We start from the raw sequence: 248,023 nt of genomic DNA on the forward strand, positions 1-248,023 counted from the left end.
TATGCCAGTCCACAGTAGGTCTCTTAATGCATGATGATAATGATGAATAGGAACATCAGAGGCACAGTATAGAGAGATGACACATCCAGTCGTCACAGATTGCTTCTTATGTGAGATGGTGACAATGAGCAGGAGCAGCTCCAGCGGCCTCTATCAGGGCCTCTGCAATGACTCCTCTGCCACAGTCAACAATTCTTCACCAAGTATAAGGGCTCTTGCCTTTAAACTATCCTAGGATCTAAGTTAATACTGAGGCTCCTTACCATCACTTACTCAATATTCCTTGGCCTACCTGCCAAAACCTCCCACTTCCAGGGGATGATATCATTTTTTTTTCCTCCTTTAGAAAGTCTCCTTCCAAAGCTTTGGCCCTCCTTCCCACAGGGGCAAGATATGGCCTATTCCTTTCCTTCATCCAGAAAGTCATTACTCCTTGGGGGAAGAACTTTCTTTTACCTTTCTTTGTATCCCGAGTACTTAGCACAGGGCCTGATACATTGTAGGTGCTTAATAAATGTTTAGTATAGGACCAATGGATGCTCCCAATAGTTATGGGAATGACTTTGCCCCACCCCCAGCCCCAATTCAGCAATTTAACCTTGAAAGATTTCCAGGGACCAGACAACTACATGAGACATCTGGAAGTCAAAATGCGCTGATTAAATGGCCATTGGGAGTAGGTTACTAGGATACAAGGAGACTTCATGTTAGTTAATATTGATCATTATTGTATTGCTTTGCCCTTTTGTTTCATGGTGTTTATGTTTGTATTTTTCTTGGTTACCTAGGTGACTTGTAAATCTCTCTTTTTAAATTAGACCACTGTGACCCATAAGTCAGTAACCTGACATATAATTCCGATTGTAAATTTATGAAAAACCTCATATATTTGGCTTATAAATAAGTGATCCATGGGAATCAAAAGGGGGAACTGAGGACATAGAGGGAATTGAGGAGATTACGATAGCAAGTGTTTGTGAAACATACTGACTCCGTCTTGTGACTCAATTCTGAGGCTAGTTTAGTTTCTATTCAATTATGGGTCTAGCCCCAATTTCTGTCTTGTAAGAAAATGTCATTCAACTGTGGGAATTGGGAGAAAACTGTGTATTGTTTGAACCCAGATCTGTATGACTGGGAAGCTGTACCACCCTTACCTGCTACTTAGAGATTTTTAATCAAGGACCGAGTTTATGCTGACCAGAAATTCAATTAGAGCCAAAGATTAATGCACAATTTCTCACAATTGTACATCTCAAGCAACCCATATGTCTTATCTGAAAACTGGCCCCACACTGATAAATCAGTTGTTTCCACTCTCCTTTGGTTATTTAGAGACATTTGAAGGGAATGGGCTACCTTTTTTCTCTGAATTCAGGGAATTGTACATGTTCGTTCTCCCTCCCAACTTGGAAAGTCCCTAATCTTTCCTCCAATTAGAAATCAGATTACCTAATGTTGTATCATTTCCTTTTTATTAATTGGCCTTATTTGATTAATTGTTTTCAATGTCTAAAAGTTTGTCTCTCCGTGTATTTGTGGTCCAGCCCTTAGCTGAGGAAGAGGCCTGGTACCAATTTGTTGGGCAATTGGCATGCATTGCTTAATAAATCTAAATGTTCGGACCTCAGTCATTTCATCTTTCACCCACCACAATTTTCTTAGCTCCAACTACTTAGAATGTTTTGCATCTATTTCGAGGAATCAAGTATTACCACTAAGAACCTAGAAATCTATGTAGAAAATACATGTACAGCCACGTTGGAACAAGTACACTTTGACACCTCTGATTTATATTGACTTATTTTGTAAAAGTCAACACACTTTAGATGCCAATGAAGGAATTAAATTATTAACTCTTCCCTCTCTTTCAACCTTTCCATGTAGACACACTGGGAGTTACCAATGGAAGCCTTGGAGAGGTAGAGGTAGAAGCATTGTAAAGTCACACCTACATAAGATTTCCAGAGGTCATTTAGCCCTACAGGAGCTACACCACCAAACTGAACTCTCTGGGACCATTGTCCTCACTCAGGACATTTTCTACCACCTTCTACCTCTTCTTCTCAGAACTGTGATCAAATCCACACTCACATCGCCTCTGGAAAGGGCATGTCTGTTAATAGTGGTAGTTTTCCCCTTACCATCTCTGTGAGTTACCAAACCAAAAAGCTCTTCCCTGTTCACCGTGGTCTTTCCCTATAGAATGTAAGCTCCTTGAGAGGAAGAACTGTCTTGCTTGTATTTATATCTCCCATGCTTAGCACAGTGCTTGGCCAACAGTAAGCACTGAATAAATTCTTATTAATTTATCCATTAATTAAATGGGACCATTAGGAACTTTATTCTTACTCAGTCCATACATCTAATCAGTGGCCAGACCTTACTGGTTTTACCTCTTTCATCAGTCCCCTTCTCTCCATCTGCATCCCAACCACTCTAGTTCAGATCCTCACTAACCCTTGCCTGGACTATTACAATAGCCTCTGTAATAGGTTTTCCTACCTCAAGTCTTAATCCTCTCTAATCCATCCCCCCTGCAGCTGCTAAAGTGATATTCCTGAAGCACAGGTCTGACTGTAACATCCCTTCCCCATTCAATATACTCTAATGGTTGGCAGGACCATATACAAACTACCTTATTTGGCATTAAGTCCTTCAAAGTCTGGCTCTAACTTAGTGTCTCCACTCTTAATTGCTATCATTATCTTTCAGGAACTCTGTGGTCCCGTCAAACTGGCTTTCTTTCTATCCTTCATACACAACTTTCCTTCTTTCATCTAAGCACAGGCTGTCCCTTATGTCTGAAATGTATTCCCTCCTCATTTCTATATTTTAGAATACCTAGTTTCCTTCAAAACTCAGCTAAAGTGCCGCCTTCTGCATGATGCCTTTCTTGATGCCCCACCTGCTAATCTACAGCCCCAGTTCTCTTTTTGTTATTTTGTATATATTCTGGATATGTTATTACTCTTAGAATATAAGTTCCTGGGCAAAGGGACTATTTTTATTTTCTTCGTAGTATTCTCAGTGCCTAGTCTGTGAATGTTCCTAGGCATCTCAAGCTTAATAAATGCCTTTTGTTTGTTTGTTAGATTATAAATAAATCCTCTCTTCCCTTTTTTTCCACGCAGCTGGGCAGAATCAATGTATCTTCTCTCTTATGGAGTAGGAGTAAATCTGATTGAGTCACTACCATTGAAAAACTGACCCCATGACTGGATGCTGAAACAGAAGTCTGCAAGGGTGGTTGTAAGTGGTAGAGCCCAGCATACATCATGGAATGGGTGTGGGAAGTATTAATGAGAATTTTGAATATTCAAATTTGCTGATATTATTTCATGAGGTATTTTCCTTATGTGATACTTTTACCTTATCTTATGGATTCAGCCTCAGTTACTTTATATTTGTTATATATTTCATGTGTTTATGTGTGTATATGTATGTGTGTGTGTGTTCAGTTTGGCAAGGTTTGTGGAAAGCTATTGGTCTACCTTCTTGCTGATCATGTGACCTGAACTTGCTATTGACCATTGTGTATTGGTTCAAATTTCTTTAAGCTTTTCTCAAAGTTTTTTTTAAAACAATATATTTGTTTTTATATCTATGATCTATTAAAATTAAAAGGTATTTTCATGTCTAATTCCACTGCTCCATATTCCTTTTCTGGTGTTTTGACCTCCATTTCTTCAAAGTTTACTTAAATTTGAATTCTTCAAAATAATAATGCTAAAGCAGACCAGCAAAAATGCAGGGCCAGGTAACAAATAAAAAGTCAAAAAGATAAACAAATGTTCTAAACAAGATATAGTGTATATATATTATATATATATATACACTATATACGAAGTATATATATATATATACACATATATATACATATATATACAGTAAATATAAAGCAATATACCCAGAACCACACAAATGCAGATTATAATAACTACACATATACAATTATAAAAGGCAAGTTATATTTGGAAAATCAATGTCATATACAAATGAGTAAGTGTTGTAAATAGTTCATAATTTAATGCATTAATAACCAAGATCATTCACAAGTTCAATTCACAAGTTCTAGAAAGATTATGGGTCAATTATGAGAGAAGAAAGTACTATTGCAACAAAATAAAATTTAAATTTAAAAAATGTCAAAATTCTGCCCCTGTAGCTTTGTTTGATCACCCCAACAAGGGTACACTGGCTGCCAGAGTATATTCATGACACAACCATCACCCCAATCTATTCTTGTCCCATTTAAACATTCAAAGAAACCTTGACCCCAAACACCTTATGTGGAGGGGGGGAAGGGGGGAGAAATATCACTAATGGAAGAGCCCTTCCCACTTTCAGCATCCAGGTGGTCAGATTTCCATTTTTAGCCATTCTCCTTACAGTTCAGGGGGTTATGTTTCCTATTCTTATTTTCCATCACCAAAATGCAATAGCATATACAACCTTTTGGAACAATCTCTTTGGTACTGTTGGCTGCCATAAACCATGTAAACATGAACACACGCCAACAGTTTTAATACAGAAATATTATTTTTTAAAGCAAGAAAAGTAGTCACCACTCTTCCTCAGTCTTTACAGCTTGATTTTTATAACCATGTTACACCTCATGTGATATTTTGATCCTGAAGTTTCACCATCTACTCACATCACAATTTATCCACATGTTGACTGAAGGAGATCTTTTGAGATAGAAAACAGAGGCTTCCCATGTTGCACGTTGCCACTTGCTGAGGTCGTTGTGGAATAATGATTTTCTGAGTTACTGAGAAAGAAAGGCCGGTAAAAACTTGCTCATTGTTGACCCACCCTGGAGTAGAGCCCCTGGGGAAAATTTTTAAATAAATCTTTGATTTTGCACAAAAGTCTCCCAAAAAGGGATTAGCAACTTCTTGAAAAGTTTCTCAGCGCACAAAGTAGTAAATATCAGGTATAAGGCAGATATTTGTTTCCTTCACTATGAAAGAATGCTTAAAACACAAAAGACTTACACACTTTTAGCACATACTGGAAACATAATCTACAACCCAACATTTGTTTCATATTCTTTCTGGAGATAAATCCTACCAGTAGATTTGTGGAACTGTTGAACAGATATTTCACATTCACCTTGGATCTGTGCTGTGTGAGCAGCAACTCAAGGTCTAGATCTTCTGGTCAGCCAGGAATGTATGGCTATTAATCTCCCTGGAAATGGTAGTTCTCTCTTCTGAGAAGGTTGTAGTTTCAGAGAGCACTTGATTTAATGACTCCTGACCCCCTCAGACTCACAAGGTAGCTGATGAGGCTGGACAAGTATATTTCTTGGGATCAATATTCATTGTAGAAAAGGCAGTTAGTGCTTTGAATTTCCGTATTAGGCTCACCCCGGCAAGCAAATCTTCTCATTACCATTTGCGTAGTTACTTTTGCTGCTACTGGGAAAGTGCATGGGAGAGAAAACCCTTTCCCACCCTCTTGCTAGAAATCCAAGGCAAAGCTGGCAGTGGCATTGTGCCAAGAACGATACTGCCCCCATTTTAGCCTGTGAGCTCATATTTTTTTTTTTTTTTTTTGCTTTTCTGACCTAGAGTCAGGACAACCTGAGCTCGAATCTAGTCTCAGACACTCATCAGCCGTGTGACCCAGGGCAAGTCACTTAACTTAAGTTTGCCTCGGGTCTCTCATCTATAAAATGGGGATAATAATGGCATGTACCTCCCAGGGTTGTTGTGGTGATCAAATAAAATAATAATTGTAAATGCTTAGCACAGTGCCTGGCACATAGTAAGCTGCTACATAAAAGTCAGTGATGATGAGGTTGATGATGATGATCCTCATCCTTATCACCACCACCACTACCACCATCATCACCAGTATAATTACCCGCAGAGCTTGGCACAATGCCCGGTACAGAGAGAGCACTTAATAAATGTTTGGTGACTTGGGGAAATCATTGCACCCCTCTGATCCTCAGCTTCCTCTTCTGAAGCGGAAGGCAGTAACTCAAGATAAGGTCCTTTTCCAATCTTTAATCCTAGGACATTGCCCGGGGGCTGTCTGCCCTCTTGCCCCTAGGGAGTGAGGGAGACCACTGCGCACAGAGCGCAGCGCCGCGGGCCGGCGCCAGGGGGCGCCGCGGCGCCGCTCCGCAGAGCGACAATGGCTCGCGGGGCGGTCGGCGCAGCCCCCGGGCATCCTGCGGCAGTCGCTGTGGCGCTCGGCTGAGGGAGCGCACGGAAGGTCCCTCCCCCTCGCCATGGCCGCAGCTCCTGCCTCCTTTGCCCCGCCGACTGCGGCTCAGCCCCGAGCCTGATCCCCGCGAGCACCCGGAGCATTCCGCAGGAGCTGGGAAGCGGCTGAGAGAAGACCGGAAGAGACCCTCCCCCCCGGACCTGAACTTGACCGGGGGCTGAGGTGAGTGTCCCGCGCCTGCCCCGGCGGCCGGGCTCCCCTCGCGCCCGCTTCCTCCCCGCGCTGCGCCCCAAGCTGGGGAGGCGTCCGAGCCTGGCGCAGTCCCGTCCCGGCTGGGTCAGCGCTGACCTTTGGGGGGATGCTGCGGCATTTGCGCCGTGGCCAGGGAGCGAGTGGATTGTCCACGAGGGCCTTCATTTTTGAGCCCCGCGCATTACCTGTTGCACACCTAGTTTTAACCCGACTGCGGGGACCGTCACGCCTGTGGCAGCGGGGAGATGCAAGGCGACCCGAGTGGGAGGATTAATAGCAATAGAAAGATTAGTGATGATCTCGAGGCCAAAAGATTGTATTTCAGGCTCCAAAGCAGTCCGGAGCAGCATCCACACTGCATGAAAATTCTTGGTGCGAATTTACCCTTAGGAGAAACATTAGTGACAAGTATTCAGAAGCGTGTTATGGGCAAGAACAGCATCTTATTTCATCTTTGCCTCCCTACTGCCTAGTACAGTACCTTGCAGACAATAGGTACTTATTAAATATTTATTGCATTGAGTTCTCTTCTTGCACTGAATCCTGTGGTCCTCCAAATAACAAATGTCCATTTTTTTAAAAAAAAGTGCTTTGCATCCCCTTTGGATCAGTCACCATCCTCCTGAAATTGAAGCTAAGAATAAACTAGTTTTCTTAGATCTGCTTTTTATGGCAGTTCTTCCAATATGATTTGTTTCAAACATCAGAAACTTGGAACCAAATAACATAAAATAGAGATTATTAAAACAGAACTTACATCTATGTTTGCCGTTTGACTGCCAAATGTGAGATGTCTAATTTTATTGTGAGAAATAAAATTTTGAAGAGCCACTGTCAGTCAGTTTATGTCTCCCCCATCAGTTATTTCCTGGAACATGGCATGAGCTTGACAATATCCAGCTGTAACTTCATGAGGTAATAAATGGAGAGAAATCTTCTCATTCTTCTGTGAAATTCCTGTCACTGGGGCTAAATGGAAGTTATCGAAATATTTGGCTTTCTAAATACTGTGGAAAAGAAAGATTAGATGGTAATGTTCATGAAATATAAACCAGACAAATATGATCTTAAAAATGGAAAACTTTGTGTGAAATGTTGACCATTAGTATATACAACCCATATATAAGCATTTGTATATTTTATGTTTCAGATTTATTTTTCAAGCAAGTAATCTCATTTGATACTTATGTGATTGAAATGTATTTTACAGAACTTTCTGTAGGGAAACATAGAACTAGTTAGTTCCATGATGCAGTGGACAGAATTGGACTTGGAGGCATAGGACCTAGGTTTGAATCCAGGATTTTCTAATTTACTCCTTGGATGACCTTGGGTCCATTTCTCATTTGGAAAAAGAGGGACCTGGACTAGATGACCTGTAAGATGTTGCAGTCCTAAATCTTTGATCCACAATGGTTGAAGCCCTTTTTGTAACCTTCTCTATGAATGATTATGGCCATAAAAGGATATAATAGGAGAACATTTCATTTTTAGATTAAAGGTGTGAAATTGGACAAAGAACAGATGCTAAAAGCTTTTTTTGAAAATTTATTTTGTTTTGTTTTGTTTTCAATTGTTAAGGCAATTTTCCCTTATTAGAGGATATTATTAACATATTAGCAAGTGGTAATATGGATCTTTTGGTCTTACATTTAGAAAGTGGTAGATGCATGACTAAAAGCCCAAAAGTAGAGATTTTACTGAAGTATATATTACATGTACATGTGTACATATATATGCATATGTATATGTAAAATAGCACAAATGAATAATAAACTCTAGTACATCATTGCTGTTAAAGAAGTTTTTTCAGAAATTTTCACTTTTGTGAAAAAGCCATTACTTTTGCCAATGTGATTCTCCTTTAAATAATTACTTTGCTAATAAAAGTAAAGTTTCCTGAAAAATTGCAAATAATAAAGCTAAAAAGATTAGCTACTATGTTGGAGAATAGAATTGAGTTTCTTTTTAAGATATTTCAAGGTAGGAAAGCAGGAAGATAATGTCAAGTACTGTATTTGAGTTCAAAAAAATAAAGACTGGGAGAGTTTATGTGAAAAGATAGTTGTCTAAAAATTCAACTGAGAGGCAATGTTGGGTAGTGGGTAGAGAACTGGGCTTAGAGCCAGGAAGACCTGGAACCAAGGCCTGCCTTTGACCTATACTGGCCAGATTATGACACTTAACCTTTCAGATGCCTTAGGCAAATCTCTAAGTCTATACATAGCTGAGAAGATGCCAACTTGTGGTTAGTAGAGTTTACTAAAGGAGTTTATTCATCTGGGAGTTTCCTGAAATAAGACCCCAGGTCTAGCGCCTATCCCTATTGTACAAATTCAAGATAAACCAACTTAGTAATGAGACTGCTGGAAACTAATGAATGAATAACAGGAATGTCTAGATCAAAGAAAGGCACAGACTCAACTGTTTTCTGCCCTAAAGTATGATTGTGTTCAGTCCTGGGCACAACACTTTAAGAGGCATGTTAACGATCTAGAGAACACTAAAGATGCTGAAGGAAGGTTGTAATCATATCAGAGAAAGACTAGTTGAAAGAACTGGTGATACTTAGCCTATAAAAGAGAAAAGACTTAGTAGGGATATATAGGTATAGGACTGGACTTGTAATTTCATTGTTATAGAGTACTCTCAGGTGAGAAGACTGTATCAACACAGCACATTTTTCTGCAACTTGTAGTCAAATGAAGTTGACTGAGAGGTTAGTTAAGTAATTTGCCCAGAGTGACACAGCCAGTATTTCTTAGAAGTGGGTCTTGAACCCAGGTCTTCCTGGTCTCCAGCTGACTCTATATTGCCTAGACTAGAATGCCTCTCTTTAATAAGGATATAGAAGATACAATAGTCTTTTTAGATGTATAGAGAATTTTCATGTGAAAGACAGAATTCTATCAATGAGATCCAAGGAAGGAAGATTTTGGCTCAATATAAGGAAATTGTTTAGTTGTTTTTCAGTCGTATCTGACTTTTCATGACCCCATTTGGGATTTTCTTGGCAAAAATATTGGATTAGTTTGCAATTTCCTTCTTTAGCCCATTTTACAGATGAGGAAACTGAGGCGAACAGGGTTCAGTGACTTGCCCAGGGTCACATAGCTAGTAAGTGTCTGAGGCCAGATTTAAACTCAGGAAGAGGAGTCTTCCTGACTAGGCCCAGCATACTATCTGCCCACGATATAAGAAATACTTTTTAACAATTAGAGTTGTCCACTAATGAATGAACTACCTCCAGTAGTGAACTCTTCAATACAGGAAGGAAATGCAGACCCTGCTCGCAATGAGCTTATATTCTAATGGGGAAGACATTATGTAAAAAAAAAAAAATTAACAAAATTGAACTGTTAGATCTGAGGAAAGTCACTAGCATAGCAGGAGTAGAGAGAAGGGAATGGGAAAGCCCTCCTACGATGGGATTTGAACTGAGTATTGAAGGAAGCCAGGAAACAGAGGTGAGGAGGGAGAGCATTCCAGGCATAGGATGACAACCAGTAAAAAAAATATGGCGGCAGGAAATGGAGTGATATATATGAGGAACAGCAAGGAAACCTGTATTTCTGGATTGTAGAGTGTGTGGAACAGAGTAAAGTATAAGAAGAATAGAAAGGTAAGAAGAGACCAGATTGTAAAGGGCTTTAAAAGTCAGATCCTGGAATTAACAGAGCCACTGGAGTTTATTGAATAGGAGGTAACATGATCAGACCTGCACTTTAGGAAAATCAATTTGACATCTGAGTGGAAGATGGATAGGAATAGGGAGAGACTTAAGGCGGAGAGACTGACCAAAAGTCTATTGCACTAGTCCAGGTATGAGGTGCTGGTAGTGGATGTGAAATAAGAGGAGACATATATGAGAAATGTAACAAGACTGGGGAATATATTGGATGCATAAGCTGTGTGCAGATGAGGAACTGAGATGATACCAAAGTTGTGGACCTGAAGGACTAGGATGATGCTGATGGCGGTACCCTCAATAGTAATAAAGGAATCTCAGAATGGGGTGAATTTAGGGAGAAAGATAATTCTGTTTTGGACATGTTGAGTTCCATGATGTCTGAGATATCTAATATGGGATGTCCAAAAGGCAAGTTGGTAGTGGGAGACAGAGGCAGATTATAGATTTGGGAATTGTCTGCAAAGAGTTGATAATTGAAGCCATGGGAGCTGATGAAATCACCAAATGAAATAGTGTAGAGGGAAAAAAAAGAAAGGACAGGATAGACCCTTGGGCGACTTCTGGGGCTAATGGGCATGACCTAGATTTAAGATCCAACAAAGGAGATTGAAAAGGAGCATACATTTAGGAGAAGGGCTAGAGAGAAGAGAGTATCCAGGAGAAAAGGATGATCAATGTGTGTGGAAAGATAAGGATTGAGAAACAGCCATTAGATTTGTCAATTAAGAGACAATTGTCAACTTTAGAAAGAGCAGTTTCAATGGAATGATGAATCAAAAGCCAGATTACAGAGCATTTAGAATTGAGTGAGAGGAAAAGAAGTGAAGGCATTACCTATAGACTGCCTTTACAAGTTTAGCCATTAAAGGGAGGAAAGATACAGGAGGAAACCTTGTAGGGATGGTTGGATCAAGTGAGAGATTTTTTTTTAAACGTGGAAGAGATATGGGCATGTTTCTAGGCAGCAGGGAAACAGCCAGTGGACAGTGAGAAACTGAAGATAAGTGAGAGTGGGGATAATAGAGGGGATAGGCTTCTGAAGAATGGAATGGGATCAAAGGTACGTGTAGAGGAGTTTGCCTTGGCATAAAAAGGCATACCTGTCCGTGCAAAACAGGGGTCAAGGATGAGATAGTTGGCAGAAGGCATCTGAATACTTTGAGGAGCGGGTAAGAGGAAGCTCTTGGAAATGATCTGGTTTTTTCAGTGAAGGATGAGGCAAGAGCCTTAGATGAGAGGGTGATGGGAGAGGCTGCTGTGGGAGGTTTGAGAAGAGGTGCAAAGGTTTGGAATAGCTTCTGTGGTGAATGAAAGAGCAAAAGTTGATTAGAGAAGTGTGAAAAGATTGCCTAGCTGTAAGTAAGGGGCATAGTTGAGATTACTCATCTACCTTGGATTTTATAGTAGGGAAGTTAAAAAGATAGTTACTTTTGTTTCTTTTTTTCCTGTGTGATAGGTCTTTAGGTAGCTAACTATGGAACAAAGTTACTTTTTGAGATATATGGAAGGACTAGGACTAGAATTAGAATTTAGGCCCTCACAATTCTATTTGTCCTAAGACATTCCTCATATTTGATGATTTAATTTTCCCCAAATAAAACATTAAAAAAAACCTTACTGTTTTGTGTATCATATAATTGTGGCTGGATCACTTGACCTATGTGAACGTCAGTGTGAATCTTGTCTACTTTATAATGCAGGGATTCTTAGCCTTCTTCGACTGCTTTGGCAGTCTGGTGAAGCCTTTAGACCCTTTCTCTTTTTAAATTTAATTTATTTTATTTTATTCTGAACTTAAAAGATAAAACAAGCATTTCCATAACATAGAATGGGGAAAAAACACAAACTAATGTTTTTAAATGCATAAAATAAAACAGAATTACAAAGAATGCCAATCATATCAAAATGTAGCTGTTAGTTTTCTTTAAAAGTTCATCAGATCCAAGTTGAGAAATCCTCTTGTGTGCGACTTTAAGGAAAAAAAGACAGCCCACAGTAGGGATTTGGAGAAAATTAAAGCATGCAATGAATTGTGAATGTGTGCTGCTCTAAGGATGTCTGTCTCCATTGCCAAGAAGGTACATTATGTAGCCCAAAATCATGCCCTGAAAGTGTTCTCAACTAATGCTCCCACTGTGAAAGTATATTACGCGTTCACTAGGTATACATATAATCTAATATGGAGGTCAGTTATTGCTGAAAAGCACAGCCTTCTTAAAAATGACTTTGGCTAGTAATAGTTTACCTGTCAGATTTATGGAGAATGGAGGAACTTGTGACCAAAAACAAGTTAGAGAACATTATTAAATGAAAAATGGATAATTTTGATTACATTAAATTGAAAAATTTTTGCACAAACAAAGCCAATACAACCAGTATTAGGAGGGAAGCAGATAACTGGGAAGAAATTTTTACAACCAGTGTCTCTGATAAAAAGACATCTCATTTCTAAAATGTATAGATAACTGAGTCAAATTTATAAGAATATAAGTCATTCCCCAATTGATAAATGGTCAAGGGATATGGACAGGCAGTTTTCAGAGGAAGAAATCAAAATATCTATAGCCATGAAAAAATGCTCTAAACACTATTGATTAGAGAAATGCAAGTCAAAATAACTCTTAGGTACCACATCACACCTATCAGATTGGCTAACATGACAAGACAGGAAAATTATAAATGCTAGAGAAGATGTGGGAAAATTGGAACACTTATGCATTGTTGGTGAAGTTGTGAACTGATCCAACCATTCTGGGAAGCGATTTGGAACTATGTCCAAAAGGCTATAAAAATGTGCATACCCTTTGACCTAGCAATACCACTCCTAGAGTTGTATCCCAAAGACATCATAAAAATGGGAAAAGGACCCATATGTACAAAAATATTTATAGCATCTCTTTTTGTGGTGGCCAAGAACTGGAAGTTGAGGGGATGCCCATCAATTGGGAAATGACTGAACAAGTTGTGGTATATGAATGTAATGGAATACTATTGTGCTGTAAGAAATGATGAGCAAGCAGACTTCAGAAAAACCGGTAAAGAATTATATGAACTGATGCTGAGTGAGGTGGGCATAACCAGGAGAACATTGTACGTACTAAAAGCCACATTGTGCAATGACTGACTTTAACAGACTTAGCTCTTCTTAGCAATGCAAGGACCTAAAAACAATTCCAAAAAACTCATGATGGAAAATGCTGCCCACATCCAAAGAAAGAAATATGGAGCCTGAAAGCAGATCAAAACATACTATTTGCTCTGTTTTTTTTGTTTTATTTTGCTTTTTCTTTCTTATGGTTCCTCCCATTTATTCTAATTCTTCTATACAACATGACTAATATGAAAATATGTTTAATGAGAATGTATATGTAGAGCCTATATCAGATTGTACACTGTCTTGGGGAGGGGGGGGAAGGGAGAAAGGTGGAGAAAATTTAAAACTTATAGAAGTGAATATTGAAAACTAAAAATAAATTAATTTATTTAAAAAATTGACTTTGCCTTCTCCTTTAATGATGTCTGTTTTGTTTAGGGATCGCAGGACGTGCAGAAGTTTACCATGATATGGTGAAGCTAAAGACAAGAGCCAAATCGATTTTCACAGTTGCTTTCTTTTGAGAGAAGTACATAAGGCGTCTTATTCTACTATGGCTAAGAGTGCAGAAGTTAAGTTGGCAGTGTTTGGCCGAGCAGGTGTGGGGAAATCAGGTAAGGTTGTTACCATCGTTTCCACCTTGTGAATGAGATGTGAAAGATGAATCCTTCTCCCTTTTCCTGTATGACACACCATTATGCAAAAAATCTTTTCTTTAGCTGGAATTTTTACTTCATATTGCCCGTTTTTGTCTCTTTAAAGTGAAGTTTTGCTTTTGGTTAAAAAAAAAAAGTTATGATGTTAGTACTCTAGAACCCATATGGATTAGCTTGGGCCTATAGGTCAGGCAAGAAATTAAACCAGGCCTGAAAGAAATTAGACTCTTTTTCTACATATTTATAAATGATGTGTATATCCCTATGTATATTTTATATGCATTTGTAAGCTTTTCACTAATTTATTTATATCAGATGCATTATTGTTCTTGTGTGAGAAAAGCTAGTAGAAATGTTGTAAGTTGGTAGTTTAAAAAATTTACTAGCAAGTTTTATGAGCAGATTCTTCACACATAGATAAATCAGGGCCTTTTTATTCCCAGCATTAGTAAAGGACATTCACCTTGAAGACAGAGAGTAAAATCATGGACTGTGATGTAGCTAATATCCTGTTTTTGAAGTCTTTGATCTTTTATGATCAAGGACTGGTAAAGTAGAGGATGCCAAAATATCAAGTCAGTTTGAGCTTTTGGATGCTGTCTCTTTTCTTTGTTCTCGGAGGAAACAACGGTATTTGACTCTACATGCCCTACTATCTATCCCTTTATTCCTAGTAAAGGGATTTACCAGTCATCTGGAAGACAGATGGTAGAGCCATGCCCCACTCAGAATTAAAATGAACAAATCAGATAATAGATAGTCCACAAAAATCAAGTCCAGCATGCCCAGTGACTGAAGTGTTGCGGTCTAATCTTATCTCCTTCAATCTATGGCCATGCTACTGGCTTTCTGGGTTTATTGCCTTCATGATCTCACTTTTATCTGAAATCTTGTTTATCTTTCCTCAAGTGTGCTTCCTTCTGCCCTAACCTCTCTTTCTTGTCCAAGACCCAAGCAGAAAGCAAACAGAAATTAAACGGTAGGTATGAGCTAAGAAGCTGCCATTCTTCATAGGAGTTAGAGATATTTAAGCCAGGATGCTGTGCTCCTCCATGACCGTTTCCTTGCCAATATTTTCTATACTTCCTTATGAGGGGAGACCCATTTCTCTTTGTCCAGCTGATGGAAGGAGGAGGGAAGTGAGGAAATTGCTTCAGTGGTTGGAGGATAAAGGTTCAGAAGGAAAGAGGTAACAGCTCAACAAGTCAGTCATCCAGTAAGCATATATCAAACACCTGCTGTGTGCTAGGCACTTCGATAGGTGCCTAAATATAAAAGTTACAGTTACCCTCAGGTGGAAATTTTTATATTATGTTTGTCTTCCCTCCCCAAATAAATTGCAGCTTCATTATATATTTCTCATAGACCTTTTACTAGTGTTGTGCATACATTCAAAATGAAAACCATTACGCATTGGCCATCTTACGCATTGGTCATCTTACACAGTCATACCTATTTGTCCTTTTGCTGATGTTCGTGATCTGCTTAATTCCCATGTTAGCTAATTAATACTGATGCTAGCCATACCTATCTGGTTAAAGTTCAATCCTGTAAGAGTAACCTAAATTTTGTAATTGTTGTTGATATAATTTTAAAAATTCTTTCAACTGACAAGCATTTATATTCTCTTCCCCTTGCATCCCCACCATCTCTACTGAGAAAGAAAATACATAAAGCAAAACAGAACCTTTGCTATAAATGTGGTTAATTAGGCAAAACAAATTCTCATATTGGCCATGACCAAAAATGTATATCTTTTTTTACATATTCCTTCTATTGCGTTGATCAGAGTTCTTAATTCCTCCAATGTGGCTGTATAAATTGTTCTACTGGTTCTGCTTACTTCAGTCTTTGTCAGTTCATAAATGTATTCCTAGGTTTCTTTGAAATTGTCCCTTTCATCATTTCTTATTTCTTATAATAGTATTCCATTGCATTCATATACTGAATACTGATAGCATTGTTAGAGAATGACAGTAATTAGCTCTTCAGTTGTGAGATCTTTTCAGTTCTGAAAAATTGAGTCCATCTTCTGAGAGTTCCCTTTTTTCCCTTTCTCCTCATTGGTCATCCCGCTAATATTCTTCATTGTCTCTTTTTTCACCCTAGCCTCAGATGAAGATGTGGCCCTTCTCTTTGCTGAGTCCTACCCCATTTACAGGCATGATTGATCATCTCCAGAAAATTGTCCTCCACCACAGGCCTCACTCCTTCTCTAATCTTCAATCTCTTCCATGTTTGCTGTCTTTTTTTTTCCTGCTAAGTACAAACATACTGATGGCTCCCCATCCTGAAAAAAAACCTCTCAATCGATCCTACCATTCTTCCTCTCCCTTCCCCCACCCAGCTATTATACTGTATCTCTCCTCTTCTCTGCTCAACTTCTTGAAAAAGTCATCTATATCTGGTGCTCCTACATCCTGTTTTCTTACTTTCTTCTCAACCCTCTGCAGTCTGTCATCTGACTTCATCATTCAATTGAAACTGTTCTCTCCAAAGTCACCATTGATCTCTTAATTGCCAGATATTATTTGGTAAATATAAATCTCATTTCTCCTCCTTGTTGCTTGCTCCTTTAATAGAGGTCAGAAATGAGTTTCCTAGATTATGGCTTCACTCTTACTGTTGAATATATGACATAAATATCATTATTTAGGTACTTTAGTCAAGATGTAGGCCCTGAAAGAAATCAAATTCTAGGTAGGAAAATTTTAAATGAAAATAAATTTAGTATTTGCATTATGCCTCTCAGGTTAAATTGATGCTCCCTTTCTTCATATTTTTAGGTAGTAAGTGTGGGAAAGGAAGCCAGTTAAATATTTTATTGTGGTCTGTTTCTTTTTAAGTATATATTTTCATGATTGATATCCCTCAGGAGAAATGAGATAGCTTGTGCAATTTCCCTGATAAATAAATACTGATGCATTTCTTGAATAGGCTATCATCCATAATAAGATACTATAATTCAAAGGCCACTTGCTTCATTCAGTCATGAACTCTGCTTTTTACAGACATAGATTGTTGTAACATGTTAAGGAACAAACGCAAACTGATCTGTGTATTTTCCTTTCCTGGGAAAGTGTTGCACCTTAATCTATCATCTATCTATTTATCTATCTGTCTATCTATCATCTATCTATGTATAAATATTCATATCTATATATTTTCTTTAGTTATAGCCATAGCTCTCTCTCAATAAGATTTATTAATTGCCTGCTATGTGCTAGACATTGTGCCAGGTATTGGTGATACAAAGACCTAGATAAAATAGTCCTTTCTCTGAAGGAATATTCTTTTGGGAAGACAATATGTACATATATAAATATCTGTGTAATAATACCAAAATAAATAAATGGCAAGTAAAGGAGGGAGAGTACTGGCAGTTATGGTGAAGGCTTTATGCAGAAAACACTTACATATTTATATACATATATATGTTATACACATATATGTACACATACACACATATGTATAGGTACCAGGCAACATAGAGTAGTAGCTAGAGAGTTGGTCTTGCAGCCAAGCACACCTAAGTTCAAATCCCATTTCTGACATATTTGGCTATGTGAATCTGATCAAGTCCCTTAATTTCTCATTCCAAGTGACTAGTAATCCTTTAGGACTACAAGTTACAGTGAAGGTGCTAATATCAATTGAGGATAGAGGGAATTTCCTCATTCAAGAATTTCCTACATCACTGAAATTAAAGGTCTAATCCCTGTATATGTCTGTGTATGTGCACATACCTAAATACAGGATATAGTACTTTAGGATAAAAAAAATTATTTTCTCAGGTCCAAAACTCATTTTAAAAGGTGTCCAATAAGAGTAAAGAGCTGCATTCTCCCTCATTCTCTCATTCTCCCTCTCTCTCTCTCTCTCTCTCTCTCTCTCTCTCTCTCTCTCTCTCCCTCTCTCTCTCTCTCTCTCTCATTCTCTCTCCTGAAAATATTTCTATTACTTGATAAGGTTGCATAGTAACCATAAAGATATTACTAATAATGTCTCAATCAGTCTGCTGCATCTTCAATGAGATAAGCTCTATTTCATTAAGTATTGTTCTTGAATTCTCCTCTCCCTCTTTCTCCCTCCTTCTCCCTCCCCCTCCCCTCACCCTTATGTATAATGGAAAGAGAACAGTACTAGGAATCCAGAGAAGTGAGTCCGGGCCCCAGCCCCAGCTTTGCCACTTCATGAGTTACATACTCTTGGAAAAAAACAACGCATCTCTTGGAGCCTTATTTTATCTTTAAAATTGACATGGTTGGACTAGGTGAACTTTGAGATATCTTTTAGCTACAAAATTCTATGATTTTATCGTTTGAATTATCCTTTCTGTGACAAAACTAGATCTTGCATATAGCAAGTACTTAATAAATGTTTATAGATGTGAATTAAATTGAACAAGAAGATTTCTGAAGTGCGCTCCCGAGGACATCTGTGATTATGTTTATAAAACATAAACACAAAACAAACTCCTTGCTGCTGTATACAAACTCTCTTATGATCTGCTTCTGTGCCTTTATTCAAAGGACTCAACCCCACTCTGCCACCATCCCCAATACACGTACTGTACCTGTAGTGCCCTCCCTCCCACTTCATCTGGATTCTGAAACTTACCAGACTTGGTGCAAGTACCTTTTCCTACGTGAAACCCCCGATCTTCTTGCTCACTGCACATCTTCCTCAGACCTCACATGCCATTTTGTACTTCTTATGACCTGTTTGGAAAAGTCACCATTATCTGTGTTTGTGTTAGATTCCCCTACTAGACTGTAAATTCAGTGCTGGCAGGAACCATGTGTTCATTGTGTTTCTATCTTTTCCTCCTTTAGCACAGTGCTTTGCACATAGTAGGAATTTAATTAATGTTTGTTCAATGGAATTAAAGTTTCTTGGTAGAGTAAGGCTTTGGGACTATGGTGGGGGAGGGAGTAATTGGAGAGAGAGATCAGTATGACAGGTTTAAAATATTGGAGGGTTAGACAAGTAGTCTCTTTTGTCTTCAGGAAATCTAATAACCTGAAACATCCTCTCTAATTACATAAGAAAGGCAAAGAATGGCACGCCATGCAGACTATTATATTTCCTTTCTGTTTCTTCCATGAGGTGGGTAAGAGACTGACCTGACCTTTCCAAGTTGCATGTGTTCATATATAAGGAACATACAAAAAGTTGGGACAAACACAGGGCCACATAGCTCTTTCTTGTATATTATATGAGAAGAGTTGCAAGGATGAGTTGAACTGAATAGGACCTGGGGACAAGGATGATTTGTTTGCTGAATAATTGTTAATTATCTGTGATTAGCTCTACCAAGAGCATACAAAACAATTCTATAACTAGCTTAAAAAAAAAAACATGATTAGGTAGTAAAAGCTGGTGAAAGTATGTAGGAATCTTGTTTTCTAAAGTCAAATACAAATTAATTTGGACTATTCGCCATCTGGGATTATTTTGCTGCTGTTTCCCTCCATTAGAAAAGATAATAGAGACTTGATTATTCTTTTATTTAACTATGACTTAATGACCCACTTGCAAAAACTCAGCCAGCTACCAACCATACTTTATTATTGACTTGTTTGCTCAGCATCAGAACTGTTGCCTGATAAGGACCAACTTTGTAGGAAGGAGATGAGGAAAATTCTAAGTCAGCCTGTTAAATGTATCCCCTCTTCAATCCTGTGTTTTGTGAAAGGGTCAAATTTCTTTTTTTTTAATTACTTTATTGCTTATTTAATATTTTAGTTTTCAACATTGATTTCCACAAGATTTTGAGTTACAAATTTTCTCCCCACTTCTACCCTCCCCCCCACGCCAAGATGGCATATTCTGATTGCCTCATTCCCCAGTCAACCCTCCCTTCTGTCACCCCACTCCCCACCCCCATCCCTTTTCCCTTACTTTCTTGTAGGGCAGGATAGATTCCTATGCCCCATTCCCTATATATCTTATTTCTCAGTTGCATGCAAAAACAACTTTTTTTTTTGAGCATCTGGTTTTAAAACTTTGAGTTCCAAATTCTCTCCTCTCTTCCCTTCCCACCCACCCTCCCTAAGAAGGCAGGTAATTCAACATAGGCCACACATGTATCATTCTGTAAAACACTTCCACAATACTCACGTTGTGAAAGACTAACTATATTTTGCTCCCTTCTATCCTGTCCCCCTTTATTCAATTTTCTTCCTTGACCCTGTCGCTTTTCAAAAGTGTTTGCTTTTGATTACCCCCTCCCCCATCTGCCCTCCTTTCTATCATCCCCCTTTTTTATTCCCTTCCCCCTACTTTCATGTGGGGTAAGATACCGATGAGACCAAGATTCACTCATTCCCCCTCACCTGCCCCCTCTTCCCTTCCAATGAACTGCTATTTCTTGCCGCTTTTATGTGACATAATTTACCCCATTCTATCTCCACCTTTCTCCCTCTCTCAATATATTCCTTTCTCACCCCTTAATTTTATTTTATTTTTTTAGATATCATCCCTTCATATTCAACTCACCCTGTGACATTTGTCTATATTTATATATACATATATGTGTATATATACATATATATATATATATACACATATATATATGTATGTATATTCCCTTCAACTACCCTAATACTGAGAAAGGTCTCATGAATTACATACATCATCTTTTCATGTAGGAATGCAAACAAAACAGTTCAACTTTAGTAAGTCCCTTATGATTTCTCTTTCTTGTTTACCTTTTCATGCTTCTCTTGATTCTTGTGTTTGAAAGTCAAATTTTCTATTCAGCTCTGGTCTTTTCACTGAAAAAGCTTGAAAGTCCTCTATTTTATTGAAAATCCATATTTTGCCTTGGAGCATGATACTCAGTTTTGCTGGGTAGGTGATTCTTGGTTTTAATCCTAGCTCCTTTGACCTCCAGAATATCATATTCCAAGCCCTTCGATCCCTTAATGTAGAAGCTGTTAGATCTTGTATTATCCTGATTGTGCTTCCACAATACTCAAATTGTTTTTTTCTGGCTGCTTGCAGTATTTTCTCCTTGATCTGGGAACTTTGGAATTTGGAGACAATGTTCCTAGGAGTTGTCTTTTGGGGATCTTTTTTTAAGAGGCAATAGGTGGGTTCTTTCAATTTCTCTTTTACCCTCTGGTTCTAGAATATCAGGGCAGTTTTCCTCGATAATTTCTTGAAAGATGATATCTAGGCTCTTTTTTTGATCATGGCTTTCAAGTAGTCCAATAATTTTAAAATTATCTCTCTTGGATCTATTCTCCAGGTCAGTGTTTTTTCCAATAGGATATTTCACACTGTCTTCCATTTTTTTCATTCCTTTGGTTCTGTTTTATAATATCTTGATTTTTCATTAAGTCACTAGCTTCCACTTGCTCCAATCTAATTTTTAAGGTGGTATTTTCTTCAGTGGTCTTTTGGACCTCCTTTTCCATTTGGCTAATTCTGCCTTTCAAGGCATTCTTCTCCTCATTGGCTTTTTGGAGCTCTTTTGACATTTGGGTTAGTCTATTTTTTAAGGTGTTATTTTCTTCAGTATTTTTTTTGGGTCACCTTTAGCAAGTTGTTGACTTGTTTTCCATGGTTTTCTTGCATCATTCTCATTTCTTGTCCCAATTTTTTCCTCTACTTCTCTAACTTGCTTTTCCAAATCCTTTTTGAGCTCTTCCATGGCCTGCGACCAATTCACATTTTTCTTGGAGGCTTTTGATGTAGGCTGTTTGACTTCGTCGACTTCTTCTGGCTGTATGTTTTGATCTTCTTTGTCATCAAAAAAAGATTCTAGAGTCTGAGCTTGAGTCTGAGCCTGCATCCTTTTTCACTACCTGGCCATGTTCCCAGCCAACTACTTGACCTTTGAGCTTTTTTCGGGGTATGACTGCTTGTAGAGTAGAGAGTGCTTTGTCCCAAGCTTGAGTGGGCTGTGCTGCTGTTTTCAGAGCTACTTCTACTCCACTATCACTGCAAGCTCTGCCATAGCAGGACTCCTCCTCCCCCAAGAACCACAACCAGTATTGTGACCCAGATCCAAGCAGGGCAAAAAGCAAGCCCTGCACTCCAGCTCTGCTCTTCCACTTGATTCCTCCCACCATGTGAACCAGGAACCCCAGAAGCAGCTGCTGCTGGAGCTCTGGGAGCTTCCTGCTGCTGCTGCCACCACCCCCACACCACCTCCACCACTCACAGGGCTGGGGCCAGACCACTCTCTAACCCCATCTAGCGGTTTTCCCACTAACCTGCTTCATGGTCTTTGGGGTATGTGGGTTGAGAAGTCTGGTAACTGCCACAGCTCAATGATTCATGGCCATAAGGCCTGCTATGGCCAACTCCTGGTCTGGTCTGTCCTGGCACAGCCCACACTGTGCTGTGCTCTGCTCCCAGCACCACGCGATAGACCCTTCCCAGTGACCATCCAGGCCATCCTGGGCTGGAGACCTGCTTCCCTCTGCTATTTTGTGGGTTCTGCAGCTCTAGAATTTGTTCAGAGCCATTTTTACAGGTGTTTGGAGGGATTTGGGGGAACACTTAAGCAAGCCCTGCTTTCCACCTGTTATCTTGGCTCTGCCCTGAAAGGGCCAAATTTCTGTGGTGTTACTGCTATCATAGCCAAAATTTCATCTCTGTTCGTCTAGCCATTTTCCACTCTTGATGTTATTGCAGAAGAGAAGCCCTGTAGATATCCTTACATCTTTAAAAATGTGGTGTTCATTTGAGGCCTGAAAGGTAAAAAAATATATTGTGCAGATTTTGTGCTATACCATTCAGATTACTAAGGGGAGACTTTTACGGAATTAGACAAAATGTAAAGGTATATCATGTATCAGGGATATCTTGAATCTGTGATATAAATCTAACTTTGCTATAATGTAATCTTTTTTAATATATTAGTTAAAAACATTTTTAATTGTTCAATTATACTCGTTAGTGATGAGATGAATCATGGCATAGTGGATAGAGGGCTGGCCTCAGAGTGAGGGCCACCTGGTTCAAATCCCAGCTCATCTGCAAGTAGCAGCTCAGTGGGTGGTGCTCCAGGCCTCAGGTCAGGAAGACCTGAGTACCAATACCTCTGATACTTACTAGCTACAGGTCCCTGGTCACATCATATAATAATAGCACCTACCTCCTGGGGTTGTTGTGAGTATCAAATGAGATAATATCTGTAAAAAAAATGCTTAGCAGAGTGCCTGGCACATAGTAGGTGCTATACTAATGCTTATTCTCCTCCTCTCTCCCATGTGACCCTGGGGAATTTAACTTCACTTCCCAGACTTGAAGTTTCAGAACAGATGCTTATTAGCATTGATAGAGGGACTTTCTTTCCTCACTACATAATTAAATCATAGTTCCAGATCCCTCTTTGTAATGTTGAACTGTATTTCTCTTTCTCTGCTTTCTCATTCCCATGTTTAGGTATCAAGTAACTGCATTTCAGAAATGTAGTTGAATTCACTTGTAAAAGCATATGGATTTGAAACTCTAGAGTGAATTCTGACTAGGAGTATAACAAACATCCATACTTTTTCATCATTATTTACCATAACTAATCATTTTCCAGGGCATAAAGAAATCATAAATAAATATAGAAAAGCAGAAATAAATATATCATTTATGTAATAACAATAAAAATAACTGTTAATGAAGGAAATGTGAACAAAAGATCCAAACATGAATAGAAACTAAGCATTAACATTTTAAAGAAAAGCTAGTTCAAAGAAAAAAATCATAGAAGCAAGAAATAATTACAGAGAAAAACAGTGGTATAGCATACCAGTATATATTAAAGCTAAAGCAATCCTCAGAGAAAAAAAATAGCCTAAGAGAGGCTTAATTAATCAATCATGCAAATAAAAGATACCAACAACCCTTGAGATCAGTCACTAAGTATTTGTTAAGTGCCAGGAAAGTTAGCAAGGTAAAAACCTGAAATGAAGCACAAAAAATAAAAATGTGAAAATCAGAGGAGAAATAAAACATGTTGGGAAAGAAAGACTAATGTAGAACTGGCAAGCCAAGACCAGTTTTTTTTTTTTATGAATAGCAAAATTGATAAATCATTAGATAATTTGAAAAGAGAGAAAAACTAGATTACCAAAATAGAAAATAAGGAAGGTAAATTCATAATTATCATCAAGGACTTAAAAAGAATTATCAGGAACTACTGCAGCCAATTATATACAAATAAAATGGAGATTTTAGAAGAAGTAGACATCCACAAAATACAAAATATCAAAATTAACCAAATAGGAAATAAAGCTTTTAATCTCTCAAAGAGAAATCAAGTAAGTCAGAAATTTATTGTCCAAAATATAATAAAACCTTTGTTCTATTGTTTGTTTCTCATTTGTTACATTTTAGTTCTTTTAAAACCTGTTCTTATCCTCTCTGCTCTGTCTCTCTCTGTCTCTGCCTCTCTCTGTCTCTCTCTGTCTCTCTCTCTCTCTCTCTCTCTCTCTCTCTCTCTCTCTCTCTCATCATTGGAATTACAGAACCACAGAATTTTAGAGGTGAAAGAGAACTCAGGGGCCAGCTAATCCAACCCAGAAAAAAAAAATCAATCGCCATGACATTGTACCTCATAAATGCTCCTCCATTCTCTTCTTGATGACTGCCAGTAAAGGAGAACCGACACCACTATAGGCAACCCATTCACTTCACGGCTCTAATCGTTAGGAGATTCCTTCTTTCATCAAATCTGAAAGTGCCTCTTTGCTGCTTTCTCCTTCCATTGCGATTCATTCTGCCTCCTGGGGCCAAGCAGAATAAATCAAAACTCTCTTTCATGTGACAACCCTTCACAACCTTGTAGACAGTTATCCTATCCACAAGTGTCCTTAGCTAACAGCTAAACATACCCTGTTTATTCACCTCATGCTCATATGACATGGACTCAAGTGTTTTCATCATTCTGTTTGTCTTTCTCTGGATCTTCTCCATATTTATCAAAATCCCTTCTAAACTGTGGTGCCCAGAACTTAACACAGCACCCTAAATGTGGTTTGACTATGGTAGAGTACAGTGGGATTATGACCTCGTTACTCTGGGAAGTAGTACCTCTCTTAATGTAGTTCAAAGTCATATTAGCATTTTTCATTGCTCTATCACATTGTTGACTTATATTGAGCTTACAGTCTATTAAAACTTGCACATCTTTTCAAGTTAATGGCTATCCACTGATGTATTCCATGTCTTGTAATTGTGATTTTAATTTTTGAGTGTGTAACTTTACATTTTTCCCTTTTAAGTTTAATGTTATTAGATTCAGCTCCATGTTCTGATCCATCAGTGTCTTGTTGGATCCAGCATGCTATGTGCAAATTTGATGTGTGTGTGCCATTAATGACTTTCTCCAGATGATTGATAAAATAATAAATAACATGGAGTCAAATAAAGGTCCATGTGCTTCTCCACTGGAGACCCCTTTTTTAAATTAACTTGTCCAAAACCACATAGCTTAGTTAGGGGTAAGGAATCTGCGGCCTCAAGGCCACATGTGGCCCTCTAGGTCACAAGTGCAGTCCTTTGACTGTCAAAGGACATAGAGGACCACATGTGGCCTCAAGACCACAGGATCCCCACCCCTGATATGTGAAGCAGGATTCAAACCCAGGTCTTCCTGACTTTCGGTCTGACTTCTATTCTCTGGGGGCAGCTAGGTGGCAAAGTGGATAGAGTGGTGGGTCTAGAGTCTGGAAGAATTCTCTCCATGAGTTCAAATCTGGCCTCAGACACCTACTAGTTGTGTGACCCTGGGCAAGTCACCTAACCCTGGTTGCCTCAGTTCCTCATCTGGAGAAAGAAATGGCAAACTACTCCAGTATCTTTGCCAAGAAAAGCCCAAATGCAGTTACTGAGAGTCAGACATGACTGAAAAATGACTGAAAAACAACTGAGCTCTCTAGCCTCTAAACTCCATCAACAAGTATGGCTAGAAAAAGAGAAAGGTATTATGATAATGCTCAGTAAGGGCAGGGAGAAGCCACCCAAAAGCCCCCACTGCTCCCTGGAGCCACCAGTTTGGAGCATGGGACAGTCAGTCTGAAAAAGTGTGATTTCAACCAGGGCTGGACAAGCACAAGGGCCCACAGTGCAGTAAGCACTACTGGGAGATCTGTTCTTTTCTATCTTTATCTTGTTTCTTTGGAGGTATACTATATCTCTATAAGTGGTCAGTGGCACAGTAGATAGCGTGCTGAGCCTAGAGTTAGGATGACCTGGGTTCAAATCCAGCCTTAGACACTTACTAGCTAGGTAACCCTAGACAAGACACTTAACCTCTGCCTGACTCAGTTTCCTCAACTGTACAATGGGGATCATAATAGCACCTACTTTGTAGGGTTGTTGCGAGGATCAGATGAGATGATTCATATCAAGACGGACCACAGTACCTGGCCTAAGGTACTTAATAAATGTTTTCCCTTCCCCCTTATCGTAAATAAGCTTTTCTCCCTTATGATTTTGAATCTACCTTCTGTTTTTTACCTCATGGCTGAAAAAACTCTTCTTTGACACTCTATGAATGGGGAATTTAGGGAGGAAACTAGAAATTGTAGCAAAAGATGCAAGGTCTTAAGATTAAATATGTGAAAAATGTGAAGAGTGTTAAGTAGTGAAAGAAGGGAGGCTACATTAATAACTTGACCTGGAAGGACCGAAGAAACAAGACTCAGGAGCTGTTCACAAAGGTAAAAAATCATGCATATCCCAACTGAAAAAAAAATACAAAGCTATACATTTTAAATTGATGGTGTTTTTCCTCCAAATATATACATGTACAAGTGTTTATATGCAGATATGTAGTTATTGAGCTATGATTTCATTGGTATAGGAAATTGCCTCTGAAGAAACATCCTATACTCGTAACTTATTTGCAATTTATAGTATATATATATATAATTATAATTTATATATAATATCTATATATTATTGTATTATATTATATATTTATAATATTTATATATAATTATAATTTATATATTATATATAATTTATAATCACTGACAGATTAAGTGACTTGCCCAGGGCCATATAACTGATATATGTGGATTGGACTGGACTTGAGTATGAGTAGTATTGAGTATGAGTATGAGTAGTCTGTCCCTCTCCTCCCCTCCCCTTTCTTTCCCTTCCTTTCTTCCTCCTTCTCTGTCTCTGTCTCTCTCTTTTCTCTCTCACATACGTGCATACACACACATACACCAAATATGTATGTATGTATTTAAAGTAGATCTAGGAGTTTATCTTCATAATTCATCACATTTGGAGGGTGTTTTTCTTTTTTGAAATACAAGATGTTCATGTGAAAAAAAATAGCTGGGAGAATGCCAGAAGGTTTCAAACATACTGTGGGAGCAGACATATTAGGAAGAAATCCCATCAGATAACTAGAAATCTTTTATATTTTCTGAATGATTGATGACTATTGTTGGAAACTTCTGTGTCAATGAATATATTAGGTCCAACTAGAACAATTCTAATCTGTCTCCCCTTGACAACCTTTTAAATACTTGAGAAAAACTATCCTACTCGTCCAAAGGTTTTTCTAGAATAAATATTCCCATTTCCTTCGTCCACTTCTTATATGGCATGGAATTGAGACTTTATCATCCCACTTTTGGACATGTTCTAACTTGCCAGTGCCTTTCTTAAAAGAGAACACAGTATTCCAGATGTGGTCTGACCAATGTAGGCAGCTCTCTTAGAGGGTTGCCTGAGGTACTAAGAGATTAAGTGCCTTGCCCTGGGCCACATGACTAGTATATGTCAGGGACTGAACTTGAGTATGAGTAGTCTTCCAGGCTCTAAAAGTTCTGTCTCCCCCCCCACCCCCCTCACTCTCTCTCTGTTGGTTTCTCTATCTCTTTCTCTGTGTCTGTCTGTCTGTCTCTCTCTCTCTCTCTCTCTGTGTCTCTCTTCTCTCTCTCTCTCTCTCTTTCTCTCTCTCTCTCTGTCTCTGTCTCTCTGTCTCTCTCTCTCTCTCTCTCTCTCTCTCTCTCTCTCTCTCTCAGAAACTGCCAATTGGGGGAAAAAAACTTTGCATTAGATATATTTGATAAATTATATCAAAGATGGTCTCTTGCCCATACCTGCCCATCCTGTACCACTCTTTGCTCTTTCCTGCCATCACAAGGGGAATTTTACCTGTCTACTTGTTATTGGTCTCACCAGAGATCAGTCCATCTTTTTCATATGTACATTTTCCCTAATGACATCCTTAACACCAGTTCTTCAAAGTTCTGTATTTGCCATACGTTGCAACCTGCACACACTTACCACATCACTTTCCATTGCTCTTTATCTGATTCTTACTTTTAATTCCTTTGCTGTTCTCAGTCATATAATATCATTGGTAGAATATTGGTGTTAAAAATGTGGGCCTTTGTTCAGGGATGTTATTGAGATCATTAACATCATAAAAATGAAATTGATTTTAATTTAACAGACAGAAAGCTACTACTGCCTATGTAGGTATAATTTATGAATTAATTGTATCAACAATGAAACCATAGACTAGTTAAAACAAAGATCAAAATCAATATAAAATTAGAAGAAAGAACGAAGATGAGAAGTAGTTATGGCATACAGTTGAAACGCTGATCATTTAAATAAGCTGTTGCTGATGAAAAATGGGACATGCATAAAAGAACAGACATAAATACAGACTCACCATTTCCAAAGGAAGTTTAACTGACGCAAATCAGTTGACACAATTTTGGAGACCAAAACAGCCTCGAAACTGCCTCAAGTAGGAAACACTTCATCTCTATGACTAATGGAGGCACAGGACTGCCAAGGACAATATGGGATTAAAATATAAACTCATCTGTAATATCTAATGGAGTAGGAAGTTGCAAGATATCATCACTCTGACACCTTCACTTTCTTAAAAAAATATGCTTGGCCATGCATATTTGTTACAGGAAATTTGTTTGCATTTCTGGAATAGTTGGACCAATGCTCAGCTCTACCGACACTGTATAGTATACTTGTCTTAACATAACCTCTCCCACATTGACTATTTTCTTTTTTTTTAATAAATTTATTTTTTATTTTTAGTTTACAACACTCAGTTCCACAAATTTTTGCGTTCCAAATTTTCTCTCCCTCCTTCTCCTCCCTCAAGATGGCATGTAATCCAATGTAGGTTCTACATATACCTTCATATTGAACTTATTTACATACTAGCCCAGTTGTAAAGAAGAATTATAACCAATGGAATGAATCATGAGAAAGAAGAAGTGAAACCAAAAGAGAAGGGAAAAAAAAGAGAGCCAATAGTTTGCCTCAATCTGCATTCAGACTCCATAATTCTTTCTCTGGATGTGCATAGCTTTTTCCATCATTAGTCTTTTGGAGCTGTCTTTGAACCTTGCATTGAGGAGAGGAGCCAAGTCTATCAGAATTAGTCCTACAGATACTGTGTCGTGTATAATGATCTCCTGGTTCTGCTCCCCTCATTCAGTGTCAGTTCATATAAGTCTTTCCAGGTGGTAACAAAGGCTATTTGCTCCTCATCTCTTATACCACAATAATATTCCATTACGTTCATATGCCACGATTTGTTTAGCCATCCCCCAGTTGATGGGCATCCCCTTAATGTCCAGTTCTTGGCCATCACAGAAAGAGCTGCTATAAATATTTTTGTACATACTGGTCCATTTCCCGCTTGTATTATCTCTTTTGGATATAGCCCTAGAAGTGGTATTGCTGGGTCAAAGGGTATGCACATTTTTATAGCCCTTTGGGCGTAGTTCCAAATTGCTCTCCAGAATGGCTGCATCAGTTCACAACTCCATCGACAATGTAACAGTGTTCCGATTTTCCCACATCCTCTCCAGCATTTATCATTTTCCTGTTTTGTCATGTTAGCCAATCTGACAGGAGAGATGCAGTACCTGAGAGTTGTTTTTATTTGCATTTCTCTAATCAACAGTGATTTAGAGGATTTTTTTATATGCCTATATATATATATGTATGTATGTATGTATGTATGTATCTTTCATTTCTTCCTCTGAAAACTGCCTATTCATATCCTTTGACCATTTCTCAATTGGGAAACAACTTGTATTCCTATAAATTTGTCTCAGTTCCCTGTATATTTTAGATATGAGGCCTTTATCAGAGACACTCGCTGTAAAGACTCTTTCCCAATTTTCTGCTTTCCTCCTAATCTTTGTTGCATTGCCTTTGTTTGTACAAAAAAAATTTCAATTTAATATAATCAAAATTATCAATTTTCCATCTTGTAATGCTCTGTATCTTTTGTGGGGTCATGAATTCTTCCCTTCTCCATAAATCTGACGGATAAACTATTCCTTCCTTTCCCAAATTGCTTATAGTATCAGCCTTTATTCCTAAATCATGAACTCATTTTGACTTTATTTTGGCATATGGTGTAAGATATTGATCTATGCCCAGTTTCTACTATACTTTTTTCTAATTTTCCCAGCAGTTTTTGTGAAATAGTGGATTCTTAACCCAGAAGCTGGATTCCTTGGGTTTATCAAAGAGTAGATTGCTATAGTCATTGACTGCTGCATCCATATTGACTATTTTCAACTATATTCTTGCCAATTTGCAAGGTCATTTTGACTTGTGTATCTTTCAGTAGTAATTTGAAGCAACCTTGTAGTTCTTGAATGGCTGTGTGTGTATTTATGCATGTACATATTTATATATATACATAAATATGTGTGTGTGTGTGTGTGAGTGTGTATTTCTGTTAATCGTCCAATCATCTTGGGTATCAAATCATTATCAAAGACATTTTATACAATGATTTTTCCCAATGGACTGTTTCCCTCCTTATCCTAGTTGCATTGATTTTGTTCATGCAAAAGCTTTTCAATTTTATGTCATAGAAATTAACAGTTTTACAATTTTTTATTACCTCTCTCCGTTTTTTATCTAAGAATTCTTTTCCCTAGCTAGAGCTGTGAGAGGTATCTGATCTTGTTATTTTATAATTTGTTTTATAGTATCATTTTTAATATTTAAATTATGTATCCATTTTGAACTTATTATGGTATATGGTATAGGAAATTTGGTATGAACCTCATTTCTGTCAAATTCCTTTCCAGTTTTCCCAGCAGTTCTTGACAAATAGAGTTTTCAAGATATATCAAGCATTGTATTATCAAATTTGATTATTTTTTATTCTTCCATTGACTTACCTTTCCATCTTTTTATAGCCTTTACTTTATCCACAAACATTGTGCTATTGGCTGAACCACTTATCCAAGAATCTAATTGAAATTTTATTTCTTCTCGTGTATTTCTTTTCATAAATTTCATTTCCTTCTCCACTATTAGCTTACAAAAGCAAGATATACATATATAATGTAAGCCTTCTCTCCCATCATAAAAATAAATTTTTGTGGTAGCAATAATAACCCAACCCCTTCCCCCATGCAAGTTAAGCTAGTTTAATGTCTTAAAAGGTTTTGAAACCATCCATGAGACTTGTTTGGTTCAAGGGACCCAGGCTTAGGCTGTTGATGTCTCTTTCTGGTTGCCTTAGTCAAAGCTGTTTAGAACTGAGGCAGGTTCTCTTTAATTCTTGAGTGGTGTAAAATAACAGGCAACTCAGGTAAGGGAGCTTACTCAGATAAATTACCTCAGGTACCCTCACTACATATCCTCCTCCTCGAATGACCTTCTGCTTTGGCCAAAGTAACAGTTAACAGTGGAATGACCTACAAGTGTCTTATTTTATTCCAGCATTAAATGTAAACTGCCTGGAGACTGGCCTGAGTCAGGTCCAGCCCAGAACATATTTCATTAATCATCACTAGTTGTCTCTCCCCTCTCCACAATCCATCTTTTGCTCAGCTTTCCTAAGCCTAAATTCCCTATACTCCACTCAGCTTTCCTAAAGCACAGTCTACATTGCTACTACCCTTCTCAACAAAGCTCCAGTGGCTCACTGTTGTCTCTAGGATAAAATGCAATGACTCTGTCGGCATTAAAATGGCTTTACATTCTTGCCAACCATTCCAGGCTTATTCTACTTGATCCTCCTTCACTCACTCTGTGTTCCAGCCAACCTGGCCTTCTTGCAGTTCTACATAAGCGCCATTCCATCTTCTTTCTCCATGACTTTGTCCAGGCTTTATGCCTTGAATGCCCTTCCCTCTTTACTCTTTTTCAAATCTTGTACTTCCCAGCTTTCTTCAGAGCTCAGCTCCAGTTCCATAAGACTATTCTTTTTCTTCTCATATTAGCTGTTTTATTTGAGTTGAATTGAAATCTGAACTTGGAACACCTTGAATTGTCCTGACCAATCTGAATCTTTTCTTTATTAAAAAAATTATGTTCAGTTTCAAATTCTCTCCCTTCTTCCACCCTCTCCCTTGCAAGAAATGTGATACCCATTATACATACAGAGCGTAAGGTTATTCTTAGTATCTTATGCCCCTAGCTGCTACCACTAAAATGACCTTATAGTTACTTTTTTTGTATATTGTACATGTTGTGTTCCCTAATATAATGTAGGCTCTCAAGGGCAAAAAATTGTTTGTTTTTGTCTTTGTATCTCAAGTGCTTAGGATAGTGCCTGGTATGTAGTAGAGGCTTATAAATGCTACTTTGGTAGCTTTATAAATGCTCTGAGTAGGCTTGCATTATCAAACAGTGAGGAGAAAAGCAAGCTATCAGAAAGCTTGACAGAAGACCCAATTAGAGTTAGAATATCCCTGGAGCAGCAAAGGAAAAAAAATAGGAGCACAGCAAATAAAAAAAAACTGGAAAAGCTTCATATAAATTTTATATCAATACTATCAGTAACAGTGGAGCTGTCATATTTACACTCTTAACACCACAGTCTCAGATTTGTCCCAGGAGGAAGTAGAAGTGACACTCAAAAAAATAATGATAGGAAGAGAAATTGGACTAAACCATGTAAGCACAGAGATGGTCCATGCTGGAGACCACCCCCCCCCCCAAATTTAAAGATGTTAAAGATCAATTTTTGAAATATGTGAAAGGCAAGGCAGATTTGGGGGGAAATTTGGGGGAAAATCATGGACTAACAAAAAATGGTGATTGAGAAAATTTTAGTATCCCATCTCTACAACATTGTTAGGAGAATAATATACACATATGGTTGGCAGCTTAGATAAAGACATGATTCTGTGGCATGCCAAATCTTGAGAGTTGCACAATTGACAAGAACTTGCAGAGGATACAAGATCCCAGTGGGCTTTTTTTGTTGATTATAGAATGTCATTTGATTTGTAAGAGCAAAGTGCTACTTTAAAAGCTCTCTTCCAAGAAGGTATCTTCCATGCATGTGTCAGAATCAGTATAAGATTCCTTGAGCAATAAAATGTCAGAGATAATATTGTCTGATGCCCCTCTGATGATTTATATCAAATGTGGTGTCACACCGGTGGATGTATGCTTGATAAAGGTATTTCTTTGCCACTCTCAGGGAGGATACACAGTACAGAGTCCAAATTGAAGATAATGAGCTCCTCTGGATGATTCTGTGTGTGAATTGACACATGCTGTGGATGGCATTGCATTAAGTCCTTTAACATTGTAGAACCTCCTCAATGAAATATGATAAAAGAAAGAATTTGCACATAAGAAAAACCAAACACATGAAGAATGCCTTTTCATTCAGACTGTACCATGCAATTTTCATGGACACTCCATAGATTTTTGCTGTCACAGTGTATCTTGGAAAGACACATGCAGAGTGAAATAACCCCAGAATTGAACAGCAGGAGAATACTGGGCTGCCTTTTCTTTGGACAATTTTCTAGTGAACCCATATTTCTCCTTGAAAGAAAGGTTCATCTTTTCAACAGCAGTGTTGTCCTGGTAAAGGCCCAGCACACTGAGTATACTCTCTCTGAAGAACAGGAGTCCCATGAGATGAGAAAGTGTAGATGGGTTTTTATCTGCTCCATGGAAGGGAACATCCACCTTGATGGAATAAAATCCATTAAACTGTCAATATCCTGAATACTTACTGAAAATCAATCAGTAAAAAGATTACATTTAGAAATCTATTTACTCAGATCCACTCTGCATAGTCTAAGTCATACACCACCCTTTACTACCAAATATGATGGCCTTTCGAAGTTCTCATCTTTTAACATCAGATTTTTTTCTACCGTCTCTTTCTCTTAGACACTCTCTTCCCTAAAATTTTAGGACTCTGCTCTCTCCTGGTTCTCTTAGCTGTCTGACTCTTCCTCAAAGTTTTCCTTCCTGAGTCATCATTCCTGCATTTGTGTTCCCCAGTGCTCAGCCCTGGATCCTCTCTATATTGCTCTGCTTTTTCTACATATGCTGTCTTAATGATCTCATCAGCACCCATGGGTTCAACTATCCTCTCTATACTGATAACTTTCAGATCTACATATCCAGGCCAAGGCTCTTTCTTGAATTCTGGTCTTGCATTACTAACTGCCTATTAGACATTTCCAAACAGATACTCCATTGCTAACTCAAACTCAGTATGTCTTAAAGAGGAGTCATTTTCTTTTTCCCTAAAGTTTCCTTTTTTCCTAACTTTCCCATTTCTGTTAAGGAAACTACTAGCTTTCCACTCACCCCCTCACCCCTAATATCTTTAGCTGTCAAGACTAGTCATTTCTAGCATCTGTCCCTTTCTCTCTCATCCCTTGGCCACCATCTTAACTCAAGACCTTCTCACCTCTCTCCTGGACTGTTGCAATAATTTCCTGATTTATCTTGCATCCAAACCTTCTCACCCATCTTCCACGTAGCCAGAAAATCAATATTCCTAAAGCACAGCTTTGAACACAAGAGGCAGCATTGGAATAATGAATAGAAAACTGGCTTCAGAGTCAAAATAACCTGAGATCAAGTCTTGCCTCTGACAAATAACTGTTTGTGTAACAGTCATACGACCAGGCACAAGTCACTTATTATCTAATATCCAATAATTCAAGTGACAATAAGTCACTTAATATCTTGGGGCTGCCAATCTGCATTTTCTGGGAGTTCCTATACTGATGAAATCACAGTTTTAAACAACAGCAGCAATAACGGGAGACCCCTCTTGTGTCCAACAGAAACTACCCAAAACTCTGTTTTACTTTTAAGTCCTTCATAGGCTGCCTCCAGCCTGTCTTACAAGGCTGTAATGTACAGTGCATACTTAGGTATGCTAAGTGGTTTGACAGAAACACTAAATGAGACATACTCATCAATGCATATGCAATCACAATTTATTATCTGTTCAGTGATACAAGCATCATCCTCTAAAGGAACAAAGCCACCAGCCTGATTCTAAAGGTCCCAGTAGATAGGTGTCATACCTGTGCTTATGACAAAGTGCCCTCTCTGCTCAGCTGGGGGCCATATCTCCCTCTGAGGTAGCATTCTGCAAGTCTCTGTCAGGAAGCACTATTTACAAACAAACATGGGATTTCCTATAGTTCTAACCAAAGGTGTTTTCTAGACATGCCCAAGTTCTGCTTAGTGGTTTTCACCTAATTTGTTTACCACATAATTTGATTGGTAGTTCACCAATCTTAAGCCATGATAAGAAGAAACTAAATTTGTACCATAATTTTTCATCAGCACCCTTGCCTATCCAAAGGCCTACATATGTTTATCAGTTGTTTAAGAATTCATACGTGTTGTTTATCAAGTTTACCACGAAAGTGATTATCTTATTATTAAAAAACAACTAAGAGAAAAACAGCCCAGTAAGGAAAATAATAACACAAATGGAGGCTTAAAAAATGGAGTCAGGTATGCTAAATCAACATACCTATTCCCACTATCCAGTTTGCTACTGGGAATAACTGTATGCCACTCTCCTGCTTTACCTTCCTTCACAACATCTACGTTCCAGTCAAAAAGACCTACTTGCTATTCCCCAGGAGAGGCATCCCATCTCCTGTCTCCATGCCTCCATATATTAGAGTTTACTCCCCATGATTAGAGTTTGCTCCCTCCTTACTTCTAAAACCCAAATTTAGAATTCCTTTTTTTAAAATCTCTTTTGCTGTTGAGTTGTTTCAGTCACGTCTGACTCTCCATGACCCATTTTGGGGTTTTCTTGGCAAAGATATTGGAGTGGTTTACCATGCCCTTCCCCAGCTCATTTTGCAGATGAGGAAACCGAGGCAAACAGGGTTAAGTGATGTGCCCAGTGTCAAAAACTAGTAAGAGTCTGAGATCTGATTTGAACTCAGTTCTTCCTGACTGCAGGCCCAGCACTCCATCCACTGTACCACCTAGCTACTTAAAATCTCTAATTTCCTTCAAAAGTCAGTTTAGGTGCTACCTCAAACAGTTATGTTATTCTTATAGTCTCAGTTGCTAATACCCTATGCTTCTCCAAAATTACTTTCAATCTACTCTTTATGTATTTTGCAATTACTTATCTGCCTACATGTTGTTCCCCCACCCCCACCCCATAGAATGTATACTCTTTGAGGACAGGAATGATTTCATTTTTGCATCAGTACCAGGCGGGGTGACGGCATTTAATGGAGGCTTGTTAGATGAATATATGTTTAATTTGCAAGATGTCCACATCAGTGAGATAATGAGCAGTTTTCCTGGTATATTTTTATGTTCAAACTTTTTGGTATCTGAGATATACTTCCTTGGAGCCAAAGAGTGATTAAGTCAAGGTGTAGTTTCCAGCATGTTTGTGCCAATCACATGACAAACTGATAATGCTAATTATGCCAATTCTGGCAGCCAGGGTCATCTCTTCAAACAGGAAAGGTAATTGCCTGGGCAGAACAAAATGTTCTCTTGGTTTTTGTATAAATAAATGAAAGCTCTATAGTTCTCTCTTCTGGGAATGGGTCACACATAGCTGCACAATAGGGTTTCCTTTTCACTTGACTTAGATTAAACCCTTTTTTCCAATTTATGAGCTAATGACTGTGTTCCCATAAATCTAGGGAATGCTACCTCATCTAAGTGGAAAGGTAAATAGAGTAAGAATTATTCACTCTCCCTAACACCCAAAGCCATGTGGTTGGGATAGTCCCCAGTTTCATGTCACAATTGGGGGTGAAGTTCATAGCACATATTTTCTGGGTAGAGATCCCTTTGCCAAATTATTGCCTAGTTTTTAAAAGGTATATAAACAAAATAGGGATTGTAGAGTTGCAACTGGGTGATTCTCCAGTCAAACTGGACTTTGAAAATTAAGCATAGAGAATTAAGCAAAGTCCTTATTATTAAGGATGCATATATATACTTGCCTGGCTTAAATGCCAGGTGGCAACAAATATCACTTCCTCCCTATGTTCCTGAAAGCAAAGTTTCTCTTTGCTTTTTATATTAACTCTGTTTGAGACTGTGAAGATAATTAAAACAAGCAAAGAAAAACAAAAACACAGGCAGCATTGTTTTATATTAAGGTAGCTTGTGAAACTCTTTGTCTTCAGTACCAGAAGGCAAAACTGTTCACCTAGCAAAGTAAAGGCCCACCCTCTTAGTAATAATGGAATGAGTGGGAAGGAATGATTGAGTGATTTCCAGTGATCTGTCATGGTTGTCCTAGCCTTTCATTTCATAATTAACCACCCCCTCATGCTCTGCAGTTTTATCTGCCTAGAGGAGGCCGACGCCATGAAGTTGGCTCCTACTTCCATTTCTGCCTCCCTCGCCCCTGATCTTTTAGCCCTGCTTGATCTTGCTTATGGCACCTCCTCCGTATGTGGAAATCTTTTTTGCTTCTAGGCTTCTTATTAGAATTCTCCAGATGTCAGCAATTACTGAGTGATTAGCTATGGCCATATTGATGTTTACCAGGGATTTTCTTAATGCATTTTGCAAACATTAATTAAGCACATCTCCTAATACTCAGGGATATACATTGAACATTTATTCCTATAAAGGGCATACAGTAAGGGTAGTATGTGTGGATGTCAAATTAGTGTCTGATGGATGCCTAGGAGTTCATCTGAAATTAATCCTGGCACTAAGGATTGAGTGGATTGTAGTCTAAGGGGTGGGCATTGATCAGTGGAGTTCCTGATCCATTTAATGAGTCATCTAGTCAAAGCAATGAGGTTATAGGGTATGAGCCTTTGTTTTGAAGTATTTGAGAGGTATCTGCTCATAGAGTGTAGGTTTCTTGCTTATAGGAAATAGGGAACACTTGATTATTCACCTCCTTCAAGTCAGGGAGACTAATCTCAAGAGGAGCCACCGGTCTCCCTGGGACTTTAAAATTAGTGAGATCAGTTCACTCCCTCTTGTGGAATTTGAGAAGAAAGATCAACTCACAAAAATTAGTAGACCCTTGTTGAGAATGGAAGTAGTGGAGGAGGGGAAACCTGTGCCCATGTGCACTTTCCTCCTTGGAGGAGCAATAGAAAGTAACTTGGTGGCAGATGAGCATGCTAAACTGGGTTGTCCTGTGCTTCAGGACACCTGAGAGGCTAGTTCGTGGACATTGTGAACCCCAATTTCCTTGTGGATTAGGAGCCTATTTAACTCCTAGGCAGCCTGATCCCTAAATCTGGGCTTCTAGCCAGACAAAGAAGATATCCTAGGGCAGTACTAACTTTGGGAATTGCCTCCTGAGTAGCTCTAAGTTTGGAAATTCCCAAGTTTGAGACGTAGGAGATTGGACATTTTAGAGAAAGAAAGGAATTTTCTGATTTAGCTTGTCCTAGGAGGAAGAAGAAGTCTGTCCACATAGTACTCATGTGGCCTTTTTGGAGAACAAAAATAGTGTGTTAATCAGATGGTGCAGATGTGTGATGGAAAATGTGATGGATTGCTTGTTCAGCAATCTCCAAAATAGGTTTACCTTTCTGGAGAAAGCTTAATCACAGGGTGGTACTATGAATTTTGGGGAGACTGTGTAGGACTCTGTGGGAAAGACAAAGATGCTCATTGGTATGTCAAAGCAATAGGAACCTTAGGTTAGCAGATGTATTTTCTGTATTTGTTTATAGGCTTCCGTGTCTTCTGCATTTCTTGTCAGATAAAATAAAATCTGTCCCATATCTTATTTTCATATGCTACATTGACTGTGTGGGAGCTGTTACTCATATTTAGGGAAGCCTAAAGAAGAGTTATGTCTTGAATATCTTGAGATTCTTCTGAAGTAACTCCAGATGAGGCCATTGAGACAAAAGAAGAAAGTGCTTCCCTTAGGGTTAACCCCCAATATGGGAAGTGAGTTTTTTTGGAGGGCCTTGTTTTACAATAGAAATTTTATCACCACTAGAAATTAGTATTTCTCTTATATTTTTCTTTCCAGTTAAGTTAAAACATTGACTGTGGTCAGGTATAGTCAGCCCCTCATGGCCCTCAGTGAGTACTCAAGAAAATTAACACATATATTATAAGACTTGTCAATTTAGGGGGAACAAATTTAAGATAAATTAGAACTCTTTTTTTCTTAAATTTATTGATGTCTTAGGACTTCCACTTTTCTCTTCCCTTAATCTAACTCTCCATTGTGACAAAGAAAAGTAATTAAACGAAAACATCTGACCTCATCTGACAATGTATACAGTCGTCAGTCCTAGTAGTCTCTTATCTCTTTGTCTTGAAAGGAGATGTAATTTTCATTCTGTTCTTCAGAACCATCATTACTTTTTCAGTTACTCAAAAAGGCTTCTTTTTAGTGATTTTTTAAAATGTCATTGTATATATTGCTCTTTTGAGTCTACTTACTTCACTCTTTTTCAGTTTATACAAATATTTTCTCTGAATTACCCTGTTATCTTTCACTGCATAATAAATATTCCATTAAATAGAACTAATAAATTCTATTTACTTAACATCACCTGCACTGAACTCCAAGCATTCTCGCAGGAGATAGGGCCCCTCTGAACAACATGTGTGGTGTGTATACATAAATGAAATTTGCATATTGAAAACCTTTCCTATTTACTCACCTTTTCCCAAATACCTATTTCTCCAAAGATAGGAATTTCTTCTCCTTCTTCTTCTTCTACTTCTCCTTCTCCTTCTCCTTCTCCTTCTCCTTCTCCTTCTCCTTCTCCTTCTCCTTCTCCTTCTCCTCCTCCTTCTCCTCCTCCTCCTCCTCCTCCTCCTCCTCCTCCTCCTCCTCCTCCTTCTTCTTCTTCTTCTTCTTCTTCTTCTTCTTCTTCTTCTTCTGCTTCTTCTTCTGCTTCTTCTTCTTCTTCTGCTTCTTCTTCTTCTCCTTCTTCTCTCTCTCTCTCTCTCTCTCTCTCTCTCTCTCTCTCTCTCTCTCTCTCTCCTTTCTTTCTTTCTTTCTTTTTTTTTCTATTCAGGCTTATAGCCTATTACAGAATTCATCCCCCCAAAAGTCACATTATGGAGGAGGTGTGTGTGTGTGTGTGTGTGTGTATTTTTGGTGGTGGGGAAAAAGTTTGTGAGGAAAGGTTGTACTCTCTCAGGGGAAGTAGGGTAAGAGAACAGATAAGAGATTTTCTTGTAGCTACTGAAAGACTCCTTTTTTTTTTTGAAAAAGTATTATTTTTTTCCTAAATGACAAGTTCTGGAATATTATGCTTGAGGGAAGCCAGTGTTTGTTATTTGGAGACTAATTTTCACGTAGTCAATATGTACTCTGAAAATGTAGAGGTACTGCAGCTGCTTTCTGCCTTCATTTATCCCTTAGATGTGTAATTTCACATATTTCCCTGAAGGTTCTTAAAATAGCAAAATAATCTGAAATCATTCCACAATCCATGAATCATTTTTTAGATTGTTCTTGCAAAGGTGTTTACCATTTTCTTGGTTCTAAAGCGAAATTTCAGATTCAGATGTTTCTTTCCAGGTTCACATGGGAAAAGAGGAGCCTGGCAGCTCTGCTCCTCCCTCTGGACCTTTGCCTTGTTAGCAAAAATTCTGGCAAAAGGCCACCAACCCTGCCCTTACCCTCCAGATTTTTGGTGCGTTGGGCTTAGCCCAGTTTTAGGATCTTTGGCTTTATGGGAGTTAAAAATATAGAATTGGCTTTTATAGGCAACCTGCTAGAGTGAGTGAGAAGGGCTGTATATGAGGTGTGTGAAACCTCTGCCCTGGCATAGGAAAGGGCTGAGTAAAATTCATTCTTTCTAACTCAGTGAAGAGTAAGGACCGGAAAATTACAGAAATTATCTGGCTTTCTCTGTATTTACAAATAGAAAAAAGCAACAGGAAGAGGTAGAAAAGACATTAAATTCAGAATATCTACAAAATGCATACAATTTCTGGGAGTTAATCTACCAAGACGTTCTTTGAACTTATTTGGATAAAATGATGAAACATTCTATACAGAAGTAAAGGAAGACTTAATTGGAGAGAAACCAATTGCTTATCGCCCAGTCAACCAATTAATCAGCAAACTTTACTAATAGCCAGGCATTATTCTAAACTCTGGAAATACAGAGAAAAATTAAAAACAAAAATTAGTCCCGGTCCTCAAGGACCTTGCATTCTAAGGGAATGGGGCGGTATGAAACAAAAATTGGTACATTTATATCTACATACATATAAAATACATATAGAGTAGATAGAAGCTGGGATACAAAAACAAAAAATTAAGTGGTCTTGGCCCTCAGTGAATTGTAGAGGGAGACCTATGTTCAACATGAACACATAAGTATATAAAACACAAGTATAAGGTAATTTGGCAGAAGGCCCTGGCAGTTTAGGGAAGGACTCGTTAGGGTGATGATGTTTGAGATGAACTTTTAAATTTGGTATTCTTAGAGCTAGATTTGAGGATGATGAGCAGATAGAAGATAGCATCTGCCCTGTGAAGAACAGCAAGAAAGTCAATTTGGGTTGGACTGAAGAGTGTTTGAAGGAAAGTAATGTATACTCTGGCTAAAATGGAAGTGCGAACTAATTGTAAAGCTATTTAAATTTCAATCAAAGGAGTTTGCAGTTGTAGAAGTTACTGGGAACCTCTGCTTCACTGAGCAATGGAGACCTGTGCTGGGGAGGAGTGGAGGGAGGAAGATCTTGAGACTCCCAGGGCTCTCTGCCTGTTGTTCCCTTGTCCTATCTATCTTGCCCAATCCCATTCTTGAATTACTCCCAGTATCTGCTTCCTTCACTCCTGTTCACATACTTGTGAATAAAATTGGAGGAAATTCCAAAACTGTATTGGGTCTACTACAAATTTGTGTTACCTAATCTCAAATGGATTCTCACTGCAAGAAGGCAGTCCTACAATTATACTCTAATTGATTCTTTATTACACTCATCAGAGTGGCTTTTCCAAATCTCTTCTTAACTCCTCAAAACTACCTTATCATCTGTGGGAAAATTGGAACACTAAAGCATTGTTGGTGGAGTTGTGAACTGATCCAACCTTTTTGGAGAGCAATTTGGAACTATGCCCAAAGGTCTATAAAAATGTACATATGCTTTGACCCTGCAATACCACTTCTGGGGCTGTATTCCAAAGAGGTCATACAAATGAGAAAAGGACCTACATGTACAAAAATATTTATAGCAGCTCTTTTTGTGGTGGCAAAGAATTGGAAATTGATGGGATGCTCATCAGTTGGGGAATGGCTGAACAAGTTGGGGTATAGGAATGTAATGGAATACTATTGTGCTGTACGAAATGATGAGCAGGCGGACTTCAGAAAAACCTGGAAAGACTTAAATGAACTGATGCTGAGTGAGGGGAGCAAGACCAGGAGATCATTGTACACAGTTACAGCCACATGGTGTGAGGGCTAACTTTGATAGACTTGACTCTTCTCAGCAATGCAACATTCTAAGACAATTCCAAAAGACTCCTGAGGGAAAATGCTATCCACATCCAGAGAAAGAATTATAGAATCTGAATGCAGATTGAAACATACTATTTGCTCTCTCTCTTTTGTTTTGTTTTGTTTCTTCTTTCTCATAGTTCATTCCATTGGTTATAATTCTTCTTTACAACATGACTAGTGTGAAAATATGTTTAATATGAATGTATATGTAGAGCTTGTATCAGATCACATGCCCTTTTGGGGAGGGGAGAGAGGATGGAGAGGGAGAAAATTTAAAATTCAAAAGCTTGTGGAACTGAATGTTTTAAACTAAAAATGAATTAATTAATTTTAAAAAATGTTAAACTACCTTATCTTTCCTAAACTTTGTTTACGACCTTACCTCATACTTTATCAATAAAATTGAGGCTATTCACCTAGAACTCTCCTCCTCTCCTCCTTCTAAACTCCTTGAAAAAGTCACATACACATAGTGTATAATTTAGCTTCTGAGCTTATCTAACTGAAACTTCTCTCTGCAAATTAATGATCTCTTAATTGACCAAATTAATGGCCTTTTCTCAATATTAACCTCTCTCTACAGTCTTTGACGCTACTTACCATCTTCCCTTCCTGGTTATTCTCTCTTTTCTGGGATTTCTTTATTCTGCTCTCTCTTGGTTTTCCTCCTGCTTGTCTGTCTGCCCCCTTCTGTCTAGATCCTTACCTACCTTGTCCATTGACTGTTGGGGTCCCCAGCATCCTAACTAGAACAGGAATCTTTTCTAGTCCCTCTTCTCTTATCTCTATGCTATTATTTATCTCCAGCATTAATGGGGTCAGTTTTCCTCTCTGAAGATAATTCCCAGATCTATATTCTCAACTTATTGATGTCTTTTGCCTGTGTCCCAGTCTCATATTATAAGCTTCCTATAGATACTTCAAACTGAATATCCTGTTCTGAAACTCAGTACATCCAAAAGATAATTCATTATTTTTCTTCCCAAACTCAGAGAAAGAAACCATTCAGCCAAGTTCCCAACCTTGGTGTCATCCTCAACTCTTCACTCTTGCCTACCCCACATATCCAATCACTTAACCAAATCTTGTACTTTCTTTCTCTACAACATCTCTCCTCCCATACATCCTCTTTTCTCTACTCACACAGCCACCATGCTAGTTGAGACCCTTATCCTCTCTCACCTGGACTGTCACAGTAACGTTCCAAGTAGAATCCATACCTCATGTCTCTCTCCATCCCCACCCATGGTCCACTCAGCTCTCACAGTAATTTTCCTCTGACCATATCACCTCACTACTCAGTAAACTTTAACAGCTCCCTCTTACCTCTAGGATGGAATACAAACCACTCTTGCCAATTAAAGCTCTTCATAACTTTTCTGTATTTCTAGTGTTCTAACAATTCATTTCCAAACATGCTATATTCCAGCTATTCTAACTTACTTGCTGTATTTTATGCACATGACAGTCCATCTCAGATCTCTGTGACCTTGCACTGACTTCCCCACAGTTGGAATGCTCTCTCTCCTAATTTCAACCTCTTAGAATCCTAGGTTTTATTAATACTCAGCTCAAGTACAGCCTCATAGAGGACTTTTCCAGTCTTCCCATCTGCTAGTACTTTTGCCTCTGAGGCTGCCTTTTAGCTACTCTGTAAGTATAATTTATGTACCAGTTAATGTAAATGTTGTCTCCCCCATTAGGAGTAAGTTCTTGGAAGGCAAGGATCATTTTTAGTTTTTCCTTTGTGTCCCCAAATTTAGCACAATGCCTGGCACATAATGAGCATTTAATATGTGGTTGATTGATTGATGCCTGGCTGAAACTTGATGAAAGATAAAGATCTTAAAAGTTTCAGAGAAGAAGAGAGTGCATTCCAGGCATAGGGATCATCTTGTGTGAAAATCACATAAGTGAGAGATGGAATGTCAAGTTCAGGGAACAAGTCGAGTCCAATTTGGCTGGAACATAAAGTATCACAAAGAGGAATAAAATGAAATAAGGTCGGAAACATATGTTGAAGTCAAATTGTGGAATATCTTAAATAGGTAATATTGTAGACTAGAACAGGGGATAAAGCAAAAGGTTTTATTCTTTGGCATTGTTCCTGACCCAGACCTGGTGTTACAAATGCCAGAAGGCTACAGGAAAGTTAGCTAATTTCATTTGTACCTGAAACAAAATACTACGAGAATCAAGAGTTAGGACAAGGTAATAGCAAAAGATCAGAAGGTCCATCACGATGTTCAAGGCTGAACTTCCTGGATGGGTCAGGCAATGTAAAAATGGACAAGAACGGATAGTACTGTCTAGTAGACTTTAACTATGTTTTCAGGACTGTTAGCACTAAGAAGAATCCCCAAATCAGGTTGTGATGCTTGTGCTTAAATGGGCAATATCATAAGGGACTGAATTCGCCTGTTGTTAAATACAAAGTTAAGAATGAATGTGGAATAGCCAGCTTCCTCCTCCTGTCTATATTTTTCTTCAGATATGTTTTTATTTTTACTTCAGGGGAGATAAATAAAGCCCAAGTGTTTGTTATATGGTCATGGCTCCTCACGCAATTCCAAATCTTGCCATATAAATGCTATTTCAAATCTTGTAGGAAAAAAAAATAAGATTAAAAACAAGTTGGAAAACAGTCAGGGTATGAGTATGGAGGAAGTTTAGGATACACCAGGATTTCAGGGAGCTGGTATGTGACCTCTATTGCTTTTTTTTTTTTTTGCCAGGCATGATTAACAGCTAATTTCCTAAACATTTCAACAATGGAAAATAAATTGGTCTAAGGCATCTGTTTTTAGACTGGGGGTAGGGGATTGTTGCTTGCATTTAAAACTTATCCATGCTGTTAAACACGGTCAATCCCACATCTCAGATTCCTAAATTTTTCCTGAGATGGTTCACATTTCAACCAGGTTGTTGTATGCCAAATGCCTATAACTAAATATTTTGGTTTAGAGACTTGGGAAAATCATGTGACAGCATGTAATTTTTTTTTTCAACCAGTATTCATAGGATCATAGATGTCATCTAATGCAATAGTGACATTTTTAACTTCTTTCTGCCTCAGTTTCCTGTAAAATGAGAAAAATACTAGTGCCTACATCCCAAGACTGTGGATCAAATGAGATAATATTCAGAAAATACTTGGAAAATTTTAAGCATTTCATAAGTGCTAATTATTATTATTATTATTATTATTATTATTATTATTATTATTCCTCTATTATTCTAGCTTACTCTCCTGTTTCTTGATAAAAAGAAATCCAGGGAAAGGGAAAAAAAACTTATTGTTTCCATTTTCCATTTTTGTTTTTTTTTTCCCCATCTAATGCAGAGGAGAGGTTTGTGTTACTCCTTACAAATAGGTATTGTTTCATTCTTTGTATTCATATCCCCAGTGCCTGACCCTGGAAGAGAGTGTGGTAAGTGGAAAATAGTTAGATTTGGAAATACCAAGAACCCAAGTTCAAATCCTCGCCTAATGGCATGCTACCTTTGTGACTTTGGGTCAAGCCACATAATATTTCTGCGTCTCAGTTTCCACACCTGTAAAATAAGGGAATTTGATTAGATAGCCTATGAGGTGGTCCTTTCCAGCTCTAATGTTTATTGTGAATTCCTGCTGATTGATTATATAGAGCGCTACAGTCTTAAGTCATTCCCCTTTGTGATGCCTAAAGGAAGACCCAGAATAAAAAAAGGAAATCAATATTTTGTGTGTGATTTTGCTTTAATGGACAGCTGATACATAAAGAATTTTACAAACAAACCTAAGTATAATACTAATTTTCACTTTTATTTAATGTTGTCAGATACTAGAGCCAGCAGGATCAGCTTTAGGCCCTGGAGTAGACTTGGTTTGCAAGACCATATAGAATGAAACAATCCCTACTCTTTTTAAAGAGTAACTCAGTCTTCTTCCCTGCATTAGATGGGAGTAAGCAAAAAGTGAATTCATGCTAGAATTCATGACCTGAAATACCAACTGCTGTTAAGAATATGCTGATAGCCTGTGACAGTTTAGTACCTCAACAAGGACTGTTCAAATCCTTTTACTCCTTGGTATTCTGCATTGTACCTTGAATAGCATTAGGGACATACATCTATACTTCCAGTCAGTTCAGGCAGTCCTTCCACTGGCACAGATTTCAACCTCTCTGCACCTTAGTAGATGGTATTTAAGAGTTGCTGTGGCTGAGAAATCAGTCAGCACTTAGCCAACATGATGACGAATGTTTCTATAGTTAGCCAAGCTGGTTTAGGAAACAATCCAAGTTATAACAAGGTCCATACGCAAGGCCCACTTTCATAACTTTACCAGAGCTTGGGCTCAAGTAGCATAACTTCTGAGAGCCCAGGATCTTGTTGACTTGAAAGTAGTCCCGCTCAACCCCTGAAACTCATGGAAGGACTATATTGACTATGTTGCCTTGACTTCCTCCCAAAGTTATCTTGAACCCAATTGGACTGAAGAGATAGAAAAAGTAGCAAGGTGGCTACAAATGTTGGACTTGAAGTCAGGAAGATTTGAGTTCGGATCCTACCTCAGACACTTACTGGCTACGTGGCTGACCTTGGGCAAGTCACTTAACCTTTCTCAGCCTCAGCTTCCTCATCTGAAATAGTGATAATAACATCAAACTCACAGGACTGTTGTGAGAATCAGATAAGATAACATAGGTCAGGTGCTTTGCAAACCTTAAAGCCATAGAAGTGCTGACTATTATTGTTAAGTTTTATGCTATATTAGGTTTTGGCATGAGAGGGAATGTGATGTAGATAGAGAGCCAGCCTCAGGGTCAGAAAAATCTGGGTTCAAATCCTACCTTTGACACATACTGGCTGTGTGACCCTGGACAGGTCATTTAACCTCAGTGTACTAGGCATTTCTCTGAGACTCTAAGTTGCAGAATATGTGAAGCTCATTATGGGGATGGGGAGTTTTTCTCATCAGGAGGTCTCTGAACAAATCCTCTAAAAAGGAAAAAAAAAATGAATGACAGGGAAAGATGGACCAGGCAGCCTAATTATCTCCTTAGGGAGCTTAATGAAGCCCTATCATCCATTGATGGGGAGCAGGGAAGGGAGAAGAAAAGACCAAACCAATCACCTAGGGCTTTTCCTCGATTTTCTGCTTAATAGAGGAAATCATATGCAGCAATTCCTGGGAATTATTCTTTCACTGAAATTCTTTGGCTGCCCCTGGGGCCATCAACTCTTCCCAGCTGTTTCATAAATCTCTAGTAAATTCCCTATGCTTTAATTGTCACCATATAATTGAATGTTTGTTTATTTTCACATGGTTCTATACTTTGGCAGTTTATTTTAATTTACCCAACAGTGCCTGTTCTTTGTCATTTGTCCCATATGGATCTGGAAGGAGCCTCCTGGATGAGTCCGAAGTCTGGAATTTGCGAAAGTTGCTTCCAGAATTTTCCTTCCATCTTTTTTCCTCCATCTCTTGTTCTGTGATCTCATCTATTTTGAGCCAAATTCTTTAAGAAATATATCAAATTGATATCCAGGAATTCCTTCTCTCCTGCTTCCCTCCCCAACCCACCTGGAAACTTCTTGCCTATTTGAGGAGCATTTAAAGTGTTAGTATTCAATGTAAGTTTCCATGTTGAACTTTTTTGGCCTGAAACAGAGGCACAGTGACCACCCAGGCCTTTGAGATGAAGATATGAACTGATAGAGAAAAATAAAAGGGTTTCATTTCCTGATAGCTATGCAGTTATCCCAGTGTCAGACATTGCATTACCATGGTAACAAACACCATTACCCAACAGTACAGTACAGCAGACAGTTAAAAATCGTTCTCCCTTTCCCCTGGCAATTAGGCTCAGAATTTTCCTTTCTCATATGTAGCTCAGCTCAGAGTTGGCATGGATGACTCCCATGTTCCTGTGCAGGATGGACAGAGTTTCTGGTACCCACATATATAGGACTTTTTTCCCCATGGTAAAGTTTACAAATTTACAAGAATTTTAGGAGGCCCTAATGAGCAGGCAAGTTTTAAATATACATGATAATTAAGGAAAACTCTAAATGATACTAATGTGTACCCCATTTCCCACATCTGATACAGCTTTGTGACCTCATTAATCTTCCTTCAGGGTTTGATTCACCAGTTCCACTTATTTTTTTTTTTTGACAACCACCATCCTTCCATCCTGATTTTCTTTCTGCATAGCTCTCTTGTGGGAAAAAAAATAGAGTGTCCAACTCTCTTTTGCCCTGTTGTCCCTGAAATAAGAATAATATTAAATTCATATTTGTATAGTCCTCTTCAAAGTTCTCAAAGTAGTTTCTTCACATTATCATCCCTATTTTAAGGATTCCTAAACTGAGGCTCAGAGAGTCTAAGTGATTTGTCCATGGCCACACAACCAATAAGTATCACAGTAGGAATTTGAACCCAGGTCTCATGCTCCCAAACACAATGATCTTTTAATGATACCACATTTCATGTATTTTTCATGGAAGATGAGAGATATGTTACCATTGAAAAAATACTGGGGTTTAAAATATGAACAAAAGAACAAAGTTATAATATTATAACTCAAGGAATATGGGGAAAAAGAGATCAGGAAGTTAGTATTTGGAAGAAGGATAGGATTCTATTTGAACTGTCTTCCCTATGCAGCTCTCTGCGGTGATAAACAGCAGATTATGTTGGGGCAGGTCTTTCTGTTCAAAGCCCGAGCTTCTACTGACTGCTTCTCTACTGCCTGCGAATATGCCCATATGTCCCCATCCTCAAAAAATCCTTATTTGATCTGTTCAGCCCAGATATTTACCATCCTATATTTCTCCTCAATTTTATGATTAAACTCCTTGAGAAGGTCATCTATAATAGGTGCCTCCACTTTCTTTTCATTCCCTTAACTCTGCAGGCTGGCTTCCAACTTCACCTTTCAACCAAACCTGCTCTCTCCAAAATTACTAATCATCTCTTAATTGCTGAATCCAATAGGCCCTTCTTAACTCTCATCTTTCTTGACCTCTCTGAAGTCTTTGGCATTGCTGATCACCCTCTTTGGTATTCTTTTCTTTCTAGGCTTTGGTGACAGTGAACTTTCTTGACTCTCTTACATGTCTGATGGCTTCTTCCCTATTTCCTTTGCTTGAAAAAGAAATGTCATGGGGCTACTAGGTGGTGCAGTGGATAGAGTCCCTGGAGTCAGGAGAACCTGAATTCAAATGCAGCCTCAGCTACTTGACACTTACTAGCTTTGTGACCTTGGGTAAGTCACTTAACCCCAACTGCCTTGCAAAAAAAGGAAAAAAAAAAGGAAACATCAGGTCTGCTAACAGTAGGAATCTCCCAAGGCTCTGTCTTAAGCCCTCTTCTCCTTTCATATACCAATCATTTAATGATCTCATCAACTTCCATGGTTTCAGGTATTGTAACTATACTGATGCCTCTCAGATCTACTTGTCCAGTCCTAACCTCTCTCCTGATCTCCAGTCTTGCCTCTTTAATTGCCTTTTAGATATTTGTTACTTGATGTTCTGTAGACATATTAAATTCATCATGTCTCAGTTGAACTTCTCACCTATTTCTCCCAAACTTTCCCCTCTTCCTGATTTCCCTATTATTGTTGAGAGTACCACCATCCTCCCGGTCACTCAAGCTTGCCACCTGGTGTCATTCTCAACTCCTCACTCTCACCAGCCATATCTAACAAGTGGTCAAATCCTATCATTTCTACCTCCTCTTCTCTAAATTGCCACCACTCTGGTGCAGTCCCTCACCACCTTCCACCTGGACTATTGCAAAAGTCTTCTGATTGGTCTCCTGCTTCAAGCAGCTGAATGGAGGATAGATTGGAGTGCGGAGAGGCAAGTATCTGAAGTAGCCTCTGGCTACTCCAGTCTCTCCTCCATTCAGCTGTCAAATTGATCTTTCTAAAGCATGGTTCTGACCATTTTTCTTCCTCACCCCCATTCAATAAATTCCAGTAGCTCCATACTATCTTCAATATCCACTATAAAATTCTCTATTTGGCTTGTAAAACTCTCCATAAACTGTCCCCATTCTACCTTTCTAGTCTTTTTATGCCTTAAGCCTCTCTCTATACTCTGCAATCTAGTGACACTGGTCTCCTTGCTGTTCCTTACACAAGGCACTCAGTCTCCCTATTACAAGTATTTTCCCTAGATATATCTCATATCTGTAACTCTTCTTCATCTCTACCTCTTGGCTTCCGACAAGTCTCAGCTGAACTTCCACATTCTATGTGAAGATGTTCCCAGTCCTTAATCTTAGGGCCTTCCCTCTGAGAATACCCTTAATTTATTCTGTATATATCCTGTTTGCACATAGTTGTTTGTTTGTTGTCTCCCTCATTAGACTATGAGCAACTTGGGAGCAAAAACTCTTTTATTTTTATCTATATCCCCAGTGCTTAGCATAATGTCTGGTAAATAGTAGGCATATATTAAATGCTAGTTGACTGACTAAAGTAACAAATAAATGTATAGTTCAGTCTTCCTTAGTCATAGGTTCAAGAATGTTTTGGGCTAGCACATACATGCTCACAATCACAGTTCATGGTTCCTACCAATGTTTCTTTTACCAGCAAACCAGAAGACATATTAAGCAGTCTGGCAGAAATAACAAGGGGAATTTTCCCTGTATTCAAAAGGCTACAGTGTTCCACAGGTCACCATATTGCTGATGGGAGAGGTTACTCAGTTGGCAAGGGAAACATGAGTAGGAAAGGGTGTACACTTGGGAAATATGTTGATACACTGGTGATGCTCCCTTCCCTGAAGATTCAAATGCACTGATTAATCATTTGGCTTTAAACTAAGGAAATCCAATAACAGAGGAAATCCAATATCACTGGACTTTACACTGCTTTCTCTACTGCTGCACAATGCTGCGATCCTCTGCTAATATACATTTCTTTGCTGCCCTACTGTCTGCTCAAAATTGGAAGAAATTGATCTTTGTAAATTCTCTGATATTGCCATCTCTGGTACTTCATTTAATCGTAGCTGTTATATGGCCTTTTCTCAGTGGAACTGGGAGTCTGTGTTCTTTTAGCTCCCAACTCCAAGGGCTATTCCAAGTTTATTTGTGATTCAGACTTAATCAGAACCAAAGGCGCCCTTAGGCACTGTTTGCCTTTTTAATTTATTTTGGTCTATTCTTTGAGTTACCTTGACAAAAGTCCAAATGCCTCTTGTGTTTCTGTCTACCCCATGCAAATCACCCTTTAGAAACTGGAGGGACAAGTTAGAATTGGCAACTTTTATCCTGTCTTTTTGTCTGCACTAAACTCTTCCCTCTCTACTGATGTAGGTTGTTGCTATGATTTTATCAACGCCACGATTTCCTTTGTCATAATTGGATAGAACAGCAGACACCAGTATTTTTTGAGGTATTGAATTAATCAGAACACTGTCTTCTGAACAAAGGAACAACTAATTTGTAGAGCCAGGGAAAGAATCTGTATCATCATTATTTTCCCCTGTGCTATTTGCTTGGTTTTGCTGTCAAGAAAATACATAATGTTCTTAAATGCTAAGATATTTCTAAGAATATTTGGCTCAATTTGGCATTGTTGTGGCAGAAAATTTCTGAGACTGGGGGGAAGCAGAAAAGTGATATAATGTAAGTTTTTGTCAGTGGACTATTCAGATGCTTTCTCATTGTTATAGTAAAGAATAGATGTGGCAACCTTTTATTTTGTTTTTTAAATTTATACTTATCTTTTGTTTTATTTAAGCCTACTATTCTCTAAAACTATCATCGAGGAGCAGGAGCCAAGAACAAAAAGCAGACGAAGGCACTGTTTCTATGGAAGGGGGAAAAAAAGGAAAATTCCCTCATGATTGAGGAATGGCTGAAAAATTATAGCATATGAATGTAATGGAATATTATACATATTATACATATAAATGAACAATATGAGGAATTAGGAATATGTAGAAAGACTTATTTATATGAGTTAATGAAGAATAAAGTAAGTAGAACCAGGGCAAGAATACATACAGTGGTTACAAAAATATTGCTTAAAAAAAACCACCATGAGGAAACAAGCATTTACATTATTTGTAATGATCAGTTTTGTCCTAGAGAAGAGATGATGAAACACACTTCCCTTCTTTCTGTAGAGTGGGACACTATGGATGCAGAATGTGGTCAGATGCTTTTCATATTGCTGGTCTGTTTTTTTTTAAATTTTTTTGAAAGACAAAGGAGAGGAAAAGGAGGGGAAGAGGAGTGGGTGGAGGGGAAGGATAGAGAGGAAGGAGAAGAGAGGAGAAGGAGAAGAAGAGGGGGCATGGAGAGAGGGATAGAGAGAAAGAGAAGACAGGGAGAGGGGAAGGAGGGAGAGAGAGACACACAGAGGCAGAAACAGAGACAGGGAGACAGAGAAAAAATTCTTGAATGTCCCCAAGATTTAGACCAGGTGACTGAACTCAGACTTTTTTGGTCAGCTGCTTATAATTACTGTTGTAACATTACATCTCAATGAGGAACTTCCGCATTGGTTATCTCAGGATTATCCCCAGTTAGTCTTCTCTTCCCTCCTTAAATTATCTTCTACTTGCTTATCTACTTAAATGATATATCTCCTAGTAAGCACCTTGAGGAGAGGGTCTGCTTTTTGTCTTTGTCTTTGTATCTACAGCACATACCATAGTGCTTTGCATGATGGGACCTAATAAATATTTGTTGGGTTGGACTGAACTCTGAAGCCATGAATTTAGCATTTTCTATCAGAGTAGAACATTTAAAAAGAACTGCTTTATTTTTGAGGATTCTCCAAGCCTGGATACTGTTGGTGGCTTGACTATTCCTGTGGCTTCATAAAGGGTGTCACACCATATCCAGAGATTTTAAAATTCAAAATTCGGTAATGCTAACCAGTTAATTCCCTGTGGTTTCTCGTTCAAGAATTGTTAGTAATAACCCATCCATCTCCAGAATGACTGTGGTATATGCAATGGTCCCAGTTCACTGCAGGCATGCCTTGATGACATTCCCTCTGCTACTATGATTTGCTATTTGTTGTCATTAAATCCTAGTTTGTCCACACAGTGTTCCTGGATTTCCAAGTTGTAGTGCTGATGTGGGTCCCTGCCAGAGTGCTGGTGTTGATCAGTGAGGCTCTAGAGCAGAGGTTCCCAAACTTATTTGGCCTACCGCCCCCTTTAAAAAAAATTTACTTAGTGCCTCCCTGGAAATCTACTTTCTTTAACCCTTTAATAGTTTTTTGGAAATTTGCCTCATTTCAAAAAAATATAAAATTTTTAAATGACATATCTTAAATTTAATAATTTATTGTACATTTGTGGGTTTTTTCCTGCATTGAAATTTTGATGACAATATTGCATTGTAATTGTATGGTATTATATTGTAAACAAGTCATTACACACATATATTCCTGCCGATACATGGTGGACTTCCCAACAATGCCTGACATGCTCTCCTGCCAACAGTTGCTTGTTAAGACTTGTGGTCAGACTTGACCACTGATTGGTTATAACTTACATTTTGTGTGTTTATTTGTAAAATAATGTAATCACCATGACTTTAACTCTATTATACAACAGATGAAACATATAAATGGTTTTTCAAAACGTTCTTCCCTTCTCTTCTTTCCTTATGCTTCCACTGCCCTCTTATTTTTGTTCAACACCCCTTAATTGCCCCTCAGACTTCCACCCCCTTGGATCCTTCCAACACCCCCCAGGGGGCAGTATTGCTGATTTGGGGAACCTATGAGAGGTTCCTATTGTCCTATGTGGAGAAGAAAGTTTATTGAATTTTAAAATTTCATAACTTTCTGCTTACTGTGCAGCCTTTAGAGAAAGCATACCATTTTAATGGACTAAATCACATCTATAAAAGATGCAAGCCACGAACTTGAAAGATGCATACAGTTTCTAATCAGCCGTAAGTCAGCCTTCATTATCAAACCAAGTTCTGCCTATGATGTATGCTAAATGCCTTTGCCTCTGAATCAAACAAAGTATACTTTAGTTCTACGTTTCTCACTGCGGCCCGTGATGGAACCATTTTCAATACCGGTCATAGGATCATATATTCAAAGATAGAATGAACCTTAGACATCTAGTCTAAACTTGATTTACAGAAGAGGAAACTGAGACTCAGAAAATTTAATTAATTAATGGAGGGAAATGGCATTTATTAAGCATTTACTATGTGCAGAGGACCATGCTAAGCACCAGGGATACAAACAGCAAAATAAAAAGTCCCTGCTCCCCAGGAGTTCACATTCTACTGGAGGAAACAACATATAGGGAAGGTTTCAGCTGCAAATCAGTTAGAAAGGTACCATGGCCTTTAGAGTATAGAAGCAAAGCAGATGGCAATGCCTCTACTTTTATGTCATTTCCTTTGTTAAAAATATAAAAATCAGTTTTTGATGTTGAACCGTTTGACAGTGCCAGGGACTTTCTGTTTTGTCAAAAAAAAATGTGACTCTAGCATTTTGTAATAGCATTATCAGGCTGCATCTTCACAGGGGTTGCTTCCCAAGATGTTTACCATGGACACTGGGCCCTTTCTGTCAGGGTCTGAGGCAGGATAAATATACTACTTCCCATCTCTCCCCTCAGCTACTTTGCTGCTCTAGCTAGGTTGCCTTGACTGCCTTATGAATAGCAGTTAGTTAAGAGTTGTTGAGGATGGCTGGCCCCTTTCTCCACAGGAGCCACTGTGGGGCTGGTCTGGGACCAGTGGTCTTTGGGTGCTTCCATTCCTACAGCTTCTATGCTTATCTGTTTGTTGGGGCAATTACCCACCAATTGTTGTTGGTAATTAAGAAGTCCGTGAGTCAATAAACATCAAGTGTCTACTATGTGCCAGGCAATGTGCAAGTTTTCTTCTCCACAATGATGTATCTCAAAACTTAATTCAAAATCGAATGCCTGGTGAATCTGAGGTGTTTCTGGCAGCGCCTGTCTGTGTTGCATCTTGTAATTTCACTGCAGCCTTGGTTCTGAACACAAGGCAGGCAAGCTTTGCACTGTGCTGCTGTCATGCAAAAGGGGGTGGCAAGTGGAAAAAAGCTTAAGAAGCCCTGGTTTAGAGGACACTGCTATTCCCAAGACTCTTGGATTCAGAGCCCTCTGCTGTCTATACCAGAATCAAAGGGAAAATGGTGGTCAAAGTGGTGATTTGACTTGCATGGCACTTGTTCCCTCCTGTCTTGTGATCCGCCCAAGCCCATAGGTTCTAACTGAACTAGATTTTGAAACCACGTTCTTCAGATCCATTGTACTTTCCAGTACATCACGCAATCCCTGATATTTTAAGTATATGTAGCTACCATAGACTATTATATATACGTTATCATGGTAATTTTATGTGCTTACTGGTATGTCACACTACTCCAAATACTTTAAGTATCTGTACCTACCATAGGCTATTGTATAAGCATTATCATGGTAGTTGCATACATAGACATAAACATATTTTTGAAATTATCAGAGTGCTGAAAATTGCTACCCCATGGCTTTTAATATATACCTTCATTATTATCTCATTTTACAAAGGTGCTGATTTGGTTGTTTTCAGTATCAGTGCTCAAGAATCTTTGGATCACTTTGTATGGGAAATATTCCTCACTTTCAAATTCAGGAATGCAAATTTCAAGTATTCACTGCCTTTTCCTGCCCACACTGCCTTAGTTACCCCCACACTCCTGGTTAGTAGTATATTAACTGGTATAAAAAACTGTTAGCACCTAATTTCAGGTTGTTCCCCAATTTGATTTAAAAAAAAATAAAAGAACTTGGAAAAGGTTAGAGCTATCTGAAATATCTATCTGAAATATCTGAAATAAAGCATCTGTCTGTTTGTAAAGATTTCTGGAACTGTCACCCGAGAATAGGGAGAATATCCCATATGTATGTACAAATTAACCAGTGTTCAACCATAATTTGTTACTAGCTCTGAGAGGATCAAAGTAGACTTCATAGTAGTTTTAACCACACCCAAACAACATATTCCACTAAATAGTGTGCTTTTTTAAAAAAAAATTATTTACAATAATCAAATTTTTTTCTTTCTATTCCTCCCGAAGCAAGGAAAACATTAGCAGCAAATAAGAAAAATTGAGTGAAATAAGTCACAATAGTCATGTCTTAAAAATGCGGATCTCATATTGTATATTAGTCTCTCATATCTCTGTTAGGAGATGGGTAGCATTTTTCACAATTGTTTTTATGGAATCCTGACTAATCATTGAGTTGGTCAGAATTCTTACATTTTTCAAAATTGTTTTTACAATGTTAACATTATAGTTTAAGTTGTTCTCCTGGTTCTTTTCACTTTACTCTTCATTAGTCAATGCATTAGACCATACAGGTCTTCTCAAGTTTCTCAGACACCATCTCGTTCTTTGTTTCTTACAGCACAATAGCATTCTATTACATTCATACACCACAATTTGTTCAGTCTTTTCCCAGTTGATGGGCACCCACTTATTCTCCAGTTCTTTGCTAGTAGCATGGTCTTTAAAAAGAAACCGACTAATTTTTAAATGTGCATTTGATATTCTTACTTTTATTGAAACCACTCCTTCTAGAACTTTCCCATTATTTCTCTATCAGATGCCAACCATCCCTCTTGCTAATCTCTGCATGGACTTAGCAAGTGTTTAGCAAATCTGCTTTTTTTTCTGATTCTCTCCAGTGCAAAACTCAAATTTTGACTTTTGAAAAGTTCACTTGATTTCTTTAGAAAGTGTCATAAATAAAAAATTAAGATATTTGGTATCTTGTGGGATCTCAAACATCCATCAGAGCCAGATGAGTCACAGGCAGCATTAGATGTCATTCCAACTCCCAAATGAAATGCTTTTGGCTTATGGTCAGTGACAAATGAACCCTCTAAGATATATGGAATTTATGTAGGAGCTATCCTATTTTCAAATTCATACATTTGATATTCATCAAATTTTTTATTAAACACCTACTATATGGAAGATGGAGGCAGTAAAGTGTCTTAGTAGATAGAGTGCTGGGCTGGGACTCAGAAAAACCTGAGTTCAAATTTGGCCTCAGACACTCACTAACTGTGTGACCCTCAGCAAGCCACTTAACCTCTCTGCCTTATTCCACTGGAGAAGGAAATGACAAACCACTGAACAACTACAAATATTCAAGGCATTAGGCTTAGCACTTTCCAAAGACAAAACAGTCCTTGCCTCAAGGAATTTATGTTCTGTTGAGGATTAAGGATTAGATAGATAGATAGAGAGATAGATAGATAGACAGACAGATGGACAAATGGATGGATGGATGGATGGATGGATAGATGGATAGGTGTACAAAATTATAAAGAGTAATTAAAGAGGGAGCGGGCATTAAACTAGGTTTAAACAAGAAAAATCTGAAGGAGGTGGCACTTGAACTGTGCTTTCAAGGAAGCTAAAGATTCTAAGAGACAGAGTTGAAGGAGTATATTTTACACATTTGAGGCAATCTGTGTAAAGGTATGGAGGAAGGAGGAGATGGTATGTTGTATATGGGAAACAGATGACAGGCCAATTTGACTGAAATAGTGAGTGTTGATAGGGATTTAACAACAAAACAAAAAGGCTAGAAAGTAGGAGGAAAACATATAATGGAGAACCTTAAATGCCAAACTGGAGAGTTTGTAATTTATTCTATAGGCAATACAGAACTACTGGAAATGTTTAATAGAAAATTGAAATATTAAGATTTGAGTCTTAAGAGTTTCCAATTTGGCAACTGTGTGGAATATGGATTGGATAAGAGCTGGGAAGCAGGGAAACCAATTAAGAGGCTATTATAAAAATTTAGTTGTTCAATCATGTCCGACTCTTCATGACGCCATTTGGGCTTTTCTTGGCAACAATACTGGAGTGGTTTGTCATTTCTTTCTCTAGTTCATTGCACCAATGAGGAAACTGAGGCAAACAGAGTTAAGTGACTTGCCCAGGGTCACACTGCTAGTAAGTGTCTGAGGCTAGATTTGAATTCAGGAAATTCAGTCTTTCCTAACTCCAGGCCTAGCATTATATCCATGGTGCCAACAAACTGACTAAAAATTTTGTTGTACCACTAAACATTACATTCAGTTTTTTTTTTAATAAAAATGGAGGCCATTCATTTAAGGAAAGAAAAACAGTTCTGACACTTTCCTGATCTGCTGACATCTCAGAATAACATAAAATAAACATAAGAAAACATAGACTTCATGAGAATGAACTTCTATACATAGACTAAAATTTTGGAAAGCATCCAACCAGCCATCAGGATACCAAGACCTAGCCAGTGTGGGCATATGCCCTCTAGTCTGCTATAACCCTTCTCTTTTCACCAGCATCAGTGAGCCTCTCCATCCCATATCCTGAGGTCATACTTCCCCATTCAGGGTGAGTGAATCCACTCAGTTTCGGGATCCCTTTAAGGCTAAACTATACTGATTAGTGAAAAAATAAATATAAAAACACACCTAATGCACTATGTCTAGCCAGGCATAGACTGTGTTTTACATTCTATTTAACCATTTAACAGGACCATAAGACCTGCTCAGTCCCAGTATCTTGCCACCTTCCCTGCTATCATGTGCATACTGTGTCCACATTCTCCCCCCATGGGGCTCCCTCCCTCCAAAGTCTACTTCTTCTTTTTGTTCTAAGAATGTTTATCAAATCAATACTACCATTTCTCCTGGGAAGAGTTTGATAATCTTCTGCCCAATGGCTGCACTCACAATCTATTTAACTAGACGGATCAAGACTGTCTTTCCTTTACACTATCTCCCCCCCCCCCCCCCCCCCCCGGCTTTATGTGTTGTATTCTCTATTAGAATGTAAGCTCCTCGAAGGCAAGGAATTTTTCTATTTATATGCATGTAGCATAGTCCCTGAAACATAGCAGATATGTAAAAATAATTATCGCTTGATTGAGTGTAAAAATCTCTGCCTTCAACCTTTTTTTCTTTCATTTAAAATTAAGACAGATGACTGCATTTTTGTCTTCTAGAGGAAAACTTGTTTAAATATATACTCTAAAATTATGGTGCATTGTTTTTGAGTTGAAAAAGTAATTTAAAATGTTTTAAAGACATGCTGGTATCCCTTTATGAATGACAAAATCTTCATCTGAAGGTGGTTTCTGCTCCCATTAACTAACTCCTTAGAGTTATGTATTTTAGGACAACATTGAAATAATACCTGTAGTCATAGCTGTAAGTGTGAAACTCTCTCTGTCTAGTGTGAAACTCTCTCTTTTCTCTCTCTCTCTCTCTCTGTCTCTCTCTGTCTCTGTCTCTGTCTCTCTGTCTCTCTGTCTCTGTCTCTCCCTCTCTCTCTCTCTCTCTTTCTCTCTCCCTCCCTCCCTCCCACCTCCCTCTCTCTACATCTTTCTCTCTCTCCCTTCTTTCCTCCTTCCCTCCTCCCCACCCCACTATGCCATCAAAGCACACTGGAGAATATGTATCTTTACAATCATCTGTTTCCTGTCTCCTTTCCTTCCTTTCCTGTACCTCTGTCTCAGAATGGAAAATTTACTATCTTTGAGTCTTCTCAGGTAAGACCCATCAGTGAAAGTTTTCACAGCTAAACTGAAATTATTAGAAATTGTATAGAGTAGGTAATTATGGATTGTCATTTGGGGGGAGGGGATGGAAACAAACCACAGCTATTAAAGCAGGTTAGCTTAAGAAGTGCATGTGAAATTTCCATAAAAATTGTTAGTTTATTTTTTACATTTAAATTTTATATCTGAAATTCAACGTTGAATACAAATACAAGCAAAGTTGTTTAGTAAGTATATACATTTAATTTCAAGGAATAAATTATCATATAGCCTTTTTCAGTCATTCTCTTCTGGGTCTACACCCAGATTCTTCATCCATTCATTTCATTTACTTTTCCTCATATTATCATAATTAGCGTGTATCCCATTCTTTTAGTTGTGCTTTTTTTTTGCTTTGTATTATTTCATCAAGATCTTTCTTAGCATTTGTCATATTTTTCAGTCTTTATAGTATTAGCTAATATTTATATACTGATTTACACATATTTTATAATTTGATCCTTTTAACAACTCTGTATGGTAGGTGCCATTATGATCCTCACTCTGTCGGCTAGATCACACTGCCTTGCTACATATCATAATTACATTATAGCATGCCACCATATTAATGTACCACAACTCAATTAATCATTCTCCTTCTGTTGGATATTTAAGTTGTATCCAGTTTGGGGTAATTTATATGCTACTAGGAAAAGTTTTGAACAGATACAGCCTTCCTTTTAAGTAAAACTTTCAGAGTACATTCCCAATATGGAATTATTAGGTCAAAGGGTATTATTATTTTTAACTTATTGTATGCTACCAGATTGCTTTCCAAAATGATTTGCAATTCCAGTAGTGGATGAAATTACCTTTTTCTTTAAGACCCTGCTAGCACTGAGTTATTGATAGATTAAAATACTCGGTTTTTTAAAAAATTCATTTAATTTATTTAATATATTTAGTTTCCAGCATTGATTTTCACAGGAGTTTGAATTACAAATTTTCTCCCCATTTCTACCCTCCCCCCCTCCAGGATGGCATGTATTCTGGTTGCCCCATTCCCCAATCAGCCCTCCCTTCTGTCGCCCCAGTCCCCCCATCCCCTTTTCCCTTTCTTTCTTGTAGGGCAAGAAAAATTTCTATGCCCCATTGCCTGTGTATCTTATTTCCTAGTTGCATGCAAAAACTTTTTTTTTGAACACCTGTCTTTAAAACTTTGAGTTCCAAATTCTCTCCCCTCTTCCCTCCCCACCCACCCTCTCTAAGAAGGCAAGCAATTCAACATAGGCCACATGAAAGACTAACTATATTTTGCTCCTTCCTAACCTATCCCCCTTTATTCAATTTTCTCCCTTGACTCTGTCCCTTTCTGAAAGTGTTTGTTTTTGATTACGTCCTCCCCCTATCTGCCCTCCCTTCTATTGTCCCCCTTTTTTATCTTCTTCATATTCTTTCCTGTGGGGTAAGATACCCAACTGAGTGTGTATGTTATTCCCTCCTCAGGTCAAATCCTATGAGAGCAAGATTCACTCATTCCCCCTCACCTGCCCCCTCTTCCCTTCCTACAGAACTGCTTTTTCTTGCCACTTTTATGTGAGATAATTTACCCCATTCTATCTCTCCCTTTCTCCCTCTCTCAATATATTCCTCTCTCATCCCTTAATTTGATTTTATTTTTTAGATATCATCCCTTCATATTCAACTCACCCTGTGCACTCTGTCTATATATATATATATATATATATATATATATATATATATATATATATATATATATATATATTCCCTTCAGCTACCCTAATACTGAGGTCTCATGAATCATACACATCAACTTTCCATGTAGAAATGTAAACAAAACAGTTCAACTTTAGTAAATCCCTTGTGATTTCTCTTTCTTGTTTACCTTTTCATGCTTCTCTTGATTCTTGTGTTTGAAAGCCAAATTGTCTATTCAGCTCTGGTCTTTTCACTGAGAAAGCTTGAAAGTCCTCTATTTTATTGAAAATCCATATTTTGCCTTGGAGCATGATACACAGTTTTGCTGGGTAGGTGATTATTAGTTTTAATCCTAGCTCCGTTGACCTCCAGAATATCATATTCTAAGCCCTTCAATCCCTTAACATAGAAGCTGCTAGATCTTGCATTATTCTGATTGTGTTTCCACAATACTCAAATTGTTTCTTTCTGGCTGCTTGCAGTATTTTTTCCTTGATCTTGGAGCTCTGGAATTTGGCAACAATATTCCTAGGAGTTTTCTTTTTGGGATCTTTTTCAGGAGGCAATCGGTGGATTCTTTCAATTTCTCTTTTACCCTCTGGCTCTAGAATATCAGGGCAGTTCTCCTTGATAATTTCTTGAAAGATGATATCTAGGCTCTTTTTTTGATGATGGCTTTCAGGTAGTCCAGTGATTTTTAAATTATGTCTCCTGGGTCTATTTTCCAGGTCAGTGGTTTTTCCAATGAGATATTTGACATTGTCTTCCACTTTTTCATTTCTTTGGTTCTGTTTTATAATATCTTGATTTCTCATAAAGTCACTAGCTTCCACTTGCTCCAATCTAATTTTTAAGGTAGTATTTTCTTCAGTGGTCTTTTGAACCTCCTTTTCCATTTGGCTAATTCTGCCTTTCAAGGCATTCTTCCCATTGGCTTTTTGGAGCTCTTTTGCCATTTGAGTTAGTCTATTTTTTAAGGTGTTGTTTTCTTCAGTATTTTTTTGGGTCTCCTTTAGCAAGTCATTGACTTGTTTTTCATGGTTTTCTTGCATCATTCTCATTTCTCTTCCCAATTTTTCCTCTACTTCTCTAACTTGCTTTTCCAAATCCCTTTTGAGCTCTTCCATGGCCTGAGGCCAGTTTATGTTTTTCTTGGAGGCTTTTGATGTAGGCTCTTTGACTTTGTTGACTTCTTCTGGCTGTATGTTTTGGTCTTCTTTGTCACCAAAGAAAGATTCCAAAGTCTGAGCCTGAATCTGAGTACATTTTCGCTGCCTGGCCATGTTCCCAGCCAACTACTTGACCCTTGAGTTTTTTGTCAGGGTATGACTGCTTATAGAGTAGAGAGTACTTTGTCCCAAGCTTGAGGGGTTGCACTGTTGTTTTCAGAGCAATTTCTACACAGCAAGCTCTGCCACACCAGTGCTTCTCCTACCCCAAGAACCACCAACCTGAACAGTGACTCAGATCTTAAGCAGGCTCTGCACTCCCGCTCTAATCCACCACTTAATTCCTCCCACCAGGTGGGCCTGGGGCCAGAAGCAACTGCAGCTGTAGTTCTGTCCTCAGAGCTGCATCACCTCTGCTGCCTCCAGGGTGGTGTCCTAACCTCGAACTCCTTTCACTCTGTCCCAGCAGCTTTTACCACTAACCTTCTCTGTTGTCTTTGGTGTTTGTGGGTTGAGAAGTCTGGTAACTGTCACAGCTCACTGAATCAGAGCGCTAGGGCCTATTCAGGGCGCTAGGGCCTATGCCGCCCGACTCCCAGTCTGGTTGGTCCTGCCACCGCCCACGTTGGGCTCTGCTCCGTTCCACTCCTAGCTCCATGTGCGATAGAACTTACCCAGGGACCATCCAGGCTGTCCTGGGCTGGAGCCCCGCTTCCCTCTGCTATTTCATGGATTCTGCAGTTCTTCTCTATTGTCTTTGGTGTTTGTGGGCTGAGAAGTCTGGGAACTACTATAGCTCACTGATTCAGGATGCTAGGGCCTGTTCTGCTGGGCTCCGGGTCTGGGGCTCATGCTGGGCTCTGCTCCACTCTGCTCCCATTTCTGTGTGATAGACCTTACCCAGTGACCATCCAGACTGTCCTGGGCTGGAGCCCTGCTTCCCTCTGCTATTTTGTGGGTTCTGCAGTTCTAGAATTTGTTCAGAGCCATTTTTATAGGTTTTTGGAGGGACCTGGGGGGCAGCTCATGCAAATCCCTGCTTTCCAGCCTCCATCTTGGCTCCGCCCCAAAATAATCAGTTTTTTACATGCTATTTATATTATTGGGACTTTTTGGAATAGAGATTAATTTTTTTTAGCCATCCTGATATTAATTCTCAATAGACTTAGTCATTACCAGACACCCCTAAGTACTCACAGAGTGTACAATAAATATTTATATGCCTTTGGGACACTATGGACTCAGGCTTTGGTCAGGGCTAAATAATCAGTATTGATTTTACCCATACTTATACATTCTGTGTAGATACAATCTTTGTAGCTTAGATCTACCTCTGGAACTAAGCCAAATGAAGTTCACTTCTGGATCCTGGGTGTTTGTATTTTAACAGTGCCCATCATTAGAGGTATAGTGAGCTTGTCCCTAGAAATTCACTTTCCATAGTATTTAGGCTGACCACAACTTCATGATTTCTTCTTATAAGGACTACAGATTGGTGGAGAATATTTACAAGGTGAAAGGCTTAAAAATTGGTGGCATAAATGGAAAGAAAAAAATAAATTAGAATAGTTGGCCTGAAGGGACACATTAAGCGAAATGCCTAACCCTGAAATCTTGTTCAGACCCAAATGGTGCATCATGAAACTTAAGCATTCTTCAGCCTGCCCTGAGAGACTCCTGGGGGAGAATTTGGAGAGGAATATGGTGTCCAACACTAAATATTGCCATTGTGACCATAACCATTTCCAACTAATATGCTGGGAAATCACAGGAATTGATAGCAACTACATTATAATTTTCTGGAGTTACACGAATTGCATCCATTTTAGTACTAGAATAAAGAATGCTTTGATTTCCTTGGTTATTTATGTTGTTTCATAACTTAGTTAAACGCTTTAGTTATTGGATTTTTGTGTTCCTTTTATTGTTTGTACAAGATTGCATAATTAGTTGCAAACAAGCTTTTTTAAAATAAATATTTATTGATTTTTGTTTTTACATCCCCCAAATTTTTCCCCATATCACCTTTTTTAAAGAAAGAAATAAAAAGGAAGAGGTTTTTTTAAAAAAGCACAACCAAGCAATACTTTTTTAAAAAACTCAAAATATATTTAATGTTCCAGTACTTACATACCTTCCACTTCTGCAGATGAGTAGGGGGATGTGTATTTTCAGATCTCTTCTTTGGGCCATGCTTTTTTCTTTGTATTTTACAGTATTCATTTTAAATTGCTCAGTGGTGTTGTAGTCGTTCCTATTTTGTTTTCTTGGGTCTGTTTTCTTTACCCTTCATCATTTCATGTAATACTCTGCATGCTTCTCTGTATTTATCATATTCACTGTTTCTTATAGCACAGTAATATTCCAGTACATTTCCGTACCACATTTTGTTTAGCTACTCTCCAATTTATGGCTGGCCCAGAATTCCTAAATTACCAGCTTGTCATGCTTTTGGCCTAGCTTTTATAGAACTGGTCTTACTCTTGGTGTGTTTCTAGACTATGGAGAACTATTCTCTATGGTTCACGTAGGACCCAATGTCAAAACATTCATTTGAAATTCATTGGGTCTCCCGTCTGGGAGTCTCTACCACTGGAATTCTGATAAGATATTAAAGAGAACTGCAATTGCTCATTCTGTGTCATGGTGTTTGTTTTCTTTCTCTGTCAACTTTTTAAGGCAGTAAGTCACTCTGTTTAGGCTGTAAGAAATGGAAATGGAAATAAGAATCAGAAAACTTGTAGGCATGTTCTTATATTCTCACATTATTTTAATGTCATAATGTTTTGATGTTTCATGGCAACATATAAGTGTTTAACAATTTCTTGGAAAAATATTTTATATTCATATTTATACATACATATAGACATATATGTATGATAATACATTTGGAGGAATTACCAAAAATATTCTGTATGTTTCCATATATTCAGTGTAAAAGTGGAAGTAATCCAGAGGTCAGTGTCTAAACACAGCATTATGTACAAAATGAAATGATCCTAGAGCAGGCTTTAGGTTCAGAGTCATATCAAGAAACCGTTCTTTCCATTATAGAAACCAACCAGCTAGCAAACTGCAGGCAATCTACATGGAATGTCAGACTTTATGCACTTAAATGACATACTGAGTGTAGAGAGAGTTGGATGATTCCAGCCTTTTCTCAGCCACTCCACCTACTGAAACTGTAAGGGTCAAAGGTATATAACATTTAGGACTACAGAATCTCAGGTAGATAACCAAGCGGATAAAGTGCTGGACTCAGAGTCAGGAAGACCTGAGTTCATATTCAGCCTCAGACACTTACTAGCTGTGTGATCGTGGGCAAGTCTCTTCACCTCTGTTTGCCTCAGTTTCCTCACCTGTAAAGAGGGAATAATAATAGCACCTACCTCTGGGGTTGTTAGGATCAAATGATATAAGATTTATTTTTTTTAAAAATGCTTAGTATAGTCCCTGACACATCATACATAGTAGGTGCCATATGAAATGCTTATAACCTCCCCTAAGCACATTGCCTGACACAAAGGAAGCACTATATAAATGCTAGCCATCATCATCATTATCCTAAAAGTCTCAGTGTGGTTTTAAGCTTTAATATCTTAAAATTATTCTAAAACTTTTGGTGGACTCTGTTTTCTACTGGAAGGATTTCACCTATATAGACAAATATAAGGTAATTTAATAACAGGGTGAGATCAGGGAAAGTTTCACAGAGAAGATGATACCTGAACTAATTTTTTTTTTGGGGGGGGGCGCAGGAGGCAATAGAAGTTAGGTGACTTGCCCAAGGTTACACAGCTAATAAGTATCTGAGGCAACATTTGAACTCAGTTCCTCCTGACTCCAATACCAGTGCTCTATCTACTGTATCACCTAGCTGCTCCCCTGAACTAGCTCTTAAAGAAAGCTAAGGATTCTGAGAGGTATGGCTGTGGAGAGAGTGAATTCCAGACATCAGGGATGTCCTTTGGAAATGCATGGAGTTGGGGTGGAGTGAAAATGTTTAGGGAACAGTTAGTAATCCAGTTTGGCTGGAAACCTTTTTAAATGGGGGAAACAAAAGAAACTATGCTAGAAAAATAGAAGGGGGCAGCTAGGTGGCGCAGTGAGTAGAGCATCGGCCATGGAGTCAGGAGAACCTGAGTTCAAATTCGGCCTCACACATTTGACACCCTTACTAGCTGTGTGACCTTGGGCAAGTCACTTAACCCCAATTGCCCTGCCTTCCCCCATCCCCATAAAAAAAAGAAAGGAAAAGAAAAATAGGAGGGAATCTGAAAAGACCAAATTGTGATGGGACATAATAGCAGTGAGGTAGTACAGTGTATAGAGTGCTGGACTTGGAGTCAGGGAAACCCAGATTCAGATCTCGCCCCAGGTACTTATTAGTTGTATGACCCTGAGCAAGTCCATAATTTCTCTGATTCTCAGTTTTTATCATCTGTAACATGGGGATAATACTAACAAAATAGAAAACTATAGCATCGATGTGAGGATGAAATGAGATAACATATATGTATATATAACATATGTAAAGTGCCTTAAAGCTTCAGGCCCTAAATAAATTATCTGCTACTGCTGCTGCTGCTGCTGCCAGGTGGGAAAGGGTGTATTTATTCCTAGAGTCATTGGGAAATGCCTTGAGGTTTTTGATCAGAGGGGTGAATTGGCCAGGCTTGTGCCCTGGGGAGATTATAATGGCAATATAAATTGAAGGGGTAGACCAAAAAAAGACTTATTTTAGTAATCCAGGCAAGAAATGATAAGGACATGAGGGAGAACTGCCTATGAGAGTGGAAAGAAGAGAATGGCTATGAAAGACATGGTTTTAGGATTTAGAAGACTTCACTGTTGATCTGATTAAATACTGTTGCAGTTCAGCAGTGAGATTAGTACTGACTATGTAAATCTGAGAGTCATAGTTGTGGAAATGATACTTGAAATCTGTGAACAATGCTGTGAAAGATGAGATACCTCTCTCCTCCCAACCTCAGAGAGAGTGTGTGAAGAAATAAAAAAGCAGATATATTGTGTGCATTGTCAGACCTTGTGCAGATAACCTCTGCCTTCTTCCTGTGGACCACGTGGGAGCTCCATGGGGCCAGCTTCTGGCCAAGTGTGACTCATCACTGAAAGTCCACTAATTGGCTGCCCAACCAGAAGACCTGAATGCTCAGAGGACCTTTTGAATGAGGAAAAAGCTTCTGGCTGGGGTCTCTTAGTCTCTCAGATGCTTCCCTTTGCTGCTAGCCTGTTCTGCCACTGATACAAGCATAATTGCTTAAGTAGATACTGCTGCCATCACTAACAGGCCTCCAGACTTTTCCAGCCTTACAAGGGAAAGAAAACACAAAGAAGAGATAAAGTTAGCCAGGACTAGCATAGGGGCACCACTACTGGTAGTGCAGGATTTAGAGAACCAGCCCTTAGCTGTTCTGTACCTAGACATGTCATCCTGTATATGGTTTATTCATAGAGAAACCTATCCTCTAGTTAGTGGAAATTAGATTCACCCTCCTCACATTCTTTGGTTCACCAATAAACCCTCATCTTGAGTTCCCAAAGACAGTATTACTTATAGCTCTTACCTACAGTTTTTCTGTAAAGGCAGCTGTAATTGAAAGTATTCAATGTACAATATTAATTTATTCCTACACAGAAAATTCTGATAAGCATAAAAGAATCTTATCAAAAAGAATCTTAACAGAATGATTAGAATGTAATTCAGCAAGTAAGGTTATAACTACTGGTACAGTCAGCTGGAAGGCTAGTACTTCATTAAGCCTCATCATAACACAAAACACTTTTTTTTATTTTAAAGTTTATTTGATATTTTATTTTTCCCCAGTTACATGTAAAAACAAGTTTTAACATTCATTTTTAAAACTTTGAGTTCCAAATTCTGTCCCTCCCTCCCTACACCCAGTTCTATCTCTCCCTTTTTCCTTCTCTCAACATATTCCCCTCTCACCCCTTAATTTTATTTTTTAGATATCATCACTTCATATTCAACTCACCCTGTGCCCTCTGTGTGTGTATGTGTATATATGTATATAGTGTGTATGTATATATCTATGTATGTATGTATATTCCCTTCAACTACCCTAATACTGAGAAAGGTCTCATGAGTTACAAATAGCATCTTTCCATGTAGGAATATAAACAGTTCAACTTTAATAAGTCCCTTATGATTTCTCTTTCCTGTTTACCTTTTCATGCTTCTCTTGATTCTTGTATTTCAAAGTCAAATTTTCTATCGTGCTCTGGTCTTTTCATCAATAATGTTTGAAAGTCCTCTATTTCATTTAATATCCATTTTTCCCCAAAGGATTATACTCACTTTTGCTGGGTAGGTGATTCCTGGTTGTCATCCTAGCTCCTTTACCCTCCAGAATATCACATTCCAAATCCTCTGATCCTTTAATATAGAAGCTGCTAAATCTTGTGTTATCCTGACTGTGGCTCTACAGTACTTGGATAGTTTCTTTCTGGCTGCTTGCAATATTTTTAACTTGATCTAGGAACTCTGAAATTCTTGCGAGTTTTCCTTTTGGATCTCCTTTTGGAGGAAATTGGTGGATTCTTTCAATTTCTATTTTACCCTCTGATTCTAGAATATCAGGGCAGTTTTTCATGGTAATTTCTTGAAAGACGATGTCTAGGCTCTTTTTTTGATCATGGCTTTCATGTAGTCCAGAGATAATTTTTAAATTGTCTCTCCTGGATCTGTTTTTCAGGTCAGTTATTTTTCCAGTAAGATATTTCAGATTGTCTTCTATTTTTTCATTCTTTTGATTTTGTTTTATTGTTTCTTGATTTCTCATAAAGTAATTAGCTTCCATTTGCTCAATTCTAATTTCTAAAGAACTATTTTCTTCAGTGAGCTTTTGTACCTCCTTTTCCATTTGGCCAATTCTACTATTTAAGGAGTTTTTTTTTTTTCTTCAGTGAATTTTTGTGCCTCTCTTTTCCATTTGGCCAGTTCTGCTTTGTAACGCATTCTCTGTGTTAGATTTTTGGTCCATTTGGCCTAGTCCATTTTTTAAGGTATTATTTTCTTCAGTTTTTTTGTGTCTTCTTTACCAAGCCGTTGACTTGTTTTTCATGATTTTATTGTATCACTCTCATTTCTCTTCCCAATTTTTCCTCTGTTTCTCTTACTTGGTTTTCAAAATCCTTTTTAAGGTCTTCCATGGCCTAAGACCAATTCGAATTTTTCTTGGAAGCTTTGGATTTAGGAGGTTTGACTTTGTTATCTTCTTCTGAGTGTGTGTTTTGATCTTCCTTGTCCCCATAGTAACATTCTATGGTCAGATTTTTTTTTCTGTTGTTTGCTAATCTTCCCAACCTATTTTTTGACTAACTCTGTTAAAATGGGGCTCTGATTGCAGAGTGGAGGGTGCAGTGTCCCAAGCTTCAGGGGTTTTTTCACCTATTTTTATTATTTGGTGTTTACACAAATAATATTTGTGTAAACCTTGAGAAAACTTTGTTAAGTTTTCATTTCTTCCAAGGTTGTATGATCTAAGGAGCAGTGTTTACTCCTCTCCTGGCCTGTGCTCTGGTCTGTGTGTGTCCATAATTACTTTTTTCTACCCTGGCACTGTGAAGATGGTCCTCCCTCTACTGTGGCCACAAGCTCTGCTATGCTAGTCCTCCTCGTCCTGGGACTGCCACTCAGATCTGAGTATGGGTAAAGCAATAGAGTCATATCTCAGTGCTAGCAAAGAGGCCCCTGTAATATCCTTCTGATCAGCTGTTCAACCCTTTACCATCTATGGACCAAGAGCTCAGTTAGCAGCTGCTGCCACTGCTGATTCAGTAGCTCCCAAAACCTGCTCCTGGTTTACTGAGGCCAGGTCTGGGTCTGTGTTGGTGTGACCTACACTGGACTGTACTCCACTTTTACCCAGGTGTGACAGACCTTTTCTGCCAACTTTCTAAGTTATCTTTGGCTAGAAAATTATTTCACTCTGTCCTTTTGAGGGTTCTGCTGCTCCAGGAATTGTTTTATGGCATTATTTAAAGATGTTTGGTGGCCTTTCCTCTGCCAGATTGGCTCTGCCCCACCTGCAGAATATTTTTTTGCCTGGCTTCTAATTATCCATTTTATAATTTATCTCCATCAGGCATCATCTGATTAACTCCTAGTCCAAGCCTACCAGAGAAATGGGCCATGTTTGCACCTTCTCCTGGACATGACTGCCGTCTAAGCATCTAATTATGCTTTCCTTAGTTCTAGGCTATTTTCAATGCTGCAACTATAAATACTCAAAAAGACTCAAGTAACCTCGAGACTGTTTTATATTTATGATATTTACCTACTAAATGAAAAGTAAAAGCCTTTGCCAGAGGTCCTAACTCAATCTTCTTCCATAACAAATTGCCACATGGATGGGATTGCCTTAACATCAAAGTAGATAGAGATACTATAATTGCTCTAACCCCTCCTGAGTTCATATCTTGTCACCTGGAGAACTTCAGCTACAAGGCCCCAGCAGGAGTGAGGAACCTGCTGCCTCAATGGCATATGTGGCCTTGTAGGTCCTTGGGTGCAGCCTTTTGACTGAGTCCAAGTTTTACAGAACAAATCTTTTTATTAAGGGGATTTGTTCTGTGAAGTTTGGAATCAGTCAAAGGGCTGCACTTGAGGGCCTAGAGGGCCACATGTGGCCTTGAAGCCACATGTTCCCCACACCTACCCCAGATGAAAGTGGTTTCTTCTTTTAAAGAGTCTCCTGAAAATCAACTCTTCCAGCTAAGGAACCAATTAGGGGACCCTCAGTGATGAATCATACATGGCCAGAGCTGACCCCCAGAGCTCCCACGTGATCTGTAGGAAGTAGATAATGGTTATCTGTGTATTCTATACGTGATGTTTGAATTCATTCCATATATTCAAAGGTATAATGGAAAAACCATTGGTTATAGTCAGTAGACCTGGGTAGAAGTTCAAACTCTGGTGTTTATTATCTGTGTAAACCTTGAGAAAATCACCTAACCTCCCTAGGCCTTTTATTTTTTGTTCTTGTTAAATGAGGTGGTGACTAGAAAATGTAAGAAGCATAAGGTCTGTTCCAGCTGTACATCTATGATCCTTCAAAATCTATCGTATGAGAACTGGTTGGAAACCCTGGGATGTTCATCCTCGAAAAGAGAAGACTTAAGGAGAACATTGTAGCTACCTTCCAAGTATTCGAAGGGACCTCTATATGGACAAGAAATCTGAACTATTGTTCTTGACCTTAAACAGCAAAAATAGGAGTATTGGGTAAAAGTTACAAAGGGCAACTTGGGTTCAATGTAAGAAAAAACTTCAGAACATTTAGAACTGCCCTAAAGTAGAACAGACTGTTTCAGAAAGCTTCTTGTTCATGCTAAGTCAGTTTTTTCTTTTGTTAATTTATTTTAAACTAAAATTCTAAAAGTTAAATGCAAAATAAGAAAAAAAAAAGCATTGCCATGTGCACAGCAGAATGTAAGAGAGGATTCAAAATATTTAGCAATAAATTTCCATTTCAAGGAAACCTTTATAATAAATACTACACATTGTGCTCAGGGCTATCCATCTTTTCTTTCCTTCCTTGTAAGCTTTCTTTTGTTCTCTGCTGTACACTTTTTACTTTGTCCTTTTTTTTTCCTCTTTTCTTCCCCTTCCCCAAGAAGGCTATAATTAAGTTTGGATATGCACACACACACACACACGCGCGTGCGCGTGCGCACACACACACACATATATACATACACATACATACACTTAGATATCTATAATAATACTCATATGTAGCCATATACACTCATATGCATCTATGTAAGACTGGGGGTGGAGAATATCTTCCTTCATAATATAATATCTTCCTTCATAAGTCCAAGTCTTTCCATGTTTTTCTAAGTCTACTAACTCATCATTTCCTATACCACAGCAATATTCCAACCTTATGCTGTCTAGTTATTTTAAAGAGTCTAAAACAATATTAATTAATATAGCTATCATATAGTATAGTTTACCTATTTTTTCTTTAGATTAAATCTATTTTAGCTTTAAGTTTGACTGAGATCATGATTATTACCCCTGCTTTTTTTCTAATAAATTTTACTGATCTTAATTTTGTTTGTGTGTATCTCTTATTTCCTATCCTCCCTCTACTTTACTTCTCCCCCCTACTTTGCCTTCCTATTACTTAACCTACACTCCACCAAATTCCTCCCTTATCCTCTCTGTTTCACTTCTACCTGCTACTTTGCCCTCCTATTCCTCAACCTACGCACCCCTCCAAGAATCCCTCCCTTATCCTCTCCCCCTACCCTATCCCCTTGCCCTCTGATTTATTTCTGAATATAGAAGACTTTTATACCTTTCTGGATATATTCCTGATGAGAGTAAGGTTTCATCACCACCCACCCTCCCCCCCTACTAGCTTCTTCTGTATCATTTTTTCCTTTTTTGCTTCATTTGTATGAGATAATTGCTCCTTTTTATCTCTTCCTACAGTTTTATTTTTTTTAGAATCACCCCATCATACTCAGCTTAGCCCAAGCCTTTCTTTCAAATAATGCCCCAAGCCTCATTTCAAATAAGAAATGACAGTCAGAGCTGAAATTTTCATATATAAGAAGTAAACTGTTTCACCTTATTGTGTCCCTTATAATTAGTCCTTAAGGTTTACTTTATATTTTGTCTGCATGTTATATGTTGAATTTTCCCTTAGGGTGGGTTTTTTTTACATATACCTGAAAGTCTTTCAATTCACTAAATATCCATTTTTTTCATTCAGGATTATACTTAACTGCTTCATAGGTTACCCTTGGTTGTAACTCCAGCTCTTTTGCTCTACAAAATATAGTATTCCAAGGCCTATGGTCGTTCAACATAGTAGCTGTTAGGTTTTGTGTAATTCTTATCATAGTTCCACCATGTTTAAATTGTTTTTTTTTTTTCTTGTTGCTGCCAATATTTTCTCTTTAACCTGGGAGCTTTGAAACTTGACTGTGATATTCCTCTAAGTTTTCCTCCTGGGACCTCTTTCAGGTGGTGATGGGTAGATTTTTTTTTTTCTTTGTCTTCTTGTTCTAGAACTTCAGGGCAATCTTCCTTGATAATTTCTTTTACATTCTTTATGTTCTTTATTATTATTCTTATATTCTTTATATTCTTTTTTTAGCCATAATTTTCAGGCAGTCCAACTATTCTTATATTATTTCTCCTTGATCTGTTCTCCAGATCAGTTTTTTTTCTGATGAGGTGTTTCATATTCTCTTCTATTTTTTCATTCTTTTGATTTTCTTCTATTATTTCTTTGTGTCTTAGGATGTCATTAGCTTCTCTTTGCCCAATTTTAGTTTTCAAGGAATTATTTTCTTAAGTTTTTGCTTGTCTATTTCAAGTTGGTTGACTTTCTTTTCATAATTTTCTTGATTTTCTTGGAGTGTTCTTTTTATTTTTTTTCCTCTATCTCTCTTATTTGATTTTTAAAGTCCAGTTTAAGTTCTTCTAAGAAATTTTTTGACATTTCTCATTGAAAAAAGAGTGGCTTATTAAACTCCATTATCTTCTTCTGAGTATGAACCCAGATCTTTTCTGTCCCTGTAGTAGCCATCTATGGTTGAGTTCTTTCTTCTTTGCTTGCTCATTTTTATTTATTTTGTTTTATTTTATTTTTTGCAATTATTAGTGTGATCCAGTTCTAGTCCCAAGATATGGGGAATAATGCCCCAAGCCTCAGGTCTTTCTTACTGGTGTTTTCTGAGATCTCTCCTGGGGTTCAACCTTGGGCTCTCCTCTCTACTCCTAAGCCACCACTAGAGCCCACTAGTCACACTGTCCAGCAAATAACCTTACTCCCCATGATCCCTCTGGTGACTGCAAACTACAGTTGTCCTCTCTTCCCTGGAACTGAAACCAGGGATTCCACTCTCCTATATGTGGCCACAACCAGCAAGGTCCCTGCCCCTCTGCTACTGTACTCACCAGATGTGCCCTAGCTCCTCCCCACAGCCATAGTCCGGGTTGCATCTGATCAGCACAGCTGTGCTTGGTGTCACTTGTCAGTGGAAGGTCCTTCAGTCATCTCCTCCTCAGCTGTCAGATCCCACCTGCTCCCAGGGCTTGTTTGTAGATTCTCAGAGTTGGCCTGGAAATTTGGCACTTCACTCAAGCAGAACCTCTGCCTCAGGAGGTCAGGTCTTTCCTGGGGTCTTCTTAGGTTGTCTTAGGAGAACAACTGCTTTGCCCTGACTTTTGTTTATTTTCACTGCTTTACATTCCCTCTGAGGCAATGTTCTGTCATTTTCTGTGGAGAAAATTTGGAGGGCTGAAAGTTTTCTGACATGCTCCACCATCCTCCCAGAATCCTCTCCTCTGAGTCTTAAGTAAAAGCTGAATGACTGCTTATTGAGTATGTTGTAAGGTTAAGTATGAAACCTGTTTTGTAGCTAGGATAAGAAGGGAAATTGTTGATTGGAGGAAAAAAACTTTACATCAAATACATCTGGTTGAGTTCTAATATCTAAGGTACATGGGTAGTTATCATATAGTCTCAAATATATAAGACCAAGAACCATTCCCCCATAGTAGAAATGTTAGAAGTTTTTGAAAGAAAAATTGCGAACTTAGCAACCATTTGAGAAATTGCTCCAAATCATAAATAAAAAGAGAATAAACAACTCACATTTCACCCTCTCACCTACAGATTGGCAAAGATAATAACAACACTAATATTGTGATTGTTATAACAACAATAGTATTGTTGGTGGTTATAATATACAGAATTCATTTTAAATGTTTTATGACGAAAGATGGAAAGACGAAGATGGCAGCTGGAAAGCAGGGACTAGCGTGAGCTCCCCACCGAGTCTCTCCAAAAACCTATAAAAAATGGCTCTGAACCAATTCTAGAACTGCAGAACCCACAAAACAGCAGAAGGAAGCAGGGCTCCAGCCCAGGATAGCCTGGATGGTCTCTGGGTGAGGTCTATTCCACACAGAGCTGGGAGCTGGGAGCTGGGAGCTGGGAGCGGAGCAGAGCAGTGCAGAGCCCAGCATTAGCTGCTCAGACCAACCAGACCAGGAGCTGGGCGGAGCGGGCCCTAGTGCCCTGAATCAGTGAGCTGCGGCAATTACCAGACTTCTCAACCCACAAACACCAAAGAGCAGAGAAGGTTAGTGGGAAAAGCTGCAGGAGTGGAAGGAAGTGGGGCAGCTACAGCTGCTGTTGCTTCCAGCCCCAGGCCCACCTGGTGGGAGAAATTAAGTGGCAGATCAGAGCAGGCGTGCACAGCCTGCTGAAGATCTAAGCTCAGTCCGGGTTGGGGGTTCTTGGGAAAGGAGGAGTGCTGGTGTGGCAGAGCTGGCTCACCCCCCCCCCACCAAGTGTGGAACATAGAACTCTTTAGTCTACAAGCAGTCATACCCCGCTGAAAAACTCAAGGGTCAAGTTAGTTGGTTGGGAATATGGCCAGGCAGTGAAAACGCACCCAGATTCAGTCTCAGACTTTGGATTCTTTCTTTGGTGACAAAGAAGACCAAAACATACAGCCTAAAGAAGTCAACAAAGTGCAAGAGTCTACACCAAAAGCCTCCAAGAAAAACATGAACTGGTCCCAGGCCATGGAAGAGCTCAAAAAGGATTTGGAAAAGCAAGTTAGAGAAGTAGAGGAAAAATTGGGAAGAGAAATGAGAAGGATGCGAGAAAACCATGAAAAACAAGTCAATGACTTGCTAAAGGAGACCCAAAAAAATACTGAAAAATACACTGAAGAAAACAACACCTTAAAAAATAGACTAACTCAAATGGCAAAAGAGCTCCGAAAAGCCAATGAGGAGAAGAATGCCTTGAAAGGCAGAATTAGCCAAATGGAAAAGGAGGTCCAAAAGACCACTGAAGAAAATACTACCTTAAAAATTAGATTGGAGCAAGTGGAAGCTGGTGACTTGATGAGAAATCAAGATATTATAAAACAGAACCAAAGAAATGAAAATGTAGAAGACAATGTGAAATATCTCATTGGAAAAACCACTGACCTAGAAAATAGATCCAGGAGAGATAATTTAAAAATTATTGGACTACCTGAAAGCCATGATCCAAAAAAGAGCCTAGATATCATCTTTCAAGAAATTATCAAGGAGAACTGCCCCAATATTCTAGAGCCACGGGGCAAAATAGAAATTGAAAGAATCCACTGATTGCCTCCTCAAATAGATCCCAAAAAGAAATCTCCTAGGAATATTGTTGCCAAATTCCAGAGCTGCCAGATCAAGGAGAAAATACTGCAAGCAGCCAGAAAGAAACAATTTGAGTATTGTCGAAACACAATCAGAATAATCCAAGATCTGGCAGCTTCTACATTAAGAGATTGAAGGGCTTGGAATACGATATTCTGGAGGTCAATGGAGCTAGGATTAAAACCTAGAATCACCTACCCAGCAAAACTGAGTATCATGTTCCAAGGCAAAATACGGACTTTCAATAAAATAGAGGACTTTCAAGCTTTCTCAGTGAAAAGACCAGAGCTGAATAGAAAATTTGACTTTCAAACACAAGAATCAAGAGAAGCATGAAAAGGTAAACAAGAAAGAGAAATCATAAGGGACTTACTAAAGTTGAACTGTTTTGTTTACATTCCTAAATCGAAAGATGATGTGTATGATTCATGAGACCTCAATATCATAGTAGCTGAAAGGAATATGCATATATATATATATATATATATATATATATATGTGAATGTGCATGTATGTATATATGTATGTGTGTGTATATATATATATATATATATAGATAGAGAGAGAGAGAGAGAGAGAGAGAGAGAGAGAGAGAGAGACAGAGAGAGAGAGAGAGAGAGAGAGAGAGAGAGAGAGCATGGACACAGGGTGAGTTGAAGATGAAGGGAAGATATCTAAAAGAAATAAAATCAAATTAAGGAATGAGAGAGGAATATATTGAGAGAGGGAGATAGGGAGAGATAGAATGGGGTGGATTATCTCGCATAAAGGTGGCAAGAGGAAGCAGTTCTGTGGGAGGAGGGGAGAGGGCAGGTGAGGGGGAAATGAGTGAATCTTGCTCTCATCAAATTTGGCCTGAGGAGGGAATACCGTACATACTCAATTGGGTATCTTACCCCACAGGAAAGAAGAGGGAAGAAGATTAAAAAAAGGTGGGGGGATGATGGAGGGGAGGGCAGATGGGGGTGGAGGTAATCCAAAACAAACACTTTGGAAAGGGGACAGAGTCAAGGGAGAAAATTCAATAAAGGGGGATGGGTTGGGAAGGAGCAAAATATAGTTAGTCTTTCACATCATGAGTATTGTGGAAGGGTTATACGTAATGATACACATGTGGCCTATGTTGAATTACTTGACTTCTTAGGGAGGGTGGGTGAGAAGGGAAGAGGGGAGAGAATTTGGAACTCAAAGTTTTAAAAACAGATGTTCAAAAACCAAAAAAAAAAAAGTTTTTGCATGCAACTAGAAAATAAGATACACAGGCAATGGGGTGCAGAAATTTATCTTTCCCTACAAGAAAGGAAGGGAAAGGGGGATGGGAGGGGAGTGGGGTGACAGAAGAGAGAGCTGAATGGGGAACAGGGCAACCAGAATATACGCCTTGTTGGAGTGAGGGGGGAGGGTAGAAATGGGGAGAAAATTTGTAATTCAAACTCTTGTGAAAATCAGTGCTGAAAACTAAATATGTTAAATAAATAAATTTTTAAAAAAAGATGGAAAGTCTCAATTTTAGAAAGGCTGTGGAAAGGCAGGCACATTAATACATTGTTGGTCCACCATCCTGGCAAGCAATGTGGAATTATATGAAAAAAGTAACTGAAATGTTGCTATCCTTTGATCCAGAGATTTCACGGGTAGGCATATGCCCCAAGAAAGTCACAAAGAAATATCCCATATTTAACAAAATATTCATAGGAATACTTTTTGTGGTAGTGAAAAAATAGAAGCAAAATTGGTACCTAGTAACTGAAAAATGACTGAAGAAATTGTGGTATGTTAATAAAATGGAATATTACTGCACTGTACATAACAACTAATATGAGGAATTCAGTGAAACGTGAAGACTTGTATGAACTGATGCAGAACCAGGACAATAATTATACACTATGATTACGGTAATGTCAATGAAAAGAATACTGAAATGAAGTAATTATAATGACTAAGGTTGATCCCAGAGAAAGAAATGAGGGAATGCACTGGAGAGGTAGGAGCTATGAGTGTAGAATGTTGTGTAAACCCTCAGATTTGATCATGGCTTCAGTTTAGTTTTAACTGATTATTTTTTTAACAAAGGAAGGCTATCTGGGAGGAAGAAAGAAAGAAGAGTATAAAGCAAAAATCATCCATAAAACTTTTTCTTCATCATTGAATTTTTGCCCATTCGTACTGGATTTTAAATCCATAAATCAGATTTATCGGTGATGACCTATCAAAACCAAGAACTACATTTTCTGGATGGAATAATGTTTCCTGTTCTACTAGCAGGTGCAATGGGCACTAGTACTCAGTAAACTATATTCTAGAGATGTAGCCTATTTTCTTATCCAGGGAATATTCTTTCGTTGCTCTTTGGATTCTATTTGTGAAGGAAAACCCAGTGGAATGATTTCAGAAGAAATCTGAAAACTGTGGTATTCAGATAGCTAAATACCTGTTCCCCTATCACTATAATATTCTTATAAATATCTTAGGTTGAGGGTACAACTTCCAAGGTGTTGATACCAGGTTGATACTCAAGATGAAGAGAAAAAGATTGAGCATGTGGGGGTCTCTCTTTCTGTCTCTGAGATAATCTCTAGCTTCTTTCTTTCTCTCATCCTTCATCAGTTTTATGTAGTTAATGCATTTGGGGGCTTCATTATTTTGAGATATAACAAACATTTTAAAACATTTTCTGTGTCTCAGGCACTAGTTGCTAGTTGCTACTGATAAAAGAATTTCTTTTATAATGACATTGTCCCTGGCCTTAATCAGTTTCAAATCCAATAAAGGGAAATTGAATCTCTTACAAATATTTTTAAAATCAGTGTGTAATATATGTATACAAAATTATAAGTTCCTTATAACATTGTTGGGTCTGGGTCCTAAACTTTGTATAGCATGGTTCTCTGTAAGCTGATTTGGCTTTCATCTTAATTCCACGCTACCATTTCTATACAAAGATTGTGCTGCTGGCTCACCATCAGTAGCACACTTGCTTTGAGATTCTTGTTGACTGATGGTCATAGTTTTGTGCTGAGCCATATAAGCTGTTAGATGAGTTAAGAATTAAAGTATGCTCTCAGTAAATCCCTACTTTTAGGGAAGTTTATCACAAAATTTGTATGTTAAAGGACGTTTGTATCATTATGATATTCACAAATTTTCCATCACTTTTAATAATTACATATATGTGTATATATACATATATATATACATATATACATATGTGCATGTACATATACATGCATATACATATATTCACATATATAAATGTATACATATGTGTATGTTATACACACATTGCATATGTATATAAAATGAATTCTCATTTATTCTGAATTCATAAAAAAGAGATCTTTACCCAAATTTTTTTCATGTTGTTGCACAGTGATAATCCAAGTTCTTAAAAAAGAAATTGAGATACCTGGAAATCCTGAAGTAGCTGCTGAATAATCAAAGGTAAATTAAAATATGTTCAGGGTAGTTCTTACTATTAAATGTATTTGATGGTATTTGGAATCTAAAAACTGGTAACTATGTGTGTTTGATTTCCATGATACTTCTCTTTACCAAAGGATTTGGTTAACCAGAACCATTCCCCAACATTCTAGATAAACCTGAATTTATCCTGTGTGGTATATCTGTCACTTAAAGGCATTTGTTCTGACTGTAGATGTCTTATTTGGAAAAGATGATACAATGAGTTACAGTATCATATAAAAGGGGGAAAACACTGGATTTAAGGCTAGAAAAATCTGTATTGAAATATTAGTTCTAGGGCTTTGGAAAAGTCACTTTTACTCTTTGGGACTTGGAGGGGGGGGGGGTGTCCCTTATCTAAAAACTACTTTTTTTTTCATTTCTCTTAAAACAGTAAATAAAAATCTCTCCAGAATACCAGAGAAGTCACATCTTATTATTCACTACTTAGCAATAATTTGCCATTCCTTTAGGCCTCCTTAAAAAGCAAGAAAAGAGCAATAGATAATTTCTGTTTCAGTCACAGACTTGTATTATATTAGAGGTGCTGGGGAAAAGAGCACTGGATTTGGAGTTACTGAATCTGAGTTCAATACCCAGCTCTGCTAATTGCTACTTATGTCACCTGGGGTGAAAAAACTTCACTTCTCTGGGCCTCAGTTTCTTCATGTGTAAAATGATTGGTTTGCACCAGATAGTCTCTGAGGTCCTACATAGCTCTTAATCTGTTATACAATGGAAATAATCTATATGTTGCTAAATTGTTTTAGGTAAATTCTAAGGGTACAAAAATAATTTATCAATGACTGAAAATTGCACCAGTCATATATGTTCCATATATTCCAATCTTTCCTTGAGGGTAGCTGGGTGGTAGAGTGGATATAGCGCCAGCCCTGGAGTCAGGAAGACATGAGTTCAAATCCAGCACCAGACACTTAATAGCCATGTGACCTTGGGTAAGTCACCTAACCCTATTTGCCTGTTTCCTCATCTGTCAAATGAGCTAGAGAAGGAAATGGCAAACTACTCCAGGATCTTTTCCAAGAAAACCCCAAATGGGGTCATGAAGAATTGGACACAACTGAAATGACTCAACAACAACAACTGATCTTTTCTTGCTTCCTTATTACTCCTATCTGGGATCACTATTTCTCCGTCCCTTTTACCAGACCATATTACATTCAGAACTCAGGCTTGCTGGAGAGGAAGACTAGGTGAGTACTGTCGACGTACCAGTTTGATCTCTCCAAGTCAACGAATGAAGTCGCTCACGATATCCTTGAAGGCAAGAAGAAACAATAGCTGGGAATTTGGGTAGATTACTAACTAGCTGAATGAACATGATTAAAGATTGGAACAGTGAAAGGAAGGCTGGGCTTGGATCAAAGACCTGGATTCAAATCCTGTGTTCAGGGCCTATGACCGTGAGATTTAACCTCTCCAAGTTTTCTTAGTCTATCAAAGGAGAAAAAATATGCCTGTATTTTCACATCAGTGATTTTAACAAAGAGATGCTTATCGGATTGTTAGGAGACACAAATGGGTCTGGGTCCATGGAAAGCTCATGTTACCCATCTCAGGTGAGCCTTCAATGTTCCAAGCAATCCTTTTACCCTTCTGCAATTCACTCTGTTACATTCCCCAGTATTTTTTCCAAATTTTCCTTTCTCTTTTCAAGTCCCCCCATACTACATACTCTTCCCTCCCATTCCACAGAGACTCTGACCTCTTAGGTAGTGAAAATACAAGCTCTTTCTCCCCAATTCCACATGAGATTCCCTCAACTTCATCCCACATTTTATTTTGCTTAATTTCAGCCTTTGAGGAAGAGACAGACCTTCTGCCAAGGCCAGTTCAGTTTAATTCAACAGACACTAAGGGCACTGTAGTAAGACCTAGAAATTCAAAGGCAAAAATCAAATGGTTCCTCCCAGCAAAGAGTTCACCTAGTGGCAATAGCCTTGCAGTCAGACCTGGGAGTGACAGTCTGACCCCTCTATTTGTGCCCATGTTCCCATCCAATTCCATCTGTCTCTGCAACACTCCTTTATAGCTGTGTTATACTCACACAGCTACAATCCTCATTTGGGCCATAGCCCTTTTTTGCCTACACTATTGCAATAAACTGCTAATTAGTCTCCCTGCTTCCAATCCCTTCCTTCTGGAATCCATCTTCCACAGATGTTGCCAAACTGGTACTCCTAAAGCATTGTTTTGACCATGACACTCCTCTGCTCATGAAGCTTCACTGGCTTCTTATTGCCTCTAGAATAATTTACAAACCACAGTCTGTCTCCATCCTGATTTTTTCTAGATTAAGTTTACTTTATTCTTCCTTGTGGATTCTAGGTTCCAAACACAGTGGCCTACTTTCTGTTCTCTGTGAACAATATTGTATCTTCCACCTCTGTACTTTTGTACAAGTCACCCAGTGTCAAGAATTTCTCACCTTGCTCAGGCCAAGTACTCCACTGGACAAGAGAGCTTTCCTGATCCCTAAGTAAATGTTAGTTCTCTCCCCTCCTCACCTCAACCCCACCTGTAATTCCTATTTTGTGTATAGTTTATATATACTTCTCTCCACACTTGCTGAAGAGCCTTTCATTTTTACATTTGTGTCTGGAGCATAGTAAGTGTCTTAATAAATGCTTATCTAGTTGCATTGTATATGAATAGATTATTGTTACATCTGTTCACAGTTCCTACTTTCTATTGATTTTCCCATACACTTCAGATTTTGGTGTTCATAGCCACTAAGAAAGGTACAGGACATGAAAGCAGTGAATGATGTGACTGATAGCAACAATTAATGGGTTGGAAATAATTTTGTATAAGACAAGAGCATTAACTCTATTGCTAGTTTCTATATGATGCAGGACACTCTGCTAGGAACAGGAGGTATTAGTAGATACAAGGCATAGTCCCTGTTTTCAAAAGTTGAGCTCTTTTTGAATCTTAATTCTGTCATGAAGTGTATTCATTATTCTTTCCAATTTAGTAAGCATTTACCAATGCTTGCTAATATATTCATGTGTACAAGGCACTGTGCTACATACTGGAAATACAGAGACAAAAAATGAAACAGACCTTGACCTCAGGGAGCTTTGATAAGGGGGAAGGGAGAAGATACAACATGTACACAGATAAATAAATACAATGAATATGCAAACTAATAAAAAGTACTGGAGGGAGAGGGTGGGGAGTTAAGTAGCTTGTGGCTTTGAGCTGAGCCTCAAAGGGAGCTACGACTCCATGAGTAGGAAAATGATGAGATAGAGAGAGGGTCTCTTGTAAAGATGAGAGGACCATCTATTCAAAGAGATGGAAGATTGAATGCCATGTACAGGGAACAGAACATAAACACTTTTGGCTGTAAGGAGTGTGTGAAGAGAAATCATTCAGTCTGCCTAGGTTAGAGACATCTTTGTGAAGGGCTTTACATGCCAAAGAGAAGAGTTTGTATTTTGTCCTAGAGACAACACGAAGTCACCAAAGCTTCTTAAGCATGGGAATGACATGGTCAGACCTCTGCTTTAGAAATGTCAATTTGTCAGTCATTGGGAATATGGAATGCAGAGGGAAGAAATGGGAGTCAGAGAAACCAATTGGGAAACTATTATGATAACCTTGGTTGCTGTAACCAAACTAGGGTTGTGGCCATGCAAGTAGAGAGAAAGGAACCATTCAAGTGATACAGGAAGCCTTGGCAACTGAGCAAATATTGGGAAGGAGAGAGAGTGAAAAGTTGAGGATGACAGGTTATAAATCTAGCTAATTTGAAGGATGATTGGTGCCTTTGACACAAATACGGAAATTAGGAAGAAATGGGTGTTTGTAGGAAAGATAATGTTTTGTTTTGGACTTGTTGAGTTTGAAATGATACATGACATATAGATGCCTATGTCTAGCTGGCAGTTAATGATGTGGGCCTGGAGCTCAGGAGGAAGATGAGGGCTAGAAATATAGAGTTGAGAGTCATCTGAACATTGATGATAACTGAACCCCTGGGAGCTGATGAGGTCATCAAGACAGAATACAAAGATAGGAGAGAAGAGGACCCAAGACATACTTAACAGGTATGCTACCTTCTAATCACCAAGACCATTTTCCCCTTAAAGAAAATGAGGGCTACAATTTTGATATTTTCCTTATCAAATTCCTTATCTTATGTCAGTCACATTCTCAACACCAAGACCAAAAAGATATTCAGATTTTAATGTAGTAATACACAGACTGGATTGCCTGTTGCCAAATGTTCTCCGTAGCCTTCCCTATTTGTAAAATAAGGACAACAATAGGATTTTAAAATGAAAAGGAACTTTGGAAATAATTGTGTTGCTAAGCAAAATGGGCTCCTTAGCACTTAGTTCAACAAGTGTCCTCGAAGAGTTTGGCTTTTGTTTGCTTTGAGTAATTCAGTGTATTTCACTGAGTCTTACTAAATGCTAAGCCCCAGGCCCAAACCCCTATTAGGTGTAAACCTATGTGGATGTGGATTGGCAACTAAGGTGGAGCCCAAGGTGGGGCTAACTCCAGGGAGGGCCTAGTTTACATGTCTGGGACAGCAGAGACTTTTAGACCACAGTGGGTTTAAGTCGCCTGTTTGTGAGGATTCTAGGTCACGTGGGTGAGTCACATGTGTGTCTCACCCCAGACCCTGAAAAAGATATAAAACCAGGTGTTGGCCTCCTCTTCCTTGGAGCTCTCACCCACGTGGTGTCGCGTGTGACTCTGGACCAGCCCTTGTTCTGAGCTCCCGGGCTGAACCTAGATATTGGTAACTATGAATCTGTATTTGGTCTGTCTGTTGATGTTTGTAATTTGTTTGTGATTTGCTCTGAAGTTCAGGGTGCTGGATTTTTCCTCTGAACTAAGTGAATGATATTTGTATGCTGAATTAAAGTAAGCTTGTCAACCCCTTCACCTTGCTTTCCTTAGTTAAGCAGATCAAAAGAACCTGTGCTGCTGGCAGCTTTCTGGGTGCTGGCTGTGGGTGGATCTTACACCCCCACAGAAGCTGCTAGCCGGATTGTTGAAACAATAATCTAGTCCAACCCTTGTTTTTCAGATGAGGAAACAGGGGCCCAGAGTGTTTGTGATTTATCCAAGGTCTTACCGGTAGTAAGGAGCCAAACCTCTTTTAAGATACAAGTTCTCTAATTCTCAATGCTATGCTTTTCTCCCTATGCCATGCTACTTTGGCCTCGGTCTTTTAACTGGGATAATATGAAAATAATTTAAGATTTTCAGTAGATGTTTGTGGTCACAAAATAGTAGCTGTTTATGCAAAATAGAAAGTGGCATTTAATTTTGCTCTAAGTGTTAACTCCTACCATGTTTCAAGGAGTAATTTTGGAGAAAATGAAATAGATGGCTGTGCCAGAGCCATCCTCCCTTTTGAGGACCAGAAAGATACAGTGAGTCTGGGAATGCTAGTGTTCTCATGATTTCTTCTGCCTGAACTGGAACAGTTATCTCATTTCAGAGTTCCACAGCATTGCAAACTCTGCAGGCTTCTTTCTAATTTAGCTTTCCATCATGTGTTTTGTAAGGGGAAAATGTGCCTTAAAAAAAGATGACTGTGTCCAAAAGTCAAAACAAAGAAGAGGAAAGATTCCAAGTACATAAGGAACATCCGTCACTTCATCCCAGCATGTTATACTGACATTAGTACAAATGTTATGGTCTGGTAGAATTAGCGGAGACACATAAATATTTTCCTCAGCACTTTCTTTTAAAATGTTTAACAAAGCACTGTAACTTCAGGGTGGTTTTCATGTGTTTTTTATAATTTATAAATGTTTATTTTTTCAAATATGTGAAAAGATGGATTTTACTAACATAAACATGCTTTTTTAAAATTTTTTTGGTCCATTTAAAAATATTATTATTTATTTTTGCTTTTTAAATCATGAATTCCAAATTCTCTCCCTCCCTGTTACTCCTTCCCCCCACCCACTGAGGAGGCGAGCAATATGATATCAATTAATTATACATATGAAATCATGCAAAACATGTTTCCATATTAGCTGTATCACCAAAACAAAACAAAGCAAAATGAAATGAGAAAATTATGCTTCAGTTTGTGCTCAGAGTTCATTAGTTCTGTCTCTGGAGGTGGCTAGCAGGTTTTCATCATGATTTATTTGGAATTGTCTCAGATCATTATATTGATCAGAATAGCCAAGTCTTTCACACATCATTTTAGCATTTCTGTTACTGTGTACAATGATTTACCAGTTCTTCTCATTTCACTTTGCATCAGTTCATACAGGTCTTGCCATGTTTTTTTTTTTTTCCTAAAACCACCCCCTTTGTCATTTCTTATACACAAAAGTACTCCATCACAATATATAATATATATAATAAATATATATGTTATATATAATTACTTGTTCAGCCATTCCCCACTTAATGAGCATCTCTGAATTTTCCAATTCTTTGCCAATGCAAAAAGAGCTGCTATAAATGTTTTGGCACATATAGATCCTTTTCCTTTGGGATACAGACCTAGTAGTGCTATTGATGGGTCAAAAAGTGTGCACAGTTTTATAACACTTTGGGCATAGTTCAAATTCTTCTCTAGGATGATTGGTCCAATTCACAACACCACAAACAGTTTATTAATGTACCTATTTTTCCTCATCTCCTCCAGTATATGTCATTTCTGATAGCTGTGAGGTAGTATCTCAGATCTGTTTTAATTTGCATTTTTCTAATCAATAGTGATTTAGAGCATTTTTTCATATGACTATTGGTAGCTTTGATTTCTTCTTTAGGAAACTGCCTGTTCGTATTCTTCAATGATTCATTAATTGTGGAATGGCTCTTATTTTCATAAATTTCACTCAGCTCCCTATGGATCAGAGAAACTTGCTGTAAAAAAATTTTTATGTTACTTTATTATCTATGGGACCTTTTAGCAAAATGTATCTTCCCTGATTATCTCTTAATTAGGTCTATGTTTTTGCTTTGTCTGAGATCATGATTGCTGCCCCTCCCTTTTTAACTTCAGCTGAAGCGTATTCGATTTTGTTCCAGCCCTTTATTTTAACTCTGTGTATCTTTCCATTTCAAGTGTGTCTCTTGTAGACAATATAATGTTGGATTCTGGTTTCTGATGCATTATGCTGTCCACTTCTGTTTTATGGATGAGCTCATACCATTTACAATCACAGTTATGATTACTAACAGTGTATTTCCCTCCATCCTATTTTCTTCAATTTATCATTCTCCTTTTATCCTGTCCCTCCTCAAAAGTCTGTTTTACTTCCGACCACTTTGTCCCTTAATCTGCCCTCCTTTTTATCATCCTTTCCTCTCTGTATTTCTTATTTCATTCCCTTCTTAGTTCCCTATTGGGTAAGATAGATTTCTATACTCAACTGAATGTATATTCATCCCTCTTTGAACCAGTTCTGATGAGAGAGAGTTCAAGCACTGCAAGCCATCCACCACCATTTTCCCCTACACTATTAAAGTTCTTCCTTGTGCACCTCTTTTATGTGAGAATTTTTCCCCATTCTACCTCTCCCTTCTCCCACTGCATCCTTCTTTCTTACTCTTTCATTTTTTTAGATCATCCCAACATAATTAACTCACACTCATGCCTCTGTCTCTTTGGTCTCCTTCTAACTGTCCTAAAAATGATAAAAATCCTTGGAAGTTACATATATTGTTTTCCCATTTAAGAATGTAAACAGTTTAACTTTATTTAGAGTCTTTTATGATTGTTCTTCCATGTTTGCCTTTTTATAATTCTCCTGAATTTTGTGCTTAAATATCATATTTTCTATTCAGCTCTGGTCTTTTCATCAGGAATATTTGAATGTGCTCTACTTTACTAAATGTCCATTTTTTCCCCTGAAGCATTATACTCAGTTTTGCCAGATAGGTTATTCTTGGTTGTGATCTGAGATCCTTTGCCTTGTGGAATATCATATTCTAAGCCCTTTGGTTCTTTAATGTGAAAGCTGCTAAATCTTATGTGATCCTAACTGTGGCTTCACAATATTTTAATTGTTTCTTTCTGGTTATTTGCCATAATTTCTCCTTGACCTGGGAGCTCTGAAATTTGGCTATAATAGTCCTAGGAGTTTTCATTTTGGGAGCTCTTTCAGGAGGAGATTGGTGAATTTTTTCAATTTCTATTTTACCCTCTGGATCTAAGATATTGGAGCAGTTTTCCTTGATAATTTTTTTGAAAGATGCTGTCTAGGCTCTTTTTTTTTATCATGGCTTTCAGGTAAGTCCAATAATTCTTAACTTATCTCTCCTCAATCCATTTTCCAGGTCAGTTTTTTTTCAATGTTTTCCTTATTTTTTTTCATTCTTTTGACTTTGTTTTACTATTTCTTGATGTCTTGTGGAGTCATTAGCTTCCACTTGCCCAATTCTAATTTTTAAGGAATTATTTTCTCCAGTGAGCCTTTGGATCTTTTTTTCCATTTGGCCAACTCAGTATTTATTTGTGCCTCTTTTACCAGGCTATTAATTCTCTTTTCATAATTTTCTTGTATCACTTTCATTTCTTTTCCCAATTTTTCCTCTATTACTCATCTCTTTTTTTAACCACTTCAAGAATTCTTGGTGGGCTTGAGTCCAGTCAGCATTTTTTTTTTTGAGGCTTTGTTTGTAGCTATTTTACCTTATTTCCTTCTTCTGAGTCTATGTCTTGGTCTTCCCTGCCTTGTTGTAGCTTTTTATTTTCAAGTTCTTTTTGTTGTTGTTTACTCATTTTTCCAGCCCATTTCTTGACTTTGAACTTTATGTTCAAATTGGACTCTGCTCACCTATGATGGGGTGAGGAGGCACTGTCCCAAACTTTGGGCTTTTTTCATGCTGCTGCTTTCAGAGCTAGTTCTGAGGATCTGTAAGTTTTTGGTATTTCCAAGGTGACATGATCCAGGGAGAGGTATGGTCAGTGCTTTCCTGGCCTGTGCTTTTGTCTTTACCCAGGAAAGGCCCTTGCTCCCCTTAGCTGTAATTGCTAGCACTACTCTCTGCCTTCAAACTGTGACCCAGGCCCCTGCTCCCTTGTGACCAAGCAGTGCTCTTCTCCACCCTGAAACTGTGACCCACAGCTGCTTATGGGCAATAGAGTTGCCAGTCAGTTCCAGCTGCATCCAGTGACAACAAAGGGCCATCCCCTGTAATCTCTTTCTGACCAGTTGTCCAACCTCCTCACCATGTCCAGGCTGAGAGCTCCTGAAGCTGCTGCTGCTATCGATTTTATAGCCTACCACTGGTGCTCTTATCATGCTTCAAGCTGGCAGACACCCTGGTGTGACAGAGCTCTCCTGCTGAACTCCAAAGTTGTCTTAGGCTAAAAAAAAAGTTTTACTCTGACCTTTCGTTGGCTCTGCTGCTCAGAAATTTGATTTCAGAAGTTATTTTAAAGTTGTATGGAGGGGAATGTTGGGAGAGTTCAGTTGGGTGACTGCCTCTCATTTGCTGTCTTCGCTGCACCCCGAGACATGCTTCTTAAGTACAGAATTGATAATACAAGGCATATACCAGAAAAAAAATATTAATTTAAATAAATTTAACAAATTTATGAGTGTAGTTTGTGTACTTTTCTTCATTCATTTTAAATTGAAAGGTTCTCACAACTATAAAAAGATTGAAAAAGTTCCCAGTTAGGTCCTAAGTGATTAAATTCCCCAGTATACCAGGTGTGTGTATGGGAAGTCTTTCATTTTCCTCCCCCTCCCCAGATTTAAATTCCAAAGGACTGTTATTCATTTCTGTTTGTTGTTCTATTTCTAGTCCCCGTCTCCTGGACCTGATAAGGAATGTCTATTAAACATTAATGAAAGAGTTTTAGTAGTGGTCTAGAAGTATTGTCAAGTAAGGACATAGCAGGAAAAGCAAAACAAAAAATATGAAGACTTGACCTGAGGGGTGAGGGGCCCTTGTGGTAAGCGGTAACCACTGATTTGTAGAAATATAGATTTGAAAGGGATCTCAGAGTCTGTCTAATCCAGCTATTAACAGAGCAAAAATTCCCTCATACCCATCCCTAACAAATGGTACTCTCTTCTCCCTTGGTTTCCATGCTACTGCTTTCTCTTGTTTATCTGGCCATTCCTTTTCTGACCCCTTTGATGTATTACAGAATCACAGAATATCATAGTTCAAAGGGGCCTGTGACCCCTCTAGTCCAATCCAATCCTGGAAAAGAATCTTTTTTTTTATAACCTACCCAACAAATAGTCCTCCAACATTTTCTTGAAGATAAAGTTGTGCTGGTAAATGTTTAATAGCCAGCTCTCTGGGGAAAAATAGTGTATGCATGAGACACTTTTAAGTTTCATCTTGCATTATTAACATTTTGTCCATCATTTGCTTAAGTCTAGGCAATTAACAAAACAGGAAATCAATCCTTGATTTGCAGCATTCACTGATTTCCAAGGTATAAATGATCTCACTGAAAATTTAATAATTTTCTTAAACCTGTCCAACCATCTCCAGCATGTCTCTGCCCTACCTCCAGTAGAGAAAGGAAGCCCACTCCCATTGATCACCCCCATTCTACTTTTAGACAGATAAAACTATTAGGAAGTTGTTTTTTTAATCAAGCCTAAATTAGCAGTTTTTTATACATTCATCCTAGTTCTCTTCTCAGGAACTGAGTAGAGTGAATCCAATAGCTATCATGAAAAGACCACTGGGCTTGAAGTCGGGAAAGATCTGGGTTCAACTATTGCCTCTAACACTTATTAGCTATGTGGCCATGGACATGATTTTTTAAAATTAATAGAAATAGATTTTCTCTCTCTTTCCTTCACCCCAGTGGGGAAAAAAAGAAAAATTCCTTTTTAACAAATATACATAGCCAAATAAAACAAAGTTTTTTATTGATTACATTAAAAAAATGTATGTCAGCTTGTACATTAAATTCATCACCTCCCATTCAAGAGATGAAGAGTATGTTTCATCCTCAGTCCTCTGGAATCACGGATGGTCATTGTGTTGATCATAGTTCTTACAGTTTTCAAAGCTGTTTGTCTTTAGAGTGTTGTTGTTTGTATATATTATTCTTCTGATTTTGTTAGTTTCATTCTTCATTAGTTTATAAAAGTCCCCCAAATCATCACTTTTATAATATTAATGTGATAATTAATTGTTCTTCTGATTCTACTTACCTCACTTCTGCATCAATTCATGCAAATCTTTCCATGTCTCCAATTCATCTTTTCATTTCTTACAGCAGATCACATGTCATTACATCTATAAGCCACAATTTGCTCAGCCATTCTCCAATTGATGAGCATTCTTTGTTTCCAGTTTTTTACATCACAAAAAGAGCTCATATAAATATTTTGCACATATAAAGCAAATTATTTAATCTCTTAGCTTCTGATTTGAGGATCAAATCATTTCCCTATTCCTAGACACTGTGATTCTATTAATGTAGGGTTGAAGGGTTTTTTTGGCCAACTCATTTTAAATTTGTAGCCCATTATATTTGTTTTCTTAAGTGAAAGACATTGCATTTGTCCTTATTAAATTCATCTTGTTAGATCCATCCTGTTATTCTGTCATGATGAGATCTTTTTTGAATCTTGATTCTGTATTGGCTACCCCTTCAAGTTTTGTGTCACCTATTGACTGGGACAACTTGACATCATCCATGTCATTGATAAAAATGTTAAACAAAACAGAACCAGAGACCTGGCTAAGTAGCATTTCACTAGAGACTTCCTTACAGGTGAAAGCCTTTCCATTAATTAATACTTTGGCATTCTAGTCAGTCATAGAATCTCAGAAGTTCCAAGTTGAAAAGAAATGGGGTCATCTAGTCCAACCTGTGCCGAACAAAATTCTTTTCTACAACATTACTGACAAATGGTCATTCAGCATCTGCTGCTTAACCCAATTTCAAACTTTCCTAAATATACTTTCATCCCATTAATAGTTCTCTACCTTGTCCATAAGAATAGCACAAAAGAAAAATGCCTTTCAGGTAGAGGGGAGTTGACTCATGTAGTAGTCAGGTCTAATCTAAACTTTGAACACAAGTATCATTGTCCATCTCCCCTAATGTTGAGATCTAGAGTAGCAGCACACAGTTACAGACCCACCCAGACAATTCAAGTGTCATACCACTTCCCAATCTTTTGATTGCCTGTCCCAGAGGCTTACCAAACAGCTACAAATATATATGTAGAGTTGAAAAAAGGCAACAGTGAGCCTCAGATGATGTGCCTCTCTGACAGTTGTACTTAATTTCTTTGACGGCAGAAATTTCCCTAGAGTTGAAGAGAAAATGATGAAGCCCTTAGTGGTACTGAACACAATACACAATGTTCTTTCCCTACAGTAGAGTTACACTGCCTTCCCTGGTGTACTAACAGTGTTTATTATTTTTCTATTCCTCCATGGTACATAGCAACCCCGGTCTCTCCATGTGCCCTACAGCAGCCTAGGCAGGGATGGGTGAAGCTGTTTCACCATTTCCCTGAGACGGACCATTTATCATAAAACCTGAGTCATGGTGAGCTTTAGTCTTCTTGACATAATTCTTATGGGATCTTGCTACTACTTTATATTCAGCCTCAATTATCTGCCCTTTGTTCCACATTTTGTGCTCACCTTCTTAAAATCTGAGTTAATTCTTTAGAAACCTTTCCCTTTCTCATTAGAAGATCCCTTAGATCTTTTTGGAAACCTTTTCCTTTTCTTTATCATGAGAATAAATTGTAACTTCCACCGGAATTTTGTTCTTGAGAGCCTCCCATTCCTCAAAAAGATATTGATGTAAGGTAGTGATGGCGATTCTATGTGGTCTCCATATCCGTCATATTGGAAAGTTTGCTATATGTGCCTTCTTTGTAGTCATGACTTAGTGAGGCATTTGGGAATAGGAACTAAAGCTGCCTTCAGAGTTTGGCTGGGGTAGAAAGGCAGTAAATAATAGTACAAAGTAATTTATGGGAACATATCCTGCATAATTTTTCATTCAATCATAAAAGTGATTTCTCCATTTCCTTGGAGACTTTCCATTCAATCACAAAATGATTTCTCCATTTATACTATAACATCAATGTTTCCTTTTTCTCCATTTCCTCCCTTTCCCCTTCCTACCCTTTAGCCAAAATGTTACTAACTGGCAATAAAATCAGTTCCACTAGCAGAAAACCCAGAGCAACCCTATTGCTTTGGAGTGGTTAGCCCTGTGTAAACAGACTGCCAAAGTGCGTACAAGCCAAGATTTCTTGTGGAGACACAGTTCAGGAATAGGGTACTAAAGGCTTGGTCAACCCAATGTTTATTTTATTTAAAATTTCACTAGCCCTTTGTTGTATCTTTTTCTCTCATTTCATCTTTTAAAAAAAGCCTTTGTTTTCCAAAAGATGTCAGGACACTTTAACCATGGAACCAGTTATGTGCTTTTTGTCAAATAGTAAAAACCCTTACAAAAAAATGAAACATGCATACATACACATTTTTAAAAGGCTAACTAATGCATTGATCAGTCAGCCTTTCTCCCCTTTATTTTTCAAATTATTTGTTTTGTAGCCTTCATGCTATTTCTTTATCATCTACATTTTTCCCAGTTTAGAGAATTTCTCATATTGATAATTTGTAGGTAGGTTGGCCCATTTCTCCCCTAGTTCTTTTTTATGTAGTAAGGATCATAGCAGTATTGGTTCACTATTAAAATTAAATTTTACTCTTAAGCCTCTTCACTGATATATCCAAGAAATATGAAAACATGGTACCATATTTATTTATGCTAAATTCCTTAAAAATGCCAAGAAATGCCAGGTCAGTTCTATTCTAAGTCTCTGCAATATCTTTATCTTTTCTATTGTTTGTCTTAGGCAGATTTGCGAACTAATTTGTATCCCTTGAGTGTATCTAACTGCATGAGGGTGCTGCCCAGAATCCTGCTAGATGCCTGATGTGTAAGGACAATCTGTCTGGGACATCTGTCACACCAGTGATTGCCAGGATTGATTTGTCTGCTGGGTGGCAGAGAAAAAACCAGTCTAGATGGAAATAATATGTCTTGGATAATCCACAAGATAGATAATTTGTAGAGATTTATGATGTCGATCAAGACATTTGACAACCCATCTATTCACAAATATAGTTAATGCTGTGTACCTTATCTATATCACAGGAATCTCAGTCAATATATGCTTGCTTCCAGATCCTGAGGAGAAAAAAATCTATGAATAATGTTACATTAATACATTAATTCTTCAGAATATTTTTACACTTACACAAATCTGTGGATCTCCACTATTTCCATCAAAAACTGTGCTGGTATTTTAAGTGATTGATTTCCTTTTTCATTCTTGGCTTTTTATTCCCTCTTGCCAAACAGCCATTGTCTGGATGTTATTTAAGAGTCTGAGAAGGTCCTGAGAAGCCCATGTCAATTAGTTAGTTATCTCTAACCAGTTCTGTCACCATGAACAAGGCCCTTCACATTCTGAGGTTTCATCTATAGAACACGAAGATTGGACTAAACTATCTCTAGGTTTTCTTCTGGCTCAAAAAGTCTATTCATTCTTTCACAAACATTTATTAAATTCCTACCATAAATTCAATGAGTTCAAGTCACAAGGCACTGAATAACTAAATATTAGGACACATAAAGAGCTAGCCAGTATCATTGCTGAGAACAAGAAAGGTACTGCAGGATTGGAGGAAGGTAAATATTGTTATCCTTTTTAAAAAGGTGGGGGGGGGGGGGCGGAAGGTTGTATTTTTCAGTCATAAGTGCCCAAGCTTGGTTTCAGTGACTAACAGAATTCTCAAACTTATTGTTAAAGGAACGTGAGCATTTGGAAAAGGAAGCAGTGATACATGAGTGGCAGCATGGTTTCATCAAGAAGAGGTCATGCCCCTGTATGGGACGGAAAAATCAAATAATTGGAGAGACATCTTTAGGAGAAGCAAAGTGAATTTATTTTACAAACCTCACAAGATTTGGGCGTCACCTTCACCAGTTTCCTGGTGGAGGGAAGCAAAGTACAAAGGAAGTGCAGCACTAGATATACTTTTGATGCAAAGATTCCTGCCCACCTCTATCCTTTCTCACCATTGGCTGGGAGGCAGGCTTACAGTCCATACATACTTTCCTTATTTGGCTACTAATGTGGCCATGATATGGCTAAAGAGAAGGAATGAGGAAGGAGAGGGGGACCTTCCTGGAGCCGAGAACAAACAGCTCACAGGTAGTCCATTATCTCCCTATTTGGTAAAATTCTAGTGCTAGCACGGAGAGAGGGGGAAGGGAAGGGGCACCTGCAGCTTCAGGCCCTGACTTTCTAGAAGTTAGCTAAGTCTCTACAAGGTTAAATTCCAAGCCTCTTCTACTCCCTCAGACATTCCCCATTCCAGAAATATGAGAAGAGAGTAGCCCCTGTATTCTTACCCTATGAAGTCTTCACAAATTATCCTTTTCACTCACCCCTGAGTTCAAGTCTGATCTCTGATACACACTGGTGTATGACCCCAGGCAAATCACTTGACTTATGAGAAACCTAGATATGTATTAGTGCAGAAAGTTTCCTTAAGCCCAAAACATGAAAATTAAAAGATCAGGGAGTAAGTCATGCCAAAAATATTATTAGAAACTAAAAGCAAAAACTTAAAACAGATAAATATTTAGGAAATATAAAATAACTGTATTAACAGAACAAGAAATACTGAATCTAAACAATTTAGTCTTAGAAACAGAAATTGGACAAACCAAAAATGAGATCCCAAGGGAAGGGATCGGAGGGAGTGAGGAACCTTGCCTGATACCAGATGATTTCATAAGCAATTTCCATTAAATATTTAAAGAACAGTTAACCTCTGAATTATATAAATGACTTGCAGAAATAGAAATAAAAATGCATATCACCAAAATCGTTCCATGAGAAAAATATGCATCTGATTCCCAAACTAGCAAGAGGAAACAAAAAAAGAAACCTTTGGATTAATATCACTAATAAATATTAATGGCAAAATATTGAATAAAATATTACAAAAGAGGCCACAGTAATATATTTCAACTTCTTCACTATTACTAGATTGTATTTCTACCCAAAACTACAAAAATAATAGATCATATTAGCATCCTGCCTTAGACCTCTAGTAGCAGCGTGGCCCTGGGCAAGTCAGTTAACCTCTCTCAGCCTCAGTATCGTCCTCTGTAACAATACCTACTTCACAGATTTGAGGATGAAAGGAGAGAGTAAAGTGCTTCACAAGCTTTAAAGCAGAATATAAATGTTAGCTCTTGTTATAAAGTAAAAAGACAAGAAAAAGAAAGGAAAAGTTTAACCATTGACCAATAGGTAATGGAAGCATCCCTAGTTGCAGAAGACATGATCCTTTGCTTAGGGAACCCCAGAGAATCAGCAGCGAAACTAATTGAGATGATTAATAGTTTCAATAAAATAGCAGAATAAAAAGTAAATCAGCAAAACAATATTTCTGTATAGGAATAACAAAGTTCAGGAAAAAAAATAATAGGGAAATTCCATTCAAAATAATTTCAAAATGTTGACTATATCTGGGAGCTTATCTACCAAGAGCTATGAAAGATATGTAAATAGAATTATAAAACAATCTTTAAAGAAAGAAAGAGTGAAGGATATCCATTTGCCATGGTTGGACCATGCTAATAGAATGAAATGACAATACTATACATATCTAGTGCTATATCAACACAATTTCAAGGGGCTACTTTGTGAGACAGATAAAATATTAACAAAATTCATTTAGAGGGACAAAAATATCTAGAATCTCAAAAGAAATCATAAAAATTATAAGAATTAAAGAGGAATAATACCTCCAGATCTCGCTTTATATTATAGTGCTGTAATGACAAAAAAAAAAAGTACTGGTTTTTAAAAAAAGAAAAATAAATGAGACTAGATAAGCAAAATCAGAAGCAAACTCAATAATTGATAAACCTGAGAACATAAACTACTTGGAAAATTCCCTGCTTGACAAGAGCTCTGGGAAAACTGGAGAGTGATTTGATGGAAGTTATGTTTATCCAGGGTTCTTAACCTAGGGTCCTTGAACTTGGTGCTTTTTAAAAATATATTTTGATAACCTTGTTGTTGTTGACGATAAGTCATTTTCAGTTATGTCCAACCTTCATGACTCCCTCTGGGGTTTATACTAGAGCAGCTTGCCATTTTCTTCTCTAGCTCACTTTACAGTTGGGGAAACTGAGGTAAACAGGGCTAAGTGACTTGCCCAGGATCACAAAGCTAGTAAGCATCTGAGGGCACTTAGGTGGCACAGTGGATAGAGCACTGGGCCTGAAGTCAGGAAGACCTGAGTTCAAATGTGGCTTCAGACACTTACTTGCCCTGTGACTTATTAGTAGCTGGGCAACTCACTTAACCATGTTTGCCTCAATTTCCTCATCTGTAAAATGAGCTGGAGAAGGAAATGGCAAATCACTCCAATATCTTTTCCAAGAAAACCCCAGATGGGGTCATGAAGAGTTAGACACAACTGAACAATTTATAATTGTATATGAGTATAATTGATTTTCTTTGTAATCCTATGCATTTTATTCTATATATTTAAAAATATCATTCTGAGAAGCAGTCTATAGACTTCCCCAGATTGCCAAAGAATTCCATGAGATGAAAAGAAGTTAAGAACCTGTGGTTTCCATCTTATGTAATATCCATGACTAGATCTCATCATTTCTTTCTCTACAACATCTCACATACATCCCATTCTCTCTACTCACATAGCCACCACCCTAATTCAGTTCCTCATAACTTTTTGCCTATATTATTACAGCAGTCTCCTAAATAAATTCCTCCAAGTCTCTTCCCACTTCAGTCCATCTTCTGCACAGCTACCAAAGTGATTTTTCCTAAGCATAACTCTAACTATGTCACTCCCCTGCTCAATAGACTCCAGTGGCTCCCTCTAGGATCTTATGTAAACTTCTCAGCAACAAATTTCTTCCTTGCACATGTTCTATGAAGCCTTCAAGCATACTGGCCTCCTTTCTGTTCCTTGTATCTTAACACTATCTAAGAACTCTCTGTCTACACTGGTTGTCCTCCATTTCCCGAATGCTTTCTCTTCTAACCTTCTCTTAAGAGTTTCCTTTAAGTACCTCTTCCCTTGCTTCCTTTTGTGTGTTTGTCCTTCATTCTTGAAGAGGACCATGATATCAGGAAGATGATGACATGACTTGCAGCTGACCAGGATTTGAGTGAGGGAGGGCTGTGCAAGGTCACCAGCCTCACTTTCTCCTCCAGAGCCATCTGGGTCCAATGGCCAGATATTTATCAGGATGATTGGAGATGGCCCAGGATGCATTGGGAGACCTTGGCCCAAAGGCTTAGGCCTTTTCATGTACTCACTTTGAGTTTAGAGGTAACACCCTTTCAGTGAATAGGCCTTTCTAAGAAGTGAGTCAAGGGATGGCCCTTTTAATCAAAAAAACCAAACTGGGAGGGGAAGACCCTCAGGGTTGCTGGCCAAAAGAGAAACAGCTACTATTTACTTTCACTCTGAGCCAGGAGGGCCCAAAAAATAGCCATTAAGTAATGCTTCCTTTAAGACTCAGCTCAAGTACCACCACCTGCAAGGGGCCTTTGCCAGTCCCCTCCTTGCCACCCTAACACCCTGTTAACATGCCTTGCCCTTTAATGTCACCATGAATGCATTCTGTATGTATCTTGTGTAGACACATATGCACATATTGGCTCCTCCCTTCAAATGTAAGCTCCTTGAGGGTAGGAACTGTTTTTTGCTTTTCTTTTTCTTGTGCTTAGCACAGTATTTAGCATATAGTAAACAATAAATGTTTGTTGATTGAATTATTGAGTCAGCTTATCAGAGGTCATTTTACATTTTCACTGCTAGTAGTTATCTCTCAAAGTTCAAACTTTGTTAGTTTTGAGAGAATCTAAATAGTTCCCATTTGGACAAGGTTGTCCAGGACTAATGGACAGATTTCCACAGGTGACATAAACTTACATATTTATAAATTGAAGATGATATTGTCTTAACAATTTTCCTAACCTTAATTATAACTAATATCTTCTCTATATTGGAAAGCAGAAAGTTACCTGTTGGTTTGGAGCTATACAGAATATATTCTTGTCCAAAAAGAATGTCTTTTTCTTCAATTGTAGGTTGTTACAACTTGAGTTATCAAGATCATTACCTCATTTTGCTCAGAGAGACATGATCCTACTTAGGTACAAAGAAAATAGGATTTACAAAGTACTTTTTGTGCTTAAAACAAACTTTTATAATAGAAAGTATGTTCATTTTTAAACCCATATTTTAAAGTTTTGAAACTGTATACCAAGCCCACATCACAAACCATCTTAGCCTTCGTGGTCACCAGCATAATTATGTACTGTAAGTTAAGGTTCAAGGGGTGGAGGAGCCCATTTTCTTAAAATAAGAATTGGCCTGAACTTCTATCCCCCAGGCTTAAATGAAATAAATATAAACCTTTTCTGAGGTTTCAGGAAATTTGGCTTGTGAACTGGCGAGGATTTTTTTTTAAGTAGCATGCCAAGAGGTAAAAAAGCGTTGTTTATCTGGTTGATTGTTTTGTTCTTTTTTTTTTCAGGGCATTGGGATATAAAACAAATTCAGAAAATAATGTGAAATCCAGAAAATGAGGCCATTACTGTAATATTTCTAAGTTCATTTGCTGCTGAGCTGATCCAACCATATTTGGATAGTATGCTTATCCAAATAAAAATATAGTTATTAAAAGCCAAATCCCCAGAGGCAAACAACTTGGGAGGCCTCCTGTCTAGAAACCCCAGGCCTTGCCCTGGCCCAGCCGCTAACATGAATGCAATATTAAAGCAATCACATACATTCCATAAGCATCAGAGAAAGGACAGTTTATCTCATCACATTATGCTAAGGAATAGCAAGTCAAAATACTGTGGTTCTAAAATACTTAAGAAATATATTATCTATAAAAATTTTTCCTTACTTATTAATAAGCAAAGTGACTTTTTTTCCAATTTGCTCAACATTTCATATTTGTCATAGCCATCTTTGATGTAGTGGAATGATCTCTGAATATGTAATCGGGAGAGCTGCATTTATATCCTGGCTTTGGTACTTAATACCTATGAATTTGAGCCAGCCATTTAATTTTACCAGGCCTTAGTTTTCTCATCTTAAAATAAGAAGACTAGATAAGATGATCTCCAAGGTTCCTTTCAGCTCTAAATTCTACAAATATATAAAAACATGAAGGACTTCCTAAGAGCTATATACTAAAAGATATCAAGATATTCTTAAAAGTTCCATTTGTCACACCCAGTGTGCTATCTTCAAACAAAATAGTGACTTAGTGGAAGTTTCCAAGTAGACATGTCTTCTGTGACCTTTAACTAATTTAGTTGTATTTTGTAAGTGGGTAGGACTAAACTCTGTAGCATGAGCCTATAAGTTGAAATGGGGCCACAAAGAGTCAGACACTACTGAAAACGACTGAACAACATAATAAAAATTTTTCCAAGGTTATTCTCCAGCCATGGATCTCATTCCATCATGTCTCAGTGATAGGTATGAAATAAAATTTGCCTCTTTGCATCTGGGCCTCTAATTCACCTTGCTTGTTCCTCACACAAAGGAGTGTCCCAATACTTCCAGTTCCTTCATACTCTTTTTCCTCTTCATGCTCTTTTCCCTACTGGAAAGAATAAGACCTAGGGGAATGGAGGAAAATTAGAGGATGGGGAAAGGCAGGTGGAAGAAATGAAAGGATGTCAGAATGCTAGGTGTGCTGAGCTTAAGAGCAAAAGCCTTCCCTCTTCACCAGCTCTACAACCACTGCTACCACCATGAAAGTATTCTTTCCTGATTTTTCTGGATACTTTTTCTGGATCTTTACTCATATTCTACATGGTCTTGAACTTATTTGTATCTGTGTCATGTCCTCCCTGTAGATTGTTCCCAAGTAAGGACTCTACTGTTGTTAAACTTTGTATCCCCAGCTTCTAACACAGTACCTTATATATAGCAGGCACTTATTAATGGTTTTTAATGAAAATGAATTCTCTTTCCTTTGTCCTTGTCATTTGGATTTGCAGGTGCCCATGTAGCAGGCAATGCTACTATTGCATTACTAAAGGGGGACCTCTTTTCTTTTGTCTTTTTGAAAAATATAGAAGCATGAAAATTGTGAGGTTTTTTTTTTTTTTAGAAAAATTCAGTTTCAAGACAGTTTCACTTCTGTTGCTTATCACATTCTTTATATTTGATGTCATCTTTTCTCTCATGTGCTGGAGTTTTGCATGAGGAAAAGAAAGAAGCTTTCTGTCCTCAAAGTCTGTTTTCTCATTTTCTGAAATTCAGATTCTCTCTGGTCACCATGGTGGCTGGCCATAGATGTTCTCATGACTGAGAAAGAGCAAGTGTGGCCATATTAGGGCTTGAGTGATGATAGCAAACATTTGGGGTTCAAAAATTATACTTCTCAGAGTTTTTCTTAGAGACCTTTTCTCCTTGAGATTTAAACATAAATGCAAGTTCATAAGGGAAATTTCATCTACACTGAACTGATTAGTTTCCAACTAAACCATTAAAATACATTCTGTGGTATTTGGTTTCCCAAAAGTCTCAGCTCCCTTTGCATTTAAAATAAAACTATTAATATTTTATATAGGAATAAATAACATTGCATTCAAAAATCAGGACCTCAGACCAACAAAATAAGTTCCTCTGTGTTAAATCATTTCCATTAGTCAAAATCAGGTATCCCTGGGGTAGTGGTGGTGGTAATGAGAGGCTCCTTTTTACTTTGACATTAGTTGGGTATTTGACAGTAAAATCCGCAGAAGCTATACATGAGTGTAAGGAATGACTGGAGAACATCATGACAGTAGTAACTAACCATAGAGGAAAGCATTGTGACGACTTTCAAATACGCCCCTTTGATGCTGTAATGCCTCAGTGGCTCTGTTATCCCATCAATAAGGATACCCTGTCCAGTGATATACGTTGCAGTCCACCCAGGCCTGCTTGTTCTTATCCATGTCCTCTCATAAATCCTCCACAGGGGATCCACCCAAAATGCCAGGGACCATCTTCTAGTTCTCTTGACATTATATGGAGAGCAGTTGAGCGTGTGGGCTATCTATCAAGTCATCCTTTGTTTTTGATAAATAACTGACCTTTCTGATTTTCTAGTCACATACTTTTAAATATCATTTTTATTGCTTTTTGTGAGAAATTTTTGTTTGTCCTTATGTACTTTTGCGTGATCCTTGAAGTCAATTCTTCCGAAGCTGTTGTATTCTAGGATTCATAGTCATATAATATCACCAGAATATTAGTTATTAAAAAGATAAATCTTTATTTCAGAGAGAAGCTTGGGCCTTTAAAAACATTATACAAATTGCCAACGGTAACTAGAGCTCTGAGCCCAGTTCATTGTCTACTCTTCACTGTCTAAGACATATATAGCAATGAGCCAGTTCTATGGGCTTTCCATCTATGTTATAGTTTGGACAGTTATAGTAAAGACTGCAGGTTATAGTCTAGACAACAGCCATTTTTCACCCTCTTAGTTTTTACTGTGTGGATAATTGGACCAAATTCTTTTGAGTTCTTATGGACCTCATTTAGCAGACTATCATGTTTCAGGACTTAATGCAACTGGTACAATATCACCTATAAACATGATCATTTGGAACACCTCTCCATCTGTAGGGAGTCTCTCTTCCATTTGAACTCTATACTAGACATTCAACATGATGGTTCCCAGTCCTTTGGGAGCATATTCTCTCTGTTTTATTTCTTGTCAGGTATTAATAATCACATCATTGTCTAACAAAGTTATATCTATTGTTACTTTCTCAAGGAATCTTGTTTAATTTTGACACAGGCATAGGAGTTGCCTTCTTGGAATGTAATAGAATATAAGATCCCTGAGGGCAGGAACCAACTCTGTTTTTGTCTTTGTATTTCCAACACCTAGTACATTGCCTTGCACACAGTAGGTCCTTAATAAATCCTTATGAGGAGGGATTTGTTTGGAGAACTTTTTAAAAAGGGTTTCTCTTTATGGGATCAAATATATATTTAAATACAATGGGTTCTTGTAGTCCCTACACCTTTTAATCAGTTGTTTGATAATAAAGGTATGGTCTTCTGCAGAACAGTATTTACCAAGGCCTTCCTCTTCCTTTTTCATGCTTTGATTAAGGGTGCCCTCAATGAATGTAAACATTTTGTAGAGATAGGAAAGTAGATACATGACCTTTTGGATAGCAAAAAGACCTGTGATTTTTCCCACATTTTGGTAAAAAAAAAATTGCTAAAATACATATAGTGATTTTAAATTTGTAAAAGATTTTTTTTACAATATAATTTAATTCAAGGGTTTTAAATCTCAGATCCATAAAAAAATTGTAATATGTTGATAACTATATTTCAGTATAATTGTTTCCTTTATAATCTTATGTATTTTATTTGGTACATTTAAAAACATTATTCTGAGAAAGCATCACTCAACTGTCAAAGACGTTCACAGCACAAAAAAAAAGACATTTCATTTAATTAAAGGCAACTGGTGTCAAGGTGACTGAAGCGCTAGCCCTGGCATCAGGAAGACCTCATTTTGAAGCTGGCCCCAGATACTTGCTAGCTGTGTGACCTCTGGGCAAGTCACTTAACCTGTCAACTTCAGTTGCCTCACCTATAAAATGGCAATAATGGGTTTGTTGTGATTATCAATTATAATAACATGTAAAACACTATAAAATGTTGGTTATTAGTATTTTTCTTTCATTTGTTTTTATTTTTTCCCCATAGGGACATCCCTTCATTTTCCAGTTTTAAAAGGAAGGAATACAAAGTATTACACATTATGAACAGTTAGAGACCTCAAGGATAATTTAGTGGAAGCCTCTCATTTTAGAGAAAAGAAAACTGAGGCTAAGGAAAGGGAAGTAACTAGATCAGGATCACAAAGTCATTAAGGCAAAGGCAGCCAGCATTGGAGCAGACCTCTCAGGGACCAAGGGAGGGGCTGATCAAGAGTTATTGGTGAGTCCAGGGGTGGGATTCAAATAAATTAATGACCAGTTCTCTGCCCTAATGACCATTTTAAGTATACAAAAAGATATACCGAAAAGTAGTTTAATATTTCATACATTTAATACTCAATTAAGAATAATAAAAGAGGTACACAAAACTCGATATGTTATAAGAAAGAGTTTTAAAATATTAATGAAAAAATATTAAATAATACCTGACAAAAATGTATCCTTATGGAGTGAAAGCAGCCATGTGACCACAGCAGCCAATGTTGGAGCATATACCAAAACTCATTCTACCTATTCTAACTCTTTTTTTCTTCTACTTCGATAGCTTCTGAAATGGGCAATAAGATAACCCTTGAAATCTATATTTCTATTGGTTTCACCATTGAGAGAACACCAGCACACTCATAATATCTCAGGGGAATTTTGGGTGTAACACAAAGAGTAAACAAATGACAGCTTGTCACCCCCTGGTTGTTTGGCACTTTTTCTCTTTACTGTTACTGAGGTAACAAAAAAGAGGGAATTAAGATGTAGTATTTCATCAAAGGTATAATGAGTTTTAAAGAAATGAATAAATAAATATTACAAGCATAGTTCTGCCAATTTTTTTCACCTATGGACAGAATGAACATTATTACGGGTGCTTAGAAAAAGCTGTTGCTCAGATGAATGTTAAAAAAGAGTAAGGAATGTAAATTTGTGATTTCCACATTGGGCAGCTGCCCAGGTGCCCACCTTAGAGAGAAGCTTGATTACAAGTGCCATTTTAACAACTAGTTCATCGAACTCAACATAAAATAAATTAGGTATTGGTTCTGCCGAGCCAGTGTAAACCGGCTGAATCCCAACACTGGGTGAGTCTGCATTTGGTCTTGGGATGGGGCCTGACTGAGCCCCTGGGAGGGTAGGAGGTTGATGATCTTTGGTTTGGGGACTATAGGCTCATATGACTGGGAGTGGTGTAGGCCCTTTCCTGGGCCCCAAATCAGGCAGGAGCTGACCACTGGAGCAACCAGAACTCTCCAGTTTTTGTACTGAGTCCTGCCTTCAAGAGTTGTAAACATTGTACACTGTGAATCTGTGCTGACCCTGGGGACCTCTGGGGGGATTGGTTCCAGAAAGATATTCCCAGCTGCAAGTGAGTGTCCAGCTTCTTGTTCTCACAGTTGTGTATCATCTGGGCATAATCTATATACTTCTGAGCTGGGAAGTGCCAAGTAGAGCTCCTTGGGGAAATCCAGGCCTTTTCCTACATGAGTAGGTCAAAGGGCATTTCACTTGGAAGAACCTTGGGAGGATAGGGGGCTATACCATTTCACCAGCTGGGGGTAGACAGGTTCAAGCTCTGTCTGCATTTTATTTTCACAGGTTATAATCAGATCCTTTACTGCCATTTTGGCTGCCAGAAGGGTGGCAGCTCCTCTGTGGTTGGCAGTAGTGGTAGTCGTGGTAGTGATATTGGCAGAAGACATCAGGCCCCTTCTCCACAAGGTTTATTCCTCTCAAAGATGGCAGCAAAGGCCACCTGCTGGTGCTGTGCTCATCTCATATTACACATGAAAGTGACCTAGGATTCCAATCTCACTATTACATCCCTTGGGGAGGGCAGGAGTCGTTTCTTTGTTTGTTTTTCAATCTTTACTCTTTCACCCCTAGTGCCCTGCCTAATCAAGATGTTTTAAGCAGTAGGGACTTAATCAATGTTTGCTACAGGAGTGAACACAGGGGAATGGGCTGCCAGTGCTCCCCTAACTGGGACTCTCCAAGCTAATGCTTGAGGACTGTCTGTGGGGATATGGGGATGCTTGCTCAGCCACTGGATGGGCAGGATGGCCTTCGCTGTCCTTTCCAGCTCTGAAGGTTTGGAACCCTGAGAATAAATGAATGAAGGGAAGCGCTGGCAGTAATTGACAAAAGCACTGGAAACTTCACAGGTTTCTTCCACAGGTGGGGGGAGAGAGAGTGAACCCTTCATATATCTTTAGAGTCATTCCCCTCAATTCTCTCAAAACTATATCACCTATAGAATGGACCTCTTCTATGTAAACTTGGTCTAATCTCAGCTGCTGTTGGTTTTCTTTCGTAACATTTCCATTTCCTAATACAGAACATCTGGGGCTGTGATGTTTTAGTCCAAATGTGTGAACTCCATTGGCATTAGTAGCAAAAAAAAGTTTGTTAAAAAAATTTACAGATCACCTATCTCCATTTCTCATGTGTTGTTATCCATCAAATGAGATCATCTGGCACATAGTAGGTGCTTAGTAAATGTTCATTCCCTTCCCTCTCCCCATCCAGTTTCATTGCTAAATGCCCTCTGAATGACTTTGTTCAGTTGGGTCTCTTGCCAGGTTTTCCATAAATTTGTTTTTCCCTCCAATGCTCCTCAGTGAATGATGAAGCAATATTTCTACACTCCTTCACCTTCTCCTTTGGAAGATATTACAGCTGAGTTTATATTCTAAATTGGCGTTGCCCTTGGCTGCCATCTCTCTCCAGTTGGCAAGTAAATCTAGTATAGACTGACTGCATAGGTCTCCAGACTCTCTTGGTCTTCTTGTTATAGTCATTGATTTACATCAAATATATTCCTTTAGGAAATAGTGGTGGCCTATTCTGGTGTCTTTCCTTTTCTCCATCTCTCTCTCTCTCTCTCTCTCTCTCTCTCTCTCTCATTGCAGAGTAGCCCAAAAGAATCAAGTGGTTTTTAGACCATCTATAGAATTTAACATAGCTGTTTGCATTCTGAGTGTAAGTTCCTAGTCCAGTGATCAGTTAATGGGCAGACTACTAAGAATTGAATCATACTTAATCAATACTGATAGTCTCATCATAATTGAAAACACAAGAAGCAAGCCGTAACAGAATGAAAGGATGTCTCGTAGGTTGCCTTGTGGGGGGAGAGGAACAAATAAGGGAGTTTGTGGAGTTAGCTTTCTCACGTACCTACAGGCAAAAAGGATCATTTCATGTGACATTTTGTCAACAAAAATTACAGCGCTCATAGTAAGTTTGTGCAAGAAGACTGCCATGAAAATAATCACAGAGAAAGCCTGCAAATAAATAGATAAATAAAAACTTTATAAAACCCTCCAAAGCAAAATGACTCATATTTGTCACAAAGGCTCTATTTGTCTTCTTTTTCTTTTAAGTTGGGCATAGGGTAGGGGGAGAAAAAAAGCTTATTAATTAAAAATAAAACAAAACAGAAAAAAAATCCTCCAAAACAAATCAGCATATACTTTGCAACTTGGTGACTCAAGTCCAAAAAGAGGGAATAGGTGAGGATGGTAAGGAATAATTGGAAAATATGGTTCTAAAGATGAGAGGCTCAAAACTCATGAATTACATGGAAGATTCACATCTATGTATTTATTTATTTGATAAAATAATAAGCATGTTTTGCATGGCAAGCATCACATAACATATCACACACACACACACACGCACAGATGAAATTCATTCTATTTCAGCGGATAGGAAGTGACTCGTTACTGATGTAGGAGTCATTCCTGAATTAGCTGTCCATACAATACTACTTGTTAGAGCAAAAATCAAAATTAGTACAAACATAACCAGCTCAACCCTTGACCTTACTATGGCCTCAAGCTGTTGTCCTGTATCATTTCTTTCACAGTCAAACTCTTAGAAACATCTGTCTGTACTCATTGCCTTCATTTTCTCCCCTTCAATTCAGTTCTTAACCTTTTTCCATCTGGCTTCCGTCCCCAGTATTCAAATTGTGACTGTTTGTTCCAAGGTTGCCAACGATGTTAAACTCAATGGCCTTTTACTTTGTCATTCTTTTTAAACTCTCCATAGTATTTGACTCTGTTTACTATCCCTCCTTTTCAATACTCTAGCTTCCTGGCTCTACCTTGTTTTGGTCCTGTCTAAGCAATCTTTCTAAGCACCTTAGCAAGATTATTAGCTATGTCCTGCTTCCATATGTAAGTGTCCTTGGGATTCTGTCCTAGGTTCTCTCCTTTGCTCTCATCTTTGGTTTTTCATGACATAACTGTTTTCAAGTTTTCCTTTTACTATCAGACTACTCCTCAATCTTCTTTACTGGTTCATCATCCATATTATGTCCCCCAACTCTGGTTATTCCTCAGGGTTCTGTGCTAGGTACTCTTCTGCACTCTTTCTCACAGTAACCTCATCCACTCTCGTGGGTTTAATGATCATCTCTATGCAAATGACATATGTACATATAAACATATTTTATTATATGTATATATACAAATATGCATATGCTTATACATATATCAATACATATAAAATTAAATATCCAGACCCAAAGCTTCAGTCTCACGTCACCAGTCGCCTATTAGGCATTTGAAACTGGATGTCATGGAGATACCATAAATTTAACATGTCTAAAACTAAATGCATTATCTTTCCCCTCAAACCCTCCCCTTGTTCATGCTTCCCCATATCTGTCAAAGGCACCACCATGCTTCTAGTCTCCCAGGTTTATAACCTTGGCATCATCCTTGCCACTTTACTTAGTTGCCAAATCTTGCCTTTTCTCTCTCCACATCTCTCATGTGTGCATCTACCCCGTTATTTCTAATCACATAGCTACTGCCTTAGTTGAGGGACTCATCACCTCATGTCTATTTGCAACAGCTTCCTAATTGGTTTCCTTGCCTCAAGTCTCCCACAGTTCTAGTCCATCATATATACTGCTGCTAAAGTATTTTTCTTTAAGTAAGAAAGATAAGTGTTTAAGTATTGTACTATTAAGTACAGTGCAGGACTCCCCTATTTAGTCAATTCCAGTAGTTTCCTATTGCCTCTAGGATATACTATAAACTTTTCCTTTTAGATTTTCAAGCATTTCACAACCTTGCCCCAACCTCTCTTTTCAGCATCATTGGACTAACTTCCCTCCTTTCCCACACCCCACCAAGGTAGGCCATCATCTTTGCATCAGCTCATATAAGCCTTCCCAGGTTTTTTTGAATCCATTCTCTTCATCATTTCCTACAGCACAATAGTAATCTATCACAATCATATGCCACAGATTGTTCAGCCATTCCCCAATTGATGGGCATCAACTTAGTTTCAAATTCTTTGTCATCACAGAACAAGCTACTATAAATATTGTTGTACAAATAAGCCCTTTTCCTTTTTCTTTGATTTCTGAGGACTACAGACCTAGTAGCAGTATCACTGGGTCAAAGGGTAGGCAGAATTTTATAGCCCCATTTAGGGATCATTCCAAATTATTTTCTAGAATGATTGGACAAGTTCACAGGTCCTCCAAAGGTACATTAGTGTGCCTATTTTTCCATATCCCCTCCAGCATTTGTCATTTTCCTTTTCTGTTATGATAGACAATCTAATGGGTATGAGATGGCTCCTCAGAGTTCTTCTAATTTGCATTTTTCTAAATATTAGTGACTTAGAGTATTTTTATATGACTATTGATAGCTTTGCTTTCTTCTTCTGAAAACTGCTTGTTCATATCTTTTGACTGTTATCAATTGGGGAATGGCTGTTGTTGTGATGAATTTGGCTCAGTTTTGTATATAGTTGAGAAATGAGACTTTTATCAGAGAAATTTGCTGTAAAAAAATTTCCCCAGTTTCCTGCTTTCCTTCTAATGTTGGCTACATGGCTTTGTTTGTTCAAAAACTTTTAAATTTAAAGTAATCAAAATTACCTATTTTAGGGGGGCAAAACCAAGGTGGCAGCTGGAAAGCAGGGACTTGCGTGAGCTCCCTGCCAGGTCCCTCCAAAAACCTACAAAAAATGGCTCTGAACAAATTCTAGAGCTGCAGAACCCATGGAATAGCAGAGGGAAGCAGGGCTCCAGCCCAGGACAACCTGGATGGTACCTGGGTAAGGTCTATCCCACGGAGCTGGGAGCAGAGGGGAGCAGAGCCCAGCATGGGCTGCACCTGGACCAACCAGACTGTGAGCCAGGTGGCATAGGCCCTAGCACCCTGATTCAGTGAGCTGTGGCAGTTACCAGACTTCTCAACCCACAAACACCAAAGACGAGAAGGTTAGTGGGAAAAGCTGGGGCTGACAGAGTGAAAGGAGTTTGCAGTTTGGCCACCGCTCTAGGGGCAGCAGAGGTGGTGCAGCTCTGAGGACAGAACTACAGCTGCAGTTGCTTCTGGCCCCAGGCCCACCTGGTGGGAGGAATTAAGTGGTGGATTAGAGCGGGAGTGCACAGCCTGCTTAAGATCTGAGTCTAGTCCTGGTTGGAGGTTCTTGAGGGAGGGGAAGTGCTAGTGTGGCAGAGCTTGCTGTGTAGAAATAGCTCTGAAAACAACAGCACAACCCTTCAAGCTTGGTACAAGGTACTCTCTACTCTACAAGCAGTCATACCACCACAAAAAAATCAAAGGTCTACTAATTGGCTGGGAACATGGCCAGGCAGTGAAAACGGACTGAGATTCAGGCTCAGACTTTGGAATCTTTCTTTGATGACAAAGAAGAGCAAAACATACAACCAGAAGAAGTCAACAAAGTCAAAGAGTCTACATCAAAAGCCTCCAAGAAAAACATGAACTGGCCTCAGGCCATGGAAGAGCTCAAAAAGGATTTGGAAAAGCAAGTTAGAGAAGTAGAGGAAAAATTGGGAAGAGAAATGAGAAGGATGCGAGAAAACCATGAAAAACAAGTCAATGACTTGCTAAAGGAGACCCAAAAAAATACTGAAGAAAATAACACCTTAAAAAACAGACTAACTCAAATGGCAAAAGAGCTCCAGAAAGCCAATGAGGAGAAGAATGCCTTGAAAGGCAGAATTAGCCAAATGAAAAGGGAGGTCCAAAAGACCACTGAAGAAAATACTACCTTAAAAATTAGATTGGAGCAAGTGGAAGCTAGTGACTTATGAGAAATCAAGATATTATAAAACAAAACCAAAGGAATGAGAAATATCTCATTGGAAAAAACCACCGACCTGGAAAATAGATCCAGGAGAGATAATTTAAAAATTATTGGACTACCTAAAAGTCATGATCAAAAAAAGAGCCTAGATATCATCTCTCAAGAACTTATCAAGGAGAACTGCCCTGATATTCTAGAGCCAGAGGGTAAAAGAGAAATTGAAAGAATCCACCAATTGCCTCCTGAAAAAGATCCCCAAAGGAAAACTCCTAGGAATATTGTTGCCAAATTCCAGAGCTCCAAGATCAAGGAGAAAATATTGCAAGCAGCCAGAAAGAAACAATTTGAGTATTATGGAAACACAATCAGAATAATACAAGATCTAGGAGCTTCTACATTAAGGGATCAAAGGACTTGGAATGTGATATTCTGGAGGTCAGTGGAGCTAGGATTAAAACCAAGAATCACCTACCCACCAAAACTGAGTATCATGCTTCAAGGCAAAATATGGATTTTCAATAAAATAGAGGACTTTCAAGCTTTCTCAGTGAAAAGACCAGAGCTGAATAGAAAATTTGACTTTCAAACACAAGAATCAAGAGAAGCATGAAAAGGTAATCAAGAAAGAGAAATCATAAGGGACTTACTAAAGTTGAATTGTTTTGTTTACATTCCTAAATCGAAAGATGATGTGTATAATTCATGAGACCTCAGTATTAGGGTAGCTGAAGGAAATATACATATAATGCTGAAAACTAAAAATATCAAATAAATAATTAAATAAATAACAAAAAAGAAGAAAAATTGGAAAAAAAATAAAGGAGAGCCCCCCCCCCCAAAAAAACTATCTATTTTACCTCCCTCACTTATCCATTTATCTGACAGATGTTTTTCATGCTCCTCTGATTTACTTATGACATCACCCTTTATGTCTAAATCATGTGCCCATTTTGAGCTTTTCACAATATACATTGTGAGATATTAATCTATGCCTAGTTTCTGACAAATTTCCTTTTTTTGTCAAATAGTGAGTTCTTTCCCCAATAGCTGAGATCTTTGGGTTCATCAAACGCTAGACTACCATGCTTATTTGCTTCTCTGTATTGTATACCTAACCTGTTTCATTGACACTCCATTCTATTTCTTAGCCAGTACCAGATTGTTTTGATGATTACTACTTTGTAATATAGTTTGAGATCTGATACTATTGGGCCCGCTTCATTCACTTTATTTTTTATTGTTTCCTATGATATTATTAACATTTTGTTTCTCCAGATGAATTTTATTATTTTTTCTATCTCTCTAAAATAATTATTGGTAGTTTGATTGGTATGGCACTGAATAAGTAAATTAATTTAAGTAGTATTGTCATTTTTATTTCATTGTCTTAGCCTAACAATGAGTAATTAAATAATTCTCCAATTGTTTATATCTCTCATTATTTGTATGGTGTTCTGTATTTCTGTTCATATAATTCCCGTGTGTGTGTGTGTGATAATTCAGCATTTAACAGAAACAACTTTAACAGGTATAGACAAATTTTATTCACTTTGAGACTTTCCATCCTAAATGGAAAAATCTGGAGTTTTTAATCAATTCATTTTAAATAAGGAAATCATTTGAGCTTTAAAAAAAATAGGAAAGGTTATCTATCTTGTTTCTGAATAATCAATAAGGAGAAAGAACTTAAGAACTGAATTAACCATAAAGCCAACATTTTACATTTCACATGTTGATCTAGCTGAAATAGTCTGTGTCATTTTTAAAAATGCATTTTATGTTTATAACTCAAATAGTTCTAAATTAAAAAATTCAAATATTTGATTTGTTAAAGTGGTACATGTATGTTTGTTGAATAAGAATACTCAGAATCTATATATAGCCTCATTTATGTAGTAAACTTAACTACCTAGAACATAGCTGAAAACCTGGGAATCATTTTTTCAAAAAGCAGTCTCTGAAGAACCAAAATATATGTCAGAGATAACATGGGGGTGGGGGGAGTAAGAGGAGGAGGTAGAAGAAAGGATGTGCTAGACATGGGCATAGTGACACCAGCAAGAACTGGCAGGTGACAGCAGAGGAGACAGGAAAAAAACTTCTGAAATAGATTCAAGAATGTCAAAGACCCATAATTGACTGAGATGCTTTAGCCCCTCAGGGCATCACTATAGCTATGAGTGATATTGTATGCAATATAATGAGTTATTTCATAATGATGGTACTGAAATTTAAGATTAATCTTGGAATTTTGTTGTTAAGTCATTTCAGTCATATCTAACTCTTCGTGACTCCATATGGGGTGTTCTTGGCAAAAATATTGGAGTGGTTTGCTAATGGATAAATAATGTGTGGTCGATTTCTTGACAAAGATACTGGAGTGGTTTGCCATTTCTTTCTCCAGTTGATTTACAGATGAGGAAACTGAGGCAAACAGGATTAAGTTACTTGCAAAGGGTCACATAGCTAGTGTCTAAGGCCAGATATGAATTCTGGAAGATGATTCTTCCCGACTCCATCAGTTCATCAGTGTGAGTAGCTTTTCAGCTGGTACGCATTGAAGCCCCTTCATGCCTTAGTGGTTGGCCTTCATGAGTTTCTGTCATCACTAGGCCCAACACTCCATACCCTGTGCCACCTAGATGCCCCTTAAATTTGGAATACTCTCTATTAAAAGGTAGGAAAGAAATTTAATGTAATAAAAAATTAGAAGGGAATAAGTAACTGGGGGAAGGGGGCAAAATCTTTTCGATAAGTTTCCCTGATAAAAGTTTCATATAAAAGATACTTAAGGGACTGATTCAAATTTTATAAGACTAAGAGCCATTCCCCAATAGATAGTCAAAAGATGAACAGTTTTCAAAGAAAGAAATCCAAGTTATCAATAATCATGAAAAAAATACTCTAAATTCTTAATAATTAAAAAAATTCTAGTTTTGCTTCACACCTGTTAGACTGGCAAAGATGACAGAAGATGACAAATGTTGAAGGGGCTATGGAAAAACAGGTATACTTTGTGGAATGTAAATTGGTCAAGACATTCTGGAAAATAATTTAGAGCTATGCCCAGAAAGTTACCAAATTTTGCATACCCTTTGACCCAGCTGTACCACTACTAGACCTAAACACCAAAGAAATTAAAGAAAGAGGAAGAGGATCTATAGGTACAAAAATATTTACAACTTTTTCATGGCATACCCAAATTAGAAACTAAGAAGTTGGCCTCCTTTTGGGGAATGGATAAATAATTTGTGGTAGATTAATGTGACGGGATATTATTGTGCCATAAGAAGTAATGAAGTAGACAATTTCAGAGAAATCTGAGAATGCCTTTATGTACTGATGCAGAGAAAAGTGAAAAATAGGGGAACAATTTTTATGATAATAACATTATAGAGAAAAACAACTTTGAAAGACTTTAGAACACTAATCAATTCAATATAAACCATGAGTTCAAAAGAATCAAGATGAATTTAAAATGCAGAAAGAGATATTCGTTTTCAGACATGACTACTGTAGGAATTTATTTTGCTAGACTATTCAGCTATGCATTGAGGACTTTATTTTTCAGAATCTTTTTAATTTGCTCAATGGAGAGTGGATGTAGTGGAACAGATAAATTAAAATACATTAATTGAAAAATACTAACAAAAGAATAGAGAAATGTATAAAAATGGCTAAAAGTTTAAAAGGTCAGACTTTAATTTGCAGATAATACTAGATAAATGAGGTACTTCTTTATTGGATTTTTCCAATTAGTGATCTTTATACCAAAATTTATTCTATGGGAGGGATAGTTACCTCTGATGCTACTTTAATTATTTATATTCACATTGCTTTTAAAATGGATATACATGTATATATAGATAGAGATATGTGCAAATCTAAAACTTTCTGTCCAGACTATTCAAAGAAACACTTCTCAAGAGAGCCAGCACTAACTGACCATTTCTATCCCAAGTACGCTTACTAAGGGAAGGACCAAAGAGTCTGTGAACTCACTGTATCCAGCAATGCTAATGTTTTGCTTCAAATGGAGTCATATTTGCTGAAATAGAAGGACACAATGCTACTTTCAGACCCAATTGACTGGTCCCGAACCTTTTAAAATTAAAATATTTTAGGTTCTATTTCAGAAAGTTCATGCTTTAGCTGTCTTCTACCTTGCTCATTATATATGTCAGCATTAACGTTGGTATACCCGTTTACAAAGATTGTTGAGGAACTCAGAGACTAACATTGACTTTATTGTTCTCAATTATACAGAAAATATCTAAGATATACATGGCATTTCCATAAATATCCTTTAATACCTAGAAGACCCATCAATTCATCAGTGTGTGTAGCTTTTCAACTGGTGCAGATTGCAACCCCTTCATTTCTTAGTGGTTAGCCTTCATGAGTTACTGTCGCCACTAAAATAATTCAACACCTAGTCACCAACCTTCTGGTTATGGGTCAGTATACTGATTTGTGAAGAAAATCATATTAGAGTATTAAGAAATGTAGTGTTTAGTATCAGCTTTTTTTCCTTTGAGAATATGATTCGGAGATAGATAGATAGATAGATAGATAGATAGATAGATAGATAATGTTCTTGGCCCTTATCCTGCCACCTTCCAGGATAAATGGTGCCCAGGTAATATTCATGTCATCTTAATGATTACATTTGCTGCTGGTGGTTGTTTTTTAATTCATGTGTGTATTCCATCATTTTGAAATCCTGGATTTTTTAGCCGATTTTGCAATTAGTAGCCATGTGTCATCACTAAAACCAACTAGTGGTCTTGAAATAGTATAACTAGAAATAGTATAAATTATTATCTTTCCGCCTGCATCAGTCTTGTTGAGATGTTCTGTATTGAAGGACTGTGCACTGTTGTTGTTTGGTTGTTTCGGTCATGTCTAGTTCTTGTGACCACATTTGAGATTTTCTTGGCAGATTCTCATTTTACAGATGATGAACTGAGGCAAACAGGGTTAAGTGACTTGCCCAGGGTCACATAGCTAGTAAGTGTCTGAGGCCAGATTTGAACTCATGAAGATGAGTGTTCCTGATTCCAAACCCAGTGCTCTATCCACTGTGCCACCTAGGTTTCCTTCATTAAGACCACTGGTGTGCAGAATCACCTAGCAATATTAACCAGATTTCTGAGCAGAAGATTAGCTCCCAGGAGCCTGTGCATATGCTTTTCACTATTAAACAAGATAGCATTAATTATTGTCGAACAAATTTTGATCTAAAATGAAACAAATATTAGAAGGTATTTGGATGGGACAAATCCATGAGACTTCGCCCTCATGGACAGATGCAGTCATATCTAGGAAGGTTTAAGCTAGTGTGCAGATGTAAATTGTAAAGTTTCAAAATTGCAAGTGAAATGTTTCTTCTTTCTTCCACAGCCCTGGTAGTAAGATTTCTGACCAAACGGTTCATCTGGGAATACGACCCAACCCTCGGTAGGTCAAGTTTCATGTTAACTTTTTTTTCTGTTAAAGAAAAAGTGGTTTGCTATCTCCTACAGTGTTCTTCTGTCCTTATTCTTTGAACCTCCCTCTGAAATACTACATACTTCAGTGGCTCATTATGGTATGAGAGTAAACCTATATTCTCAGTAATTATGCTGTTGGAATGTAAACTGTATCCATTCTTATCCATGGAAAAGCTTCAGGTATGCTCAGTTAATTAGCATTTATTAAGTACTTACTATGTTCCAGGCACTGTGCTAAGCACTGGGGATAAAAAGAAAGACAGTACCATGCCATCAAGGAGCTCACAGTCTAATGGGGGAGACAACACGCAAACAAATCTGTACAAACAAGATATTTACAGATAAATTGGAGATGATCAACAGAGAAAACGCACTGGTATTTAGGGGTACAAGAAAGGAGTCCCTTGTAGAAAGTGGGATTTTAACTTGCACTTGAAGGAAGCTAGAGAAGTCAGGAGATGGCGACAAGGAAGAAGAGTATTCTAGGCATGGGGGATGGCAAGGGAAAATATCTGCAGCATCTCCCAGTGACATATTATGTGTGTTGACCAAGGACCCTGGTGTAGCTGAGTTTGAGAGGTTCATTACCAGATAGGCCTCAGGACAATGTGTGTGAGTTCTTTGAGGGCAAGACCTGTTTTTGCCTTATGTTCTCAGCACTTTGCACAGTTCTTGGCACTATGTAGATAACTAATAAATGCTTGTTGGTTGTCTGACCGATTGAACTTCAGTTTCTTTATGTGTAAAATGAGGCAATTGGATTAAGTGGTCTCTGAGACCCCTTGCAGTTCTGGATTCTATGAACTTTATTTTCATGAGCATATCTTTGCAGGGATTATGCTTTCCAAAAACAAATGATTTATGGGAAACAAGTAGAAAAATATAAATTGTATTTGTGAAATAAGTACTTTCCAGGGAAAGAAAAAGCAAATGAAAATTATGAGCTCATAACATATTTGTGTTCTTCTGAGTATCCCTCTTTAGTCATTAGTTAACAGCTATTGCTATGTTTTAAGTAGTCGTGAATTCCTTTTTTTGTTTTTCTCCAAGAAATTTGCTACCAATGGGAATATATAAACCAATTTTGACATATTTTTCTTACCTCCAAATATAAATATAAAAGAAATGATATTTTATAATGGCTTTTAAATGTGGCTGCTAAGCAACCAAACTTTTGATCAGAAGCTTTATGAGCTCAAGAGTGTCAAATCTCTGACTCACTCTTAGGCCAGGATTTCATTAACTCTTTTGCACTGGGAATTGTATTGCCTTGGCTGATAGCTTACAGTCAGTCTCCAAGCTAAGAAATTCCCAATCCATCCACCCAGTCCACAGTTGAAGTATAGCCAGAGTTTCAGTTGTCCTTGTATTTTACAAGATAACATAAAGGGAGCTATTTACCTCTATCAGATCCTTGGTTTCCTAGGTTATTGGTCTCAATACCAGCATTCAAGTCCTATCCATTTTGTGCTGGGAACATAAACTCTGCAGAATATTAGATCAAGACAGCAGTGTAGAGGTCAGCTAGCCCAACCCCTTCGGTTTACAAACAAAGAATAAATGTTTAGAAAAAAATGAAGTGATACGAGCCTGATGAAGCAGCAGATTGATCACAATGTCCTGAGTTCTGTATCATTTTTATAACCAAACGAGAATTTGCTCATTTGCCAATTTGTTGATCTCTGAGGGGGATGAAGAAAATGAATGTTTTATTGCAAATTGAGAAAGGTCCCACGCCTAATTGTGATACTTCTATCATGTGCTTCACACTTCAACCCTGGTCAATCTGTATGTCCTGCGTGGCGGTTTACTCTTCCAGTAAAGGTGAATTCTGTGTGCTTCTCGACCATAGCTTTTTCTGAGTCATCCATAGGGGATCTACCCAGTATGCTTCAGGCCTTTATCAGAATCTGTTCCTTTTCCACAGATACCAGGTCAACTTTTAGGTGGTCCATCTATCTCTAATCCCTCTCTCTCACCCCTCATGATTAGGATTCTGCCTTTGTACCATGTTCTTGATGACTTGAAGCAGCTAGATGGTCCTTAGTGTACATAGAGTCCTGAATGTGGAGCTAGAGTCAAGAAAACCTGAGTTCATATTCTCAATCAGCCACTTCCTTGGCTGTAGGACTCTGAACAAGTCACATAAACCTCTCCCTGCCTCAGTGTTGTCATCTGTAATAGGAATAATAATAAAGTGCCTACTTCACCTGGCTGTTGTGAAGATCCAATAAGATAATGCAAGTTCTTTATGCACCTTAAAGTATGATATAAATGCTAGTTATTCTTATTATTTTTATCATTATCATTACAGTGACACCTTTTATTCCATTTCTTCCATGAATATCATTGTTGGTAATATGTAGTGGTCATTTTAGTCCCTTTGGGTCATCTGCAGTTTAGCTCTTCTAAAAACATGGTCTGGTGGGCTTTAGCATCATGTAGGAACCTAGGATCATTGGAAGTATTGTGTTGTTTTCCAAAAGCAGTACATCCTGTCCCCTTCTATTTAGTTCTAGGCCCAGGTCATAGTCCATCTGAGGTGCCTTTGCATGGTACGTATGTCCTTATAGATGAACTCAGTGGTCTCCCGTGTCACTATATGTCCTCGTCTATATAAAAACTAGCATTTATATAGCACCTTAAGGCTTGCAAATTGCTTTACAAATATTAACTCATTTGATCTTCACAATAATCCTGGGAAGTAGGTGCTATTATTATCCCCATTTTACAGATGAAGAAACTGAGGCAGATAGAAGTTAAGTAACTTGCCCAGGGTCACACAGCTAGTAAGTTCCTGAGGCTCTTTGTGAAGTTTGGGTTTGGTTAAAGGGCCACACTTGAGGACCTAGAGGGCCACATGTGGCCTTGAGAACACAGATTCCCCACCCCTGGCCAAGTGCAATTACTACGATATCCTCTGCAAATAGGTGCATTTGAAGTAATTTATTCTCTTGATTCCAGAAAATGTTTGTGCTCCAGAAGTTCCTTAGGTAATTCTGCACATCTGAAGTTGTCCCTTGTCTTTCACTAGCTGTAATAATAAAGCATGCCTGATGGAAGTACATAGATGAACAAGTATGATAGTTTCAATGCAGGGGAGGAATGCAAAAACATTTTCTACTTGTTCCCCACCTTTGAGGGAGCTAGCAACAGTTTTGTAATTTTTACCACCAGTTATTGTAAGAGCCATAATTTCAGCAAGAAATAGTCTAGGAATAATATTATTTCCAATGTCAATGTCAAGAAAGAACAAGGGGAGTTTGGATCTTCTGTTCTGGTCCAAATAATTACTTTTCTTTCAGTCATCCATTCTGGCATATTCTACATGAGTAGACATCCTTTGCTTTAATCAGAAGGAAACAAAGTAGAGGGTTCACTTTAACCCCTTCTATAATATCAAATTTTTCAGTAGTTTATGTTACCAATAAAGGTAGGAGTCTTTTTGTTGTTTTGTTTTTGTTTTGTTTGTTTTGATGGGCATGCACAAGTACAGCTCTCTTCATTGGTAAGTGATTCCACATTAGGATGTTTGGGTGTGAGCAAAGCTATTAGAAGCAAATATTTAAAATGTCAATTAGTAAAGCCTGGGATGACAGTCCTGCAGAAGAAGAAGGGATGGATGGGTTGCTTTGTTGGAGGAAATAATCTCATTAACTGACAGTTCCTTAGAAAAATCAAGATTTCTGATCTATGTAGAAAGACTGGCATGAATTGATGTAGAATGAAGAAAGGAGTGCCAAAAGAATAATGAACGCAATGAAATCAATAATGTATATAAAAGAAATGTAAAAAGAGGCAACAAAACTTCACATAATTCATCCTTTCTGTTAACAGTCAAGTACAAAGGTGGAAAGAAACTGTGTAGCCATACTCACAATTATTAGGTGGTTTTGCTAAACCATTTTCAGGAAATATATGTAAGGAGGAGTCTTTCTTTGTTGGGTGGTAGCTGTTGTGTCAAAGGAAAATATAGCGATGAGAAGACATTTTTTAAAGCAAAAGAAAACCCCTAATATATATACATGAAGCCCTTGTAGGCAAAACTCCTAATGAGTTTGCCTGAGAAAAAGCAAAGTCCTTAATGAGAAAGGAAATCAGTTCAAATAAAATCTCCACACTTGTGTAAAGCTAGTATTCAAAGCAGATAAAATTATCCTACCACCCACTGTCACCATTGCAGCAGACATTTCCTCGTTTCCTACATTTAGTCTTTTTTTCTCTGTTAGCAAACAGCCAAATGATCCCATAACTTCCTATCATTTTTATAACATTTCATTTCTCCTTACTGAGGAATTCTGTGCTTGAAAATCATACTAATTTATTGTGGAAGGCACAGTGAAAATCACCCTCATTTTTTAGGTGACCAAGAAGCAGATGCAATATAGCCCCAAATTTGGCTTCTGCCGAGGCTTCAGTAATAATGCTAATCATTTAAAAGAGGGGGCCAGCAAAAATGCAAGGATAAGAAACACCACAAGGAACATCAAAGGAAGAAGGGGAGGGGAGGAATATGTGCCTGGAGCATATGTGACATTTCCCGTGGCTCTCCAGAGTCAAACTAGAGCATTGATGATAAAAATGATTAAGGCAGAATATTTCTTTGAAGACTCTGGCTGTAAATGGCACACTAGACAGCTAAATGACAAAAAAAAAAAAAGAGAACAGATGTGCCCTTTTTATGGAGTAGTTAGGAAACCAGTCCAACAGCAGACATGTATTGGGTGCTCACTATGTGCCAGGCCCTCTGCTAAACACTAGGGCTACAGAGACAAAATGAAATAGCCCATGGCCCAGAGAGAGTTCTGAGGGGTCCATGGTTTGAAAGTCCCTGTGAGGTCAGAGACTAGGCTTGAGAGGAGAAAGGAAATTATGAGCATCTGAGGCATTTCCAAGTCTTTGATCAAGGAGGAGCCTTTGTGGGTGATGTTAAGATCAGTGGCATGACCTGAAATGAAGTGGAGAAATAGAGGTTGTGGAATTTGAGAAAATTGATGAACTAAGAAGGTAGGCTATTTGAGATAACATTAACAGGTATATGTTAATGTTATATGTTGATGTATTAATAATTAATAACATATTAATAATAATATTATATATGTGTGTATACACACACACACACATATATTCAAGTCCTCTGGCATAAGGGCAGGAGTTGGGGAAGAGAGGAAGCCTATAAGCCTGGTACTAAACTCCTTGAGAAAAGGTGCAGAATAACAGCAGCCACCATGTTCTAGATTGAGTGAGACTTCAAAGGAAGAGAGATTTCTGAGTGATTATAGCAGCAAAAGGTGTCTCATAATAGAAGTAGGAAACCAAGAATATTCTAAACTCTCCCTCTAAGCCCAAGGTGATGAGGGTTAAAGAGATACAGCTGGTGCTAGAGACAGTGACCTGTGGTGCCATGTCACTGGTGAGGAACATGGTCTCTGTGAGTATCAGAGGAAGGGGTCCAAACTGAAGAGAAAGTGTGTTAGATTGGGAGAGTAACAGGTAGTAAGAGATTGGTAAGTTTTAGGGGTATTAGTAGTAGAAGTTGCATAGCTGAAGATGGCAAATGCTTAGAATACTCACAGTGAAAAAAATAAGTAATAAGAATGCTCACAGTGTTGGACCCTGCCCTGGGGTCTAGGCTACAGTTCGGGAGTTGGGGTTTTGCCTCAAGTGGAATGGTCTTTGTGCAAGCAAACAGGTTCAGGTTTCAGCCCCAGGTTAGGGGGAGGTGTTCTCTGTGTAAAAAACAAAAGTAAAACAACCCCTGACCTCGAGGAGCTTACATTTTATATACTAAAAGGGGAGAGAACATGTGTGTGTGTGTGTGTGTACATATATACATCTACATACATAGATGTGTGTGTGTATATATACACACAGACACACACACACACACTTACATCTATGTGATTTGTATATACATGAATACACACCCAAAAAAACATACAAAAGAGCTGCAAAAGGTGGTGCTTGAGCTGTGTCTTGATGGAGAGCAGAGAGGGGGAAGTACATTCCAGATGTGGCATCACCTAGTCCAAAGGCATGAAGAATAGAAATGGGGCAGCTAGATGACTCAGTAGAGAAAGGACAGCCTGAAGTCAGGAAGACTTGGGTTCAAATCTGGCCTTAGATACTTACTAGCTGTGTGACCTTGGGCAAGTCACTTAACCTCAGCTTGCCTCAGTTTTCTCAACTGTATAATGGGGACAGTAATAACATCTACCTTTCAGGGTTCTTTCAAAGATCAAATGAGATAATATTTGTCAAGTCCATGGCACAGTGCCTGCCACATAATATGCTATTGAAATGTTAGCTGTTAACTATATTTGTATTATTATGTAGGTATATATGTAGTATTGTTATTATTATTTTATAAGAGCAACAGTGAATAGGCCTGTAAGTCTAGACTGTAGAGTGCATGGAGAGAATATAATAAGGTTGCAAAGGTAAGTTGGGGCCTAGTTGTAAAGAGTTTTAAATACTGAGCCTGAGAGTTTCTATTTTATACTCGAGATAGTCAAAACCACTGGAGTTGAGTAGGTTGATGGCATGATTGGACCTTCACTTCAGGCAGATCCCTTTGGCAGCAGTGTGGAGGGAGGCTCGAGACAGAGAGGTCAGTGAGGAGTCTCAACCCCTACCCAGGTGTGGAGAAGAGCTGTGCCTGTGTTCAAGCCTCTGACCAAGGCTTCTCAGCCGCTGCTCACGGAATGAGCATTCTCACTCCTGGCTTTCCATGTCAGTGTTCAAATGGGGAAGGGAGGGAAGGCTGCTGGCTGCTCAGGGTTCTTTCACTGGCAGCAGCCTCCCATACAGCTTTGTGGTTTCTTCCTAGCGTGATTCAACATCCTCTGGGCAGCTCAGAACTCTGACTCTCCCTCAAGGCAGTGGAGTCTAGTCCACCCTGAGTCACCTCTGGAGCTGAGCCCTTAAGGGGACATTCCTCACTCTTGACCTTGAGCTGCCACTCATCCCAGGTTTCTGAAGTCCACCAGACTTCCAAATGCCCTCTCGGGACCACTTCTTTCATCACTGCTGCTCAATCCTGCAGCTCCTTTCATCTCTTCAGCATTTGGGCTGACCATAAGGTCAGGGCCATCCTGAAGCTTGGAGCTCATGCTTGTCATGTAGGGCATAGATACTTAAACCCAGTTACACATGTGCCTCTTTTGGGGGGGGCGGGGTTTGCATTTGGGATGGACAGGTATTATCACAGAAGGGGAGAGCAGCTTCCCCACTGGAGAGAGGATGTATACTTAGATGAAGGGACATGGAGAAAAGAGGGAATAGTCCTCTCCAGTGTTATAATCTGGTGGTCCTGGTTTCCCAAACTCTAGCCTATCATTCTTGAAAGTAACAATGGTCTGCCTGCTTTACTCTGAGAGCACATGTATGACACTTAAAGTTGGAACATATATGGGGCAGCAACATGGTACAGTGAATACAGTGCCAGACCTAGAGAAGTTCAAATGTGGCCTCAGAGACTTAGCTGTGTGACCTTGGTCTAGTCACTTAACTCTGCTCACCTCGGTTTCTTCATCAGTAAAATTTGGGTAATAATAGCGCCTAATTCTCAGGGCTGTTGTGAGGATCAGATGAGAGAGTCATTGTGCAGTGCCTGGCACATAGTAAATGCTATATAAATTTTTTTTTCAGACATGATACAATTGGATATTGCACAAGGCCTGGAGTCAGGAAAACCACAATTCAAATCCAGCCTCAGACACTTATTATTTGGGACAAATCACTTAGCCTCTATTTGCCTTATTTTCCTCCCATATAAAATATAGCCGTTGCCCCCAGGGGTTCTTGTAAGGATTAAATGACATAATAATTGTAGAGCAATTAGCATAGGCCCTGGCACATAGTAAGCACTATATAAATGTTGGTTATCATTATTATTATTATTATAGCCTCCAGTCTTCTTTGTCTACCAGGGGTGGGGAACCTGCAGCCTAGAGGCCACAGGTGGCCTTCTAGGTCCTTGGGTGCAGCCTTTTGACTGAGTCTAAGTTTTACAGAACAAATCCTTTTATTAAGGGAACTTGTTCTGTGAAGTTTAGATTCAAGAGCTGCACTTGAGGACCTAGAGGGCCACATGTGGCCTTGAGGCTGAAGCTTCCCTACTCCCCCGCCTCTGTCTCTCTCTCTCTCTCTCTCTCTCTCTCTCTCTCTCTCTCTCTCTCACTCTCTCTCTCACACACACACACACACACACACACACACACACACACACACACACATTCTCTCCTCTACATATATGAATACATAGTGAGGCAGAAGTCACTACATACTTCTAGGTAATTCAGGATATGAGCTGGAATTCTCATCTTTCTTACATTATTTTAATCATTCCTGTGAACATCTAATCATATTATATTGAATGTAGCAACTTTGGCTTCAATTATTTCATTTCAACAAATATATTGACTACATGCTATGTGCAGAACCCCCTGAAGCTCAAGAGAAATAAAAGATCAGACACAATTCCTGTCTTATAGAATTACAAACTTAAATGCCACATACTTATACACAAACACAAAAAAAATGAATTTCTGTTAGTGCTAATCCAAGTCTTAGGAGCCATATTTATCTGATTAATATCATATTCTTTTTTTTTTCTTCTTCCCCCAGAATCAACTTATCGGCATCAAGCAACAATTGATGATGAAGTTCTTTCCGTGGACATACTAGACACGGCTGGTCAGGTAGGTAAGGGGTTCAGTTAAAATGTATTCTGCATTAGGCACTGATAGAAGCAAAACAAGGATCCTGGATGAAACCATGAAATGAGGATGGATCTGTGTAGCCTGGGAAATATAAATAGTATAGTATAACTTTGATAGTATAACTATTGAAACTGAGCTTTTGATGACCAAAGAAGTGCTTTGCCCAAATTATCTAGGCATTTAATATACTGCCACTCCTGTGATAGTCTTTACAGCCAGTACAATTCAGTTCAGTACTTGTTAAGTGCATGGCTCATGCAAGTTACTGATCAAGATACATGATGCCAAGGTGAAAAAATGACAGTCCCTGCTAGGAATTCAAGGAGTTTATGATCTAATAAAGGGGGCTACAACATGGACATTTTCCACTGCTCTTAGACAGCTTTACAAACACTCTATTTCTTAGCTACCCTCTGGTGTTCCTGCTGTCCCCTGTACTCTCTCTCTCTCTCCCTCTCTCTCCCTGTCTCTCTCTCTCTCACACACACACACTCACACACACACACACATACACACACACACCCTTACCCTTTAACTGTTGGAAACCTGGGGTGTAAACTTTTAAAAGACAAATAAAATTCTGACTCCTGCCTCAGTCAGTTAGGAGGGAGGTTTCATATAAAATGAATGAATGAAAAAAGATTTACCAACCATTTATCAGGTATAGACACTGCTACGCCTGGGGATGCAAACAAAAGTGAAGACAGGTGCTGCCCACAAGGGGCTTCCATTCTAAAATGAAAAGACAACACATAAAAGTCGTGTTGGCCCTGAAGAGGTATTTTTGGTTTGGAAAGTTTCAAAGGCTGTGAGTGGAGCTATAGGGAAGTTAATTGTCACACCCTTTCTGGTAACAACCCCAGTATTGATTTGATTATAATTTCAGACCTGGAAATCTGGAGGGAGGGGTGCAGAGGGTATGCAAACAGAAGTGCGGCCTTTAGTGAGGAGACAGTTGAGGAGTAAAGTATGGCATGCCACATGAGGCTAGTGAGAGGAGCAGGACCTCCAGAGTGGGTGTCCCTGAAAGGGACAGGGCATGGTTACTGATATTAAAATACCATAGTTTTACTATCCAAGCTGTCCAAGAAAGTCCATATAGGAACGCACTACTGAATGACTTTTTAGGCATGCAAAGCTGTGTAGCATTCAACAGATGATTGTAGAAAAGACATTGTAGGCTACTCTTAATGCTGTTATCTTCAAGCTCCCCAATTGTCATTTCTCTGTCAACAGGAGGATGCTATTCAGAGGGAAGGACACGTGAGATGGGGAGAAGGTTTTGTGCTGGTCTATGACATTACTGACCGGGGAAGCTTCGAGGATGTGCTCCCACTTAAGAACTTGCTGGACGAGATCAAAAAGCCTAAGAATGTGACTCTGATCTTAGTGGGGAACAAAGCTGACCTAGACCATTCTAGACAAGTTAGTACTGAAGAAGGAGAGAAGCTGGCTACTGACCTGGCCTGTGCATTTTATGAGTGTTCAGCTTGTACCGGAGAAGGGAATATCACAGAGGTTTTCTATGAGCTGTGCCGGGAGGTCCGGCGTCGGAAGATGGTCCAAGGCAAGACAAGAAGGCGAAGCTCTACCACGCATGTCAAGCAGGCAATTAACAAGATGCTCACCAAAATCAGCAGTTAAAGGGCTGTGTTTCCCAGGGGATTCATGCTACAGTAGGGTTGGCTATTTGAAAATGCAAACCAAATGGCCAAATGGTTGTTTCTCTCTCCTCCATCCCCCCCCGCCCCTGCCTATTCGTTCCCCTCTGAAAAAAGAAAAAAGAAGATACACTATCAGCTCTTTTGGCAAAGGGGGAGAAATTCTGTCCCCTAGGCTCATATACTTCATATATTACAGTACGATTATGCTTATAAGGTTTTCAGCTTTTCTGTTTGCATATGGTACATTCTGAAGACACCACCTTGTTTTAGGATATGGCCAGTACAAATAGGATTGGATATCTTTCAGAAATTCACTTCACATTAAGATAGTTCTAGGACTGGAATCTATCCAAAGGTATTTCTCCCCTTTCCACAGTATAATTTGATTTCCATTTCTGGAATCGGTTCTATCAGCACCTGATTGGCTCAAGATCTTTTTTCCATGGATACACTGTATGAACAGCTATGTAATGATCAAAATGAATAAAACAAGATCTCCCATGCTAGGTCAGGAACATTTCTCAGCTCTTTTTTCCTGTTCCCAAAATAGGGATACAATGTACCATAACTGAAAGCCTATCAGACTCTTCTTCACTGATGCACTACCCCCCAAACAACCTTTTTTCCTATTCTCTTGTCCCCACCTCATTAAATTGAAAATTTAGAGTAATTGATATTAGAAAGTACTCTTCTTCATGTCCTAAATTCTCATCTTTCTACTTTCTTGGAAATATGTAGCCAATTGACATTCACAGTAGATGCCAATTGCCTCATGGGAAAAACAAAAATTACCCAGAATATGAAGCTAGAGAGATCGAAGATTACTATGCAAATAAATTAATTTTAAAAATATAGCAAGTGATATCTGGAGTGGCTGTGGGGTTATACAGCCTGGAAAATTTGGAACAATATAGACAGAAAGTATAGCTAATAAAAGTATTTGGGGACCCAGAATATCTAAAATTCCAAATGACTCCCAATTAAACTGAATCTGATACATCTTTCACTTTAAGTATTTTTATTTTAGACCTGGTAGGTCAGAAATCTTGTGATCACTTATTTCCAAACTATATTATATGAAAGAATTATAAAGAATATAAAACCTTGGAAATAGTAGTAGTTCCTTGTACAGTATTACAAGTAATATACCAGTAAAGCCATACTCTGACATGTACATTATCATCTTAACTGTGGCTTCTCAAAGCTATTGCCTTCAGAGTGTAAGCTGTCAGGTTCACCCCAGCTAGAGAGATTTCTAATACTGGACAGATGGTGGATTTTCTCCCACAGTCTCAGTCTAGCTAAATTCAGAGAAGCCCATTCTCAAAAGTTGATGATTAATTTTTTGGCTACGGCAGATCACAAAACCATATTTTAAGATGTAGAGGGGCTGAGAGGCATTGAAGTATGCCTGACTATATATAAAAATGAATTTTCAATAGGTAAGGTAGTGATTATCTATGTCTATAGGAGGATAAATGGTTTAGAAGGTAATTCCAAAATAACTGGGAAGGAGAAGGGGGAAGAGAGAGAGAGAGAGAGAGAGATGAAAGAAAGCTAGAGAACTCCTTATTCACATAGTTTTCAATGATTATAGTAGATAACAGAAGTTTGAAACATCATCTAAATGATCATTCACTGCCTTGTGACACTAAAAATATTTTAAACTTGAACCATGAAATTATTTTATGTGCAGGTGTATTTGAAAATTTTCAAGCAGTGATCTATACCTTGATCTTCATTTACAAAGATTTTAGAAAAACCATCTGATAATCTGTGTTTTCATTTAAGTTGGAGAGGTGCCTTTAAAAAGAAAAGAAATAATCCTTATTTTACTGTAGCTAATAAAAATCCCCTTTTCTTTTGATTAAACTTAATTTAGAGGCTGTCTTCTGAGATTCTTAGAGAAGTTGACTATCCAAAGCAGTATGGGGAAGTAATAAAATCCCCAGGGAAAGCAATATGACTCCTTTGGGCAGAATTTTACTATCCATGAATGGTGATATTAATACCAGATACTTAATATAGTGTTTTAAAGTTTGAAAAATACTTCACATAAACTTTTTTATCTGAGCTTCAAAACAGTCCTTTGAGGCAGGTACCAAAAGTATTGTTATCCCCAGTTTCCAGAGAGCAAAACTGTGGCTCAGATAGGGATGGTGATTTGCCAATGGTCGCATAGCTAGTTGAGGTTGGATTGGAGGCCAAGTGTTTCCATTTCTAAATCCAGCACTCAACCCCCTGTAGGAAGCTTGTCATTACCGCCATTAGCCAAGATTGATGAAGACCATGTCTGGGGAGCAAGCATGTGACAGAAATCTAGGCATTTATAAATAAGTGACTTTTCTCATGTTTTTCTTCTGTGTTTAAAGGTAGGCTGTTGATGTTATGCTTGGACTGATAATAGAATAGAAAACTAGGTTACAACTTTTGGAAGTGTTTGCAATATGCTTTCATTCTAATATTTCATTGACTCAAAAGGAAGTCAGAAAACACCAAAGAGTCAAAAGAGCAAGACTAAGGATGATGCTAAACATCTTCCCTCTCTACAGGGCACACGCATATATTTCTTTTAAAACTAAACCTGTGATTTCATTGGTATAAGGAGCTTTCTCTCTCAGTGAAATAGGCACTTTCTCTGCAACTTCTGGTCTGAGAAAAGTTGCCTGGGTCACCAAGAGGTTAAATGACATAACGAGACAGTCTGTGTGGGGCAGAGGCGGACTTGACCTCAGATCTCCTGACTCCAGCCCAGTTCCTGCTACCCATCAGTCCACACTGCCTTTCAAGAACACACAAATAAATACAGAGTCAGAATTTGTTGTTTTCAATTCTGAAGTAGTGTGGTTCCTGTTGCTGACACTTTCCCCTTTTGATCTACCCCTGCTCATTTGTTTCACGGTTTGCTTGTGGCAGATTGGATTTAATTTAGCACACATCATTTTGTTGTTGTTGTTTTTAATCCCAGCAGTTTATAAGTTTCTGCAAGACACTTTGCCTGTAAGGGATACAAGGTAGTGCAGATATTTTATGGAAACCTGAACAGAATGGTATAGAGGAAAAGTGTGGTCTTACTTTTCCTCAGAATATTTTAGTAAGCACTTAATGCTCAGGCCTCTTTGTTTCCTTGCTGCTATCTACCTGTAGAATATTTTTCATGCTCATTAGAATCTCCACAATATAGATGGGAGAAGTGTGAGAACAAAGGAGATAATATTTTAGCATTTTTTTGATAGCCCTAGTAAGTGACTAGTTGAAGAAGAGGAAGAATCTCTTGGCTAAAATAAGGTTTGGGAGTGATAGTGGACCACATGAGCCATCCTGTGATACAGAAAATTATTAGATACATGTTATAAAAATATATAAGATTTCACAATGGGGTTTGTTTATTATTTCTTGGTTAATCAAATAAAAACCAGGTACTTTAAGCATAAAAAAAATTTCCATTTCATTGCAATTGGAAATTGATGTGAAATGAATTGATATGCCATATCAATTCACATATCACATATCATATTCTATTACTGAAACTACAAAGCTCTAACAGTGGTATGCACTAATTTGTCAGCAAACATGGAAGAACGTCTATTTCTTCCAGAGTAGAGGAACTCCTAAAGCTGTCAAGCTGGCAATGTCAGCATTAATTTAATTAAACGTCAATTTAAAATAGTGGTAAGAAATCTTCACAGAGCTCTGGCTGGGATTCAGAATTTCCTATAGTCAGCTCATTCATTCATGGTAGTGAGGTCCATTTGGATGAATAGCATCCACAGATAAATTTGAAACTTCATTTGATCCAGTAATGTTACACCTATACACACCCTTACAGACTCACCAGAATTGGGGGGAGGGTGGGGAGAGGAAGGCAAAGAACAAAATTGTCTAATTTTTCCCTCTTGCTTTTTCCTGATTTTTCACATTTGGTGAAAGTGGCAAAAGAAGGTAAAGTCCCAAAAGAGGGATGAGAGGAGGAGGAGAAAGAAGGGGGTAGCAGCAGGGAAGAGGGGAAGCCAAAGTACTGGATATGCAACAGCTTTAATCAAAGAGCATTTATTAAGCTTTTGCTGTGTGCCAGATACTACGCTATTTGCTGGGGATTCAAATACAAGAAAAGGAACAATCCCCACTCTCAAAGAATTTAATAATCAATGCATGAATAATTGGGAGTTAGCTATATCACTCAGTCCAGTACTGTACATATGTTAACCTATACTCTCAAAGTAAGAGATGAGAGGGATGTGTGTTTAAAAATTCATTAGGTTAATTACTCTTTTGCTGAAATAAATGAGTCATTTCTCCCTGTCATACCCCCAAATCTAAAAATTCTGGCACTTTATTTTAGAGGAAAATGTCCATATCCTTTACATATATGTGTTTATGTATATATTTACATATATGTGTGTATATATACACACGTATATATAAATGCATAGATATATGTATAAACCATTTGTAAGGTTGAAGCTTTGATTCACCAATGCATTTTGAAAATTTGGTGTAATTAACTTATTTCATTTGAAATACTGAGATTATAATAAAACATCATTTTCACACATACTGTCGTGTCTTTGGTATTCTTTCTCCTGATCATATTGGCAAAGAATAACAATGTCAGAGTAGGAAAGTGCTTCAGAAATTATCTGGTCCAACCCATACCTGAAAATGAATCCGTTCAACGACACACCCAACCAGTATTCCTCTGGCTTCAACCTACCTTTCTACCTTTATTATGTGTCACTTAACTTTATGCACTCTGCCCTCCAGCCAAATTAACTCTCTTACTATCCTGCAGATACAACATTCCACCCATTATTTCTGTATCTTTGCGCAAGAATTCCCTTCCTAGCCTGGAAGGGACTCCTTCCTAAAATCCCTAGTTTCCTTCAAAGCTCAGCTCAAAAGCTACCTCCTCCAAAGAAACCTTACCTGATAATCCTAGCCGCAACTGCCTCTCCTACAAAAAAAAAAAATAACCTGTTATATATTTTAACATGCTTGTATATGTACCTGTCACCTCTCCTCGCCCATTGTATTGTCTTAGAACCTGGATTCAGAAGATGATAGTGGACTGGGGCGGAGGTTGCTGTGATTCCTCAGAGTGCACTTGAGAAGTACTGCTCATACCCTGTATCACACACAGACACATACCCCATCTTGCTACACATGAGAAGATTGGGGAAAAGAGCTCTGGAGGGAGGGGAGGGGAGGGGAGACTAAGAACTAGTCAGGGATCAAGACAGACTTCCTTAGGAAAAAGGTGTTTGAGCTGAGCTTTGAAGAAAGTAGGGGATGCAATGAAGTAGAATTAAGTAGAGAGTATATTCCAGGCATGAAGGACAATAAAAACACAGACAAGAAATGGTAAGTCATACACAGGCTAGTGCTAGAACATAGAATTAATAAGGAAATAGTGTGCATTAAGCCTAGATAGGAGTCAAAGTGTAAAGGGCTTTAAAAGTTAAAAAAGAGAAACTTTATTCTAGAGCTTATGTCTCTCCTAGAGTTTGGGTTTTAGCCTAGAGTTCCCTTCATGCTTCCCCATTTCCAATGTCTTTTCCCATGCTCACTTCTTTTTTTAAAATAACTGTATTTTAAAATACAAACAATTGTGTTCTTTCTTCCTTTGGCTTTTAACTATTAAAAAACACTGTAAAGAATTCTGATTTTGACTTTTAAAAATGATGCAGAACAAAGACAAGCCATTTCTGCAGGACAGTTTTAAGCAAAATAGCTATTTTTAAAAATACCTTACATTTATGCAATACTTTATTGTTTACAAAGTAATTTCACATTCATTCTTTTGTTTGATCCTCCCAACAACCCTATGTCCTAGGTGGAGTAGGAACTTCAAAAAATATTTTATTGATATCTTTTGTTTGTAATATCACCTTCATTTCCAAATATATCCATTTCTTCTCCTTCACCCAATGAACTACATTATAATAATGAATTTAAAAGGGAAAGAGAAATGAAATAGCTTAGCAAAACTAATTTCGATTGTCTGGAAAATTCTCCTCCAATTCTGCCAAAAAAAAAAAAAGAGAGGGGTATATTTTTTTCAACTCTTCTCCAGAGCAAAACTTCATCATCATTAGATTATAAGCTCTTTGAGAGCAGGGATAGTCCTTTGCCTTTATTCATATGCCTAGCACTTAGCATAATTATTGGCACAAAGCGGGTGTTTAATAAATGCTTATAGATTGATCATCATAATTGCAGCGTATTCAGTTTTGCTTTCTTGTTCTTTTTATTTTTTATTTTCATTGATAGAAAGAAATTTCCTCTATCAATGCATATGAGCACTTTCTCTGCAATATATAGTTTTCGAGAGCTTCCTGTGGCACTGAGAAGTGGCTTACTCAGGGGTATCACAGCCGGCGTGTCCTACAGCAACCTTGAAATCAGGTCTTCATGAGTCCCAAGCCAGCTTCTATCTACTTTAGCCATAACTGCCCATTATTTCTTATAGTGCAGTAACACTCCATTACTCTTATGTACCGCAACTTCTTTATCCCCCACATTGTTATTTACCTGTGGGCTTTTGTGGTTTCCTTATGCATGTACTTATTATTTTAAGTAAATATCTATTATGAACTTAACACAAATGTCTCAATATACAAAGAAGGACAGAAAAGATCAATAGAAGTGACAAGTGATTTCAAGCTCCTTCCAGGAAGTAAATGCCCATCCAGGAAAGCAAGGGAATAGGAAAAGTCAATCAGAAAGAAAAGTCACTTGAATAATTCTAAGTATGTTCAGAAGAGGACTTGGTTACACAAGTAGATTTTCCTGCCGAATGTCTTTTCTAATCTCTGGCTTTCATGGTTGCATGCTATTTTCCCTGAGATTTGGTGTTATTTTCCAACATATCTATGTTGGATCAAAAAGTATGATTTGCAGCTCGCTTTTACAGCCACGAAGTGGAATGACCCCCATCAAATATATAAGATGGCAGGACACAAGAGAATTTTCTGGGGTTGGCAAACCACAGATGCTCCCTCATGTAATCTCAGAAAAATTGAGAAAGTTGTTCACTCCATAACCTACTAGACCAGGGTTGAGGAACGCACAGCCTCAAGGCCACATGTGGCTTTCTTGGCCCTTGGGTGTGACCTTTTGATTGAGTCCAAGTTTTACAGAATAAATCCTTTTATTAAGGAGACTTGTTCTGTGAAGTTTGGATTCAGTCAAAGGGACTCACTTGAGGACCACATGCGGCCTTGAGGCCACAGGTTCCCCACTCCTGAACTAGATCAATTACCAGGTCTGGTATTGAATAGTTATATTTTCTTAACAGTGTAGGGAAGCTTTTGATTACAGTATGGTTACATTTTGTTACAAAAATTCAAGAATATCTCTGAGTTGATAATCTGCTTTTAATTCTGAGATATATTCAGGTATATTTTGGTACTTGACATTAGAATAAAACCAACCCAATTTTATGCAAACGTAGCTGAGCATAGATGGGAAAACTTCTTTTGCATTTCTTCTTCCCTGGGTTTACCTGGAACTATGCCCTCGGAGATCAAACCAGAAAGCTGAGAGGAAGTGCTTAGAGCTTAAAAAAAAAAAACAAAACTGCAGTCTGATATTGTAAAATAGCATAATAAATGAGGCACTTAAGAAGTTGTATTAGATTATAAGTGACTGCTACCAGAGACACAGGGAGAGAGAGTCACATGAAACCACCACGAGATGGACAGGCCTGACTGCCAAGGCCCACTTCTTGAGAGGGCCATCACTTTGCATAGGAGCAGACTTTCTATCCCTCCCTCAGGTGTCTCAAGGTCAGTGTGGTGACCATCCAGAAGGATGAGAAAGGTGAGCATGACTTGACTGAGCACTGCCAAAGAAAAGGACTGGGAAACCTGTAGTGGCAGCATGTAGGTCCTAAGGTCTCTTCCTAGGGCACCTGATGTACCCAGGAATCTTCCAATGTTTCCATAAGAATCAGAATGGGGCCGCTGCTTGTACCCTTGTACTTCAGGTGAAACGTTTTTCCCCCTTTATGATCGTGACATTCGGGGGGGGAATGGATGAGATGAATGAAATGAATTGTCCTTTGTCAAAACCTTCTAGGAATGAGAGATCCTTTGCAAAGAGTGCAGACCTAAGTGTCCCAAGCATTCCCTTGGTAATGAACATGATGGTTGCTACTAGACTCTCAGATGGCTGTTATTGGAGCAGCCAGTTGGGGAATCTTAGTAGTACCTTCTAATATTTTTCTGTTTCTTACAATATATGTAATCTTACAATAAGCTACAATATAAATGATTTCCTTTTAGGGTTACGTGAAACTGGAAGGGAAATAGGAATCTAATGGGAAAGTGAAATGCAAGGGGGGACTGGCCGGTGATCGGTAATAGAATGTTGGTCCTAGAGGCAAGAAGACCCGAGTTCAAATACAGCCTCTGACACTTACTAGTTCTATGTCTGTGGGCAAATCACTTATCCTCTGTTTGTCTCAGTTTCCTCAACTCTAAAATAAAGATAATAATAATACCTACCTCCCAGTGTTGTTGTGAGGATCAAATGAGATACCATATTTCCCCATGTATAAGACACATCTTAATTTTGGGGCCTGAAATTTGAAAAAAAAAGTATTACATAAAGTTATCGAACTCAAGTTTTATTCATCTGCTCATAGCTTTCAGGCATCTTTTGAGCAATCCTGGTGCATGTGCACATGCTTAGTCCATTCTGTTTCATGAACCTGTGTACTTAGCAGTTCTTCTTGCCTCATGCTGAACCATCTTTAAGGACACAGAAATTCCAATTGCCCTTTGCTCTTCAATCCATATCATCAATTCCCTCTCTAAATCAGGCCATTTTGCTCACTTGCCTCTCATGGCCTTCTTCTGCTGTGGCATTTTCAGTAGGGTTTCTTCTTCCCATAGCCAGTCTCGGATTGTTTTCTCAGTTGGAGGAGGACCAAACTTACGATCAGCAGCACAATTTCTATTTACTTTTGCAAACTGGATCACTTTTAATTTGAATTCAGCACTGTATGAAAATCTTTTCTGAGCCATTTCTGGGCAGAACATGGCAAAACGTAACCTAATATATAGGTAACAAATGCGAAACAATGAGTGCAAAGGCAAGTGTGAAAAAGGGGGAAATGCAAGTAAAAATATCTACAACCACTGTATAAGACGCACCCAGTTTTCAGACCCCAAATTTTTCCAAAAAGGGTGCATCTTATACATGGGGAAATACAGTATTTGCAAAGCACTTAGAGTATTGTCTAGCTCATAGTAGGAGCAATATAAATGTTAGCTATTATTATTAATATCATTATACCGCTGTATAAATATACTAAATATACTGTATAAATATACTATTATTATCCTTAGGTCACTCCTTAGGAATGTGCAGCATGCTCTACCTGAGGGTAGTACCATGTGGAGATTGGGTGAAGCTGCATCTGGAGGTTCACAATGGAATGGAAAGACCTAGCTCTCCAATTCAGAGTGTGCATGGCCATTCTGTGGCTGTTTCTTTTCTCAATACTTCATGAAAAGGAGCTTTTCTGTTGGTTGCTGAGCTGGAACTGATATGCATACAAAGGGCCCCAGTAGAGAAACTCCCTCTCTTTGTTCCTTGCTTGCCACAAAGTATAAGGACAAGTTTCTGGGTTCTGGAGGGACAGTGTGTTGTAGTGGTGGTATGGTGGCACTCATGCCAGCTGGAGAGTGTAAGTTCCTCTGGTCAAAACTGTATCTGGAGTGGGATACCTTCTGGTGTGTCTTCTTCACTTTGGTACAGGAGCTGACCTTGTGACTTTAAAAGGTTGGAGCAGCAGAGGTCTACTCACAGAAGGCCATGCTAGAATTTACTAGCAGCTTAGTCTGGGGTGGGAAGCAGCTCTAGAAAGCAACTAACCCAGCAAGAGATCAAGCACACAGTTAAACAGTGTCTTACAGTACCATGTGCAGTGGCCATACACTCTTTGTACATTTACGTGCTCTCGTTTCTGGCTCAGCAGCCAACTCAATGACCTTTTCTTCACCACCCAGCAAGCACAAAAGAAACAACCTTAGAATACCTGCACATCCTTTGAAATGGAGAGCTGGCCCTGCCATCTCACACCAGTGTGAACCCAAGTCTTCCACATTGGATGGCAAAGGTACATGAAGCAGAGCTTACTAAGAATTGGTTCTCATTGGCCAGTCCACCATTGGCCAGGACTGGGTTCTCATTGGCCAGTCCACCATCAGCCAGGACTGGGTTCTCATTGGCCAGTCCACCATTGGCCAGGAAAGGGGTTCTCATTGGTCAGTCCACCATTGGCCAGGATTAGGTTCTCATTGGCCAGTCCACCATTGGCCAGACTGGGTTCACATTGGCCACTCTACCATGACAGAGATGCAAACTAGATTTTGAAATGGCCCCAGAGTAGGGGTGGGCAGCGGTGTTATGAGCTAAGTTGATTTTGTGATAGATTTATAAACTATTACATGCAAATGATTCTTTTACATTTTCAAAGCCCACTCTGAGACTAAATGAACATGGACCAAGATAAGAAGAGAAGGAATTTGCTACAGTTTTAGAACAGGTTCCTGACTCTTCTACTAGACAAATAGGGAGGGGAAATTCTGAGTTTCTTCCACCTTCCTTTGTGATGGAATTAAGTCCTTTATCTCATGTGTGCCCATTTTGTTGTTATTTAGTCGTTTCAGTGATGTCTGATTCTTCATGACCCACTGGAATTTTCTTGGCAAAGATACTGGAATGGTTTGCCATTTCCTTCTCCAACTCATTTTACAGATGAGGAAACTCAGGCAAACAGGATTAAATGACTTGCCCAGAGGTGACATAGCTAGTAAATGTCTGAGGCCAGATTTGAAATCAGATCTTCCTGACTCCAGACCCTAGCACTCTATCCACAGTGCCACCTAGATGCCCTCAACAACAAAATATGAGGAAAAATTGACAGCATCTCTACACATATAACATACATTGGATAGGATGAAAATGCCTTTTTTGGTATATTCTACTTGGAAATATTCTACTTGGAACAGTTGTCCTACAGACAACTGTTGTAGTAATTGTACTAATTGTCACTGACCCTCAGGGTCTGGTCTTCAAGAAATTATATGGTACCTCAAAGTTCTCATGTTATATGCTATAAATTTTAATAAAAATGTATGCTACAGACTGAAGGAGTATGTAGCCTCCTCATATTCCTTGCCGCTACACTGAGGAACCTAAGAAAGGCTGGCGGATTTTTGTTTTGTGGGAAACCTTTTCCAAAGTGCCTTGAACATCTATAAACTATGCCATGCCTATTTGAAGTTTATATTCAAATTAAATAAACCATTTTGAGAAATGATGCCCTTGGGAGTTTACCAAGAATGATATCTTAGTAGTTAAACAAAAGGGTGTTAGCTATCTTGCATGAACTGGAAAACAAATGATTCAGAAATCAATGTGGTACAGTGAAAAGAGAGCCATCTTTTGAGTCTGAGGACCTGGGTTCAAATCCAGAACTGTTACTGTGTGACCTTGTACAAGGTGTTTAATTTCTCTGGGCCCCTTATGTGAAAAGTGAGAGATTTGTACTAGATGGTCTCCAAAGGACCCTCAAGTTCTTAAGTCTGTAGTCCTAGGATCCTAATGTACATTGCACAGAGAGGTTCCCAGACTTCCAGAGGGGACAAAAAAGGGCAGATTAGCCATTTAGATTAAAAAAAAAAAGCTGTGGAGGAAAGAAAAGTTCATTTAATACAATAACAAGGCTTTTTTCTTGTCAGAACTTAAAATTCCTTCAACTTTGGGGAGCCATTTATTGAACAATCGAGCTAATGGACCTAGCTGACTCATTTGCAGTTATGTATTCCCATATAAGACAAAGAAAATGGAGACCAGAAAAAAGAAATTGTTTGCTCAAAATCAATTACTACTCTTACTGTCTCCTAAAACATTGGTTGTTATTCTCATTTTATGTGTCTGTGTGTGGAAAAGTATTCACTAAAGTTAACTTGAAAAGTCTACAAACTAAGCCCAAGTGGAGAGAGTGTTGGTACATGATTTTCTATTTGCACATGATTGCACACTCATAATGCAGCCTCTGAAGCTGAGGTACAACAAAGTATGGATTGTCCTCTGCTGCTTGTGCTAATTTTGGCCCAACAATTAAAACCAAGAAAACACAGGTGCTCCACCAGCCAGCACCACACCATCCAGATGTGAAACCATCGGTTACAACAAATGGAGAAGTCTTGAATGCTATGGATAAGTTCACTTACCTTGGTAGTGTACTGTCTAGGGAAGTACACATTGATAATGAGGTTGACGCATGCATTGCCAGAGCTGCTTAGTGTCTGAGAGGCTCTGAAGGAAAGTGTGGGAGAGAAGAGGTATTAGAATGACTACCAAAGAAGGTCCACAGAGTCATTATTACTGTATGCCTGTGAAACCTGGACAGTCTGCCAGCGCCATGCCAGGAAACTGAATCGCTTCTATTTGCACTGTCTTAGGAAGATTCTGAAGATCACCTGGCAGGAAAAGGTACCAGACACTGAGGTCCCTTCTCAAATTAAACTGCCAAGCATTCAAACTCTACTGCAGAGTACAACTCCAATGGGCTGGCCACATTGTTCAAATGCAAAATGTACACTTGCCAAAAAGACTATATATTATGGAGAACTCACACAGGGCAAGTGTTCACATGGTGATCAGAAGAAGCAATACAAGGACACTCTCAAGAGGTCTCTCTTAAGAACTTTAGAAGCATTTGGGGCGGGCAGGGGGGCAGGGGGAGCCAAGATGGCAGAGTAAAAGTCAGAGTAAAAGGGACTTCCTTGAGTTCTCTCCCAAACCCCTCCAAATACCTGTAAAACATGATTCTAAACAAATTCTAGAGAAGCAGACCCCACAAAATGAGAGACTGAAACAAATTTCCAGTCCAAGACAACCTGGAACGTCGACAGGAAAGGTCTGTTGTACCAGTCTGAGAGAAGAGCACAGTCCAGTGTGGGGTTTGCCCTGGCCAGAGAAGGCCTCAGAGCACTGAATCACTGGTAGCTGTGGCAGTTTCCAAACTTCTCAACCCACAAATGCCAAAGACAGCTTAGAAGGTCAGTGGGAAAGGTCTGTGGGACCTGAGTGAGAGAAGAGCATGGTATAGCCAGCCCCAGGGAGGAGAAGGGAGAGTGATTAGGCCCCAGCCCCAGGGTAGTGGAGGCTGCCGCAGCTGGAAGCAGCAGTAGTGGCAGCTGGAATGACTGCTTCTGGAGTAGTTCTCAGCCCACAGACAGTGGTGGGAACAAACAGCTGATCAGAGGGGGATTGCAGGGATCTCTTTTGGCACTGAGGCAGGATTCTCTTGCTTTGCCCTTGCTTGGACCTGGGTCTCAGTCCTGGGTGGTGGTCCTGGGGCAAGGAAGAGTGCTGGTATGGCAGAGCTTGTGGTGGCTGTGGATAGGGAATCCTCCTCATAGTTCCAAGGCAGAAAAGAGTGCTTGTGGTCACTCACAGACCAGAACACAGCCCAGGAGAGGAATAAAAACCTCTCATTGCCTCATACCTCATACCCCAGAAGAACTAAAAATTTACAGATCCCTAGAAGTATCTATGAAAACAATTGCACAAAACCCCTCAAGCTTGGGACAGAGCACTCTCCACTCTGAAAGCAGAGTCATAGCCTGACAAAGAGTTAAAAAGTTAAGTTAATTGGCTAGGAAAATGAGCAGACAGCATAAAAAAATCAGACTATAGAATCTTACTTTGGAGACAGAGAAGATCAAAACATACAACCAGAAGAAGACAACAAAGTCAAAGTCCTACATCCAAAGCCTCTAAGAAAAACATGAACTGGTCACATGCCATGAAGAGCTCAAAAGGGATTTTGAAAATCAAGTAAAAGAAGTAAAGGAAAAATTGGGCAGAGAAATGAGAGTGATGCAAGAAAATCATGAAAAACGAGTCAACAGCTTGCTAAAGGAGACCCAAAAAAATACTGAAGAAGACAGGTCCCTCATGCTACAGCATGGATCTATGGTGCCGGTGCAGTCACTGCGGCCGCTGCAATGAAGCTGATCCTGCTCCAGGGCCATGTGTGATACCCACAGTGGCTGCTATGAATATGCTGGTGTATTCCCAGGTTTGAATTGCAAGATATAACAGAGTCTCTTTGAAGCTGAAACCAAGACATTTATTCCAACACCAGAAAGCCAAATCCATCATAGCAACAAAGAAATCTATACACATTATTAATGCAGGGCACACGCCATCCCCAAGCCTTCCCTCTGTTGGGCCTCCTTACAAACAAACTCCCTTCAGCAAAATCCCTCCCTCTCTCATTCACGCTGGCTGCTCTGCTCCCTCTGCCTCCTCTCTCTCCAAGCTCCAACTCACTCCAACTTCCTGCTCTGCCCATTCAGCAAGCTCCTCCCTCCATAGGCTCCATGTGACTCAGACTTCCATGTGACCCAGGCTCGAAGCAGGTCACATGGGACTATTAATGGATGGGAAAGATCTTCCCATTGCATTAACATTACAGCGATCCATTACACAGATCAAGTGCAACTGCAAGGGAAACCTGTTCTTCACCATGGCCAAGGACCCCATTGTCAATGTATGGTTCTCAGTAAACAGAGAGAGATAAGAAATCATGAAATTATAAAACAAAACCAAAAGAATGAAAAAAATAGAAGACAATGTGAAATATCTCATTGGAAAAACAACTGGGCACCTACACTGAGCATGCTCAAGCTGTGTGGTACGTGGATACTGATTGAAACACCAAACATGTCCTTATGGGCTCTGCCAACAACAGCTGCTGCCTCTAGGATTGTGAGACAGGGAAGCAGCTAGCTTTGCTGAAGATCAACTCAGCTGTCTGTACCTGTGGATTTGACTTTGGAGGCAACATCATCATGTTGTCCATGGACAAGCAGATGGGGTACCAGTGCTTTGTCAGTTTCTTTGATCTCCAGGACCCCAGCCAGATCAAAAGCAATGAACCGTACATGAAGATCACAAGTGCTGTGTGGGGACCCTTGGGGGAGTGCATCATTGCTGGCCAAGAAAATGGGAAGCTCAACCAGTACAGTGCTCAGTCTGGAGTGATGGTGAATATCAAGTCAGACCAATGACATTCAGACATCCCAAGGCATAACAATGTTTGCCACCGCATCTAAGGACAATTCAACCAAGTTCTTTGACTCTACAACCCTTGAGCATCAAAAAAATATTCAGAATGGAGCTAGTTGTCAACTCAGCGGCTCTTTCCCCCATCTACAACCATGTAGTCTTGGGCAGTGAGCAGGAGACCATGGATGTAACCACAACCTTCACCAGAATTGACAAGTTTGAGGCCAGGTTCTTCCACCTTGCCTTTGAAGAAGAGTTTGGAAGAGTCAAGGGTCACTTTGGCCCTATCAACAGTGTTGCTTTCCATCCTGATGGCAAGAGCTACAGCAGTGGTAGGGAGGATGGCTACATCCAAATTCCCTATTTTGATCCACAATATTTCAAGTGTGAGTTTGAAGCATGAGGAGTCAGAACTGGAGTCTCCTGAACCTCCCACTCTCTGATTATTGAGTTGTGGACACTAAAAAATAAGCCAAAAGGAATATGAAAAAAAGTAAAGAAAAAGAAAAGTACACCTTAAAAAAATAAACTAACCCAAATGGCAAAAGAGGTCCAAAAAGCCAATAAGAAGAAGAATGCCTTAAAAAGCACGATTGCCCAAATGGAAAAGGAAGTCCAAAAGCTCACTGAAGAAAATAATTCCTTAAAAACTAGAATGGAGCAAATAGAAGCTAATGACTCTATAAGAAATCAAGAAATTATAAAACAAACCCAAAAGAATGAAAACAAATAGAAGACAATGTGAAATATCTCATTGGAAAAAAACACTGACCTAGAAAATAAATCCAGGAGAGATTTAAAAATTATTGGACTACTTGAAAGCCATGATCAAAAAAAGAGCCTAGACATCATCTTTCAAAAAATTATCAAGGAAAACTGCCCTGATATTCTAGAACCAGGGGGTAAAATAGAAATTGAAAGAATCCACTGATCAGCTCCTGAAAGAGATACCCCCCCCAAAAAAAAAACTCCTAGGGATACCGTAACCAAATTCTAGAGTTCCCAGGTCAAGGATAAAATATTGCAAGCACCTAGAAAGAAACAATTCAAGTACTGTGGAAACACAATCAGCAAAACACAAGATTTAGTAGCTTCTGTATTAAGGGATCAGAGGGCTTGGAAAATGATATTCTGGAGGTCAAAGGAGCTAGGATTAAACCAAGAATCACCTACCCAGCAAAACTGAGTACAATCCTTCAGGGGAAAAAATAGAAATTAAATGAAATAGAGGACTTTCAAGCATTCTTGATGAAAAGACCAGAGCTTAATACAAAATTTGACTTTCAAATACAAGACTCAAGAGAAATATGAAAAGGTATAAAGGAAAGAGAAATCATAAGGGACTTATTAAAGTTGAATTGTTTATATTCCTACATAGAAAGATGATATTTGTAACTCACGAGATCTTTCTCAGTATTAGGATAGTTGGAGGGAACATTGGTATTGGTGTGTGTGTGTGTGTGTGTGTCTGTATATATATGCATATATGTGTGTATACATATTGTATATTTGTATGTGTATATATATATATATATGTATATATGTGTGTGTGTGTGCAAATGGAGAGAGAGACAGACAGACAGACAGACAGAGGGCACAGGTTGAACCTGAAGGAATATATGAGCTGAACATGAAGGGATCATATCTAAAAAATAAAATTAAGGGGTGAGAGAGGAATATATTGGGAGAAGGAGAAAGGGAGAGATAGAATGGGGTAAATTATCTCACATAAAAGAGGCCAACAAAAGCTTTTACAGTGGAGGGGAAGAGAGGGGAGGTGAGAGGGAGTGAGTGAACCTTACTCTAAACTGATTTGGCTTGAGGAGGGAATAACATACACACTCAATTGGGTAGGAAAATCTATTTTACCCTAAAGGAAAGTAGGAGGGAAAGGGATAAGAGAGGAGGGGATGATGGAAGGGAGGGCAAATGGGGATAGGGGGTAATCAGAAGCAAACACTTTTTAGGAGGACAGGGTCAAAGGAGAGAATAGAAAAAATGGGTTGGGGTAGGATGGAAGGAAATGTAGTTAGTCTTTCACAGCATGACTATTATGGAAGTGTTTGCATGAATACACATGCATAACCTATATTGAATTGCTTACATTCTCAATGAGGGTGGGTGGGGAGGGAGGGAGGGAGAGTATGTAGAACTCAAAGTTTTAAAAACAAATGTTAAAAATTGTTTTTACATGCAACTGGGAAATAAGATATAAAGGGAATGGCGTATAGTAATTTATCTTTCCCTACAGGAAAACAGAAAGGAAGGGGGATAAGATGGGGGGGGGGGGTGTTAGAAGGGAAGGCAGATTGGGGAAAGGGGTAATCAGAATGTACAACATCTTGGGGTGGGAGATGGGAGAGATGGGGAGAAAATTTGGAACTGAAAATCTTGTGGAAGTGAATGTTGAAAACTAAAAATAAATTAATAAGAAAAGAAGAAAAAAGAACTCTGGAATTGATTGTGTGACATGAGAGACACTGGCACAGGACCACTCAGCATGGCATGCCCACATCAGAGAAGGTCCTGTGCTATATGAGCAAAGCAAAATTGAATAGCTCAAAAGAAATGTGAGACATGAAATTTAGAGAATCCACCCCAAATGTTCACATGGACTATTTGTGCCCAACCTGTGGTAGAGCATTCCAAGCTCATATTGGCCTGATCAGCCACATTTGGACACACTGCAACTTAACTCTAGCATAGTGATGTCATTTTGATCCCCTTCCAGGTCCTCTCTGAGAATGTTGTCACAACCAACCAACATAAAAGCTCAATGTTCTGACCAATTCAGCCATGACTAGGCTACGAACAGGCTTCTACTGGGATACTTTTCCTTTATTGAATGCCAAACTGGAGCTACCAAGATTTAAGAAAGAAGATGGACAGCTATAGTTGCCAATTGTCTTCTCCATCCATGGCACTTAAACATAAATATATCCCATATATGAGTTTGCAAGCTAAACTGAAAATGGAAAATAGTTGAAACAAGCTCAGTCCAACCTTCTCTGAGATTGTAGTCTCACCAAATTAACTCCAAACCACTGTAAAAATGACATTTGGGTCTTTGTCAGCAGCCTCATCCAAAAGCACTGTGATATTTGATAAATATGTAAATAAAATATCCCTTTCATGCCTCACTTCTCCCCAAATCCAGGAGATTTTAAAAAGCTTGTACAGATTGTCATTTTGATTAAGAACCTTAATTTGTATAAATGTCACATTTTTGCATTTTTAATAATCCAAAGTTTCTTCTTGAAATGAAGAACAATCTTTGTTAACATCAGTATTCTTCCAGCGATGGAGTATGGCTATGAGTCATGGATTATCTATCAATGGGTGACGGTGGATACACTTCATTTTTAACACAATAGACATTTCCCAACCAACCCCTGAATTGATGCCCCCCCCCTTTGCCTCCACCAAGTTGTTGCTGTTCAGTCATTTTTGAATTGTGTCTGACTCTTTGTGACCCCATTTGGGGTTTTCTTGGCAAAATTACTGGAATGATTCGACATTTCTTTCTCCAGCTCATCTTACAGATGAAAGAACTTAGGCAAACAGGGTTAAATGACTTGCCTGGGGTCACACAGCTGGTAAATGTCTGAGACTAGACTTGAACTCAGGAAAAGGAGTCTTCCTGGCTCCAGGCCTGGCACTCTATCTACTGCCCCATAGTTAAACAAAACTTCCTACTAATGTGCTTGTACTGGATAGAACAGGTGACCAGCCACTTTTGGCATTTGCCAGTTATCAATAGAAAGGAAGGACACGTCTTTTAACAATATTATAGACTGTATTTAACTTGAGTTTTATTGCCTTTTAGAGTATTTTCACATTTTTATATTGTACATATTGTTCTTTTGTTCTATTGTTTCTTTATTCAGCATTGTTTCATACAAGTCTTCCTCTAAGTTTTTCTGAAATCTTCATATTCATTATTTTATGTAGCATATTGATATTCCAGAAAAAGAAAAAAGGCATATATATATATACACATGCATATTTATATACACACGTACATATATACTTTAAGTGTATATCGCACTATTATCATATGTTGAATTATTATAATTGCTTTAAATCTATTACAGACATGTTTTCCCTCCATCATCTAACTTGTTCGTGTAAATTTTGTCGCCTTGACTTGAATACTTGGATACTGTTCTCTTGTGGATACGGGCACTCCCTCCGGTGATGCAGCTGACGACTCATCCAGGGTGACTCTTGTCTCTATCTTCTTATAAATCCTCTGGGGGGAGGGGTGTCTATCTAATAAGCTGTATCTTCCTCTACAGCTGTAGGAGATTTCTTGACATTGTGTGGAGCTCAGTTAGGCACACGACGCTGGTGACCCGTCACTTATATGACCACTCGATCTTTAGGTTGCTTCTCCTGCGCAACTAATTCTTCGTTGGAGAGACCTTCCTCATTTACTACCTGGACAAGTCCCTCGGTTACAGTTTTCCCCACCTATGAAGTAGGAATAATAATACTTGTACCAACTCCTGCAAGGGTTGTTGGGAGGGGTGGGGGTAGGAGGGAGGATGCTGTAAACCTGATATTGATATCTGAGTTGTTTCTGTGCCTCCAGAGAAAACTTCAAAAAATTGCAAGTAATGCACACCCCCCCTTGGGTTTTTTCTTTTGCAAGTAATATTTGAAATTAATGTTTGGAATTATATGTCGAGTCAGCACAGATAATCCAGCTCCCTGGATTCCAGTGTTCCTGTTTGGGCATCAAGAGATCCGTCAATGATTAGAGTAGGAGTGTGTACAGGCTTCCATTCTCAACTCAATGGTATAAATTGATTTAAGTGAGAGATACTATTATTGGCATATTCAAAATTTTGCAGTTTTGGAACATTAATAAATTGTACTTGAGTTGCAAAGAAACAGAGGAAGGAAGGAAGGAAGGAAGGAAGGAAGGAAGGAAGGAAATAAATGTAGGGGGCAGCTATACTTACTAGCTGTGTGACCCTGGGCAAGTCACTTGATCCTGATTGTCTCAAAAAAAATTGTAGATCTTTACTTATTAATTCACTTAAGGTATAATCCCAATATACAGGGTATGAATTATTTAGCAACTTTTCTTGCATAAATTTTCTTGTGTAATTCCAAATTATTTTCCAATTCAGTGTTGCTAGAATAAGATTAGCATTTCTTCTTTTGAAAAGTTTTTGCTCGAATTCTTTAACTAGTTGTTTATTGGTAGATGGCTCTTAGTGAAATGTGTGTTAATTTCCTCTAGGTTTTAGATATCAAATTTTATCAAAGCTCATAACATGATACAGAGATAGAAAGGACCTTAGAGGTCGCCTAGATCACTAGTGTCAAACTAATGGGCCACTCAACAGTCTGTAAGGATCCTTGTGACCTGCATATTAACTTATAAAACCACATAGTAACAATATCTACTTTCTATTGCATTTTTATTTATTTTATTAAATATTTCCTAATTACATTTTAATCTGATTCTACTGTTCTTGGGAGGGTTGGAGGCCACAATCAGCCTGCAGGGCATATGCTTGACACCTCTGACCTAGACCAATCTCCTCATTTTACAAATCAGAAAACTGAGACTAAGATGTTAAATGCAAAAAAACCCAACCTTTTCTCATACCCAAGCTTTTCTTTTAGTTACTTTCATTTTATCTTGCAAAATCTTTTTTTAATTTTAGTTAACCAAGTACATTTTTTCTTTTATAATCTTCTATGTCATTGTTCACTTAAGAATTTTCCCCTAATTAATTGCTATGAAAGATATAACTTTCTGTCCTCTGATTTTTATGGTGTGTCTTTTTATACTTAGACTGGAAATGTTATGGTATGTAGTCTATGATATCAGTCTAAATCTACTTTCTACAAAAAAATTCCAGTTTTTGCAGCAGTTTTTATCAAATGATGAATATCTTTCCCAGTAGTTTGTATCCTTGGGGATTAAACAGAGCTAAATAGGAGGAGGAAGAGGAGGAGGGGGAGGGGGAGGGGAAGAGAAAAGGAGGGGGAGGAGGAGAGGGAAAAAGAGGAGGGGGAAAGAAGGAGGAGGGGGAGAAGGAGGAGGAGGAGGGGGAGGGGGAGGAGAAGGGGGGAGGAGGAGAAAAAGATGAAAACAAGGTACCTTTCACAGTTATCAATAAATCAGTCAACATTAATTAAGTACCTATTATGTGCCAGGCACTATGCTAAGTGTTGGGGATATAAAAAGAGGAGAAAGACAGTGCCTGTCCTCAAAATGCTTATAATTTAATGAGGAAGTCAGCATGCAAACAAATATATACAAAGTAAGGTATATACATATATACAGGATAAATAGGAAATAACAAAGAGAAGACATTAGAATTAAGAGAGGTTGGGAAAGGGTTCCTATAAAGGATGGGATTTTAGGTGGGACTTAAAAGAAATCAGGGAGTTCAGCAGTCAAAGCAGAGAAGGGAAAGCATTCTAAGCATGGGGAACAGCCAGAGAAAATACCTGGAGCAGAGAAATGAAATGTCATGTCCATGGAACAGCCAGGAACCCAGTGTCACTGTATCAAAGAGTACCTGACAGGAGGTAAAGTATAAGAAGACCGGAAGGTAGGAGGGGGTTAGGTTATAAAGGGCTTTGAATTACATAGTATTTGTATTTGATCCTGAAGTTTATTGAGCAGGGGAGTCACATAGCTAAACTTGAGCTTTAAGAATATCACTTTGGTGGCTGAACGAAGGCTGGCTTGAAAAGGGGAGAGACTTAAGACCCATCAGGAAGGAGGCTATTGCAAAGGTCCAGGCATGAGGTGTGGAGGATCTATACTAGAGTGGTGGCAGCATCAGAGGAGAGAAGGAGGTGTACTTAAGAGATGTTAATCAACAGGAAATCAACAGGCCTTGGCAACAGCTTGGATATTGGAGGTGGGGATGAGGAATCCAGGATGACTTTTAGGTTTTGAGCTTGAGGGACTGGGAGGATAGCGTTGTCTACTACAGTAATAGAAAAGGTAGCAGGGGGTAGAGTTTAGGAAGAAAGATATTGAGTTCAGTTTTGGACATATTGACTTTACAATATCTACTGGTCATCCAGTTGGAGATGTGAGATCAGAGGGCAGCAGAGATATTAGGGCAGGAAAGGTAGATTTGAGAATCATCAACATAGAGATGGTAATTAAATCCATAGGAGCTGATGAGATCACTCAATGAAGTGGTATAGAGGGAGAAGACAAGAGGGCCAGGACAAAACCATGAGGGACACTTACAGTTAGGGGGAGTGATCTGGAGGAGGATCCAACAAAGGCGACCGAGAAGGAACAATAAAATACGTAAAAGAAAAACTTGGAGAGAGTGGGTAGGGGCTGTATTAACCAAAAAAAGAAATAAAGGCAACTACAGAGGATAAATAGATATCAGGTATATGAAATTGAGAAGTATTTTCAAAAACAAAATTAACTAGAATGAGAAGGGAAGCATACTTCCAACTTTGCTGTCATTTAAATAACATAACTTGCCACTTTGTTCCATTTTTTGAGTTCTGTCTCTTCCATCCTCTTTTTTAGAATGTTCACTTAGTAACATTTTCCACCTTCTGCTCTAAAACATTGATTCCCATTGTTCATCTTTTTAAAAATTATTTAATCTCTAATTTTGCTCCTTATATCTTCTTTAATTTAGTTTTTAATCTCAACCACTCAACAAGCTCTTACAATTATCCCAGTCTTACTTTTGTTTTTAATCTTTACAGCATTTTCCCTTTTAGCCTCTCTTTTTGCCATTAATCCTACCTACCCTACACTTTCTAGATTTCTAGTTGTCACCACTTAGCCTGCCATTGTGTCTTCCAGAACAAAGACCATACCCTGGTAATTTAGCCTTGTGTCTGAAACTCCTCCTTTGAACCCTCAGGGGTCCTACCTGGTGAGTGCTTTACACTGCCCACTATATCTCATCATTCCTAGCCATGCTTCTCACTCTTCCCTGGCTACCTTCTCACCATCTGCTGTCAGACCTTACTTCTCCACTTCCCTCCTTCAAGCTCTGGAACCATAACCAATCAATATGGCTACTGATACTGAAAATCACGTCAATAAACTCTCCATTGGCTCACTGACCAAACCAAATGAATTCATTCCCTAACCATCACTCCTCTATGTGTCTTCTGTTATTCTATTAGAATGTTAGTTCCTTAAGGACAGAGAATGTCTCATTTTGGATTGGTATTCCAAGTCTTCAACACAATGTTTAGCACATAGTAAGTGATTAATAAATGCTTTTTTCATGAATTCATTCTTCCAGAGATTTCTCTCCACACTGTTTTTACCCCACCATTCTTCATAATATTAAGAGGTTTGTTTAGTTCTTCAGTCTCTTTCTGTAGGATTTTCCTTTTGGTAATTTTTTTCATTTTCCCTTTTGCTGTTTTTTTAAAAATATTTGATTCATTTCATCCTGTATAAAGGTAATGAAAGGGATGAGAACCACAACACATTTATTCACTCATCAGTCCTGCCAGAAATCCCCCATCTATATCTATTCTATTCTTCTTAATGGACAAAAGTTTCATTTTTTTTTAAATTGAATCTTTTCTGGTTTCATGTTTCTCCAGAAAAACAAATTCAATGTAAGTTCTGCCTTTACAAACCTGACTGGGAGTGCTGTCAATGACAAATGGCAAATGAACATCCTTTTCACTTCCTTGTAAACCAACACCATTTTCCTTTGTGGGTTTGGGATGTGGCATTCACTCATTCCATGCCTATTTTGGGTGAACAAAATGATCTGGTTTATTCTCAGAAAGTACAAACAAGACTGTATTCTACTCTTTGGGATAGTTTGGGAGTGGTCCTGCTGAGGCTGAATTTTTAAAAATCCTTTTATACCCTGTGATTTGAGAGTCCTAAAAACATGATCATAGGGAGTTTAGCTCTCCTCATTTCTCACTGACCTTTTAAATGAAGGATTTTTTTGAGGAAGGACAAGTAGATTGCTGAGAAAAGTAGAGAGCTGTTGACATTTTTTTCCAGTCTCGCTTCAACAACTTGTGCCTTCCTCTTGACAAGAGTTGACAACCCAGAATATGCTGCCTAAAGTATTTTTCAGAAATATATAGTGCCATGTGTCTGGGTCTAGTTCCTGAATCTTATGGTCCTCTCCTCTCTTTCACTTCCCAGCTCCTAGAAATCTATACTCAATGTCTCTATTTCCTTAATAACAATTCATGCCTCAACCCATAAGTCTGTTGTTGTTGTTTGGTCATTTTAATCATGTTGATTCTTCATGACCCCATTTGGGGTTTTCTTAGCAAAGATATTGGAGGAAAAGGTTTGTCAGTTCTTTCTCCAGCCCATTTTACAGATGAGTAACTGAGGCAAACAGGGTTAAGTAACTTGCCCAGGGTCACACAGCTGGTAAATGTCTGACGCTGGATCTGAATTCAGGAAGATGAGTCTTCCTGATTTCAAGCCCAGAAATCTATCCACTGTGCCATCTAACTGCCACACCCATAAGCTTGCCCCCTCCCCCATTAGAATGTGAGCTGCTTAGAAGCAGGTATTGTCTTTCTTTTCTATTCCTAAGTGTACAGCTCTTAGCACTGTGCTTTGCACATTATAATAGCTTAATAACTATTTTAATAATAATTCATTCAGCCCCTAGCAATGTGTTATTCAGTCTCACCACTTTATTATAATTGCTCTCTCAAAGGTCACCTAAGTCATCCCAAAGTCTTTAATCAGTCCTCATCTTCAGCCTCTCTACAGCATTTGACATTGTTAGTTTCTGAATTCCTCTCATTCGGTTTCCATGTTACTACTCTCTTCTGGTTCTCCTCCAACCAGTCTGACTCAGTGTCTTCTACAAGCCCATAGCCCTCCTCTCCTCCTCTAAATGTGGTGGTTCCCCAAGGCAATATCCTAGAACCACTTATCTTCTCTCTCTACACAGTCTCCATAATTGATCTACTCTCTGTCTCCAGGCTTAACCTCTGCCTTTAAAATTTAGTACCAGATCTAAAATTGCCTGTTGTATCACTCCTCCTCAACATCCCACTAGGACTTCACACTTGACTAGTCCAAAACTCAACTCATCATCTTTCTCACTATACTTGCCACTGCTCCAAAGTTACTTATTTCTGGTTCCCTAGTTTGGAACCTTGGAGCCAAAGGATGGTGAAGTCCTAATTCAAGGAGCACATAATACAAGAATCTCAAAATTGAGGTTTGGAAGGCTCTCAGCTACCAATGAGTCCAACCCATACATGAAAAGCAATCTCCCCTATAATATACCTAACAGGTATATATATATAATATATATATACCTAACAGGTATATATATATTTCTCTGATAGCCACCAAGGAAAGGGAGGTCTTCCATTCCACTTTTAGAGAGCACTAATGATTAGGGAATTTTTCCTCACCTATTTTCAAATGAAGAAACTAAATCTAGGAGAAATAAAGTGACTTGTCTGAGGTCAAGGATTTTAACTCCAATATTCTGATTCTAAATCATTCTAATGCATTGTGCTTCCTCTTACCTTTGACTCTCCTCTTCCTTAGTTCCCACATCCAACTAACTTTCAGATACTGTCAGTCTTACACAACATCTTTCATGCCAGAGTTCTTCTCTTTACTTGCACTATGATTACCCTGGTTCAATCCCCTCATTATTTCTCATTTGTTCATCCTTCATTTTAGAAGAGTACCAATGAAATGATGGATGATGTCTCGACTTGCCCATGAACTGGATTTAAGTGAGGCAGAGTTGCACAAAGTTGTCAACCTCACTCTCCCCTCCAGAGTCATCAAAGACCAATGGCAGGACAAAGGTCAATGGACCAGGATGCAGCGATTAATCTTGGGATCTTCCATGTCTGAGCTTAATCTCTGTTTGCCTTAATTTCCTTATTTGTAAAATAGAGACAATAAAACCTACCCTCCCAGGGTTGTTGTGACAATCAAATGAGATAATAACTGTAAAGCACTTAGCACAGTGTGTGGCATATAGTAGGCAATATACAAATATTAGTTATTACTGTTCTAGTTTATCTGAACAATTTTTATTTATGATTTCTTGAAATATGGTGACTAAAAAAAAATTGGAGGTGGGTGGGTCATGCTTCTCAAGGAGTTTCACAATTCTTAAATCATGTCTCTCTGACCTCTTTTCCAGATCAATTGCTTTTAATACTTAAGTATCTTACGTTTTTCTATTTTCTCAATTTTTAAAAATTTTGTTTTAATCTTTCTTTTTGTCTGCTTATCAATTGGGGAGTGGTCGAACAAGTAAGTTGTGATATATGATGGTGATAGAATACTATTGTGCTGTAAGAAATGACAAGGGGGATGGTTTCAGAAAAGAACATGGGAAGGCCTTGTGAAATGATGCAAAGAGAAGTGAACAGAATCAGGAGGTCATCATCACACTAACAGCAATATTATAATGATGATCAACTGTGAAAGACTTAGCTACTGTGATCAATACAATCATCAAAGACAGTTCTGAAGGACTCTTGATGAAAAGCACTAACTACCTCCAGAGAGAGAGAGCTGATGAACTCTGAGTGCAAATTGGAGTGTAAGTTTTTCACTTTATTTTTCTTGCTTTTTTGCAACACAGCTAATATGGAAATATGTTTTGCATGATTTCACATGTATAAATGATATACTGCTTGTCTTCTTAGTGGGGAGAGGAGGAGTTGGAGGGAGAGAATTTGAAAATCAAAAATTTTTAAAAAGAATGTTAAAAATAAATAACAAATTAAAGCATATTAAATATTAAAATACTATTTAAGATATTTTAACTTGCAGTAGGATATCTGCAAGTAGCAAAAAAAAATGCGGCCATGATGGGCTCTTCATCACCATCACAAGAACCATATACAACTGAATTCACAAAATCCAATCTATAAATAGAGATTTTTTTCTGTATGTGTTAAGTATGTAAAGAGCAATCATCAGTGACAATTATCACTGGAGTTTCATTTCTATAGGAGGTACATTCTGAAGAATGAGACTTTCTATTATTATACTTTCTATTAAATTACATTGACTTGCCAGGTGAAATTTGTGTATGTGACTGTGTGTTTCTCTTGAACTCTAATCTATATGAAGTTAGAGATATGTTGTATTTAGTTATCTCATAGGGAAAAATAATGGGAATCAAAGTCCTAAAATCACAGACCCTCAGAATTGGAGAGAACTATAGAGACCATGTAACTTTACTCATATCAGAACAGGAATCCCACTTACAACATTGCCAAGGGCTTACCCAGTGTCTGACTCTGCCAGTGATGGTCAAGTCCCTCCAATTGGACTTTAATATCTTTCAAGTAATAAAATGCAACAGGGCCATCTGTAACCATGGCAGCATTTTATATATTTTAACCTTTAGTATGAATCTTCCCCTTTAAATAAATGAATGATTGAATGAATGAATGAATGAAAGACTTCTCTGCACTTTTAATCATTAACCGTTCTTTCCAAGAAGTGGACTTTATTAAGCTGATCTTCACAAGGCCTGATTTCTAATCCCTGGATCACCCTCCACTGGAAGGTAATCCATTTGTCAATATCCTTCCTAAACGATGGCACCCAGAACTTAACACAAAACTTTAGAATCGATATAGTTGGAGAAAGGCAGAGTGGGTACAGCAGGACTAAACTGTTTATGAACAAGAGATTCTAATCAAGTCATTCCCTAAAAGACTGTGGATTATTTTTTGCTATAATTGCTCAATGGACGATAAAAGAAAAGCTTTCCCCAAAACCAGTTTTAAACTTCTGACTAGTAAATTAAGCATTCTCTTTCTACCTCACAATTTGGTACATAATAACAATCTTCAGATTTTATATTAATTCTTCTAAGTAGATTGTTGGTGTATGATGTACCTGTATGTGTAGGATTCTGAAGCAAATAAAGGCAACTTCATCTCAGAACTCTTTCAAAGCTTTTTGTCTCTCTCTTTGCGTACTATATAGAGAAGGAACTGTCGAGAGTAAGTGTATCACTTCCTCAAGGTTACTCAGAGGCAAAAATAGATACAGAGTTCTGCTTGTCCACCTATTGAAGGTCTCATAACTAGGCCACATTTCCTTTGCAACGGCAAGTTAAAGTGATGAGAGAAGCCATAGAAGATGGAAAATACTTAAATGACTTTCAGGCTGATTTTTTTCCCCCTTCCTATTCCCCTACTGCATGACAGTATTAGAAATGCCTAGATGAGGTTATTAACCTTAAGGGTAATTCATGGCTTTCTGGGTACTCAATCAGCTAATGCAAGTGGAAATTTGGGGAAATTAGCTACAGAAGGGGTGCTACATAAATATGATGAAAATTTGTTATACTTATTTATCTAAATGTTTTCATAGTTAATTGCAGGAAATACTATATCGGAATACATGTCAAATACAACATGTGCTTTTCATTGCTGCTCTTAACGCAAAGGATAATAATAATCTAAAAAGCTTTTCCTTTATCTACAGCTGTTTGTGAAACCTATTCCAGGGGAAAATTACTAACAGAGATCTTTAGGGAGCCTTTATACAGTTATTTTTTATAGTTTTTAATCAATATTCTGGGACCTACAAATCAATAAAATGTGGTCCTGGGATTGGGTGGGTCTGCAATGGGAAAGGAGGGAGTAACCTTGAGAGGAGGAACCTTGGATCCAGAAAAAAAAAATGGAAAAAAAAGATAAACAGAGAGCTTTGTCACTTTTGTTGTCTTATGACACCAATCAGTTAGGTCATGTACCCTTACTAAGTTCTCGTAAGGCCTCAACTGATGGGTTTTTACATTTAAAATTATATAGAATAATTTACACAAGTATTTAGCGTTAAAGCATTGATTACCAATATTGGCAGACAAAAACAGGAAGGCTCCAATAAAACAGAACAACAACCACAAAATCTCACTTCTTGTCATAATTGCTTGAGTCACAGCAACAAGGCCAAATCTTGTCCCTACTTAAATATGGCTAAGAAATTAATTAATGGTTCAGGCCACTATGTGTTCCTGCCATTTTCCATGTGAAGCTGTTTACCTCCTCTGACAACATTAATAATACATTAATACTTCAATGAATCCAGGATCTCATTGATATGCATTCATGCCTTCTCCTTCTGTAAGAATCTTGCCTTGGTTTTCCCATAAATCCTCCAGACAGTATTTATCCAATGTGCTTGGGGCCATCTTCTAGTATTTGGTTGGTTAATTGGTTTTTTATATTTAATTCTTACAGTGAAGTACTTGTCTAATCAATCAACAAGAATTTTTTAAAAACCTATTGTGATGCAGACATTTGCTTGATGCTAGAAATACAAAGATAAAAAATATATGTAAGCCCTAATTACATTCTACTGGCTCACTTACACATTTCCTGAATGAAACACTTTATGTCATTTCTTGGATATAAGCCATTGCTGGAAAAATGCCATAGGGGTTAATGCCTACCAGGGGTCTCTCCCATTGTCCCTTGGATTATTAACTATATATATATATGTGTGTGTGTGTGTGTGTGTATACAGGGTGTTCCTAAAGTCTGGACACATAGGCAAAAAAGCATATTTTCAAGAAATGAAATTTACAAAATTTTCAACAACATTTTATTTAATTGGAATATTAACAAATAACATCTTCAATATGATTTCCATCATTTGTGATGCAAAGATTGATGCTCTTTGCAAGATTCATGTGAACTCAACACAATAACTCCACATTTCCTATGTGTCCAGACTTTAGGAACACCCTGTATATATATAATTTAAATGAAAGAAACCCCCCAAAATAGGGAGTAATGAAACAAACAATATATTCACTACAAAAAAACATATACTCACCACCTAAAAAAAACTTAGGTAAGAGTTTATCAAAAATTGGGATATTTTATTCACTTGTCTCTGATTCTTGTTTAATTAGTCTTTCCCACAGATACACTTTTCTACTTTTTAACTAGCACCAAATGATTTTGATTATTACTACTTGAGAATATAAACTTGTTTGGAAGAACTATTCCTACTTTATTGCCAATTTTCTTCACTTTTTTCTCTTGAGATTCTAGATCATTTGTTACTCCCTAGTCTCACTGGGAAAAACTCCCTATCTGACAAGGATTACTAGAAATACTAAAAAGAGGTTTGGCCAAAAATATGTTCAGACCAACATCTTCTATTGTATACCACTGTAAGTTTCAAATGAATATTTGACTTAAATATAAGAGGTCACATCATGAATGAAAAAAAAAAAGTAAAGAACAATGGATGGCTGTCTTTCACAAACATAGTTGGGGAATATTTTTAACCAATGAGGGTATAATTAATCAGAAGCATTTATGTGCTAGATCTAGGATTCTAAGACAAAAATGAAAGAGCCTTTCATCTTGAGGAACTTGCAATCTAGCTGGGAGGGACATTATATCTTTAAATATATACAATATAGAAACAAAATCGATCCAGAATAATTATGGGAGGATTTTGGAGGGATTCGGGGAGGAGGAAATCAGAAAAAGCATCCTTTAGAATATGAGCCTTGAAAGATGGGATTATATGAAGCAGAGATATAGAGGGTATACATTCCAGGCATGTGGAAAAACCAGTGCAAAGAAACAGAAATGGGAGACAGAGTATTATGTATGAAGAATATTAAGAAGATTAGTTTGGATGAGTCATAGTGTGCATGGTAGAGAGTGAGGTAGAAAAGTAAAGTGGGATTAGGTTACAGAAGGCTGTAAATGTCAGAGAAGTTCACATTTGATCCTAGAGATGATAGTGAGATACTGGAGTTTATTGTACAGAGGAGTGAAATGATAATACATACATTTTAGGAAATATACTTTGGCAGCTATGTAGAAGATGAATTAGAATCAGAAAAACTTAAGGTGGGGAGACGAAGAGGGTACTCATGCATAATAGTCTCAATTTTCTCTCTAGAGTAAAATTTATGGTTCTCAGCTCTTTGAGAAGGGAGAGGGAGGAAGAAAAGATGTGGGAGGCCCCAGGAGAGAAGGCAAAGTTTCAAATAACTTCTATAGGAAGTGAAATAGAGAATAAATCGGGGAGGAATAAAAGGATTGCCTTGCTATGGTGAAAACCTAGTTGAGGGGACAAGGTGGCAAGGGATTCCACAGTAGAGGAAAGTGTAGATTTGGTCTGGCTAACCATAAAGTTGAAATTGAAATCAGAATAAAATGGAATCAGAGCAGGGGTAATGCTATGAGAAAGTATTAAAGGGTAGAGGTATTGGAGGTCTAATGAAGGAGAATAGGTTTATAAGGAGTGAGCAGTGGGGGAATGGAATGATAGGAAATTATGGCCAGATAGAGTAATTCCAGAATTTTTGTTCAAGGAAGTGTAACATTTATAGATAGAGGTGAGATCAAGGTTGTGACCACACCTATATGTAACTGAATGGAATAATGGGTAGGTCATAGGTGATGAATATATGTGAGGGATTAAATCTGGTAGATAGAGTACCTGAAGAACTATGGACAGAGGTTCACAATACTGTGCAGGAGGCAGCAACAAAACATATTCCAAAGAAAAAGAAGAGCAAGAAAGCAAAATGGTTGTCTCATGAGGCTTTACAAATAGCTGAGAAAAGAAGGAAAATGAAAGGAAAAAGAAAGATAAACCCAACCGAATGCAAAATTATCAAGAATAGCAAGAAGAGATAACAAGGTTTTCTTAAATGAGCAATGCAAAGAAATACAGGATACTGGAAATGGCAATGGACGGAAGGAGTATCCCGATTCCTACTCTAGGTCCAATGTATCTAGGAGTGTGAGTTAAGGTACCACCAGTTCCAGAGATGTGCAGGGTTTTATCAGCTGAGACACAAGTCTCAGTGAGAGCTAGTAGATCAAAGGATTGTGAGAGAAAGAGATACAGAATAAAAGGAACTTTGCTCATCATAGGTTAAGAATTCCAGAAGGTATAATGGAAAGAGTAGCCAGGATAGGAATAAGACATGGGTAGTGTAGGGGACATGGAAAGGGATGAGAGGATGGAAGTAGAAGTTGGGGATAGTTTGCTTTTATGTGGCTGGTGACTGATTAATACAGGTATGGGGAGAGAAACTGGTGATGGTGGGAAATTGTTAACCATAGGGTAAAGTGACTTGCCCAAGGTCACACAGCTAGTAAGTGTGTCAAGTGTCTGAGGCCGGATTTGAACTCAGGTCCTCCTGACTTCAGGGCTGGTACTCTACTCATTGCACCATCTAGCTGCCCCAAGGACTATTTTCACACTTGAGATGTGCTATGTATTCTCTCTCTCTCTCTCTCTCTCTCTTTCTCTCTCTCTCTCTTTCTCTCTCTCTCTCTCTCTTTCTCTCTCTCTCTCTCTTTCTCTCTCTCTCTCTCTCTCTCTCTCTCTCTCTCTCTCTCTCTCCTCTCCTCTCCTCCCCTTCCCTCCCTCCTTCTTTCTCTATCTCTATTTTTCTGTCTCATTAGACTTGAGGTAAAGGGCATAGTGCCTAGCACATTGTAAGAGCTTAAGAAATGCTTATTGACTTAATGTACAAAATGTGGCTGGGACCAAGTCCATCCTAGAGGTTACTCGGGACAGGTACCCCAGACAATGATCACCATATCTCTTGAATGTTAGAATACTAAGTGTGTTAGGACCAAGGATCCCCATCTCTCTGAAGAAAGGATTAGTTTTCCCAGAAAGGCAATAAAACTATCGGTGGCACCTGATTGGCCCCTGCCTCCCTTCTAGCTACCCTGACTAGCTTCTTAGTCATTTAAGGGCACAAATAGTCCCTCCCCTATGGAATCAGAGTCTCTTCAACTAGCAATATGTCTGAAGACCATGGGATTCACTATACCTCCCCCAATTTTGGAGACTTTGGGAAAGGTGTCACTGAATCTGTGTTGCATATCCTCGGTATGTTAGGGCTAAGTAAATCTCTTTTTGTTAATTTTCCAATAATTTATGAGTGCCTCACTTCCTCCCAAATCAAACCTAAACTTACAGGGCTCTGGAATCAGGCCCAACTAGAACCTAACTGCACAACTGCAACCTTGCTTCGGGAGTGGGGTGGGGGTGGGGGGGCAGAAGGTGAGGGTGCAGTCTATGAAAAGGAAGAAGGCCAGAGAATGAGTAAAGGGCAATATAAGAAGGTTAAAACACCAAAGATATGAAGAGACAAAGTCTCTCTTCATAAAAGCCCAGTGCAAAAGGAGATAAAATAAGAAGTAAAATCCTAAAAACAGAAGAAGAAATAAGTAAACTCTAAAGAGAAACCAAAGTTTTACTAGCAAATATTGCAATATGAAGGACAGTGAACCAATAAATAGTGTCTGATGAAAAGAGAATCCTATGGCTTCTCCAGAGTTCATGGAATAGAAGCACACTTCAGAATGTCTCAAAAGAAAAACTAAAATTAATTAAAGAAGTTGAGAATGAATTTAAGTCAGAAACCAGAGCTTTCAATGAAGAAAATAGAGTTCTCAAAGTAAAATTTAAAACACAACTACTAAGTCTGAGTTAATTCTTCCTTATAGCCAGATAAAATCTACCTTGTTCTAAATCTCACCCATTGCTGTCTAAGAACAATTGCATCAATAAAGCTTCTTTTGATGCATATAACTTACACCGATATAGTGCTTCAAGTGTACAAAGCACTTTCCCACATAAATAAAAATAATTATAATTCTTTTTCTACATGAGAACCCTTCAAACTATCAGAAGAGACCCAGCAAGTTCCCCCTAACTCTTCTCTTTTCCAGCCTAATTTTTTTCTAGGAAAACCATTAGGGTTATAGTGGATCACTGTTTTAGAAAAACAGACTTGTGTGGAAAAACAGTTTTAAAATATATCTTTAGCTTTGGCATCCCCATTAAGTTGTTATTCTGGCTATTTCAAGTAAACAAAACCATTTTACTAAATGCAAACATTATTTAACTAGTTTTGCCAATGGCTATACTAAACTGGTCTACATTTTAGACAAACCTGAGTTTGTTTTTAATGTAGATAAACAAAAAAGTTAAACACATGCTCATAGTAGATCCTTCCCAAAAGCAATTTAAAACACAAGTTTATACTAACTCTACCTCTCACATTCTTTCAAAGTGGTATTTGTGCAAACAGCACTTTGTTTAAGTTTCACAAAACCCTTAGGGAACACTTTACAAGGTTCTTGACTAAATAAGTTTGACTCAAAAATGCAAAATGATCAGATGGATATTTCATCTCATCATTGTGGGTATTTCCTCCAATAATTCAACCCATTCATGCTTGTCCATCCTGTGCAGCCCCCATATATGTCATCTGGTTGTTTGCCACAGGTAATCTACCCAAAAAACTTATAAACTTCTTTACTTTCCCTTGACATCACAAGGATACTTGTAGAGCATATGGACTTTCATTTGGTTCCTTGGTTATTCTCCATGAGACCAGTCCATCTTTTCCCTGATACATTTTTGGTGACATCCTTTATGCCACTTCTTTTTCATAATTCTTTGTTAGTGTAGCACAAAGGCATAGACTTTCCTTCCTTCCATCTCTCACAGGGTGTCCCAGGCAAGGCTAAAGGTACTCTGAATTCACATCCATTCAAAACAATAGCTCACAAACCTATATTTGCTTTTTTTACTCAGAGAACACATTGAGTTCATAGCAAAGGCCTAGTTAGTATAGGAAGAAAAAACAATAAAACATTCTCTCTCTCTCTCTCTCTCTCTCTCTCTCTCTCTCTCTCTCTCTCTCTCTCTCTCTCTCTCTCGCCTCCCCCTTTCTCCTCCTCACACTGCCCCCCCCCCTCTCTCACACACACACACACACAAACACACACACTCTCTCTCATTTGCCATCTTTTCCAGTCTTACAGGTATGAGGTGGAACCTCAAATTTATTTTGAATTTATCTAATTCTTAGTGATTTAAAGTATTTTTATAAGACCACTTATACTTTAGATTTCTACTTTGAAAACCTCCTGGTCATACATATCCTTTGATATTTATCTATTGGGCTTATAGTCTCACAAATTTTAATCTTGAATTATATATTGTATCTTGGATATAAGACATTTATCAGAGAAACATTGCAAAGATTCTTTCCATCTCCCAATTACCTGTTTCCTGTCTAATTTTTACCTCATTTGATTTGCTTGTGAAAATTTTTTTAATTGTATAATCAATACTATTTATCTTATCTTGTGTGGTCTTTTCTACAAAATGTTTAGTCATGAACTCTTCCCCTATCCGTAGATCCTAAAGGTAGTTTCTTCCTTGCTCTTCTAACTTGTTCATGATATGATCTTTTATATTTAAGTCACATATACAGTTGTAGCTTATCTTTGTATATGTCACAAAGTGCTATTTCAAACTTAATTTCTAATAGAGTGATAGTGATTCCTTCTTCCAGTAACTCTGATCTTTGGATGTGTTGAACACTTAACTACTGTATTGCTTCCATACATTGTGAACCTAATTTGTTCCATTGATCGACCTCTTTTTTTAACCAGTACCAAATCTTTTTTAATGCAAAATATATTTCTATATTAGCCATGCTGCAAAAATAAAAAAGAAGAAACATAAAGAAAGTGAAAAAATATATTTCAATCTGTTCTCTCTCTGTACATAGCATTTTTTATGATGGGTCTTTTGGAATCATCCTGGATCAGTGTCTTGATCAGAGTAGCTAAGTCTTTCACAACTGATCATCCTTACAATATTGTAGTTACCATGTACAATGTTCTCCCGGTTCTACTCCCTTCACTTTGCATCAGTTCATATAAGTCTCCCAGATTTTTCTAAAATCATTGGGCTCATCATTTCTTTTCACACAATAATACTCCACCATGCTGACATTCCCCAACTTGTTCAGCCACTCCCCAGTTGATGAGCATCCCCTCAATTTCCAGTTCTTTGCTACCACAAAAGGGGATGCTATAAATATTTTCTACATATAGGTCCTTTTCTCTCTTCTTGGATTTCTTTGGAATACAAACCTATTAAGTGGTGTTGATGGGTCAAAAGGTATGCAGATTTTTGTAGCCCTTTGGTTACAGTTCCTTGTCCTTCTCCACAACGGTTGGACCAATTCACAAATCCACCAATAGTGCATTAGTATACCTATTTTTCTATATCCCCTCCCACATTTATCATTTTTCCTTTTCTGTCATGTTAGCCAATATGATAGAGAAGAGGTAGCCAATACCAAATCTAATAATGATTGCTGCTTTGTAATACAGTTTGAAATCTGTAACTGATACTGCTCTTCTTTCCCATTTTTTTCATTATTATCCTTGAGATCCTGGATTTTTTGTGCCTCCATGTGAATTTTGTTATTTTATTTTCTAGCTCTCTAACAAATTATTTAGGGAATTTGATTTATCCAGCCCTGAATAAACATAACTTAGATAGCATTATCATTTTTATTATATTAGCTCAACCCACCCATTAGAAATTACTGCTTCTCTTTACTTCTTCAAAGAGTGTTTCATAGTTAGATTCATATACTGTTTGGGTGAATACTGGTAGACACTTCCAAATATTTTGCTGCTTCTATAATTATTTTTAATGGTATTTCGCTTTCCAGATCTTCCTCCTGGTTTTTGTTATTTAAATATGGGAATACTGATGATTTATGTGGATTTATCTTATCTGAAGTTGTTAATTATTTCAAGTAAAATTTTAGTTAACTCCAAAATTCTTTAAATACCTATCTGCAAAAAGTATAATTTAACTAACTCTTTGCCTGTGCATATTTCCTCAATTTCTTTTTCTTTTTTTTTAATGTTGTAGTTTTAATGTATCATTTTGTTAAATAGTAATGGTGATCATGGGCATCCTTACTTTACACCTAATCTTAATGGCAAGGCCTCTAATTTTTCTCCATTATATATGACTTTCCATCATACATGTTTACTTTTGTCTCCAATATATCCTGTATGTATCTTGTTTTTAAGTAGTTGTTTGCATGTGGTCTCTCCCATTAGACTATGAGCTCCTTGTGAGAAAAGATTGCTTTTCCTTTTCTCTATATTCCCAGAATGAAGCACAGTACTAGACACATAGTAAATACTTAATAAATGCTTGTTGACTCTTGGATTTAGATAAATATGACTTAGTATATTAAGAAGATATCCATTTGTTCCTATGATTTTCAGGGTTTTTAATAGAAATGAGTATTGCATTTTGTCAAAAAGCCTTTTCAGCATGTATTGATATAGTCATGTGGTTTTTATTATTTATATTAGTTACATAGTTTATTATACAGGGTGTCCCTAAAGTCTGGACAAATAGGAAATCTCATTAACATCTCATTAACCACTTCACAGAAGACTCTGTGTTGTTCAGCAAGGAAGCTTTGTTTTATGCGAATGGTGAGGTTAACAGACAGAATGTTCGATGCTAATCACAAAGCAATCCGCATTGGATGGACAGCAAACAGCAAGGAGTGCAAAAAATTGTGATGTGGTGTGGTTTATGGAAAGCTCATGTGCTGGAGCCATTTTTCTTCAATGAACATGTAACTGGTGAGACTTATCTCACCATGTCGAGAGACCAGTTAATGCCCCAACTTGAAAGGCTAGGTGAAGGACTTCCTGAGTGGTTCCAACAGGATGGAGCCCCTGCCCATTTCGCCACAGTAGTAAGAGATTGGCTGAAAATTTTCCTAAGTGGATTGGAAGACATGGTCATGTGGAGTGGTCTCCTTGTTCACCAGACCTTAGCCCCCTTGACTTCTTTTTCTGGGGTGTGCTAAAGGAGACAGTGTACTCACAAAAAATCACAGATGCATAAGATAGCAGCTGGAAAACTGGGACCAGCTTAAGCTCCCCTACAAGTCCCTCCAAACACCTGTAAAAAATGGCTCTGAACAAGTTCTAGAGCTACAGAGCCCACAAAATAACAGAGGGAAATAAGTCTCTAGCCCAAGATGGCCTGGGTCTATTGCATTGTGCTGGGAGTGGAGCACAGCCCAGTGTGGGCTGCACCAGGACTGACCAGACTGGGAGTTGGGCAGAGCAGGCCTAAGGGCCTTGTATAACTGAGCCGTAGCAGTTACCAGACTTCTCAACCCACAAACACCAAAGACAACAGAGCAGATCCATGGGAAAACTGCTGGATCTGGGTGAGAGAAGTGTACAGTCCAGTCCCAGCCCCAAGGGTGGCAGAGGTGGCACAGCGGCAGCAGCAGGAAGCTACTGTGGATGCTTCCAGAACTCCAGAGATAGCTGCTTTGAGCCCCAAGCCCAACCGGTGGGAGGAATCAAGCAGCAGATCAGAGCAGGAATGCAGGGATTGCTTTGTTGGTGAAGAGGCAGGGTTCTCTTGCTTTGCCCTGCTTGGATCTGGGTGGTAGTCCTGGTTGGCAGTACTTGGGGAGGAGGAGTGCTGGTGCAGCAGAGCTTGTGGTGACTGTGGAATAGAAGTAGCTCTGAAAACAGCAGCGCAAGGCCCCTAAAGCTTGGGACAAAGCACTCTCCATTCTAAAAGCAGTCATACCTTGACAAAAGCTCAAGGGTCAAGTAGTTGGCTGGGAACATGAGCAGGCAGCAAAAAAGGACTCAGACTCAGACTATAGAATCCTTTTTGGTGATAAAGAAGACCAAAACATACAACCAGAAGAAGTCAACAAAGTCAAAGAGTCTACATCAAAAACCTCCAAGAAAAATATGAATTGGTCTCAGGCCATGGAAGAGCTCAAAAATGATTTGGAAAAGCAAGTTAGAGAAGTAGAGGAAAAATTGGGAAGAGAAATGAGAGCAATGCAACAAAATCATGAAAAACAAGTCAATGACTTGCTAAAGGAGACCCAAAAAAATACTGAAGAAAATAACACCTTAAAAAATAGACTAACCCAAATAGCAAAAAAGCTCCAAAAAGCCAAGGAAGAGAAGAATGCCTTAAAAGGCAGAATTAGCCAAATGGAAAAGGAGGTCCAAAAGACCATTGAAGAAAATACCACCTTAAAAATTAGATTGGAGCAAGTGGAAGCTAGTGGATTTATGAAAAATCAAGAAATTATAAAACAGAACCAAAAGAACAGAAAAAAGGAAGACAATGTGAAATATCTCATTGGAAAAACCACTTACCTGGAGAATAGATCCAGGAGAGATAATTTGAAAATTATTGAACTACCTGAAAGCCATGATCAAAAAAAGAGCCTAGATATCATCTTTCAAGAAATTATCAAGGAAAACTGCCCTGATATTCTAGAGCCAGAGGGTAAAATAGAAATTGAAAGAACCCACAGGTTGCCTCTTGAAAAAGATCCCAAAAAGAAAACTCCTAGGAATATTGTAGCCAAGATCCAGAGTTTCCAGTTCAAGGAGAAAATATTGCAAGCAGCTAGAAGGAAACAATTTGAATATTGTGGAAACACAATCAGGATAACACAAGATCTAGGAGCTTCTACATTAAGGGATCAAAGGGCTTGGAATATGATATTCCAGAGGCCAAAGGAGCTAGGATTAAAACCAAGAATCACCTACCCAGCAAAGCTGAGTATAATCCTCCAAGGCAAAATATGGATTTTTTTAAAAATTGCAATATCTTTATTTTGATTGCATAGTAATTTAATCATACACTCATAAATAGAGATCAAGGTAGCCCACTTGAAATTATGCTCCTGAAGGAGTAAATTTCATGCAGCTCAAAATATGGATTTTCAATAAAATAGAGGACTTTCATGCTTTCTCAATGAAAAGACCAGAGCTGAATAGAAAATTTGAGTTTCAAATACAAGAATCAAGAGAAGCATGAAAAGATAAAGAGTTAAGAGAAATCATAAGGGACTTACTAAAGTTGAACCATTTTGTTTACATTCCTACATGGAAAGATGATATTTATAACTCATGAAACCTTTCTCAGTATTAGGGAAGTTGAAGGGAATATACATATATATAGACAGAGGGCACAGGCTGAGTTGAACATAAAGGGATGATATCTAAAAAAAATTAAAATTAAAATTAATGGCTGAGAGGAATATATCAGGAGAAGGAGAAAGGGAGAGATAGAATGGATAAATTATCTCACATAAAAGTGGCAAGAAAAAGCAGTTCTATTGGAAGGGAAGAGGGGGCAAGTGAAAGGGAATGAATGAATGAATCTTGCTCTCATTGGATTTGACTTAAGGAGGGAAAAACATACACACTCAATTGGGCATCTCAGCCTACAGGAAAGTAGGGAGGAAGGGGATAAGAGAGGGGGGATGATAGAAAGGAGGGCAGATTAGGGGAGGAGGTAGTCAAAAGCAAACAGTTTTGAAAAGGGACAGGGTCAAGGGAGAAAATTGAATAAAGGTGGACAGGATAGGATGGAGGGAAATATAGTTAGTCTTTCACAACATGACTATTATGGAAGTGTTTTGCATAATGATACATGTGTGGACTGTGTTGAATTGCTTGTCTTCTCAAGGAGGGTGGGTGGAGAGGCAAGAAGGGAGAGAATTTGGAACTCAAAGTTCTAAAAACAAATGCTCAGTAAAAAAGTTGTTTTTACATGCAACTGGGAAATAAGATATACAGGCAATGGGGTATAGAAATCTATCTTGCCCTACAAGAAAGTAAGGGGAAAGGGGATAAGGGGTGGGAGGAGTGGGGTGACAGAAGGGAGGGCAGACTGGGGAAAGGGGCAATCAGAATATATACCATCTTGGAGTGGCAGGGAGGATAGAAATGGGGAGAAAATTTGTAACTCAAAATCTTGTGGAAATCAATGTTTAAAACTAAAAATATTAAATAAAAAAGGACATATAAAAAAAGAAAATCACAGATGCAACACGCTTGATTGTATAAAGAGTGAATGTGCTAAAACTGATGGCAATGTGGAGTTATGGCATCAAGTTCATGTGAATCTTGCAAAGCACATAAACCTTTGCACCACAAATGATGGAAATCATATTGAAGATGTTATTTGTTAATATTCCAATTAAATAAAATGTTGTTTAAAATTTCATTCATTTCATTTCTTGAAAATATGCATTTTTGCCTATGTATACATACTTTAGGAACACCCTGTATTTATAGACTTTCTTATATTGAATCAGCTATACATTCCTGGCATAAACCCAGTCTAGTCAGAGTTTATAATCTCTCTAATATGTTGTTTTAGCCTTCTTACTAATATTTAGGTACAATAATATTAAGGCAAAATTTATTTAAATTTTGTGGATCTATGATCATTAAGCATGCTCTTCTCTAGTTTTCTTTCTCTCCTTTCTCTCTTTCCATTTTAAGTATCAACACTCTATCACTGATAAAGATTAGAAGATTTTCTTCTCTTGTTATTGTTGCAAATAATTTCTGTAGTATTGGAATTAATTTTCACTTGTGAATCCATTTGATCCTAGGTTCCCTCTCCACTTTGTGGTTTGTCCATTTTCATACACACATACACACGCACACACACACATACACACACATATGTACACACATACATATATATAATGTTTATTTAAATAATCTTTTTGTTCTTTTGTTAATTTGGATATTTTATATTATTTGAAGTATTCATCTATTTCCTCCAAGTTATCAGTTTCGATAGCATGAGACTGGGAAAACTATTTTCTGATAATTACTTTTATTTCAATTATTGAGTACTTTTTATTTTTAATTAAAAACCATTTGGTTTTCTTCTCTCTTTTAAAAACACATTAGCTAACTTTAACTATTTTATTATTTTTATCCCCACAAAAAACTCATTCTTTTGTGAATTCAATGGTCTTGTTGCTTTCAATTTTATTAATCTCTTCTTTAATTTTCATAATTTCTATTTTCTTCTTTCATTGAAGATTTTTTTTATTTGTTGCTATTCAAGTTTTTAAATTGTATGCCCAATTCATTGATTTGATGTTTCTTTTGTTTATGAAAGGGCTTAAAGATATAAATTTTCTCCTCAGAACCATTTTAGCCACTATATCCCATAAGTTTTGGTGTGTTGTTTCATAACTGTTATTTTTTATTGTATCTATAGTTTGTTCTTTGATTCATTAATTCTTTAGAATTATGTTATTTAGTATTTAATTCCTTTTTAATTCTTTAAGGACCTTTACTGAATATAGTTTTATTAAATTATGACCAGTAAATTATTCAGTTAGTATTTTTAAAGGCCTTTCTACATTTTTTATGAAGTTTTTATGACCCAGTATGGTCATGCACACAAATTCTTTTCTATTTTCATTTAATAGTCACCAGAAATCTATCATCTCTATTTTTTCTAGAGTTCTATTGTGGTACTTAACTTCCTTCTTACCTATCTTTTGACTATATTTGTCTAAGTCTGAAAGGCATGTACTAAGGTTATAGTTTTACTATTTATTGCACCCTCTAATTCAGTTAATTTTTCAATTAATTATTTAGATGCTATGTCATTAGATTCATACATATTAAGTATTGAGAGTAACCCATTGTCCCTGGTGCCTTTAAGCATAATGTAATTTTCTTGCTTATCTCATCTTATTTATATTTATTGTAGCCTTATCTGAAATCGTGACTGCTACTCCTGCTTTTTAAAATTTACATGAAATGTAATAGACTTTTCTCCAGCCCCTCATTTTAACTCTGTTTGAATATTTGTTTCAAGTGTATTTCTTTTAAATACATATTCTGCTTTGTAATCCATTCTGCTATCCTCTTCCATTTTATGGGTGAATTCAACCCATTCAAAGCCACAGTTATGATTTTTAATCATGTATTTCCCTTAATCCCATCTTGTTATACTTTGTTCTTTGTTCCAACCTTCTTCTTTACAAAGTAGATGTAGTGTAGAAAAGAGTGAGTTTGCTTGACATGTAATCTTTTTTTATAATTCAATTTATTTATTTTTAGTTTTCAACATTCACTTCCATAAGTTTGGAATTTTCTCTGCCTCCTTCTCTTCCCCACTCCCCAAGATGGCATGCAATCTGATATAGGCTCTACATATATATTCTTATTAATCATATTTTCACATTAGTCATATTGTATAGAAGAATTAGAATGAAAGGGAGAAACCATGAAAAAGGAAAAACTAAACTGAAGAAAAAAAGAGAGCAAATAGTATGCTTCAACCTGCATTCAGACTCCATATTTCTTGACATGTAATCTTATGCATCTCTATTATGTGATAGTCATTTTCATCCTCTTCCAGCTTTCTTCCTCAATACAGTTCCCAACCCTGCCATATTTGTCTTCTCCTAAGACCATTAAAACAGAACAAACCTCTCCCCTATAGATTGTCATTTTAACATTTCTTGATGACCCTTAAAGTGTTCTGAGAAGACATTTGTTTCTTATCCTTTAATTAAAATGTAAAGAATTCATTGCCACACATTTCCTGTCAATCATACAAATATGTTTATCTTTCTGTTTCTCTTGGCACCTACACTTTTATTTCCCAATATCTACCCAGGTCTGGCCTTTTCATGAGGAATTTTTGGAAATTTTGGAAATCTTCTATTCCATTAAAGTTTCATTTTCCCCTTATAGTATTATATTTAGTTTTCCAGATAGGTAATCCTTGGTTGTTTATCTCTTATTTTTTATAGTATCAATATTCCAAATTCTCCACTCCTTTGAGTGGCAGCTGTTAAGCCTTACGTAATTCATATTATGTCTCTTTGGGTTTTCTTTTTTTTTGATTCCTTTTTGGCTGCCTGTTGTATTTTATATTTGACCTGAAAGCTCTGGATTTTGACTCTGATAATCCTTGGAGTTTTCAGTTTGGGTTTTCTATTTTACTTTGTCCTCTGGTTCCCCATAATTCTAAGGTTTCTGAACAATTTTCATCTGTAATTTCCTGAAATATGGTTTCTAGACTATTCCCCACCCCCCCACCCCCTGCAACCATAGTTTTCAGATAATTCAATAATTCTTAAATTGTCTCTCCTTTAACTGTTTTTCAGGCCAATTGTTTTAGATAGTATATTTCTGTTTTCTCTTTCTTTTGATTTTGTTTTAATATTACTTGTTATCTTATTGAGGTGTTTTCTGTCTGGCTCACTGTACTTTTCAGGATATTCAGTTCCTAAATGAAATTTTCCATTATCTATTGTAAAGTATCAATTTTCCTTGCTATTCTTGCCTCTCTAGCTTTTCCATCCTGCATTTCTTATTCCATTTCATCGGTTTGTTCTTACAGTTCCTGGCACCAGGACACTTTTCCCTTTATATAGAGTTGCTATCTCTTCAGCATTTACCTCCTAGATGTCTTTCAAACCAACGTATTTTTTCATGGTCTTAGTTTTTCTTGGTTTGCTCATTGAGAAGTCTGTGTTTTGATCAAATTCCAAAACTAAAAGGAGTGGGCAAAGTTTCTCTGGTTCTAAGAACAGTAAACCAAAGAGGCTCCTCCTTCAACAGATTCTAGAAATGCTCTGGTGCTGGGATCTGTCTAGCAGCTCTCTCTTTCAGAGGGCTCTGGGACTTTCCTGGGGGTGTTTCCTCCTTTTGCTGGACTTAGAGGTTACTCCCATACTGGGTTCCGGCCACAGACTTCAGGAAGTTCTCGGGGGTGGATTTTGCCTAGGAATCTTCTCCCATAGTCTACCACTGATAACTCTCTGAACACTTCCTACAGCTCCCCAGGGCCACTCTATCTGCTGTGCTAGGGCTGGGTTCTGGCTCTATTTGGACTGGGAAGGTCTCAGGCTCTGTTTCCAGGACTGCTGCCCTGGACCCACCCAGAATTCCCTGAGGCTGCCTTTTAAAAAAATACATATATCCTTAAATGGGATGGCTGTGCTAAGCTGCGCCTCTTGCCAAGCTTCCTTTAAACCTATTTTTTTTCCTTCCCCTGCTTCTTACTATTTTATGAGAAGATACTGCTCATAATCTTCCATGATCCTTTTCTCCAAGATTTTACAGATGAGTTTATGTTCTAAAGTAGTGCTTCTGTTGGCTGCTGTATCTCTCCCTTTAGAAAATAAGTAAAACATTTGTTAAGGCAGTATTTAGACTGTTTTCTTTTCTTCTTTCTGGTAACCGATTTACATTAATTAAACTTTGGCATGAAATTGCTATATTTAGAGTCAATATCCCTTCCTCTATTCATTTTCCATTTTTTCAACTTTTTTTTTAACCTATTCCCACCTTTTCATTGAAGTTTCTGCTTGTCAAAGTATGGTTAATCCTAGTTGAGTCTATGTGTTCTAAATGACTCAATTTTCCTCCAAAGGTAATAGCAATTACTGTTTTCTTGCAAGATGCAAAGCCACAAATTAACAGCCTGGATAAAGCAATTAATTCAGCAATTAGTCTACTAGTGTTCTAAACCCCTCAAGTTCCAAACTCTCCTTATCCTGGCCTAATTTCTCCCAAATCCCTCTATGATTTAATCCCTTTAGCATACAAGTTGTTCCCATTTGACAGTCACTTTGAACTTGTGTTCAAAGTATTTGTGACTATAACCATTCTGTTGGAGTCCCAGCAATGTTGCCCTCTATTATAAGAACTCTAGCCATCAAAGGCTAAGTGAGTCACACACACAACTGAGCCAAGTGATGCCATAGGTTGCCAGCTAACAGGTCCTTGCTGGGGGTGGGGAAAGAACTCTGAAGACAGCTGTATCAATATACTAGTGCCTGGATAAGCAGCTTCATTGCTTTCTACACTGACTGTCACCTCTCTCCTCTTTTGAATTAGCACATCAACCTGCCTCAGAATGCAGAAAATTTTTAAATAAATATCCTGAAATTTGATTGTCTGCAAATGACTCATTAATTTACTTTGACAACCTGAAAAGGAAAATTGTTCCACCTTAGGTGAATGCCTTACCTATCACTCCAGAATGAAGCTTCCCTCTTCTGGGACACAAAGTACTGTATATATTGGTTTCATTTGGAACATTTTATAAAGTTCCTTGTTGAATTTCTCTAATTCTCTATTCTCTGCAGCAAATACTACTTCATTATTTTCACCTGTTTTCATGGTGTGCTATTTCAAATACTTATCATAAGCATTGCAATATGAGATTACCCAGTGTTCCATAAAATGATGCTTTTTGATGCCTTTGGGTACAAGATGAAACCAACTCCTCCCCCTCCTTTATAATTGCTTTACTAAATAAAACCTATGGGCTCTCTTTCCACTTAGTCTGCAACTCACTTCTTTCTTTTGTCAAGGTTGATAAAATTCAGTTCTTTCAGGGGTATGTCCACTGGCTGCTCATTGGGCAAAGATCTCACATTTAAGTTAATGTGTGTAGATGATCTAAAAATGTGTTATAGGGCAGCTAGGTGGTGCAGTGAGTAGAGCACTGGCCCTGGAGTCAGGAGGACCTAAGTTCAAATCCGACCTCAGACACTTGACACATTTACTAGCTGTGGGACCTTGGGCAAGTCACTTAATCCCAATTGCCCTGCCTTTCCCCCTCCAAAAAAAAAAAGATTACCTTAAAAAATGTGTTATTAGTACCTTCCAATACTTTTTATGTCAGATTGCCACTGTCCCTTCAAAGCAGAAGAGGGCAGCACAGGACTAAAGATCATTTGTATTTTTCTTTGTTTCTTTAATTGGGTAATTCAATAAAGTGGCATTTATTAAATGCTTATTTATGCCAGGCCCAGTGCTAGGTGCTGGAGATACAAATAAAAAAAATTAAACAACTCCTGCTCTCAAAGAGTTTATATTTTAATGGGGGAAACAATATGCATATACACAAATTTACATAGATTAAATATAGGATAAGTGTAGAATTAATCCAAGGTACCTGAATATAAAGTAGGGAGGAATAATTGATCCTCTTCAGCAATTGAGGGTATCAAGAAAAATTTCATGATGCTTATGCTATGTCTTTAAAGAAGAGAGGAATTCTATGAGATGGAAATAAGAAGAAAGCCCAAGCCTGGCATGAAAAATGGCCAATGCCAAGACACAGGGATGGAGAATAAAGTGCCATTTGAAAGGAACAGAGAGAAGGGTAGTTTGCCAAGAATTCATCACCAACTGACTAACCCAGTGGTAATGGGCCTCACAGTGAGGTGGTGCTATGAAAGAGTCTGGTCTTTGTGTCAGTAAGACTTGTTCAAATGTGGCCTCAGACACTTCCTAGCTATGTAACCCTGAGGAAGTCACTTAACCTCAGTCTCCCAGTTTGTAAAGTGGGGATAATAATAGCACCTACATCTCAGGATTGTTGTGAGAATACAATGGATTCATATTTATAAAGTACAGAATAAATGCTGGTGGTAGTATGGTAGTAGTAGTAGTAGTAGTAGTGGTAGTAGCAACATTTCACTTCAGTTTGCCTTCAGAAAGCTGACTCTGTCTGTTTTTAGGTCAAAACATGAAGCCCTCCTTACATGACAGATTATGCCAGAACTTTTACTCTAGTGGCATAGTCTTCAAGAACGCAAGGTCAAGCCTTTCCTGGCACAGGAAGATGTTGGAATAGCACTTTGCAGAACTCTTAGTGAACAATTTACAAGGCTCTTGAATTAAAAAGATAGACTAAAAGTTTGTAATAGCCTCAGCCTAAGTAATTAGGCTACTCAGATGGAATATTGGATTCCTTCCCAGTTCCATTTGTAATAAAAAGGGGCATTGTATTATAATGAAAAAAAATCCTCAGGGATGCCAGTCAAGAGATCTGGGTTCTGTTTCTTATTCCCTCATTATTTAATTATGTAGCCTTAGTTAAGTCACTTTGTCTCCCAATAGCCTAGTTTCCGTCTCTATTAAAAGGGAACAATCTGGTCATCTATACACCATGATACCTGCACTATGACCATTATCCTCCTCTCCCTCCAACTAAAAACTTGCACTGTACCCCAGGATCTCCTAGCTCTGATAAATGAGCTTTCACCTTACCTTTCTCCCCACCATATCCCCATCATGCTTATCTCCCCTACCCTTACCCCCAGCTGCAATTTAGGACTCTGTCCCTTATCACCCTCCCTGCTTTCCAGCTCTGTTCTATGCTCTCCTCTATTGCAGTGTAAGCTTCTGGAGGGCAAGTCATTCAAAATCTAAAACAGGCCATGCAGATGTTATAATGTTATTATATATTATAATGTTATTACAAAACTGTAATGAAGCAAATACACTGAAATTGTAAAGTTTTTGAGCTGTACATTAAAACCAGTTGATTCTGCTGGTGGGTATGAAAAGGATCAATTTTATATTGGGAGAAACCATGTATATTGCTTATCCTCAAGGAAGAATTAATATATTCCTCTTCTCCCTCCTCAAAAAAAGAGTAGAAAGCAGTAAATGGGACTGCGTATACTGGTTTTGTCCATGTATACTTATTCAGGCAGCAATATTTGATATACCTAGTCATACCCTTTAGTCATCCAAAGATTAAATTATGTTAAAGTGGCATATTTTAGAAGAAAAGGAAGTATATAAGACGTCCCAGAAAAATACAGATTTCAATTGACTAAAAAAATTTTTAAGTACATAAGTAAGGGGATAAATGTCAGTTATGTGGAAAATAAAATACTTAAAGCCCCCTCCTCCCTGACAAAGCAAGATAAATTTGCATCTTCTCATTTATATAGGCCGCATCTTCCTAACTGTGGTAAAATGGTAAGGGTACTGGATTTTTGATCTGGAGGATGTGAGTTCAAATCACAGCTCTGCTATATAGCTGTGATATTTGAGCAAGTCACTTAACAAATGACTGGCCTTAGTTTTCTTGTCTGCAAAATGATGGGGTTGGACCAAATGACATCTAAGGTCCCTTCCAATTCTCAGTTCATGATCAAATGATCTTTATGTGCTTCTCGGTGCCTTGTAAATGCTTAATAAATATTTATGGATTGATTGATAAATGAAGTGCTGCTATAAATGCAACATGCTGCTATTTGATGATATAATGATTTATGTTATTTTGATCTTGGAAATTTCAAGAACAAGGAATGTGTACCCTCCAGATGGCTAGAGGGGAGCTAGTTCAAAATGAAATAATACAGTTAGCTGGGAAAAATTAGAGAAAATGACTTTTGGGAAAACATCTGTGAGCAAAGAACTCCTATGGGAGCCCCCCGATGAGTTTGGGAAAAGGATTGAAAAAAATCTACCATGGAAAGTTTAGGAGATTATCTCCTCTCCTCTTTTCTCTGGTCCTATCCTCTATTACCCCTAACTCCTCACCAGCTCCTAAAAGACAGTGAATTTAATTTTTAAAAATTTTAACAGATCCTAGAGTTGGGACACTATCCAAAAGCAACTAAAATACAAAGTCCAAGATTTAGTTATTCTGTTTTCCCCTTCTTCCATCTCTTAGTTTCACCCTTTAAAGCAGACAGTTTCCCAAGCTGTTAGAGACTGCTCTGTTCTCTCCCAGAAAAAGTGGAGTGAATTCTTCATTATTTTGGCTTTCTTCCATTTATTTCTGGTAACAGTATGCTTTTAGGCCATAATTATATTTAATTTTTAAAAGTTCTCTCTCTAAAAGAATAGCTAATAAGTTGCTTCTGATGTTATCTGTAGTTCTATGATCTCTAAAATTATTTAACTAGAATCTTGAAGTAAACCGTTTATAAATTGATTCATAGAGTGACATCTGATTATATTGGATTCTAATTACTTAATGGATGAGATCTGATGCTGACTCTCATGAATGGACAGTAAAATTAAAAGCAGAGTCTAATGAAAGCCTCTGGTGACCCCTGACAATTTAAAAATAAAATCTAATATGTAATTGTCAGCATCAATGCGACAAAGTCAAGTTTCCTAAGCTATGGAAGGTCCGTGGCATTTACCCTTTCATGACTTATTTTTAAGTCAAGTCAGCAAGTATTTTATTAAGCACCTACCAGGCACTGTGCAAAGCACTAGAGAGACAAAAAAAAGACACAAAATAGTCCCTACTCCCCTGGAACTCACAGTCTAATGGGTGAGACAACCGGCAAACAACTGTATGGAAACAAGCTATCGGCAAAATGAATGGGAAATAATCTCAGAGAGAATGCAATAGCATTAAAGGAGACTGGGAAAAGTTTTCTTTCAGATGTGAGATTCTGGTTAAATGTGAGGGAAGCCAAGAAGCAGAGACAAGGAGAGAGAGAATTTTAGGAATGTGGGATAGCAAGTGAAAAATGTCCCAGAGTGTCATGTTCAAGGAACAGGGAGGGAACCAATGTCACTAAATCAGAGTACATGAAGAGGAATAAGGTCTAAGAAGACTGGAAAGGTGGGAAGGCAATAGATTATGAAGAGCATTAGAAACTCAACACAGGATTTTCTTTTTGATGTTGGAAGTAAGAGAAAGCCACTGGAGATGATTGATTGGGAGAGGGGAGGGGGTGTGACATGGTCAGACCTGCACTTTGGAAAGATCAGTCCGACTGCTGAGTGCAGGATGGACTGGAATGGCTTGAGATTTGAGGCACCGAGACTAATCAGTTGGCTACTGTAACAGTCTAGATATAAAGAGATGAGGGCCTACACCAGGATGGTGGCAGTTTCAGTAGTTGTTTTCTTTATGAAAATGGTTCTAATGAGAAGCAGCAGTTGATTTTATATACTAGTTTTTTTAAAAATTTTGGAAGAAACCTTTGAAGAAAAATTCAGAAGAAACCTTTGATAGAGATTGGGATTGGACCTCTGATTTCATTACATTCGTATGTAACATGTATGTTAATGTTGTAGTTCAGTTGTTCAGTCGTGTCTAACTGTTCATGACCCTTTGGACCATAGCACGCCAGGCCTGTCTGGTCCATGGATTTTCTTGGCACAGTTACTGGAGCAGTTTGCCATTTCCTTCTCAGTGAATGACCTTTTGCCAGATCTCTCCACTATAACCTGTCCATCTTGGGTAAGCTTGCTAGTTCGTAGTTTTATTGAGCGACACAAGTTCCTCTACCACAACAAGGCAATGATCCAGGAAGGGATCTATGTAAATACAACCCTAGAAAATAGAAATAATAGCACCACTATTTAAATTATGACCATAAAAACTTGAATTATTATGTGAACAAGAGCAATTAATGAAATGCTCCCAGAGAAACAAAAATAATATTTACAATTATTGCCTCACTGGAACACATTGAAAGTTTAAACAATTACAGTTAATTTGCTAACTTTACAGTCAAAAGGCAACAAAACTGTCTTTCATAACATAATCTCTTCTCTAACTGCCTCCATACCTGTCATGACCCTTCTTCACTGGAGGACCATCACAAGACTCCATCCTTCACCCCACAGTTCCCCTTCAACTGAAGGGAGGCACAGTCTGGACACTGAAAACCTGTTCCTGGATCATCAAGCAGTCCTCCTTCACTCACAATTCAATCGCCTAACGCCCATGCCTCCTTGCCCCAGTCTCAGGAGAGGATTGGGATATCTAAGTCTGGGAAAACAACTAGCCTGCCTCCCCAAGAAGCACAAGGCCACTCTTTGATATGTCTTTGCTCTGAGCTAGAGTCACTCCTGGGCCTGAAAAGGTTATCACCTTTGCAGGTGGCCATTCCCCTTTTAAGATAGCTATGGAGATAGACCACACCCTTTATTTCCCATTCTAAAGCCTATGCCCTGATGACTCCAAGGGGTGGTGAGGTGGAAGACTTTTTATAATTAACCTAATGTTGCTTTGGAACTCTGTGGGTCATTGGGTCCAGGTGTCCAACTTTGGCCCGGGATCAGCTAAGGGTAAGGATTATAGAAGAGTTATATAGGATATTATATTTGAGTATCAAATCATATTGTGAAGTCACATAACACAATTTTTCAAGTGTATGAACCAATTTCTTTTCTTTGTTCTAGACCTATGATTTCACTGGTGCGAAGAATTTCCACTAAGGAAAATGACTAATGCAGATTAGGAACTATTTTGCAATTCACTGTCTTAGAAAGTTAAGTGACTCATCAAGAATTATAGTTAGTATGCTCAGAGGCAGGACCTAGGTCTTCTTGACTCCAAGACATAAAGCAAACATATGTATATGTGTACATGTGTCTATCTGTATATGTACATGCCCATATGTCTACGTGCACATGTACATGTATATGAACATGCATGTGTGTGCGTGTGTATAAAATATGGCTTGTAAGGAGCATGTTCAGATATTCTTTGCTTCTGGTCAACCATGTGGGAACTTTGGAGTTATGCTTCCAGCCAAGCATGACTCATCACTGAGGGTTTGCATTATCAGAAACTGTGGAAGAGAGTGAAGAAAAGGATCTCTTTCTCTTTAATTGCCAGACTCCCCAGGACTGAGCCTGACCAAACTACATGACTGGAAACAGAATCTGGATGCACAAGTGCTCAGTTTCTGTGAGTTCTGTGGAGAGACCACTCAATGCTATACATACATGTACATACCATATATATATATATAACTACATTTCTACATGTGTATATGTATACAAGGCATATATAAGTTATACATATGTGTATATAACTGTAAGTTAGGGTATATAGGATATTCAAGAGGACTGTGAGGGCTTGCCAAGCCCTTTTCAGGGCTGCTCATCCACTTTTGGTATCTACCTGATTTACCCAATTCTCACCTGTGGCTCCAAGAAACTGTAGCATGCACAGTGGCCGCACCCGGTATACCCTCTCAGCAGATGGGCTAAACCAGGTTGAGGGTAACCAACAGGCCTCAAACCTATCGACGAGTTAGGGAGATGTTTACCACAAACATGTGAAGACTTTCCCCAGCAGAATGGGTGAATGAGAATAATTTGTTTCAATGGCAATGAAAGCGGCTGAAGTAGGCGCTGTGGAACACTTACAGCTTGGTCAGGCATTGAAGACACCAAGATCACCCACTGCTCCTGGACCATAGCCGGTCATCTTGACTTTCGTCTTGCCACTGGACTTTGATGACTCAAGAAGAGAGGGAGAGGCTGATGACTTCATGCCACTCTGCCTCACTTAAATCCAATTCACACACAAGTCAAAACACCACCAGTCATGTCATTGGTCCTCTTCAAAAACAAAGGACAAATGACAACTACAAGTTGCAGATAAGGTGCTGCACCTGTAAAAGGACTTTAGTCATCCAAGGAATCCTCTATAATGGTGAAATCACAAAGTCCATTTCTAAGCCCCATCCTCTGGGCACCACCCATATGTCACAGGGCATTGAAGTTATGACGTTCCACAGAGTATAAGTCAAATTGGCTGTGACCTGCCTTCCTTAAGTCTCCAGAAAGGAAACCTGTTGCTATATTAATTACATCAAGGAGGGAATATAATACCTACATTGCCCAGGTACCTGCATACATATATAACCTTCCTAAGGATGCAATATTCCCACTGACCACTACAAAGCATTCAACTTGAAAACACATAGGCCACTACCTAGTGCTAAGTTCAGACTCCACGCCGTCCAGGTTCAGTTACCTCAGGAATGAAGTAGAATTATTATTCTAAACACAAAATATATGAAATATATGACTCTACAAGTCCCATCACCTGACTGAGTCTTCCTTTCTCTTGTCATAACCCTGCAGATACACAAGACCCAGGCACTCAACATCCACAGCCACACAGGTTCTGAAGACAGCAAAAATGGAAGGCCAAAAAGGAAAACACTCCTATAGGGAGCCATCTGCCTTCAACTATCTCCCAAAATTGTCTCTCCTTTGCCCTCCAAATTCTTCAGATGTGTACAATGGAATTTCTAAATCACATGAAACCACAGATTATGGAATCCCCTCTGGCCCCCTCAATGAAATTATGGAGCCAATCTCTACCCCATGTGTATCTAGGACCCCAAAGCCAGGTAACAGACTCTACCAGGGGAAATAAAGGGAAAACTCATCAGAGAAATAGTTTCCTCTTCGAGCATCAGTAGAGAAAGTTTCCTCACAAGGGAGTTGCCAATACAATCTCTTAAGAAGGAACATCACTGGGGGCGGAGCCAAGATGGCGGCTGGAAAGCAGGGACCAGCTTGAGCTCCCTGCCGAGTCCCTCCAAAAACCTATAGAAAATGGCTCTGAACCAATTCTAGAGTGGCGGAACCCACAAAACAGCTGAGGGAAGCAGGGCTCCAGCTCAGGACAGCCTGGATGGTCTCTGGGTGAGGTCTATCCCACACGGAGCTGGGAGCTGGAACGGAGTGGAGCAGAGCCCAGCATGAGCGGCGTGGATCAACCAGACCAGGAGCCGGGCGGAGCGGGCCCTGGTGCCCTGTGTCGGTGAGCTGCGGCAGTTGCCGGTCTTCTCAACCCACAAACACCAAAGACTGCAGAGAAGGTTAGTGGGAAAAGCTGCGGGAGTGGAAGGAGTTCGTGGTTCGGCTTCCAGCCCCGGGGGCAGCGGAGGTGGAGCAGCTACAGTTGCTGCTGCTTCTGGCCCCAGGCCCACCTGGTGGGAGGAATTAAGTGGCAGATCAGAGCAGGAGTGCAACAGCCTGCTGAAGATCTAAGCCGAGTCCGGACTGGGGGTTCTTGGGGAAGGAGAAGTGCGGGTGTGACAGAGCTGGCACCTCCCCCCCAAACGTGGAACATAGAACTCTCTAGTCTACAAGCAGTCATACCCCTCTGAAAAACTCAAGGGTCAAGTTAGTTGGTTGGGTATATGGCCAGGCAGCGAAAGCACACCCAGATTCAGTCTCAGACTTTGGATTCTTTCTTTGGTGACAAAGAAGACCAAAACATACAGCCTAAAGAAGACAACAAAGTCATAGAGCCTACAACAAAAGCCTCCAAGAAAAACATGAACTGGTCCCAGGCCATGGAAGAGCTCAAAAAGGATTTGGAAAAGCAAGTTAGAGAAGTAGAGGAAAAATTGGGAAGAGAAATGAGAAGGATGTGAGAAAACCATGAAAAACAAGTCAATGACTTGCTAAAGGAGACCCAAAAAAATACTGAAAAATACACTGAAGAAAACAACACCTTAAAAAATAGATTAACTCAAATGGCAAAAGAGCTCCAAAAAGCCAATGAGGAGAAGAATGCCTTGAAAGGCAGAATTAGCCAAATGGAAAAGGAGGTCCAAAAGACCACTGAAGAAAATACTACTTTAAAAATTAGATTGGAGCAAGTGGAAGCTAGTGACTTTATGAGAAATCAAGATATTATAAAACAGAACCAAAGGAAGGAAAAAATGGAAGACAATGTGAAATATCTCATTGGAAAAACCACTGACCTGGAAAATAGATCCAGGAGAGATAATTTAAAAATTATTGGACTACCTGAAAGCCATGATCAAAAAAAGAGCCTAGATATCATCTTTGAAGAAATTATCAAGGAGAACTGCCCTGATATTCTAGAGCCACAGGGCAAAATAGAAATTGAAAGAATCCACTGATTGCCTCCTCAAATAGATCCCAAAAAGAAATCTCCAAGGAATATTGTTGCCAAATTCCAGAGCTCCCAGATCAAGGAGAAAATACTGCAAGCAGCCAGAAAGAAACAATTTGAGTATTGTGGAAACCCAATCAGAATAACCCAAGATCTGGCAGCTTCTACATTAAGAGATTGAAGGGCTTGGAATATGATATTCTGGAGGTCAATGGAGCTAGGATTAAAACCTAGAATCACCTACCCAGCAAAACTGAGTATCATGCTCCAAGGCAAAATATGGATTTTCAATAAAATAGAGGACTTTCAAGCTTTCTCAGTGAAAAGACCAGAACTGAATAGAAAATTTGACTTTCAAACACAAGAATCAAGAGAAGCATGAAAAGGTAATCAAGAAACAGAAATTGCAAGGGACTTACTAAAGTTGAACTGTTTTGTTTATATTCCTACATGGAAAGATGATGTGTATGATACATGAGACGTCAGTATTAGGGTAGCTGAAGGGAATATGCATACACACACACACACACACACACACACACACACATATATGTATATATATATATATATGTTTATATATATAGGTGAATGTGTATGTATGTATATGTCTGTGTGTGCATATGTATATATGTATATATATGTGTGTGTGTGTATATATATATATATATATATATATATATAAGAGAGAGAGCAGACAGGGTGAATTGAAGATAAAGGGAAGATATCTAAAAGAAATAAAATCAAATTAAGGGATGAGAGAGCAACATACTGAGAGAGGGAGATAGGGAGAGATAGAGTGGGGTGGATTATCTCACATAGAGGTGGCAAGAGGAAGCAGTTCTGTGGGAGGAGGGGAGAGGGCAGGTGAGGGGGGAATGAGTGAACCTTGCTCTCATCAGATTTGGCCTGAGGAGGGAATACCATACATACCCAATTGGGTATCTTACCCCACAGGAAAGAAGAGGGAGGAAGATAAAAAAAAATAAAAGGGGGGGGATGATGGAGGGGAGGGCAGATGGGGGTGGAGGTAATCAAAAACAAACACTTTGGAAAGGGGACAGGGTCAAGGCAGAAAATTCAATAAAGTGGGATGGGTTGGGAAGGAGCAAAATATAGTTAGTCTTTCACATCATGAGTATTGTGGAAGGGTTATACATAATGATATGCATGTGGCCTATGTTGAATTGCTTGACTTCTTAGGGAGGGTGGGTGGGAAGGGGAGAGGGGAGAGAATTTGGAACTCAAAGTTTTAAAAACAGATGTTCAAAAACAAAAAAAAAAAGTTTTTGCATGCAACTAGAAAATAAGATACACAGGCAATGGGATGTAGAAATTTATCTTGCCCTACAAGGAAGGAAGGGAAAAGGGGATGAAAGGGGAAAGGGGTGATAGAGGGGAGGGCTGACTGGGGAACAGGGCAACCAGAATATATGCCATCTTGGAGTGGGGGAGAGGGTAGAAATGGGGAGAAAATTTGTAATTCAAACTATTGTGAATATCAATGCTGAAAACTAAATATGTTAAATAAATAAATTTAAATTAAAAAAAAAAGAAGGAACATCACTAAAAGAACAATGGAAAGGTTCATGGAGGATAGAACCAAACAGTAACTCACAAAAAATTCAGAACTCTCAAGAACAGAAACAAAATATGCCATCAAAGCAATGTATACCAAAAGAAAATGACTTAATTATCTAGCAAGAAGAAGGTACAATTGATGAATAGCCCATATGTTTCATTGGTGTCCTCAGAATACCAAGAGAAAGTGAAGAAGGCATTCAGTATGTTGTGTGAACTTTCCATGATAAACAGATAGAAAGATAGATAGGGGGAAAGAAAAGCTTCACTGAAAGGAATATCCATGTCAATGTGGTCACAGATCCATCTGAATATTGATCATTTGAGAGGAAGTCTTGAGTGGAAGGACACAGGGATCTTTGTTCCTGTGCTATCTAGTATTTTTATCAATGACTTGAACGAAGGTATAGATTACACACTTATTAAAATTACAGATGACAAGAACTTGACAAAGTCAGTTTCCAAAGAGATATTGGAAGGCTAGAATGGTGTGATAAATTTAATAATGATAATAATAATAAATATTAGAGCTAGTTCCTTTAACTAATCCAAGGGTTTTCAAAATTTTTCCACTTGTATAACTTTGACTCTGAAGAAAACTTTTCAGTGGAACTTTTGCAGTAAAATAGTTTGAAATTATTTTTTTAAATTCCTATTTCTAAGAGTACCAAAGAATGTTAACAAAAAAAAAATACAGTGTTATCAAACATTAGAGGTCTTTTGATCTGCTTCCTTAAAAAAAACTAGAGAAGAGCATGCTTAATGATCATAGATCCACAAAATTTAAATAAATTTTGCCTTAATATTATTGTACCTAAATATTAGTAAGAAGGCTAAAACAACATATTAGAGAGATTGTAAACTCCGACTAGACTGGGTTTTTGCCAGCAATGCATAGCTGATTCAATATAAGAAAGTCTATAAATACAGGGTGTTCCTAAAGTCTGGATACATAGGCAAAAATGCATATTTTCAAGAAATGAAATGAATGAAATTTTAAACAACATTTTATTTAATTGGAATATTAACAAATAACATCTTCTGAATATTAGATGTTCTTCCTTCAATTGGTTTTTAATACGTTGACGGTTAAACCAAAGTCTTTTGAATGGTTGTGGTTCTCACCCAGGAGAATGCAGTATTTCAGTCATATATTGTCTATAAATATAGTTATCTGGAAGATCTCACTATCCATGAAGATTCATTCTTCAACCTAAACTCTGCACTGGATCAGTCTAGAATGTCTTTGGCAAGACCATGTCTTCCTGTTTTATACCTCAATCGATACTAATAATAAGTAGGTCACTGAACAAGGTTATTTCTTTCATTGTACACAGAGATTGATGTCGATCAGGACATATCTGGTCAATTGTTTTATCCTCAGCCCAGTTGCCAAAATCTTAGGATCGGATAATAGAGGGGGAAAATAACATAGTGTTAAAGTCCGAAGCTAAGTGCAAAGAAGGATTTTCATTTTGTTATTTGTGAGGCAAGAAGAATTCTTTGGTGGAATCAAAGGATAGATTAGATGGGATTCCTTGATGGAATTAGAGGACTGGCTGGTCAAAGCCCAATTCTACTTCTGGTGCCATTTTATAAGGCTAGACAGGCTCTCTGGGAATCATTGTCAAGTCAGTCAAGGCAGCTCTTGGCAAAGAAGAAAGCCAAGTACAGAGGAATAAATCTGTGCTCAACCAGGGATTGCCCTTTGCCTTTCTGGATCCTTTACCAGAGGATAGGAAAACTGTTTTTTTTTCTCATCTCACTCTACTATTGGTCATGTTACTTTGCAACAGAGCTACTTGCTGAAGGGAGCAGGCCCCAAAAGAATAGGATAGCGATGAAAAGTATGAGAAGAGAACCAGTGAGGGATTGGAGAGATAATTAGCCCTCATAGTCAGAAGCTGAACTTCAGATAGAAGCAGGCCCAGATGCCTCACCAGAGGAGACTGCCAGCCGTGATGCTTGCCCCTGGGGGGACACAGCATGTGGACACCATGAGAAGAGAAAGGACTTCGGTGCCTGGTGCTTGAGTTGCCTTTGCCACATGTGTTTGCTACGTGTGTATTTCTCTCCCAGTGTACGCTATCTGTAACACACTTTTCCCAATGATGATATCCGTAGAAGAATTCATCTCAAGTTAATAAGGGGGAATATTTTATAGCTACCATTCTCACAATGCCATTTTAATAACTGTCTTTGCCTTGAGCTAAGTATGTCTACTGGCTGACTAGGGAAAAAAGCATATTGCTAGGGGCTTATAAACCATAGTTTTGGAAGTATAGGCCCAAAGAATACCTTGAAATCAAAGATGCCATTCCCCTAGGGATGCAGCCTTCAAGTGTTCAGTTGTGGAGATACCCTAGGAGTGCTACATATCTTTTAAGAAATTTGGCATATTTTTTATTACACATCGTTCCACTTTGAATCTGCTACTCACCTGGTTTCAGCTCCACATAACAAGATGCCCTTCCAAAGATAAGCTCATCATTTTTTTTTTTTTGCTTTTTGGCAGGGCAATTGGGGTTAAGTGACTTGCCCAAGGTCACACAGCTAGTACATGTGTCAAGTGTCTGAAGCCACATTTGAACTCAGGTCCTCCTGACTCCAGGGCCGGTGCTCTACTCACTGCGCAACCTAGCTGCCCCAAGCTCATCATTTCTAAACTCAACACTATGCTGCTCATTCAAGCCTTGATTGACACCTCCTCCCTCAGCCTCCTCTTCCTTCTGATTGGAAGGCTGGATGATGGAGTACCTAATCCTAATACCTTCCTTTATAGAGAGAAGAAACTGGACTCTGCTCACTCCACTTGGCATCTGTATCTCTGCTTAGTTTTAATTCCACAGAACAAGATGCCCTGCTTCAGGTACCCTTTGGTGACCTCTCTCCAACTTTCTTGCATCCTTTTGTATTGCCCCCCACTGTAGATTGTGAGCTCCTTAAGGGCATGGGCTATCTTTTTTTAAACTGTGTCCCCAACACTTAGTACAGTGTCTGACACATAATAGATCCTTCATAGATGTTTATTGGATTAGATTGTGTTGGATGCATCATTGACCTCTTAGTGTCCTCAGTGTCAGGAAAACCTGGGTTAAGCCCTGCCTTTGACGTATACTTGCTGAGTGGCCCCTGGCAAATCAATTTCTCAGTGATATACAGGGTTTTCCTAAAGTCTGGACATATAGGCAGTGTCTGAGGCCAGATTTGGCTCGGCTCTATCCCCTGCGCCACCTAGCTGACTAAAAACTGAGTCATACCGTTAAACGTGCCATCACTTGAAATTGTGATAATAGAGTTCAAGCATGAAAGTTCTATTTTCCTTCACAGAAAAAAAAAAAACGGTTTATAAAAATCTCTGCAGAGTTTTCCCTCCTGCATTTCTTCTGTGTTATCTTCCTTCTAGTTTCACCCCTTGGAATGCCTTTCTTTCGTTGAGTTTCTTCTCAAATTTCCTTTAAACCTATTTAAACTGCTCTGAATTATTTAACAAAGTGGTTCTACTCATATCCTTCCACCATCCTCACCTGAAAAGTATTAGAAATGAATTTATGGTCTAAACCAGTGTAGCCCTTGATTGCCATGTACCTCCACTTGGCAAATAAATTGTTTGCTGACCAGTGAGGCTTTCTTGGTCTTCTTATTATGGCAACTTTAATGGATTTATGGCAATAAACCATTTTATGATTTTTATGGCAATTTAATGAGTTAAACTTCTCTATGAGATTGTAGTAGTCTTGTCTATGTCCTTCTATCTGTGCCCCTCTTTAAAATATCAACAGTTTGTTTAAATAGGTCAGGTTGAAGTTGTTTTAGTTGCAAACTTTATCTTTTCATTTTTGATATTACTTTTATCTCTGGACTAATTTTGATTTTTGTTCTAAGAAGTAAGTTGTCTGACCACACAGCTCGTTTAGAAAAGACTCCCATATTGGTAACAAGGTATTTCTTGTCTGTTAAAACATTAACAATTTCATTTCTTGGTGATGTGATTTGATGCTCATTTTGTCTAGGGCCATCTGGTTATTTTCTCAAAGTATCCATGCTGTATAGGCATGAAATATCTGTGTACGCTCTAAGCCTTTCAGCCCTCTCATTCCTTATTCCTGATCCACGTTTCAACACATTTTTCTTTTTCCTCACCTTTAATCAATTGTTCGTTGAATGATTATTGGTTCACTGAGTCATCAGTGACTAACTGAACCTCTGGGTCCCTCCTCCTTTGGCAGAAGCGGCAATCTAACCAGCCTACGTTCTCATAAATGACGAAATCCCCAGGTGTATTTTGGGGGGAGGTAGTGCCGGGCAAGCCAAATCCCAGGGGAACCTGAACACTTTCAGATTTGGGTCTCCATCTTCCTTTTGGTCTCTTATTCTCTAACTCTGGAACTCACAAACTGCTGCCCCTTCCAGGGTCAGACAGCAAGGACACATTCATGCCCCTCTCTAAAACTCAAACATATACCTTTTCCTTAATAACTGGCAGAAAAAGAATGAAAAGAAAACATAATCAACCCAAAGGTCAAAAAATAAAGTATTAATTGAATTCTAGGCTCTATAGTAAAGCATGGCCATGGTATGATAGAAAGAACACTGGACCGTTCTGACTAGAACACTGGACTGAGTTCAATCCTGATTTGGCTACTTAATGCCTATGGAATATGGAACAAGTTATTTCTCCCTGGGCCTCTGTCTCCTTAACTTTTTTTGTGAAGGCAAACCAGGTCATCTTTTACCTCAATTCTTACCTAGCCTTTAATCACTGAATAGGTGTTACCTCAGACAAACTAAGGTCTGGGAAGGACCTTAGCTTAAAAAGGCCAAGATCTCCCACTGCATCTGGGGCCATTGCCAGTCATCTTGACCTATGTCTTGCCACTGGACTCTGGAGGAGAGAATGATGCTGATGACACTTCACAGCTCTACCTCATCTAAATTCAATTCACTTGCAAGTCAAGACCTCATCCTCCTGATAATATTGGTTCTTTTCAAGAAAGGACAAACAACAATTTCTTTAAGTGAAAAATGAAGGTATGAGAGTAAACAGAGATTAGGTTTCCTTCTAAATTTAAATTCTATTGGGTTTTTTTTTATTCTAAATGTAACGAGGGCTTTCTTGAGTATGCCCAAATCACCTAACATAGAGACACCCTACTTCTGGGAAAACACATCTTGTCTTTTCTTCCTACCATGTGGGTGGCAAAGTCACAGCTGAGACAGTCAGTCTCTCTTTCCATTTACAATCAATAAAAAAAAAAAAAGCTGCTGGCTCTGACGGGAACAGAGGACGTCTCTCCCAGAGCCAGGGTGCCTCCACTTTAGGTGATCTGGACATGCTGCAGCAAAACCCCCATTGTACTACTCAACCTGATATAGCCATAGATGGTTTGGCTGATTTGACCCAGAGGGAGAGAAAGGACAGTAACTGGGTTGACCCATAGTCTGTCTTAGAGCTAGTTCCTTTAACTAATCCAAGGGTTTTCAAAATTTTTCCACTTGTATAACTTTGACTCTGAAGAAAACTTTTCAGTGGAACTTTTGCAGTAAAATAGTTTGAAATTTTTTTTTAATTCCTATTCTAAGAGTACCAAAGAATGTTAACAAAAAAAAAAATACAGTGTTATCAAACATTAGAGGTCTTTTGATCTGCTTGTTTAAAAAAAAAAAACACCATAAGAGTGATCTCCAAACCTGCCATTTTCATTTCAAACTCATGGCTATTTTCTTCCACAACCAGGCTTTCCCATAGGACCAACAGGAAAGAGGGATGAAGATGCATAAGTAGATGTAGTAATTCACCCTAAGCCAGTGTGGAATTGAGGAGGAGAAAGACTAATCATGTCTCCCCTAGCATCTGGTGCAGGAAGACTCTGACACCAACTGACATTATAGATCTAAGAATCCTAAAAGGATTCCTTTTCTCTGGATTTCCTCTCCAGCTAACCTAAGGGAACCTATAGGCACAGTGTCCATATTTTACATACACATACACACATACACTGGGGTATTCTAACAGAGAGTTCTTTCCATTGCTTTGCAAGTAGGATAGACTATTTCCAGAATCTGAAACATGGTTGTCATTTTCACGGGACAGCTAAGAGAAAGACAGTGAAGAAGAATGGGGCCAGATAAAAGAGTGAAAATAATAGGGCTCCTGCAAAGAGATAGGGCCTTGGAAAGCTGCCAAGGCAAAAAGGAGCATTTGGTAGGTATAAAGTGATATGGACAGGAAACTGACAGAGAGCCAGTCAGGGAGTCCTGCTGCTTGGGCTTGTTTGGGTTGTTTTCTTCTTCTTCATAGAAGCCCTTGTGTTGCTCATGAGACCACAGGGATTCATGGAACATTGTGGGGAATGAAGACCTCATCTAAACTGTCCTAAGGGAATTTCTTCCACCCCCCCAAAAAAAGTTTCTTAGTCTTTCCAGGAGTTTGTCTCCCCACCTATCCACCACCACTTTCTTTAGAAAGAGAGCTATAAATTTGGTACTTTAGCTCTACACCTGCAGAGGATATTGGGCTCTTAAATTGTTACCTTATTGCCTCCCTTAGTGAAAGAAAACATTCCCCCTAGGCATTAGTATCCTAATAAAAATTGCAAATATTAAAGTACCAACAGAACAGTTTCTTCTCTCTGATAAAGAACAAAGGGGTCATTTCTATACAATGGACCAACCACAACTACTAATTCACTTCATAATATGGTTCATGACATAGTCAAAAGAACAGTAGAGGGATGTAACAGCAAGGCAATAAACACAACATTGACAATAATCGTGAATATGCCTATGTAGCTGTGTATCGCAAAGGATGAGAGACTCTCCATATAGAAGGTAAAAGAAGTAAAACATTTATTCAGATACCAGATAACCAGATCCCATAACCAGGCAATCTGTTCCCACAATGAGTGAGCCCACTTTATCACAACAGCAAGGAACTTAAAACACAATATCACAGTATGGAGCCTCGCCACCCCAAAACCTCTCTGACCACCTGCTGGGGCCTTCCCAAAAATTCACAATGCAGCTATCACAGATTGACTTTCTTTACCTCATCTCTAACTATCATGATGGCCATTAATGGTGCCATAATGGCTCTCTCAGCATTTCCTGTGACACAACCTCCTTTTCCTCTCAACAAGCTCCTCCCACCACATGTGACTTAAGCTTCCTGTGATGTAAGCAGGTCACATGGCTTATTAATGGATGGGAAAGATCTCCACATCTAAATTGCTATTGCAAGGAAAAGTCAAAGTCCTGAGTTCCAATCTTTGCTATATAACTTTAGGCAAGTTGCTGAACCTGTCACTCTCAGTTTCCTCATCTCTAAAATGAGGTTCACAATCCTTGCATTCCCTAGCTCACAGCACTAGTATAATAAAAGCACTTTGTATGCAATAGGAACAGGAGTATTCAAAAATGATATGTGCCACTAGATAGAGAGCTGTCAAGCAGTGAACATTATAAAAACATCACATAAAATGAAACTGATAATCTTTCAGTGAACATAAATGGTTACTAACATGGAATGCCTCTCATTCTTGAGTTAGACTACCAACATGTTAGAGGAACAATTAAAGTCAATACCAGTCTGGAGAAGATATTGTATGAAATTGAGACAACTCTGACTTATTCATTTAAGCAAGATATAAATGCAAAAAAAAAAAAAGGAAATGGATAAAAGAACAGATATCAACACAGACTACTACAATTTCCTAAAGAAATTTAACTGATATTTTGCCATAACAATGAGACACAAAAAGCCTAGAAACCATCTCAGTTAGCTAACACTTGATCTCCTCACCTACCAGAGAAGATAAGGAAGTCTTATGGTGGAGGATGGTAGAAGATTATTTGCATTATCCCCTCACTAAAGAGCTAGAAGTAGTTTCAGGGAAAAAGAAGTTAACAGAAAGCCTGGCAAAAGATCCAACTTAACAAAGTCATCCTGAGAGCATTTCTGGATAAAATTGAAAGGATGACAAACACATAAGAACAGATAAGAGAGCTCTGTAAATATTTTTATAACAAATTTGATGCCTTTAATTTTTACATTTATTTTCAAACTTATCTCTCCCTACCCAGCAAACCTTTCCTTGAAAGAAAAAAATTTAAGAGAAAAAAGGCAAAACCAGCCAACACATGGACTACATCTAATAGCAAATGCAGTATTCCACACCTGTAATCTCCCACTTCAGCAAGGAAGGGTGGAAGGTAAGGTGGTGCATTTTCTCAAGTTCTCCCAGGCCATTACAATTTCACATTGTTCAGTTTTAAATTTTACTTTGTCTAGTTATTTTCATTTATATAAACAACAAATACTATTTTTTTCAATGAGACCATGATGTCATATTCCCTGATGATGTATCTGGGTGGTCTACTTCAACACAATGTAAGTATCTTGAGATCAGGAACTTGTTTCATTTTTATCCTTTGTACCCTCAGAACCTAAAACAGTGTCTAGCACATAACAGACAAATAACAAATGTTTGTTGATTGATTGAAATAGAAATGGACTACACAAAATAGACAGGAAAAATAACTATTCTAGACCAAGTGTAAGTCAGAGAAGTCGAATAGAATTAATACAAATTTTGAGACAGTAAGAAATGAATTCTTAAGGTATATGAAAGATGCGATAATAACAAAGGCTTGGAAAAAATTTTGAAGCTTATTATTACTAAAAATGGTGCCTAAGAGAAAATTTTAAACTACAAACCCCCATGTATTTTTCTCATTGCTAGATTATTTTCGTAAGGATAATCTACACACATGCATCAAGTGCACCCTTTATGAAGGTTTGTGAAGAGGACAGAAGAACCTTGGTAAATACCATTCTACAGAAGACTACACCTTTACAGTGTAAGTATAGAAGATCCCACTCTGCTTGGGATACTACAAAAAAAGGATTTGATTCAATAGAATAAAATGCTAATTTAAATGTTCTTCTCCAACAAAATATCTCCAAAGCATATGTTAAAATCATACTAGATTTTCTGAAAGATATAACAACAGAGATAGCTTTATTTCGCAACCCTTTGATTATTAATATCAAGCAAGGCCTGAAACAGAAAGATATATCCTCACCAAGGGGCTTTACTACTGTCAGTAGAGGAGCTGAAGGATCCCCCAATAGATGTATTCTCCATCCTGAAAGCACTTTCACTTGATAATCCCTGCATCTCAAACTATTGTCCTATGTCTCTCTTCCATTTCTATAAGCTGAACTTGTAGAAGACATTGCATACATTCTTGCTGCCTCTATTCCATCTCCTCACATTCACTTCTCAATTCATTGCAATTTTGCTTCCTACCTTACCACTAAGCTGAAATGATTCTCTCTACTGTTACTGGTGATCTCTTAACTGCTAACTGTTGGCCTTTTCTTGGTTCTCGTTCTTGACCTTTCTACAGCATTGCTGACAAATTTCTTTTTCTGAAAGCTTTCTTATCCCTGGGTTTTCGAGACACTGCTCTCTATATAATTAAGGCACTTTTAATAAGGCACCCCAAAATGTTGGGGTGCAAGGTCATCTCAAAAGAATTCCCTCAGGCTGTCTCCAAATAAGTATAGGCATTTATTGGGGTAACAAGACACCAAGCTCCTCTGCCCCTTAAGAGAGATGCAGCTTAAGGGTTACTCCAGCTTAAGGGAGGGTGCTGTGACAGTCTCCCAAGGGAGAGGGGACAGCCCCCAGGGAGAGGACCATTCAGGGAGATGGGTCTTTGAGAAACCCATCAAGGGAAACCCCAGTTTAAGGGGGATATGCTCTGCTTAAGGAAGATGCTCAAGTAAGGGAGATTCCCCCCACTTAAGGGAGATACCCACTAATGGGGATGCTTAAGGAGGATGCCCCCTAGCCAGAAGAGGCTAGGGATAGGAGAAAACCTGCCATGGGCGGGGAGATGAGGTGAGCAGGGGCAGTAGTTCAGGATTTCACGAATATCTAGGCACAACATTATTCCATTGTTCAGCCTGGGGCAGATTGGTGGAGCAGCCCCAGTTAATTTAGATATTTCTCTGACCATCCTACTAGAATAATTGTCTCCAAAAGTGAATAGTTATCTCATAAAGTGGCTTTAAGTGGTACTTGAGATAATGGATTTCTCATTGACTACTCTATTTGAATCTAATCATCTCATCTCATCTCTCAAGAAGTAGGCACCCAAATTCATTTGGGAAAAAGGGCAAAGGTCATGCCTTCCTCATCAATCCTCCCTCAAATAGTGGGGACCCAAATTAGTTTGGGAACGTGGGCAGAGGTATCATCTTCTGGAACTACTTTAGGCTGACAAGGGGCATAAAACTGGCCCTGCTTCACTGAGTAGGGGAAAGATGGGGGGAAAGGAAGGAGGGAGGAGGATGACCGGAAATGAGGAGGTTTGAGGAGGGGACCCCTCAAGGACTGAAGTACTGGCCCCATGTTGGGCACCAAAAAAATGATGAGGTTTGACGTAGGGGTTTCAGGGACCCCTCAAGTGATGAGGGCACAGTCTCTGGGAACCCCCTTGAACCTGGAATACAGTCTCTGGGAGCCCCCTTGAACTGTCCTTGAATCTTCCAACTGGATCTGGCCTTCCCCTAAGGCCACAAGCCTCACATTATCTTTAGGCCCAAATCTCTACCTAGCCTCGCCCTTTGTTGTTCAGCTACTTCCCACCCTTAATCCCATTACCTCACCTTGCCCTCCTTGGACTTCCCCTCAAGACCCTCCCTAAACCCCTCCTCTAGTCACCCCAGACCACCCCTCAATCCCTCCTACAATCTTTGTGTATATAATCTCCATCTTGCCTCCATGAAGGTGCTCAGATTCAATCTAATTCAGTAGGTTGAATCTGGCCCGCTTGTGGAAACAGGCGTCACAAGGTGGGGGGGATTTCTTAAGACAGCCCATTGTGGTGAATCCCTAATAAACTTTCTCTTTTCCCTTGGCTGAGAAGGCTTGAGTCGAATTCTTTCGGCAGGACCCGGTGCGTCAATATTTCGGGGTGCCCACCACCCCTCAACCTTTTACCTCTTCACAAGGACTAGAGTACAGGGGAGGGTCATCTGGAATGAATTCAGGGATTCAAGCACTCTTTAAGTCAAGGTAGAAAAGGTTTATGTAAAGCCAATATAGCAGGCATAGCTAACTTGCAACTTAACAAGAATGATACTAAAGCTTATATAGCAAAAGCAGTGGATTATATGGCTGATATGCTAATTAGGTGATAACCTACAACCTTGGTCACAGGCTTCATTCACTACTAGAAAGCAGGGGAAGGGGTTTCTCACCCGAGTACTTTTAGTCTGTTACATCTTAGCTTTAAGAGTTGGTGTCTATAGCTTGACCTCTCAATTGAATATGATAACTTTGGAAATCAATACATAATAATTCTGTGGCTACAAAATAGTCTTGTTTTTAGAAGAGAATTTCTTCAGAGAGCAGCTTGTTCTTGTGATGGAGAAAAAAAAGTTTATTTTTCTGGTGACCCACTTATGAGTAATTGTGGGGATAGGTAGTTTGTCTTACTGGGGCCCACTCATGAGTTATTGCTAGGCATAGTATCCTTGGGCTGGGAAGAAAACTGTCAGGGACAGTGTTTTGAGGCTAGAGAGAAATGTGATTTTGGAACTGGGGTCCAAGTACAAGCACCCAAGCACCCCATCAGAATGGAGCATAGGGCAAGTCCAGGGGATGATGGGTGAGTATGGACTAGAATCTTTCTGACAGGGCCATCTGAAATTTGATTGGGTTTAGCCTAGAGAACACAAACTTGGTTAGAAGGTTCAAAAGGCAAGGTCGGAATATCAAAAACAAGACAATGAGAAAAAGGGGTGGAGGGAGTCAGGAGTGGCAACAGGAGAGTTAAAAAATTAAAAAACCAGGAACCCCAGCTCGGTGATCCAGAGAGTAACAGCTAACAGTGGACTTCCTTCATTCATTGGGTCTTTCTCTGGATGTTTGTAATGAGCATCTCATCCTGCTTTGAATTATTGATATAAACACAGTATGATGTACTACACAAGAGTGTAGACTCTCCCTTTATAACTGAACAAGAGGGCCTTGAAACACATGGTGTCCTCCATTTGATTCCTCCTAGCTTTCTATATCTTTGTCTGCTAACTTTCAAATCAAGCTGATGAGGGCACAGTCTCTGGGAACCCCTTGAACCCTTGAACTCTCCTTGAATCTTCCCACTCAACCTGGCCTTGGCCTGAGGCTATAACCAAATTTTTATTCTCAACCTTTCTTCTTGAAATAACTTCTCTCAACATGCTTAAACCATCTGAAGCTCGTACAAGGGTGCCCAGAACAACTATCCAGGAGGGGCTTGGATGTTTCCCATTTGTCCCCAAACCTTCTTATCTGCCTTCCATATTTTCCATCAAGCCTTTATTTCTCTTTCTAAATGTTTCAAACCCATTACTCAGACTATCCAACTTCCCTTAACATTTCAACCATATCCCAGACTGCATCTACTATTGTTAAGCCAATGTCTTATTAAAAAAAAAAAGCTATTTTCTTAAACTAAGGAGATAATTTCAACCGAGGGGATTCTCTTCATTAATCTTCATAAGCCTGCACTATCTATTCCTAGTCCCAAAATAAGAAGGAGTTTGTGGGGGAAAATAATGCCATAATACTCCCAGCCTTGGGTGATCTAGACAAAAGAATGTCTCCACCCAAGCTTCAGCAGAACACAATGGGCCTCCCAACTTTAGATTACATTACTTGCAAACTTGGGTGGCTGATAAGGATAAGGATAAGGAGCTAAGCCAAATAATAGATTTAGTGTATGCTTACAAAACTTCTTGATTGCAGAAATTTGCTATAAAAGAGACATAACCATACAGTAAGGGAATAATGCTTCCCTGAAACTTCATGTCAATTCCAGGCAAAAGTTTTGTAGATGGCCAATTGCATTGGGCCAGTCAGCAAGGTGGGGTATTCACATTGGGAAATTGAGTCAGGAGAATCCTACAGTTTGCTCATGCAAACTGCCATTATTCCAGCTTTTCCCATGAGAATATCCACTGCAGGTCATAGATATAAAACCCCACAGGGCTGCTGACACCATAGATCTCTGGCCCAATACCATTCCTTGACGATCATGCCTGGAATCAGACTCAAGAATAGTATCAGTTAACAGTCCTGTAAGGTCTTGAATAGCAAGTTCCAGTAATCAGAGCTTCATGTGGGTTCAGCTCTCAAGGATCACATATCCTAGATAATAAGTATTGACTATGATCTCACATCGGTAACAATAAGAGATTCATCACAACTTGATATAACTAGTACTATTAAGTAGATTCTTCTCTTTCTGAGTTCAACCTTATACAAAGGATTTTGCTTTAAGATGCTTAGTAACAAACAATAAAACACTCGGGATGTGTAAATATAAAAATTCCAAATTATATAAAGAGAACAGATTTCATGAAACATTGTCTATAGTAGAACTTGTTCAGTTATTAACTATGTTCAAATGGACACAGCAATAGACCACTGCTCTCAGAATCCCTTTAAACAATGGGAACATCTTTAAGGTGAGTCTTGAGTAGTTTGCATACATTCCTACTCATGTTCTAATTCCCGATTAAATAACAAACATAAATTAAAAAAAAACAAGATAGTTCATAAGTTACTACTTTTCACTAACATAACTGTATTGAAATCTTATTTCTTAAAACAAAAACAGAAGAGATTCCTGATTTTAACCTCACGACTTAAAAGAAGGATCTGGCAAGTTTACAAAATATGGGGAATTGGGATCCCAGTGTTGATCTGCCTCTCCACACCATGATATTTTCCTCTGGACTGATGGAAACCACATACTTTCTGGAACTAATACAAAAGTTTACCAAGTTGAAGCAATATTATGTATTTGAAACTTGAAACAAAACCATTACCAATTAGGTGACTTTAATCTTGTTGAATGCATGAACCAGCACTTCCAAATTACTTCATACAGAAAACCATTCGTCTCATCATTAACATGCTGAAACTACAACTTTAAACCACCATATATTTTAAGTTTTCAAAATATCTAATTTTTTTCACATCCTTTTAAAAGCCCAATTCACATGCAACAAAATTCAGATTAAAAATGGCTTTGTCCAACACCTTTTCTGGCTCCCAATGGTCACTCAAATTTTATGGTATAAGAGAATTTTACGATACAATTTAGAACACAAATGATAAACTTCGATGACATCAGTTGAATTTCCAGTTGATCACATCGATCTACTTAGATCAAATTGATGGAAAGGTAGACTTACCAAATGCAGAGGCTGGCTGGCTTCTTACCTCATCCTGCCAGTTGGGCATTGCCTAGGGCCAGGGTGGCTGATGCTAGGGACAGTAGTGAATTGGTCCAAGGTGAGCAGGATGAACCCAGGTGACACTCCCAGGCCCGACCCAGAGGGTCTGACTACAGAGCACCCAAGGGCACAGAGAGGGGTCAACAGGCAAACACCCCAAAGTGTCAGGAGTTTCCTCCTGAGATCTTAAAAGGGTCAATTTCCAAACTCTTTAATAATTAATCTCAAAACCTAAGATTTGTTTTGTCTTGTTTTGCTGCTCTAACTCTTCGCCGTAGCCTCAGCCTAGCCAGAGTCAGACCACAGGGAGAAGAGTCTTAAGAATTTTTTTGAGCTTTTATTCAAATAAACTTCACTTCTACATCTACCCCTTAAAAAAATGTAAGAGTAGGGCATTCTAGTGGGGAGTCTCATGGTATGGAAGGAATCTGCCCCATTGTGTCATAAGTCCAAAACAAGCCACTTTCCCTTAAAGCCACTCCACCTCCCACGGGGAGGGGAACAGCACAAGGTTCTCAAGCAGGGCATTTCCCCACTTAGAGAAAACCTGCAAACAGGATGTAGAGACCCCGAACTACTCCCAGTCAGACTAGGGTGCTGGCAGTAAAGGAAATGGGCTTATGGGCTTACCTTGATTTGGAGAGGGCTTGGGGCTGACCCAGTCACCCCACATGGAATCACCAATGATGAGGTTCAGGATGCACCCCAAAATGTTGGGGTAAAATATCCCAAAAGAATTTGCTCCAAGTAAAGGCATTTATTTGGGTAACACAACACACCAAGCTGGCTCCTCTGCCCTTTGCGGGAGAAGTAGCTTAAGGGAGACTCCAACTTAGGGGAGGGTGGCAGCTCCCTAAGGGAGAGGAGCCCCCCCCAAGAGAGAGGACCACTTCTGAAAGATGGCTCCTTAAGGAAGACACCCCATAGTGAGGTGAGGCTAGGGATTCTTATAGCAAGCAACCTGCTGTGGGCGGGGAGATGAGGTGATGGGGCCAAATTTCATGAATACCTAGGCACAACATTATTCTATTGTTCAGCCCAGGGTGGAGGGGTCCCTGTTAATTTTGGTATTTCACTGACCATCCTACTTCAATCTCACTGGCTTTAAGTGGGCTTCTCATTGACTACTCTATTTGAATCTCATCAATGCTCTCAATAGATCAGTCTATCTCTCTTCTGAGCTCTAGTTTCACATCACTAGATGCATGTCGCACATCATCTGGATGCTGCTTTGATACCTCAAACTCAATATGTCCAAAATGGAATTATTTTTAACTGAAACTGTTAACTCTAAACTTCCCTCTCTCTGTTAAGGTCATCATTATTTTTGTAATTGCTGAGATTCACAGTCTTGGGAGTCATCCTCACTCTGCAATTTTTTGCACTGCCCCTGCTCACGTATCCAATCACTTGTCAGGTTTTGCTGATTTTAACTCAAAACTATCTCTCACATGCACTTTCATCTCTTTCCTCATATGTCCACTACCTTAATCACCTCTCAGAACAACCTGCTCATTGGAATACTAGGAAGCTGTCGAAGTAATCTTCCTAAAACATAAGCTGACCATGTCACTCTTTTGCACAGGAATATCCAGTGACTCTCTATTGCTGCTATGGTAAAAAAAAATAGAAATTCCTCAGTTGGGCATTTATAGTTTTCCATACTCTGAATACAGCCTACCTTTCCAAGCTACAAGCATTTTACTCCCTTTGACACACTCTGTGCTCTAGCCAAATTGGTCTACTTGCCGTCCCCAAATCAACATTCTGTTTACTGCCTTATGCACAGAATTCACTCCCTCCTGACCTGTCCTTAGACTCCCTAGTGTCCTTCAAAGCTCAGATTATGTTTGATCCACTCTCTCTAGCCTGCCCTTACTGCTTTCTATCTCTCCCTTCTCCTTTTCTGCTTTCTACCTTTTCCTCTGGGAACCATAATCGAATCCTTATTGCCATTCTACCAGAAAGGGCATGGAAAGCAACTTTTCTATGGCTTCACTCACCATCCCTGTGACTTCCCAAACCAAAAACACCTCTCTCTGGCCATTACTCCCTCTATGTGTGCGTTGTCTTCCCTCCCCTCCTCCCATTAGAAGCTAGGTTCCTGGAGGTTAGGAAGTTCACTTTTGTCTCATTTTTGAAATTCAGCACTCCAGCACTTAGCATAGTACCTGGAACTTAGCAAATGCTTAATAAAGGAATGCTAGATTAGATTAGATCTTTTGCAGACACAAAAAGGGAAAGTTCTTACCACCAAAGCCCTTGGTGTTGAGGTCTAGGGGATCCTGGGAACCCTGAAATGCAAGAGTAAAGGGTATGGGTCTGCCTGGAAAGAATTCAACCACTCAAGCCTCCTTTTGGTCCAAGTAGTAAATTCATTAAAACACTGGGTGAGGTTGGGGAGATTCCTAGAGAGTCTGCGCTATTTGTGACACCAATACAAGTGTGACAGATTTTAAGAAGCTGAGTAATTGATGAGGGTAAGATTGATATTTTATACAGAAAGACTTTGGGAAGATCTGGATGGGATTAAAGGAGTGGCAAGTAGCCTGGGGTGGGGCCAGGTAAATAGCAGGAGAGCACCAGCGAAAGGGCAGTTAAAAGGATTATTGATTGGGATGGGCCAGTGTCTCAGAGATCTGGGTTCAGGGGCTTTGGGGTCCAGGTCCCAAAGACATGGTCTTTTCCTTTTAGGGGTCCATCACGAATCCCATTCCCATTACTGGCACTGTGAAAATGATCAAAGAAAAGATATTACCATTACTTTGCCCTTGCACCCCAAGGATCATGGGATTTTTCATCTGACTTGCAGATGAAATCTATAAGTGTTTTCTCCTGCCATTAGATTATCAGCTCCTAGAGAGGAGTGTCTTTTTTTTTTGTATTGCAAGCTCTTAGCACAGTGCTTTGCACATAGTAAAGTTCCCAGTAAATGTTTCATTCATGTATTCATTCATGGGATTGGAATAACAAAGCATCATTTTAGGAAAAAACAGATTCCATCTAGTATCTCCATGAAAAAAATATACAAATCCTAAAACAAAGAGATAGGGAGGGAAATGAAAGGTAAATTACAAAGTAAAGTCAGTAGAAAATGAATTTTAACTAGAGGTAGCTAGCATTTATATAGTGCTTTAAGACTGCAAAGTACTTAACCAATGAATATTTTCAGAATTGGAGGTCTGAAATGGAGTTCCAATTATAAGCACTTAAAAAAAAAGATGTGCTTTTAACAAAAAATTGTTCAAAAGGATAAAAAATAACATATGCTTTAGAGAAATATACTTTAAGAAGTAGGGTCAGCACTGGACAAAAAACAGTTTTCTAGAATGCTTGTTTTTTCAATGGAAAAACAGCTATTTAATTCCATCATATTTTTCTAACCTGTAGTTCTGCTCCTCAACCACTCTAAAGTGGGAGAGGGCAGCCCTCTGCAGGCTGATGTTATTTAGGCAGACTGTGCCGCATGTGCGGGAGGAGGACATAGGGCAAACAAAGAATAGTTCCCCATGCAAATACATGCTCTGGATTCCTGAATGTAATGTGGTGGCTGTCTGCATCAGATAATTAGTCTCCTGAGAAATGGATGATATTTCCTAATGGTCAGTGGCATCATTTGTCTGTGTCTACCTAAGACGCTTTGAGATCCATGGAAAAAATGTCACTTTCCATTGACTCATAATTCTGGCTCCAAGATCAACAATTCAACCAACACAGTTCCATTCAGAGTCAGCTATAGATAAAATTGTGAAGTAGGTAAAATTGGACTTCTATGTCCTCTCATTTCCATTTCAGCACATCCCTCATTCTTTTAGTTTCCTCATAATCTACATCTTCAGAGTTGTCTGTTGCAATGCCCTAGCCATGTCTGTACTCTAAACAGTGTCGTTACCCTGGAAGATTTTTCTCTCTACCCTTCCCTCTATGTATCTTTCATTGTATAGAAAGTTGCTCTCAGATTTTCTTTTGACGAGGAAAATACAAATTCACACTTATTTAGTGCTTTAAGATTTACACACAGGCATGTGTGCACACACACAGACACGCTTTAGGAAATTGCTAAGGTCTTTGAAGGATTCCAATTTTCCCTGAAACAAAGACGCATCTTTTTATACCAATATTCATTAGTCACTGTTTTACAAGCATGAGTCATAGAATATTAGAGTCTCGGAGTTGAAATAGGGTCACCCAAAGAGCAATGGAGAAACATATGATCAGTTGAATTGGTTGCAATGAATTATAAATAAGGAATTATGAAGGAAAAAAGGACATAAAGGACATCAAAGAAATATATGAACCAAAAAATAGGAGCTGGTTAAATGTTAAGAACAAAAGATAGATAGATAGATAGATAAATAGATAGATAGATAGATATAGATAGATGATAGATGATAGAGATAGATATATAGATGATAGATGATAGATAGGTGATAGAGATAGATGATAGATGATAGATGACAGATAAGTGACAGAGATAGATATATAGATGATAGATAGATGATAGATGATAAAGATAGATATATAGATGATAGATGATAGACATAGATATATAGATGATAGATGATAGACATAGATATATAGATGATAGATAGATGATAGATGATAGAGATAGATACATAGATGATAGATAGACGATAGATGATAGAGATAGATTACATAGATGAGAGAAAGAGAGAGAGAGAGAGAGATGGCTTGTACATTCCAAAAGCATTCTTATGGAGTCAAGCAAAATCAAGGGGAGCTCTTAATATGTTGGGTAGCCCCTTCAAGGCCAATTTATGGGAAAGAATGGACTAGTAGTGTCACACAGGATGGACATGCAATACCTTCATAGGTACTGCAAACTGCACCATTGGAGCATATATCCATATTGATGAGATGGTGATAATAATAATAATAATAACTAGCATTTTATAGGTCTTTAATGAGATCACAGAGCCAATAAGGTTAACAAAATACACCCCTCACTATAACCCTGGAACCCAATAAGACTTGAGTTCAAATCCTGACTCATTCATTTACTAGCTGTATTGGAAACAAAAGAAAAGAGCCCTTTTTAGTTAACTTGGGGATAAAAGAAAGATCATTCAAGGTAGATGAGATGATAACAATGAATGCTAGAGAGAACTATTTAACTCTTCCATTTACTTCAGATTTTTTTCTAATAATGAAAATGCATATAACTTTTTGTTTGCAAAATTTCTCAACTTTTTGTGTAGGGAAAATATTATTTTGGATTGGCTCTGCTTTAAGAAGTCGTAGATGTGCATAGTTGTGTAAATGTAGTACAGAAACACTTGACCAGAGCCATGGAAAACATATCCAAGACAAAGAAAACCATAGAGAAAGTGAAGTTAGGGGTTAGAATTCAGTCTTCCTGACTCAGGGTTTCCCATAATTTGCTTTGAAATTTGACCTTATAGTTAGCTTCACTATTATCTAATATTTCTCTTAAACTTTTTATGTTGGCAAGATCCCTGAAGATACCAGAAATTAACTTCATTTTAGTTTGATTACCTTTGAAGTAATTTAGTCACATCTGACTCTTGGTGACCCCCTTGGGGTTTTCTTGGCAAAGATACTGGAATGGTTTGCCATCTCCTTCTCCAGCTCACTTTACAGATGAGGAAACTGAGGTAAACAGGGTTAAGTGACTTGCCCAGGGTCACATAGCTACTAATTGTCTGAGGCCAGATTTGCACTCAGGAAAATGTGTCTTCCTGACTTGAGGTCCAACACACTGTATCTACTGCACCACCTAGTTGTCCTTTATTAGTGCTAGAGTCCACTTTTTATTAGAAAATGAAATTGATTTACCCTAATAAGAAAAAAGTTATGTCAACTATAACAAACAAACATAGGGAAAGTTATAGGGAACACATCCAAGCCGAAATCTTATAGCAAGTAAGGAAAACAAATATAGCATCCTGACCCAGTAAGTCCTCTCTTTTGTGCCCTAAGCCACTGCTTCAGTTAATCTATCTGCTTCCTTTAGGCTTCACTTCAGTCCAGATGACTCGTCTCCACATTTTGACCAGTAGGTTAGGACAACACTCTGATACTGTCTATTCCTTTACATCTTGTTCTTTTAAGAAATTCATTCTTGGGGCAGCTAGGTGGTGCAGTGAGTAAAGCACTGGCCCTGGAGTCAGGAGGACCTGAGTTCAAATCCGACCTCAGACACTTGACACATTTACTAGCTGTGTGACCTTGGGCAAGTCACTTAACCCCAACTGCCCTGCCAAAAATCAAAAAAAAAAAAAAAAAAAGAAATCCATTCTGAAAGTCCTCTATTTTATTGAAAATACACATTTTGCCTTGGAGCATGATACTTAGTTTTGCTGGGTAAGTGATTCTTGGTTTTAATCCTAGCTCCATTGACCTCTGGAATATCGTATTCCAAGCCCTTCGGTCCCTTAATGTGGAAGCTGCCAGATCCTGTGTTATCCTGATTGTTTTTCCACAGTATTCAAATTGTTTCTTTCTGGCTCCTTGCAGTATTTTCTCCTTGACCTGGGAGCTCTGGAATTTGGCGACAATGTTCCTAGGAGTTTTCTTTTTAGGATCTATTTGAGGAGGTGATCTGTGGATTCTTTCAATTTCTATTTTACCCTCTGGCTCTAGAATATCAGGGCAGGGGGCAGCTAGGTGGCACAGTGAGTAGAGCACTGGCCCTGGAGTCAGGAGGACCTGAGTTCAAATCCGGCATCAGACGCTTGACACATGTACTAGCTGTGTGACCTTGGGCATGTCATTTAACCCCTACTGCCCTGCCAAAAAGCAAGAAAAAAAAAAGAATATCAGGGCAATTCTCCTTGATAATTTCTTGAAAGATGATATCTAGGCTCTTTTTTGGATCATGGCTTTCAGGTAGTCCAATAATTTTTAAATTATCTCTCCTGGATCTATTTTCTAGGTCAGTGGTTTTTCCAATGAGATATTTGACATTGTCTTCCATTTTTTCCTTCCTTTGGTTCTGTTTTATAATATCTTGATTTCTCATAAAGTCACTACCTTCCACTTGATCCAATCTAATTTTTAAGGTAGTATTTTCTTCAGTGGTCTTTTGGACCTCCTTTTCTATTTGACTAATTCTGCCTTTCAAGGCATTCTTCTCCTCATTGGCTTTTTGGAGCTCTTTTGCCATTTGAGTTAGTCTATTTTTTAAAGTGTTGTTTTCTTCAATATTTTTTTCAGTATTTTTTTGGGTCTCCTTTAGCAAGTCATTGTCTTGTTTTTCATGGTTTTCTTGTATCATTCTCATTTCTCTTCCCAATGTTTCCTCTACTTCTCTAACTTGCTTTTCCAACTCCTTTTTGAGCTATTCCATGGCCTGAGACCAGTTCATGTTTTTCTTGGAGGCTTTTGGTGTAGGCTCTTGAACTTTGTTGACTTATTCAGGCCATATGTTTTGGTCTTTCAAGCTTTCTCAGTGAAAAGACCAGAGCTGAATAGAAAATTTAACTTTCAAACACAAGAATCAAGAGAAGCATGAAAAGGTAAACAAGAAAGAGAAATCATAAGGGACTTACTAAAGTTGAACTGTTTTGTTTACATTCCTACATAGAAAGATGATTCATGAGACCTCAATATCATAGTAGCTGAAAGGAATATGCATATATATATATATGTGTGTGTGTGTATACATATATATATATACATATGTGTGTGTCTATGTATGTACATATGTAGGTATATATATATGTATATGTGTATACATACACACACAGAGGGTACAGGGTGAGTTGAATATGAAGGGATGATATCTAAAAAAATAAAATCAATTTAAGGGATGAGAGGAATATATTGAGAGAGGGAGAAAGGGAGAGATAGAATGGAGTAAATTATCTCACATAAAAGTGGCAAGAAGAAGTGTTTCTGTAGGAAGGGAAGAGGGGGCAGGTGAGGAGGAATGAGTAAATCTTGCTGTCACTGGATTTGACCTGAGGAGGTGTTTTAACAACCCAGCTAGCAGCTCCTGTGGGGGCATAAGATCCCCCCACAGCCAGCACCCAGGAGGCTGCTGGCACACTGGGAAAGCACAGGTTCTTTTTATCTGCTTAAACAAGGAAAGCACGGTGAAGGGTTGACCAACTTACTTTAATCCAGCATTCAGTTGGCATACAGACAACATTCATCTAGTTCAGGGGAAAACACCAGCATTCAGTTAGCATTCAGTTGGTTCAGGGGAGCAAAGAGGCAAGCATCAAGAGACAGACCAAATACAGATTCATTCACTTACTTCAGGGGAAAAAACCAGCACCCTGAGGTTCAGAACATTCATTTAGTTTGGGGGAAATGAACCAGCACCCTGAACCTCAAAACCAAAATACAAACAAATTACAAATATCAACAGACAGACCCAACACAATTCATAGTTACCAACATCTGGGCTCAGCCTGAGAGCAAGGGCTGGCCCAGAGTCATGCTTGCCGCTGCTCCCACACCAACCGGAAAAGGAAAGAGGAATCTTCAAGCCGTCTTCTCCCCTCTTATAGAGTTTTTGACATCATCAAGTGCCGCCTGAATGACCAGGGCCAATTGGTTCTTGAGTTGGCCCCTTCCCCAGGTTAACACCCAATAGGGTGTGGCTCTGGAGTCACCACCTCCCCTCAGCCAGCCCCATGACTCATCACACAGGAAGTTCTCTGCTTCCAGGCATGGTCTCTGGGCTTCCGGCCCTGGAAGAGAAGCCCCAGCACCCCACAAGGCTCAATGAGGTAAGCTGAGTCATTCAAAGAAAACAAAGGCCATTCTGGTCACAGGAGGGAATACCATACACACTCAATTGGGTATCTTACCCCACAGGAAAGAAGGAGGAAGAAGATAAAAAAGGGGGGATGATAGAAGGGAGGGCAGACGGGGGGAGGAGGTAATCAAAAACAAACACTTTCGAAAAGGGACAGGGTCAAGGGAGACAATTCAATAAAGGGGGATAGGTTAGGAAGGAGCAAAACATAGTTAATCTTTCACAACACGAGTATTGTGGAAGGGTTTTACATAATAATATGCATGTGGCCTATGTTGAATTGCTTGCCTTCTTAGGGAGGGTGGGTGGGGAGGGAAGAGGGGAGAGAATTTGCAACTCTAAGCTTTAAAAACAGATGTTCAACAACAACAACAAAAAAGTTTTTGCATGCAACTAGAAAATAAGATACACAGGCAATGGGGCATAGAAATTTATCTTGCCCTACTAGAAGAAGGGAAAAGGGGATGGGAGGGGAGTGGGGTGACAGATGGGAGGGCTGACTGGGGCATGGGGCAACCAGAATATAGGCCATCTTGGGGGGGAGGGTAGAAATAGGGAAAAAATTTGTAATTCAAACTTTGGTGAAAATCAATGCTGAAAACTAAATATATTAAATAAATTAAAAAAAAAAGAAATTCATTCTGACATCATAAAACTCCAGGAGGAAAGAATCGCTGAAGCTCCCTATAGAAAACATATAGTCCTATTTTAGAATGTGGCTAAAACTTACATCTTCAGGCTTAGGGTCATGGGTGAAAAGGCACCTCATTTTGCAGGAAAGCAAACTGAAGCTCAGAGAAGATGTGACTTACCTAAGGTCATACAGCTAATAATTGGAAGAAATAAGAACGAGGAATATAAGAAGGAATAAGAGAGGAGCAGCTAGGTGGCACAGTAGATAGAGCACTGGCCCTGGAGTCAGGAGATCTGAGTTAAAAAATCGCCTCAGACACTTACTAGCTGTGTGACCCTGGGCAAGTCACCTAACCCTGAATGCCTCCAAGAAAAGGAATGAGGACCCCAAATCTTCTGACTTGCAGTCCAGCACTCCTCCCACTGAATGTTCTGCAATATAAAATTGGTGACATTTTTGTCCATAGTTCTGACAGAAAGTATTTTGAAAATATACTAAAATTTAAAACATTCTGATTCATTCTCATAGCTAGTTGCTTAATAAATGCATATTGATTCAACTTGGTTTAATGTAAAGACCACTGCTCTCAGGGTCAAAAGAACTCAGTTCAAATCCTTTCTCTGCTGCTCAATTGCTGTTTGACTTTATATAAATCACTTCAACTCTCAGGGCCTCAGTTTACAATCCATAAAATAAGGGGATTCAAACAGGTTATCTTTTAGGGCCTTTCTAGCTCGAACATTCTGGGATTCTATTGTAATGGCAGGACTAATCAATGAGGACCTTGTCCTTAGAGCAGTGGTTCTCAAAACTTTTTGGTCTCAGTATTTCTTACACTCTTTAAAATTATTCAGGACCCCACCGAGCTTTTGTTTATGTCATTTAAAGCTATCGATGTTTACTTTATTAAAAATTAAAACTGAGCACTTTAAAATATTGATCTTTATTTTAAAATAAATCTATTACTTGCTAATATGAATAACATTTTTTAATGAAAAAACAACAGTATTTTAAGACATAATTAGCCAGAAGTGTGGCATTGTTTTACATATTTTAACAAATCTCTTTCAAATCCAGCCTCAGACACTTACTGGCTGTGTGACCACAGACAAGTCACTTAATCTCTGCCTTAGTTTCCTCAACTGTAAAATGGGGGTGATAATACTAGAACCCACAGTGCAGGACTGTTTTGAGGACCACAGGGGATATTTTATCTTTAAAAAAAGAAGCATTTAACACAGTTCCTGCCACATAGTAGACACCATATAAATGCTTATTCCCTTCCCTTCCACCCCTCTCTCCCTTTAATATCCAACTTAACAGAATTCAAATATCTGCATCTGCATTTTTTGGTTTTATAATATATAAAGAAAACACAGCCTCACAGGGATGTAGTTGTAAAAGGGAGGAGTATTTTAATAGGCAAATAATGCCCTAGCATTATAAAGAAAAAACTTTTGACCTCCCAGACCTTCTGAAAGGGTCTCCAGAAGGGGTCTGACAACCACTGTCTTAGAGCATTCTCAGCATCTGCCTGCTGCTCATCCAAATAAAGGCTTAGTGAGCCAGATTCTGAAAGTATGTGATAGTAGGGACATCTCTCTTCAGGCTTCAGAGCAGGCACACTTATAGTCTCATTCTCAATCTCTCTCTCTCTCTCTCTCTCACACACACACACACACACACACACACACAGACACACACACACACTCCAGTAGGCGTTATCTGGAACTTATTTCTCCTGTCCAATACACAGTAAGTGGGAGACACACACTCACTATGCATTTTGTCCCACCCTTCCATGGAGTGGGAGAATGGATGGGAGGAATGGTAGGGAGCAGCCAATTGTAGGGTTTTGGTCTCTTTCTCCACCTCTCCTTTCTCAAACTTCTCCTCGTTGGAAATTTCTCAAGAATAAAAGTTAAAAACCTTTCAACTGGAACTCCTGTCTGTCTGTCTGCTCCTCCATCACCTGGCCATTGCACTAGGGAAGGGTCTCCCTCTCCAACAAATAAAGGGAAGATTAATACAGCACTGACAATACCAAAGGGGGGGGCCACTAAATTGGCTTTCTTCTTCTTTCTCCTGTACCCCAGGGAAGGGGAAGGAGGAACATCACTATGGAAAGATAAATAAGTTAAAATAGATTAAGGGAGAAAGAGATGGAAATACAATTCAATGCAGCAGCTTTGTGAGTTCCCCTGCACCCTTTACTGCACCCCCACACATTCTAGACCAGCACATAGGACAAAGGATAACTGATTAATTAGACTGTTATAGACAGCAAGTATATGCAAGTTCAAGGGAGAACAGAAGCACAGGGACAGACTAGACAGTCATCACCTGAGACATGAGAGGGCAGTCTGCTTTCATCTTTCCTTCAATGACCTCCCCTTTCCCCCAAAAAAGCACCATAGAGGCAAGGAGTTTGGGAAAGGGGGAAAAGAGAATGTAGAGATAAGCAGAGCACAGAGATGATAATGTTGTGTGTATTGGGGAGAGGGATGGGGAAAGAGAAGCAACAAGTAGGGAGGTTAAAATGGGAGAGAGAACTCCCATTCTCCATAAAGTCCAGTCTCCTTACGGGAGGTGGCAGGACTAAAAAAGGTGCCCAACCCCCAATCTCTCACTGCTAGGCTAGGGTTTGGTCAACAAATGGAATCAATTAGAAAGGGTCTGAAAAGGTAGGTGCAGAGGACGGAATAATAAACAGGGGCACATTGCTGATGGTGTGTTCCATCCAAACCTCCCCCTTGAGTTCCAAAGTAGAAAAGAATAGGAAGAAAGGAGAGAAGAAGATTGAGCGCTGAGGGAAGCAGAAGGTGGTAAGGGCCTTAAGGGGAAGGAGATTAGTTCTTGTCATCACTGACCATCCCCTCCAAAGACATCGTTCTCTCTGCGCTTCAAGTTTTCAAGACTGAAGTCTGTCCCAGTCATGCACTTGTAAATATCTTTGATATCATCGCAGGTTGTCTCAAAGTCAGTGCTGGCATCGTAAGAACGGGAACAGAATACCTGGCTTTCCAACCCATTGTCTGTCGGCTCATACAAGTCACTGATGGCCACAAACTTTTGATCTATAGGTTCCAACAGCCTCAGAGCTAGCTCCATCTCCTTCTCAGGCTCTGCTGTCTCCACCGTGGTGCTGGCAATAGCAATATACTTTCCCTGGGCAGCCACGTTATGGGCATAGGAGATCATGCACACATAGATATCTGATTTCCTGTTGACCTGATTCTGGGGAATGATGATTTGGCAGGAGCTGACATTATCCGTGTTCCCGATGGGGTGGCTGAGGATACAGATGACTCGGATGACCTGCCCCGTCTTTTGCACCCTGTCAGGGACATAGCTGGGGTCGCAGATCAGCTGCTTGCAATGAGCCACCTTCCCCTCGGACTTTACCCCCACCACTTTTCCATTCTCCATGATGATGTCATCCAAATGCTTGTTCAGCATGTATATCCCACCATAGATGGCGCTCCATCTTGCAAATCCCTGAGGCAGCTCTCCCAGGCCATACAGAGGGTACAGGTATGGGCTCTGCCCGTATTGGGCAAGGGACCTGCTGTAGAGTTTGATGCGTTTGATGGTCTGGAGGCAGAGCTGGTCCAAGTAGTCATCAGTCTGGTGGAGTGCCAGAACATGGCCAACCAAGTTGATAACATCTTGGCCCAAGTCAAACTTCTTATACAAATCTCTCATGGTTGTGGTCTCAAGGTCAATACCCTCAAAGGTGCTGGGTTCATCCTCATGGAAGGCTGTGACAAACCTCAGGAACTTTCTAAAATGATTTTTCTCAAACATGCTGACCAGGCTGGAGGCCAAGGCCTCAGCCTCCGTGGATGGCACCCTATAGAGCTCTCCCCCCTTGTAGACAAAGCTGCCTTCCACCACTTTAAATTCTAGGTAATTGGTCACTTCTGTGTACATCAACATACTCATCAACTGGCCACTGGCCAGGAGGAATTTGGGGATCAAGTCAACGTTCCAGTCTCGGCCCCTGCCCATGCTGTCCGGAGGCCCCTCGTTCATCTCGAACCGTTTGTACAAGTCTTCCAGCGGCGTGATGGAGGCGCTTTCCCCTCCATAGTAAGAGTTCCGATCCAAGTGCAACACCTTCTTCCCGTTCACAGACATGATGCCAGAGAGGATGCACTCCTTGAGGCCCGTGCCCAGCACGATCACATCGTACTCCCCTTCCATGGCCCTGCAGGGCTGAACTCGGCTCCGCTCCTCGTTCGTTCGGGTTCGCGGCAGTTGGCGCAGCCGCCCTCGAGCCTTTGAGACGAGTCACAGCCTCCGGCTCCGCCCTCGAGGCCGCCCCTCGCTGCCTCCGCTCTCGAGGCCGCCGCGCCCCTGAAAGCCACCTGCTCTGTCTTCATCCCTGCAGTCACCGCCTCTGCCTACTCCGGCATTCGGTCTCTTACCTTTTCCTGTTTGCTTACTATCATAGTGATGAAAGGCCTCTTACCGGTCAGTGGAGCCAGGAAGGAGTGTGCATACGTAAGGCTCAAACAAAACCTCTAACTCATCCTTGGTGGCTTTTGAGACATACGTGCAAAAGAGAAATGCCGTGGCCCCAGAGGAGTGGGAGGTTCCTTTGTGGAAGAGGGAGAGGTGGTTGTTGTCTGCTCAGTCTTGTCGGACTCTTGTGACATCATTTTGGGGTTTTCTTGGCAAGGATACTAGAGTGGTTTGCCATTTCCTTCTCCAGCTCATTTTATAGATTAGGAAATGGAGGCAGATAGAGTTAAATGACTTGCCCAGGGTCACACAGCTAGTAAGTGTCTGAGGCCAGATTTGAATTCAGGAAGGTGTGTCTTCTTGATTACAAGCCCAGTGCTCTATCCGCTTCGTGACCTAGATGCCTCTGTAGAGGTGTGGGGGTGGGGATGGGGGGAGTTATTTGCCACTACTGTCCCTTTTAGACTCTGCAAAGGGGATGGGCTAAGAACAGAAGTTCTCTGTCTCTCCACAGCTCTGCCCCAATCCTCATACCAGGCTGGGCATTCATCTCTACCAAACACAGCTTCCTACACCAGTGGGCCTTGGAACAGGAGTTACACTTTTAAGTCGCACTGTTGGGCTTCCCACTAATGAAGAGCCAGACTTAATTGTGTTCAACAGGCTTATCCTGTCACAGCTGCAATCAGACTGTACTGTGCACTCTAGTTATTGGACCTCAGCTAGCTCTTAGCCTTAGAAGTTCACAGGATCATAACTTTGTGTCTGGGAAAGAATAGACACAACCGGAACAGAAGAAACATGGAAGCAATGTGTTTATAGCCACTTGGTGAAGAAGAGTCTAGCAGTGTCTCTCCTGATTTCCTTCAAACACACAACAACACAGGCCTTCATCACCACTTACAGGCCTTGCTACATGTGGGCCTTTACTATACTTGTGGGGCTTATTTCTCCTCTATGTATGTAGGGGTGGGCTCCTCTACACAAATGGGGCCCTTCAATTTGCTACGTGAGTAACATTACTAGAAACCCAGGTCCTTAAGTCTAGATCCCTGAGAGTCACAGTGAGCTGCTCTCTAGGCACCCAGATAATATGAATAGCGAGTTCAAGGAGTTGTCCCAGAAAAGATGCTATGCTGTGGCCTCACTCCAGGCATCCATGATCTTTTATTTCCTCCATCCATCCATCTATCCATCCACCTATCTGTATCTGTCTACTTATCTAACATATGTCAGCTATCCTATTTGTTTTTTTTCAAGGCTGGGTCTCCCTAGTCTATGCAGGCTAGAAGCACCGTAGCTATCTGTTCTGTTTATCCAAACTGGAACAGTTTGCCTCATTATTTTTTTTTTGCATTTTTTTCCTTAAAAGCCTTTAATTTCTTAGATGTGATGGAAAAATTTTTGCAGAGACACATGGAAAACTTAGATATGATCACAATTACTATCAAGGTTGCCTTCATACCATTATGGTACCTTCTCAACAGTTGCCTAGGTAACAGATAAGCTAAGCATGTTTAAGCTGATGAGTTTTGGATGCAACATGCTGCAGAGTTGTATGCAAGGGGTAACTAGTACTCTCCTCCTTCCTCTTCACCCTCTGCTTCAACAGAATCCACACCAACCTTCTCATAATCTTTCTCTAGGGCAGCCATAACCTCCTGTGCCTCAGAAAACTCTCCTTCCTTCCTGCCCTCCCCCATATACCAATGGACAAAGGCACACTTGGCATACATAAGATCAAATTTGTGGTCCAGGCAAGCCCAGGCCTCAGCAATGGCTGTAGTGTTGCTTAACATGCACACAGCCCACTGTACCTTGGCCAGGTCACCACCAGGAACCACAGTGGGAGGCTGGTAATTGATGCCAACCTTGAAGCCAGTTGGGCACCAATCCCCAAAATGGATGCTATGCTTCGTCTTGATGATAGTTTGCCCTATCCTTAAGTAGCCCAGTGGCCTTCTTAATCAGGACACTGAATTGATTTTGGCCTGAAGGAAGCTCAGAACTCCTTAACTCAAGTGATCCACGAGTCTCGGCCACCTAAAAAGGAGTGACCACAGGCATATATCACCACACAAAGAGTTTCCATGATCTTTTAAGGATCACTGATAGAGGATCAGCAATCACATCTGCCAGTTCTTTCCATGCCCTAGGATGTATTTCCTTTGAACTGTGAGTTGAATTCAAGGACAGCTAAATATTCTCTTTATTTACCTTGGCTATCAACCCCACTTTTAGCCATGTTTATTTTGTCCTTTCTATTCCAAAGATCATTCTTCTTGTAAGAAAAAAAGAAAAAAACCCTTAAATCAAATAATTTTGTCTTGTCTTTCATCAGTTATCATGGTACCCCCAGGTATCAGTGCTAGCTCTCTGATCCTTTTACCCCAAAATTGCTTAAACCCATTTTGTCCTTATCTTTCCTTGCCAGCTCCAGCTTGTTCTGAGCCTTAGCACTCGTGAAACTATTCTTAGAGAACTGTGCCTTGTTATATTCATCATCTGTTACCTGTCCTTGCTTCCATCTTCTGTCTTTTAAAAATGTAAGTCAATCGGTAAGTTCCCTAAGTGACCTTATCGGTCCCATTTCCCCTCTTCATCAAAATTGTATGTCTTTTTAGAATTTCATGCTTGAGGGGTTCCCATCATTCTTGGGCTGACATTCCCTGTGGGATTTCAGTCTATGGAATCCTATTTGTCTTTCATTTCAGTCCTTTTTGGAATCTGTTCTCATAAAAGTTAAGGTGCATGTCAGACCAATCACAAATCATAAGATAGAGTGGTCATTTCCATCTAAGGTTCCTCACTGGATATTAGACCTGAAAATTACTTTAGAGACTATCTAATCCCATTCATTCATTTCTGCACAAAAGGAAACAGAAATCTCCTGTGGGAAATGGACTAGGAAATGAACTATCTGTTTTTGAGCTAATCCCTAAGGGCAGAGAACATTCTTCTAAATCTTTGTCTCTCTTGGTGTTTCATAAATTTAATAAACATGATAAATGTTTTTGGATGTATGAGGGAACAAATGGCATGAATTGATACTGTTAGTTGCATCAGAGTGTAGTAGACTCTGGTCATTGTCACAGGAAGGAACCACATTCATTCCCATCTCTACCTTTTTTCATACTTCCCCCCTTATCTAGAATGGCTTCACTTCTACATTCTCCCTATCCAAATCCTATCCATTGGGCATCTAACTCTTATGATTTATTTTTAGACTTTTCCATTTCTCTTCTCTCCTTTCTTTTCATTTTTCCCTTTTCCAGTCTTCACTTTATTATTATTATTGTTGCTAACATACATGTATAAATTCAATTATCCACATGATGGCAGCCTAAGCACAGAACTGTACTGGATGCACATGCCCTTTAAATGATGTAGTGATGCTTATATAAATAGAAAGCAGCAAGAAAAAGATCTTCAGTGACTTCCTGTACTACCCAGAACCAAACCTTGATAAATTATTGATTTAGCTTCCCTAATAAAACAATTCAATCCATGTCTATTGTGTGATAATAATGCAGGGCATTTCCTGCTTTTTCTCATCATATTGTGTAATTCCCTGATTTTGAACACAACGTTTAAACATTGTCTCTTCATGTTCCTAGGATGAAAATTCTGACTCCTCAAAAAAAATACTGTCTTACTTGTAGCCACATACCTAGATAGGCTCAGTAATTTCAGTGTGAAACTTTACTTGTAGTTAATTCAATGTTTACATTTAAGGCAGTCGGTGCTCTTGAGGACTGAAATGTTTATGAGGAGTTGGATGGTTCATTTTCTTCTGGAAGAGCAAGAAGATTTTTATACTGATTTTTTTTAATCTCAGTATTTGATCAAAATCTGACCCTAATGATAATCTTTCTCTCTGCTCTCTGAAGTGAAAAATGTGAACTTACAAACAAATACCTGTAAACCTTTGATTCTAAATATAACTTCCTCAAGGGCAAGACATATTGTATTCCCATCAAATTGCACAATGCAGAGTACATAGAAGGTATTTAATAAATGATTGTCGATTGATCTTGGAGTCAGATGATCTGGATTCAAACACTAGCTCTGAGACTTTCTACCTATGGAACCCTAAAAAAGTCACTCTTTCTTTAGACTACTCCAGCCAAACTGATACGTTTGCTGTTCTCCTATACAACATACCATTTCCCATATCCATTCCTTTGCACTTCGTCCTTGGAATGATCTCTCTCCTCACTTTTCCCTCTTGGAACCCAAATTCACTTTAAGACTCGACTTGAGTACAACCTCCTTCAAAAAACCATTCATGATTCCCCCCATTGTTAGGGTCCCCACCTCATCTGTTTCTTTCTTAGTAAATGTCTGTCTGTCTGTCTTTCTTTCTTTCTTTCTTTCTTTCTTTCTTTCTTTCTTTCTTTTTTCCTTCCTTCCTTTCTTTTTTCCTTCTTTCTTTTTCTCTTTCCTTCCTTCCTTCCTACTTTCCTCTTTCCTTTCTTCCTTCCTCCTTTTCTGTATGTCTGTATTCATTCATTCATTCATTCATTCATTCATTCATTCATCTGTGAACAAGTTGTCTCCCTCTAGTGGAATGTAAAATCCTTAAAGATAGAGATTTTTTTTTGTATTTGTATATAAGACTGTAGCATACAACAAAACCTGCATTTGGCACATAGTAGGAGCTTAATAAATGCTTGTTGATTTATTGGTGTTCCTTATCATTGGAAGGCCATCCAAAGGAAGTTGGAAGATGGTAGAGGAAAGAACACTGAATTTAGAGTCTGAGGAGTTGGGTTTGAATCCCTACCCTGCCACTTTCCTATCAATGTGACCTAGCATGGATAGCTGACGCAGTGGATGACAGAGTCAAGATCCAAAGAGATACTGACAGGTAAGAGTACTGGGCTTATTCTAATAACACGACATTCAGTAAGGATCAGCGTAAATTCTTATATTTGAATTTTACAAGTACAGGATGGAGGAAATAGTCCAAAAGCTATTGTCTGGGGAAAAAAATATGGGATTTTAGTGGACTCCAAGATCAATATAAAGTAGTAGTGTAAAGTAGTGGCCAAAAAGCTAATGCAGTCCTTGGCTGCACAGAGAGGAGTGTAGCAGAGGCTGAACTGGCTATAGTGCCCCTCCCATGGGGTGTGCCCCAAATTGCCTTTCTTGGTTCCAGTCAGCCATGTGGGAACTTTGGGACCTGCTTCCAGCTATGTGGCAATTCAGCAGGAAAACTATTTTGCATTCTGATATAATGTGATAAAGCCTGACTGTCCCTTTTCTACTTTTGTGTTTGTTGCTTCCTTATCTATCTATCTATCTATCTATCTATCTATCTAAAGATGGACATGTCCCAGCTTGAAGGTAACTGCGTGAATCTGAAAGGTTCAGAGGTCCTAGACACCATCAGATTGTGGGCAAATGAATGTAGGGAAGAAGTCCCCAGCAACTAAGTCAATGTTCTTGGGAAGGACCACCACCACCGAGAAGAGAACTGGCCCAAGGCTAGTAGTTTTGCTAGCAGATATGTACAATGAAGAGCCAAAATGAAGTGCACAGTGCCTAATTAGCAGTCCTATAAGTTGCTTTGTGTTCTGATGAGATTTAAGTATCAGTGTTTCAGAAGATCAAAACAGTAGTTACAAGTTATTGAATTTTGTTTTTAATCATTCTGTTAATTTGTGCTATGAGTCTTTTATGCTTAGTTTTTCTTCTGTGTGTAGGAATAAATTACCTGTTCCATAGCTGGTTCGTGTTGTTTATTCAGGACATTTTCACTCCCTCCCTTTTTGGGGAAAAACCCCAGATGTAAGCTATAAACTAATCATTAGTAAAATTATTCCTGGAGTGCCATGGTGGGCATTTAACAAGCTGAAGAGCTTGAGAAAAGAGAACCTGATTCCTAGTCAGGCTCCACAGGACCAAACCTGGAAGAAATCACATGCCTGGGCACAGAACACACAATGGGTATTTGCCTTTTTTTCTGTTTAGTTCCAAAGGGCAAAACCAGGAGCAGAGGATGGAAGGTTCAGTGAGGCAGATTTGGGCTTGATATCAACAAAAACTTCCCGACAACTAGAACTGTCTAATGACTTATCTTAGGAGAAAATGAGTACTCCCTTACTAAAGCATCTAGCAAGAACAGAATAGCCAATTGTTGGGTGTGTCAAGGTGGACATTCCTTCTGGCAATGGTCCGGATTAGGTGGTCACTGAGGTGACCATTTCTAAAACTTTGTGATTTTATGAATTGATTTCATTCTCTATGCCTCAGTTTCTTCATCTGTAAAATGAAGGAATAAGACTAAATGACCTCAGAGTTCTTCCACTTCTACATCTAGGATTATATCAATACTTATCATGGTACAGGATGACCAGATGGCTCTTGGGGTCATATGGCATACTACATTTGGTTAAAGGAACTGGGTATGCTCAGCCTGGAGAAAAGAAGGCTCAAGTGGGAAATGATAGCTGACTTCAGGTATTTGAAATGCTGTTGAGTGAAGGAGGGCTCAGACTTCTTCTGTTTGGCCCAGAAGGGCAGAACCAGGAACAATGGGTGGAAAATGCAGAGAGGCAAATTTAGGCTTGATGTCAGGGAAAACTTCTTAATAAGCAGAGTTGTCCAAAAGTGGAAGGGCCACCCTGAGAGGCAGTGGGCTTCCCTTCCTCGGTGGTCTTTCATGTAGAGGCTGGATGACCACATGATGATTACATTCTAATGGGGAATTCATTCTGGGGATGGGATGGATTAGAGATCCTGAAAGTCCCTTATGATTCTGTGATTGAGTTTCCGTAACTCTAACTTTAAGTTCCACTGTAGATGGAAATATCATCGGGCTTTAGTGGGGATTAGGCATGAAGCTTAGGGGATGAAATACTGTTATCATTAGCGGCACAAATTACAGTGGAAGGTGGAATGGGAATAAGCATATGTACTTCCAGCAACTTCTTTCCCCTAGTTATATATGTATAGACAGAAGTGCTCATCACTCATGGAAAATGCTTTTATCTAAGGGTTACAATAAGCCCCGTATTCCCAAGGAAAGAATGATAACTGGGAATTGTCATTTTTAAGCATGTTCTCTATCTACACATTTTTTTCAATATTATTTCTGGATATGTAATAATCTGATAGCAGTGGGCAAGGAGTGATGGGAATTACAGTGTGAGGTTGGAGGTGGCAAGGTAGAAGGAACAGCAGCAAGAGGTAATGAATACAGCCATTATGAAGACAGTTCAGCCCAGCACTTTTCAGAAATACCAGGATTTCTTCTGGTGCTCACATTTTCTTTGCAGCTAGGTGGCAGAGTGGATAGTGTTGGGCCTGCAGTCAGGAAGACTCATCTTCCGGAGCTTGAATCTGTCCTCAAACACTCCCTAACTGTGTGACCCTGGACAAGTCGTTTACCCTGTTTGCCTTACTTTCCTCACCTGTAAAATGAGCTGGGGAAGGAAATGGCAAACCACTCCAGTAGCTTTGCCAAGAAAACCCCAAATGGGGTCAAGAAAAGTCAGACATAACTGAAATTGAACAGCTAACATTCTCCAAAAATTTCCAAAGTATTAGCACTAGAAGGGTTTTTAATGCTCATCTACTCCAATCTACCTGTTTTAGAGATGAGGACAAGGGCTCAGGGGTCAGTGACTTGTTCAGGGCTTCACAGCTAGTTCATGACACAACCAATGCAAAAATCTAGGTCTCCAATGTCCACGTTAGTGGTCTTTTCATGTGTTAGCCTGCCTCTCTGTTGACCCAATTTTTGCATGTCTATCACTGCCGCCTCTCGACCTACCCTTTCTATCTAGCCTTCATATTTAACTTTAACCTGAACTTGGTGTCAGGAGACCTCGTTATACCCCCTTGATCCCATATTGAACGTGTTTTACTATAGACACCTCTTTACTATGGACAACCTCTTGGAGTCCCAGATTCCCTCTCTATAAAATAGGGACAAAAATATTTGTGATACCTGTCTCCCAGAGTTGTTTTAAGGAAAGAGCTATATAAACCTCAAATACAAACTATAGAAAGGCACACCATTATACCTACCAATACAGCTCTTAGTACTTCCTTGCTTTTCTCTCTTTGCCTAGTGTATTTATATAGATATACTATCTCTTTTTTCCTTTACATTCCTATATATGGCTTTCATTATACTTCGTTTCTCATGTTTTTATCTTTCATCCTATCTTAGTTGAACAGCTGTTCTGAAGAAAAAATATAGGATCCCAGAATGTTAGGGCTCAAAAGGACCTTAGGGAACACCTAGCTGACCATCCCCCTCTGTCCTCCCTGCACATTCCCTCTACTCTATAGATGAGGAATTCAGGGTCCAGAGTAGAAGGGACTTTCCTAAACTCACACAGCAAATAAATGGCACAGGGAGGATTTGAACCAAGGTCTTTGACTACAAGAGTAGTGCTCTTTTCATTATCCAATGATGTAATGTAGAAATAAGAGGGAACCAATGACTGTGGTCAGTTTAAGCACGTGGTCAAAATATATTCTGCCAGAAACATGAACAGAAATGTTGCCACCCTGATATTGTAGAAAATACAGCGGGAAAAGTAATGTACTAGAAGCCAGAAAGGGCTTTTCCACTTCCTACCTGCATGAACTTGAGAAAGTCACTCTCTGGGTCTGTTTCCTCATCTGTAAAATGAGGGGGTTGGACTAAATAACATTATGTGATTGAGTCTATGAATACTACATATTCAGAATTAATATTTAAAATCTATTTTACAGGCATAGAACATCCTGAAAGCCTTAGTTACTGCTTTTCCCCTGGAAACATGGAGTTTATTGTACGATCCTTAAAGGTCATTTACTACAGTGATCCTCTCTGTATTTCATGTCCAGCATTTTGTGAAGGTCTCAAAAACTTCTTTTAAAACTGCTTACATTCTTACGCTACTGTTTTTGAAACTGGAATAGAGAAATATTGCTAACCCCAACACATTCAAACCAGCAAGCAACAAGGCTTGAATTTTCATAATTGCTGTGGAGGTGTAATTGTTTGCAGATATTCAACACAACTTCACCAAGGTGAGGCAGGCAAGCTTTATATCAGTGTGTCAAACAGAAAGCTTTTAAAATTGCTGTCAAACATCCACATTCTTAGGTAAGTAGGACTTTATTTTTTCTACAGTGTTCTCAGAAATGCCTTCCTATTGAAAGTTTCCTACAAAAGAACACAAGAAAGTCAGAAACGGAAGGAACAAATAATATGAGAACATTGTCCTAGCCCACTGGACCAAACATGGGTTTATTATGTGCACTGTATGGATAAAGGGAGAAGACAGATATGAACTAAGGTGATGTAGCTTAGGGCACTAAGATTTATTGGGTTTGGATGCATAATTCTATTCTATAACCTACCTCTGACTACACTCATTGCCTTTGCCATGGATGCTTTTCTTCTGGCTTAGGTCAGATGTTCATGTGCTATATTTTAGACAACTTTATCTGGGCATTTGAGGTAAATCAGAGTCACTCAAAAGGAAGGTTTACCACTTTGAGAGCTATTTTGAAAACAGAAAGTTTGACACCAAAGGGAATGTTCATTTCCTTAATCCTTACATGTGGCTGATATTTGAAATGCCTGATCTGTGGGAGAGCCTAACAAGAAAATACTCTAAAACAGCTAAGCCTCTGGACACCTCATAGAAGGGTAAGGTCACACATAAGAATCCATGATACAGGAAATGTTGGGGACAGTTGACAGCTACTTTCTTGACCTAGATGATTCCAAACTGGGCCAGTTCATGTAATTCCAGGTGGCTGAAGGCTTCCCAGGGACAAATGACCGTGATATCTATAAGAGAGGAGAAAAGCATATAAACTCATTCTTTTCCACAGGCTTAGAAGCTCGTGTGTCCTTTTCCGGGGAAGGTCTTTCACATAGAGAGATGTCTCCATAACCGCACCTTGTCTTTTCCCCCCAGACACTTAACTTAGCCAGAATGGCATCCTAGTCCCCATATATATTTTAGGGGAAACTGAGGTTCAGAGAAGCTAATTGACTTGCTTTCTTACTAACAAAGATCAAGTGAGGAGCCCAGGTCTCCCTCCAGGTCTGGCACTCTTTTCTATTGTTCCCTATTTCTATGAACTCGGTAGTCAGCTAGATGGTGCAGTAACTAGAGCACTGGACCTGGAGTCAGGAAGGCTTCTGTTGAAACCTGGCCTCAGACACTTATTGCTTGTGGGAACTTGGACAAGTTATTTAAACTCTGTCTGCTTCAGTTTTCTCATCTGTAAAATGGGGATAGCCCTTATCTCACAGAGATGTAACCCATGCAAAGCTCTTTGTAAATCTAAAAAGTGCTACATGAATATTATTATTATTTCTTAGAAAAATGTATGCTTGGGGAATCAGAAATGGGATAATGCTGTTGGCCTGATCAGATGTGGTCTTATGCCCATTTTTCAGATGAGGAAATTGATAAACTAGTAAGTCTGAAGTAGGATTTATTACTATAATGATTATTATTATTAAATAATTAAATATTTAATAATTAACATTTATGGATCACTTTAAGGTTTTCAAAGCACCTCATATATTAACTCATTTGATTTAACGTTGATTTGCATGTAGGTATCCCCATTCAAAGTGCAATCTGATACATCATGCTAACTCAGATAAGCAATTGATTGCAAAGTGTAAATACATGCGTGCTTATTCTTATAAATACAACAGTTCTTATCAGTACCTAACAAACAGTTAATAGGAAAAAAAAAAGTTCCTTATACTCATTTTAAACTTCTAGCTGTCTTCACTTAGGCCTAGTTTTAAGGCATCTGTCTTCTTGAAAGTATCAGAATTGATAGCCCTTGAATTTAAGGATTTCATGTGTCTCATTAGACCCACCTGTTCCAAGGCCCTCCATGCCTGGGATGTCATCTCCAAACCTATGAAGGTAAAAGGAAAAAAAAGGGTAGGGGAGGGAGGATTAGCTGAGATCAGATGAAAAGGATCCTGGATTGAATCATTTAGGAATTCACTTGACTGAAAAGAGGGAGAGGACAGGTTTGTTCATTTTTTTCCACTCTCACATCTATATACAGTAGATCTTTTGATTTGTACAGTGTTCATAGCGTCTCCTAGATAGAGAACAAGAAAAGGAAGCTCAAACAAGTACTAGCCAATGTGTGCCATTGGAAGAAATGTTGAAACTGAAATATGACTTGAAACATTTATGAGCTATCAAAGTGAGGTCTACTCTCATTGTTCCTCAGTGAGAGACTTTAGTACAAGCTTTGCTCCTTAAAAAAAAAAAGAGAGACATACATTTAGCCAATTAAAAATTGGGACTGCTGTGGCCAGGTAATGAACATGATACAAAGTGAACTTATAAGAAGGATGCCCTAGGAGTTGAGATGGAATGGACATCGTGGTTGGAGACCTTCAGGAAAAGCTTGAAATGAAAGTAGAGGAGGAGAGAAAAGTGGAGGGACCATAGATGAAAACAAAAAGAAATTCCTAAGTATGGTCTGACTATTCAGTGACTATTTGCTGAGTGTTTGGTGAATTAGTCTTCAAACCAAGGTGATTTAGGACAAACAACCATGAAATGTGGTGGTATAGTTTCCCCTACCTTGGACGCAGGAACTCTTACCCTTTCACGCCTTTCTTAGGAGGCTTGCTCTTGAACTGTCGAGTCTGTCTCTGCTTGAATTTAGGGGGTGCCTTGCGTGGAGTGGTGGGACCCTGGCCTGAGGCCGGAGGGGCCAATGTGTTGTTGTCACTCATTTTCAAGTTCCTAGAGGTAGATAATGTTTCCCTTTCAAGTGTCTTAACCTGCAAGATAATCACAGACAGTAAAATAAGTGAAAAATGCAAAGGGATTTCTTAAAGCTTCATATGCCATCATTAAGAACGAGGGATGAAAATACTTTTGGGTTTTCATTGAAAGTTAGATGAAGTGAACATATTTACAATAAGAAGAAATTTTAGATTTATGTGGCAATGGAGTGATGGAATAGTAAAATAATCTTGTAGTAGAGGAAATTCAGTAGGATAGATGGTAGACTGAAAAATACAGGTATTTGGAAATGTAGGAAGCTAAGAAATCTGAAGCATCCCAATGAATTGTTTTAACCACCTACGACCATAATTTAACACTGAAATGATCTCTCTGAGAGTGTGGCTCTGGGGAAGAAGGAAACAAGTATTTATTAAATGGCTTCTACATTCCAGGCAGCGTGCTAAGTGCTTTATAAGTATTATGTCACTCGATCCTCACAACAACCCTAAGAAGTAGGTGCTATTGTTATCCTCATTTTAGAGTGGAGAAAACAAAAGTTAAATGACTTGCCCAGGGTCATACATCTACTAAGTGTCTGAGGCCACATTTGAACTCGGGTCCTCCCGGCTGTAGGCCCAGCACTCTATCCACTGTGCCTATAGGGGAAAGAACAGCAACCTGAAAATAAAAGGGACGGTTGTTAACCTCAGAGACTGACCACCATCAATCTATTACCTTCACAGGGACCTACATTCCAGCTTATTAGAGGACAAGCTTTTGTTCTGCCCATAGCTATACAAAAGGACTCCCAGACTCACATTTCTGGGGTATCTTCATTTCTTGTAAGTATATAAAAATAGCCAGGATGGCCTTCTCACAATTAGGAAAAGCGAATGTTGAGATGAACATTAATGGTAGCGTAATGAGGTCAGTTGCTAGGATACAAGAATTCTGCTATTCTTGCTTCTCCCTGAGTTCCCCATCACTTAGTGACCAGCATTCTCCTTGATAAAATATTTTTCCTTGCCTCTCTTTCAACTTTAGTCAAAAAACCCTCTTCTAAGCTTTCCTCAGTGGCACTTACCTTTGTTTTCTTATTACCTTCTGAATCAAATTTAAAATTTTTATCTTCACTTCTAAGGTATTTGTCTTTCATCTTCTATCTCCCTAATCATTTTTTTCCTCCAGTAAATTGCTATCTATTCCCCAACCTCTTCTTTCTCTTTTGCAATCATTATTCAAACCTACCCTCTCTATGAAGGGAGATCTCTGCTCCCCTCAGTGGTTTATGACCATTGCAACTACTATATGCACTTATATCTTATTTTTTTAATTAATTTATTTATTTTTAGTTTACAACATTAAGTTCCATGAGCTTTTGAATTCCAAATTTTCTCCCTCTCCCTCTTCTCCCCACCTCCCCAGGACAGCATGCAATCCAATAACTTATATCTTATCTTTATTGTAGTTACTTAGGTATGCGTTGTACATCTCTAGTACACTGTAGCTATGATGGCAAGGACTCTTTCTAATTTAAAGCTTGCCACAGACCAAGCACAGTGCTGTGTAAATAGTAGCAGCTTTAAAAAAAATGCTTCTTTAATTGAATTAAGTTCAAATTCAAACTCTGATTTTATAATTACAAGCATGCAAAAATCTCAGGATTGGAACCAAAGTATAAGAAATTTGTTGCTGAAATAGCAATGATGGGAAACTTGGAGAGGAATTCACTTCATCTTAGAATTTGTGATGGAGGAGAGGAAATTCAGTGAGGCAGCTGGTGGTGCTATGGATAGGATACTTGGGCCACCAGAAATCCTTTGGCTCGCCCATGGACCTTAAGCAGCCCATGGGCCGCAGGTTTGTAGCCAGAATGGACTTTGTTTTCATTGAATGACTCAGCTCGCCTCGTTGAGCTTCCCTGGACGCTGGGGCTTGCTCTTCCGGGGCAGGACCAGAGCTTCCTGTGTGATGAGTCGTGGCGCTGGCTGAGGGGAGGTGTGTTAACGTGGTCTATGCTGGGGGAGGGGCCAAGTCAAGAACCAATCGGCCCTGGTCGTTCAGGCGGCGCTTGATGATGTCAAAAACTCTATAAGAGGGGAGAGGACAGCTTGAAGATCCTCCTTTCCTTTTCCAGTTGGAGCCAGAGACACCTACAGCCGAAGCTGAGCTGCCGGTAGCAGAGCTGACTAGAGGCTAGTGGGTAACCTTCTTACCGTAGAGGGGAAGCATGTATACAATTTTGCCTTATACCATCTCGCTTCTCTGTGGCCTTCTGATTACCCTTGTAAGGCGGACTTATTGGGCCTGGAAGCTTTTGATGAAAATATCAAAATGGGGACGCTGGTTTGTGGGCTTGTTATTGTGGAGTGTAAATACATGCTTTAGTTCTCCTGCCTAGAGAATTCCTTATATCCTGCGGTTCCGGACCTTTTAGGCACATATGAGATTCTCTTTGAAATCATAAATTCTGCCTTCCTAATATAAGGTTGTGCAGGCTTGCCTTAAACTAAAGCTCTAGGGAGGTTAGTATAGGAAATTCAAAAGATGAAATTTTTTAAAATAAAAGTTTTATTGCTATCCTTTGTTTTTACATTATCTATATTTCCCATTGTCCCCGTTCCCTCCTAGAAAGATATTCCTTATAATAAAGTAGGATCAAAGGAAGGAAAAGGTCTACAAATATAAAACAATATATCAAAAAAGTCTAATGTTGTATGAAGTCTCCCACAACAGTGCCTGCCCCTCCCTCTAACCACTTGTGCAAAGGAGTGTAGAGAGGTGGCATCTCAAATTTAAGATGAAATTCTGAATGATGAAAGAAATATTTCCAACAGGGAGGGGAAAAGGAGGATTTGTCAAAAGAGACTGGTGTGCATACATACACAGGGAATTCATCAACCAACTTGGGGGTTTTTTTGTTTGAAACCATGTACAGAATCTGGAAGCAAGGACAGTAACGGAGGATGAATTCATGAGTGGAGCATGGCTCCATCAGAATAGAATCAGGGGTACCAGTGACCAGAAGGAGCTAAATTTTACATGGAAAGCAAAGGATACCTCCTGCTCCCCCCAAAATGGTGTTCATTAGCTATTTTGGGAGTAAAGACATGTACTTGCCCCATGCAATAGAGGGGCTCCTGGACCAAGCCACCCAGAGAGGAAAGGAGACACTTCAAGCCAATGCTGAGGTCTGGGACAAATGCATGTACAAAGAAGAGGAGCGTGTACACTATGCTCAGTTCCTAGATCAAACAGGAGATAGAGGTGAGTAGCAGCAAGTGACGTGAAGTAGAACACCTGGACTTGGCCCTTCATTTGTTTGAGATCCACACATGAGTCATATTCTGTTGTTCTCAGGGGGAAACTTAGATGACGTCATTAGCTAAAGAGAAGTGTTTATGAGACCCAAAATTGAATCCAGACTACGTAAACCCAAAGCTGGAGCACTTGGCCATGGATGCCAATAATTATCACAGATGTCAAGAATTATTATATGCGCTTGACAAGGACATTGTGCTTTTTCCTTTATAATGAACTTTTAATAAACGTTTCAATAAAAAGGAGAACTGAAAAGAACTGTACATGAAATATCAATGTCTGTTATGTAGTTTTTCTTTTTTAAAAAAAGAAAACTTTAAGTATGTACTGAATTTAACAAGGTAGTGACACAATTTCTGTGTCTCTTTACAAACTACTTTTTGCCACATATATGTACCTATGTATAATGTTTTACTGATGCTTTTTTCCACACATATATACCTATGTATAATGTTTTAGTGATGCTTTTTTCCACCTCTATCACTATCCACTAACTCAACCCCACCCACCATCCCCAAACACACACAACCACAATATACTTTCCAGAAGCTTTTTTTTCTTTGCTAGTACCTTTCAGCTATTTCTTTTTCTGAAATTGGGTTAAGATCTCTACCTGGTCTGAGAAGGTGTTTTATATTTTTTAAGGCATTCCTTTATTTTTTTGGTGTGTGTTCTTAGTTTTATTGGCATATAAATATGCATAATATTGCATGTTATCTCATGCATTAGACTGTAAGATACTCTGGAGCACAGATAGGGTTTTTGCCTTTCTTTGTAGCTCCCCGCTTAGTACAGTGCCTGACACAAGGTAAGTGCTTAATCAATGCTTGATGACCTCAGTGTTCCCCCTACCTGTTAGGGCTTCCTCCCTCTTCAAATGTGTGTGTGTGTGGGTGTGTGTGTGTGTGTGCACGTGCGCGCACTCTGTATCCCCTAGGAGGCAGAGTCTGATCTTTGTATTCCCATCTTTTGAACACTACCTTGCACAGGTGATGGGCTTAATAATCGTTGTTGGAATTGTTGAGTAGCAAAGAAGGGGTAGGACTGCTGCTCAGGATAAATGGGACAGTGACAAATGACAGTGGAATGAAGAAGGAACTTACCTTTACTTTGCTTTTTTTTTTTTTTTTTACTTTAAAAGGCAGAGCGAAAATGACTAACAGAGAATTGAACCACATAGCAAGTAAGGGAACACCTAGCTTTCTTTGATGATTTCAAATCACCAAGCCACAGTGAGGCAGTGTCCTAAAAGACCTGGTAGTTGGGATATGTGATCTTGTGACTGATTTTTGAAAGACTGTGTAGAATGGCATCTAGATGGCACAGTGGATAGAGCACTGGGCTTAGAATCAGGATACTTAGTAGCTATGTGACCTTGGGCAAGTCACTTAACTTTATTTACCTTAGTTTTCTCATCGGTAAAAATGAGCTGGAGAAGGAAATGGCAACCCATTCCAGTATCTTTGCCAGGAAAACTCCAAATGGGGTCGTGAAGAATTGGACATGACTGAAAAACAACTGAACTGAACTGGAGAAGGGCAGAGGTCCAATGGGCCTAGAGAAAGGCAAATATTGTCTGGATCTTCAGGACAGAAAGAGGCTAAAGTTTCAAAACTATAAGCCAGTGACTTAACTGATTCCTGGCAAAATTCTAGAATGCATTATTATTTTTTTTCAAGTCAACAAGCATTTATTAAGTTCATACAATATGCTAGAGCCTGTGATGAGTACTGGAGGGAAAGGGGGGATTAGAAATACAAATAAAAAGACAGTCCCTGCTCTCAAGGTGTTAATGGGGGAAGACAACTCACAAGAAGCAGCTGAAAATTTAAGAGGTGGGGAGAGAGTACTTGACTCTGGGCATCATGGTGAAATTTAGATAACAACAAGTAGAGCCAGGAGAAGAATGAAGTATGTCAGGCCTGGGACCTTCCTCATTAAAAATTTGTGGTAGCTGGTAACTTGCAGTGTGGAAATCTTTTTATTCTTCCCTAATCTATTCCCCCAAACAAAACTCATTCTCTTTGTCCCCAAACTCATCGACCATTCCTATTTCTGTCAACAGCGCCACCAGTCTCCCAAGGTCATAAAATTGGTGTTAACCTCAATTCCCCACTCTCACATATCCAGGAAATTGCCAGATGTTGCCATTTGTATCTCCACATCTCTCACTCCTTCACTTCTCACCAGGTGGACAATCACTGCCTTAGTTCAAATCCCCATCATCTCTCATCTGGACTGTCACCTGGGCTTCTTTCTTGCTCTCACTGCTTCCCATCTCTCCAGATTCCAGTCTGTCTTCCACACAGCTGCCAAAGTGATCTTTCTTAAGAACAGATATATTTCATTCTTCTACATGGTAAACTTCAGTGGCTGCCTGTTACCTTTAGAATCAAATATAAACTCTTCCTTTGACTTCCGAAGCCCTTCACTCCCTGTTTTTCTAGGCTCATGCTATTTTACTACCCCTTTTTCATTCTAAAGTCCAGCTAGACTGGCTTACTCTGTTCTTCCCATACAGTAATCCATCTCCCATCTCTATGCCTTTAAAAATAACATCCATCATGCCAGAAATGCACTCTCTCCTCATCTCTGAATTCTTCACTTCCTTACAGATTCTGTTCAAGCAAAACTTCCCATATGAAGCCTTTTCAGATTCCCTTAACTACTAATGCCCTCCCTCTCTAACCACCTTGTATCTATTTTGTCTTTATTCTCTATATATTTATTCTACACACACTTATTATCTTTCCTTTTAGAATGTAAATTCTTTGAGAGCAGGAACTGTTTCAGTTTTTTCTTTGTCTTTCCAATTCCTAGCACAATGCCTGTCACATAGCAAAGGATTAATTATATCTCATTTTAGTGAAATTTGCAACGTATGGAAAATGCATATAATCTAATTTAGGCTCGGTTTGAGCAAAAAACTTCCTAACAACTAGAGTTGTTGAAAAGTGGAAAAGGTTGATTTAGTTCTGACTGACTTCATTGGAGGTCTGTGAGCAAATGCTCAGTGATCATCTCTTGGGTATGTTGAAGGTACAGATTGGACTAGATCAGAAATTCTTAACTTGGGATACACAAACATGTTCTTAAAAGTATTTTCATATTTGTCCTTCAAAATAATCTTTATTTTATGCATTTAAAAACATTATTCTGGCATCACCAAACTACCAAGGAAGATCATGATACAAAAAAGGTTAGGAACCCTTGTCCTTCATGGCTTCTGAAGTCCTTTTTAGCTCCAAAATTCTGTAAAATTGGTATCCTGCAAGTTTGAGAGTCATTTATTAGTTGTCTGATCCTAGGCAAGTCACTTAACCTCTGTCTGCCTCAGTTTCCTTATCTGTAACATGGAAATAATAGCACCTAGCCCTCAGGGTTATTATAGGAACAAAGTGAGATAATATTTATAAAGTGCTTTTCAGACCTTAAATTGCTACATGAATGCTAATCTTATTGAGAGTATAAAGTTGACAAAGATACTACCATAAAGATTCTTTTCCCCACCTCTCACCATTATGGGAGTAACTGGAAGGATAGAGAGCAATAGCAATTCCACAAGCTTATTCAATAGTGTTTGGTTGCAGGCAGAGGCCCGGCATTTGTGATTATTGGAGCATTTGGAAGGTGTCAGGAATATGAGAGCGTGGAAAAAGGGGCAGTGGTTGTGGGGCATGTGCATTTTGGAAATGCCTTTTGTTAGAACAGGCGGCGAGCCATAGTAAGTGTCAATGTTGGGAGTCTTTGGTGCCAGGGAGCTCGTTGTAGCGTTTCTCTCCTTGTATTGTAAATGCATGCTGTGTAGGGGTGCGAAGGAGACGGAGTTTTGACCTGATTGCTAGTACTATTGGACTCAACACACAGTACATCCTAGCATGGCTTGAGCAAGGGTGAGAGCTGGAAGATAATATTCTATCTCACGGAGTATCCCTAAATCCCAGCGCTGGAGCTCTCCCCTCAGTTCTATTTCTAAAGGAGAGTGTTTCAGGGAGAAGTACCGTGCAACCAAACACTACTGTGGTCTCAGCTCCAAATCATGGTTGGCAAGACTAGATACTTCTTATTTCTGAACCCTTTTACAGACAGCTTCTGGCTCTATCACTCTACCCCCTAGATAAAGAGTTGTAAAATTACAGACTGACTTTCGTAAATGCTTCAGAGAAGAAGCCCATTTCTTGCTCTCCTGAAAACCCTAGAAAAGGAACATCAGTTCCTAATCTCATGGTACCACATTGGCTCCAGCAAGTCACCAGGCAAAGCTCTTACCTTCAACAGCTCTGGTGACAGAATAAATGGGGGCGTGGGAAACAGCAATGTGTAGCACAGGGCAGTTTAGTGACCATACTTCCCAGGAACAATACCTGTGATAGAGCCGTGCCTTGAGCCTATCTCCACTTTGATAACAGGGCAAAGAAAATTTAGGAACTCCCGGCTCTTTGGGGAGTGGGGAATCTTGGTCTTAATTTCTTCAACCCTTTCAAAGTAGTAGGGAATCCTTCATCTACTCTTACCCTTTTGGGAGTTTTGAGATATAGGGAAGCACCTAACCAGACTTGTCAGCCTAAACTAAGTGGGCGACTCTAGGACACCCTATAGTCTTCAAGGAGGTTATGGGACAAGAGCTGAAGCTAAAATCCTCCTTAATTGTTCCTGCAGAGTGCCATTGCTAAGGTGCTTTGTCTAATTAGATACACAAAGACTTGGAGCAAGGTATGATTGTCATAAGCCCCAGGCATAGCATTACCAACTTTGTCTATTCGAAAAGACAGTTTCTACTTTCTTCCTCTTTTCTAAATTCTATTTCCCTTGGCACTCTAAACAGTGACCACAATGTTTGTGGTTTTTTTTTTTTACTTAATAATTATGCTTCCCCATTTCCTTGTAATTTTTTATTTACCATAGAACTTGGATTGTAAACCTTCCTGGATAAGTAATTCGATGCCTTATCACTTTCATAAGGCAATGGAAAAATTGCAATTGATAGAATCAGGTTTGAAAACTCAGGAACAGAGCCAAGTTAATCTCTGAATCCTCTCTCAGTCACCTGGGATAGTCGAGCAATCTCTTAATCCAGTGATGTCAAATTTAACCTCTGATCCTCTTTGGAAAATCTTTCTTCAAGGAAGAGTCCATATGCAATGTAATCTTCCCTGCATCAGGATTCAGACCTGTCAGCCAGAGGAATCAGGGAAAGCTGTGACTTTTTGGTCATGCATTCTTCCCTGGTCATGCCCAAAAAACCATGTCTGAAGCATCTTACAGCTTCTGGAGCAGCTCACTGGGTAAGAAGCATCAGAATTGGCAAGAGCCATTCAGAAACAGATGTGACAACTATGCTTCTAGTCACTTAACCTCATTTCCCCGGGAAGCCACAAGAGTTCTCTGTTGCATGCTTTGAACAATGGTTACCCATGTTCTCAGACTGCTCTTTCCTTTTCTGAAAAAAAAAATTAGGTATATAAAAAATAATAAAATATGGCAAATGGAGGGCCTCAGCCCAGAGTCAGTATATACTTGGCTGAAAGGAAGAGAAGTTTATGTTTTGTAAACCACAATTTAGAGGAAGTCATTTCAATAAGATTTTAGCACGATGTAGAGACAAGGAACTGCTCTGGTACAATTCAAATGGTCCTTGGCCCCGGTTTCTACTCCCTGTGCCATAAATGCAGAGGCAGATTCAAAATTCTCTTACTTTCTCAAAGTGGAAAAGATCTGTATAGAAGAAAAGGTGAAATCTTCTCCAGTGAAGGGTACTAGGGGCCTAAAAATGTCCCAAAGTAAGAATGAACACTCTCAATAACTGGAAAAAAGCCCCAAACTGACAGCAACTAACCAAAACTAAAACCATGAAGAACCTGGCCCTAGGAGGGAACAAGTAAACCTTTTAAATTCAGAGACAGAAAAGTCATCCCCACTGCACTGTAGCCAGTCCTGTCCTCCATTTCAACTCTCCTTTTGCTTCCCCTTCATAGTTCCATTTCAATCTCTTAAATAGCCATTCTGATGGTAGTAGGAAAGTTCAACCTTAAAACGATATCGTTGGTTATAGAACAGGAGTGGGAATAAGATGGAAACCTCTTGGGTTCCACCAAAGTTCAGTAACTGAGGCAGTAAAAGGTCCTCAGGAGGAATTTGAAGAAACACTTATGTGAACTGATGCAGAATGAAGCAAATAGATCCACTACACCATTATAATGGCCAAGTATGGATCCAAAGACAAGACAAGAAAGTGGACTTCAATTCAATAAACATGTATTAAGTGCCATCTTTGTGCAGGCACTGCACTGTGTGCTGGGGATACCAAAAGAAGCAGAAGACAGCCCTTGCCTTCAAGAAGCTTGTGATCTCCCATTGGTCTTTGCAGGAGCGAGGGGCTATGGGTATGGAACATCACACATCAGATTTAGTTGTTGCGTGGGTTACTTTTGCTGAAATTTTTTTCTCTTTGGATTGCAAAAGGATGACTAGGAGAAGGGAATTGATATATTTGGAAATGAAGGTGATATGAAAGAAAACTAAGTAAACAACACTATATATACATATATATGTATCTGTATACAAATATATGTGTACAAATATACAAATATATGTATCTATTTGTATTTATGTGTGCTATGCACCCATGCATACACACACATATATATACATATATATGTGTATATATATATGTGTATATATATATATGCATATGTATATATACACACACATACATACAGTGACTACAATTATGTAAATAGAAAGAACATTAAAATCAAGTTAATCACAAAGTAAACAACCAGTCTTGGCCCCAATCTTTTGAGGTCAGAAAGTCAATTAATAAGCATATATTAAATGCTTGGTTTGTGCCAGGCACTGTGCTAAACACTGGCCATAAAACCACTTTATAAATGGTTTTTCTAATTCACATGGGGAAGGGGTGGAATAAACACTTATACAGTGCTTACTATGTGCTGGGCTAAGCACTTTACAAATGTTGTCTCATCTGAGGTATCATTATTCCCATTTTACAGCTGAGGAAACTGAGGCAAACAGAACTGAAGCAAATGGAGGTTAAGTGACTTGCCCACATTCACACAGCTAGTAAGTGTCCAAGGCCAAATTTGAACTCAGGTCTCCCTAACTACAACCCGGTGCTCTATCCATTTCACCGTCAGTGAATCCATTTCACTGTCAGTCTATCCATGAGTTGCCTCATGGGAGGGTCCATTGGCTGTGGGGCAGAGGGAAGGCAGAGAAGGATTTGGGAGCATATTTGGAAATTACTATGATACAAAAGCGATAAAAGATCTTAGAAATATTAAAGGAACCAAAAATACAAAAATGAAATATCCTCATTATAAGGAAGTAAAAGGCAGTTTCATGGTAGAGACACAATATATTGAATATATTTTCTTAATACTGAAGAGAAAAACTGTCCAATTTTTCATAGACTGACTTTGTTCCTTTATAAGTTTTTAAAGCCAGTTCCCTCTTTACTTCCTCCAAGCCCTGCTCAGGCAAACACTTCAAGGCCTCATCCCTGAGAGATACTCACAGTGCCAAATGATGTTCCTGAAAGTCATCTGATTGTCTTCTTCCCCCGAATGAGAAAAGGCTATTTGAGTCCTGCTTCATCCCCCTGAAATACTCTTACGCTTGCTACCTAATCATGGCATCATGAGCTCAGAGCCCTGAGACCAGCTGATGAGAAGAGTGAAGAAGTAGGATACTAATTCAGCCTGAAACAGGTTTAGAGGATTACCGCTGACACTCTTGCCTAACTTGACACTTCTCTCCTTATAAGTGAATATTTATTGATTCCACATAAGAGCATGAAATCATCACTATTGCTTCATGTTGGTTCATCGGTAACTAAGGTCGGATTTTGCTTAAAGAGCCTTCTCTTCTTCCCTCCCCTTCACCTTCAGGGGTAGGGAACCTGCAGCCTTGAAATCACACATGGCCCTTCTAGGTCCTTAGGTACGGCCTTTTGACTGAGTCTGTTTTACAGAACAAATCCTTTTATTAAGGGGATTTGTTACGTGAAGTGATCTGGAGCAGGGCATCCCCTGACAGCTAAGGCATCTAGGCACATAGACAAGGACAATGGGGTGAGTATCACTTCTCCCATTACTCACAACTGAGCTCAAACAGACATGTGTCAAGCTCCTATTATGTTCAAGGCACTAATCAATAAGGCATGAGTTTGTTTTGTAAACCTATATCTCACAAAGAGAGAGCCAAACAACACTCCCTCCTCACAAACATAGATAACAAAAAGAATCAGGAGATTTGCTGCAGGATGAGAACCCTATGAAAACTGGTAAGTAAGTAACTTTGGTTTGCTTGCAGATTATTGTTGGCTCCTACAAAACTCAAGAGATTATGGGAAAGGGGTCAAGCAAAGATCTCCTAGCTTCTAAGGCCTGTTACATAAGCCTAAAGTACTTCCAGCTGACAAAGGATCCTAGTTTCATTTGAACAGTACTTCATACTTTTATAAGTGCTTTTACACAATTATCTCATTTGATTCTCACAATGGTTTCATGAATTAGATAATCATAATTATATAACCAATCTATAATTGAAATCAGGTAAGCCTTACTTTTCCCTTTATGCACAAGGGACTTCAGAGGTACAAGTGTAAGAGGTGAAATGCTTTTGTATCTGACACAAGCTGCCAAACAAAGGTGTTGTATGCACGTGGAGCTACAGAGAGGCTAATACATCAATATAGGTCCTTGAGGAAAAGACAGACAAGCTGAAATGACAACAAAACCTTGAAGAAAGCAAGAGACTGAGGTGACAATGAACCACATGTGGGTAGATTGAGAGAGAAAAAGAGAGGGATGGACAGAGACAGGCAGAAGGAGACAGAAACAGCAAGAGACAAACAGCACCATGCAGCAAGGAACTACATGGGTCACAGTCAGTCAATCAGTAATCATTTATTAAGCATCTGCTATGTGACAAGCACTGTGCTAATTACTGAGGATACAAAGAAAGGTAAAAGATAGTCCCTGCTCTCAAGGAGCTCACAGTTTAATAGGAAAGAGAACATGCAAATAGCTATGTGCTAACAATTTATCTACAGGACAAATCTGAAAAAAAAATCAAGAGAAAGAAGGCACTAGAATTGAGGAGTCTTTTTTTTTTCAGTTATATGTGTAAAATCATGCAAAACCATATTTCTGTATTGGCCATGTGGCAAAAAAAAAAAAATGTAAGAAACATAGAGTGAAAAAAAAAACGCTTCAATTTTCACTCACACTCTGTCACTTCTTTCTCTGGATGCAGATAGCATTTTTCATCATGGGTCCTTTGAATTGTCTTGGATCATTGTCTTGATCAGTGTAGCTAAGTCTTTCATGGTCCAGCATCCTTATAATATTACTGTTATTTTGTACAATGTTCTCCTGGCTTGGCTCACTTCATTCTGCATGAGTTCATATAAGACTTCCCAGGTTTTTCTGAATCCGTCCTCCTCATCATTTCTAATGGAACAAGAATATTCCATTACAATCGTATACCACAACTTGTTCAGTCATTGCCCAATCGATTGCCCGTATTCCCTCAATTTCCAAATCCTTGTCACCACAAAAAGAGCTGCTATGAATATTTTTGTACATATGAGTCCTTTTCTCTCTTCTTTGATCTCTTTGGGATACAGACCTAGTAGTGGTATTGCTGGGTCAAAGGGTTTGCACAGTTTTATAGCTCTTTGAACATAACTCTAAATCATTTTCCGCAATAGTTGGATCAGTTCACAACTCTACCAAAAGCGCATTAATGTTCTATTTTTTCCACATCCCCTCCAGCATTTGTAATTTTCCTGTTCTGTCATGTTAACCAACCTCATAGGTGTGAGGTGGTATTTCAGAGTTGTTCTAATGTGCATTTCCCTAATCAGTAGTGATTTAGAGAATTTTTTCATGTGACTTCACAGCTTTAATTGCTTCTTCTAAAAATTGCCCATTTATATTCTTTGATCATTTATCAATTGGGGAATGGCTTTCATCTTTTTTTTTATAAATTTGGCTCAGTTCCCTGTATATTTGAGAAATGAGGCCTTTATCAGAGAAACTCGCTTTAAAACTTTCCCCCAATTTCCTGCTTTCTTTCTAATTTTATTAGAAATTTGGTTTTGTTTGTGCAGACCCTTTTTAATTTCATAAACCAAAATTGTATGTTTTACTTCCTGCGATCCTCTCTATCTCTTGTTTGGTCATAAATTCTTCTCTTAGCCATAGATGTGACAGGTAAAATTTTCTATGCTCCCTTAACTTACTTATGATATCACCTCTTATGTCTAAATTATTTACCCATTTTGACCTCATTTTTGTTATACAACATGAGATATTGGGCTATGCCTACTTTCTACAAAACTTCTGTCCAGTTTTCCCAACAATTTTTGTCAAATGGTGAGTTCTCACCCCTAAAGCTTGGATCTTTGGGCTTATCAACCATTAGATTACTATGGTCATTTACTAATCTATTCCACTGATCTGCCACTCTATTTTCTAGCTTTATAAAATAATTCTTTGGTAGTTTGATTAGTGTGACACTGAATAAGTAATTTAATTTAGTTAGAATTGTCATTTTATTATATTGGCTTGGCCTACCCATGAGCAATGAATAGTTCTCCAATTGTTTCGATCTGTCTTTATTTGTGTGAAAAGTGTTTTATAACTATTTTCACATAGTTCCTGGGTTTGTCTTGGCAAGCAGACTCCCAAGTATTATATATTGTTTGCAGTTATTTTAAATAGAATTTCTCTTTCTATCTCTTGCTGCTGGGTTTTGTTGGTAATAGATAGGAATATATCCTGCAACTTTGCTAGAGTCATTAATTGTTTTAACTAGGTTTTTAGTTGATTCTTTATGGTGTCCTAAATATATTATATCATCTGCAGAGGGATAGTTTCATTTTCTCCTTGCTTATTTTTATTCCTTTAATTTCTTTTTCTTGTCTTATTGCTACAGCAAGCGTTCCTGATATAATATTTAATAATAGTGGTGATAATGGATATTCTTGATTCACCACTGATCTTATTGGGAAAGATTCTACTTTATTCCCATTACAGATAATGTTTGCTCTTGGTTTTAGATAGATACTGCTCATCATTTTAAGAAAGCCTTCATTTACTCCTATGGCTTCTAGAGTTTTTAATAAGAACATATTTTAGTATTTCGTCAAAAGCTTCTTCTGCATCACAGATCAAGAACTGGAAAGGACTCAAGAGGCCATCTAGTCAAACCTCCTCCTTTTACAAATGAAAAAACAGAGGCCAGGAAGTTTAAGTGCCCTTGGGATCACCCAGGGAGGATGTGAGTCAAGGCCCTCTGACTCTAGACTCAGTGCTCTTGTCTGTATGCCTTGCTTAAGCAGGTATCTTCAACTCACCTGCTCCTCTATATGCTTCCAAATGAAACTATCTAATGCACCAACCCTCATGCAAATTTTGGTATTCTACTTTCTCAGATCACAGACAGTTTTCTCTTTAGTTTAAACCTGTAGACAATACCACCATCCCCTAAGGTTAGTGTGAAGCTCACTAAAAAAACAGTCTGGTTATGAGGCAAGATTTTAAGTCAAGTCTTCCTCACTCCAAGTCCAACACTAATCCCTGAGCTGCATACTGATCAAAAGAAAATACAATGAGTTTCATTTTAGAAATGTTGAGTTTGAGATACCTGTGAGATGTCCAGAGATTGTTCACCAGGCCACTGGAAACTAGATAACGAGTTCAAGAGAGAGATAAGGAAGTGAGGGACGTGTAGATTTAGGAGTCATCTGTATAGAGATAATAGTTGGATCCGTGGGAACTGATGACATCGTGAAGAGAAAGCATAGAAAGAAAAGAAGACTTTCTGGAGTCTTTCGTCCAGAACAGAGCCTTGTAGTATATCATGAGTAGGGACTACAATATGATTTAAACACCTTATAAACGAAATTAAGAAAAGGAAAAGGAAAGAGAATCTCTGACCGAGCAGTGTTAGAAGATAACAGAGAAAAGACAGTTTCCTGAGGGAGGAGCTGGTCAAAAGGTGTCAAATATTACAGCCAGGGAAGGATGAGGATTGATTTCAGGGTCCACATTCTTCCTGTCACAAAGGAAAATTGAACGATTCCAAAGGACTCGTGTTGGAAAATGCCACCCACATCCAGAGAAAGAACTATGGAGTCAGAATGCAGAGTGAAGCAGACTATTTTCTTTTTTGTTTTGTTTTGTTTTTCTTTCTCATGGTTTCTTCCATTCATTATAATTCTTCTATGCTATAATATGACTAATGTGAAAATGTGTTTAATAGGAATATATGTGTAGAGCCACCATCTTGGGGAGAGAGCAGGGAGGGAGGGAGAGAAAATTTAAAACTTATGGAAGTGAGTGTCGAAAACTAAAAATAAATAAATTAATTTTATAGAGGAAAGGAAAATGTCATTAACTAGCTAAAGGGGGGAAGTCATTTGGGGCCAGGAATTAAGTTATTAGCCCTTTAGCTGCCTTGGAAGCTGCTTAGGCAGGTGGTAAATCTCCAATCTTCTATCAGTGTTTCAAAAAAGGCAACAACAACAACTTATTCCTAAAACATCAGGGAAAAGAAAATAAGCATTACATTTTTTCAAACCCTGAACTCCCACCGAACTGACCTACTCAAACTTACCAGTGCAAAATGGAGCTCATAGAAGATCATCAAATGGAAAATGTCTGGAGGAAATAATTATTAAGCGATTAAGCTTGGTCCCAAAGAAAAGGGAGAAAATATGTCTCCCTCCTTTCTTTTCAGGGGTGGAGGACTGTGGGTGTAGAACTCTGTATATACTATCGAGCTCAGGTAATCTTTTGGTTAGTTTTCCTGGATTGATTTTTCTTTCTTTCTTTCTTTCTTTTTTTGGTCTTTGTTTAAAGGGATTGCTCTTAGGAGGAAGGGAACTAGAGGGGCATGTTTAGAAATGAAGGTGATATAAAGATACTGTTAATATTAAAAAAACTTAATGAAATATGTTAAGCTATTTAGGCTGTTTCCTGTCTTATTTCTTCTTTTCTTTAGATCACTCTCACTTTCACTATCTTGAAACATAGGGAAGATATAATATCTTATACATATCTGTGTTGAAGCTTTAAGTGATAGAAATCCCCATGCTGGCAGATCTATTCAAATCTATATGCAAAAAGTTAATAGGCAAGGCATAAATATCCTTAATGTCTAATATACTGCTTAAACACATACAAATATGGAGGCTGGTGACATTATCTCTAACTTCTTTCCCTCTTAGAACTGATAAACTGACCTTCCTTCTTATCTGATAAGGCAAATTATGTCAATTAGACAAAGGCAAGAGAGGGAGGGTTGAAGAAGACAAGCAGGTGAAGAATAATATTCTTTCTGGGAGAGAGACAGAAAGAGGAGAAAGAAGAGTTAATGACTCGTGTTGTCTGGCCAGAAGCCAGATTTTGGGGTTTGTTTTTTTGGTGGCTCTCATTTTGTTTCATTATCATCTTCCACTCTGCCCCCCCGCATTTCTTTGGTATGTAAATTCTCACGCAGTTATGTTTAATTTATGTGGTTATGCCTCTATGTGGTGGAGGGAGTTTCTACACTATGAGTTCCTGATCTCATAGAATCAGTCTCCAGTGCAGAACTTGAGTTATTTATTACCATGTGCCCAATATTATGCTAGGCACTGTGGGAGACACAGCAATGGTTCCTGCCCTCCAGAAAATGACAATCTAGTGTAGGAGGTACTTGTAATAAACAGTAAACCATATAAGCCAGAATAATGATAGATTTTGCTATAGAAATTGAGAGGAGGGGGAGAGCGATGTAAGCTTGAGTAGTCATAGAAGGAGTTTGAGTAGCTAAGGATAAGGCATTTGAACTTTGTAGCTATTTTAAGTTCAGTTTAGTACGGGCGCTCTAAAACTTCAATACCTTAAGGAACTGGGAAGGAAGGAATGAACAATTTTTTTTTTCATTCCTCCGTGATTTCATCGGGGTGGGTGCTGCCTCCATTGATACAAGTTGCAACCCCTCTATACTTTTATAGACAGTCTTCATGAGTTACCATGGCTGGAAGAAATCCCCATGAAGCAGCCAAACATGTGGTATTTATTTTCTCTGAGCTTAGATTTTAATATTGTCTGATATTGTTTGCTGCTTATTTCCAATATATTGTTGTTTTTGGACCACAGACATATAGCCCATCCTCAGACCTTTCTAACTTGACATGACTTTCCAGAGATGTACTCTGTGGCCTTCAAGACTTATCACCTCGTGACACAATGCCCTTGATTAGTTCAAGTCACCTAGCCCAAATGAACTGCATCCCTGGTACTGAAAGAATGAGCACTTGTGGTGACTGAGTTACTATTATCACAACTGCATGATTATGAAGAATGGGACAAGTACCATATGCTGGACAATGCTAAATGTCGCTTCCCCCCCTCCCCTTTTCTTTTTCCAAAAAAGAAAAGAGAATGGAATCTGCTGATGAACTTACTTTTGATTCCTGTAAAAAACTGGAACATTCTATTTAAGTAGTGATTAGTGCACAAAAGGCCACAGTGATCACCAGGAGCCAACATTGCTTTATCAAGGGTGGGTTCTGCCACAGTAACCTTATCTAAGGGATGTGCTGGAGCCACCTCCTACTATCTTGTCAGAGCCAATTGTTAAATTTTCAGTGTGAGCATTTATATTCCCTAAATCACCAAATTACAGATTAGAGCTTAATTTATTATTTGGTTGATGGTTTAGTGTTAAGAAAGTGACGGAAAAATATTAATATTGTAGTAATAAACTTTAAAGTTACTCCTGAGTTTTCAGAGATCCAGTTATTAAACATTTACCAGCATACCTGTCTCATCTCTTTTCTTTTTTCTTTTTCTTTTTCTTTTTCTTTTTTTTTTTTTTTTTTTGGTCAGGATTACTAGACAAGCAAATCAGGGAAATGCTCTCGTTAGAGTTTACTTAGATTTTAGCAAAACATTTGCCAAAGTATTTCATGCTACTCTTGTGGAAAAGATAGAAAGAAGTGTCATAGTATTATCATTAGATGCATCTGGAAATGGTTGCACAGCAAAGCCCAGAGAATAAGAATCAATATCAATTTCAAAGGTTATCAGGGGAGTGTTCTTGGAATCTGCATTTGTCCTGGCTATTCAACTATTTTATCAGTGATTTGCACAAAGGCATTGATGTCATGCTAATCAAGGTTTCACATTATACAAAGCTGGGAGGGATAGTTAACATACTGGAGAGCAGGATTTTCATCATTGACAGTAGCATTTGGATACCCAATTATTCCAGATTCTTTATATTAACCCACAGTTATGTAGTCTCAAAAAAAAAGTTGTCTTCCAAATTTTTGCTGCTATAATGGTGGACCAGATCACTAGGTTATTATATCAAAATACACAAGGGAAATTCAGGAAAATATTATTTGCCCTTTAAATCAAATATCTAGTATCTATCACTTATATCCATTCCATAATAATCCAGCCATGGACATGGTCTACATACAAGGGCTATACAGAATAAATCAGCCATATTTATATAAATACCCAAGGCAACTTCACCATTCATTCATATTATAGTAACAAAACTTAGTAACTCATTCCTAAAGGTTTCTGCTCCCAGTAAGAACTTTCCTACAACTCTACATTGATAATATCTGGTTGCCGATAAAATCCTATGTTTAGAAACATTTATGTTTGTTGAAGTATGGGCTCATCTACCCCACCACAGCAACACTCCACTAGTAACCAGATAGGATGAGATATGAAGTATGAAAAATTTAGGGAGACATAGTCTCTCTTCTATGATCAATATCAACTTCTAGGATAATTATATTGCATTAGAATGGCACCATTTGAATATCATTTCATTTATAAGATGAAAGAAACTCACCTACCAACTGAATACCAATCTCCCTAGACAAAGTTTTGTTCAATATTATCTTGCTGCTGTAGTTCAGTCGTTTTCATTCTTGTCTGACTCTTTGTGGCCCCATTTGGGGGTTTCTTGGCAGAGATACTGGAGTGGTTTGCCATTTCTTTCTCTAGCCCATTTTACAGATGAGAAAATTAGGGGAAACAGGATTAAGTGACTTGCTCAGATCACATCACACAGATGATAAGTGTCTGAAGCCAGATTTGAACTCAGGAAAATGAGTATTCCTGACTCCAGGCCAACACTATCCACTGTGCCACCTAGCTGCCCTATAGGGGAGACAAAAGTCTTAGAAAGCCTGAGTAAATACATAGCAAAAATGGTTAGGTTCACACTCGGCAGCCAGTCTTTAGGATGCACATTGTGTGTATTGGCCCAGCTGAGCTTAGTAAATGCCATGGGGTCAGTGGTAACACTACAATTTTTTTTTTTAAAGAATTTTGATTCTAAGATGGATGGGCATAAGTGAAGACAGCTTTGAGATTATCCACTGAAGACATAAAAGCAATGTGAATAATATATGCAGTGGCACTGACCCGGGCCAGCCATCATTATATGTACATACCAGTAATAATGTTAACATTTATATATTACATATTATGACTGTTATAGAAAAGCTTATAAAAGCATCATATATGGTAATACTTTAAAGTTTGCAAAATATCATATGTTATCTCATTTAATCTCCACAACCACCCTGTGAGGTAGGTACTATCATTATTTTCATTCTACAGATGAGGACGCTAAGGCTAAGATCAAGAGACTTGCACAGGATCACAGTCTTTGATCTACACAGATCTCACAGCGTCCGAGGAAAGATGTGAACTCAGGTCTTCCTGATTCCAAGTCCAGCACTCTATTCACTGCTCCACCAAGCTGCTTAAAGAAAGCCACTAGCCCCAACTGTATTCCGTCTCATGCTAGGATCTATGATACTCTTCCTTTCTCAAACATGGCTGAGCTACAAATGATAAAACCAACAAGTAGACGTCCAGCCTATGCTTCTGGTTTGGCCATCGCGGCAGATTCCTTGCAAGTAATCTTTCATATTCTCAATGTGGTCAGTATGGGTCACCTTATGTACTGGACCCCAATCAACATGCCAACGTGTGCATCACTAGTGATTGACAGATAAAACAGATGTGTGACCCTCATATGATCCGCAATACCAAATAAATCTATCTCCATTACATTCAAGGAAGACATGTGTTGACTGGGAATTTCACTAGGTTACCAAACTACAGAACGGGTAAACCACCCACCTAACATCATTTCTAAACTAGAGTTGGTTGATCAATTGAGGCTAGTCTCCTGGAAAGAAACTGATGCATCATCACATTTATAGCACCAAGTGTTGCTGTTACATCTGAAAAAAAAGGTTATAGTCCTCAAGAGCATCTTGAATCACCTAGAAAAAGGCAATTTAATAGGATAGTTTAAAAGCAGCTGTCTCCTCAACAAATTAGTACAGTGCTATTATATATTTATCCCACTGGATGGGTGAAGTTAATTCACTTCCACTAACGGTAGTCTTCACCACCAATGGGCCAACACATCCACTTCAACCTGACCCGATGTTAGAAAACTGGTCAAATATGTCAGCAGCCGTTACTAATGTGCTGCTGCTGCTCAAGTACTTTGATACTTCCAGAATGGATAACAAAACCAAATACCGGGGGTAGGAGTAGGGGTGGGAGGTGGGATATAGCATCTGTTGCCAGGGGATCAGAGAATACTGCAATTCACTGATTGTAGAAGTCCTTGGAGGGTGGAATCCTGGCCACAAGCCTGTGTTTTTTAAGGTCTGGGTACTGCCAAGCGATAAAGAAACTAGCTGTCCATGAAGCTAGTACATGGAGCGTAGATCTTTGTCTAGAACATGTCACTGGTGTGAAACAGGTCAATGCATTGCAGGAATACTAATGGTAGGATATGTATGGTGACTCTTATATATATATGTGTGTGTTTAAATAATTTTAGCTTATTTATGATAACAATATGGGGCAGCTGGATGGCACAGTGGATGGAGCACTGGACCTGGAGTCAGGAAGATGAGAGTTCTAATCTGGCTTCAGACACCTACTAGCTGTGTGACCCTGGGCAAGTCATTTAACCCTGTTTGCCTCAGTTTCCTCATCTGTAAAAATGAGCTGGAGAAGGAAATGGCAAACTACTCCAGTATCTTTAAGAAAACTGAGATGGGGTCACAAAGAGTCAAACACGACTGAAAGTCACTTAACAACAACAATAAAGATGCGTTTAGTTGTATTCCATTCTTCTTACTGATTTATTTGATTTATTGTATTGTTGATTTGTTATTATTGCAAACCAAAATGATTTATTTATGTCGATGTATGACATATTGTTGAGTTCTGATTCTGATAATCCTTCAATTAATATTCATATGTACCCATAATACCTCCCCTCTTCCTAGATTTTTTATTACCATAGACAGTACCATCATTGTCCCAGTCACCCAGGATTGCAATTTGGGGGTCATCCTCAACCCCCTCACTGTCTTTAGCACTTGAAATAGCCAACCTGTTGTCAAGTCCTGTCAATTTTACCTTCATAACATCTCTATGGTCTGCTGCCTTCTCTCCTCTGATGTTAACACCACCCTAGTACAGGCCCACCTCGCACTTAGACTTACAATAGCCTGCTTCTGGTCTCCCTGACTCATCATTCCCCACTCCAGTACATCCTCCACTCACTTGTCAAACTGCTCTTCCTAAAGTGCAGATCCGATTTTGTCATTCTCTATTCAATCAACCTCCAGGAGGATCAAATACAAAATCATATGTCTGGTGTTCAAAGCCCTTCATAATCTGGCCTCTTCCTACCCTTCTAGTCTTCTTACAACTTACTCCATCTATCCTATCTCTATGTATGTACTTTTCTATCTAGCGACACTGACTTCCTTGCCATTCCTCACAAAGACATACCATCTCTTCACTCTGTGCATTTTTACTGGCTGCCTCCCCATATCTGGCATTCTCTCCCTCTTCATTTGTGTCTCCTGCCCTTCCTGGCTTCCTTCAAGTCCTAGCTAAAATTCCCCATCGAAGCAACTTTTTCTGATTCCCCTTAATGTAAGTACCTTTTTCTAATTTATCTAGTATATAGGTAGAAAGCAGGTAAGTGACTTGTCCAGGGTCACACAGCTAGTAAGTGTCTGAGGCCATATTTGAATTCAGGAAGATGAGTTTTCAGACTCCAGGCCCAGCACTCTATCTACTATACCACCTAACTGCCATACCTGGCACATAGTAGGTGTTTAATAAATACTTGTTAACTGACCAGGTTTATAATTATTGTAAACATTTGTCGAAACTAAAGTTTAAAGATAGAGATAGTCTAATCAGTTAAAGATTTGATTTATAATACTAATATGATAATATAATGATGATAGTAATCTAAGAGTTGGAAAATATAATAACAATAGCTTTCTTGGCTAGGTTTAAGCTGAGACTTTCAGAGATAGAGATATCTAAGAGATCACTCTTTGTAGCTACAGCCTTTGAGAAATAAGGTTTTGGAAAAAAAAAAAAGAAGGAAATTTTAATCTCCTAGGAACATACTTTTTTCCCAATGTCATAACAAGGGTACTCAGTAATGAGAGAACTTGCCTGGGTTTGTCTTTTGTTTCTACTCTGTGGAAAGAGAGGAGACTGGGAATTACATGGTATTTAGGGCTCCAACTTCAGCTAATCATTATTCTAAAAGTTCCTTGAACATGCTGCTCAGTAATTATTAATGTATACTTTGTGCTAAAGGACTAGAGTTCCTTTGTAAACCTTAAAGTACCATATAATTGTGAGTGATCATCAGACATAAAGCCAATTATAGGCATTTTCTTATATTTATGGGAGGTTGTATGTAGGAAAGAAACTATCAGAGGTTACAAACTTGTCAGCTGGTGCTAAAAACTTGAGCTTAGCTATTTAAGTATTAAGTCAATGGGTAACAAACAAGTTACATGAATTTAAATTTCCCCCTTCTGAAAAGGATAGTTGAATAGTAAAAAAAAAAAAAAAAAAAGAAAGAAAAAAGAATAAAACAAAATATAGAAACAGAGGCTATACCTTACTCATTTTTTAATCTCCTAAGATTACCTAGCACGGTGACTTAAATAAGGTAAGTACATCATAAATAAATGTAAATCATTTTTTTTTAACCAAAGTATAAGAAATTTATTTTAACATTCATTTCAGAAAATTTCCAACTTCAAATTCTCTCAGTCTCTCCCTCAGGCCTTTCCCCCACCCATTGAGAAGGCAAGCAATATGATAACAACTATACATGTGAAGTCATACAAAACAGTTTACAAAGTATTCCACTTACAACTAACTTTTAAGATAGTGATAACAATAGAAGTTCCTAGAACTCGAGCTGGAAGGTCCTCAGGGGCCTTCTAGACCAACTTCCTCATTTTGCTGATGAGGTAACTGAGTTTAAGCAACTTGCACGGTCTTATTTCCATTGTACAAAGCTGCACCTAATGATCATTAAGCTGGAAGGTGTTTGCCACCCATTTAAGAAAGAGGTAGCCCTGAGCTGAATGCTGCCCTTCCTCTCCACTTCTTTTCCCTCCCCTCTCCTCCCCAGCTTGGTTTGGAGTCAGATTACACAATTTTTGAGGTGAGGAAGCATGGTTAGATGAAGCAATTTTACACAGGGTATGATGGCTATCAATGTCG

At 38.7% G+C, this 248,023-nt stretch overlaps 3 protein-coding genes and 1 pseudogene across 3 annotated transcripts; 2 read left to right on the top strand and 2 right to left on the bottom strand.

Annotated features, from left to right (window-relative positions):
• The first annotated feature begins 6,149 nt into the window (after positions 1 to 6,149).
• RERG (RAS like estrogen regulated growth inhibitor) lies at positions 6,150 to 131,964 on the top strand. The gene is made up of 5 exons (XM_036760015.1): positions 6,150 to 6,405; positions 13,659 to 13,834; positions 116,934 to 116,990; positions 125,651 to 125,724; positions 126,982 to 131,964. The coding sequence occupies exons 2-5, from the start codon at positions 13,774 to 13,776 to the stop codon at positions 127,387 to 127,389; spliced, it is 600 nt and encodes a 199-aa protein (XP_036615910.1). The 5' UTR covers positions 6,150 to 6,405; positions 13,659 to 13,773; the 3' UTR covers positions 127,390 to 131,964.
• A 9,475-nt stretch (positions 131,965 to 141,439) lies between these two features.
• LOC118852278 lies at positions 141,440 to 142,908 on the top strand (annotated as a pseudogene).
• A 67,818-nt stretch (positions 142,909 to 210,726) lies between these two features.
• LOC118851731 (rab GDP dissociation inhibitor alpha-like) lies at positions 210,727 to 212,070 on the bottom strand. The gene has a single exon (XM_036761242.1). The coding sequence runs from the start codon at positions 212,068 to 212,070 to the stop codon at positions 210,727 to 210,729; it is 1,344 nt and encodes a 447-aa protein (XP_036617137.1).
• Positions 212,071 to 221,873: 9,803 nt separating this feature from the next.
• PDE6H (phosphodiesterase 6H) lies at positions 221,874 to 224,071 on the bottom strand. Its single transcript, XM_036761707.1, has 3 exons — positions 223,938 to 224,071; positions 223,190 to 223,230; positions 221,874 to 222,133 (listed from the first exon to the last, which is right to left on the bottom strand). Exons 1-3 carry the CDS (start codon positions 224,069 to 224,071, stop codon positions 222,057 to 222,059), a joined length of 252 nt encoding a protein of 83 aa, XP_036617602.1. The 3' UTR covers positions 221,874 to 222,056.
• Between the last annotated feature and the right edge of the window lie 23,952 nt (positions 224,072 to 248,023).

The sequence above is a fragment of the Trichosurus vulpecula genome, chromosome 5, assembly GCF_011100635.1.
Source record: "Trichosurus vulpecula isolate mTriVul1 chromosome 5, mTriVul1.pri, whole genome shotgun sequence".
Classification (NCBI taxonomy): Eukaryota; Metazoa; Chordata; class Mammalia; order Diprotodontia; family Phalangeridae; genus Trichosurus; species Trichosurus vulpecula.

Bases quoted from the DNA above. Each gene is read 5' to 3' on its own strand.
- LOC118851731 (XM_036761242.1), bottom strand. From the start codon at position 212,070: ATGGAAGGGGAGTACGATGTGATCGTGCTGGGCACGGGCCTCAAGGAG.
- PDE6H (XM_036761707.1), bottom strand. From the start codon at position 224,071: ATGAGTGACAACAACACATTGGCCCCTCCGGCCTCAGGCCAGGGTCCC. The intron at 223,231-223,937 runs GTAAGAGTTCCT...TTACCTTCATAG, and splicing joins CCTAAGAAAGGCGTGAAAGG to GTTTGGAGATGACATCCCAG. The intron at 222,134-223,189 runs GTGGGTCTAATG...CCTCTCTTATAG, and splicing joins CATGGAGGGCCTTGGAACAG to ATATCACGGTCATTTGTCCC.
- RERG (XM_036760015.1), top strand. From the start codon at position 13,774: ATGGCTAAGAGTGCAGAAGTTAAGTTGGCAGTGTTTGGCCGAGCAGGT. The intron at 13,835-116,933 runs GTAAGGTTGTTA...TTTCTTCCACAG, and splicing joins AGCAGGTGTGGGGAAATCAG to CCCTGGTAGTAAGATTTCTG. The intron at 125,725-126,981 runs GTAGGTAAGGGG...CTCTGTCAACAG, and splicing joins TACTAGACACGGCTGGTCAG to GAGGATGCTATTCAGAGGGA.